General features: G+C 44.4%; 3 protein-coding genes and 3 non-coding genes across 8 annotated transcripts in view; 3 read left to right on the forward strand and 3 right to left on the reverse strand.

Annotated features, from left to right (window-relative positions):
• Nucleotides 1-2103: 2103 nt before the first annotated feature.
• Nucleotides 2104-2241, reverse strand: LOC114813990. The gene has a single exon (XR_003761734.1). It is a non-coding gene; the product is annotated as a small nucleolar RNA SNORA7 (small nucleolar RNA).
• Nucleotides 2242-7845: 5604 nt separating this feature from the next.
• On the forward strand, nucleotides 7846-43556 carry GSDME (gasdermin E). Its single transcript, XM_029070343.2, has 10 exons — nucleotides 7846-8039; nucleotides 14622-14863; nucleotides 16329-16521; nucleotides 27455-27626; nucleotides 29105-29225; nucleotides 33113-33301; nucleotides 36194-36321; nucleotides 38636-38843; nucleotides 41099-41172; nucleotides 42873-43556. Exons 2-10 carry the CDS (start codon nucleotides 14653-14655, stop codon nucleotides 43116-43118), a joined length of 1542 nt encoding a protein of 513 aa, XP_028926176.1. The 5' UTR covers nucleotides 7846-8039; nucleotides 14622-14652; the 3' UTR covers nucleotides 43119-43556.
• Nucleotides 43557-49692: 6136 nt separating this feature from the next.
• On the reverse strand, nucleotides 49693-121667 carry PALS2 (protein associated with LIN7 2, MAGUK family member). 3 transcript variants are annotated; one of them, XM_029070339.2, is made up of 13 exons: nucleotides 121498-121667; nucleotides 79181-79287; nucleotides 70974-71126; nucleotides 70023-70175; nucleotides 66922-67149; nucleotides 64958-64999; nucleotides 62370-62501; nucleotides 60416-60515; nucleotides 59961-60029; nucleotides 58194-58355; nucleotides 55689-55891; nucleotides 54993-55121; nucleotides 49693-51001 (listed from the first exon to the last, which is right to left on the reverse strand). In XM_029070339.2, exons 2-13 carry the CDS (start codon nucleotides 79277-79279, stop codon nucleotides 50825-50827), a joined length of 1647 nt encoding a protein of 548 aa, XP_028926172.1. In that variant the 5' UTR covers nucleotides 79280-79287; nucleotides 121498-121667; the 3' UTR covers nucleotides 49693-50824. The 3 variants fall into 3 exon arrangements, with proteins under 3 accessions (XP_028926172.1, XP_028926169.1, XP_028926173.1); XM_029070336.2 differs by having other exon boundaries at nucleotides 79163-79287; XM_029070340.2 differs by lacking the exon at nucleotides 64958-64999 and having other exon boundaries at nucleotides 79163-79287; nucleotides 121498-121666.
• A 75761-nt stretch (nucleotides 121668-197428) lies between these two features.
• Nucleotides 197429-197566, forward strand: LOC114813916. Its single transcript, XR_003761661.1, has one exon. It is a non-coding gene; the product is annotated as a small nucleolar RNA SNORA7 (small nucleolar RNA).
• Nucleotides 197567-215803: 18237 nt separating this feature from the next.
• Nucleotides 215804-215941, forward strand: LOC114814019. Its single transcript, XR_003761762.1, has one exon. It is a non-coding gene; the product is annotated as a small nucleolar RNA SNORA7 (small nucleolar RNA).
• Nucleotides 215942-282816: 66875 nt separating this feature from the next.
• The window catches only part of NPY (neuropeptide Y), a 20211-nt gene continuing 14669 nt past the window's right edge, over nucleotides 282817-288358 (reverse strand). The window contains exon 4 of the mRNA XM_029071013.2: nucleotides 282817-283107. Coding sequence (XP_028926846.1) covers nucleotides 283083-283107 — 25 coding nt within the window. The 3' untranslated portion in view covers nucleotides 282817-283082. The remainder of the gene's footprint in view (nucleotides 283108-288358) is intronic.

Below are 288358 nucleotides of genomic sequence, written 5' to 3' on the forward strand. Positions count from 1 at the left end.
TGATTATGATCTTTCTGATTTATTTTCATTTTTGTAACTTGACAGGTGGGGTAATGAACCGGCCAAGATTATATGCCATCCTGGAAGGTATTTTAGCTATCCATGGGGAGGGTGTTACTTCAAAAGGCAGGGTTTATTTGGCTCCTTGGCAGTTTTATACAGCCGCGCTTGCAGTGCTCCTGAGAATTGTTTTCCCAGTTAACCAATAGTACTCTTGGAGAACCAGACCTTCCGCCTAATTTATTTCACTTTTACATTGTCTCTTTCGCACCAATATGACCAACATGACTGTTTCGCTCTGCGGGTTTTTACCATTAAGATCTTTTCATGCGTAGCAGTGATCTTTCCAGTAAATACAACGGATTGATTGATTGATCTCTCAGGGGGCTAATTTTTACAACCCTCTTAGTTTCAATGAAGGTATTTTATTGAGCAGTTACCGTGTGCAGAGCACTGTATCAAGTGCTTAAGAGAGCACACCACCACAGAATTGATAGACTTATCATCCCTGCCATCAAGGAGCTTAGAGGGGTTGTGTTCCAAGACTATATCCTGAAACTGTGAGCTCGCTGTGGGCAGAGAATATGTCTGTACTCTCCCAAGAGCTTTGTACAGTGATTTGCACACAGTAAGTGCTCAATAAATATGAATGAATGAATGTTCTATCCCTGACAGCATCATGAGTGAAGTTGCTACTCTCTACCACTAACCTACAACCAGAAAAGCAAGTTTTGTCAATCGAGCGATCGTATTTATTGAGCATCTACTGAGTGCAGGCAGAAGGGAGCAGTGGTAAACCACTGCCGTATTTTGACAAAGAAAATTCTGTGGATCCACTACCAGAACGATTACAGATGGAGGTGGGGCGTTCTGGGAGAGATGTGTCCTTGGCATCGCTATGGGTCGGAGACGACTCGACGGCATCAGACAAGACCAGACTGTGTGCAGAGCACTGTACTAGGCTCTTGGGAAAGTGCAATATAAAAGTTGGCAGACATGTTCCCGGCCAACAACGAGCTTAGAGTCGAGATGGAGAGACTGACATTATTATAAATAGATAAATTAGGGATGTGTATATAAGTGCTGTGGGGCTGAGAGAGGGTGAATAAAGGGTGCAAATTGTTTCCTCTGCTATTGCCTTCCTTGGCTCCATTCTTAACGACAGGAAGCCAAATATATTAGGTGAGCCAGGGCAAAGGATCTTTTTCTCTTACAAAGGCCAGGTGTATTAAAAAAATTTTTTAAAAAAAACCCTCTCCCCTCAAGAAGAAAATGTGAATGTCTATAAACCCATGACCAGCTTTGAAAAGAGTATCACTGTCTTTCATGTGCTGTGGACCGACACTGAAAATGCTCAGTAAGTACCGTATTAAATATTAATTAGGGCTTTTACATTTGTTATGGCCCTTTCCACTGTCTCTCTCCCCAGGCAAAGTCTGAGAGATGGGACATTATTGCATTTTTTATTAAAATTTCACTGGTTGAATTTAACCAGTTATTTTAAACCAATTATTTTTTTAAAAAATCAGACTCTTGCTTTGGAGCATAGTCAGTGTAAATTAGGTTTCTATTTTATTCTTTTGGCCAAATCAGCATAAGGTAAACAAATATCTTTCCCCCACAAAACCCCAACATTTAAGAATCCCTGTTGGCAGCCCGGATGACCAGAGAAGGTCGAAAGTTAACACCTGCCCCTCCCAAACCCACTCAAAGAAAAAAAAAATTCACTTTCAGACCTGTGCCGTTGCCCACCTTTAAGCATGTAGATTCTTCCCAAGTACTTAGTACAGTGCTTAGTACAGTGGTCTGCACATAGTTCTTGTCTTATGCTGTCGAGTCGTTTCCAACCCACAGCGACTCCACGGCCACATCTCTCCCAGAACGCCCCACTTCCATCTGCAATTGTTCCGGTAGTGTAGAAGCGCTTTGAACGGTGCTCGGCAGATAGTAAGCGCTTGACAAATACCATCAGCATTATTATTATCCATAGAGTTTTCTGGGTTAAAAAAAGTGGCTGACCATTGCCTTCTTCCAAGCAGTCTACTCGAGTCTCCGCCCTCAACCGTCTCCCATGCCACCGCTGCCAAGCACGGGTGAGTTTCGACTTGTAGGAGATTACCTTCCACTCGCTAGCCACTGCCCAAGCTAGGAATGGAATGGATATGCCTCTGCTTGACTCTCCCTCCCATAACCGAGACTGGTAGAGGACTGGAAACTCTCCAGGTGCCATCCTGCGAAGGGCTGCACATAGCGCTCAACGGATACCACCGATCTGTTGATTCCTTTGCTCCAGAGCTGCTTCCTAGAGCCCAGCATCAACTGAATTTAGCTGGGCTCAGTTTGTGCTTGGAAAGCTCATGGGACTGGCAAGGGACTGGCACAAGAATTCTGGCACCCTGCCCCAGCCCCAGGATCTCCAGGATCCTGACCCCCAGGCTTGCAGCTCTGACCGGGGGGCAGCAGGAGGGGAGAATGTTTGCAATGGGTTTGTGCTGCTACCCAGTGACTGAACTGAGTCCTTTCTGGGCTAGCGTAATAATAATAACGGTATTTAAGCACTTGCTACGTGTAAAGCACTGTTCTAAGCACTGGTGTAGATAAGAGTAATCGGATTGTCCCCCATGGGGCTCACAGTCTTAACCCCTGTTTTTACAGATGAGGTAACTGAGGCACAGAGGAGTGAGGTGGCTTGCCCAAGGTCACACAGCAGACAAGTGGCGGAGGCGGAATTAAAACCCATGTCCTCTGACTCCCGGGCCCATGCTCTTTCCACTAAGCCACGCCACTGGCCCTCACACACATCCACTGATTTTTATTGAACAGGGCCCTTGTCCAGTAGGGTAGAGGGTAGAGGCTCAAACTTATTTTGTAGAAGGAGGCAGTGGTCAACCACTTCCATATTTTTACGAAGAAAGCTCTATGGATACCCTACCGGAAAGATTGCAGATGGAGGCGGTGCGCTCCCGGAGAGATGTGTCCACGGAGTCGCTGTGGGTCGGAGACGACTCGACAGCATAAGATGACAAGACAACCGAGGCACAGAGAAGTGAAGCAACTTGCCCAAGGTCACGCAACAGACGAGTGGCAGAGCTGGGATTAGAACCCAGGTCCTTCTGGCTTCCAGGCCTGTGTTCTATCCACTAAGCCACCCTGACACCCCAAGTGATGATGGTGATGTTGGTATTTGTTAAGCGCTTACTACGTGCAGAGCACTGTTCTAAGTGCTGGGGTAGGTACAGGGTAATCAGGTTGTCCCACGTGAGGCTCACGGTTAATCCCCATTTGACAGATGAGGTAACTGAGGCCCAGAGAAGTGAAGTGACTCGCCCACAGTCACACAGCTGACAAGTGGCAGAGACGGAATTTGACCCCGTGACCTGTGACTCCCAAGCCTGGGCTCTATCCACTAAGACACGCTACTTCTCAAGTGAGCTGGAGTGGTCAAAAATGTACCCACTGGAAGACTCAGGATAGAGTGTGGGAGAGCTATTTCTGGCTGGAAATGCTGAAACTCTGGTGGGAGCGACACGTATGCGGTGAGTTGCTGGGGAGATGAGGGGGTGGGATGGGAACCCATCCTCAAGGATTGGCTGGGTACCCTGATCCACATGAACTCTGTGTCCGCGACACTAAACCCACCCCCCGAGCAAAGCTCTTGCAATCATGATCCTGGATCAGTGTCTCCTGATGGAATTCCGCATTTGTTATCCCGAAGCTGAACCTCCTGAGGGAAGCCAGGTAAAATTTTGGAATCTATTCCTATGAAGTCAGGGGCACTGGGAGTGGAAATGGTGCTGAAAATGTCTGAAAGAGTTAACACCCCCCCCCCCAGAAAGTGTCTAACTTATCATCACAGAATTAATCAATAGTATTTGTTGAGTGCTTACTGTGTAGAGAATGCCGTACTAAGCGCCTTTTTATGGTATTTAAGTGGGAAGCAATATGGTGTCACTAGTGGATAGAGCACGGGCCTGGGAGTCAGAAGGTCATGGGTTCTAATCCTGACTCTGCCATTTGTCTGCTTGGGCATGCCACTTCTCTGTGCCTCACTTACCGCATCTGTAAAATGGGGATTTAAGATTGCGAACCCCTTGTGGAACAACCTGATTAGCTTGTATCTAGCCCGGCACTTAGAACAGTGCTCGGCACATAGGAAATACTTAGCAAATACCACAGTTATTATTATTATAAAGTGCTTATTCTGTGTCAAACAACATTATAAACACTGGGGTAGATACAAGTGAATTAGGTTGGACACAGTCCCTAACCTAAATAGAGCTCACAGTCTAATAATAATAGTAATTATGGTATTTAAGTGCTTATTATGTGCCTGGCACTTTACTAAGCGCTGGGGTAGATACAAGCAAATCGGGTTGGACACAGTCTCTTAAACCATGTGGGGCTCACGGTCTCAATCCCTGTTTTACAGATGAGGTAGCTGAGGCCCAGAGAAGTGAACAGTGTTTGACATCATAATAGTAGTAATGGTATTTGTTAAGTGCTTACTATGGATCAAGCACTGTTCTAAGCATTGGGGTAGATACAGGGTAATCAGGCTGTCATTCAATCATATGTACTGAGCGCTTCCTGTGTGCAGAGCACTGTACTAAGCGCTTGGAATGTCCAATTCGGCAACAGATAGAAACAATCCCTGCCCAACAATGGGCTCACAGTGTAAAAGGGGGAGATAGACAGCAAAACAAAATGAGTAGTCAAGCATCATTACCCTCAAGACAAATAGAATCATATATATATATGTGGAGCTCACACTTTTAATCCCCATTTTACAGATGAGGTAACTGAGGCACAGAGAAGTGAAGTTTGCCCAAGGTCACACAGCAGACAAGTGACGGGGTAGGGATTAGAACCCATGTCCTCTGACTCCCAAGCCCTTGCTCTTGCCACTAAGCCATGCTGCTTCTCCACATAATAAGCGCTTAACAAATACTATAATAAAAAAAAAAGTGAAGTGACTTGGCAAAGCTCATCCAGCAGACAAGAGGCAGAGTAGGGATTAGAACCCAGGTCCTTGTGACTCGCAGGCCCCGGGCTCTAATAATAATGTTGGTATTTAAGTGCTTACTATGTGCCAAGCACGGATCTAAACGCTGGGGTAATAATAATAATAATGTTGGTATTTGTTAAGCACTTACTATGTGCAGAGCACTGTTCTAAGCGCTGGGGTAGACACAGGGGAATCAGGTTGTCCCACATGGGGCTCTCAGTCTTCATCCCCATTTTACAGAGGAGGTAACTGAGGCCCAGAGAAGTTAAGTGACTTGCCCACAGTCACACAGCTGACAAGTGGCAGAGCCGGGATTTGAACTCATGACCTCTGACTCCAAAGCCCGTGCTCTTTCCACTGAGCCACGCTGCTTCTCTAGATTCAAGGTACATTCAAGGTCAACAGGTTGTTCCACATAGGGCTCCCAGTCTTCATCCCCATTTTACAGAAGAAGTAACTGAGGCCCAGAGAAGTGACGTGGCTTGCCCAAGGTCACACAGCTGACAAGCAGCGGAACTGGGGTGGGAACCCGTGACCTCTGACTCCCAAAACCGGGCTCTTGCCACGCTGCTGCCCTAACCACTAAGCCACACTGCCTGTCCAGGCAGGCCAAGAGCAGCTCACGGTTTAGGTGAAATTTTTTTTCCCACCCCAAAATGCCAAACGGTGAGTGTACTTGAAAGGAGAATGGAATTAAAAAAGCAGTGAGGATTCGAACCCAAGGTGGTGACACAAGCAAGGAAAAGTCACACAGAGACAGTGCTGGATAGATGAGAAAAGGGAGGAATGTGACCGAGTGCCCGTTCACCTCCGGAGAGGTAGAGTGACACAGCGGGTCCCCTCTCCAGTTTGGCCGTGTCTTTATTTACAACATATAGGAGAACTAGCCAGTCACCAAAAAACTCGGGACAAGTGTGTTTTCTTCAGTGACAAAAGAGGTGCTTCAGGCAGGCCTTATCTGTTTTGGGTCAGAAGCAATGTCTGGTCCCAGAATTTGTGGATAACAATAATAATAATAATAATAACAATACTGGTATTTGTTAAATGCTTACTATGTGCCAAGCACTGTTCTAAGCGCTGGGGTAGATACAAGGTCATCAGGTTGTCCCACGTAGGGCTCACAGTCTTCATCCCCATTTTACAGATGAGGTGACTGAGACACAGAGAAGTTAAGTGACTTGCCCAAAATCACACAGCTGACAAGTGGCGGAGTCAGGATTAGAACCCGGGACCTCTGACTCCTAAGCCCGGGCTCTTTCCCCCAAGCCATGCTGCTTCTCAAAAATGGTGGTATTTGTTAAGCGCTTACTATGTGCAAAGCACAGTTCTAAGCGCTGGGGGCGGGGGAATACAAAGTGATCAGGTTGTCTCATGTGGGACTCACAGTTTCAATCCCCATTTTCCAGATGAGGTCACTGAGGTCCAGAGAAGTTAAGTGATTTGCCCAGAGTCACACAGCTGACAAGTGGGGGTGGGATTAGAACCCATGAACTCTGACTCCCAAGCCCGGGCTCTTACATTCATTCACTCATTCATTCAGTAGTATTTATTGAGCACTTACTATGTGCAGAGCACTGGACTGCGTGCGTGGAATGTAACCCCCTCTTCCCGATTAGACTGTGAGCCCGTCACTGGGGAGGGATGGTCTCTCTCTGTTGCCCAATTGTCCCTTCCAAGCTCTCAGTCCGGTGCTCGGCACACAGTAACGCTCAATTCATTCATTCAGTAGTATTTATTGAGTGCTTACTGTGTGCAGAGCACTGGCCTAAGCGCTTGGGACCTACAATGGGGCACAGATAGACACCATCCCTGCCCAATGACGGGCTCACAGACTAATGGGGGATATTAGTTGAGCACTTATGTGCCAAGCACTGTTCTAAGCGCTGGAGTAGACACAAGGTCATCAGGTTGCCCCACGTGGGGCTCACGGGCTTCATCCCCATCTTACAGATGAGGTCACTGAGGCCCAGAAAAGTGAAGTGACTTGCCCAGTCACAAAGCTGACAAGCGGTGGAGTGCGAATTAGAACCCATGACCTCTGACTCCCAAACCCGGGCTCTTCATTCATTCATTCAGTAGTATTTATTGAGCAATTACTATGTGCAGAGCACTGGACTGCGCACTTGGAATGTAACCCCCGTCCCCGATTAGACTGTGAGCCCGTCACTGGGGAGGGATGGTCTCTATATGTTGCCCAATTGTCCCTTCCAAGTGCTCAGTCCAGTGCTCGGCACAGAGTAAACGCTCACTTCATTCAGTTGTATTTATTGAGCGCTTACTCTGTGCCGAGCACTGGCTTAAGCGCTTGGGATGTACATTTGGGCAACAGATAGAGACCATCCCCGCCCAATGATGGGCTCACAGACCAATGGGGGATAATATTAGTTAAGCACTCATGTGCCAAGCACTGTTCTGAGCGCTGGGGTAGACACGAGGTCATCAGGTTGCCCCACGTGGGGCTCCCGGGCTTCATCCCCATCGTACAGATGAGGTCACCGAGGCCCAGAGAAGTGAATAAATACGATTGAACGAATGGACAATTGGGCAACAGAGAGAGACCATCCGTGCCCGCTGCCGGGCTCTCTTGCCCCCGAGCCAGGCCGCTGGAAATGTGGCCTCCAGCCCCCCTCAAATGGGGGTTCCCATTTGCAAGCCTCCCGATGCTGCTCCGGAACAGGGAGGCACGCAGGGTTTTGGGGGGGGGGGGAGTGTGAGGAAGTGGGTGTCCCGGGTGGGGCTCCCCAGGCCCCGCCTCTTCCCCTTCTATCTGCCTCCCCCCGCTTCTCCTCAGCCCGGGGGGGCCCGGCCAGGCCCGCCATGGCCGCCCCCCCGGCCCCACGGTGCCAGCCGGGAGGCCGCAGCCCTGCCGCTCCGGGGACCAGAGGGCCCCACCCTCTTGGCAGCTGGCGGCCCTGATAAAGCGCGGCCCCCTGGTTCGGTCCTGCCCCTGGCCGCCTGCCCCCTGGCCTCCTGCCCCCTGGCCTCCTGCCCCCCGTCCTCCTGCCCCGGCCCTGGCCGCCGCCGAGGCCCAGCGGTGAGTGAGGGGAGGGACGGAGGGTCCTGGCGCGGGAAACGGGCCGCGGGGCATCTTCGCGGGGCTGCCATTGTCTCCTCGGCCCGGGCCTACCGCTCCTTATCCCGCCTCGGCCCGCCTCCTTCCTCCCCAGGACGCCCTCCCGATCTCTGCCCCTCACTTCCTGCATCCCCCTTAGCCTGCCTCCATCTCAGCCCCCCTCATTTGCTGTCCCCACTGCCTGCATCCCCCTCAGCCTGTCTCTGCTCCCAACTGCCTCTGCCCCGCCCAGCCTGCTGCCCCACTGTCTGTGCCCCCCTCAGCCCTCCGATTTCTGCCCCCCTCTGCCCGCTGCCCCCACTATCTGTGCCCCCCCGAGCCCACCTCTGCCCCCACAGCCTCTGCCCCCCTCAGCCCACCGCGGCCTCCCGATCTTGGCCCCCCACTTCCTGCATCCCCCTTAGCCTGCCTCTGCCCCCCTCAGCCTCTGCCCCCCTCTGCCCTCCCCAGTCCCCCGATCTCAGCCCCCTCAGCTGCCTGCGTCCCCCTCAGCCTGCCTCTGCCCCCACTGCCTCTGTCCTCCTCAGCCCGCCTCGGCCTCCCCCTCGATCTCTGCCCCCTCGGCCTGCTTCTGCCCCCGCAGCCTGTTTCCCCCCCAGCCCGCCTCTGCCCCCCGATCTCTGCCCCCTCAACCTGCTTTTGCCCCCTCCCGGCTCTCCCCTCTTCACCCCCGCCCGGCCCCAGCTCTGTGTCTGTCCCCTACAGCATGGCTGGTCGCCCTGCTGCCCCCGGCCCGGCCCTGGATGTGTCCACCTCAGCCCAGCTGGCCCCCCTCTGGCCCTGCTCTGTGTGCCCCCGCCCCCCCCAGCCTGGCTCCGGCCCCCTCCCTCCCCCACCACAAGCCAGGCCCCGTGTGGCCCCCCAGTTTGGTTTTTTGTGCCCCCCACCTCAGCCAGGTTCTGTGCCCTCCCCATCTTGTCTCTGGGTCCCCCTCCCCCTGTCTCCCGATTCTGTGTCCCACCACCCCCCAGCTCGGTTCTGCCTTCCCCACCACAACCTGATCCTGCACCCCCAACCCCAGCTCAATTCTGTGTGCCCGCCACCCCCAAGCCAGGCTCTGTTTCTTTTCACCCCCACCCCAGCTGGCCTTATTTCTCGTAGTACTCTGCGCCTTTAATTTGTTGACTTTCTGGACCTTGAAAATGTTTTTCCATAGTTTATCTTGTTGGTAGCTTTTTCTTCCTAATGGAAAAGTCTGGAGACAGCTCCGCTCTTCTTGGCTTGTGTAGCATTGTCCATTTTATTGGTTGTTTCTCGCAGGGAGTACTGAGGCAAGTCAGCACCACTCTGCCCATTTTACAAAGAAGACTCAAGTTGTGCCTGGGAGCGCCAGTGGGGTCAGAAGAATCAGTCAAATAGTATCTGTTCAGTGCTTACTACGGGCAGAACACTGTACTAAGCGCTAGGGAGAGTACAATACAGTAGAATTAGCAAATACATTCCCTGCCCGTAACAAGCTTACAATCTAGAAATAAACCCCTAGACCCTCTGCTCTATCACACTTCCATTTGGGAGCTGCTTGACTTTTACTTGAGGTAATCAGTCGTATTTATTGAGGGCTTACAGTGTGCAGAGCGCTGTACTAAGCACTTGGGAGAGTACATGATATCAGAGTTGGTAGACACATTCCCTGCCCCACAGCGAGTTTACAGTATAGAGATAGGCCCCCTTCCCATACTTTTGAAGCCCTAAGGTACAGATGGAGATGAATGGGGTTTTTTGTATTTTTTTTAATAGTATGTGTTAGGCACTGTACTAAGCACTGGGGTGAATACAAGCTAATCAGGTTGGACACAGTCCCTGTCCCACATGAGACTCACAGTCTTAATCCCCATTTTACAGATGAGTTAACTGAGGCACAGAGAAGTTAAGTAACTTGCCCAAGGTCACCCAGCAGACATGGTAGAGCTGGGATTACAACCCAGGTCCTTTGACTCTCAGGCCTGCCTCTTTCCACTAGGTCCTGCTGCTTCTCTAATAATTTTCATGTCCAATCAAGTTTATTCTGCTGTTCCTCCCTCCCCTCCTCACTCTCAGTTCTTCTGCTGCTCTCCATTACTTTCCTCAGTCTAGTCTGTTTTTGTAATTGTTAATCATTTTATTTATATTCTACACCAGTGTTCCCTTTTATTCAGGAAAGAGAAGAGCAATTGGGCAATACCGCAAATTTGTCTTCCCAATTACAGTACTATAAAATGGTTTCAGTCTCTGTACCCTCTCTGTTTCCCACCCTCTCATGATAGATTAAAAGTATTTATGCAGAGATGGAACTGTAGTTATTCCAAAAAAACCCGTAATTTTTTCCATCCTGAAGATAAAGAATAAGATGCTGATGTGACACGGAGCAGTGAAAGGCACCATAGTGCAGAGATGTGCTTAGTTTTCCCAGATCCTGTGACAGGGCAGTATTCCTTAACTCTCTCCTCGGGGTGCCAACTTTTCATTTTGAGTGCCTTAAGGGGGGAAGTCGGGGATGAGGCTCTGGAAGGAGAGGGGAAAGGAGGGGGCGAGCGGCTTGGTGGCAGGCGCTTCTCCTGCTGCGGAAACAACCCGGCTCCGCTGTCACAGACTCTGTCTCGAAAGCGATGTGGCTCTGAAGGTGGACTGCTGCCCCAGAGGCTCTTGACATCTGACCCCGTCCTGTCCCTAGTGGAACTCCAGGCAGCCCTGGCAGATCTGAGAGGATAAGGCCCACAAGCAGGGAAGGGGCATTCCGAATCTCTCGCGCCGAGGACGCGGTGAGGACCAGAAAAGTAGCTAGGACTGTAGCGTCGTCCTTCTCCTTCCATCTTCTGCAGCTGCCATCTTGGGGACCCTCTCTCGGTTGAAGAGCTTATCCTTTTGGCTCACCGCAGCTGCCCGCTTTCCTGAAGACATGTGGCTGCCCCTTGGTCGCCCTCTTTTCCCCATCGGCTTGTTGGCTTTCCTAGTCGAAGCTTCCCACGGATACTGTAGCCACTGACAGCCCTTCCTAAAACCTGGTGAGGAGATGCACGTGACAGTGCACGTGGGACGTGAGGGGAGCTGAAAACTGGACTAACAGCCACCCTACGTCCAGGGCCTTAGCCTTGAGAAGAGAACAAAACGGCAGCAGCCCACGTGCACAGCACTGGTCATTTCATCATCAGGAAAGGAAGGGATGGGGTAAGAAGAAAAGGAGAATATTCCCCCATCTGTCTTGAGCACTGTCAGCAAGAGCAGGAGAAGCTGTACTTTTCCACCCACACCCCATCAATTTATATATAACATACCATAGAATGAAAAGCCCTTGTCTTCCCAGTGCTTAAAATTATTGCTTGGCACGAAGCACTGTAAGAGATGCATTAACTCATTTCCACCTAGGGTACAGTTCGGGGTACCGAACAATGAATTTGAAGTGCCAACCGCATTTGGAAGATGGCAGCGTTGACTCGTTCTCCCTCCGGTGTATCTGGAAAGGTCATAGAATGACTGATTGTTCTAACGATAGTGCACACACACACGCACACAGTCTGCTGTTGCGCTGATGTGTTTGCAGCACCTGGAACCGTTTGCTTCATAGTCTCATGAGCCTCTCGCGGCTTCTGTTCTCAAAGAAGACCCATTCAGATCTAGTGGCTAGAGCACAGGCCCAGGAGTCAGAGGGACCTGTGTTCTAATCTTTGCTCTGCCGCCTGTCTGCCGCGTGACCTGGGGGATGTCATTTAATGTCTCTGTGCCTCAGTTACCTCATCTGGAAAATGAGGATTAAGACTGTTAGCTCCAAGTGGGACAGGGACCGTGTTCAACCCGAGCGTCTTATATCCACTCCAACACAGAGTATGGTGCCTGGCACGTAGTAAGGGCTTAACAAATATCATTACAAAAAAATTAAAACTGCCCCAGGGTGGGCTTTCTGCTACAGCTGTCTCCCAACATTCAACTGTAATGCTGCTCTGAAGCTCGTCACTGTATCCTTCAGGTTGTGTCTTCTGCCCTCTCTATTAACAGTTCCCACATATTAATTCCCCTCACAGGAGTCATCATTGCTGTTATTCATTTGGCATGCACATTCCATCCAGAGCAGATGTTGAACATGATGTTGAGGTGAATGTAGCTTCACTGCTGATTGTCTGACCTTATTCTAGGACCTCACTGTTAAAGATCTGGTCTTGCCTTTTGGGGTTTGGCTCAAAAGTGATGCTGTGGAGCTGGATGTGAAATCTGTGGACAGCCCAGCTCTCTAAATCCTAGAGAAGGATAGATAGCTTTTCAACCTGCATCTGCATTTACTCCATTTACTGCATCAGCATCCTTTCTGATCTCCCAACCTCTTGTCTCTCCCCACTTCAATCTGTACTTCACTCTGCTGCCCAGATTATCTTCCTGCAGAAACGCTCTGGGCATGTCACCTCCTTCCTCAAAAATCTCCAGTGGTTGCCTATCAACCTTAGTATGAAGCAAAAACTCCTCACTGTTGGCTTCAAAGCTCTCTATCACCTTGCCCCCTCCCACCTCACCTCTCTTCTCTCGTTCTCCAGCCCAACCTGCACATTCTGCTCCTCTGCTGCTAACCTCCTCATGGCGTCTCATTATCGCCTGTCCCACCATCGACCCCTGGCCCACGTCCTACCTCGGGCTTGGAATGCCCTCCCTCCTTACATCCGCCAAACTTGCTCTCTTCCCCTATTCAAAGCCCTACTGAGAGCTCACCTCCTCTAAGAGGCCTTCCCAGACTGAGCCCCCCTTTTCCTCTGCTCCTCCTCCCCTCCCTATCGCCCATATTCCCTTCCTCTGCTCTGCCCCCTTCCCTGCCCCACAGCACTTGTGTATGTTCATGCATATTTATTATTGTATTTATTTTATTAAAGATATGCATATATCTATAATTCTATTTATCTATTTTGATGGTATTGATGCCTGTCTACTTGTTTTGTTGTGCTGTCTGTCTCCCCCTTCTAGACTGTGAACCCGTTGTTGGGCAGGGATTGTCTCTATCTGTTGCCGAATTGTACTTTCCAAGTGCTTAGTACAGTGCTCTGCACGTAGTAAGTGCTCAATAAATACGATTGAATGAATGAATAGTAAGCACTCAATAAATACCATTGATTGACTGATTCATTAAACTGTAAATGAGGAAAGTTTAAAAGAAAAGGAAAAATGTTATCATGCAGGGAGTGGTAAGCATATAGAATTAGCGCAAGAAGTTGTAGAGGCGGGTAAAATATTGCCGGGTTCAAGAGCAGCTTGGATAAACTCCTAGACGAGAGGGAATAATAATACCTATGGTATTTGTTAAACGCTTACTATGTGCCAAGCCCTGTTCTAAGTGCTGGGGTCATCAGGTTGTCCCATGTGGGGCTCATGGTCTTAATCCCCAATTTACAGATGAGGTAAGTGAAGCACAGAGAAGTTAGGTGGCTTGCCCAAGGTCACGCAGCAGACAAGTGGCAGATTAGGGATTAGAACCCATGTCCTCTGACTCCGAAGCCCGGGTTCTTTCCACTAAGTCACGCCGCTTCGTCCACGGTAGATTAATAGAGTTAGGAAGGCAACCTTCCCATCTTTGTACTTGGATATTCAGGAAGGCAGCCATCTCAACTGTCCCACCAAGAGATCTTTGCCACTGTCAGACAGAATTTGAGATTGGCTTGAACCAATAGGGCACTGCTTATGTTCTCATTGTCAGCCTTACTCTTAATTTGTAATTGAGTTAATATGATCTTTAGGATTGGCCGATACTGCAAGCAACTGAAATCTCTAGTATTGCTGAATAAAGAATTCAGGTAGTGCTGAGAGATTTGATCAAGGACTTAGGAAGAGAACAGCCGTTGCTAGCCATAACATGCCATGAAGGTCTTCCTCCCTTGTTCAGCCTGGGCAAGTATGGTCAATGGAATCTAAGCCCACAAAAATAAAAGTACCTAAAAGTAAACGTGCTCCCGTTATCAACACCCACTCTTGAGAGACTGCAGTCCATTTTTTTCATGTTGGGTAAGGCAATTCATAAAAACTTAATTTTGAACTTCCTTTCTTTCATCATGCTAAAATTCCCCCGGGCAGGGATAATATCCTTTCATCGGTGTGTGACGGCACAATAAATGGTAAGGAAATAATAGTATTGCAAGAATCACACTTTCTCCTGGGATCAGAAAAGAATGAAAACAGGAAAAACTGAAGTTTTGACTTGAGCATGTTTATTGGCCCAGAATGTGGTTTTGTCACCGGTCCATAGGAAAGCTTGTTTATGTGGTTTTAAAGGATTCTTTGCAGCTCCTGTGATCCAAAAGTCACCACTTTTTCCATTTGTGTGTATTATTAGGCTGACCAGATGTTTCAGTTTGCTCAGTACAGCCTTGATGAGTGTTAGTATTGAAAGCTTCTTTGGCTTGAACTTCTGATCCACAGAAGTCTAGGCTCAGACTCAGTCCCGTGCCAAAAAGAATTGGTGGAGGAATTAGAGTTGCCGTACCCCGAGATTCAGAAGGTGGGAGGGGGAGCTTCCTTGGTGTGAACGGAGGTCTGGGGGTGAAGCATCTCTTGACGATGGAAACTAGAAAATTCATATCTCCGATTTGCTTTCAGAAAAAGAGCAAAGACACTGTGGCCTCCCAGGATGTTTGCAAAAGCCACAAGGAACTTTCTGAGGGAGATTGACTCTGGTGGTGATCTGATTTCGGTGTCAAGCTTGAATGACTCTGACAAGTTGCAGCTGCTGAGCTTGGTGTCAAAAAAGAAGAAACAGTGGTGTTGGCAGAAACCCAGGTACCAGTTTTTGGCCATCACCCTGAATGACGTCCTAGAAGGGAAGCATTCTCTGAAGCCAGGTAAAAATTGCCAGCCGTTTCTTCGTTCCTTGCTGGTTGTGCTTGAAAAGTAAACTCCTCTGAGAACAACTGTTTGAAAGTAATTCCTTTCCTAGAGGTGTGCTCAAGCCATCCATTTTCTTCTAAGATGAGAGTTTGTTTTTAAATTGGATAGCACGATGTTTTAAATTGTATCTTTCTTCTAGATCTTGCCCTTCTTCAACCTGGCCATTCTTGGGTTACTTCTACCTCTCTTTCCTTCATCTTCCTATCTGTTCATTTTTTCCAGTTCCTTTCCTCATTTTTCCTTTCCTGCATCATTAATCTGATTGCTTAGAATCCATATTTAATCTCCCTTGGGATCTTTCCCCCTCTAGAATGGGTTTGTTGGGTTTCCAGATTATTTTAGCTGTTTTTCTTCTCTTAGGCGTTGCTTGATAGTTTCCCAGTATCATTTCTAATTATACCTTCTGATGAATTTTTAAAAAGTATAATGATAGAGCTGGTCAGTTAGTTATATTTATTGCAAGCTTACTGGGTGCAGAGCACTGAACTAAGCATGTGGGAGAGTACATTATAACAATAAGAGTTGGTAGGTACATTCCCTGCCCACAACAAGCTTACACAGACCAACCCTGTTATTTGGTGTGTGGGAGATGGAGGGAGAAGAATTATATAGAGAGGCAAAGGAAGCTCAGAACTAAGGTATCAGCCTTGATCATGGTGGTATTTATTAAACACGTGTAGTGTCCCAATTTCTGTACTGAGCACTAAGACAGATCCAAGACAGTCAGATTGAGACAGTCTCTGTCCCAGATGAGGGTCATGTACTTAGAAAGGGAGAGCAGGTATTTTATCTCCATTTTGCTAATGACAAACTGAGGCACAGAGAAGTTATGATTTGCCCAAAATCATGCAGCAGGCAAGTGGCGAAGCTGGGACTAGAACTAGGGCTTCCTTAACGCCCGGTGCTGTGCTCTTTTCATGATGTTTGACTGTTCTCAGTGCGAGATGAGGGACTGAAATTTAGGATTATGCCTAGGTGAGCCCCAAGGCTACTGGATTAGCCCCAAGGCAAGCCCAGTTGTGCTCAAGAGGACCTGGGCATCCTCTTGAGTTTCCATAGCTTTCTGCCCTTCCTCCCCATTCTCCATAGTGGTGGGACATGGTTGATTGATTGATTGACAATGCCTCCTCTATGGTGATTCCACGGACAAGGGTGGACACTCAAATTATGCCTCTCTCTGGACACGAGGTCAGGCCCACTTTGGTTTGACCCAGGCTTTTTTCTGGTCCGGTTCAACCCGTGCCAAGGGCTAGTTGTGGGGAGGAGCAGGCCGTACTGGGTCTTCTCTCCCTCTGCTCTGGGGTATGCCTGTGTTCAGGCCTGAATAAGGCATTGCTTTGACTAATTTTCTAGCCTGTAATTATAGCATGCATGGATCCAGGGCTGGGATAGAGGCATCCCTGTGACTGATTTTTCCAGTGGTGCTGGACTCGGACTTTGTGAAGTACGAGGGCACCTTTGAAGACCAGGTGAGCGGCAATGTTGAAACCTCCCTCGGGAAAGTGACCCTCCGGGCTGGAGGTAAAGGCCATGTGGAGAGCAAGTTTTCGTTTGGAGCCCTGAAGAAACAAGAGGTGGATTTGCAGCAGCTGATCAAGCATGCCGTGGGAAGGTAAGAAACCCCTCCCCCCGACCCCGGGCATTCCACCGGCCTCTGAGCACCAAATGCCCCTGGTGCAGGCCTTGGAAGACTTTTCACTGAACCTTATGATTGCTGCTATTTAAACTTTCTGAGGAACGCAGAGAAGCAATGTGAAACGAGCACAGGCCTGGGAGTCAGAGGACCTGGGTTCTAATCTCAGCTCTGCCGTTTACATGCTACGTGACCTCGGTCAGGTTACTTAACTTTGTGCTCAGTAAAATGGGGATTGACAATGAGCCCTATGTGGGACAGGTACTGTGTCCAACCTAAGTATCTTGTATTCATTCATTCTTTCAATAGTATTTATTGAGCGCTTACTATGTGCAGAGCACTGTACTAAGCACTTAGCACTGTACTAATACAGTAGTACAGTACCTGGCACGTAAGTGGGTGCTTAACAAATGCCGTTGGGAAAAAAAAAACCTAAAATACATCCTGGATTCCTCTGGACTATTATCTACTAACTGCTACAATTTAGGAATTATTTTAAGACATCTTCAGATGTCTTGTTTTTTGTTTTTGTTTTTTTCTAATCAGCTAATCCAGATGACCTGTTTTGAAAGTGTCTTGTTTTATCATGCTGAGGACTTGATGAAAACAAAAGCCTTTCAAGCATTTGGAAGAATTAATTCCTAAAGTAACAAACCCAAAATTTAGCCAGTGGGACTCCAGGCATATGGGTTTTTCTGACAGAGAAATGAAGAGTTTGAGGGGTTTCCCAGGAGAGGCCTGCATTTAGTTTGTGAAACTAGAGGGAAATGTTGATGGTCTCCTGCCCTCTTGTTTTCAGTAAGTGTTTTACCTATCATATACCTCATACTGCTTTTATCGCTGTTAAAAGCTTTAATGGCCAAACAGGATTGACATGGAATGTGGATTTTAGTTGAATTCCAAAAGGAACCTTTAGCAGAATCAATGCACTCACTGAGTGCAGTGTGGTCAGATACCAATAAAGAGCATGTTTGGAAACACACAAAGAGGCCCAGAGAAAATATGTCACAGATCTGCAAAAGAATTGGCTTTAGAGAAAATGGAAGAATGATCTGACGGCATAGTGGGTAGAGTAAAGGCCTGGGAGTCAGAAGGTCATGGGTTCTAGTCCCAGCTCCACCACTTGTCTTCTTTGTGACCTTGAGCAAGTCACTTCACTCTGTGCCTCAGTTACCTCATCTGTAAAATGGGGATTGAGACTGTGAGCCCCATATGGGATAGGGGCTGTGTCCAATCCGATTTGCTTGTGTCCACCCTGGGGCTTAGCACAGTGCCTGGCACATAGTAAGCGCGTAACAAATGCCATTACTATTATTATTATTATCTGGGGAGGAGCATCCTTGGAAGATGATGCAGCTAAAGAGTTGTCTGTAAAATCACAGAACATCAGTATTACCCAGCCTGTCACTTCCTCTTGCTCACCTGCTCGGCCAGTATGGGCTTATCTGCAAATGAGGGAATGATCTGCCATCTTCACGGTGGGGGTTATTGAAAACCAACATCTGGAACATTTTATATGGACAGTAAATTATTTCTCACATTGTCTGCTCATCCCTTGGCTCCTAGACTCCCAGGACAGGGGACATGAACAGAAAGAGTAGTAAGGTGATCGTTAGTTACCTGGTTGGCCTTGATACTGGTAATTAAGTACTGTATGTTCCCAGGGTTTCTTTTTCCAGGCATTTTTATTTTGGGAAATGTAGCTAAGGAGTCATTTCTAATGAAGTCATTTCAATCCTCAAAATTAAGAATATGAGCAGTACTTCCCAGTGACATGCCTAGCCCGCCTCCAAAATAGGCCCTCTGAGCCCTGGCGTGGAGAATTTTAAATAGGTGAATGCTATATATTAGAAAGATGTGGGTGGTTAAAAATCCTTTGGCAGTTCTAAGCAAGGATTGCTTTTTGGCACTGTAATCACTCTACCTGTAATATTCCTGTCTTTCATCAGCTTAGTTGTTCCAGCTAAGAAATGTACTATCTAAGGAAGACTATCGTTCCAAGAAATGCTTTCTCTCACTGCCATTGCAGGCAAAGGAGAAGAGATAACCTGGAATGTAATATAAGTAGAGGTGAGGTGTTCTTTCCCTACGAGGCACCCACAGTTAAGGTGTCCAACACTTTGCCTTCTGGCGGCTCTTAATTTCTTTCAGCCAATAAGTATCCATCAGGCAGCCATTTTTGAGCTATTAATCGATCGTATTTATTGAGCACTTATGTGCAGAACACTGTATTAAGCACTTGGGAGAATACAGTACAACGGAATCCCTAGACACATTCCCTGCCCACAGTGAGTTTACAGTCTAGTGTTTGGAGAAGCAGAGTAGCCACGTGGTCTCTCCAAGTCCCAAGTCTCTCCAAGTCTACGTTCAAAGTGTCGTATATTGCGGGGATACTTAGAGGTGAAGAACATTCCAATAATTTTAATTGCTTTTGAACCACAGAGCCTGAGGAGTGCTTAGTGTCCATTTGGAGGGTCTGATTAGTGCTGTAGCTCGAGGGAGGATCGAACCCTTAGGATCTCTCTGAGGATGAGATAGAAGGATTGAAGCTTCTCCTGGGAAAGTGGAAGAAGGGTGGGAGTAGACAGGGCCCCTAGGTCTCAAAAATCAGGAGGAGGACCTGAAATCCTCCTCTGTTCTGGGATGGGTAGGAATGTGTCATTACCTCTTCTTGGTTTGCTCATAGAGGAGAGGTTAAGGTTTCTTTCTTTTTAAAGTATTTAAGCACTTACTATGCACCAGACATTGTACTAAGAACTGGGGTTGATACAAGCTAATCAGATCGGACACATTTCATGCATGTCCCACATGGGGCTCACTGTCTTAATCCCCCTTTTACAGATGAGGTAACTGAGGCCCAGAGAAGTGAAATGATTTGCCCAAGGTCACACAGCCGACAAGTGGGATTAGATTAGTATGTGTTAGGTGGCATATACCTACCTGTTCAAGTTGGCATCCAGGTGGGCAACCACTCCAGCACACTAGTCATCCAGGCATCCTGTTACCGCTGCTGGAGCAGAACATTGGCCTGGGTGGACCATTAGACTGACATTGTAATGGCATCGCTGACGTTCTTGAGCTTTTAAACAGGAACCAGACTGCATGACTTGATTTAAAAATGCCAGAAAGAAAAACCCAAGGAGCTCACAAACCGTGTACGTGGGGGAATAAAGGGAGACTAAGTCCAAATTCTCCACTTAAACTGTGTGGAGCCCAGACCGATGGGCTCTGTATTTTATTCGTGGAATTTAGATTGAAATGAAAACTATCAAAGTCTGAGTTTAGGTTGCATATTTGGGGGTGTCTCGGTTCATTGTAGAGAGTGGGTTTTCTAATATGCCGGTTTTTTCTAACCTATTTTTTAGGGGCTTTTTTTTACTGGTATTTGTTACCATAAGTATTTAAGTGCTTACTGTGTGCTAGGCACTGTACTAAGTGCTGGGTAGTGCTGTTCTACATGGGGCTCACAGTCTTAATCCCCATTTTACAGATGAGGGAAGTGAAAGAGAAGTGAAGTGACTTGCCCTCAGCAGACAGGTGGCAGAACCGGGATTAGAACCCAGGTCCTTCTGACTCCACTACGCCATGCTATTTCTCCTGGGGTTTCCAGGTTCATCTGAGCCTTCCTTCATGAAAGTGCTGCTTTACTTCAGGCGATGGTTTGGGAAGCTCAGCATGATGTGTCCCAAAGGCAGTTTACTATCTGATCTCAGGCAGCGGGATAGCTACCGTGGTCCCTTTGGGTGTCTTGGCAGTGGGCATTTTAGAGTTCTGAAACAGCAGATCCAATCTGTTTTCCCCAAACCCCGGTTGCCTTGGCCTGCAGGGCACCCAGGAGGCACTTCAGAGGAAAATGTCTTCGGGCAGCCACTGAGGGGTAGAGCCCATGGGATGGGAAGCAAAATGCTGCCCTTCTTCTTGAGGACTACCTCACACCTGAAAGCTTGCCCGGGGTCGATGATCCTTTATCTATGAATTGTACCTTCATCTCGCTTTTGAGCATTACTGTTTTCCAAAGTGTTGGTGAAGTGGAAGGAATGTAATCTGAAACCACATATTTCAGCCTAAAGGAGGGAAATGCTTCATCAGTGGATAATGCCGGAGAGTCACGACTTCCTAGAGAATCCCCAACGTCCGCCACACTGAAGCTTCCCTAACAGATACCTTTGAGGCAGGGTCTCAACATCCATCAGAGGCTGTTGACTGAGCTAAGGCCAACCACCTTGCTGCCTTCCCTCAGGGTCTTCCTTTCCTCTCCGCCTCCCGAGCTCCCCCATCACAGAGAGTCTTCTCCCTGGGGAGTTGGGGGAGTATTCTCTCTCGGCTGAGCGCTCCCTGCAGTTGGCCGGCTGCCCTGGGTTAGGGCTCGGGGGCTAAGTGAGGATGTCAAGTTGGGTCGAGTCACGATTGAGGAAGGATAATGGCCACAAGTCCCTGAGTCAGAGAGGACACAGATCAGAGTCGAGACAAGATGATGGATGCTGGTCAAGTGTTTACACTGACCTCGCCTGGATGAAAAGTGGGCACTTCTGGCTTGGCCCTTGGCAGTAAGATGACCCGCCATTTATGAACCAAGCCTACAAGAGAAGCTCTCTTAGACACTCACCCTCATTCATTCAGTCGTATTTATTGCACGCTTATTGTGTGCAAAGCACTGTACTAAGCATTTGGGAGAGTACAGTATAACAACAGTCACATTCCTGCCCACAACGAGCTCACAGTCTAGAGACTCATGGATGGAGTCTGGCTAACGGCGGTCACAAAGGACGGCGCTTCTCTGCTAAGCTTGGAGATGTTATCCATTAGCCTCCCTGCCCTTGATGTGATGCTCCTTTTCTAAAGGGTTGAACCTTTGTCCTTTCTCTCCGGCCTCATCCTTAAACCTGGCGGTGAAGATCATTCAGTTAAGGTGGCTGATCATTTACCTCTTCAGATAAAACATAGCCAGGTTATCTTTTCCTTCAGATTATGCTCTGCACTTCATTGCATTCCAGGACGATCACAGTTGCAAAGTCCCCATTCTGGATCCTGTTGTCATAGGAGAGCAGAGACAGGGCTAACCATTGTGCTATCAGGCGAGCGGTGACTCTGCGCTGTTCTGAGAGTGGAAGTATTGGAGAAGAGGAGTGTGACCCCAACTCTCATCCTCATCTGACCCCCAAAATTCCTGTCTCTTTAAGAGGATCACTGCTGCCTTCCCAAGTGTCTTATGGAAATTCATGGGGCAAGGAGACTTTCCCCATTAGCCTTGTCTTCTGGCTATCGCTCTCTAGACTGTGAGCTCACTGTGCGCAGGAATCTGTCTGTTGTTGTATTATACTCTCCCAAGTGCTTAGTACAGTGCTTTGCAAACACTAAGCACTCAATAAATAGGATTGAATGAATGAATATCCAGAGAAGCAGCCTGGCCTAGTGGATAGCGCACGGGGCTGGAAGTCAGAAAGACCTGGGTACTAATCCCAGCTCCTCTTCTTGTCTACTGTGTGACCTTGGGCAAGTCACTTCACTTCTCTGGGCCTCAGTTACCTCATGCAGCGTGGCTCAGCGGAAAGAGCACGGGCTTTGGAGTCAGAGGTCATGGGTTCGAAACCCAGCTCTGCCACTTGGCAGCTGTGTGACGGTGGGCAAGTCACTTCACTTCTCTGTGCCCCAGTGACTTCATCTGTAAAATGGGGATGAAGACTGTGAGCCCCACGTGGGACAACCTGATTCCCCTGTGTCTACCCCAGCGCTTAGAACAGTGCTCGGCACATAGTAAGCGCTTGACAAATACCAACATTATTACAGTGGGGATTAAGACTGTGAGGCACATATGGGGCATGGACTGTGTTCAACCTGAATAACTTGTATCTGCCCCAGTGCTTAGTACAGTGCCTGACACACAGTAAGTGCTTAACAAATACCATTTAAAAAAAAAAATTCAATCTGGATTGGATTTGGGTGATGGTGGCCCAGTGCAGAGTTTTCCCATCTCACAGATTCTGTATCTTCTTACGGATAGCTCGACTGAGTTGTTAGTGTAAACTGTGAATAGAAATCAAGTTAGATTTCCAGAGCAGTAGCAACCTCACATGTGTTCCCATCCCATCCTCTCCACCCCGACAAAGAGCTGCACAAAGAAATGAGCATCTAGTCTAGCATAGGTCTGGGAGTCAGGAGACCCGGGTTCCAGTCCTGACTCTACCACTGGCCTGCTATGTGACCTTGGGCAAGTCACGTAACCTCTCTTGGCCTAAGTTTTGTCATCTTATACTTGCCTCGTCCTACATCGAAGCTACAAGGTGCGAAGATGTAATGAGGTCACTTGCACCGTAGTGCTGTGGAAAAAAACATGTGCCAAGTATTTTCAAAGATAAAATAATAATAGTGGTATTTGTTAAGTGCTTGCTACGTGACAGACACTGTACTAAGTACTGACACCGTACTAAGCACTGGTTCCATGGATTTATCCAGCCCAAAGTTTCCAACAGGTGGAATCACTACCCTGGTTTATCCCTGTCCCAATGTCCACAGCAGGAGGGAGCTGGTCTTCTGACCTTCCTCAGCCCTGGATAATGACTCCGGAAGCTCTCTATGCCACCTCCCCCACCCTAACCCCTCCCACCCTGGGTTTACAGCCTTCTAAATTCTTGTGGCCTCATTAGATTTTTCTTTTCTGGCTGAGTTGACGCCCAGCTCGCGTATTTTAAAAGACATTTTCTTTGTAATCTCAGATCATAGAATTACAACCTTTGGAGATGCAGGAAAGAGAAAGCTGACATTAACCTTACTTAAAGAGTTGACACGTTCTCCATTATGAGTGATCTCAGTGGATTTGTCCCCTCAAGTTGTTTATTGTGCAGTGGTTTTCTTCACTATCAGATGCCGGTATGGAGAGCCAAGAGAAACATGCCATCCATCAATCTATCAAGGATATTTACTGAGCACTTACTATGTGCAGAGCACTGTACTAATAGCTTGGGAGAGTACAACAGAATTAGCCAACACATTCCCTGCCCATAACAAGCTTACAGTCTAGATGGGGAGACAGACATTAATAAGAATGAATTTATAATATATAATTTAAAGATATGTACATAAGTGCTGTGGGGTTGGGGCTGGGGCGAATATCAAATATCCAAAGGTCACAATCCGGGTGCATAGATGATGCAAAAGGGAGAGCGGGCTTATTCAGGGAATGCTTCTTGGAGAAGTTTTGACCTTAAGAATACATTGAAGGTGAAGAAAGCAGTGATCTGGCGTATACAGAGTGGGAGGGGGTTCCAGGCTAGGAGGAGGAGATAGGAAAGGGTTTGGCGGTGAGATAGGGAGATCGGGGCACAGTGAATAAGCAGTTTCTAGAGGAGCGGAGTGGTCCGGGTGGTCAGTGAAGTGTGAGATAGGTTGGGGCGAGCTGATTGAGTGCTGTAAAGCCAAAGGTGAGGAGTTTCTGTTTGAAGCGGAGGAAGATTTATTCATTCATTCATTCAGTCGTATTTTTTGAGTGCTTACTGTGTGCAGACCACTGTACTAAGCGCCTGGATGAGTACAGTATAACAATAAACAGACACATAGGCAGCCACAGGAGGTTCTTGGGGAGTGGGGAGACAGGGACTGAATGTTTTTGTTGATAAATGATTCGTGCAGCAGAGTGAAGTATGGATTGAAATGGGGAGAGACAGGAGGCCGAGAGGTCAGCGAGGAGGCAGAGACAGTAGTCAAGGCAGGGTAGGATAAGGGTTTGGATCAGCATGGTAGCAGTTTGGATGGAGAGGAAAGGACGGGTTTTAGTAAGGTTGTGAAGGTATAACCGACAGGATTTGGTGACTTTAAATATGTGGGTGGAATGAGAGAGATGAGTTGAGGATAAAGCCCTGCTTACGGGCATGTGAGACAGGGAGAATGTGGAGTTATCTATAGGGATGGGAAAGGCAAGGGGAGGACAGGATTTGGGTGAAGAGATAAGGATAGTAGTTTTGGATATGTTTAATTTGCGATGTCGGCAGGACATCCAAGTAAGTATGTCTACTTCGACAAGAATCGGATCATAAAAATCTCAGGAAAGCGCTATAAGACAAAGGTGCTTTTTTGCTGAGGGCTGCATTCCTTTACTTGATTTTATTGGGTTTTTTTGGTGAGTGTGTGAGATCACAGGAGAATGGGGGATTCTTGAACAGCAGAGTTATGGAAGGTTTATTCTGAGTTTTCATGAAAACATTTTAGGAATTTTTTTTAATAATGGTCAAGACAGCCTGAAGGGTTTCTTTGTTTTTTTCCCTTCTTTTAAAGCAGATAAAGCCAAGATGACTCCCCAATTGTAGGTTAACTCCTGAAGCTAGGCCTTGTTTATGTGACTCTTAGGGCTTGCCTTCTTATACTGGAATTTAATTTTAGCTTTTGGCTGTGTAATGGAAAGGAGTGCAGCAAAATAACTTTCATCAAAGGCAGCGAAATTTAACCAACCAACTGGAAGATTGAATTGTGCGTTAATGACACCAGCGGGGCCCTTGGTACCAAGTTGATAACGCTTACATTTTTCAGCTGAGGAGACATTCCCTCTCTGGCTTCCTAATCTCCACCCATTGGATTCAAATGCTTGTTTGTGAGGCCGTGACAGGAAAGAGAAAACGATCCATACTGGGGAAGGTCTGGGACTTGGTCCTTATGATTTGGGACCGGATCGTGACGATCCCTTCTCCAGGCTTTCAGACAGAGCCACCCCGCCTTCCCCCAGAGTCGTGTTAGGCACCAGAGGTCAGTGTCATCCTTCCCTTCTTGCAGCCATGACCGGGAGAGGGGTGGACTTGGGAAGGAGAACCTTGACTAGGCCTTGATTAGGCCAGATCCAGTTCTCTCGGTTCAGTCGCAGAAGGCGTTGGCCACACCTCCTCTCTTCAGCTAACGTGCATCTGTAACGAAACCTCTTGCCCTCATCAAGTCCATAGTTAGGGGTGCCTGATATTTTGCTGAAATTCATCCATTTTGGTTTTATTTTTTCATATGCCCACCACTGCTAGGTGCCCTGACCTTCAGTTCCCTCTGCCATCCTTCCCACTTTTCAGCCTGGGGCTTTTGCCCAGCCTTCTGGATCAATGGAAATGCCACTCTGTCGCCCAGATCATTTTTCTCCAAAAATGTCCAGTTCATGTTTCCCCATTCCTCAAGAACCTCCAGTGGCTGTCTATACACCCCCTTATCAAACAGAAGCTCCTTAACATAGACTTTAATGCACTCAATCACCTTGCCCCCTCCTACCTCACCTCACCGTTCTATTTCAGCCCAGCCCTCTCTCACTTTTGTTCCTCTAATACCAACCTATTCACTATACCTCCATCTCTTTTAACTGTCCACTGATCTCTTGCCCTCATCCTGTCTTTGGCCTGGAACGTCCTCTCTCTTCATATGATAGGGGTGTTTGTTAAGCACTTACTATAGGCCAGGCACTGTTCTAAGCATTGGGCTAGGTACAAGATGATTGTGTTGGATACAGTCCCTTTCCCAGTTAGGCCTCCCAGACTTCATTCCCATTTTACAGATCAGGAAACCGAAGCCCAGAGAAGTTAAGTGAATTGCCCAAGGTCACACAGCAGACAAGTGATGAGCTGGGATTACTCTCCCCATTTTCAAAGCCTTATTAAAGGCGCATCTCCTCCAGTAGGCCTTCCCTGACCGAGCTTCCATGTCCTCTTCTCCCACTCCATTCTGCATCGCCTTGCACTTGGATTTGTTTCCTTTATTCACCCCTCCCTCAGTCCCACAGCACTTCTGTACATATCCTTACTTTGTACTAATACCTGTCTCCACCGGCCCCACCGAGACTGTAAGCTCACTGTGGACAGGGAACATGTCTACAAACTCTGTTATATTGTTATATTATACCCTCCCAGCTCTTGTACAGTGCTCTGGACACCGAAAGCGCTCAATAAATACGATCGGTTGATTGACCGATTGTCCTGCCCCGTGTCTGTCCCTCCTAACACTGTCTCTGTCTGAGAGTCTGTCACCTTCCGTATCCCCTCCGCCTATGACCGACTCGGCCACTCTCCCTCCCTCTGTCGCGATGAATCCCTGCTAGGAGGATTGATTCTCAGCAGCTTCCCTGAGACCCAAATCTTACCAGAGGGGAGCACTCCAATCCCTCTGGTTTGGTCCTCTCCCTGGTGAGAGGGGCAGGATTTCTTCCACATTTACTCAGCCATAGGTCTGCTCTTCTGTTCTCTCTGTTGAAATTCAGGCTGAGAAGGGAGTTCCAGTTTTTTCCCGTGCTTCTAGATGAATTCTGAAGGCATCTCAAAGTTGAAAATCCTTCTCTGAAAAGCACTTCAGGGAAAGAGGCTTCACTAAATGCCACGGGCACTTGCTTCAGATGCCAGTAAACTTCACTGTCAGAAGTTTTCTCTCTTCAAACCCAAATCCCTCCTCTGGAATATAAGCCCATTTCCCCTTGTTTTGTCCTCAGGGCAGATGACGAGCAGACGATCTTCCTCCTCCATGAAACGTCTCCCTTCGATCTTCTCCTCTCTGGGCTCATTGATGATGGGGGAGTTCAGTTCCTCCACCAGAAACCCGGGGCTGGATGGTGGAGGCAGATGGGTGGTGGGGCCCAGAACCAGCTGGTTTTCCTTTGAAAACTGCAATTCTGCTGTGGAAACAACCCAACTTTGGAAGACTCCCCTCCCCTTTCCAGTTCTTTGAGCTTATGCCTGTGTGGTGGAATGATAGAAAAGCGTTAAAGGTCTTGAGCTCTTAGGTGGCCTCAGGGAGGATGGTTTTTAGCATTACCAGATTGATTGTTTCATATCTTCTCATTAAGCAGTGGATTGCTTGGGCCAGCAGGATCCTCTCCCAGATGGGCTTCTGTTGGGAAAAGATTCACGTGGCAGGCAGTCTCGGGGAGAGCTTAGGCCCATCGACACGCATTTTCCTCTTTCAGAACAATCAATTTGAAGAACTCTCTGCTACAACAAGTGCTGGAAGGGAAAAATGAGGTCCTGTGTATCTTGACCAAGAAGATCGTGATGATGCAGAGTTGTCTGATGTCTGAGCACATCCAGATCGAGGAGAAGTGCGGCGGAGCAATGGGGTTCAAGACCAAAATCGTGAGGGTAAGCGCCTCGGCCCCTACAGAGGCCAGGGCGGAGTTGACGTCTTCCCCACTCCGGGGATGGGATCGGGGACCGGATGCTGGCCGTTCCCTGGGCAGGATTCAGCCAGAAACCCGGAGGGCCTTCCTCCGGCACTCCATGGAGGGTACATGAGGCACAGAGAAGTGAAGTGATTTGCCCAACACCACACAGATAGTTTTCCAGATGAGCCCCAGGTCTCGGCTAGAACAACGGGAGACCTGCGGCCTGCTGCTTCCCGGTCGGCCCCGACAGCCAGCACGGTCTGGTCGAGTCCCTTCCGGACAACGGACCTCTGCTACCCTGCAAGTGTGGGGTGGAAGGGCTTGCCACGGCTCACCTGTCCAGGAGAGGGGGGTGGAGAAGTGAGGGTCTCGTCCGTCCTCTTGAGACAGCGTGGTTGGTCTTGCATCCCCTTTAGGCCATGTAGCTGTGCAGTGTGCTCTCAAATGGACTCTCTGGAAGTAATCTGGATTTTTCTTCAGGGCTTTTCAAGGGCTTCCACAAACTCTGGTGAAGGAAATTGGTGTTTCTATGGAATCCCAGACATGGTATAGTGGATATAGCTCAGGCCCAGGAGTCAGAAAGTCATGGGTTCTAATCCATTCATTCATTCATTCATTCAATAGTATTTATTGAGCGCTTACTATGTGCAGAGCACTGTACTAAGCGCTTGGAATGAATGTCGGCAACAGATAGAGACAGTCCCTGCCGTTTGACGGGCTTACAGTCTAATCGGGGGAGACGTACAGACGAGAACAATGGCAATAAATAGAGTCGAGGGGAAGAACATCTCGTAAAAACAATGGCAACTAAATAGAATCCCAGCTCCGCCACTTGTCTGCTCTGACACCTTGGGCAAGTCATGTCACTTCTCTGTGCCTCAGTTACCTCATCTGTTAGAGAAGCAGCGTGGCTCAATGGAAAGAGTCCAGGCTTGGGAGTCAGAGGTCATGGGTTTGAATCCCGGCTCTGCCACTTGGCAGCTGTGTGACTGTGGGCAAGTCACTTAACTTCTCTGTGCCTCAGTTCCCTCATCTGTAAAATGGGGATTAACTGTGAGCCTCACGTGGGACAACACGTGGGACAACCTGATGACCCTGTATCTACCCCAGCGCTTAGAACAGTGCTCTGCACATAGTAAGCACTTAACAAATACCAACATTATTATTATTATTATTATCTGTAAAATGGGGATTGAGAATGTGAGCCTCACGGGGGACAGAGGCTGCTTCCAACCTATGTTCGTATCCACTCCAGCGCTTAGTACAGTGCCTGACACATAGTCAACACTTAACAAATATCATAATTATTATTATCATTATCATTATCCTTGCTCAGTTTCTCCATCTTCAGAAGTTTCATGTGTGGTGCCAGTAGGTCAGCCTGTTGGGTGGAAATAAGCCTGATAAATCTTGAAGCCAAGATTGGCTGATTTTCCCCATGCATGTGCCCTTCAGGTTTCAGTGAATGAAGATGGAAACTTGATGAGAGATTCCAGTGTGGTCCTGGAGATCCCTGCCCTCACAGCTATTGCCTTCAGTGTCATCGAACTGTATGTGAAGCAGGATGGCCAGTTTGGTAAGTCCCCTGCCTGAGGGATTGGCTTTGAAGATGTTGCCTGGTTCTAGGTTGCAGCCGGCTCAATCTGGAGCCCAACCAAGTGAGGGAGACCATTCCAATAATAATGATAATTGTGGTATTTGTTAAATACTTCCTATGTACTAAGCACTGGGATAACTACAGTATATGCAGAGCAAACACAGTCCCTTTCCCACATGGGCCTCACAGTCTTAGGAGGGAACGGGTATTAAATCTCCTTTTTGCAGAGGAGGAAACAGACACAGAGAAGTGAAGTGACTTGCCTAAGGTCATACTTCAGGCAAGAGGCAGAGCCAGGATTAGAACCCAGCTCTCCTGTGTCCCCGGCCAGTGGTCTTTCCATTAGGTCGTGCTGCTTTTATCCACTGAACTCCCACTTGGAGCCATGGGTGGGAAAAGAACTCAGGTTAGCCAATGGTTTGATGTGCTGCCGGGGCCCTTGCAACAGTAAAAACCTTGCCTCCTGAGATTGGGGCTCGGGAAGCTAATGGCGGGTGAGGGTCCTCACGTCCTTCATGATGCGCTATCCCCCCACCCCGATCCAGGCATGCTTGCCATTTCCTCGGCTCTGTGGTTGATCCCCACCTCTCGGACCTGGATGTTTTCTGAGTTGGTTCTGATGGAACTTTTCCTGTCATTATGCTTTTATCATACAGGAGGTTCTTTCTTTTTACGCTTGGTTTGCCTTCTCCATACCGTTAGATTGGGAGATCTTAAACACAACTGTTCTTCTCCCCCTTTAAATTATAATTCTTATTGTGGGCAGAGAATGTGTCTACCAACTCCGTTGTCCTCTCCCAAGCTCTTAGTTACAGTGCTCTGCACACAGTAAGCACTCAATAAATAGCATTCATTGATTGATTCCCTTCAGAATTCCCACGCCCCCAGTCAAAGCTGTATAAGGAGACAGTTTCTCTGAGAACCGATTATGACTTGCTGTTTCAGGAGCCTGAAAGAGTTTGGGAAGCTTTTCAGAGTTTCTAATTTACTCAGAGGGAGCATTTAAATTCATCTGGGAGAATATGGCACCCTGATCGTAGTCAAACCACGAGGAATTCTTGTTCAAATGAGTTCTGTTAGAGCAGTCAATAGTATCTGAGTGCTTACTGTGCACAGAGCAATGTGTATTAAGTGCTTGGGAGAGTACAAAAGGATTTGTCAAATCCGATCCGGGACCTCAAGGATCTTACTACAATCTAGCTGGGGAGATGGACAATAAAATAAAATTACAGACAAGAAGAATAGACCAGATATGTACATAAATGCTACAGTGAAGTTTGAATATCCAATTGCTGAGATGGCAATAATAATCATAATGGTACTTGTTAAGCTCTTAGTATGTGTCGAGCACTAGGGTAGATACAAATTAATCAGGTTGGACACAGTCCGTGTCCCACCTGGGGCTCACACGCTTAATCCCCATTTTGCAGATGAGATAAATGAGGCTCAGAGAAGTTGTGACTTGCCCAACGTCTCCCAGCAGACACGTTATGGAACCAGGGTTAGAATCCAAGTCCTTCTGACTTCCAGGCTCATGCTTTATACACTGAGCCACGCTTGCCTCATGCCTAGTGGAAAGTGCACAGGCCTGGGAGTCAAAGGATCTGGATTCTAATCCTGGCTCAGCAGCTTGTCTGCTGCGTGACCGTGGACAAATCACGTAACTACTCCGTGTCTCAGTTGCCTCATCAGTAAAGTGGGGATTCGATACTGTTTGCCCTCCCACTGAAACAGTGAGCCCCATGTGGGACAGGAACTATGTCCAACTATGTGGGGGTTGTAAGATGGGAAGAGTAGAAATTGATCAGGGAAGGTCTCCTGGGAGAGATGTGATTTCAGAAGGGTTTTGGAGATGAAGAAAGCTGTGATCTGGGGAAATTAAGGAGCACAGTGCCAGGCAGGGAGGAAGGTCTAAGAAAAGGTTGATGGCAAAGAGGAGAGAATGAGGCATAGTGAGTAGGTTGGCTTGAGAAGAACAGAATGTGAGCTGGGACGAGGTGGGAGAAGAGAGTAGATGAGTAGGAGAGAGAGCTGTTTAGTGGCTTACAGCAGATGGTCAGAAGTTTCTGCTTGATGTGAGGAAAAAATGGAATTCTTTCTGTGCCGAGCCACCCTCACTACAAAGTCAGTCTAGCTTCTGCAGTCCCCGGAGAGAACAGAAGAGCAGATGACCTCCCCCTGCCCCTCCCCGACCCCCAGCCCTTTACTAAGCACTCTGCATCTTAGACAAGTAGGAAGTGGAGCCCGGTGGTTGTGTCTTACAGTCTGTGGGTTAGGTAGAATTTTGATGCAGAATTTTGATGAATTTTGATGGAGAAGCGGCATTGCTTAGTGGAAAGAGCATGGGCTTGGGAGTCAGAGGTCATGGGTTCTAATCCCGGCTCCGCCACTTTTCAGCTGTGTGACTTTGCGCTAGTCACGTAACTTCTCTCGGCCTCAGTTACCTCATCTTTAAAATGGGGATTAAGACAGTGAGCCCCACCTGGGACAATCTGATTACCTTGTATCTGCCCCAGTGCTTAGAACATTGTTTGGCACATAGTAAGCACTTAACAAATACCATAATAATAATAATTATCATTATGCAGTAATCCAGGGATTTTTCAAGGATGGATCTGCCCCTTTAGGACTGGTTACTCTGGCCATTCCTCATTTAAGGTGGGGGCGTGCCTTTGGCAATCAGTACTGGGCATGTCCCCCCGCAGGGGGTCCTGGTATTCAGCCTGCCTGGGGTGATTGTGGTGGTCACCGTGAATGAGCCTACGACGAGGGTCTGGACCGTGTGTATCTCAAAGCCTTCCTGCCACACCGCAGTCTTTTCCTCCATAACCCTCCACGAGAGGACTGTTCCCAGGTGCCGGAGGCTGAAACCTTATTGTCTGAACGTATGTTGCGTGCACACACACAAACACACGCAGACACACAACGTTGTACGCACGCACACAATCTCACCCGCAGTCTCACGCACGCAAAGTCCCTCAAACGTACTCCCTCACACTCCTGCGCTCTCCCATGCTCTCACGTACCCACACTCGCACGTACACACTCTGTCTCTCTCTGCCTACATCCTTGAGTGCTGACCTTGATCCTGACTGCAGTCTGAATCCTCATCTCAATCCTGAGCCATAGCACCGACTGACTTACGACAATGTAGGAATGAGTCACGGATCTATTACATGTAGCCCACTCGGTTCCGCCAAAGAGCGTGTTTTCAGTACACGACTTGGTTAGAAAGTTGAGAATTAGGGGATGTTGGTCTGACAGGGCGAGTCTGTTTGGGTGCAGCGTGCTGCAGGGATGTTTGTGTTTGTGGGCTGGTGGCGTGGTTCTTGGCAGGTCAGGCTCATAGTGGACGGGGAATGTGTCTGCTTATTGTTGTATTGTACTCTCCCTAGTGCTTAGCACAGTGCTCTGCACACAGCGAGCGCTCAATAAATGCCATCGAACGAATGAATCGAATGCAGTATCATAAGGTACGTTTTCCTTCACCTGAATATCGGCAAGAACGCAACCCCCGCGTTATCGGAGAACTGGATGTATTAGATACGTGCTATTGTATTGTGAGGTTGATTGTTAGCTCCATCAGGAAGCTATTAGATACAGAAGTCTCAGCTCTCTGCATGAGCATCAGATCTGTATATGAGCATGTGGGGGTGCAGGTGAGGGTTTCTGACATCTTAAACTGTTCTTTCGTGCTCTTCAATGAAAATAAGCCACGCAGGCTCGTGTCTAGCGGAAAACTCTTCCTCTGACTTCTCCTCTTCTTCCACTGAGGCGGAAGAAATCGAGGTGAGATATGTCGAAGGTTGCCCGAAGCAGCTCGTGTCTGATTGCCTCTGTTCCTCTGCTTCTCTTTCCCAATGCAGAGTTCTGCCTGCTCCAAGAGAAACAGGGGGGCTTCGAGAGGAAGAGGGCAGGCAGCTTATTGCATCCGAACCTCCTGACCTCTGGAGAGCCGACCTTCCCCTATGCGCCCGATGCCGTGGACAGCTCAGGGTGCTCGGATGCCGGGAAGCTCACGCCCACGGAGGGCCCACTGAGTGCCTTCAAACAAGGTATTCCCCTTTGACTCATAGCTGATAAAGCTGGGGATTCATTCAGTCAGTCCGTCGTGTTTATTGAGCGCTTACTGTGTGCGGAGGACTGTACTGAACACTTACATAGTCGTACAGTACGACAATAAACAGACAATAAACAGACATTCCCTGCCCACAATGAACTGACAGTCTAGAGGTGGGGAGACAGACATTAATATAAATAAGTTAATTAATTACAGGTATGTACATAAGTAGTGTGGGGCTGGGAGGGCGGGGAGAACAGAGGGAGCAAGGGAGGTTGAAGCAGAGTGAGAGAAGAGGAAAGGGGAACTTAGTCCGGGAAGGCCTCTTGGAGGTGATGTGCCTTCAAAAAGGATTTGAAGGCGGGGAGGGAGGGATTCGCGTGGCTCACTGGAAAGAGCACGGGCTTTGGAGTCAGAGGTCATGGGTTCGAACCCCGGCCCTACCACTTGTCAGCTGTGTGACTTTGGGCAAGTCACTTAACTTCTCGGTGCCTCAGTTACCTCATCTGTAAAATGGGGATTAAGACTGTGAACCCCACGTGGGACAACCTGATTCCCCTGTGTCTACCCCAGCGCTTAGAACAGTGCTCGGCACATAGTAAGCGCTTAACAAATACCAACATTATTATTATTATTATAATTGTGTGTCGGAGTTGAGGAGGGAGGGCGTTCCAGGCCAGAGGCGGGATGTGGGTGAGGGGTTGGAGGTGAGATAGATGAGATCGAGGCACAGTGAGAAGGTTAGCATTAGAGGAGCAAAGTGTGTAGTCTGGTTGGAGTAGGAGAGTAGCGAGGTGGGGTAGGAGGGGGCTGGCAAGCCATGGGACAGGGAAGCTTTCCTGCAACTGGAGTGGAAATGACCAAGAATCATTACTTTAAGATGGCTCAGAAGGAGATTCCTGGGAAACTTTTGAGCGAGTTGGCCGGGACCCATTTCAGCCCATCCCTGGGTGTTGTTGGGGCTCCCCTGGGTAGGCAGGAGCGAATGGGGCATAGCAGGATCTTTGCTTTTATCCTGAAGTCCTTCAGTAGGTGACCTAGGCAAATTCAGTTTTTGCGGTGACCGGGGGGATAGATTAGATTCTTTTAAAAAAAAAAAATTTTTTTTTGGTATTTGTTAAGCGCTTACTATGTGCCAGGCACTATAAGCTCAATGTGGGCAGGGAATGTGTCTGTTTCTTGTTATTTTGTATTCTCCCAAGTGCTTAATACAGTGATCTGCACACAGTATATGCTCAATAATTAGGATTGACTGACTGTACTAAGCAATGGGGTAGATACAAGCTAATCAGGTTGGACACAGTTCCTGTCCCACATGGGGCTCAGAGTCTTAATCTCCATTTTACAGATGAGGAAACTGAGGCACAGAGAAGTGAAGTGACCTGCCCCAAAGTCACAATGCAGACAAGTTGCAGAGCCAGGATTAAAATCCAGGTCCTTCTCACTCCCAGGCCCAACCCCTCTCTCTGAAAATGAAACAGAGCAACTCCTCTTGGCCGCTAGTGCTGAGAGAGCTGAGATCGAGGGAATCCACCCTCACAGAGCTGTTCTTGGAGTGATTTGAGGGATATTGCTGTCATGAAGTCCTGTTATTGGCTGGCATAAAAATGGCTTGCCTGAATAGAGAAGGAAAACTGATGCAAATGCTGGGGTGGAAAACAAAGATCCAAGCTAAGATGCACATGCAAAATCCAGCGAGCAGAGGGAGCTGGGTGCCACAGCCAGGATGTCTAATGAGCTGGAAGCGATGAGGGGCCACAGACTTCGCCAGTTGGGCCTCAGTGACCGGGGCACCGGCCGGCTGAGACCGAAGAGGAGGAATAGTTAAAAGGCAAATGGTCAGTTTTGTGATTAAGAGAAAGGGGGACTTGGAAAAAGATTGTGCCTTAAATATAAATGGGACATACAGTCAGCAATAAAACAGGAATCTAAATAGCCTGCATTATTAAAATCAGACTGCCTGCAGTCTCACAGGTGAACGGACCTGTGTCTTTATGCTGGGTTTTTCAGAGATTTCTGCAGACACGAGGGTTAGGCTGGCAGCCTGTGTTTATCACAGTGAATGACAGTGACTCTTGGAAAAGCAGTTGATCTGGCTAATGAACACCCAACTGGCAACCATAAGAAATAGGAAAATCTGAAAGCCAGGCATGTTCTAGGAAACAGAATTTCTGTCCCGAGGTGGTGGGGGGGGGAGGGGGGGCTCTTTCCCTCCCACCTCTCCAGCCTGTTATGGGGAAATCAGTGTCTCAGGTTGACTTTTACAAGCCTAGCATCCCCTTTGAGGAAGAAACACCATACTAAGCGCTTGGGAGAGTACAGTATAACAATAAACAGGCACATTTCCTGCCCACAGTGAGCTTACAGTCTAGAGGGGGAAGCAGCCAATTAATATAAATAAATACTTTACAGATATTCATTCTTTCATTAAGTTGTATTTATTGAACACCTACTGTGTGCAAAGCACTGTACTAAGCGGTTGGGACAGTACAATACAACAGACACAGTCCCTGCCCATAATGAGCTCACAGTCTGGGGGATATGTACATAAGATATAAGATATGTAGATATGTACATAATTGCTGTGGGGTTGCGGGTGTGGAGGTGATGAATAAAGGGAGCAAGCCAGAGTGACGCAGAAGGGAGTGGGAGAAGAGGAAAGGGGGGCTTAGTCAGGGAAGGCGTCTTGGAGGAGATTTGCCTTTAATAAGACTTTGAAGTCGGGGAGAGTAATTGTCAGATTTGAGGAGGGAAGGGGTTCCGGGCCAGAGGCAGGAAACGGGCCAGGGATAGGCGGCCACGGGGTCATGGGTCAAGCCCCTGGAGCAAGCGCCGGTGCTACTCTCCGCGAGGCCGTTCTGAGGGGCTGCCTGTTTTCCACTGGCAGAGGCAGCTGTGTTGGAGAGGAGGTTCCATGCCTTTGAGGACCTCCCGGAGCAGCACCGGAAGGCTCTGGGTCACATCCTCCACGAAGCACTGAAAGACGAAGAATTACTCGCTGCCCTCGAAAAAGCGGTAGGAGAAAGAACTTTCCTCTTCACGGATGTTTCACTCCCAGCCACGATCGTCCTTTCTGGGCTGCCAAGACTCTGAAGGCCTCTGGGGAGCCATCCCGCTCCCACGTTTCCTTGCCGAGAGGCCTTTTCCCAAACAGTTCTGCTCGTTCTTTCATTGTCGTCATCTTCTTCCTTAGCTTTCCGAGCTCCCCACGGAAGCTTGGTCAGCGGGGGACCCGTGGGCGGGCAGGAGGGGGAAGATGAGGTCTCCCAAGAGAGAGTGGAGAGAGCCAGCCCAGACAGCCACAGCCACTTGAGGTCCAGAGGAACAGGGGGCGTTTGTGTGCCGGCTCAGTGATCTAACCAGGTTTTCCCACTCAGGCGGATTCCCGGATCCATTCTGTGGTGCTCTCTGCCCTAGGTCCCCCCTCCCGCCCAGCCTCCCCAACCCAAGCAGCATCTTTTTGGGTGAAGGGAAGCATTTCTATTCCCCAAGCGCCCACTTGAAAGCCTTAGTAAACTGGTGCTAAGTGCTCAGATTGTGCTCAACTTGATGAGAACTTTTTCTAGTCCTCTGCTCTCCCCGAAACCAGATTGTGTCAAGGAGCCCGGTTTCCCAGGTACCGAGGGGGGGGAAGTTGGATTGGTCCCACCGTGCCCAGAGTGAACAGTGCCGAGTAGCACTGCTGTATCTTCAGGGGAGTTGAAAACCTCCTGGGCCGCTAGCCAGGGAAGACGCACGTATTTCCCCAAACCCCGTGGAATTCACTTTCTCAAAATGCCTTTGTCAGGCTGCACTCCCAGCTGGAGTGTCCGGTGCCTAGGTGGCCAGAGGCTCCGTCAAGCACTAAAGACATTCGAGGTGGTAGGCAGGGTGGGGTGGGCGTTAGCCAACATTCCTGCTTTCACTGGGCCCCATCTGTCCGCAGGGGAGGAGTGGGGAGGAGAAGAGGGGGTGTATTGAGCCGGCACGATCCTTCATTCATTCATTCGGTCGTATTTATTGAGCGCTTACTGAGTGCAGAGCACTGTACTAAGCACTTGGAAAGTACAATTCGGCAACAGATGGAGATAATCCCTACTCAACAGCGGACTCACAGTCTAGAAGACAGGCTCACAGTCGGGAAGATCCTTCCAGACCCACAGGGCCTCCGGTGCCAGGGCGGGAGCAGGGCTTCCACGTGGACTGCAGGGGTGTGCTTGTGTGTCTGTGTCTGTGTGGCATCCACCACTGTAGTCACCATGCCTGCCAGCTGATCCTCTAGGCAGACCCTCAAGGGGCCGGAGAGCCCCAGACCAGGCTAAGGTCCGGCCCTGATCCCTGCAGGGCTCTAGCTGTGAGGGTTGGTTTCAGAGGGCAAAAATAAAGTGAGTTTGGCTCAAGTGAACCGCCTTCACCTTGTGAGATGCTGGCGGAGTCGATCTCTGGGCTGACATCAGACAGGCTGGGTTTCCTGACCTCAACTGGAGAGTTCCCGAAGCCCCCTCTCCCTGCCTCACGGACTTCTCCTTCTCTCCCCTTCTTTCCCCACCTCTTCCTTCCCCTCCTTGGGAAGGGACGGGCGATGGCCTCTGTTGCCCTCAGCCCCGTAGGCTCCGCTCCTCTGCCGCCCACCTCCTCACCGACCCCCGTTCTCACCTATTCTGCCGTCGACCCCGAGCCACATCCTCCCGCTGTCCTGGAATGCCCTCCCTCCTCACCTCCGCCAAACTAATTCTCTTCCCATCTTCAAAGCCCTACTGAGAGCTCACCTCCTCCAAGAGGCCTTCCTAAACTGAGCTTCCCCTTCTCCCTCTGCTCCCTCTGCTGCCTCCCTACCCCGCCTTCACCTCTCCTCAGCTAAACCCCCTTTTCCCTCCCTTTCCCTTTGCTCCTCCTGTTCCCCTCCCCTCAGCACTGTGCTCATCTGCTCATTTGTATATATTTTTATTACCCGATTTATTTTGTTAATGAGATGTACATCCCCTGGATTCTATTTATTGCTATGGTTTTTGTCTGTCTCCCCCGATTAAACTGTCAGCCTGTCAATGGGCAGGGATTGTTTCTATCTGTGGCCGATTTGTACATTCCAAGCGCTTAGTACAGTGCTCTGAACATAGTAAGCGCTCAATAAATACTATTGAATGAATGAAGCTGAAATCTGAAGTCTCTGAGAGAACTGGCAGGGAGGCAGGTGGGCAGGGCTACAATGACCGACCCCTCTGGGGTGGCATTTTTGGTGGGAAAAATAAGGGCTCTTGCTGAGTCATTGGGCTTCGTCTCCAGATGTGCAGTGCTCAGGGGATAGAGCCATCTGACTGACTGTCTGCCTGTCTCTGTGTGGCCCGTGCAGCTGGAAGACATTTGCACAGGAGGCTCCCTCCAGCTGGGAGAGGACCAAGACCTGCAATCCTTGCAGCAGCAGGAGCATCTGGTTACTTTCCTGCAGCTAGTGGGCTGCGCCGTGCAGCCGGGGGCTCAGCCACAACTTCCCCAGGAACCGACGCCCAGGAAAAAGGAACTCCTCACGACGGCCTACTTCTTCATCAGCGCCCTGGCAGGTACGGACCGTCTGCAGGCTCCCGCTGATGGAGAAACTGGAAGGGGCCGTGGGAGAAGGGAGGGTTTCTTGGTGTGTTTTTTTAGGAGACGGGGAGACATGAGCATGTTTGAAAGCAGTGGGGAAGAATCCATTGGAAAGCGAACAGTCGAAGATGGCGGTCAGGGAAGGAAGATGAAGGGAGGGGACAAGTGTTTTGATAAGATGTGAAGGCATGGGATTAGAGGCGCAGGTGGAGGGGGGAAGATTTTGAGAGGAGCGATCCCTTGACATACTGATGGGAAAATTGGGAGAGTCAAAATGGGCATAGGAAGAGGGTGGGACTGGAGAGGAGCAGGGGAGATTTTAGGGAGCTCACGCCTGATGGTTTCAATCATAACAAAAATGTATGTGGCAGAGCAGTAGGGGATAGAGATGGGGCTGGGGGAACAGGAAGTTTGAGGGAGTTAAACACCTTGGAACGGCTGGCATGGCAATGGGGATGGAAGTCGATAAGGTTGGAGAAGTATTGCTCTTAGGCGGAGGAGAGGGCAGAATTAAAGCAAGCGAGGATGAATTCCGATGGATAAGGTCAGCCTGGAGTCCGGATTTCCTCCAGCACTGTTCCACAGCTCGAAGACGAGAGCGGAGGAGACATACCGTGGAGGTGATCCGGGGCCGTGGGTCAGTGGTGTGGTGGGGAGACAGGGAGTCGAGGGAGTTGGGTTCTGTGGAGAGGGCAGTGTTGAAGGTGTCAATTTGTGTGTCAAGAGAAAGTAGTTCAGGGATGGAGACCAAATGGGATATGATCAGTCATATTTATTGAGCACTGCTTGGCTCAGTGGAAAGAGCCTGGGCTTCGGAGTCAGAGGTCATGGGTTCGACTCCCAGCTCTGCCACTTGTCAGCTGTGTGACTGTGGGCGAGTCACTTAACTTGTCTGTGCCTCAGTTACCTCATCTGCAAAATGGGGATTAACTGTGAGTGAGCCTCACGTGGGACAACCTGATTACCCTGTATCTATCCCAGCGCTTAGAACAGTGCTCTGCACAAAGTAAGCGCTTAACAAATACCAATATTATTACTATGTGCAGAGCACTGTATTAAGTGCTTGGGAGAGTACAATAATAATAATTATGATACCTGTTAAGCACTTAACTATGTGCCAAGCACTGTTCTAAGCACTGAGTAGATACAAGTTAATCAGGTGGGACACAGCCCCTGTCCCACATGAAACTCACATTCTGAATCCTCATTTTGCAGATGAGGTAACTGAGGGCCAGAGAAGTGAAGTGACTTGGCCAAGGTCGCACAGCAGAGATGTGGCGGAGCTGGGATTAGACATGTTCCTTGCCCTGAAGGGTTTCTCGTTTATTAGCGTGAACATTGAAAGGGATCAAAAGATTGGAGGTCTCTGTGAGGAACAGGACCGATTGGGGGGGGGGGGGGGTGTTCCAGAGAGAGAGGAGGCGGTGGTTGGATAGAGGGATTTCAGAGCTGATGAGGATAGAGATTGCAATGGTGAGAGATGATGGGATTGAGCAAGTGTCCAAGTTGGAGTGGAACAGGAGGTCGTTGGAGATGAGGATTGAGAAGTGGACAGTGGAAGGGTCACTGGGGAACAGGCCGGGCACGATGGTGCCTTCTCCAATCAGATGTTTCCCTTGTGAGGTTTCCTGCCTGAACAGAAACCCTCCCCTCGCCGCGACGACCATTCCTCCTCTACTCTCCCCATTTCCCCGACCCACACAGCCCTGTAACGAGCCCACGGGACCCGGGCTCCGAGCCCGGGAGCCCCCACACCACCCGGCTCTGTGTTTTGCGGGGGGGTTTCTTTGGCTGGGTCTGTTCTCGGCTGCTTGCGGGCCGTTAGGGTCCCGCGGCCAGGTGCTGGCTCACAGGAGAGGGGGCTGAGGGCTCTGGGCTGGCCAAGCCCACTCCTCTCACCGGGAAGCGACTTCCCGTTCTGGCGTCCTCCCGGTGCCGCAGGCCCAGACCTCTTGTCTGAAGGTCACTCTAGTGGGAGAGAGACCCTTCAGGGCAGGACGTCTCTGGGAGTTTCCCTGCAGCCCCACACTCGGCCCCTTTCTCCAGACGGCGCTGGCCACCCCTTAGGGGCTGCTCCCAGAGGCCCGGAGGAGAAAGAGTGGCCGTCGGTGAGTGGGTGGGGTCCCTTGTGAACCTCTCGAGAAACCCTGTCTCCATGACTCGGAGCAGCAGGACCACGGGGGAGGGTGTGCGGTTTAGAAGTGACCCCGGCGTCCCCTCTTCTCCGCAGAAATGCCCGATTCATCACCGGCGCTGCTGGAGACCTGCCGTGAGCTGCAGTTGGTGCCCGCGCTCTGCCGCCTGGTAAGCAGAGGGCCGCCCAGGGCCCCCAACAGGGTGGGCGGCAGCTTCTTGGGGTCGGCCCGGGGCGGGAGGGGCACTACAGCGTGGCTCAGTGTAAAGAGCCTGGGCTTCGAAGTCAGAGGTCATGAGTTCGACTCCCGGCTCTGCCACTTGTCAGCTGTGTGACTTTGGGTTAACTTCTCTGTGCCTCAGTTACCTCATCTGTAAAATGGGGATTAACTGTGAGCCTCACGTGGGACGGCCTGATTATCCTGTATCTACCCCAGCGCTTAGAACAGTGCTCGGCACATAGTAAGCGCTTAACAAATACCAACATTATTATCTGCCCAGAGATCACCAGGGAATTCAGAGGAGCCAAAATCAATCCACTGCCATCTTTCCAAGCACGTCATTCGCCCGACTGCCCTCGGGAAATGTCATCAAATGAGACCCAAGTGGAGTTGATGGCCCTCAGCCCCAGGAGGAAAATACCACGTTTTTCTTGATTAAGAACAAATTGTCTCATTAATGAAAGCCCGTCAGTGTGGGCCGTGGCCCCGGGAGGAGTGGGGGGGCCTTGGCTCTGGGAAGGCAGGGGCTTTTGGGCTTGGCGGAGCGGAGCTCATCTGCGAACAGCTGCGCCGGTAAGGGGCGGTCGGGCCTGCTGCCCCCCGCCACCAGACCTCACCTCCAGAGCCCAAAGAGCAGTCGGGCAAAGGTGCCAGGGAAGGGCTCAGTGGCTTGGGCGGTCCTCGGGCTGGGGGCACAGAGCCCCCTCGGCCCTTCCTTCACACTGTGGCGGTAAGAAGAACAAAGGCTGCCGGGTTCTGGAGAAACAGCATACTTGGCAAAAAAGGAATGCGGTAGGCACATCCCTACCAAGAATTACCCGGTGTAGGGTTCCCAGAGAGGTGCCTCGCTTTTACACAGTGGAGCGCCCTAAAGTGGTACTCAGACATTCTGGCAAGCTCGTGGTTGAGTGCTCTGCACACAGTAAGCGTTCAGTAAATACGATTGGACGAATGAATCGAATGAGCATCAGTGTCGGTTGCCCGCCCCACTGTCGGGAATGTGGGCCTGGGCGTCGGATGTGGTCGAGTGAAGGGAATCTCCATTCGTGTGACTCGGGCAGGGCCCCCACGGGATTTTCCTAGCAGGTTGGCTGGAGCCTTGCCTAAGAGTGAGGTTTGGAAGAGACCCCCCCTCCTCAGGCTCGGAGCACCCCGCTCACTTCACACACCACAGCTAGCTTGCTCCAGGCCAGACTGGTCTTTTCAAGGGTGCCTGATGCGTCCTGAGGCTTTTCAGAAATTTGGAGGGCTCTGCTTGACGGTCACGTCGTGTGTCAGCAGTGAAGAGCGGACTGAGTGAAGTCCCTCGGTTCTTGGGCCGTGGGCCGTCTGGGTCCGGCGGCGGCGTCAGAGAGTATTTGCTCATTCCCGAATCGGACACCTGTTATTAGTGTTTGATAAAGGAGGTCATCTAACACGTGTTCAGGAACAGTCAATAGAATGAGCCCCAGGTGGAATCAGCACATCTTTCATCTTCCGTTAGGCCGCCCAGCTGGATTTATCGGCTCCGTTTACCGTAAAAATCTGACAAGTTAGTTTAGGGAGGTTTTTCGAGATGCGTAGTTTTATCATCTCAAACTGTCGAAAATGAACGTCGTCAGCCTGCAGCACGAGGATGAGAGGTTTAATGTAGTCTGTGTTTCTTTTCAGCCCAGGATCACAGCTGCTGATGGCTCTTCTGCCCTCCAAGACCCCACCCTCGCCCCTCTTGCTGACTTAGAAAGATTTGGGATTGTACAGAGGTTGTTTGCCTTATCAAACATTAACCTGGAAAGAACGAAGTCATCGGTCAAAGCCACCATCGTGAAAGAACCGAAATTTCGCCCTCTGATTCTTTATATAGTGCTGAGTGGACTTTGTGCTCTGGACCGTCATCGCCAGAATCAGCCTCAGTAAACGAGAGGTTTGCTTTATGGATTTGTTGGAGAGTTTGACGTCTCCTGAACCGCTTGCGTTAATTACGGAGTTCTTTAGGGTGTGAGAAATTAACATTTGGGCTACATGGAGCAACACGGTCGCTCTAAGATTCTTATCCAAAGTGCGGGGGATTTTCTTTCCAGAATATGTCCAGCCTTTTTTTTATTATTGTTACCTTTCTCCTTCCTCCCATCACCATAAAGAAAATGGCACTCTCATGCCAAAAGTGCACTTCAAGTCATTATAAATGGGGTGTGAGGACAGTTACTTATCGGAGCTAATGCACTCCCCTGGATGTGACCGGCTCATAGGAGAGTAATTGAAGAATGAACTGTTAATGGGATTTGAAAGTAGTATACGACTGGCTTAATTTGTTTGTGAGCCCGTATTAAATATGGGGATGGACTTCAAACTGAACTTAACTTGTCTTTTAAGACTCACTCAGGAACTCCGTGTGCATTCCAACAGTCTGAGGATGTTCAAAGGAAGCTTTGAAGTGATTGCTCTGCCCTTTTTATTGGGAGACTCGGGATGTCATACTCTCTCTCTCCTGCTTTGTCTCTTGTGTTGACCAGAATAACGTGGCCTCTAGGAGAGTAACTCCAACCATCTCAATTAATTCAGTGTAAACCCCTTCGTTGTCTCGCCTTGAGCCTAAAATGGAGGATCGTATATTCCTTAGCGTTGCTCCCCTTCCTTTTCTCCCTTCCAGTGGGTAGAAGAGTAATTTGAGCTGAAACCAACCAAACTGATCTGCTCAGCACCCGCGGCAGCAGAGCCATTCAACTTTACTCACCCCTTCTATAGCTAACATCAAGCCTCTTTACCCTTTCACAACTCAGCCCCCTTCTTATATTTGCCCTCCATCCTGCTTCGGCTCCCCTCCGTGCAAGGGCAAACCCATCTCAGACACTTTCCGCGCCAATCAAACCTCAGTTGTCGCATCTGTAAAATGGGGATTAGGACCGTGGACCCAATGTGGGACATGGATTGTGTCCAACTGATTACCTGGAAGCAGCGTGGCTCAGTGGAAAGAGCCTGGGCTTTGGAGTCAGAGGTCATGGGTTTGACTCCCGGCTCTGCCACTTGGCAGCTGTGTGACTGTGGGCAAGTCACTTCACTTCTCTGGGCCTCAGTTCCCTCATCTGGAAAATGGGGATTAACTGTGAGCCTCACGGGGGACAACCTGATGACCCTGTATCTACCTCAGCGCTTAGAACAGTGCTTGGCACATAGTAAGCGCTTAACAAATACCAACATTATTAACATTATTACCTCCCTGCTTAGTACAATGCCTAGCACAAAGTAAGTGCTTAACAAATATCATTTATAAAAACCCCTGGATTTCATGTTTGAAAGCCTTTTTTTTTCCAGATTTGCTGCCTGTTCCCTTTTAAAGACGGAGGCTGACATTTTAGCCTCCGGCTTTCATTTCTGACATTTCACATAGATTGATCCAGGCTATGAAATTTGTTTTATATGTAAGAAAAGGAAGACCTGGTTGAATGCATTCGGTTCTTGGTCACACAAGTGACTGAAACAGGCTCGGCTGAAAAGGTCTGTAGCGGCGTCGAGTGGGTGATGGAAGAAATAGTACTAGGCCGAGTGCCTTTCACCAATAAATGTTAGCCACTTTTTTTCCCCATGTTAAATCTTTATTTCTTTTATGTACAAAAATATTTCGTCGGGATTTAGTAGGTACCCCCAGGTATTTTTCATTCCAACACTTGGTATTCTGGACTATACATGAAATGTGTGAAAGATTAGGCAAATGGGAAATATTACGATTAATTTTTCCATGTTATTCTCCAAACTGCAATGCAGCCCAATTTATTTGGACAGACAAAATTAATGCCTCCTTTACACAGAAATTATTACAATGTCTTACTTAGGAAGTACCAATAATTAGGTTATTTAAACTATTCCCTTTCCCTTCAAATTTTTCTCTTGGAAATTTGAAAGCTTTCTACTCTTAAATTGTTCGATATTGTCAAAGATTACAGAGAGCATGCATTGTTATGCCCAAAAAGCATCAAAAAAAGCTTCTTGCGGTCAGTTCCAACAACTTAATGTCTATTTCAGCCCACGCCTTGACACTCCTTTCTTAGCTTAATCACCAGTGTGCTGCAGAGCTCATTCATCTGAAAGTCAAATCCAATTAAAGAATGAAAAGCTGGGATTTGGGGAGGAAGATTTACATGCAGCAAAGTTAAGAAGTGCATCCTGTATTCCAAGTGTCAATATGGTACAGTTGGCTATAGGCCTAAACCTGTCCCGATTACGGTCTCTGCGGCTTCTGCTCCGCCATCTGCACGAAAAAGGCAGCCGGTGGGTGACTGGAAGTTTCTTGTTTTCCTCTTCCGTACGGAGCACTGGGGGCAACTGAGAATATGGACACTCACCCTTACCTGGAGGCTCTAAGGTGCGCTTGGAAGGGAAAAAATTATAGTTCTTAAAGATGTTTTTCTGCTTTAGATGGTGTTTATTAAGCACTTACTACGTCCATCACACTGAACTAACTTTTAAATTGCTGCAGCTCTAGAGCTGAAGTGAAAGCGTTTGGGAGAAAGCAGTGTAGGTGGGGAGGGAATTATAGCTCTCTCCAGTTAGCATTTTAAGTGCATGCGTTCTCTCTGGCTCCATCTGTCTTAGCTTTGTCTTATTCCTCTCTGTGTTGCAGTGATTTGGGGGCAGGGGACCGGTCAATCTTGCTTTCCCCTAGCTCCTACTGCGAAGATGAGCACGGGCTTGGGAGTCGGAGGTCGTGGGTTCTAATCCCGGCTCCGCCACTTATCAGCTGGTGACTTTGGGCAACTTACTTGACTTCTCTGGGCCTGTTACCTCATCTGTAAAATACGGATGAAGATGGTGAGCCTCACGTGGAACCTGATTAATTTGCATCTACGTCAGTGCTTGGCACATAGTAAGCACTTAAATACCATTATTATTATGTATATATCCCTGTTCACAGGAAACTAATTATATTCCAAGGTTGAAGTAGTCAGACTTGGAGTGATGACGCTCCAGCGGATCCCAGCCTAGGGTTTTCCTTTAGATGCGGCATAGCTTGTGGATACAGATGGGCACGGGAGTTGGAAGGAGCTGGGTTCTAATCCCTACTCCATCACTTGTCTGCTGTGACCTTGGGCAAGCCCCAACTTCTCTGGACCTCAATTACATCATCTGTAAAAATGAGGGGTTAAGACTGTGAGCCCCTTGTGGGGCATGGACCGTGTCCAACTTGAATATCTTGGATCTATTCCAGTGCTTAGCACAGTGCCTGGCAGAGAGTAAGTGCTTAAGTACCATAAAAAAAGCAAGCCTCTTTGAAACAAGTTTGCTCCTGAAGTAGTTTTCTTCTAACCCCAAATCTGCAGTAATACCGTCAATTCCCCATGTGTCTTTTGCTTCTGATGTCATTCTCCAGGTCTGGTACAGCAGTGTTTTGCACACATTAGGCATTCACTACCTTCTCTTGATTTGAACTGCACAAATAGGTAGAGAAAAGGAATAGAGAGCCAATGGACTTTCAATTCTGCATAGGATTGGGAATCAAGAATTCCTAAAAATTATGCTAGTTCTTTCTCTGATAAATTACTGAATCTGAGACTCCACCTGTAAAGTGAGACAACTTCACACCAATCCTCTAGTTACAATGAGCTAATCGTCAAATGATTACATTACAGGTTGGAAGAAATTGCTCCCCAGTGCTCTCTTCACAAAACTGATCTTGGCTTTTTTTGCCTTTCTGTGGAAAAAAAAATTGTTCTGGGAATGTTTGACATGTCATACTATAGGATGAGACACAAAAATGAATATTAAAATTTGGAAACATTATAAAAAGCTGACGAACTTTAAAATTCATGAAAAGTCTGTTTTAGTGTTTGCTGTTCCATGCAGCCACTTTGTCCAAGAAGGTTGAGGGTAATAATAGCAGAACACTATAAACTATAAAGTCCCTTTCACCAAAGAATCACAAGGAACTCTAAGGATTATGGAATGAATAGCCACAAATCCATTAAAAAAAAAGGCAGAATAGAAAGTCTCTGTGCTTATCAACAGGATCAAAGAATATCACAGAACTTTGTGGGAATTAGACTGGTCATTTGACTGCATGTGAACACATTCCATTTTATGAAAAACATATTTAGACATGGGGTGGGTACATAGTACTTACAATCGTATTTATTAAGTGTTTACTGTGTGAGGGGGTTTTCAAAAGATGGACAATATCCAGATACCTCTACTACACCTTTGGTGATAAAGATGACTCCCGAAAATTGAAAATGGCTACTCTGAGATGTTGAAATCAAATAGAGAATAAGGGAAAGTGGATAATTATTTTTTACCCATCCAACATACCTGGCTTCCCCCTCAGCAATGCAATGTCTCTGGGGATCTGATTTGCTTAGGCTAGTACTTTTCTTATAAAAATTCAATGATGTATTTTTTTAATTAAAAGTGATATAGCGACATTGGTATCACTACTGACTTTTGGTGTATAACTAGCTTTTTTACTGGTTTTTCATCATTTTGGTATGCAAAACTCAGCAATATTATTATGGGTGCCTAAAATAAAGCAGCTCTTAGACTCATCTGTGGCCCATGTGAATGCCACTCTCGTTATGGTCAAAACTTATTTTCTCCAGTTTGAAAAACAATTCTATTTTTAAGAACGGTGATGAAACCTTTCAAACACTTCTTATGCATTCGTCCAAGAGTACTTAAAATAATGAACTTACTAGTCAATGAAGGTGTTGATAAAAACAGATGCATTCCTTATTTCTTTTCCAGAGTATAGACAGTAAATTCAATCAACAAAAGTATTGTTTTTCTTTCCAATTTCAGCAGCAGCATCCAGCAAAATCATCACCCAAACTCCAGCCCTATTATCAGGTGTTTAGACTTGTGATTGCCACAAATAATTCTTCCTCCTGTAAGTTTTGCAACGCCATTGCAAATTGCTCCATCTTCTTGCTAAGCTTACTGACAGCTCTCACTTCTATCTCTTCAGCTACGAGGAGAAGCCCAGTAATTCTCTTCGTCGTTCCTGTTCACCTCTGTGAAGTCTGTTTCAAGTTCATGCTCATGATTTTTGTTCAGTAGGAAGATGCAGAATGCTGAGATATCATACTGTTCCCCTGTGCCATCTACTTTTAAATGGACTTAAAGACTTGGGTGGGGGGGAGAGGGTCCGTTATTCTGATCGGGTGAAAGGTCCAACTTCAAACTGACCTTCACACCAGGATGCAATTCAGGGTTTTGCACCCCAGTTTACAGCACTGGGGCATCTGGAATAAATGAAAATGAACCATCGCTCCTATGTGTTAAGGAGAAACTAACAGTCTACTCGGTAGACACAGTATTCAGTCATGTGTAACGAAACAAAAAATCCATAGACTATTTTCTAGCTCATCGTATGGGCGAGTGGCCTATACTTTCAATAATTATGTACACAATTCACTTCTACCAAGAACATGGAAATATTTTTGTGGGTACAAACCTTCTGATGCAGCCCAACAAGGCTTAAGCGGCCTCAAAGCTCATGAAAACGGTAAGTTCCTAGAGAGAGGGGAAGGACGGAAGTATAGCTGGATGCCACGTAGAAATGACCGAGTCCGCCCTACTATCCTAAAGAAGCACGGTAATGTAAAAGGTGACAAAGCAACTGTTGTGCAGCTCCTTCTATCCACGTTGCTGAGTGAAGGTTAGAAATATTGCTACGAGTCCACTCTGTCAAGTTTCTGATGGTGTTTAAAGACTAAGGCTCTCAGTTGTATTTCTGAATTATATTTTCAAAATAGTGGAATTTTAAAAATACATCATGATTTGGTTTTCATTTTCATAAACAATAACTTTCATTTTAGGGAACAAAGTTAGTACTTAAAACTCTCCAAGCCCAGTTCTATTATAGGCACGTGCCTCTTGAAAGCCCAAAGGAGCACAGACCATACATCTCTATTCAATTTCTCTCCCGAAAAAGTACCACTGGACACCCATTGTATTGGCATTTTGTAGGTTATGCTTTGGTGGGGACAAACAATTTGGTAGCCTGGTGCCTATAAATCACCATACAAATATTACCAAGACGCTTAAACTTCTATCCAAGTAGCTGATATCGATGCTTTTACGTGACAAGTTAGTGAAATATAAAACACATCTCTGGCTTCCTTCCCTAATGATCCGCATTATCCTGATAGTCAATTTTTCTGGAACTTGAGAGTTGGGTTCCTTCACCTCCAAGGGCTCACGACTCGCCTGACATTTAACGCAACTGCAAAACCACTTCTTTTGATCCCATATTATTCTGCAGCCAGAGAGGTGTGTGTGGTGGGAAGAATAATTCTCCACTAGTGCTCGAGTCAATACACGTAATGAAAACATGCATTATAGAAGAATTGACAGTATGCTGTCAGCAGAATTTACACTAGCAAAAAGCCCCCAAGGGGCCATGGACCAATTTGAATCCAGGAATACGTACCATGTCAATGAGCCTACAATTCTTTTTTTCTCCAGTCATTGAACATAAAAAAAAATTGTTATATAACAGAAATGTATAAATAGCATCTATTTATATATAGCAGTTGACAACTTTTAAATTTCACAAGCCATTATGGACCTCAACACAACAAACAGCACAACTATCCCAATATTTTACATTTCTTACCACACTTTGATCACTCACAAATATTCCCAAATGGAAAAGATGAGCCATCTTTAATTTTCACAGGAACTGAAGACACAGATGCAAATACATAGGGTGAGCATATCTTAGTAAAAAGCTTTATAAAGAAATGTTTCTTTAAGATCAATTTTTTACACATGAAAATGAATAACCCTGCTCTTACTCTCATTTCTCTGAGAGACCTAGCGTTCTAGGACATTCTCCCTCCCCCGTGGCAACCCCAGCAGCAAAAGAACCTCACTGCAAGAAACAAAAAAGATTGGTTCCCAATAAAACCACCTCATTAGAGGGCAAGGTATTGCTTAGCACTTGTCTGTAGCTTTCCTCAAAAAATATATAAATTTTGGGGGGTGGGAGGCCCACAGTGTATAACTGCGTAAATTAGAATCAACAGCCATACAAAAATCATGGAGATTGCCCTCCCCAAATTCATCAAACAATAAATCGATGATGGAATATAAAGGTGGCATGCTGGCCTTGACATCAGATATTAAAATTCTGCCCCCATAAGAAATTAAATTAAGGTGACGAGTCAGGAATTAGTGTTGCTTCTGATAAAAATTACTGATAATTCAATAGTTGAACACTGAACCGAATGACAGTTGTACAAAATTTTTCAAGTATCCATTATCACAGTGAAAATGTAAGACGCCAATGTAACTTCTCAAGTGAAGGATTTAAGAATTTCTTTGATGAAAAGAGACAAAGGTACTAAATCAAAACATATAAAATGCTTCAACGCATTTCCTTATGTGACATGAATAGAAAGGTTATCTGTAAAAAGTTAGAAAAATTAAAATAAATTACATATTTAAGTACACTTTCCCTTCAACATTTTATATAAAAATTCAGACGTGTACTATTATTGGACTCTACAGAGTGAAAATGCCTGGGTGCAGCAGGTATCTTCCATCTCTGCTCAATTCTTCTCAATAGAAAGTTTTTTTTTGTTTTTATCCTCGCAGCTATGTTACAAGTTTTGTGGATTATGGACCATCTTTCAGTAAACCCAACTGATTGGGACCCATTGTGGTTCCAGTCTCAGTTTCTCTATGGCAGTCTGCAGCTTCTCAAAGGCCTTGTCTAGATTGTCATTGATGATGATCAAATCAAAATAGTGGTTGTATGCTCTTTGGATCCTTGCGCTTTCATCCACTGTTTTCTTCAAATCAGTGTCCTGTCCAAAAGTTTAGAAAGAAAGTGTGCCTTAAGATGCATCGCACAACCTACCTGACGAATAGAATTCAGTGTTCATTAAAACCAGCCCTTACCCTAAGGCGAGACATTAAATAAAAATGGGTTTGTTTCACTAAACTCTTATTTTCCATTAGTTCTTCAGGTTTTAGATTCATGGCCCTGAAACTCTGCAAAAGAGTAGAACTTAAGATCACAGAGACCAGATGCATGTTTTTCTAGAACTCCGCTAAGAGGGCAAGGCTCCTCCATATGCGGAAAAGAAAACCACTCTGACTCACTTTATTTTGAGGGAAAACTGAGCCGAGTGGGTGTGCCACAAAACTGGGATTTTGTGGGCATTTTTCTTAAAAAAAAAAAAAAAAAAATGAATCAACCAAACTTATTATTGCTGCTGGGACGCAAGACTCCTACTGGCTAAATGCATCTAAGGAAGTGATGCTTCGTAAGAGCTGCAGTTTCTACAGTTGATGATTTAGTGGGGCAGAAGCCAGCTGGCCCCAGACTAGTATGGATCTGCACACAAGATTTGATTTTTAACCTACCTCTGTTGCGAGAACCAATTTGACCCAGGAGACAAATACCCACAATCTACACTGTAGCCCATACATATGGGGACGCTTCCTACATTTTTGATGTGGATTGCTCCTCATCCAATTGTTTTGGTTGCCATTTCATCCACCAGTGAGCGAATATGAAGTCTCTACACGTGGATTCCAGATTACACAGGTGTGCGTGTACACAGCCGCACACACCCAGATCAAAAGGAAGACAAGCACCACCCTTTGGATGGGAACAAGGTGCTATTGCCTGGAGATTTTATTCATTTGGTGAGTAGGTGAAAATGACCAAATAAAGGCAAACCCTTGCAGGGCTGTAGCATCTGCTAAGTGAGTGCTGGGGTTTTCGATCCTGCCCACTGCTAACAGAACCTTTGGAAAGTTTCTGTTCTAAGAGTCACTCCAGTCTTGACTACCATATGCAAAACTTGTCAGCTCGCATCTCCCCAGCTGTGCTCTGTTATATCGTATCATCTGAGGTCATGCTGCACTGTCTGCTCGTTAAATTCCCTGGAGAAGTTTGACACGAAACGTGGAGACTTTAGTCTAAATAAGTGAATCCACTGTGAAGATTCCAAGTGAAAACTGAAACTTCAACACGTAGCTGAAAGGGCACATACCAAACACAGAACTTTTTGAATGGCATTTGTTGAGTGCTTACTACGTAAACCAGGCACTGGACTAAGCACTGGGGTAGATAAAAGCTAATCAGGTTGACACAGTCCATGTCCCACATGGGGTTCACAGTCCTAATCCCCATTTTTACAGCTGGGAGAACTGACGAACAGAGAAGTTTAGTAACTTCTCAGCAGGCAAGTGGTAGAGGCAGGATTAGAACCCAGGTCTTTAATAATAATAATAATAATGTTGGTATTTGTTAAGCGCTTACTATGTGCAGAGCACTGTTCTAAGCGCTGGGGGAGATACAGGGTAATGAGGTTGTCCCACGTGAGGCTCACAGTTAATCCCCATTTTACAGATGAGGTAACTGAGGCCCAGAGAAGTGAAGTGACTTGCCCACAGTCACACAGCTGACAAGTGGCAGAGCCGGGAGTCAAACCCATGACCTCTGACTCTGAAGCCCAGCCTCTTTCCACTGAGCCACGCTGCTTCTCTATGTCTTTCCGACTCCCACGCCTGTTGTTCTCTATCCAGTAGGCCAAGCTGTTTCTCGGCGGGCACTTCTACACCTAATACCCGCTGTGAAGATGTACACAGTACACTAGGTGTTTTAGATGCCAAAGTATAGAGGGTAGAAACTGCACATCTTTGTAATGTGCCTCACTGAGATGTTGTCTTTGTTAGAAAGGGGCGGCAGGAGCCTTCTGTTCTGCTACTGGTCTTCTGTTTGTCATCTGGGGAAAATCACACCCTAATTTTTACAGATTACAAGACTGAGGCACAGAGAGGTAAAGACAGATTATAAATCCCAATGTAGAACAGGAACAGTGTTTGATCTGATAACCTGGTATCTGTCCTACTACTTAGCTACTGTAAATGCTTAATAAATGTAACTAACTGCTCTGGTCAACGTTTTGGCCTGGTGGGTGGGGAGTGTATCATTTGTTTGTTTGTTTGGAACTCCCCAAGTGCCCAGTACTATAGGCACTGAAACCAGGGGATGCTCCACCAACCAGTGGTTATTTCTTGATTGCTTATTGTATGCAGAGCATTGTGTTAAGCAACTGGAAAGCAACATGGCCTAGTGGATAAAGCCCAGACCTGGGAGCTAGAGGGTTTAGGGTCTTATCCTAACTCCGCACCTTGCCTGCTGGGTGACCTTGGGCAAGTTACCTAACATCTTTGTGGCTTAATTTTCTCAACTGCAAAACGGTGGTGGTTCAATACCTGTTCTCTCTTCCTACCTGACTGTGAGCACCATGTGGGACAAGGACTCTGTCTGGTCTGATTAACTTGTATCTACCCCAGTGTTTATATCAGGACTTGATACATAGTATGTGTTTAACGAATGTCATTTGAAAAAAAAACCAGAATTGGTAGGCACATTCCCGCTCATAAGGAGTTTACAGTCTAGAGTAGAAGATAAACATTAATATAAATAAATTACAAGAGCTATACATAAATACTGTGGGGCTGAGGGTGGGATGACTATCACGTGCTTAAAGTGGACAGGTCCAAATGCATAGGCGATTCAGAAGGGAGAGGGAATAGGGGAAATGAGGGCTTTAGTAGGGGAAGGCCTCTTGGAGGAGAAGTGATTTTAATATGGCTTTGAAGGTGGGAAGAGTCGTAGTCTGTCATATATGTGCGTGGGGGGGAAGGGGGAGCTCCAGGCCAGAGGGAGGAGGTGGGCGAAAGGGTTAGCATGGCGATAGATGAGACTGAGGTGCCCTGAGTAAGCTGATGTTGGAGAAGCAAAGTAGGCGGGATGGTCTGTAGTAGGAAATCAAAAAAGTAACGAAGAGGGGGAAGAGCTCATTGAGTGCTTTAAAGCCAAGGGTCAGGACTTTCCATTTGATACGGTGGTGATTGGACAACCACTGGAAAGTTTGAAGGAGTGGGAAGCCAAGGACGGAAGCAGTTTTTTTTAGACAATGATCCGGGCAGCAGAATGAAGTATGCACTAGAGTAGGGAGAGCCAAGAGGCTGGTGCAGTAGTCAAGGTGTTTGGATCAGCATAGTAGCAGTTTGGCTGGAGAGAAACGGGGGGATTTTAGTGATGGCGTGAAGGAAGAACTGACAAGATTTGGTGACAGACTGAAAACATGGGCTGAATGAAACAAACGAGTCGAGGATACGTTACGGGCCTGTTAGAGAGGGAGCATGGCGGTGTTGTCTACAGCGATGGGAAAGACGGCGGGGAAAAGGTTTCAGTGGGAAGATGAGGAGTTCTGCTTTGGACAGATTCAGTTTGAGGTGTTGGTGGAACATCCAGATAGAGATGCCCTGAAGGCAGGAGGAAATGTGAGGCTGAAGAGAAGGAGAGGTCAGGGCTGAAGAGGGAGATTTGGGAATCATCCATGTAGAAAGGGTAGTTGAATACTTTCACTACTACTAAAACGACTTTAATGAAAATATTTTCAAGGACAGGAAGGTACAGGCTCAGAAAGATCATGAAATAGGCAGCACAACGGAAACCAGTGCTAGGGGCTGCAAAAATCAAACGCGACAGAGGAAGGGATGACCTGCATGTGTAATGTAGAAAGGATTTTATATGGATAAAACTCAACGCCACACTCAAAAATACAAAGGATGTGCATATTTACACACCCTGGGATGTTTCAAGGTGTTTGCTTTTCATGATCAACCTACAGCATGCAGCTTTAAAGTATTATCAATCGTATATTTGATAGCTATTAATACTTGGACTTTAGGAAGATGCCATCCAAAAGTAAACTACTTCTTAAACCCATGTTGAAAATTAGGCCTAGAACTTCAGAAAGCATTGCTCACCGTTAGAAGCTTGGTTGTTATTCCAGCATCAACCACTGCCTTGTGCATGGCACGCAATGTCTCTAATTCTGGAGCAGCAATAAATACCACGTACGGCATAAACTCTGATGTTCTCAATACTTTGAGAGCCTGGAATCAGAAAGGACTATACTGAGTCAAATACAGAAACTTAAATCAGCAAAAAATGAAACAAACTGGACAAGTGCCTGAAAACGTACCACCACCTGAATATTTTCTTTCATAAGAATTAAAAACCCCCAGGGTCTTTCCCATGTCTAGCCTGAAAAATATCCTTCTTGAGTTTTCCTGTCTAGACTACTGACTGTCCCCCTCATCCTTGGAAATTCTCTGCCCTCTTCACAACAACCCACTGGTCTCTGGATCGGAGACAGGATGAAAATCCCTACAATGTATTAGTGTCACTATTTACAGCTGGAAATCCTAAAACTAGGCAATGGAAAGATTAACCATTCCTTTAATCTCAATATATGCATCCCTCCCAGGCCTCCATCAATTGAAAAGAAAGCAATTTAGCAGTTAACCAAAGCACTGAAATAAATCTTTCTATTGTAAAGTGGTACCTGCCAGGCAAGGGAACAAACCACTTAAAAAATTACCCAGGGCATCCCACAGCTTCAGTAATTTTGAAATTAACTTTTAAACTCTGAAAGAAAAATGTTTACGGATAGCATTTACCTGTGGATTTACATCAAGAATGCAGGTTCTTCCCGTCTGAACCACTTCAAGAATGGAGTCTATCTTGGTGCCATACAGGTTTCCTTCATACTCCCCATGTTCTAGGTACCTGCCGGCTTTTACATCTGTCTCCATTTCAGCCCGGGACACAAATTTGTATGCCTGGCCATCTTTTTCATCTTCCCTTGGTTTCCGTGAAGTAACTAAATGGAATGGTTTTCATAAAAAACAAATAAATGTAAAGATTCTAAAACTGGATTGGAAAACAAAATCTCCCAGGCAAACCCTATCATTTTTCCACTAAAATGTACTTTAGATTCTAATATTGCTGATGCCCTTTCAAATATTGCCAGAAGCCTAGCATTTTGGTCTATGTACCAGTTTGGAGAATACATTCTTGTCACCTTAAGAAAGTCTGAGCGATTACCAAACGCATTTGTTCTAGAACAGGAGGAAAGCAAGACAGAGTGTGAGAGAGTGAGAACTCCCCACAGTTGACATTTTAAAAATGTTCAGATGTTGAAATGAAGACATTCAATCTCAGAAATTTTTAAGGGTTAACAATTTCAAAGTAGTCAAACCCCAACAATGAGACCAAATCTTCAGGAAGATTAAAAAAAAAATTACAGCATCTCCTTTAATGACCCTATAATTACATCGAGCCGGACCCCTACATGTAACTTTCTGGCCTTGTTCCCAGACCGCATAGCAGAGACGGTCTTGCGCTTTGCCCCTCATGGCTCTATAGAGCACTACGAATGTTAAGTCTTATTTCTTTCAGGTGCTGAGCTGGTCTTTCATTTTTGAAAGTGTGCTTCCCACAGCTTCTGTAATTATTACCCAAGAATATGGGCTAACGCTCGATGTGATTCCTAGACCTCAAATATGTGCTCTGATCTGTCTTTCTGAAATTAATTTTAGAAATGCAGCTTTTTTGGTCGGAATTTCATTCTTGCCCACACATACATTCCAGTGCCCACAATCACTGTAACACACATCATTCCTCCGTTTAATATAATGCACGTATGGGAACGCTTGCTGAGGACTGCCTACTTTGTGGTGACACCTTCTGATCAAGGAATCGGCTGCAGCGTTCGATCCTGCGAATCCTGAAAAATATCTGGCTAACGAGGATGACGAGGGTTGCAGTAGCCCGTGGCTCTGTGGCCCCGTGACTCAGGATCGGCACTTGCTGTGTTCGCTTTTTATTTTTAATGGTATTTGTTAAACGCATACTATCTGGCAAACACTGTTCTAAGCTCTGGGGTAGATTCAAGTTAATTAGGTTGGACACCATCCCTGTCCCACCTGGGGCTCACAGTCTAAAGTAGGAGGGAAAACAGGTATCTCCACTTTACAGTTGAGGAAACTGAGGCACAGAGAAGGGACTGGCCCAAGGTCACGCAACAAGCAACGGGTAGATCCGGATTAGAATCCAGATCCTCCCGACTCCCAGGCCTGTGCTCTTTCCACTGGGCCCAAGCTGATTCTCACTTCAGCCGTACAGACCTTTACGTGCCCTTGTCAACGTGCCGCACCTTTGCCTGACTATGTTGCGTGTTCCAGCGGGAGCACGACGGGCAGGGACAAGGAGGAGCAAGTAATACTGCAAAAGCCACTATTGCTATAATAAATTCCATCATGCGGGTTCTTAGAATCAAAGCTCATCCATCATTCTCGACAGGAGACCATCGTCATAACTGACATTCAGAAACCTACGCCTTTGGCTGCATTTGGCTAAAAATGCTGGGCCTTTATATTAATGGATTTAGCAGAGTACAATGGAGCAGCCTTTAAGTTTCCTACCAGGCAACTTTAAGTTACCTACCAGGCAATGAGTTGAAAAGCACACAAAAGGAATGGCGCTGAGGTCAGACCAATGGTCCACTTGGCCACATATGCAAACTGCGTGGCCTAATGGAGCGAGTCCGGGCTTGGGAGTCAAGAGGACCTGGGTTCTAATTCCGGCTCCACCACTTGCCCGCCATATGACCTTGGGTAAGTCACTTCACTTCTCTGGGCCTCAGTTACCTCATCTGTAACATGGGGACTGAGATTGTGAGCCCCATGTGGGACAGGGACCGTGTCTAACCTGATTAGCTTGTATCTACCTCAGCGCTTAAAACAGTTCTTGACACACAGTAAGGGCTTAGCAAATAACATCATCATCATCAAAAGACAGTTTGCAGGAAGAGTGTGATAGTTATTCTCCCGATATCTACTCCCAGGGCAAAAGTTACACCTTCTGGCACTCCTAACTTTTCCTTAAAATAAATCACCGTGGACATTTGTCCATAACTATCAAAACCCTTCCATCTTCTAAATTCTCTAACTTTTCACTCACACTACCCTAGGTCAGATCAGTTGGGCACTGGGGACACAGGAGCAGAGAAGCTGTAGATGTATAAACATGGGTTGAGTCAGTACAATTCCTTTTTTGTTGTTTTTAAAATTCTCCACTTTCATTCTTGAACACCCACAGCAGCAGAAGCACTAATAACTTACATGGCACCGTAGTTCCAAACCTAGTGGGATTCAATACTATGAATCTGTTTTTCAAGCTTCTTCGACCCACACCCTGGGCCCCTATCAAAACTAATGTTTTTCGCTGAAAGGGAGGCATTTTGGCCACCTCCTCATATATCTGGATTTCATGGCGGTCAAATTCTAGAAAATGAAAATGGAAAAATGTCAAAATCCGTTCATTTTTATCCATTTATAGTACACTACAGAAATAACTGTTGGAGTTTGTTGCTTTCTTGTCCAGTGTTTATTAAACAGATATAAAGTTCAGTGACATTCCTTCTTACTGCTTAAATTTTTAAAACAATAATGTGAACAGCCTGGAAAGAGGATTCTTTACAGGAAACTGAAATAAGTCCCAAAAACTTTTCATGTGTGTATCTTCCTTTAATTATTTTTCTCCAAAGATTTTCCTTGACTCCTTAACACAACAAGAATAACAATTGTATTTGTTAAGTGTTTATTATGTGCCAAGCACTGAACTAAATGGCTGAGGTAGAAACAACATAGGGCAACTGGACACAATCTCTGTCCTATATGAGTATTGCCGTCTAAGGGGAAGGGAAAGCGGGTACTTAATCATCATTTTACAGACGAGGAAACTGAGGCACAGGGAAGTGAAGTGACTTGCCCAAGTACTGGAGCTGGGATTAGAACCCAGCTTGCTCCTGACTCCCAGGCGCCTGCTCTGTCTTCTAGGCCATATTGCTTTTCTAGACATAGTTAATTTCAAATTATTACTCTGTTGCTTATTGCTACATGTGAACAATAAATTCAAAGAGAAATCTGCAAGCAAATTCATTCAGTCGTATTTATGGAACACTTACTGTTTGCAAAGCACTGTACCAAGTACTTGGGAATGACTACTTCAGGATCTTTCATTCAACTAATAGTACCAGGCTAATATTGGATTGTGGATGAGCTACCATTCATTAGATTTGAAACTCTTCCAGGGTAGGAGGGACCCTGTCTTTTGCTTCTCTGAACACGCTACTGAACACCTAATTCACTGATCTGCATGCTATAGAAGTTCAATGGAGAAGCAGTGTGGCTTAGTGGAAAGAGCACGGACTTGGGAGTCAGAGGTTGTGGGTTCTAATCCCGGCTCTGGCACTTATCAGCTGTGTGACTTTGGGCAAGTCACTTAACTTCTCTGTGCCTCAGTAACCTCATCTGTAAAATGGGGATTAAGACTGTGAGCCCCACGTGGGACAACCTGATTATCTTGTATTAAGAAGCGGCGTGGCTCAGTGGAAAGAGCACGAGCTAGGGAGTCAGAGATCATGAGTTCAAATCCTGGCTCCACCACTTGTTAGCTGTGTGACTTTGGGCAAGTCACTTAACTTCTCTGTGCCTCAGTAACCTCATCCGTAAAATGGGGATTAAGACTGTGAGCCCCACGTGGGACAACCTGATTATCTTGTATTAAGAAGCGGCGTGGCTCAGTGGAAAGAGCACGAGCTAGGGAGTCAGAGATCATGAGTTCAAATCCTGGCTCCGCCACTTGTTAGCTGTGTGACTTTGGGCAAGTCACTTAACTTCTCTGTGCCTCAGTTACCTCATCTGTAAAATGGGGATTAAGACTGTGAGCCCGACGTGGGACAACCTGATCACCTTGTATCCTTCCCAGCGCTTAAAACAGTGCTTTGTACATAGTAAGCGCTTAACATATGCCAACATTATTATCGTTATTATTAAATACTGATGAAATTTTCACTTAGACTGTTAACATATTAAAATCTAAAATACCTGCATTTCGGGTTGTGAGGTACATCATCTTTTTCTTTTTTTTGCTGCTTATAGTCCCACAAAAGGGCCCTGAAGAAGAGCAGGAACATATTTAAACAGTTAGGCCATTATCATTTTAAGTATTCTTAAAGGTGACTTACTGGATTCTTCTCTAATATCTTAAACGCACACACCTCACAGTAAAGACTGTCTTAGGTAAAAAAAAAAAAAAAAATTCAGATAATCAGATTTAAGTAAATTTTGACAGATAGTAATTAAACAGCAATAACACGATTTTCCAATTGACCAGCAGGTGGCAGAAAGGGATCTTGTAACCGCAAATGGAAAAACAAGCCGAAAATGGGGACTGGGTAGAAGAACTCCGGGTTTTTGGGTTTTCTTGTGTGTGTTGGTGGAAAAAGCAAAGCTTGATGATCCCAAAGTATTACTTGCACCGTACTGACAGAACACTTCACCTGAATTGTCCCAGTCTCTTCTAACAAATGCCTTTCTCTTCTCTTCCAGGAACTGGCTTGGAATGAGACCAGCGCTTCCTCCCTCTTTCACATGGCTAGCCTGCAATCAAATTAAAATACTTTTAAAACTCAGAGACAGAGGCTTGAGGCTCTCTGCCAATAATCAGGACAAACAGCAGTCTGTCAAAAATACAAGTGCTTTTGAAAGGGGATTTTCACGTCACCACCAGTTAAGGCATCCAATCACCGCTTTGGGGCATTTAATGGCAACAGCTGTTAATGAAAAGCTCTCTCAACTTTCACTGTCGGGCCTCGATAAAACATCTCGACATTTTCAATGAGGAATTTGGTCAATCACAGAAAGATAAGAAAAAAGTTTCATGCCGTCCCTCAAACTTAAACCGCCACGGCTTTCCTCTGAAACCCGATTCCTTACCGGGCCTCCTCCGACGCGGCACCGTGCTACAACCTGACCAAGATCGTTGTCTACAACCTTTCATTAACTTCTCTTTTCCGTCCATCTTAAAGCCCGCTGGGTGGCATTTTGGACCTTGGCTTCCTCAGACCTACCTTGAGGGCTCACCCCGTTGCTTCCCCCATATTTTCCACCTGCGGGGTCCTTTCTGGGAAAGAGGGGAGGCATGAGGGAGGGACAGCTGCTGCCAAAGCCCTAGAATGGCATCGGAGCCCCGAGACGGGAGCCACAGAGCTCTGTTTCCACAGCACGCCTGACCCATCAGACAGTAGACATTCACAGGAGGTTTCTAAATGGGTTGTAAGGTATTGGTTGAGCACGTACTATGGGCCGAGCACTAGCGGGGAGGCACGAGATAATCGGATCCTGTCCCTGTCTTACATGGGGCTCTCAGTTTAACGGAGAGGGACAATAGGTCCTATTTTACAGATGAGGAAACCGAGTCATAGAGACGTTGACCAGGTCACCCAGCGAGCCATAGCAGAGCTGGGACTAGAGCTCAGGACTCCTGGCTCCCATTCATGTGCTCTTTCTACCAGCCCCTTGAAATCATCTCCCTCTCCACTTCCCCCAAAGTAGGCTGGGGGTACTTCAGAGCCTGGAGAAGAAGCAGCATTTTAAAGGGCTGGTGTCCAAACCCTTCAGAGATCTTTAGGAGAACTGCCACATCACTACTGGTTGGACAGGAAACCCCAAGGAAGCCCTGAGGCTAGGTTAGAGTTCCTTCCACTCTATCTGAGAAGTGCAGAGTGAGAGCAAGAACAGGTTGGGTATAAAGGAAGCAATGTGGGTGCGTTGGGGTGCCAAGGCAGTTGTCCTGCTGGTTCTCTTCTCCCTGGCCCTGCCTGGCAGAAATTTAGGTAAAACTGACTCTTGGAAAGATGCCAAACACAAAGAAGACATGACACATTACACGCTGAGGGAGTCAAAGGGCAAGGGAAGCAGTGTGACGTAGTGGTCAGAACACAGGGCTGGGAATCAGAAGGACCTGGGTTCTAAACCCGGCTCCTCTGCTTGTCTGCTATGTGACCTGGGGCAACTCACTTTACTTCTTCGTGCCTCAGTTATTTCATGTGTAAAATGGAGATTAAAACTGTGGCCCCTCTGTGGGATAGGGACTATGTCCAATCCAATTAAGCTTTTATCAACCCCAGCGCTTAGTAAAGCCTAGCTGTACTTGCTCAACAAATACCATGAGAAAATAAATATTACCATGACAGCTCTTAGTGCAAGGAATGGACGGGCCCTGAGTCATGAGAGCCTCACAGCCAGCTCAGGATACCTGCCAGATCTTTGGTTTGCTGTGAGAGCAGCTGCTTCTAGAACCTTGTTCCTAATCATCTGCCCCGCACATCACTGGCAGGATGGAAGGAAGTAGAATGAATAAACGTTCTCTCCGAAACACCTTATGGGACTTGATACAAAATGAAAAACACCGGCGTTAATGAATTCTAATGCAATTTCGAGAATTACACATACCTGCCACCAATTGGAGTCTTCCCGGTTTACAATCTGAAGAATTTCTCCTTTAGAAAATGTCAATCCTGCCTCTTTGCAGGGTATCAGGTTATCATTGTACGGATTATAATCGAAATGACACTTCACAAATACCTAAAAGACACAGCAAAGTGGAAAACGCTCCAGTTGTACCAATCAGTGCCATCGTACTCTGAAAATTTTAATCCAATTATTTAGTAGGTATTAACAGGGCGGTTAGTAATTTAGCAGGATATGCACACATAAAGCTTCGCTAATGGTTACCAGTTTGCCATCAGCAAATACAATGCAGTTGTTTGGAGAAGATTTAAAGAGCACTTTGGCTGATGGAGTAGCACAGAGCCTGAAAGGAGGCTACAACCCCAAAGCTCTGTCAAAGGAATAGCTTCTGAAACCAAGTAAGCCATAAGAAGTGTCTTGGCGACCCCTATCTCTACCATCCTTCCCCATTTTCTCCCTATTTCTTGCGTGATTCCCAACCGATGCCCCCAATTTCCGTTTTCTATGCCGATCACTTCTGCACACCAATACATAAACTTGACGGTGATTTTAAACATAGAGCCTCCGGAGATGGAGAGAGTTGACCTTATGATTTACAAGGCCTGTGGCTCTCTCCTTCCCCTCCCCTGCCAGACATTACTTCAAATTAAATCTCCAGACCGTAAGCTCATTGTGGGCTCTGTTTATTATTATATTTTGCTCTCCCAAGTTCTTAGTACAGTGCTCTGCACACAGTAAGTACTCAATAAATATAACTGACTGGTTGGTTAAAATAATAATAATAATTGCGGTAATTGTTAAGCGTTTACTGTGTGCCAGGGACTGTACTGAGCACTAGGTTGATACAAGCAAATCAGTTGGAACACCCCTGTCCCACATGGGCTCCCAGTCTCAATCCCCATTTCACAGATGAGATGACAGGCACTGAGAAGGGAAGTGACTTGCCCAAAGTCACACAACAGACAAGTGGCAGAGCCGGGATTAGAACCCATGCCCTTCTGATTCCCAGGCCTGCGCTCTATCCATTATGTCATGCTGCTGAATCTTCTACTAATATACAAGAGAAACATGAGGACATTGAAGGTTTTGAGAGATGAATGGTTCCCATCTTCAGAAAAATAATTTTTTGGTAATTAGTACAGCGCCTGGCACATAGTAGCGCTTAAATGCCATTACAAAAAATAATTGTAATTTTCCTACCCACAGATTTTTACTGGTTTAAATCAAAGGGTTATGTCCTATTAAGACATTGTCAGTTTGCCTGTGTAAGGACGGCAGCAAAAGCACCATTGATTCAGGTCATTTGTGAAAAAGTCCTTTGCAATTATGAAACCTAAAGGGAGTACTAAATTTCCTGGTTGAATGATTCAACCATTGATTATTTTCACACTGAAAATCCAAAAATGTAATACCAAACCACATTTAAGAGAAACAGTAATGAAATTCATCAGGACATTAGAAGCTAGTTTAAATGATATTACTGGGTTCAAAGAAAATAAGACTCAATGAGTATTGGTCTGAGACATAATTTGCTCTTTAAAATCATTTCTATTTTGCAAATGGCCTCTACCAATTGTGACAGTAACTACTCAAACCAACATTTTTACCTGATTAGAATTTTTATATCCACAATTTCATTTCAATTTATTTTTTTCCCTGAATTGATTTTGATGGCCAAGAGTCCAGGTCAAGGTACTAATGACATTTACTGTTATCTAGTAAAACTGCACTGAGTAAGTACCCCACAGGATAATTCATACCACAGAGTAGATTGTTTTGGTTGGGTTTTTCTACAGAGAGTAAACTGATCACATGATTGCTCAGTCCTCCACTTCACTTGACCTGTGCTAACCCAACAACTGGTTGAGTGGCATCTGGATAATTCTTGGCTAAAAGAAACACATTTTAGTCTCATCTAAGATGAAAAGCCATAGCCTCGTTTAGACAGAAAGCTCCCATATGCCTGAAAGATCCAGATAATTGGGGCGAAATTAAGTTTGAAAAAGTTTTAATAATGTATGTGTAAACTACCTACAAATTCAACCGGCTTCTTTCTTGAAGGCCTGCCAAAACCCCTTTTGCTTACTTCATCCCAGTTCTATTGGCATTATTTAGTTTTGATTAATTTTAACAAGACAAGACATAATCGATATCAGTGTTAGTATCAGTTATAAATGGTAATTATTGCTCCCTATTTCTAACCCTGAAAAAATATGAGCTGAAAATTCCCAAAAGACATGAATATTTTCAGATGACAATTAATTTGGTAACTCATAAAAATCCCTCTAAAGATTATGCTAAAAAATAAATCAAAAACAATGCTAAATTTGCCAGCACAAAATGGATTATGCTATTAAATGTAAAATATTAATGTGGTAAATTGAAAAGCCACTAAAAATAACAGTAAGCTCAAATATATTTTCCCAGTATAAAAATCTTCAAAGTGTTTACACTTTTAAAAATTAATGAGTCGGTTAAATGTCGCAATGCGGTACTCTTTTAATCTATTACACTTGGGGGTAGGAACACAGAAACAAAGTACCAGGGGGGGACCTGGATGAACATCATACCTGATATACTTGTGCTGGAGGCCTCTCCATACTGATGCAACTCTAAAAATATATATTTTCCAATTATATAAAGAGACCAGGATTACCAATTAGAACAAAGCACAACTCCTGGCCCATGCTATTGCTCACTCCACCAGTCAATTGCCTGTCCAACTGCAAGCGGGGGTCACGGGGCCTAAAAATAGCCCACAGTGGTAGCAAGGGGCCAGAGGAGTGTGGGAAGGGGCAGAAGAGAAGACGGGGGCAAGTGGGCTGGGGCTGTAGAACTCCAGCTCTGCTCTACGAATCCTCCCTCCCGAGAAAGCAGCATTCGATGGATAAACACGGGCCCAGAATCAAAAGGCACCCACCACCCATACACATTAATTTGGGCATGTGGTGTCTTTCTTTACGGCAGAGTAGAAAAAGATCAAACAACTTAGAGAAGCAGCATGGCTTAGTGGAAAGAGCCCAGGCTTGGGAGTCAGAGGTCATAGGTTCTAATCCCGGCTCCACCGCTCGTGAGCCGTGTGACCATGGGCAAGTCACTTAACTTCTCTGGGCCTCAGTACCTCATCTGTAAAATGGGGACGTGGGACAACCTGATGACCTTGTATCTACCCCAGTGCTTAGAACAGTGCTTGGCACATAGTAAGTGCTTAACAAATACCAACATTATTATTATTATTATTATTAATAATAATAACTGGGACTTATTCTTAGGTAGGTTAAACATGCATCCCAAGGCTCTGACTTTTAAAAAGGAGTCTAGGGTAGTGAGATTGAGGGAACTTTTTGAGGGGTATTTGTACTGCTCTGCTTCCCTATTTAGGGCATTGCTAAGGTAAAAAAAAAAAGTTTGCTTGCAAGTTACAAAATCTAATTTAAGTATCTGGGTGACTTTCTAATGCACTTCTCAAAGTTGTTTAGGCATCTTTGTTATATGACGCAGTCACAGATGCAACTGTTCAAAAATGTAGAATTTTTTTTTTTTCCAGAGAAGTAATTAGGAGGCAGGCTATCAATCTGGTGTGCTTTTCTTTGAGAGCAATCTGGATACACTACAGATACACGGCCTGCAAAGAATTATTACTACTCTCCCTCCTTTTCCTTCATTAGATGCCTGGGACAAATATTTGGAAAGGTCTGAAGGTTATTATTGAGAAAGAAAACGCCCATCCTGTCCCTTTCCTTCAGGTTTCTCTCGAATAGACAGACTAGACAAATGGCCACCCTGAAGTCACTAGCCTGGGGCGCTGGGCTGAGTTTGAATTTCAGAGAGCTAGGAAAAGGAGAGGTTTCTAGGTTGCCCAACCCTTTAGGGCAGGAACTAACTGGAAAGTGAAGGGACCTTCCCGTTCCTCAGATGGCGTATTCTAGAGGCACACCCAGCCTGGGCGGGTCAGGGCAGGGGGGTCACCTTTAAGAAAGTGAATGTTTTTTACATCAAAATCTAAAATACTTTCCTGGCCCCAGGCTTGTCGGGCCTGGCCCAAATCCTGAGTTTTCTGGTTCTCAAAATAGCCTGCTGCCAATAGCTGGTAAAGCAGCTATGGGATTAGGCTTATCTCCAAGGAGCTTATGTAGGACTGGCAGCTCTGGGCACAGATGAATGGGATCCGCTGAATAGGTTTTCTTTCCGTTGGAAAAGAAAAGGCGTGTATCAGAAAAGAACCATGAAGTGATGACATAGTTTACGGTGAGGGTACGGGGCGGTTGGGAGTGTGGCAGGAACTGGGGAAAGAGGGAGAGGATCAACAAAAACGGGTAGAAGCTCATTAGAGCAATGTCTTTCTAGCTACCTTAAAGTACCTCCAAAATACCTCACAAAATTTTTGCTACTTGACCGTTCCAAAAAAATAAAAAACCAACCAACCCCAAAACCCACCCGGGGAAATTCCTTCAAAGTTTCGCTTTACAATTCATTTTATGTAAGTCTAGCCACCGGTGGTCTACCAGAAGATTTAATGAGTGAAATTACTCACCTGTTGAGGGGTAATGGTATCTCTATAGCTTGGGAGAATTTTCAGTGTGACACTGCCACTAATATTTTTCAGGAGTTCCTGTAATTCCTTTGGATTATTTCCAACTTCATGGCCATTGACTTCCTTAATGATATCTCCCACGTGCAGAAGACCTTGCCGATCTATCATTCCTCCATGAAGAATGCGGGCAATTACCAGATCGTTATTTTCCACCCTAAATGTAACACCCTAAAGGAAACATGGAACTACATCATTGGTGCATTATGTAACATTAACCGTGGCAGTCACGCCGTTTAAAGTTAATTGATGATAATGTTCAGATGTATCTTCATTAACAAGACAGAGCACTGGAATGGACTATGCCCATCCTTGTCTTATTCTACGAAGAGGCCCAAGACCTCCTAAGTAGAGCACGGGCCTGGGAGTCAGAAGGAGCAGGTTTCTACTCCCAGCTTCACCACGTATCTGCGGTGTGACCTTGGGCAACTCACTTAACTTCTCTGGGCCTCAGTTATCCCATCTGTAAAATGGGGATGAAGAGTGTGAGCCCCAGGGGGGACAGAGTCTGTGTCCAACCTGATTAACATATCTACCCCAGCACTTCGTACAATGCTTGGCACATAATAAGCTATTAAGTACCATTGTTATTATTATAATTATCATTGTTATCATTCTTATTATAGTTAGAGAATTAGTCCTTGAATTAGGCTACATGTTAAGCTTAACCCAAGCCCAAAAGGCACTGGAAATTTCAGGAATGATTTACGATGGCAAATTGTTTAAACCTTGCTAGCAGCAGATCTGGTAGTTTAAAGTAACTTCGGTCCCTTTCATTTGCTGTTCTCCATCCTACTTTTGGTCTACTCTCCTCTCTACTCTTTTGCAGAACGGGGAGTCCCCAGAACCAGTCCCCAACTTCTGGTAAAAGCCTGCAACTCTGCCACTGTCACCAAGGAAGGAGTTCAGCTCAGCAGGAGAGGATCATTCAAAGAGAAGGGCTTTCCAACCTGAACATATTTTAAGGCTCCATTTCAGACCCTTCCTTTCCCTCGGTAAATAGGATCTAGTCTGGGAGACACCGATAATAATAACGATGATCGTAATAATGGTCATCGTCGTATTTCATTCATTCAATAGTATTTATTGAGTGCTTACTATGTGCACAGCACTGTACTAAGCGCTTGGAATGTACAATTCGGCAACAGATAGAGACAATCCCTGCCCAATGACGGGCTTACAGTCTAATCAAGGGCTTAGAGTCTTGTAAGTGCTTACAACGTGCCAGTGTAGATAGAAGATAATCGGGTCCCACGTGGGGCTCACAATGCAAGTAAGAGAGAGAACAGGTACTGAGGCCCCATTTTGTAGATGAGGGCCCCAAGGAACAGAGAGGTTAAGTGACTTGTCCAAAGGTCCCCCGTCAGACAAGTGGCAGAATCAGGATTAGAACTCAGGTCCTCTGACTTCCCAGGACTGTGTTCTTTCCACTAGTCCATGCTGCTTCTCAGGTCATCAACTCATGAAGCCATTTGGGGTTTGGTTCTACAAGACCGATTCAAATCTGCACAGGACTGCACAGGACTTTTCTATAAAGAAGCAACATCTTAGAGTAGACAAAAATAAGAAGCAGCGGCAACCTACTCTAGCCCCTGCAGAAAATCCTTCCGAGCAGATTTATCCCCCCCTCAGCTCAGATTACAGCAAAGTCCTGACTGTTTCCCCACACCTTGGGGGCTATAACTAAGACACAAGGTGGGAGAGAGACTTTCCTGATTAATTTTGGTGTGTTCTATCTGGGAAAGAAGGTGGATGGCTAAGGAAGCTGAGCTTACTAGAAAAAACAACAACAAAAATACCAACTTGGGGAAAATTCTTAGCAGGTGCTGGCAGTAGTAAGCTTATACACGATGCGACAGAATCCCGGGCATAGGAACCACTGGGACGGGAGGACTTTGGGGAGACAAAGAGGCAAGGAGCCAGGGAGTTGGGGTATCTTTTAAATCATTTTTACTGAATTTCCATTTGCTACAAAGCAATGGACTTGGTTGTATGAGGAAAACACAAAATATATAACAAGATTTGGTTTCTCCCGCAAAATGTTTCCCGCTTAATGGGAGTAGGTGGGACAGGATTTACCCAAATAACATAGAAGCCAAAAATCATTTCAAAAAGATGTAAGTGCAATCAGTAGATACTTCTGTATGCAATTTATATTTGTAAATCTGTGCCGGGATACTACCATCAATTGAATAATAATTTGAATTGGGGAAGCAGCATGGTCTAGTGGAAAGAGCTTCCAACTCCACCACTTGCCTGCTGTGTGTCTTTGGGCAAGTCACTTAGCTTCTCTGTGCCTCATTCTCCCCAACTGTAAAATGATTAAATACCTGTCTCCCCGACCCCCACCTTTTAGAAGGTGAGCTTCACATGGGACAGGGACTGTGACTGATCTGTATCTTGCCCTTGGCACAGTGCTTGGAAAACAGTAAGTGCTTCACAATACAAGTATGATTATTATTAGTGTTACTAATAGTAACAGCACTTTGACATCAAATCTCATTTTAGTCTCACAGCAACGTTGGAAAAGCCGAGACAGGTACTATTATCCCTGTTTTACAAAGAGGAATCTTGAGAAACTCAGAAGTTACACAGACATATTGAATACGGGGAAACAGCTGAACCATCAATTCATTCCGCAGTTCCCAAGTCACATAACTTCAGGTGGAGCAGGGGTAAGAAACCAGGAGCTTCAGAGACCTATTGTGATGCTGATGGCAAACATCCAGTAATCTCTACTATACATATATTTATCCTGCTATGGACCGTGGCAAATGCAGAGCAGACCATCCATTTCTCGAATTTCTGCCACTCTCGGCACATTTCTATCGGCGTCTACTTCAGCTTAACTATAACTCCTACTTCCCATAGGAAGAGGAAACTTGGGAAAGGAGTCTGAGGTTTGGGAAAGAGTTTATTTTCACACCAACATAACAGAAAGAAAGGCGGGGAGGTCAAACCGTTCGATTCCCAATGCATCTCAAATATTTTCTTGTCAGTTCAGAGTTAAGATGAATACAACTAATTTTTATTAACCTACTCACCAATGGCTCTCCAGCTCTTTTGTGAATACCAAGAATGCGAATGGCATCTACTGGAACTATTTGGTTGTTCACTGAAGAATTATTCATTTCTGGGCTGGAAGGAGGAGAATCATAACATTTTGATGCCACAATGTCATGGGCCTCCAGGAGGGACTGTCAAGAGGGAAAAAAACATTGCCGCCATTAGGTTTCTTTGTAAAGAATCAAAGGATTCATATTTCACAACTGAAAGTTTATTAGTCTAGCACACTGCCGGACAATTTCATATTATTTGATGACAAGACCACCGTATCACCAAATGGACTGTCTATTTTTCTATAATGCATCTTTCCACTCCACCTTTCAGACCTAACTTTGCTGGAGAACTTAGGAATGTTCTTTCAATGTGTATCTGTCAAGACAGAACATGATGCAATGTCAGAGGGGCCATCCGGGCATATGCAACTGAGAGCCAAGACACACAAAGTATCACATTCATTTTCCTCAAAGCAAGGTTCTGCAAAAACATAACTCCCATATACTGTAGTAGAACAAATTCTCACCTAGAGTCTTAGTGGCATGATGCTTTTGAAAGTAACTGCATTATTAAGTGGTTTCCTTTTTAATGTGGCAATTTAACATGAGTCCTGGGAAGTTCTTAATAACGCAGTCTGAATGTACCTCAAGGTGTGTGGGTTAACTATTTTCCACAGTAATTCTTATTTTTATCTACTCTTAATTTTGTAAAAGCTCCCTTTGGGAATAAACCTCAACTCAAGGGGATTATTTTGAGCAGAGACAAAAATAAAGTCCTCAAGGGTGTTTCATTTACATCAGCTGGCATAAAAACTTTGACTAAAAAAGCCAATTCATTTGCAATACATTATTTGTGGTTTCAACAAACACAATTTTTTTTTAAAAAAAAAAACATGAAATGTAGTTACAGACACTAGTCTGGTGTAAAAAAGATACCTGAAAATGAGGCTCTTTGAGTATTCCGACCAATTCCGCGACACTTTCATCCACATTTACCAAAGGACTGATATCTTCTAGAATTTCATTCACTAGTTCCAGGTTGTTGTCACTGACTGCTTCCAATTTAGAATCTTCCAGTCTCTCATGAGCCTAAAACAGATGTAAATTCATAATACAGGCAATAGCAACACTATTTTATTCATTTAGATCCATGATTAATTTTCCTTCTTGGTTGAATCTTTCATAAAGAATTGTAAAAGCCATTATTATCTTTGATGTTTGATTCAGAGACTAAACTTAAGCTTGCTATAAAAAATTGATTCAGATTTTGCAAGAATAATAAAGGAAAATAATTCAGCTCCTTATATTCCTGGGCAGATATTTTTTTAAAAAAAAACACTCCGTAAACACAAAAAAGGGCAAAAATTTCATACCCCAAGCTACATAATTTATGGTTAAACTGTGGAATAGTTACCAATAGAGTGAAGCTCTTTTTAAAGAATATCTAGAATAATAATAATAATAATAGTTAGTGCCAAACACTGGATTAAGGACTGGGCTAAGCCAAATAAAAGCAGATGGGACACAGTCCCTGTCCAACAGGGACCCACGCTCACAGTCCAAATGAGGAGAAGAGGTATTTCATTTCCATTTTACAGTCGAGGAAAATTAGGCAGAAAATTAAATGACTTGTCCAAGGTCACACCGCAGGCAACTGGTGGAGCCAGGATTAAAAATAATGCGGTCCTGACTCCTGAGACCATCATTTATCTACTCCATACCTGTTTCCTCTGTAAAATGGGGATGAAATATACCTGTCCTCCCTCCCCCTGGCAGGGATTGTGTCTGATCTGATCATACTGTATCTACCCCAGCACCTAGTACAGTGCTCAGCAGATATGTGAGGTACCTATATAGTAGTAGTTATTATTAATAATTCATCCAGCAGGTGGAAAATAAATGGGATTCATTATTACAAGAGGGTCTATAAATATAAAATACCAATATTTAGAAGAAGGAGAAGGGAAGAGAGAGGGAGAGGGAAAGAGGGGGGGAGAGGGAAAGAGGGTGGGAGAGGGAGAGAGGGAGAGAGACGGGGAGAGAGGGAGAGAGGGGGAGAGAGACGGGGAGAGAGGGAGAGAGAGGGAGAGAGAGGGAGAGAGAGAGAGGGAGGGAGGGAGAGGGAGAAAGAAGTTGAGGCTGTTAAAGACTGTGGAAGCTTTTTATAGATTCCCGTGCAATAGATTATTAAAAGGAAATTGTTGTAGATATTAAATGGTATATCTGTTACCATGGGGGTGGATGCTAAGAAGGGGAATCATCACACCATTCCACTAAACGTTCACTGATTCTACTTTTGGTGCTAGACTACGTTCTTTGAGGGCAGAGTTATGTGTACCAATTCTATTGCACTCTCAAAAGTTAAAGGACAACACTCTGCACATAGTGGGTGCTCAATAAATATTGTTGATTTATTTTTGAATACAATACTGAGCTAGATGGATAGACTGATTCAGTATGGCAGTTCTTATGTCCTCATGAGGACGGCAGCAACCAATTTCTCCTTCCCTTATCCTGTCCACTTTCTCCCCTTTTTGCAGCTCACTTGGAAATGGGAGAGCAATACCATTCTCCTCCTCCCCAAAACAAGACTGCTTAGGAAAAACCTGGGCCCTATATTTCACTTGACATCATTTTAAGGAAAATATTACAAAGCAAATAAACACAGAAAACAAAAAATGATCCTCTGATCAATACCAGCTTGACCTATTGGAAAGAGCATGGGTCTGGGAGTCAGAGGACCTGGGTTCTAATCCCACTTTGCCACTTGTCTGCTGGGTGACCTTGGGCAAGACACTTTAACTTCTCTTTGCCTTAGTTCCCTCATCTGCCAAGTGGAGATTCAATACCTGTTCTCCCTCTTAAATTCTGGGCCAGGAGGGACCTGATTATCTTGCATCTATCCCAGCACTTAGTACAGTGCTTGGCATTATCAATAATAATAAATGAAAGCAGGCAATTGGGAGCCATTTTCTCCCTAACCATTTTTCTCTAGATGCAGTCCAAATAGTTCCAATCAATCAGTGGTATTTATTGATCACTTACTGTTTGGGAGAGTACAATAAAACAGAGTTGGTAGACACATTCTCTGCCCACAAGGAGCTTTCTGTCTAGAAGATACTAAGATAGTAAGGATATTAACCGAGAAAATAGCTGCTTCAGAACAATCAGCAAGTCGTAATAAAATAATTGTGACATGACTCCACCACATAACAGAATTACCAAGAAGCATATCAATCAATGGTATTGACTGAGTGAGCTTACAGTTTGCAGAACACTATACTAAGCGCTTGGGAGAGTACAATATACAAGAGTTGGTAGAAACATTCCCTGCCCACAGTGATCACATGTAATGAGAACAAAATACCTAGGATCCCATGCTGAATGAGATAACATCAACTAATATAGGAAAAATTAAGAATAACTTCATAATGCAACACAATTATGTAGTTCTTACTTTTCAATACACCCATAAATGTACTCACAAATTAAAAAGCAGTAACAAAGATGTTAAATAAAGAAAGTGTTAAATGCAGCTGCCCCCATGACACAACACAACAACCATATTATAGCAGAAATGACTGCACCCTAAAAAGATTTCATCCGTGCACAAAAGATGTGAAGGATCACTTTCCAACTTTTACATGTCATCTCTTGTTGATTCAGTCCAGAATAATTACAGCAGGGGGGAAAAAAACAGCTTAACATCTTGGGAAGAATCTGACAGTTTTTTTTTTTTTTGCTGGTATGTAATTTGGAGATCTTTTTATGTGATTTAGGAATGTCCCGTAAAAGCTCTGTGCATTTGGGAGACAAATTACTGTAGTTTTGAAAATCTCCAAATTTTCCTTTCATCTTCCCATCAATATTACTGTCTTTGTTCTTTCCCTTGCAGACAGAATGTGCTTCTGCTCAATGTATATGCTAAACTGTTGGGTCAGTGCCTGGGCATATTCAGCATTTCACTATACACAGCTTCTCCCCAAAACACTTAACTTCCTCATTCATTTCTATTAGCGAATAAAGCTCATCATAAACTTATGCTCATTTCAAACGCATAACTACAACTGATAAAACTAATGCAGTAATAGCCAATATCTTAAATCACCATTTTAAATTAACTATGGTTATATTTTAATGCTCTTAACCTAGAATTTCTCAATTGTGTGACCCAGGTGCATGTGATTTGTCCATTCACCAAATTGTCATCCTGCCTCTGTTTTATCTTTCAGTGGATCAGCTTTATTATCTCTCGGCTTTCTCAACTTTTCCTCACTTCTGGGGCTGCACACCTTTCTGATCTCTTCCAAAATCATTTTTCAGATCGTCTTTCTGAGCAACTTCCCTCTTTTTTTCCTTTCAGCTTTCACATGTACCTTTTTTCACCATCATTCTGCATCCTCCCAGATCCCAAAATCTCACTTGGTGATATTTTCACTCTTTCCTTATTTTGCTGATGAGATTACTTGGATAAAGAAGACAATTAATCATTGTCTATTCCCCTGCTGGAACTATATTCAATCTTTAGTGTGCACAATTCCCCCAAAACACTGATTTGCTAAATTGGCACTTCTTGACTTCTCAGTTCTTTAATTCAGTATTCCTGGGCAGTAACCAATTTTCCTTTTGATTGGGACATCTGGTGATCAGAGCAAGTGCATATGATACTTTGACATATAGCTAAATTTCTGGAAAAGATATTTTCAACTCCATCAAGACATATTTAATCTACTACTGGGCTATATCAACTGAATTTTTCCACGTTCATTTGTGCCATTGTCCTTTTTGGTTTCTTGTACTCTAGAAATATAGATGGTTAGTCTCAGCAAAAGCAGGCAATCAGGTTCATTGTTCAATCTGCTCGAGACTGTAAACACCTCTAGATTGTAAACTCCTTGTGGGCAGGGACTATGTCCGTCCCTCAACGGTATTTGAGTTCTCACTGTGTGTAAAGCACTGTACTAGTTGGTAGACGTGAATCCTGCCCACACAGAGCTAACAGTCTAGAGGGGGAGACAAAAATTAAATAGATTACAGATAGGGGCTAAGTACTGAGGGGCTGGGGTGAGTATCAAAGTGCCAGGTGTATATTTGAGCAGAGGTGCGGCTAGAAAAAAGAAATCAGGGCCACCTGGAGGGATGTGATTCTAGGAGGTTTTGAAAAGATGGACTATCAGATATGAAGGGGGAGGGAGTTCCAGGCCTGAGGGAAAAAGTAGGCAAAGGGTCAGTGGCAGGATAGATTAGATCAAAGTACACAGAGTAGGTTGGTGTTAAAGGAGAGGAGTGTGTGGGCTGAAGTAGAGCTCAGCAAGGATAGGAGGGAGAGAGCTGATTGAGTGCCTTAAAGCTGATGTAAGGCAGCAGAGGTGGTTGGGCAACCACTGGAGGTTTTTAAGGAGTGCAAAATGTATTAAAATAAACAAGATCTCTAATGCTCTCCTTGTGGACAGGGATCGTATCTTGTGATTCTCCAGTATACTCCAAGTGCTTCGTATTGTGCACTGCATTCGTAATAAATACTATTACTTCTAGAAAAATGAAGTTCGTCCTCTAGGCTGTGAGCTCGTCCTCGTGGGCAGGGAACATATCTACCAACTGTCATTCTGTACTCTCCCAAGCACTTAGTATGGTGTTCTGCACACAATAAGTGCTTAAAAAATATCACTGATTAATTAACGTCACATCTCTCTACCAATTTGACTGCATCCTTCTTTAGAATAAACCCAACATCCCTAGCTCTGATTCTTTTGCCCTTTGTTCTGCAAAGAAATACTTCCTTGCAACTGTTCTGCTCGGCAAACAAGTTTTTGGTTCACATTTTGAATTTACTGAAGATGCTGCCTTTAACTTTCTTTGAAATATGCATCTGCAAGAGCATCTAATGAACAAGTCCACATATTTGTGGCTTGCTCTATATATAATCTATCGATCTCTCTGGCTTTTATCTGTAGCATCCTTTGTTGTCTTCTGTCCATTTTTTTCTGGTTCAGACCACCTCTATGTGGTGTTTTGGGCAAAGTTCTTGCCGCAAGTAATCAAGTAGCCAGTCCATGAATCCTACAGTTATGGGACCTCTTCCTTTTAGTGAGATCTGTGACTGATAGTGATATATAATCATACCCTTTACTACTCTGGACTTTTGCCCGATGCCTTCAGATCTTGCTTGGACACAAGCACGTACACATTCAACTTCCATACCGGCCCTGCTGTCCCACCATGGGGCAGCGGTCAAATGTAGCCCCAGATCAGCCAAGGGATTGCTGGGATCTTGGTGGAGAGGCAAAATGGAGAACAGGCCTGGGCAAAAGGCAAAACGGAAAACAGGCCACACAGTCTTCGAGGCCTTGAAATGACCGTCTGGGGGTTCAGAACAGACGGCTGGACTAGAGGAATGAAGGACAGCAAGTCCAAGATGAATTCACTGCCCAGACTTTGGAGAGAGAGAGAGAGAGAAAGAGTGAGCAGGCCCAACCTGGCCCTGTGGACACCAAAGCAATAGTTGGGAGGGGAGACGCTGCACTATTCATCTACGTATCATCTCCTCTAGGTCTGGCTAACCTTCTCAAAGGGATTGGACCCAGCCGCCGCCTCCACACCTCTAATACCCTCCTATGCTTTTTACTTCACTCTACTGAGACTACTCTCCCCAGAGTCACCAATGACAAATCCAACGGACTTTACTGTGTCCCGACCCTCCTCGATATCTCCACTGCCTTCGACACTGTCATACTCCCTTCGCCTGAACACCCTCCTCTCCTAACCTCTTTGGTCAACCCTTCTCGGGCTCTTTCCCTGGCTCATCCTCTACCTACTACTCCATAACTGTGGGTCTCCCTCAAAACTCTGTTCTGGGTCCCTTTCTCATTTCAATTTACACTCACTCCCTTGGGGAACTCATCCGTGCACACAGTTTAAACTACCACCTCTCTGCAGGTGACTCCCGAATCTACTTCCCTGTCCCCACTGCTCTCCTTTGCAATCTCACATTTCTTCCTGATTCCGGGACATCTCTACCAGGATGTTCCGCCACCACCACCTCAAGCTTAACATGTCCAAAACTGAACTCATCTTCCCTCCACCTAACTTCCCCACCGCAACTGACAACACCAATTCCCTACTTTTCTCAATCCCATAACCTTGACATTATCCTTGACACTTCCCTCTCTTTCAGTCTACATATTCAGGCTGGAGACAAATCCTGTCAGTTTTTCCTTCTCAACATTTCCATGATTCATCCCATCCTTCCCAGCTAAAGGTCATTCAGCACACATCTCCCTAATTCTCAAAAACCTTAAGTGGTTATCCACTCCCCTCCACATCAAGCAGAAACCCCTGACCTCTGATTTAAGACACCCAATCAGCTCTCTTCTTCCTAATTATCCCCCTTCTCTCCTACTACATCCCAGCTTTCACCACTTCTTCCTCTCAAGCCAACCTATATACCATTCCTCATTTTTCTCTCTCCTGTCTCTGCCTTCTGGCTCACACCCTCCCTCTTGCCTGAAACACTCTCTCCCCTTTGTATCTTTCAGACCATTGCTGTCCCCCATATTCAAAGTCTTTCGGGAATCTCATCCAGGATGCCTTGCCTATTTGACTCTAATCTCCTCACCTACCTTTCCAGCACTTCCACACCATCTAAGAATGAACTCACAACCTCCCATAGCACTTATGAATATATTTTTATACTTCACCACTTCTTTCTATCTAGGATTTATTTTTAGACTGTGTTTCTCCTGCTAAGCTTCTTGAGAACAGGGATGTGTTTACTAATCTACTGTACTCTCACAAATTCATTCATTCACAATTCTATTTATTGAGAGCTTACTACGTACAAAGTACTAAACACTTAGGAGAGTACAACAGTAAACACATTGCCTGCCCAGAACGAGCTCACGGTCTAGAGGGGACACAAATTTAATATAAATAAAGCATTCAATCGATACTACTGACTGAGGCAGGATGCAACGGAGGCTAAGGAAGGTTTCCACATTTTGAGAAGCAACGTGGCCTCGTGGAAAGAGCACGGGCCTGGAAGTCAGTGGATCTGGGTTCTAAGCCCAGCCAACTGCCTGCTATTGACGTTGGACAACACTCACCTAACCTCTGTGTGCCTCACTTCCCTTAACTGAAAAATGGGGATTAAAATACCTGTTCTCCCTCCTACTTATATTTTAAGCCCCAGCTGGTACAGGGACTGTATCCAACCTGATTATCTTGTATCTACCTCCAGCACTTCATACAGTGCTTGGGATCTAGTGTTTAAGAAACCCCACAATTATTATGATTCTAGAAATTCCATTTTCTTAAAGTTTGGAAGAAGAGTATTCATTACATAATTATTCTTTGAATAATTCCTAGGTTAAAGCAATAGTCACAGAATTAGGCCTTACCAAATACTCACTGAAGAGAAGCTTATTTTCTAAAATGGAATAATTGAGACAAATAGTTCCCTAAACAGTGTAAGAATACATCATTTGTTGAATGTCAATCAGTGGCATGTATAAAACTGCTCATGTGCCCAGCACTATAATAAGTATTAGAAAAGTAAGAGAGACATATAAAGAAAGCAAGGAGGGAGGAGAAATGTTTCAAGGATTCAGTCAAAAAAACCCCCCTCAGACAAAGCTGCCTCCTAGTTGAAAACTGGTTCACAGGCCAAAGACAGGCCAACGCGGCAAACTGCAATCAAGAAAGGAACAATCGGCTCTTTTTGAGCAGAAGACACAAGGAGGCTGAAACTAAAACAGTTTCCAGACACTGCAGACATCGAACATGACAGTCCAACAAAGAGCAGACTTTGAGTGTGCACAATGTGGCCAGAACTGCGTGGGTGCCACATTGGCCTTCTCAGACACATATGCACTCAAAGGTAAATGTCACCATCAGTACATTTTCTTCAAGTACGAAGCACGATCTTTCTGGAATACAAGACTTATAAGAAACAGAAACCCAGGTTTTAGAAGAACGATGTTTTTTAAAGTTAAATTTTGTAATGTGGATCCCACTTTTGCCAATTCAACTAATCTAAAACAGCACTATTCAGACAAATCCATCACCAAAAAACATTTTCCAAAGATTGCAGGTCCCCCCACCTACCCTCCATAAACAAACCAAAATACCTTAGCAAGTGATCTTACAATGGGATTCTCCATAATTCCCTTGAGGAAAATAAGATCTATTTCTTCTGCTCCCGTGGACGAGGGCAGCTCAGGAAGGTTGTCCAACACTTGCTGCATTGCTGCTGCTAAGCGGGAGGGAAACAAAAAGGTGAAAAAACAATACCAAACTAAAAAAAAAACAATTTGGGAAGGAAGAGATCATTTGGATTTTGTTAGGCCACTGCATGAATGAATGAAAAACCATGGTTTTATAAGCAAGTCTCAAAATTTCAATAGCCAAATTGCCATCTGCTCCTATGGAATTCTCAACTTGGTCACGGATTTAAAAGCACAAATAAGAAAACTGGAAAGATAAGGACAAGCATAAGTTCAACATGAGGGGAAAGAGAGGCACAGTGGCAAGGCAGACAGAGAAGAGAGGTGCAGAAAGACTCAAGCTTGCTATCTTTGAAAACAAATATTTTAAGATAAATACCCAGCATTTTGGCCTGACACAGGAGAACACCATAAAAATTATATCAGGTGTAAAGGAAACGTGTATCAATCATTGCAAAAATCTTACAGTTTTTTAAAACTAATTTGAGCACACAAAATGTACTTAAAATCATGATTACTTTAAATTATTCCTCTTCTGCAATACTGTTCTAACGAGCAGGACGAAAAACAACCACATTAGTTCCTTTGATTATAACATTATGGGTGAAAATACCAAAAAACACACTTGCTTCCTAACATATAAATACATTGCAAAGTTGCTTCAAAAGTTTTCATAACAGAATTTGTTACATAAGAAGTATTTTAACACCTATTTTCTGGGCCATAGCCTTTGCAGAAAATTTCATTGTATAAAATAACTTTCCGGGTAATTAAAATGACAGAAAATGTTTACACAGTTGAGCACGGAACTAGAGATTATAGTGTGGTTTAGTATTTATCTGTGGGTTTACGATTTTTAATACAAGACGCCTTCTGCAACATTTTATAGACTGTTCGTCCCAATTTACTTCTACAAAGTGAATTCTTCTTGAAAGCATGAGGAGAGATGTGAAAGCTACATTGTGTGCCATATGTTGAAATCAATGAATTAGTGAGAAGCAGCATGGCCTCGTGGAAAGTGCACCTGCCTGGGAGTCAGACGACCTGGGTTCTAATCCTGGCTCCGCCACTTGTCTGCTGTATGACCTTGGGCAAGTCACTTCTCTTCTCTGGGCCTCAGTTACCTCATCTGTAAAATGGGGATTAAGAGTGTAAGCCCTATGTGGACTGGGTCCGACCCGGTTATCTTGTATCTACCGCAGAGCTCAGTGCAGCGCGTGGCACAGAGGAAGCACTTAACACCGTATTTTTTTTTGGTCTGATTTCTCTTGGACCACAGCCCAGTGAACGCTCGGCCCTCCTGCGTGCACCCGGCATGCTCCGTGTGCATCCGGCCGAGTACAGAGACCACTGCTGTGCCTCTTCGGACACTCTCCACCCGCAGCCAAGTGAAACATCTGGTACCGGCAGGCTCACTGGCAGGCGTTACCTTCAGCCCCCTTCCTCAGTGGGCCAGGACCTCTCTCCCTGCCCGATCTCCCCCACAAGCTTTGGGGACCAGCCATACCGCCTTCCTGAGGACCAGCCCCGGCTCCCTTCCGCACCATCGAGGAGACCCCTTAGACTGTGAGCCCCATGTGGGGCGGCAGGGACTGTGTCCAACCTGATCTTGTATCTACCCCGGCACTTGGCTCATAGTAAGCACTTAAATTCCATTATTATTACTATTAGCCCATCCCCTCCTGCTTCCCACCAGCCTGGAGGGAAAGAGAAAAACATCAGCAGCAGGAAGCCTCCTACAACCTCCAGCCAGTTGCTGTGGCTTCAGAAGCACTGTGGGCTCTGAATCACCCGAAGTCTGAACTTCTGCTCTACGGCTTCGTCGCTCCCGATGTGTGTCTCCGGTCCTCCTCTCCGACTCCACCTCTAATTCCCACTTGAATACTCTCCCTGTACTTAAGGCACTGCTCTGCACATAAGTCCTTACTACATATAACTACTACTATGAGTTCATAGTTGAAAGTAGTTCTCCGTCTAACATGATCAATGCTGAATACTGAATCTGGCAAAATGAGAATTCAATCCTACTGTTTGCGGTCAAACATACTACGTGCCTAGAGAGCTCATTAGCTTGGGAGCAATATCTTGCTCTCCTGTCGGCCCTGCTGCCCTACCGAGAGAGGTGGGCAGGTGAGTCTCTGGGGGGAGAGGAAAGCCTCCAGGTATCACCTACATTTTCAGGAATGACCATTGTCCCCATGCTACATATGAAAGAAACTGTGACACCATGAACAATGGTGTCACAGAAGTTATTATCATTAATCGTATTTAGTGACCGCTTACTGTGTGCAAAGCACTGTACTAAGTGCTTGTGAGAGTACAATATAACGTCAGACACATTCTCTACCCACAACGAACTCACAATCTAGAAGTTGTGTCGGGACTGTATTTTCAAGTTATGATGTGGGCACTAGAGACATCACCACAAAATGGTGCGTTCTCCGCACTTACCCCCCTCAAACACTCCCGTCTCGCTTTTAAATCCCCCTCAATTATTATCATTCTCTTGCCCAACCCCTCATTTTCCCTCATTTGCTTACGGGCTTTTTCTCTGGCCCTTTCTCACTTTTCCCCAACCCTTGATGGGGTGAACATAAACATAAACCCCGGAAGCCTCTGCTGTGCTCCTTTGACAGAAGCTCAAGCGGCACTGGGTCGGAGGGGGAAAACACTGGCTTTGTCTGCAACCCCTAGAAGGAGAATCACAAACTGATTGAGGAAGGGCCTACAGCCATGAAATCCTGCGACTAAACCCACTCAGCTGAGGAAGGAAAGATGTTGAACTGGCCACGCAACTTATACATCTTTTTTTTAAAATACTGTGGAAAATTTGAAGCTGAAGCCCCAAGTAGGTAACTTGCACTGGGGGGCAACTGGCTGTTAGAAATAAACTTTGTTCTGATGTTAGGAGTTATTCCTCAACAAAGTTCTTTGGGATAGACCAAAATGGCTGTCAGGCATGCGTGCGTGAGTCGGAAACAAGAGCCCAACCCCAAGCCACGGGGCTCGGGACTGGTCCAGGGTCAAGTCCGACAGGGAATACCAGCAGACTGGAATGGGAGTGAGCCAGACCTCTCTTCTGCGGTCACTGCTGTACGATGGGAGCTGCCCGGAAGCCCAGTGGACAACTGCCCACGATCCCAATCCCAACTGACGCATGGAAGAATCCCCTGCAAGTGAGGCCCGAGACACTTTCCATTCAGCTCTACCGCATTTCTGATTCCAAGAAATCATTTCCCACTCATTCTACAGCCTCCCCATCGTGGGCCAGAAAGGGAGGAGGGGGGAGAGGGCAGGGTAGAGGGGAGGTCTGCTGAGGCACCGGAGACCATTCGAACCTATCCACATTTGGCTTTGTTCATGGCTCAACTTGATTCCAAAGGTTCAGCCCAATTTGGCTCTTCAGGATGGGGAGGAGAGAATGATGATAATAATGTTATCTATTAGACGCTTACTATGTGCCAGGCACTGTACTAAACCCTGGAGTGAATACAAGCAAATCAAGTTGGACACAGTCCCTGGCCCACATAGGGCTCACAGTCTTAATCTCCATTTTATAGATGAGGTAACTGAGGCATAGAGAAGAAGAGACTTGCCCAAGGTCACAGGAATGATGGAGCCGGGATCAGAACCCATGACCTTCTGACTCCCAGGCCCGTGTTCCATCTACTAGGCCATACTGATTCTCTGAGGATAAGCTGAGGGCTGGGATAGGGGTGCGAGCAAGAAAGCAGGGCAGTTCTCTTTCCCTCCTGGCTGGTGATATGAGCTGTTGTACAGCACTTTCTTTTTATTCATTCAATCGCACTTACTGAGCATTTACTGTGTGCAGAGCACTATACTAAGCGCTTGGAATGTACCATTTGGAATGCAAATTTATTTTGACACAGTACCTGTTTTATCTATACTGCTAAATGAAGATGAGATAAGGTAGCAGGTTAAAGAGAGGGAAAACTTGGCTAAATCCTTCAATGGGAAGGAATTACCTAATACCAAGGGACTGACGTTGAGCTTTTTTTTTTAAATCTCACTGGTGAAATTCCTCTCTTTTTTTAGGGTTGGACTAAATCAATGGTATTTATCAAGCGCGGACTGGATGCAGGCTGTACTGGGCGCTTGGGAAAGCACAGTACAATCGAGTTGGCAGACATCCCTGCCCACAACGAACTGAGAAGCAGCGCAGCTTAGTGCACAAAGCACAGACTTGGGAGTCAGTGCTTTTGTCACCATTTTGTCTGCTGCGTGACTCTGGGTAAGTCACAAAGTCTGTGAATGAGTTACCGCATCTGGAAAGTGGGTATTAAGACCATGAGCCACAGGTGGGACATGGACCGTGTCCAACCCTATTTAGTTTGTCTCTAACCCGGCACTTAGTACAATACTTAGCACCTATTCATTCAGTCGACAGCCCGGGCTTGGGAGTCAAGTCATGGGTTCCAATCTCAGCTCTGCGACTTCTCAGCTGTGTGACTTTGGGCAAGGCACTTAACTTCTCTGTGCCTCAGTTCCCTCATCTGTAAAATGGGGATTAAGACTGTGAGCCCCACATGAGACAACCTGATTACCTTTTATCCCACTCCCCCCAGCGCTTAGAACAGACATAGTAAGTGCTTAACAAATACCTTCGTTATTATTTTATTGCAAGCCTACAGTGTGCAGAGCACTGTACTAAGTGTTTGGGAGAGTGCAATATAACAATAAATGGGCGTATTCCTGCCCACAACGAGCTCACAGTCCAGGAAGTGCTTAACAAATGCCATTTAAAAAAAGAGCTGGAATTTCTCTAATGAGAAAACTGAAGCACGAAGAGTGTTACATAACCTGCAAGGTAAAGATTATACCTTTCAATTTTGCAATCCTCGGTTTAACATGACTAAGTTTAACACTTAGTCATGTCAGCTAATACCTAAAGCTAAAATTTGGGGATAATCAGGAGGAAGACAAAAGGAAGCTCGACAGTCGGTGCTCATTCGTATGACTGAGTTTTACATAAGGCGATGCTATAAGACCGATTGCTCAGAACATTAACATCCGTTTCTTTCCCCTTCCCATCTTCTCACCCATTCGACCTATCTTTGTGCACAACATAGGATCAACCCGGAAATTAAAGAAGACAAGAAAAGCTCCAACTTTCTTGAATATAACCTATATCAAGAAGCACAAGCATGCCTCTTTGAAAGGGTACAGGCTTCGAACAGTTTGAGGAAGGCAAAATGTTCATAGACCTCAGAATGCTTTCACATATGTCTAATTACAGAAGCTTCATGATGTAAATAAGAACAAGGAGGTAGATACTCAACTGATTTGCTATTCTGATTTTTCCCACTGCTGCTTCCCTCAAAAAAAATTCTTCCTTAATTCTTCTTCTCTACAAGGATCAGTTCCACAGAAACTGAATTATAACTCTGATTCTTTCATTGGAAGGAAAGCAATTCAAGGTTAATTTGACAAATTAAAAGCCATTGTTTTAGTTGTGTTGTTTTTACTTCAATTAATTTTAATTGGTTGGTTCCTCTTCATTTGACAATCCTTTTTATTTATGTATATTATATTTACTTTATATATAATTTATGTATATTATATGTATTTATGTACAATTTATGTAAATTGTATTTAAGCACCTACCGCGGGCCAAGATCTATAAAGCGTGTATTAGTGGAAAGAGCACAGGCTTGGGAGTCAGAGGTCATGGGTTCTAATCCCAGCTCCACCACTTGTCAGCTGTGTGACTTTGGGCAAGTCACTTAGCTTCTCTGTGCCTCAGTTCCCTCATCTGTAAAATGGGGATTAAGACTGTGAGCCCCACGTGGGACAACCTGTTGACTTGAATCTAACCCAGCACTTAGAACAGTGCTTGAAACCTAGTGAGCGTTTAACAAATACCATAATTATTATTATTATACAAACCTCTGGCGTAGATTCGGTCAGACACAGTCCCTGCCCCATATGTGGTGCAAAGGAAGGAGAACAGGTATCGAATCCTCATTTTGCAGATGAGAAAACTGAGGCACAGAAGTGACTTACCCAAGGTTACCCAGGAGGCAAACCACAGTACTAGAATTAGAACCCAGGTCCTCTGGCTTCCAGGCCTGTGCCCTTTCTACCTACCCATGATCTGTGTGCCTTTTCTTCCTAATGGTAATTGTTAAGTGTTTATTACGTAGAGAAGCAGCATGGCTCAGCGGAAAGGGCCTGGGCTTGAGAGTCAGAGGTCATAGGTTCGAATCCCGGCTCTGCCACTTGACAGCTGTGTGACTGTGGGCAAGTCACTTAACTTCTCTGTGCCTCAGTTACCTCATCTGTAAAATGGGGATTAACTGTGAGCCTCAAGTGGGACAACCTGATGACCCTGTATCTACCCCAGCGCTTAGAACAGTGCTCTGCACATAGTAAGCGCTTAACAAATACCAACATTATTATTATTATTATTATTACATGCCAGGCACTGTACAAAATGCTGGGGTAGATACAAGCTAATCAGGATGGACGCAATCCCCGACCCACATGTGGCTCAGTCTTAATCCCCACTTACAGATGAGGTAACTGAGGCCCAGATAAATTCAGTTGCCCAAGGTCACACAGCAGGTAACTGAGCTGGGATTAGAGTCCGGGCCCTATTACTCCCAGGCCTGTGCTCTTTGAGTTTTTGATGGAAATTTCTTTTTCATCAATCTCTACAATCTTTCAATGGAAAGACAAAATCCTCAATTCCCAGCCCCAGGCAGAGCCTACGAGAACCTAGTCCCACCAGCAAATCAGCATTTCAGGATGCTCTTGTGCTGCTCTTTTATGTTCAGGATGGAACTGTGCTAATTTTAGACAGCTTGAAGAGAGAAAATGGGGACGGGAATGTTAGCTTCTATTAAGGAGGGGAATAATTTTTTTCTTCATCAACAGTACTTTTTAAGCATCTTCTGAGTGCCAAGATTGCTAAGTAAAGTACCAATCTACTGCTTTCTAGATTTCTTTTCCACTAGGTCTCCTACGGTCTTGGTAATTGGAAATTACTTTCATTTATTCTATAGAAGAAAGTGTAGCCCAGGAATCAACTCGGAAAAGTTGCATCACAACTCCTTTTGAAGGGGAATCATTTCTGGGGCACTGCCTCACTCCATCAATCAATAGGATTGAGTGAATGCTGACTGTGTGCATAGCACTGTAGTGTTAGGGGAGTATAATACGATTTGTAAGCAAGTCCCTAGCTCTCAAAAAGTTTACAAACTGTGTGTGTACTTTGGGGTGGCACGTGGGTTGCAGTGAGAGGACAGACTTTAAAATAACTTACAGACGAGCAGCATGGCCTAATGGATAAAGCACGGGCTTGAGAGTCAAAAGGACCTGGGTTCTAATCCTGCCTCTGCCACCTGTCTGCTATGTGATCTTGGGCACTTCTCTGTGCCTCAGTGAGCTCATCTGTCAAATGGGGAGTAAGACTGTGAGCTCACTTTGGGACACGGACTGCCCCCAACCTGATTTGCCTTTGTCCACCCCATCACTTAGTACAGAGCCTGGCACATGGTAAGTGCGTAATAAATACCACAATTATCATTATGTAGGAGAATATAAACATAAAGTGCTACAGTGGGGAAAGGGTAGTTGTAAGCATCTAAGAGCTCCTTTTTTTTTCATCATTTTTCTACAGCCTTCCATACAGAATTTGAATCAATGGAATTTAATAATAATAATAATGTTGGCATTTGTTAAGCGCTTACTATGTGCAGAGCACTGTTCTAAGCGCTGGGGTAGATACAGGGTAATCAGGTTGTCCCACATGAGGCTCACAGTCTTCATCCCCATTTTACAGATGAGGGAACTGAGGCACAGAGAAGTAGTGACTTGCCCACAGTCACACAGCTGACAGGTGGCAGATCCGTGATTCGAACCCATGACCTCTGGCTCCCAAGCCCGGGCTCTTTCCACTGAGCCATGCTGCTTCTCTATTTATTGAGTGCTTGTTTGATTCAAGCACTGTACTAAGCGCTTGAGAGAGTATAACAGAGTTGGTAGGCACGTTCTCTGCCGACAGACAGCTAGGAAGCTGAAACAGACCTAAAATACCTAGTGTTAGGGTCCCTTTCTTCCGTTCCCGCTACCAAATTGATACCGCCCGAAAAGCCGAAGTCGTGGGTAATAACTGTGGTATTTGTTAGGTGCTTACTATGTCCCAGGCACTGTACTAAACGCTTGGGGTAGATACACAGTCTCAATCCCCATTTTACAGATGAGGACGCTGAGCCACAGAGAAGTGAAGAGACTTGCCCAGGGACACACAGCAGATGAGCAGTGCGATCAGAATTAAAACACAGGTCCTTCTGATTCCCCGGTCGTTTACAAATTGTCTGCGCCATCACTTTTCTTCTCATTAAAAAACGAAAGTACTCAGAGGGGTCATACTTAGACAAAATTGAACTGACGACGTTGCTCCCATTTGATTATTCCCTCCTTCCCCCAAATCTTTTCAGACGGTGCTAATGAAAACACCGACTGGCACCTCCTCCTCTTTAAGGCACGGAGACTCACCCGTCCTATGCTTCCCCCAAAAGCCAATTGGTCTCCTCATTTAAGAAAGCAATAAGCCTACTCCTTCATTCCTCTATTCCATTTCTAAAATACTAACTAATTAGGGCCTCTATAGCAACAACAAAATTTATAGGTTTTCCTTTGCCCAAAATACCTTTCACATTGTGGAGTAAGAAGAGGCATGTAACACTCACTGAGAAGTTAACATGGGTATGCTGAAAAGGAAGACCAAAGGCAAAAGCTACTTCACACCTGATGTGAAAGGAAGCTTCCACAGTGACTCAACCACATTATAGTATGAAGAGCTATAACATGAAAGCTATTTAATCAGTTTTTTTATAGATGAGATAACGAGTGGCTCGTCAATCCCGTTCATGACATTTCTGGTGATGCTAAACACACTGAGTCATTCATTCATTTTGCATGTGACTCATCCAACAGGCTCTTTCTTTCCTTTAACGGACGGCGGAAGCTGGAAACTTTAAATTTGGTTAAGCTCGCTGGCTATTCTAGACAGATTTAAAGAAACTACCCTGCTCCAGATGACCGCTGAAAAAGTGGAGCGTGATCTACGACAGGCCACCTGACACATTTCTTGTTGAGAAGCAGCATGGCCTAGTGGAAAGAGCTCGGGCCTGGGAGTCAGAGGACCTCGGTTCTAATTTGGCTCTGCCAAATGCTTGCTGTGTGACCTTGAGCAACTCACAACTTCTCTGTGCATCAGTTCTCCTGTTCTCCCTCCTACTTAGACTGTGACCCCATGTGGAACAGGGACTGTCCCACCTAATTCACTTGTAGCTGCTCAGTGCTTAGAACAGTGTTTGACACACAGTAAGTGCTTAGCAAATACCATTTAAAAAATATATGTTGGGCTTTATTTTACTGAAAGTAAAGATGTGCCTATTGCCCAGCGACATAGTTACAGGGTAGAATATGGTCAATAAATTCTGTTAAACGGCATGCTAAAAAGGGAGCTTGGTACAAGATCAAGACAAAAAGTCCACGGTAATATCCAACCTCGCTCCATCTGAATTGTGAAGGAGTTCCATCACAGCCACTCACAATTCACACTCCACATCGAATGTCAAGACGGAATAATCAACAAAGATTCCAGACAGCAATCCTGCTCCGGGCATTAAGACGATGCTCATCACATGCGTGGTGAGCAGGACATACAGGGAGTTGTTATGCAGTGAAAACTCTGCACACAGTAAGCGCTCAATAAATACTACTGAATGAATGAATTGGATGCATCCAACAGGGGAGAAGAGAACAAACAAAACTATCTCAAGCTAGGGCCATACACTCGCTGTGCAAAGGGAACCTCTACTAGCTCTGTTACATTGTGCGCTTAGTACGGTGCCCTGCATAGAGTAAGCATTCAATAAACACCATTGATAGATTGTTTAAGCTAGGCAGTAGCTGTTGAGAGACAATAGCTGCAGTCAGATCAACCTAGTGGGTGATAATCAGGAGAGAAACTGCTCTGGGGTCATATATAAGATTGAAAATGACAACGGGCACTCCATGGAGCAAACAAATCAATGTGGCAAAGTTCTGGAGGAGTAGCAGGGCTTACTGAACGCCCACTGCATGCAAAAGCATGGTACTCTTAAGTACTCAGGAAAGCACAAGGGATAACCTGTTCTCTGACCACATGGAGCTGAGACTAATGGGAAATTATTGACAAGGGAAATAGTTACAAATCAAGTAATCTGAAAGAATAGACTGAATAAGTGACTATGCTTGGGTATGAAGGTGTTTCTGAAAAAGGCACATGACTTCTCAACTGTCCCACACGTTTTAAGGGAGTATGTTACCTACTTTGAACCTCAAAGTTAGAGGGATGGTACTGTGCTGGAAGGCTTGCTCTGAAGAGCCTGGAAAAAGTCATGAAATGTGCTGATGTAACAACTGCCGCAAAAATACAGATGGTCAAATTCTATGGTGTTTCCGGTATCGTCGTAAGGATCCGAAAGCAGTAAAGTGAAAAAACAGGACAGAAAGAACATCGATTCTTTTGAAATGGGGTGTTGGAGAAGGCTTTTGCGAATACCATGGACGGCACAAAAAAAATCGATTTTACAGCAAATTAAGCCAAAGTGGTCTTTGGGAGGCCAAATGAATCGACTTAGATTAGCATATTTTGGACACATAATCAGAAGGACTAATTCTCTGGAGAAGATACTAATGCTAGGAAAAAATCCAGGAAAAATGAGGAAGAGGCAGACCAGCAGTTAGAGGGATAGAGACCATAACAACGATAACGTTGATAACGCTGATAAAGAACCGTTAGAAAGGTTGTGGATTATGATAGAGGACAGGGCATCCCGGAGAAAGTATACTTGATGGCAAATAATAATAATAACAATAATAAACTGTGCTAGAGTAGGGGACATATTCTGAGCTAGGAGCATGTTGGTTCTGGAAAGGGCAAGAAGGGTCTCCAGTTGGCCTGGGGGCCCGACAAAACCCACTAGGGTCTTAACAGAGGAGCAATGTGCTGTGTGGGTGTATGGATGCATTCTAATTTCCACATACATATGCACACATCTGTTTACATGCAAAGCAAAAGGTAAGTTGTCTTGAATAGCCTGTTTTGATTAAATCAGAGACTTGCTTGCAACTCACTCCATCCTGTCCTTGAATTTGCAATGCAAAAAAAAAAAAAAGCTTCAGCACCACTTCCTGACCACCTGGATTTTCCCTACTGGATATGGGGTCGTTTTGCTGCTGAAAACTACACTGCTCGATCTTCTGCCTAAGGGACCGGGATCCAACCCTCCTGTTGAAATATCGCTTGTGGGACAGCCGGGGCTGATCACAGCCATGCAGCTCAAACTAGATCAATCCGTGTTAGATGTATCTGAGAGCTGCGGATCCTCCCGGAATCTTTTAACCAGGAAGGCGAGCCGGCATTCTGGGGGAGCGCCACCCCCATCCACAGGCCCATGAAAGCACCACAGTCCTAAGGCCTGGAGCAGCGGCCCACTTCCGTGGAGAAATAATAAAAGTATGTCGGGATTAGAACCCTGGGATCCTGACCCAGTCCTGGGGTTTTTCCGCTAGGACACACAACTACTTGGTGCGTACAGCGCACTGAATTATGCACTTGGGAAAGCACAACAGAGAGAACAATCACAATCCCGGCCCTCAAGGAACTCTCAATTAAAGGAGGGGACAGGGGAGGGAAACGACAGAACGACGACAATCGCAGCATTATTTACAGATATTTACAGATGTCTTGGTTGAATGGCTGCCTTCTCTCTCTTTAGTGCCTGTTCTAGTTAAATCCTGTTTTCCTGACCTGTTTTGCAGCCGGCCGACCAGATGGGCTTCAGTTGCCTGCATTGCTATTTCTCTCCTCCGCAGTCTGTTTTCCCACTCTCCCAGCACCTCGACTCCAGCCTCACCACAGCTTCAGACCCCCCCGGGACCTACTCACCAGAATTCACACAAATTCCCGGCCCGCTCCCTCAGATCTGGAGAGCAGACATACACGTTACCCTTCTGAATGTGGAGATGGCTGATAAGGTGGTTCAGTGGGTACAGCACAGGCTCGGGAGTCAGAAGGCCATGGGTTTTAATCCCAGCTCTGCCACATGTCTTCTGTGGGACCTTGGGTAAGGCATTTCACTGAGCCTCAGTTACCTCTTCTGTAAAGTGGGGGTTAAGACTGTGAGCCCTTTGTGGGACTGGAACTGTGTGCAACCTGACTTCCTTGTATCTACCCCAGCGTTTAGAACAGTGCTTGGCACATAGTAAGCACTTAAGTACCATAATTATTATTATTATTTAAAACATGAATATTTACCGAGAACCTAGATTCGGGACTCGGCTCTACTCTTTCTGACGCTTTAAAATGACGATGGATAACAACGATGACGAAGGTGACGATGACAGAGTTCCCAATCCTAAGTGTCAGACTAGGCTAGGTCCAGTTGCAATGACACTGGGCCTCAGTTACCTCATCTGTAAAGTGGGGGTTAAGACTGTGAGCCCTTTGTGAGACTGGAACTGTGTGTAACCTGACTTCCTTGTATCTACCCCAGCATTTAGAACAGTGCTTGGCACATAGTAAGCCCTTAACAAGTACCATAATTATTATTATTTAAAACATGAATATTTACCGAGAACCCAGAGTCGGGACCCGGCTCTACTCTTTCCGACGCTTTAAAATGACGATGGATAATGACAACAACGAAGGTGATGATGACAGAGTTCCCAATCCTAAGTCTTAGGCTAGGCTAGGTCCAGGCGCAGTGACTTGGGGACTGCGAAGCTGTGCCAAAAGAATGACTCTAATCCTCATGCACATGCTTGTCCCCAGCCAGTCATGTTTCCACAGGTCCACGGAGTTGCAACAAGCAAGCAGACAAGCACAAGTGCAGCACACTGCAAGAACTAGCAAAACTCTTAGGTACAAAATCCATTTATGACCAATGCGATGCCCAAATACCATGGACCAGGAGGTGGTAGCTACTTTGCAGCTGGGTAATTAAAGACATTTTAGAACTTTCTATTCTCTCTGTTAAGTGACAATCTCTCACAACTCAATATAAAGAGCATCTCATTCTGATGAACATTTGAATTTATTTTTTTTTGCTGATTTTGGATGGGGAAGGATTATCCTAAGCGAGCAGCCTCAGCTCAGACTTCATGCCAGAGAAGCCTCTTCCAACAGACACAGTTTAAAGAAGACTGTCACAGCAAATCATCTCTCAGTATTCTATATGTTACACTAGAGAACACAAATAAATGAACTGCCTTTAAATCGAGCCTAAGCCTAAATAATAGTTTGGGGTTTTTCAGGATAATTGGAGACAGGAAAACTTCTCCAAACACCCCAAGACTGACATTTATCAGTGGTTCTTCTTATTAAGGCATCATTTTCTTACCTTGACACTTTTACTCTTCTAAAGTTGAACTAATTACCAGCCTGATATATACTGCACATAGTCACTAAAATACCATTTCTTGTAAATGAAACTGTATCTGACTTTCTGGTAAAGTCATATTAAAGGACTGTCTAATGTTTCATGTTCAATCTTGCTACAGTAAAATCCCCTCTCCTACTTTTGTGGAACCTGAGGGAAATGTTAAAAAAGGGAAAATGGAAATGAAAGAAAAGGAACAAATCAACCAGAATACAGTCAATCATACATCGGTCCTAACTGCCATGTGAATAAACCCTCCGTAGTTAGAAGCTCCTCTTTGAACCCAAAATCTTAATGCTTTTCTTAATGCTGGCAATGCCTCTCTTGGAATGCCTTTAAAATCCATGAGTACAAGAAGGGTCCCGATGAGAACCGCTTCGTTTGCATGCCTTCAACCCCTCACCAACTGCCCTCCTGCCCCACCTATTTTTCCACAGCTGCGGGAACAACCAGAATCAAATTCAGAGGTGGGCACATCTTGGAGGCTTACCTTAGGAGGCTTTCCTACTATTAAAAAGGTATTTGAAGCCTCAGAAATCCCCTCCACCACCCTGAGCAGGAAGCAGGCCAAAGATAACCAGTTGGTGTCTCAAAGCCCCCAACACCACCCAGCAATGGGACACGCCGTTACCACCTACAGGGAGCTCAGACTGGAACAGAGAAAATCGATCAATCGGTGGGTTATTTATTGAGCTCTTTATCTGTGCATAGCATTGTGCTACTTCCTTAGGAAACTGAAATACAGAAGTTGGTAGACATGGTCCCTGCCCACAAAGAGCAGACAGCTACAGGAGGAGACAGGCATTAAAATAGAGTAGGAATAGGAAAATAGAGAATAGTAATAATAGAGAATGTATGGAGAGGAGGCTTAAATACAAATAAAATCTTTTTCTCACACACACCCATGCACACAAGAATGGAGAGTGCAACATATGATTGGAGAGAGAATACTGGGGGAAACAGGGAGGAAAGAAAACTATAAAGGAGGGAGAGCGAGGGAGAGCGCAAGAAAGGAGAGAGCACTCTTGCACCAGATACACACACACAGTCTCAGTCTCTCTCTCTCTCATTTTTGACAGCCTACAAATTTGGGTCTCGTTGTCATAGTACCTGGCCTCTAATTCCAGCTCTGCCACAAGTCAGCTTGTGTGACCTTGGGCAAATCACTTCTATGGGACTCAATTACTTCATTTATAAAATGGGGATTAAGACTGAAAGCCCCAAGTGGGACGGGGACTGTGTCCAACCTGATTATCTTGGATCTACCCCAGCACTTTGTACAGGGCCTGGAACAGAGTAAGCGCTTAACAATTACCATAATTATTATTAACAAATATTTTTTAAAAACTTAAAAAAGCTTAAAAAAGCCTTGTTCCATTGCAAAACAACACAGCTATTTCATACTTGAACATTACAAGATTTAGAACTTTCCGGCTTTTAATTTCTGTGAGATGGCTCCGATGACTTGTATTTTTAAGCTATGGCCGATCTTTAAAGCTTGTTATAGCTTGTTATAGCGTACTTATCTCTCCCTTCAACTCAACACCAAGTGCACATGGGGACAGTGGCTATCAGCAGAGAAGTCATATAGATAAGACTCAATGATCACCAACTCCTGCCAGTCATCTGATTGTGGGTGTCACTGTAATAAAACAATTCCTCGACACTACCTGAATGTTTAGTAGTCAATATAATGCTCCTACACTTATACCAAATCTTCAAACAATATGGGCAAGGGCAATTATGTGAAAAATCTCAGAATGAGTTAAGTTTGCATATGCTGCTTTTTATTCATCTTGTCCCATTCTGATTAAATACAATTTTTAAAGTTTTCAATGTACGGGAGGAAAAAAATGCTCCAAGTATAATCACTTTACACTCCAATATATTTCATAATGGTACACTCTAATAACTACTCCAAAGGGTTACTTGAAAAATTCACGACTATAATATAAATGGAAGTGCGTTCCTATTTCAAAATAAAATGGTCTCACTCTTACCTCAAATGCCTTCATTGAAAAAGTACCAGATTTGATATTTCTCAGAATGCTTAATGAAAAATGTCAAGGATGTACTTGAATTATACCCATCTGCTGAAAATACACCCTGCCAGTTTGGGCATTTCTTTTTAGTTTCTCTTCCAATGGCCCCATTTCATTAGTCTGCTCACCCTCCCTCCAACCTCTCCCACCTCCCAGCTGCTCACCCTTAATTACCAGCTCCTATACAGGGCAGGAAACGTGTCTACCAGCTCCGTTATATTGTACTCTCCCAAGCGCTTAGTACAGTGCTCTGCACCCAGTAAGCACTCAATAAATACCATTGATTGTTCTCCCCCTCTCCCCCCGACCTTCCTATGGCATTTGTTAAGCACTTACTATGTGCCAGGCACTGTAAATACAAGCTTATCACGTTGGACACAGTCCATGTCTCACATGGGGCCCCCAGTCCTAATCCCCATTTTATAGATGAAGTAACTGACGCACAGAGAAGTGACTTGTCCAAGATCACACAGCAGACAAGTGGTAGAGTTGGGACTAGAACCCAGGCCCTTCATCGGGCCCATGGTATATCTACTAGGCCACCCTGCTTTGTATGAGAAGAGGCCAGTGAGCAATGTCTTAAAGTAACCTTCCTGGCCATTAATCAATCGATAGCATTTACCCAGTCTAACACCTCCAGCACTATAGTAAACCTACAAATAATGTATAACTAATAAAATAGTACATTTGTGAGTTGTGAGGTTTTTTTAAATCATTGGTAGCTGTTTTTTCATATTGTGTATTTGGCATTGTGTCTGTGTGTCTTCTTTATTGGGTAAGATCTTCAAGGACAGGAAAGGTATCTTTTAAGCCTTGTAGCACCTCCTTTAGTGCTCTGCCCAACAGGACACTAAATAAATTCTACTGGGAAGGGGGCTCAATGTAACATATTCTGTTGCTTCTAGAAACCAGGGAATGGGTAAATTCCCACCTAAACAGACTTTTTATCTACCCCACACCTGATCTCCTACACATGGGCCATGATTAGCAGATGTTTCAACCATCTGCAGGAACCAGAGGACAGGCTCATTAGTAGTCCTCTATACTTTCTTTTAAAAAAAAATGGTGCTTGTTAAGCGCTTACTATGTGCACCCGGCACTGTACTAAACACTGGGGTAGATATAAGTTAATCAGGTTGGACAGTCCCCATCCCACATAGTGTTCATAGTCTTAATCCCCGATCTGCAGATGAGGTAACTGAGGCACAGAGAAGTGAAGTGACTTGCCTACGATCATCCAGCAGGCAAGTGGCAGAGTCAGAATTAGAACCCAGATCCTTCTGGTTCCTAGGCCTGTGCTCTCTCCACTAGGCCACGCTGCCTCTCTGCTTGTTGTAGGCAGGGAACACATCTGCTGCTTTGTACTCTCCCATGAATTTAGAACTGTGGTCTGCACACAGTAAGCACTCAATAACAAACATCATTGATTGATTAGATCATAAAGTAAGTAATCTAAAAAATCATAAGTAATCCTAGATAGATTAGATCACACAGTAAGCACGCAATAATAAACATCATTGATTGGACTGTAAGCCCGTCAAAGGGCAGGGACTGTCTCTATCTGTTACCAATTTGTACATTCCAAGCGCTTAGTACAGTGCTCTGCACATAGTAAGTGCTCAATAAATACTATTGAATAGTATGATTAGATCATAAATCAACACCTTCAACTGGGCAGAGGACAATCAGATAGGGTTGCTCAGGCATTCATTCATTCAATAGTATTTATTGAGCACTTACTCTATGCAGAGCACTATACTAAGCACTTGGGAAGTACAATTGAGTAACAAATAGAGACAATCCCCGCTCAAAATGGCTCACGCTCTAGAATGGGGGGAGACAGACATCAAAACAAGTAAACAGGCACCAGTAACATTATAAATAGAAATTATAGATATATACACATTCATAAAAATAGAATTATAATTACAAATAAGTACACAAATACACAAGTGCTGTGGGGCACAAAAGGTGGGTAGAGCAAAGGGAGCGGGTCGGGGCAGTGGGGAGAGGAGGGGGAGCAGAGGAAAAGGGAGGCTTTGTCACTTAGACACTCCCAAACACACTTTAGGAGATTGGCATGCCTATCGTGAACACGTTACAGCATCGCCAACTAACTCCTACAGCATCCCGGGGTTTGGGGGCAGGCCTTGAATCTTTAATCACGAGCCCTCTGGCTGGGACATGTCAGCAAGAACCAGCTCTGCTGAGGGACTGATCAGCCCTAACGATGAGTGGCTGGATCTATTTTAAACCCCAAGTGACAACAGCTGAGAGCTCTGAGGGAGCCAAGAGTCAGAGGGGCCCTTCCTCAGTTCCTGGGCCAAGTCGGAAGCTACTCTACCGGTGGTCTGGGCTGGGCTGGATCAGCAAGTGCCACTCAGCCAGCTGATTCCCTAAACCCTCATTTTCATGCAGCAAAGATGATACGGCTTATCTAGAAGCCAGAATCCATTCAACACTCTTAGAGCATGGGAGGAAAGAGACAGAGTAAAGGAATGTCACGATTCAAGGTTGAACTGGTTCTACCTTTACAAGCTCAACTACCAGCGCACATGTTCCAAACCTCCCCCACTTGGTGGTGGGGAACGGGAACCGGCTTCTCATTCCGAATCTGGAGGCCGGACTTTGGAAGAACACGGGAGAAAAAGAGGGGAAGAAGGAAGGGGGAAAGGAAGGGGGAAGAAAAAGGAAAAGAACTCGACACTGTAAGCTCATTTGTGGGGCAGGGAGCTTCTCTACCGACTCTGTTACACTGTACTCTCCCAAGCACTCAGTACAGTGCTCTGCACAAGAGTAAGCACTCAATAAATCAATATTGATTGAAGGAGCTCTTTGCAGTGCTGTCCTCCTCCACTTCTGTTTTTCTGGTCCTCACTGGGCCAGTACCGGGGTCTAAATACAAGCAGTTCTGCTCATCTTAATAATAATAATGAATTGTGGCATTTGTTAAGCGCTTACTATTTGCCAAAGCACTGTATAAGTGCTGGAGTGGATACGAGCAATCAGGTTGGATAGAGTCCCTGGACACTTGGGGCTCACATCTCAAATCCCTATTTTACAGATGAGGTAATTGGCACAAGAAGTTAAGTGACTTGACCAAGGGTCACGTAGGAGACAAGTGCAGAGCGGAATTAGAATCCGTGACTTCTGATTCCCGGGCCCGTGCTACCGTCCACATCGGTCACGCATCTCTGTGAGGAGCCATCCCTACTTGCCTCACCTTTTTCTTTTCTACCCGTGAAAGGAATCAAGGAGTCAAGGCACTACAACAACGGTGGTTCGTCTGCTTTATTTTGAGATGGAGAATTTGGGGAGATTGGCGTAACAAGAAGTTGGAGCACTCACAGTGTGGGGCCTCGGTGGAAAAGGGGGAGGAAGAAGAGAACGAGGGGAGACGGGGGCAAATATAGGAAGGTAAAAGGTACTCCTTGGACTCTGCCACCAAAGCTGCTTTCTGGGTCTTTGCCAGACACCAGGATTGGGCGTGGGCGGGTGAGTCGGAAGAAAAGGAAGAGGAAGATGAACGTGTCGGGGCCACCAGCCATTTCTTCCTCCCTGCTCCAAATTTCTCGGGAAGATGGTCACCTCCACCAGTAGGGATCTGACAGGAGCTACCACTGAGGAGAAGTAATGCATGTCACTCCCCTTCTTAAACAACTTCCAGTGGTTGCCTATCAACCTCCGCTCCAAACAAAAACTCCTCACTCTAGGCTTCGAGGCTCTCCATCACCTTGCCCCTTCCTACCTCTCCTCCCTTCTCTCTTTCTTACCACCCACCCCGCACGCTCCGCTCCTCCGCCGCCCACCTCCTCACGTCCCTCGGTCTCGCCCATCCCGCCGTCGACCCCCGGGTCACGTCCTCCCGCGTCCCGGAACGCCCTCCCTCCTCACCTCGCGCCAAACTGATTCTCTTTCCCTCTTCAAAACCCTACTTAAAACTCAACCTCCTCCGAGAGGCGTTCCCAGACTGAGCTCCTCTTCTCCCTCTACTCCCTCTGCCCATCCCCCCTTTACCTCTCCGCAGCTTAACCTCTTTTCCCCTTTCCCTGCTCCTCCACCTCTCCCTTCCCATCCCCACAGCACTGTACTCGTGCCGCTCAACTGTATATATTTTCGTTACCCTATTTATTTTATTAATGAATTGTACATCGCCTTGGATTCTATTTAGTTGCCATTGTTTTTTCGAGATGTTCTTCCCCTTGACTCTATTATTGCCATCGTTCTCGTCTGTCCGTCTCCCCCGATTAGACCGTAAGCCCGTCAAATGGCAGGGACCGTCTCTATCTGTTTGCCGACTGTTCATCCCAAGCGTTTAGTACAGGCTCTGCACATAGTAATGCGCTCAATAAATATTATTGAATGAATGAAATGAATGAATGAAGTAATGTGACCTGAGAGTCAGAGAACCTGAGTTCTCATCCCAGCTTTGCCACTTGCCTTCTGGGTGACCTTGGACAAGTCACTTAACTTCTATGTGCCTCAGTTTCCTCACCTGTAAAATGGGGATTTCTTGCCTCATCACCCTCTTAGACTCTGAGCCCTGTGTGGTATTGGACTCTGAATACCTTGCATCTGCCCTGGAACTTACAACGGTACGTAAGTTTAAGTATGCAGTAAGCGTTTTAAACACAATACCAATACTACATGACCCACTGAGTATCACAAGCGCCTTTCGGCTGTGGTTGCCGGGAAAGAGCCTGGTCCCCTGACCCAGGGGCCTAGACCCCCAGTTGCTACGTATTGCAGATCCACACAAACATTGGTACACAAACTAAAGGCCTACACAGTCAAGTGCCACATCCACCTCTTTTTTTTTTCTTTTTGGTATTTAAGCACTTTACTATGTGACAGGCACGGTACTAAGTACTGGGTAGCTAAAAAGCTAATCAAGTTGGACACCGTCCATATCAATGTGGGGCTCAGTCTTAATCTCCATTTTACAGATGAGGTAACAGACACAGAGAATTTAAATGGCTTAACGGTCCCAGAGCAGACGAGTGTCAGAGCCGGGACTAGAACCCAGGTCCTTCTGACTCCCAGGTGCGTGACTCTATCCATTAGGCCACCTGCCTCGTTGAGAGGGGCTCACCACAGGGGGTCGAATTTCCACCGGGTTGACGACGCCTCCCTGTAGGAATCTGGGATAGGGATGAGAAAAATGACTGTTTTTAACCCCAATCCGGAGGATAAAGTGTACAGCTGGATCCCCAACCACCTGGGATTGGGGGATGAGACTGGCAGATGGCCCATCTTCAGTTGCCCCAGCCCAGGGGGGAGAGGAAACTGCCCATAAGCAGGCCAAAGTGAGAACTAGACCACAGTATTAATAACAGCATCCCCTACTGCCAGGCCAGAAGCTTCGCCCTCCTTCCTCCTATCTGACAATTACTCTGCCCACTTCAAAGCCTTAAGAAAGGCACATCTTCTCCACGAGGCTTTCCTTGAGGCTTTCCAAGAAGCAGCGTGGCGCAAGTGGAAAGAGCACGGGCTTTGGAGTCAGGCTCATGAGTTCGAATCCCAGCTCTGCACTTGTCAGCTGTGTGACTGTGGGCAAGTCACTTAACTTCTCTGTGCCTCATTTCCCTCATCTGAAAATGGGGATTAAGACTGTGAGCCCCACGTGGGACAACCTGATTCCCTGTGTCTACCCAGCGCTTAGAACAGTGGCTCTGCACATAGTAAGCGCTTAACAAATACCAACATTATTATTATATTATTGATGAAGCCCTCCTTTTCACTTCTCCCTCTCCCTTCATTCATTCAATCGTATTTATGAGCACTTGCTGTGTTCAGAGCACTATACTAGACACTTGGAAAGTACAATTCAGCAACAAAGAGAGACAAATCCCTGCCCACAACGGGCTCACAGAATAGAAGGAGGGGCAAGGGGGACGGATATCAAAACAAGTAAACAGGCACCAATAGCATCAATATAAGTAGAATTAGAAATACAGATATATAAACACACATCAGAACAAGTAACACTGGCATTAATATAAATAGAATTCTAGATATGTACATATACACACAATTGCTATGGGGCGGGGAGGGGGGTAGAGCAAAGGGAACTAGTTGGGGCAAGGTGGTGGGGGGAAGGGGAGCTGAAGAAAAGGGGGCTTAGTCTGGGAAGGCCTCCTGGAGGAGTGAGCCTTCAGCAGGGCTTGACTGTTTGACTGCATCACCCTGACTTGCTCCCTTTATTCATCCCCTCCCAGCCCCACAGCACTTACGTACAATCTGTAATTTATTTACAATAATGTGTTCCCCCCCTTCTAGAATGTAAGCTCATTGTGGGCAGGAAATGTGTCTACTGTTGTATTATACTCTCCCAAGCGCTTAAGACACCGCTCTGCACACAGTAAGCACTCAGTAAAAAAAAAAATATATATATATATATGTATATAAAACATATATATACTTTGGAGATGGTAAACTCGTTGTGGGCGGGGAATGTGTCTGTTGATTGTGTACTGTACTCTCTCTAAAGCACTAGTACAGTGCTCTGAACACAGTAAGCACTCAATAAATACTATCGATAAAAAGGTTTTTTGTTCTGAATTTATTAGGGAGTTTATTATCTGGTCAGTTCAATTTAGCACCGATTGCTTTAAACTCATTCTCTCTCAGTACGCTGTCAACTATCACAACGAATCACTCACGCTCCTTGAAAATGTCTCTTTTTATTGTACTCATCACCGTCTGCATTTAAAAGACTGCCATGTGGCAACCAAGGGCCTGCCAAAGGGATGATTTAGCTAGCACCCTGGTTCTCAGCTGTAGGGTTTTCACTGTGACTGGAGTCCAAAGGAGTTGCTGTCGGAAGCCAGCGAGGCGTAATTAGACTCAAAGAAAGGAACAAAAGATTTGAGCAGTCTGTGAGAACCACCGAATTTTATAGGGACAGGGAAAAACAAGAGACAGTGTATGGAGAAGAGGAGAAAAAGCAGAATAAAAAAGGGCAAATGCAGCATCAACTGATGCCTAATCAAATAACCAAGTGTGATTTTCCAATATCCAGTAACAGTGAATAATAGAATTCTTTATTAATGGTATTTATGAAGTGCTTATTGTGCTAAACCAAAGTCCCTCTCTCACATGGGTCTCAATCAAAAAGTAGAAGAGAAGGTATTTTATCCCAGTTTTACAAATGAGGAAACTGAAGCACTGAGAGATTAAGTGATTTACCCAAGTTTACACAGCAGCTCAATGACAGAGCTGAGATTAGAACCAAACTCTCCTGACTAGCAGATGTCCCAAAAGACTTCACAAATTGCTTAGAGAAAGTCATATGGAAGTGTTTTTAGAACATAAGAACGCTACGTAATGCTAACAAATATTATTAGAGGACTAAAACTGTTATCTTTACAAAACTGTTGGAGCTGTCAAAACAGGCTAAAAGTACAAATAACAGAAAGCATACCAAGGAGTTAAGGGGAGGGGGGTGGGAACGAGAGGAGAGGGGGTGAAAAAAAACCTCCCTGCCCTGAGATGCATTTTGAGGGATTAACACTCTCTGAGGTATGCCCCAGGCCATGGTTAAGACAGTCTTGCAGTTAGCAATACTTGATAGACTTTGTTTCACCTTATTCCCCCTTCTATGTTGTATGATTTTGCATATCTGAGATTTTAGTTAATTTAAATAATTGGTGAGGGGATTAAAAAAAAAAAGAATCCAAGCAGGGGACAATTTTAAAGAGGCACTGACCATATCTCTTGGAGAGATATGCCTTCTATAAGGCTCTGAAGGTGGGAGAATAACTGTCTGTCGGATTGGAGGAGGCGAGGACGGTTCCAGGCCAGAGGCAGAACTTGACTAAGGATCATCTGCCAGACAGGAGAGATCGAGGCACAGGGACAAGGTCAGCACTTAAAGGAGCAAAATGTAGGGTTGGGTTGTAGAGGGAGCGAAGCGAGTAGAAGGGGGCAAGGTGCAGGACTGCTTTACAGGCAAGGGTGAGGAGTTTTTGTTTGATGCGGGGGTGGATGGCAACCCTGAGTTTTTGAGAAGCATGACTTGCCCAAGGTTATTCAGCCGGAGAGAGGCGGAACTGGGGATTAGAACCCAGTCCTGACGCTACAGGCCCTTGCTCTCTCCCTTTAGGCCATGCTATAAACAGTAATGCTCAATAGATACCACTGATCGACTGCCCTCACTCAAACATCATGGGACAGAAAACAACCTAAAGCTTTTCTCAATCAGTGTTATTCCAGTAAGTGCTTACTGTACGCAGAGCACTGTATTTACTACTGAGAGAGTACAATATAATACGGTTTGATAAATGCCCATAAGGAGCGTACAGTCTAGAGGGGAGACAGATATTAATATAAATAAATTACAGATATACTTCTTTGTATATCTGTAATTTATTTATATTAATGTCTGTCTCCCCCTCTAGACTGTACGCTCCTTATGGGCATTTATACTTCTTTGTATATCTGTAATTTATTTATATTAATGTCTGTCTCCCCCTCTAGACTGTACGGCTAGAAGGTAGAGTGAAGTGCTGTACGGCTGAAGGTAGGGTGAATATGAAGCGCTTAAAGGCTACAAATCTAATAGATGATCTAAATAGATGATGCAGAAGGGAGAGGGAATAGGGGAAAAGGGGACATAATCAGAGGAGGCTTCTTGGGGATGTGACCTTAATAGGCTTTGAAGGTGGAGAGAGTGGTGGTCTGTGGTAAACAGAGGGGGAAGGAATTCCGGGTCAGACGGAAGACATGGGAAAAGGGTTTGACAACGAGATGGACAAAGTCCAACGGTGACCAAGTTGGTGTTATAGAGGAGTGAAGCATGCAGCCTCGGATGTAACAGGAAATCAGTGAGGTACGGTAGGAGGGGAAAGCTGCCTTTAAAGCCACCAGTTGTATTTAATTCCTGTTTGATGTGGATGGGAAACCAATGGAGCACGGGCCTGGACGGTGGCTAGGGCATGGGCCTGGAAGTCAGAAGGACCTGGGTTCTAATCCTGTCTCTGCCACTTATCTGCTGTGCGACCCTGGGCAAATCATTTCACTTCTCTGTACCTCAGTTACCTCATCTGTAAAATGGAGATTAAGACGTGAGCCCGCGTGAGATAGGGACTCTGTCCAACCTGATTAACTTGTATCTACTCCAGCTCTTTTAATACAGTGCCTGTAAGTGCTTATATACCATTTTTTAAAATGGAGGTTCTTGAGGAGTGGGGAGATAATGTACTTCCCAAGCACCTAGGACCATGCACTGCACACAGTAAGCGCTCAATAAATAGAACTGGATGAACTGAACAGTTTTTAGGAAAAATAATCTGGGCTGCAAAGTAAAGTACGAACTGGAATAAGGAGAGACAAGAGACAGGGGAGTTTAGCAAGGAAGCTGATGTATTAGGGAAAGCAGGATGTAAATTCTTGAATCAGCCAGTATCAGGTTTGGATGGAGGGGAAAGGGAGGATTTTAGCGGTGTGGTGAACGTTGAATCAACAAAATTTGGAGACTGATGGGATGAATATGTGGGTTGAGTGAGCACAACGAATCAAGATAACGTTGTGAAACAGGGGAGGATAGTGGTGCTCTACAGTGTGGCGAATCAGGGGCAGGGCAAGGTTGGGTGGGAAGATGAGTTATGTTTGGGACATGCTTGAGATGTGATGGGACATTCTGGTAGAAGCCTTGAAGCAGGAGGAAGAAAACAGCATGACCTAATGGACGCGAGTCAGAAGTCTAGATTATAATCCCAGTTTTGCCACCTGTCGCTGGGGTAGCCTTGGGGAAAGTAACTTCTCTATGACTCAGTTACTCATCTGTAAAATGGGATAAAGAGTGAGTGCCCCATGTAGGACATGGACTGACCGACCTGATTAGCTTGCACATACCCCAGTGTTTAGTACAATGCCAGGCTCACAGAAGTAACCACTTAATTCATACCACTTTAAAAAGCGGGACTGCAAAGAGAGAGGGCATCTGATAACAGGCTGTTTCAAAGCCAGCAAGTTTAATGGTTTTAAAATAAAATTCCTCACATTCAGGAGTGTTTGGCTTCATTGTAAATAAGGCTTCCTATTTCTACACCCAGAAGAGAGCCATAAAAATGCTAGACAGCACCAGTAAAACAATCCTTTCCCTATTTGATTACGTGTGAAATGAAAATGCACTTCAACAATAGTGGATAGAGAAATTAAGAGATAGGCATTTGAATGGGAAATTATTTTTGAAACTATAACTAAACCAAAGAGTCAGGTTTTTAGCCAACTATTAGCTATATAAAATTTTGATTAAAGACCCAAATATAGCTTTTAGGAAATGGGAGCTTGACTTGAAACCTTGCACTGATCTTTCCTAGAGCGGGGGAAGAGAAAGCAGGGGGTATTCACCATCTAGGCTTTTCTAAATGGCATTTGTTAAGCACTTAGTATGTGTCAGGAACTATGCTAAACTCTGGGGTAGATACAAGATAATCAGTCGGACATTAGGTCCATGTCCCATGTGGGTTCACACTCTATCCCCATTCTGGAGGGAAGGTAGCTGAGTCACAGACGAAGTGGTGGAACCTACCCAAGGTCATACAACAGCAAGTAGTGGAGCCTGAATCAGAATCCACATCTTCTCAACTTAGGTCCATGCTGGTATCCACTAAGCCAAGCTGTGTCTGTATTTGATTTTTTTTGTCTCATTGCTTTCCAATCACTTCCTCTGGTTTGACTTTGTGGATAAACCCGCCTCACAAGTAGAGATCCACCAAGAAACTCCTCCAACTAAAAAACTGAAACATCATCAAGTCTTTGAGATAGGTCATCAAAAAGCTACTATATGCTGGTGACATTCGGGAGATTACAGTTAGTGAAGATATGCAAATGATTATGAATGATTCAGAATCGGTGAGGGTGATTCAACGTTACCAAGCCTGCATCGGAAAACACCTACTCCCAACCTAGATTTCACAACAGTATTAAACCTAGACTATCCCCAGCATACTATTAATTAACCAAAGGTAATTATGAGCACTTATGTGCAAAACACTGTTCTAAGTGCTTGGGAGAGTACAATGTTTGGGAGAATTAACAGACACATTCCTGCCCATAACAAGCTTACCATCTAGAGAGAGACAATTAATTTCTGGTATATAATTTAAGATATCTTTTTAAGTGCTGTGGAGTTGGGGCATATAGCGAATGTCCAAAAGTCACATTTTTAAGTGCACAGATGATGCAGAAGAGAGTGAGCCGGGGAAAAGGGGGCTTCATCAGGGAAGGCCTCCTGAAGGAGATGTGACCTTAATGCTTTGAAGGTGGACAGAAGGTGGACATTCAGTCCTTCTATAGCACATGCTTCCACTGCATATTTTGAATAGAACATTTGCAGGTGCTTAGGGAATATCCCTCGGACCACATGCATCTATTTGGATAGAACATGATGCAAGGTCGGAAGATATGGTTATGCACTCATGCACGGTGCCGTGCGGGCCAAGGCAGGCTTACTTCAGTATGAGTTTGCCATAAGGTAGTCTCCCTTAAGGTGACCTCCGTGCTATTAATTCATTCAATCATTTACTGAGCACTTACTGTGTGCAGAGCAGAATACTAAGTGCTTGGAAAGTACAATACAGCAATAAAGAGAGACAATCCCTTCCTACAATGGGCTTACAGTCTAGAGGGGGAGAGACGACGTCAAACAAGTAAATAGGCATCAATATAAATAGAATTACAGGGTATATATAAGTGCTGGGGGGGGAGCAAAGGGAGCGAGTGGAGGTGATGTGGAAGGGAGGGGGCGCTGAGGAAAAGGGGGCTTAGTCTGGGAAGGCCTCTTGGAGGAGGTGCGCCCTCAGTAGGGCTTTGAAGGGAGGATGACTGATTGGTTGGCAGGTTTGAGGAGGGAGGGCGTTCCAGGCCAGTGGTAGGACGCGGGCCAGTGGTCGGTGATGAGACAGGCACAGTGAGAAGGTTAGTCCTGGGGAGTGGACTGTGTGGACTTGTGAGATGGGAAGGATGGTTTGTGCTATCCAAAGTGACAGGAAAGTTCAGAGAGGACAGGGTTTGGGAGGGAAAATAAGAAGCTCTGTTATGAGGGCTGCATGTCTTCAATGTAGTATATTTGTGGAAGCCCAATGGTCAAGATCTTGTATCTGTCCCTTTCTTTTCTGACCCTCCCCTCCAAGCTGTTTCAGCCCTAGGCCAGCTTGACCACTCCGGTGTTGCTTCCATTATTTAATTGGCCCAAATAACCTGGTACTTGATTGACTCAAGCCAAGCTGGTTATTTGATTGACTCCAATAACTTGGTCATTGATTGCAACCAAACCCAATGTGGTTACACTACTGACTCAATTGGAGTGGCCAAAGCTCGATTTGTACCAAGCAACATCACAGCAGATCCTAGATAATACGAAACTACTCCCTTGCATCGATCAAGTCCTCCGGCCCTGCTTATCAGTAGTATCAGGTCACCTAGAACAAAGCAGATTCCGGGGCTACGCCAGTGGGACTTTACTGCTTTCTATCCTGAAGGATGTTTCTTGTATTGTATTCTTCTGATCATTATGAATGTGATATCAATTATCTATAAAAACACCATTTTCCTTGAAGCTGAGCTAGTCTTAACTAGCAACGGAAAGGCTTCCGTCCATCACCACTCCCTAATAGTGTTAGAAGAAGCACTAATAGTAATAAACTTGTCTCTGACATCCCCTTTTTTAAACACAATGCAGAATCCGTGAAGTTCTTCTTCCGCAGTATCCTTTGAGATTGACAGACGGAATTAGTAACACTCACATCGAGCTTCATTCCAAATTGACGATCTACAAAGTCTAAATGGCCATAAGGGCCGAACCTATCCCAACAAGCATTAACATCAGAGTCACAGTCGACATTAAATGACAGGTTTTTGAGGAGGGGAGAGAGTTGGGCACAATCATGGGTTAGAAAGATGATCTGGACTGGGGAGTGGACAGACTAAAGGGAGAGGCTGAATGAGAGAGACCAGTGAGAAACAGCGTGGCTCAGTGGAAAGAGCATGGGCTTTGGAGTCAGAGATCATGAGTTCAAATCCTAGCTCTGCCACTTGTCAGCTGTGTGACTGTGGGCAAGTCACTTCACTTCTCTGTGCCTCAGTTACCTCATCTGTAAAATGGGGATTAAGACTGTGAGCCCCACGTGGGACAACCTGATTCCCTTGTGTCTACCCCAGCGCTTAGAACAGTGCTCTGCACATAGTAAGCGCTTAACAAATACCAACATTAGTATTAACCTCAACCCTGACATTTGCCAAAATTCCTTTGGCCATGTGATATCACTATATGCATTTCATTCTTTTTTCCTCACTGACCTCCTTGCTTCCTGTAGCTCCCCACGCCAGTCCATAATCCCCCTCCGCTGCACAGATCCACATCTCCCTTCTCCTCAAAAACCTCCAGTGTTCATCCATCCACGTTCATCTCCATCTGTAATTTATTTTAACGCCTGTCTCCCTGACTAGGTCTCTAAACTGCTTGTGGCCAAGCATCTCTCTGTATCACGCTTTCCCGAGTGCTTAAGTACAGTGCTCTGCACATAAGTGCTCGATTAATACCACTGATTGAATAGCTGATTCAACTAAACTTGCCCACAATTATAAAACTTCATATATTCTTGTATATATAAAACTTCTTGTATTCTCTGTTTGAATACAAGAGACAACTATGAATTGTAACAATGAAAATAAGTTCATGTCCTTAAATTAACAGGGGCATATTTTACAGAACTTATTAAATGTACACATTCCACATTCAGTCAGATAATTTTCTATCAAGTTATAAATTAGACATATCTTTCCTACTCATCACAATCCTAATCGGACTCATGCCGTTTGCCCCCCCCAAAATTACTGCATTATCATCGATGTATTTATCAACGACTTTTTTAAAAAAAATGGTAATTGTTAAGCACTTACTACATGCCAAGCACAGTACTAAGCAATACAGTTGATAGAAGATAATCCGGTTGCATACAGTCCATGTCCCACTTGGAGCTCACAGACTTAACCCCCATTTTATAGGTGAGGTAACTGAGGCACTGAAAAATAAAATGACTCAAAAAGAGACGGAGCCGGCATTACACCCCAGGTCACCTGACTGGCAGGCCCACGCCCTTGCCACTGTTTGCAGAGAGCATGTTCTAAGCGTTTGGTAGAGCACAATACAGAGTTGGTATGCACAAAAGTAATCCCACTTAATTCTGGGGGATTCAGCTCTTTCAGTGGCAACAGAAAATACTAGAGCAATTTTGAAAATGTGAGTTTTTGCAATCTCATACCAAAAATAAAATGCTCAAATTTTGAATAACAAAATGTCAAAGTGACAAGTCTGCAACTTTTTAAGTTGCCAATATCCTAAATTATACTAAATTGCTGAGGTTTACAGCTGCCAAATTTGCCCTTAAATTTTACAGGGTTGTACATAGGAAGTTAAATGATGGGTCACGACCTGAATCAGGTAATTGAGATGAAAGGCACATTGGATGTGGAGGAATGCTTCAAAACTGACCACCTGCAAAAAAAAAGTATGGACGTTGACATCAACCAACAATTGGCTACTTGTTTGAAGACCCTGAATAGAATTGGAAAACCTTATAAATTAAAATTTTTAAATTTTCACCAGGATTACAAGGGAAAATCTAATGACAACTATAAGAGCATGACCCAGCTGCATGAAAACCTCACCACTGTTTACATTAAGTTCAAGTTAGACCATTTTTAGACTATTCTCAAACTGAAAGCCTATATTTATATTAATAGTAACATAATAATGATATTCATTAGACATTATGTATATGCCAAGCACCGTACTAAGCACTGGGGTAATTACAAGATCTCACATGGGGCTCACAGTCCAAGTAGGAGGGAGAAGAGATATTGAATCCCCATTATACAGATGAGAGAATCGAGGCACAGAGAAGTTTAGCGACTTACCCATGGTTACACAGCAAATAAATGGCAGACCTGGCAAAAGAACCCAGGTCCTCTTACTCCCAGGCCCCTGCTTTTTCCACTAGATCATGCTGCTTCTCTATATTTACCTCTAGAAGAGCAGAATATTGGTGAAATTGAAAAAAACAGTTTTTTATGGTATGTGTCAAGCACTGTTCTAAGTGCTGGGGCAAAATACAAGTTAATCAGGCCAGGTACAGTCCCTGTCCCACATCGGATTCACATGGGATCCTAAAGAGGAGGGAGAACAGACATTGAATCCCCATTTTTGCAGTTGAGGAAACTGAGGTACAGAGAAGTTAAGGATTAGTCCAAGGTCATACAGAAGCCAAGTGGTGAACCAGGATTAGAACCCGGGTTCCCTGGCTCCCGGGCCCATGCTTTATTAACCAGGCCAGGTTGCTTTTCTTACTTGCCTATATACATACCTCTGACTTCCCAGAGTTATACTCCAAAAGGCAAGAAAAAAATATTTTATTCGTATTCAAAAGGCCCTATATTCCTTTTCTTTCATTCCCTCTTTCCTTGACTATGCTAATGATCTATCCAAGCTACTTTAGTTGCAATCCAGCCGTGGGGCCAGGAATTAGTCCAGTTGGTTTCAAGTCTCTTCTAACTTTGCTAGACTTCTGCATGACCTGGCCCATTTTAGGACAAACATCGATAGATTCATTCATCTCACCCAGACCACTCCAGTTCTAACCCTAGTAGAGCCTCAGTTCATAACTTCCAAGACTGACCTGGGTTCACGCCAGCTCTGAAGTGAGTCTGGACTAGGGTGGCCTGGATTTCATTAGAAGAAACATTGCAACACATGTTCAGTTGTCCCTGGGGAGTTGGCCTGTTTAAATAAGGAATGCACTTTTAAAAAAATCAAGAATCAACACAGAAAATGTCTTTCAGCTCTTAGTTGCCTAACTTATGGCCTCGTGGATAGGGCACAGGCCTGGAAGTCAGAAGGTCATGGGTTCTAACCCTAGTTCTGCCTCTTGTCTGCTGTGTGACTTTAGGCAAGTCACTTCATTTCTCCGTGCCTCAGTTCCCTCTTCTGTAAAATGGGGATTAAGACTGTGAGCCCTATCTGGGACAGGGACTGTATCCAATCCGATTACCTTGTATCTACCCCAGCTCTTGGAACAGTGCCCGGCACATAGAAAGCACTCAAATACCAAAATCATCATTTTTAATATTATTATTACTGAAAGTAGTTGCATTTTAAGAACGGCTAGAGGAAGAGTATTAAGTCAGGAGACTGAGTTTCTCAATACAACTCCATCATAGTACGTGACACTGGACAAGTCACTACACTTCTTTAAAGGGCTGCTGATGACTACACTAACTTAATTACTGTGTAATTTATAGTTCTTGGGGCTTCAAATGGTCTTTTCAGATAATTACACAGACAGGGTCATCTGGGTTTCCTAGCGCATCAAATTCATTCATTCATTCAATCGGATTTGAGTGCTTACTGTGTGCAGAGCAGCGTGGCTCAGGGGTAAGAGCACGGGCTTAGGAGTCAGAGGTCATGGGTTCTAATCCCGGCTCCGCCACCCGTCACCCTTCTCGGTGCTGTAATATGTAAAATGGGGATTAAGACTGTGAGCCTCACGCGGGACAACCTGATTACCCTGTACCTATCCCAGTGCTTAGAACAGTGTTCAGCACATAGTAAGCGCTTAACAAATACCAACATTATTATTATTATTATTATTATTACTAAGCACTTGGAAGAGTACAATACAACAATAACAGGCACATTCCCTGCCCACAACCGACTTGCAGTCTACAGGGAGTTATTGAGTGCTTACTGTGTTGCAGAGCACTGCCGACAAGGAATTTGTAATCTACAGGAGGAGACAGCCATTAAAATAAATTATAGGTAAATTATAAGACTTGGATCTTCTTTTCCAGAAACCCATCATTTACAGCTCACATGGTAATGGTGTCAGAAAGGTGCATCATCCCCTGAAAAGATATCCCCTTGCTAAGACAGGTCCACCTTAAAACATCCAACCCCAGAAGGCTCATGCTTCTCACAGGCTTCCCAAGGGCAATGGACAAACTCAGCAAATCTTTCCTTTTCTCCTCAGGTCACTAAGTTTCTTTACCCCTCTCCACTAGGCTCTAATTTGCCTAGCCAAATTCTTCAGAGTGGCTTCCTTCTAATCCTCTTCCTTCTGCTCCAACTAACACCAATATCACCGAGTTGGCATCACATCTTTGTTGCTTCCTTTTATATTAATGATGGTCCCCCCCTTCTAGACTGTAAGCTCGAGTGGGTGCGGAATGTGTCTGTTTATTGTTCTATTGTACTCTCCCAAGTTTTTAGTACAGTGCTCTGCACACCGTAAATGCAGACTGATATTCCCCTATTGCCCGGTGCACAATAAATGCTCAACAGAGTTGGCTTTATCATCAAATTACCTGGTGTTCAGCTCTTAATAATTATGGTACTTGTTAAGCGCTTACTATGTGCCAAGCACCAGTCTAAGCACTGGAGTAGATACAAGTTAGGTTGGACACAGTCCCTGTCCCACATAGGGCTCACACTCTTAATCCCCATTTTACAGATGAGGGAACTGAGGCCCAGAGAAGTGAAGTGACTTGCCCAAGGTCACACAGCAGACACGTGGAAGAGCCGGGATTAGAACCCATGAACTTCTGACTTCCAGGCCCGGGGCCCTAGCTGCTACACCTTGCTGCTTCTCTAAGCGCTAAGTGCCAAGCAATGTACTAAGCGCTGGGGTGGATACAAGGTAATCAGGTTGTCCCACATAGGGCGCACATTCTTCATCCCCATTTTACAGATGAGGCAACTGAGGCACAGAGAAGTGAAGTGACTTGCCCTAGGTCACACAGCAGACAAGTGGCGGAGCCGGGATTAGAACCCACATCTTCTGACTCCCAAGCCCGTGTTCTTGCCACTAGGCCATGCTGCTTCTTAAGCTCCTGCCTTAAGCACTGAGACCCAACCAATCAGAAGTATTTATTGAGTGCGTGCCATGACCAAAGCACTGAATTAATTACTTCGAAGAGTACAATAGAAGTAGTAGATATGATCGCTGCCCACAGGATGTTACAATGGACCAGGAGACAGCCACTAAAATCAACAGGAAGTAATCAAGTGTAAAGATAAATGGATAAAATGCTCTGGGAGGTGAGTACCAAAGGCCTAGGTACTACGGAGGAGCCCAAGTGGTAATAAGGGGAGAGTAAAGTGGAGAGATTAGAAATTAACTGGGGAGAGCAGTGATCTATTTGGTATGTGGGTGGGTGTGTGTTTGAGGGTGGGGGGGTCGGGCGCCTGTTCCAGGCAAGCAGGAAGATTTTGAACAAGAAGTCAGTGGCAGAGAGACAAGAACAAGGCTCAATGAAAGGAACAGCTTTAGAGGAACAGCTTGGGTTATAATTATGGTATTTGTTAAGCGCTTACTATGTGCAGAGCACTGTTCTAAGCGCTGGGGTAGATGCATGGTAATCAGATTGTCCCACGTGGGGATCACAGTTTTTCATCCCCATTTTTACAGATGAGGTAACTGAGGCACAGTGAAGTTAAGTGACTTGCCCAAGGTCACACAGCAGACAAGTGGCAGAGCCAGGATTAGAACCCACGACCTCTGACTCCCAAGCCCGGGCTCTTTCCACTATGTGGGAGAAGAGACTGGATAAGTAATAATAATAATGATAATGTGGTATTTGTTAAGAGCTTACTATGTGAAAAGCACTGTTCTAAGTGCTGGGGGGATACAAGGTGATCGGGCTGTCCCACGTGGGGCTCACAGTTTTAATCCCCATTTTACAGATGAGGTAACTGAGGCACTGAGAAGTGAAAGCGACTTGTCCACAGTCACACAGCTGACAAGTGGCAGAGCCGGGATTCGAACCCATGAACTGTGACTCCCTATAAGTGACCCAATACAAAGTCCAGAGACACATCTTTTCTCAAGAGTATTTTGCATCTACCCCAATGCCTAGTACATATTAAGTGCTTAAATACCATAGTATTATTATTATTATTATAAGAGAAAGACACCAGTACAGAGCCTTGAGAGACACCCAGTTGGTGTGTAGGAGGTAGAGGAAGCGCTTGAGAAAGATTATTATTAGCAATAATCATGGAATTTGTTAAGCTAACAATAATAATACATTTGGCAAGCACTTACTATGTATATGCACTGTACTAAGCGCTGCAGTAGACAGAAGACAATTAGGCTGGACAGAGTGACTGTTCCACATGGAGCTCACAGTCTAGGGAATGATCATCTCTGTTATAGTGAACTCTGCCAAGCACTTGGTACAGTGCTCTGCACACAGTAAGCGCTTAATAAATGACTGATGGATTTATTGAATCCCCATTTTACTATGCACCAAGCACAACGCTGACCTGGAGAAGATAGATTAAGATTAGGCACAGTCCTGGTTCCACACAGGGCTCATTAATCTAATGGTGAGGAAAAGCAGATATTCCCCATTTTAGAGATGAGGAAAATGAGGTACAGAAGTAAAGTGACTTGCCCAGGGACGCACAGCAGGCAAGAGGTAGAGCTGGGAAGAGAACCCAGGTTTCCTGGCTCCTAGGCTCGTGCCCTCTCCCCTAGGCCACACTGCTTTTCACTGGAGAGTGAAATGAGATGTTCGTCCCCTTGATTCTATTTATTGCTATTGTTCTTGTCTGTCCGTCTCCCCCGATTAGACTGTAAGCCCGTCAAAGGGCAGGGACTGTCCCTATCTGTTACCGATTTGTACATTCCAAGCGATTAGTACAGTGCTCTGCACATAGTAAGCGCTCAATAAATACTACTGAATGAATGAATGAACGAATGGAAGATTGAGAGGGATCGATCAGAAAGGTAAAAAGAAGACTAATGTCACAAAAACCAAAGTTGGTCTCTCCAGGAGAAGGGTACGGTCCAGAATTTAAGGCGGCCAAAAGGTCGAGAAGAATTTAGGATGAAGAAATCTGTTGGATTCGTCTAGAAGGAAATCAATGTGACCTTGGCAAGCATGGTCTCAGGATGGAAACTGGATTATAGCTTACTCAATAATTAATGAATGGTATTTATTGAACACTCACTGCGTGCGGGGCACTGGATTAAGCACTTGAGGAAAGCGTATGATACAAGAGAAATGACAGACACGTTCCCTGCCCACAAAGAACTGACAGTGTCCCTCACACAACGTTCAGCCGCACTAGCACTTCACTCCCTCCCCTCTTCTTTCTCATTTCTTCTCCTTTCTGATTGTTGCGAGTCAATATGGGGGACGGAGTCTTTGACTTGAGACATCAGAAGCTAGGTGCTTGAAGAGAAGCCTTGCACAGGCCCAGCTGATATGCTACACACCTAGTAGCTTCACCTTTTATGGTCACTTCAGGCAGGGGGACGGGCGGGAGAGATGGGGGACAGGAGGCTTGAGAGAATTGGGGAGAGGATGACCACAGCACTAGAATTCAGGCAGCAGGCCTCCTTCTGGATCTGGACAGCGCAGGCACAGGGCTTCACACGGGTAACAAAACTGCAGGGCGCAAAGCATAATGTGAAGTGCTCCCTACTTCCACTCTCATCGTACTTCGTCGGCAGCTTGTCTTCTGCCCTTCATCTCATACCCGGACCTTCCTTAACTTTCTTTCTTCATCCAAAAACCATTAACTATTTTCATCTACTTTTCTGCGCTAATGTCCTCACATCACTTTGTTCTATTTCCAGTAAGGCACATGGAAAATGCATCCGCATCAGACCGAGTCCCTACCTGTCTGCCCCTAGAGTAGATGTGCATCTACCTCTAATCCCTTCCTATTTGAAAAATGATTCCTTCATCCTTTTATCCCTCCTTGTCTTTTTGTTCCTACTAATCACTCCTTGCAAATCCCTCAGTTCTCCTCCTGCTTCCACAGTTCCATTTTCTCCTCTCCCACCCCTTTTCTCGGAAAAGAACTCATGATTATAATACATACCGAGCTTCAAACTTTTAAATTTAGTAAAAAGCATAGGAAAAAACTGAATGACCAGATTTATGAATGTGAACCAAATGGCTATACTTCAAAAAGCTTTAACTAAAATAAACTTCAGCAAATACTTGTCCATGACAACCAACCCTCTTGCCACCCCACCCCCCACCAACTCTGCTTGTTTACCCAAACCTGTGATTACCTCAACTAGTTTTAATCCCTATTAGCTCAGATAATCGGCTATTTTACAGAGTAGCCCGGAAGACGGAAGATAAATGAAATTCAGTACTTACTCTTTCTTACATTTTTCACTTAAAAGCCTCGGTGTCTCACGGTCCAATAAATATGATGCATTTATTGACACAAACTGTTCTTAAGGCTTTTTTTTAATATAGTGAAAAATAACCAGGCACCTTGATCCAAATGCACCACTGTCTTGATCTCTCATCAGCACAGGGCCAGTATTTTGGCAAACTGCCCAGGAGTGATTAGCAGTTACTGGATTTGAACATTAAAGCGCTCTGGTCAATCCATGTGCTAATGTCTCTCTCTAGCGGTCGGAGCCATTCAGCAGGCATAGTGGAATATTTTTTGGGAGTACAACTTTAGAAAATCAAAAATATATAAATTATACGCTCACTCTACACCAGGCAAAACCAACGTGCAAGACAGAAGAGACTGAAATTTCCATATTCCGCAAACCCTTGAAGGAATCTCTTGCGCCTACTTCTCTTGATCCTTAGAGAGGCTGACAAATCAAAGAGTGGACCTTGAGGAAGCAGCCACTTAGCAGAATACAATTCAAAGAATTTTGTTTCATGAGCGACAAAATCAAAATTCAATTGGCTTCAAAGGAAACTACAGGCAGTTTTTCCTTCTGGAATGAGTCCTATTTTTGCAAGGAAATTTAAAATGGAAATCAACACAAATTTACTTGCATTATCCCTTTGGGGAGAAAACTTTGCTGACAACGGCAAGCTTGCATTTTCAATATTTGGACTAGATAATATTAAGCCTCAACGTTACACCAAAATAAGTATTCCTTTTTCTTACTAATAAGCACAATGGAGCTTGCATTTTCTTACATTTAAGTGACTATTTTAGTCCTATCTTAGAGGCTAATTCAGTTATGATTTGCAGAACTTAATATTTGGAATTTTTCTGAAAATACAGTTCTGAATTTCAAATCTGAGATTTAAAATAAAAGATCAGAGCTAACCTCTAAGAATGCAGGACTAAGCTAGCGAAATATTAAAGGAACATTACAAATGTAAATAGCAATTTTCCTTTAAAGAGTTCAGTTTAAAAAAAAAAGCATCCGCTAGGCATTAAAGTTTATATCTCAATTTTCTTTTCTAATCCAGCTACAAAACACTCATGCAAAAAAATCACACAATTTTTTTTTCCTTTTAATGGTTTGATCATACTGAAAATCCAAATGCTAGTTTGGAGGACAAAATGGTAATATGTCATCAAGATTATTAATAAAAACTTGTTTTTTTCAAATGCAAAAGCCTTCTCGTTCAGAATCTAAATTAATTCCATCAAACGACAGCCCTACTTGAACAACATTTAGAAAAAGCATCTGACGTTCACCGGATTCCGGAGCTCTTCCGAAAGCTTTGTAACTCATTCATTCAATCGTATTTATTGAGCGCTTACTGTGCACAAAACATTATCCTGAGCGCTTATGTAATACGTACATTTGCATGGCAAGAGAATAATTTCAAGGTACAGCTGTCTATATCTGCTGATTATAGGGATCTTAAACAGTGACTACCTCTATCGTAAACGGCAAGCATCTGGGGAAAGCTGGAAGATTCTGCAAATACAGAGTCTAAGTCCAAATCACGGGTAACCGAGTACATCACCAAAAAGTTCTTTGTTACTTTTCTGGAGAGTGGAGGCAGCTTTTTGGGACAGATCTTACACACCATCAATTAGTGAAGGTTATAGATCTAGTTTGCGACGTGATGGCAGGGGAAATACCGAAAACGAACTCCAGATCTTACATCGGGTCTGTTGTACCTAGGTACTGCAGCAGTCTCGATGCGGTACCCTAGGTGATCTCACCCAAGAAGTGCAACATGCCATCGTTTTCAATGAACGTCCAAAACGCCCTGCTTGTGTGCCATACACATATTACACACACACACTTAAAACAGACTAACAAAAAATGGGACTGGCTAAACGTCCACCACCTAGAGCACTGAAGTTTCATTTGTCCATTCCAAACGCTTAGTACAGTGCTCTGCACATAGTAAGCACTCAATAGATACTAAATACCATTGAATGAATTTTTCCCTGGGTCATTTACAAATGAGACAGGACAGTAAGCAGACCCGGCCATACCTACAGATTCTCCCAAGCCTCCTTCGGCCCACTGCCTATTTAGAGGTGACCAGCCCAACTTCCCGCAGCTCCTCCAAGCCGAGGGAACTTGAAAACGATTAACGCCGGGCTGCGAGCCGCAGAGCCGGTGGGATTCACATCCGACATTCCCAACCGGCTGCCTGTGCAAAACGCCGCCACCCCCCCCCCCACCACCCAACAGTCCAGCGCTCTGCACAGTGCTCCGCACGCAGTAGTAATACGGCTGAATGGACAAACCCCTTCCCAGTTGCAACCCCCAATGGGGGGGTGGGGAAATCAATCCATGAACAACCCCCTTCCCAGTGGCAACTCCCCAATGGGAGGGTGGAAAAAATCAATCCATCAGGATCATCTACATCCCAGGCCACACACTGAGCTCCTCTGGTGCTCACCTGCTCACTGTGCCTCCACCTCGCCTGTCTCCCCAACGACCCCTGGCCCACGTCCCGTCTCTGGCCTGGAACCCCCTCCCTCTTCAAATCCCCCAATGACTGTCCCCCGCTTCAAAGCCTTCCTGAAGGCACACCTCCTCCAAGAGGCCTTCCCAGCCTAAGCCCCACTTTTCCCCATCTTCCCCCTCCCTTCCGCGTCACCCTGACTGGCTCCCTTTGCTCTCCAACCCCTCCCCGCCGCACAGCGCTTATGTACAGATCTGGCATTTTATTCATTTATTCTGATGTCTCTCCCCACCGTCCAACTGTGAGCTCGTTGAGGGCAAGGATTGTCTCTATTACTGTATTGGACTCTCCCAAGCATTTAGACTACAGTGCTCTGCAAGCAGAAAGCGCTCAATAAATACGATTGAATACTGAGATCTCACTGGGTGCAGAACCCTGTACTGAACGCTCGGGAGAGGGCCACTACACTACAGTTGGTCCAGGGTGACCCCTGGCCACAAGGAGCTGCGACCCGCCTCCCTCCAGCCAGGAAACCCCTTCCCCTCCCGGCCTCACGGGCCTGGGCGTCAGGTCATGGGTTCTAATCCCGCCTCCACTACTTGTTCGGTTTTGCTGTCTCCCCTTTTAGACTGTGAACCCGTTGTTGGGCAGGGATTGTCTCTATCTGTTGCCGAATTGTACATTCCAAGCGCTTAGTCCAGTGCTCTGCACCCAGTCAGCGCTCAATAAATACGACTGAATGAATGACTGCTGTGTGACCTTGGGCAACTCACTTCCCTTCTCTGGGCCTCAGTTCCCTCATCTGTAAAATGGGGATTGACACCGTGAGCCCCACTTGAGACAAGGGCCACGTCCAACTCGATTTGTTTGGATCCAAGAGAAGCAGCGTGGCTTAGTGGAAAGAGCGCAGGCTTGGGACTCAGAGGTCGTGGGTTCTAATCCCAGCTCCTCCACTTGTCAGCTCTGTGACCTTGGGCAAGTCACTTCCCTGGGCCTCCGTTACCTCATCTGTAAAATGGGGATGAAGACTGTGAGCCCTACATGGCACGACCTGATTACCGTGTATCTACCCCGGCGCTTAGAACAGTGCTTGGCACATAGTAAGTGCTTAGAACAGGGCTTGGCACACAGTAAGCGCTTAGTACAGTGCTTGGCACATAGTAAGCGCTTAGGACAGTGCTTGGCACACAGTAAGCGCTTAGGACAGTGCTTGGCACATAGTAAGCGCTTAGGACAGTGCTTGGCACATAATAAGTGCTTAGAACAGTGCTTGGCACATAGTAAAGCGCTTAACAAATACCAACATTATTATGTACCCCCACCCCCAGCAATTAGTACAGTGCCTGGCACATAGTAAGCTCATTATGGGCAGGGACTGTCTCTCCCTACTGCCGTACTGTACTTTCCAAACGCTTAGTCCAGCACCCTGTCAGCGCTCAGTAAATGCGACTGAATGAATGAACGAGTAGTAAGCGCTCAGTAAAGACGACTGAATGACAAGTAAGCGCTCAACAAATACCATCGCTGTTATTTCCTCGCCCGGTGGGGGGGGGGGGGGGAGGAAGGGCGACCAGGGGCCCCGCGGGGCGACCGAGGGCGGAGGTGTCAATCAGGGAGCCCCCGCCCTCTTCATTCATGCTTTACTACCGCAGTCAGCCAGAAAGCCAGCCAGAAAGCCAGCCAGCCACGAGGCCACCACGACCAAGAGGGCGGGAGGGCGAGCAGAAGGGCGGGCGAGCATCCCCCAGGCCCGGCCCGGCCGGCGCGGGGGCGGGGAGGAAAGGGGAGGCTCCCCCATCCACCCCGATTAGACGAGACACGTTGCGACCCGCAGTCGGGGTGCCCCTCCCGCCCTGCCCCCGGCCCGGGGAAAAACCGGCCCAGGAGGAGGGGAGAGAGGGAGGGAGGGGAAAGCCGCAGGCCGGGTGGGCGACACGGCAGGCGGCCCCCTCCCCACAATTAAATCCCGCCGCCTCTCCCCAATGCGGATGAAACGGCCGGGGAGGGAGGGGAGGAGGGCAGGACCGGACAGGGCGGGGGAAAGGTGGCGAGGCATAATCATGTTGGTATTTGTTAGGCGCTTGCTATGTGCGGAGCGCTGTTCTAAGCGCTGGGGGAGAGACAGGTCATCAGGGGAGATACGGGGCATAGGGGTGAGGTCGGGGTGGGACGAAAACCTCTCCCCATTAAACGCCACATTCCCAGTTTTCCGGGAGCTGCTGCTGCTGCTCCCGGGCCGGGCGGGACCTGGGGAGGGGGGGTGCGTGGTGTGTGGGGATGCGTGGCATGGGATGTGGGGGTGCCGTGGGTGATGGGGGGGGGGGAGAGGGGAGATGTGAGGGGGCGCGATGTGGGGTGGGGGGTGCGTGGTGTGTGATGTGGGGGGGTGCGGTGTGTGTGGAGGGGGGGTGCGGTGTGTGATGGGGGGTGCGATGTGTGTGATGGGGGGGCATGGTGGGGGGGGGGTGCGTGGTGTGCGATGTGGGGGGGTGCGATGTGTGTGATGGGGGGTGCGTGCTGTGTGTATGGGGGGTGCGTGCTGTGTGTATGGGAGGGTGCGTGCTGTGTGGGGAGGGTGCGTGGTGTGTGATGTGGGGGTGCGTGGTGTGTGATGTGGGGGGGGGTGCGTGGTGTGTGATGTGGGGGGGTGCGTGGTGTGTGATGTGGGGGTGCGTGGTGTGTGATGTGGGGGTGCGTGGTGTGTGATGGGGGGGTGCGTGGTGTGCGAGGTGTGTGATCTGTGGGGGTACGTGGGGTGCGAGGTGTGTGATGTGTGGGGGTGCGTGGTCTGCGTGGTGTGTGTGTGGGAGGGGGTGATGTGTGTGTGGGGAGCGCGGTGTGTGTGATGTGGGGGTGCGAGGCAGCAGGACAACGGGGCCGGAGGCGGCGGCGAGTCCGGCCCCCGGCGGCAGGACCCCCCGCGCTCCCCCTCAGGCCGGGGACCGTTCCCCGCCGACCTCCGGGGGCGGAGGAGCAGGAGCAGGAGGAGGAGGAGGACAAGAAGAAGAAGAAGAAGGAGACGAGGGAGGGAGAAGGAAGAGGGTGTGGGCGAGGAGGACGGGGACCACGCGCGGCAACTCACCGCCTCTGGCCGCCGCTCCGGGCTTCGCCCCGCCTCAGCCGCCGCCGCCCCCGCCGCCCAGCAGCCCCATCTACAAACTCGAGTCCGGGACGTGGGAATTGGAAAGGCGTCTCTTCTCCTTCTCCTCCTTCTCTCCTCCTCCTCCTCCTTCTCTCCTCCTCCTCACACACCCCCTCGTCTCCTCCCGCCTCAGCCGCCGAGCGCGCGCGCGCGCCCGGCCACGGCCTCCCGGGCTCGCGCTGGCGCGCGCGCGCGCGCTCCACCCTTCTGCGCCTGCGCCGGCCGGGATCCGCGCGCTTCCCCGCGCGGCCCCCTCCCCACCCCGCGCGCCTGCTCGGCGGCGAGGACGAGCCCCTCGCGCCCCCGCGCAGGCGCGCTCCGCCGCCGGCCCCGCCCCCTTGGCCGTTGGCGGCTGCCGCGTGTCTGCCCTCCTGCCCCGCTAATCGGGCCTTTATATGTACATACATACGCATATTATAATAATAATAATAATGGCATTTGTTAAACGCTGACTATGTGCCAAGCCCTGTTGTAAGCGCTGGGAGGGGATACACGGTCGTGCGGTTGTCCCACGTGGGGCTCACCGTCTGCATCCCCATTTCATTCATTCATTCATTCATTCAATAGTATTTATTTGACAGATGAGGTCCCGGAGGCCCAGAGAAGTGAAGTGACTTGCCCAAATAATCATAATGGCATTTGTTAAGCGCTGACTATGTGCCAAGCCCTGTTCTAAGCGCTGGGAGGAGATACACGGTCGTGCGGTTGTCCCACGTGGGATTCACAGTCTGCATCCCCATTTCATTCATTCATTCAATAGTATTTATTTGACAGATGAGGTCCCGGAGGCCCAGAGAAGTAAAGTGACTTGCCCAAATAATAATAATAATAATGGCATTTGTTAAGCACTTACTATGTGCCAAGCACTGTTCTGAGCACTCGGGGGGAAGGATATTAGGATCATGAGGTTGTCCCACGTGGGGCTCAGTCTGCATCCCCATTTCATTTATTCATTCATTCATTCATTCATTCATCCATCCATTCATTCACTCATTCAATAGTATTTATTTGACAGATGAGGTCCCGGAGGCCCAGAGAAGTGAAGTGACTTGCCCAAATAATCATAATGGCATTTGTTAAGCACTGACTATGTGCCAAGCGCTTTTCTGAACTCTGGGGGGGATACACAGTCATGAGGTCCCACGTGGGGCTCACAGTCTGCATCCCCATTTCATTCATTCATTCATCCATCCATTCATTTACTCATTCAATAGTGTTTATTTGACAGATGAGGTCCCGGAGGCCCAGAGAAGTGAAGTGACTTGCCCAAATAATAATAATGGCAATTGTTAAGCGCTTACTATGTGCCAAGCACTGTTCTGAACTCTGGGGGGGATACACAGTCACGAGGTTGTCCCACATGGGGCTCACAGTCTGCATCCCCATTTCATTCATTCATTCAGTAGTATTTATTTGACAGATGAGGTCCCGGAGGCCCAGAGAAGTGAAGTGATTTCCCCAAATATAATAATAATAATGGCATTTGTTAAGCACTTACTATATGTCAAGCACTGTTCAGAGCGCTGGCGGGGGAGGGGAATACACGAGGGTTGTCTTGAAGCAGCATGGCTCAGTGGAAAGATCATGGGCTTCGGAGTCAGAGGTCATGAGTTCGAACCCCAGCTCTGCCACTTGTCAGCTGTGTGACTATGGGCAGGCAAGTCACTTAACTTCTCGGTGCCTCAGTTACCTCATCTGTAAAATGGGAATTCAGACTGTGAGCCCCACGTGGGACAACCTGATTCCCCTGTGTCTACCCCAGCGCTTAGAACAGTGCTCGGCACATAGTAAGCGCTTAACAAATACCAACATTATTATTAAGTCACTTAACTTCTCTGTGCCTCAGTTACCTCATCTGTAAAATGGGGATTAACTGTGTCTCATGTGGGACAACCTGATTACCCTGTATCTACCCCAGTGCTTAGAACAGTGCTCTGCACATAGTAAGTGCTTAATACCAACATTATTATTTGTAGAGAAGCAGCATGGCTCAGTGGAAAGAGCCCGGACTTGGGAGTCAGAGGTCATGGGTTCAAATCCCGGCTCTGCCACTTGTCAGCTGTGTGACTATGGGCAAGTCACTTAACTTCTCTGTGCCTCAGTTACCTCATCTGTAAAATGGGGATTAACTGTGAGCCTCACATGGGACAACCTGATTACCCTGTATCTACCCCAGCGCTTAGAACAGTGCTTGGCACATAATAAGCGTTTAACAAATACCAACATTATTATGGGGCTCACAGTCTGCATCCCCATTTGAGAGATGAGGTCCCAGAGGCTCAGGGAAGTGAAGTGACTTGCCCAAATAATAATAATAATAATAATAATAGTGGCATTTGTTAAGCACTTACTATATGTCAAGCACTGTTCTAAGTACTGGGGGGGATACACGGTCGTGAGGTTCTCCCACATGGGGCTCACAGTCTTCATCCCCATTTGACAGATGTTTTCCCAGAGGCCCAGAGAAGTGAAGTGACTTGCCTAAATAATAATAATGATGGTATTCGTTAAGCGGTTATTATGTGCCAAGCACTTTTTTCTAAGCACTGGCGGCGATACAAGGTGATCAGGTTGTCCCAGTGGGGCTCACGGTTTTAATCCCCATTTTACAGATGAGGTAACTGAGGCCCAGAGAAGTGAAATGACTTGCCCTAGGTCACACAGCGGACAAGGAGTGGAGCCAGGATTAGAACCCTGCCCTTTCACAGAGAAGCAGCTTAGCAGAAAGAGCCCCGGCTTGGGAGTCGGAGGTCGTGGGTTCTAATCCCAGATCCGCCACCTGTCAGCTGTGTGACCATGGGCAGGTGACTTCACTTCTCTGGGCCTCAGTGACCTCAGTCAGGAAAATGGGGATGAAGACTGTGAGCCCCAAGTGGGACAACCTGATGACCTTGTTTCCTCCTCAGCACTTAGAACAGTGCTTGGCACAAAGTAAGCGCTTAACAAATACCACCATTATTATTATTCATTCATTCATTCATTCATTCAATCATATTATTTTGAGTGCTTACTGTGTGCAGAGCACTGTACTAAGCACTTGGAATATACAATTCAGCAACAGATATACATATATACATACACACACACATACCCCTTTCAGCAGGATGAAGATGATAATAATTGGAGTATTCGTGAAGCGCTTACTATGTGTCAGGCACTGTCCCGGCGTAGTGGATGGAGCACAGGCCCGGGAGTCGGAAGGTCATGGGTTCTAATCCCGGCTCCACCACTTGTCAGCTGTGTGACCTTGGGTAAGTCACTTCACTTCTCTGTGCCTCAGTTACTTCATCTGTAAAATGGGGATGAAGACTGTGAGCCCTACGTGGGACAACCTGATTACCTTGTATCTCCCCCAGCTCTTAGAACAGTGCTTGGCACATATAAGTGCTTAACAAATACCAACATTATTATTGTTATTATTACTAAGCTCTGGGGTGGATAGAGAAGCAGCATGACCTAATGGAAAGAGCACAGGCCTGGGAGTCAGAGGTCATGGGTTCTAATTCTGGCTCTGCCACATGTCTGCTGGGTGACCTTGGGCAAATCACTTCACTTCTCTGGCGCTCAGTTACCTCATCTGTAAAATAGGGATCAAGACTGTGAGCCCCATGAGGGACATGGGGCTCCAAGCACTTAGTACAGTGCTCTGCACACAGTACGTGCTCCGTAAATATGAATGAATGAATGAATGAATGAATGAATGAATGACATGGACTGTGTCCAACCTGATTACCTAGTGGAAAGAGCACAGACCTGGGAGTCAGAGGTCATGGGTTCTAATTCTGGCTCTGCCACATGTCTTCTGGGTGAACTTGGGCAAATCACTTCACTTCTCTGGGCCTCAATTACCTCAACTGTAAAATAGTAAGATTGTGAGCCCCATGAAGGACATGGGACTCCAAGCGCTTAGTACAGTGCTCTGCACACAGTAAGCGCTCAATAAATATGATTGAATGAATGACATGGAGTGTCCAACCTGATTACCTTGTATCTATCCCAGCGCTTGGAACAGTGCTTGGCACATAGTAAGCGCTTCCTAAATATCACAGTTATTATTATTATTGCAAGCAAATTGGACTGAACCCAGTCCCTGTCCCACATAGGGCTTAGAAGCAATGTGGTTTAGTGGGAAAAGTAGGGGTTTGGGAGTCAGAGGATGTGGGTTCTAATCTCAGCTCTGTGACCGTGGGCAAGCCACTTCTCTATGCCTCAGTTACCTCATCTGTAAAATGGGGATTGAGACTGTGAGCCCCACGTGGGACAACATGATGAACCTATATCTACCCCAGAGCTTAGAGAGTACATGGCACATAGTAAGTGCTTAACAAATACCATCATCATTATTATTAGTGGTATAGATGAGGTCACTGAGGCACAGAGAAGGAAGTGGCTTGCCCAAGGCCACGTAGCAGACAAGTGGTGGAGTCGGAATTAGAACCCATATCCTTCTGATTCCCACACAGCAGACAAGTGGCAGGGTCAGGATTAGAACCCTTGTGCTTCTGACACCCAGGGCTGTGCTCTATCCACTAAGCCATGCTGCTTCTCTAAGCCATGCATTTTGTAATCCTATGAAATGATAGAGCACCTACCAGCCTAAGCTAAATTAAACTCAAATAGTGAATGTGCTCCAAGGGACCATGTTTAACTCCTACTTGTGTTTTCTCTCCCAGCGCTTAGAGGAGGGCTTTGCACACAGTAAGCGCTTAATAAATACAATTCCTACTTCTAGAACAACCCTGCAAGACACAAAGCCAGTTTCACGGCTAGTACCAAACAAGACAAGATCCATTTAAACTAATTTTTTTTTATGGTATTCACTAAGTACTTACTATGGTCCAGGAGCTGTACTAAGTGCTGGGTAGATACAAGATAATCAGGCTGGACACAGTCCCTGCCCCACATAGGGCTCACAGTCTTATTTCCCATTTTGCAGATGAGGTAAATGAGGCACAGAGATGTGAAATGACTTGCCTTAGGTCACCCAGCAGACAAGGGGTGGAGCCAGGATTAGAACCCAGCCTTTTCATTCATTCAATCACATTTATTGAGTGCTTACTGTGTGCACAGCACTGTACTAAGCGCTTGGAATGTACCATTCAGCAACAGATAGAGACAATCCCTGCCTAAAGACGGGCTCACAGTCTGAAAGGGGGGACAGACAACAAAACAAAACATGTAGTCAGGCATCAATACCGTCAAGATAAATAGAATCATAGCTATATACATATACATATACATATGTATATACATATGTATATACATATATATACATCATTGATAAAATAGAGAAATAATACTGTTTGTATTATACTGTTTAATACGCACAAGTGCTGTGGGGAGGGGAAAGGGGTAGAGCAGAGGGAGGGAGTAGGGGGAATGGGGAGGCGAGGAGGGGCAGAGGGAAAGGGAGGGCTCAGTCTGGGAAGGTCTCCTGGAGGAGGTGAGCTCTCCGTAGGGCTTTGAAGAGGGGAAGAGAGCTCGTTCCACTAGGCCAAACTGCTCCTCATAAGGCACCCACCTTGGCTGGGAACCAATTGGAACTTTTTGGAGGCACAGTTTCTACCCACTCGGAGCTTGTGTACAACGGGAACAAAACACAAGCATCCAACACAATGACAGTGGGCAAACTATATCCAAGAAAATCCACTTGGCAGCAATTAACTAGGGACCCTGGGTCTCGGTTTCCCCACTCAACATGCAATTATTAAGTACTACTCACAAAAGCAAGAATGAAAATGGGAAACAGCTTTTTTCATTGTGATGGTGCTTCATGCCATTCGGAGCCAGTTTTTGATTAATATTCCCAGGGAGTGCAGGAAATAATAAAGAAAAACTCAAACAGAAAGGCTGGCAGGACTCATTGCCACCCTTCCACCCCCAAAATGAACTGGAGGGGTGGGTGTGGTGGTGGGTGGGTGGCTTCTGAAGGGCAGGGGGATGGAGAGCGAGCTGCTCTAGCCAGGGCAGAGGTTGGGCAAAGAACCCAGGGCCTTGGGGTGGAGTAAAATGGGAGAGGGGGGCAGTAGCTACTGGCTACCAAAGACAGCAAGGGCTGGGGAATCCCCTACAATCCCCCTCTCTCCCCCCACATCTCAAACACCCATTCTGGGACTTTCTGTGGGTGCCAGAGCAGATTTCTACCTGGTTCCAGCTTACTTTTAGTTTTGCTCGCCAGTCGCCAAGCCATCAGCTACCGGTAAATACCTTTTCTTCCCTAAACCTCACCAACGCTTCCGATTCCAACCATCCATCCCCTTTCCCTGAGCTTCAACATGCAAATGAGCAACGCGTGTCCCAGTAAGTAGAAGGTAAGTCTCTGACACAGAGCACGGATTCTCTTTTTCAGTTGAAATGACCTGTGTAATAATATAAAGTCCTCTTGTTAGGAAATGAAGTCCAAAAACCACACACACGGCTTTGATTCTATTTGGAATGCGCAAAAACCAGGAAAATGGAATTTCAGTGAGATAACAGAACTGTCTGCTAAACACATGAGTACTGATTACCCCCCCCCCCCTTTCAGTGTATGTACGTACATATTTTTACCCTCTGTTGCTGTTCATTCATTCATTCAATTGTATTTATTGAGCTGAGCACTTACTGGGTGCAGAGCACTGTACTGAGTGCTTGGGAGAGTACAATGCAACAATAAACAGTCATATTCCCTGCCCACAAAGACTTCACAGTCTAGAGCGGAGGAGACAGACATCAATACAAATAAATAAAATTACAGCTATGTACGGAAAGAAGTGCTGTGGGGTTGGGAGGTGGGGGGAAGCAGAGGGAGCAGCAGGACCCAGAAGGGAGTGGGAGATGGGGAAAAGTGAGGCTTAGTCTGGGAAAGCCTCTTGGAGGAGATGTGCCTTCAATGAACTCCCCTTTTCTCTCTGCTCCCTCTCTACCCCCACCTTCACCTCTCCTCAGCTAAGCCCTCTTTTCCCCCCTTTCCCTCTGCTCCTCCCCCCTCCCTTCCCCTCCCCTCACCACTGTACTCGTCCGCTCAACTGTATATATTTTCATTACCCTATTTATTTTGTTAATGAGATGTACATCACCTTGATTCTATTTATTTGCTATTGTTTTAATGAGATGTTCATCCCCTTCATTCTATTTATTGCCATTGCTCTTGTCTGTCTGTCTCCCCCGATTAGACTGTAAGCCCATCAAAGGGCAGGGACTGTCTCTATCTGTTACCGAATTGCACATTTCAAGCGCTTAGCACAGTGCTCTGCACATAGTAAGCACTCAATAAATATGAATGAATGAATGAATGAATGAATGAATGAATAAGGCTTTGAAGAGAGAGAGGGTAATTGTCCGATTTGAGAAAGGAAGGTGTTCCGGGACAGAGGCAGGACATAGACCAGGAGTTGGGGGCACAGTGAGAAGGTGGGCACTAGAGGAGCGAAGTATTTGGGCTGGGTTGTCAAAGGAGAGAAGCAAATTCTCCATCCAGACTATCTTCAACCCTGATCCTAACACTTGATTAGCTCTACAGTGTTCTGTACAGCATAAGTGCTCTACAAATACAATTGATCGGTTGGTCGATGGATTTTGCCACCTTGGTTTTTACCCAGAGCAGGTAGAGCAAGCTATCAGTTACTTCTTTGAAGCAGCGTGGCTCAGTGGAAAGAGCCCGGGCTTGGGAGTCAGAGGTCATGGGTTCTAATCCTGGCTCCGCCGCTTGTCAGCTGTGTGACTTTGGGCAAGTCACTTCACTTCTCAGTGCCTCAGTGACCTCATCTGGAAAATGGGGATGAAGACTGTGAGCCCCATATGGGACAACCTAATTACCTTGTATCTACTTAGCACTTAACAAATACCAAAATTATCATTATTATTATTATTCCCTGGGACCCACTTGTGACCCAGTTTTAGCTCATCTATTCACCTGGATCATTAAATTGCCAATCAGTCTGCTCACTGACAGCCCAGGTGGCAACCTTCTACCTCTTACTCTAGGTGTGCTTAGGTATTTCGGTAGTCCCTTGAGCCATCCATCTTCATGGAAAACAATAATATAAATGATATTATACAAGTTCAAAGAGCACAATGCACGTGCGCGCACACATACACACACACACGCACCTCGGCCCCCAAGAGCAAAGTATTAATTACACTTTTAAATCTCATTTGCTTTCAATTCCAAAACAGGAAAACTGCCCTTCTGGGGAACTAGGGGCCCAGTGGAGTTGAACCTAAGGTGGGAAGTGGGCAGGCACTAAAGTCAGATCTGGACAGGCCAAAACGTAGTTTCTGAAAGGAAAATTCTTGTTGGGCTCAAATTTACAGGGAGCAAATCTAACCTTCGGTGCCAAAGCGACTCTTGTGGGAAGAGCATGGTGCAATCCACATCCATCCATCTGATTGATCGATATCATTTTGAGCCAAACTCTTCTTTCTTCCCCCGCCTGAGATAACCTTACTCTCCAAAGCCAGGCAGGCTGCCTCCTCCCCCTCCCATCCTTTAACTGTTGGAGTTCCTCAAGGGTCAGTTCTTGGCCCTCTTCTGTTCTCCAGTTACACTCACTCCCTCGGTGAACTCATCCGCTCTCACGGCTTTGACTACCATCTCTACGCAGATGACACGCAGATCTACATCTCCGTCCCTGTCCTCTCCCCCTCCCTTCAGGCTCGCATCTCCTCCCGCCTCCGGGACGTCTCCACCTGGATGTCGGCCCGCCACCTAAAACTCAACATGAGCAAGACTGAGCTCCTCATCTTCCCTCCCAAACCCGGTCCGCTCCCAGACTTCTCTATCACCGTGGATGGCACGACCATCCTTCCCGTCCCGCAGGCCCGCAATCTCGGTGTCATCCTTGACTCGTCCCTCTCGTTCACCCCACACATCCTATCCGTTACCAAGACCTGCCGGTTTCACCTCTACAATATCGCCAAGATCCGCCCTTTCCTCTCCACCCAGACGGCTACCTTACTGTTACGGGCTCTCGTTATATCCCGGCTAGACTACTGTGTCAGCCTTCTCTCTGACCTCCCTTCCTCCTCTCTCGCCCCGCTCCGGTCTATTCTTCACTCCGCTGCCCGGCTCATCTTCCTGCAGAAACGATCTGGGCATGTCACTCCCCTTCTTAAACAACTCCAGTGGTTGCCTATCGACCTCCGCTCCAAACAAAAACTCCTCACTCTAGGCTTCAAGGCTCTCCGTCACCTTGCCCCTCCCTACCTCTCCTCCCTTCTCTCTTTCTACCGCCCACCCCGCACGCTCCGCTCCTCTGCCGCCCACCTCCTCACCGTCCCTCGGTCTCGCCTATCGCGCCGTCGACCCCTGGGTCACGTCCTCCCGTGGTCCCGGAACGCCCTCCCTCCTCACCTCCGCCAAACTGATTCTCTTTCCCTCTTCAAAACATTACTTAAAAATCACCTCCTCCAAGAGGCGTTCCCAGACTGAGCTCCTCTTCCCCCTCTACTCCCTCTGCCATCCCCCCTTTACCTCTCCGCAGCTAAAGCCTCATTTTCCCCTTTTCCCTCCGCTCCTCCACCTCTCCCTTCCCATCCCCACAGCACTGTACCCGTCCGCTCAACTGTATATATTTTCGTTACCCTATTTATTTTGTTAATGAATTGTACATCGCCTTGATTCTATTTAGTTGCCATCGGTTTTTACGAGATGTTCTTCCCCTTGACGCTGTTTAGTGCCATTGTTCTCGTCTGTCCGTCTCCCCCGATTAGACTGTAAGCCCATCAAACGGCAGGGACTGTCTCTATCTGTTGCCGACTTGTTCATCCCAAGCGCTTAGTACAGTGCTCTGCACATAGTAAGCGCTCAATAAATACTATTGAATGAATGACACTAGCGCAGAGCTGGCAACACTGTCAGGGAGCAGCAGTCAGCCAGATCCCCAGGCCAAAGAGCAATCGTGAGGGAAGGTGCCATCCTTTGACCTGAAATCTAGTCTACCCAGCCTGAAACCAACAACTTTAACCTACTTCCAAAAGGGCAAAGAGTATATTGGCTTGAATGATTCAGTCAGTCAGTCAATCGTATTCACTGAGTGCTTACTAAGCACTTAGCACTAGAGGAGCGAAGCATGCGGGCTGGGTTGTAGAAGGAGGGAAGCAAATTCTCCATCCAAACCATCCTCTGCCCTGATCCTAACACTTGATCAGCTCTACAGTGTTCTGTACAGCGTAACTGCTCAACAAATACAATTGATCGGTAGGTCGATGGATCTGGCCACTTGGTTTTTTACCCAAAGCAAGTAGAGCAAGCTATCAGTTCCTTCTCTGGGACCAAGTGTACTAAGTGCTTGGAAGAGTACAATGTAACAGTATGACACATTCCCTACCCAAGTGGACTGCAAATGAAGATGGAAATGGTTGTACAAATTCTAAGCATATGGGTTCTGGAATTGGGGAAGAATAAGGGCTGGTTTTGCCTCCTGCAAGCTTGGCTAATGATAGCAATAATAATTATAATACTTATTTGGGGTCAAGCACTGGGGTAGATATAAGATATTATATATATATATATATATCTTATAGATAAAAGATCAGGGTGGACACAATCCATGTCACATTGATGTTCGGTCTTGGTAGGAGGGAGTTGGATTTAATCCCCATTTCACAGATGGGGCACAAAGAAATAAAGTGGATTGCCCAAGGTCACACAGCAGACAAGTGACCAAACTGGGATTAGAACCTAGGTCCTCTGACTCCCAGGCCCGTGCTCTTTCCACTAGACCACACTGTTTCCCTAAATATAATAATAATAATGATATTTGTTGAGAATTTACTATGGACCAAGCATGGGTATAGATATGAGATAATCAGGTCAGATTCAGTCCTTGTCCCACTTGGAGCTCATGGACTCAGGGGGCAGGAGGCCAGATATTGAATCCTCTTTTTACAGATGAATCAATCAATCATATTTATTGAACACTTACTGTGTGCAGAGCACTGTACTAAACACCTGGGAAATGAAGACACTTGAGGCACAGATAATTTAAGTGACTTGCCCAAGGTTACACAGCAAGCAAGAGGCAGAGTCTGGATTAGAATCCAGGTCCTCTTGCTTCCAGGCCTGTGTTCTTTTCACTACGTTTCATCCATTTTTCTGGACTTGTCGAGATGGAGAGAGGTTAGCATCCATAAGGGTCATAAATATACCCACTTCTATGGTTGTGTATTTCCCATTTTAGGGAGAAATAACAAGCCAGGGAGAAATGCATTTAATCCCCAAGTCTGCTCTTTGGTGAAGCCTGCCGTTACTACGTGACTTTTGCCAACACGGCTTCTCATCCTTAGGAACAAATGTTTTTGCTCAAAAACATACCTTCTCAATGCTTCCCTTCAGGCTTGTCTGCATTATTGGTTCCCCGTCAATACCACCTAATTCATACTTCCATTTTAATCTATCCCTCAGCTATTTTGCCTCTTTTAAATTCTTCAAGGCATTACAGGCTCCACAATATATGTCTCAGACCATCACCGTTCTAATAATATTATTTATTGAGCACCCACTGGCTGCAATGCACTGTACTGAATGGATGAGAAAGTATAACAGAAACACAAGTCACGTTCCCCGCCTACAGGTAGCTACATTCTAACGGGGGGAGATGGACATTAAATATTTATAAATAGAGTAATCACAATTGATAATTGATTGTATAGTTGAATATACATCTATACACAAGAGTTAAGGAAGGATGTAAATAACAAGTAATAATAATAATTATGGTATTTGTTATGGGCTCACTATGTGTCAAGCGCTGTTCTAATTGCTGGGGGAGATACCGGTTTATCAGATTGGACACAGTCCCTGTCCCACATGCAGCTCACAGTCTAAGTAAGAGGGAGAACAAGTATTAAATCACCACTTTACAAATGAGGAAACTGAGGCACAGAGCAGTTAAGTGATTCACCCAAGGTCACCCCGGAAGCAATAGGCGGAGCAGGGATTAGAACCCAGGTTCTCTAACTCTCAGGCTCGTGCTTTCAGCCCATTCGGCTTCCCGTAAACCCTGCTGCTTTTCAAGGGCTAGAGATATCGCTGTTGGGTTGAGGCGACAAGGAAGGTCTGTGGGAGGGGGTTAGGTTTTAAGAGGACTTTGAGGATGGGGAGAGCTGGGGTCTGCCAGTTTTGGTGGGGAGAAAGAGTTCTGGGGAAAGAGTATGAGGAAGGTGTCAGAAGAAGGAGAGCCTGCAATTTTTCCAAATCTGAAAATCTTCTTTCCTGAGACACATCAGCGACCACATCAAAGGTATGAGAAGCATCTTGGCTTAGTGGAAAGAGCACAGGCCTGGGAGTCCTGCTCCACCACTTAATTTCAGTGTGACCATGGGCAATTCACTTAACTTCTCTGGGCCTCAGTTACCTCATCTGTGAAATGGGGATTAAGACTGTGAGACCCATGAGGGATGGGGACTAGCAGAGAGCTGGACTGGTTTGTCTCACTGGTCCTCTTTTCAGGAAGTTTTCTTCTAGCCTTCTGAGGATATCTTGGGATTCTCTCTTTCACCATCTGCTACAAATTTCCCCTGTTTCTGGAGCAATCCTTTAGGCAGGTGATTCACTTTGTCCTCGTTTGGCCATCCCATTGACCATATCGCCAAATCTGTTCCCTTCCCCCGTCCTCCAACTCCGACCCAGAGGCCCCAATGATGAGGTGGGAGTTCCACAAAGTTGGGCCTCCCTGTAACAGTGGAAGGCTAAATGACTTACCCAAGTTCACACAGCAGACCAGTGGCTGATTGGGCATTAAAACCCAGGCCTGGCTCTTTCCACTACGCCTGTCAAGTTAAGCTGTTTTGAAAATTTCAAGGAATCAAAATCCTGGGGAAATAAAGTACATATTAGGCCTTTTTTCTCCTTAAAATCTGAGTTTCTGTTTCTGTCTAGCCTGTAAGCCCATCTCTAGACTGTAAGAGCATTGTGGACAGGGAATGTGTCTGTTGTATTGTACTCTCCCAAGCACTTAGTACAGTGCTTTGCACACAGTAAATGCTCAATAAATATGACTGAATGGATAATTTTCTGATGTTCTATCTGGAGCTCAGCACAGAACCCTTGGTCTTCCTGCTAACCACTGGGCAGTCCATTACAAATCACCTGAAATTAGGCCTCAGGTTGCAATAGTTTAGGGAGTTTCTGGGGCCAATCCAGCTATTGTGGATCAGAACCAGGACAATCCAGGGGATTCGCTACAGGCCCTAGACACCTAAGAGAGTCTAATCCAGCCTGGTCAGGCTTGCCTGCCTGCCTGCCTTCCTCCCTTTCTCCCTCCCTCCCTTCCTTTCTTCCCTTCTTTCTCACCTCCTTCACCTCCTTCCCTCCCTCCCTCCCTTCCTTCCCTTCTTTCTCCCTTCCTTCTTCCCCTCCTCCCCATCCTTCCCTCTCTCCCTTTCCTCCCTTCCTCCCTTCATCCCATCCTCTCCCCAACCCCGAATGGTGTTATTGTGTTCTGTCAGGTTTGGAAAGACCCAAAGGAGTCCAGGAAGGGGTTTCACACCCCAAGGCTACTAGAGAAGTCGAAGTCTCCCATTAGATTGCCGATTTGTACATTCCAAGCGCTTAGTACAGTGCTCTGCACATAGTAAGCACTCAATAAATACTATTGAATGAATGAATGAAAGATTGTAAATTCCCTGAGGGCAGGGATCATGTCTTCTACAGAAGCAGCGTGGCCTAGTGGGAAGAGCAGGGGCCTGGGAGTCAAAGGACCTAGATTCTAAATCCACCTTTGCCACTTACCTTTTTTTAATGGTATTTGTTAAGCGTGTACTATCTACCAGATATTATAGAAAGCGCTGGGGTGAGTACAAACTAATCAGATTGACAGTCTATGTCCCAACTGGGGCTCATAGTCTTAATCCCCATTTTACTGATGAGGTAACAGGCTCAGAGAAGTAAAGTGACTTGCCCAAGATCACACAGCAGACAGTGGGGGAATGGGGATTAGAACCTAGGTCCTCTGAGTCCCAGGCCCATATTATTTCCACTAAGCCATGCTGCTTCTCCAACAGCTATAGAACCAAAAGCAGCAAATTACCCTGAGCAGCTTACACTGGTGTTCATATTGTACGAGGAAAATGCACGTCACCTTCTGCATTGATTTCTCTGTGAAGAGCAAAGCTGGTCTACAACAGAGGAGAATTCAACCAACTGTTTATTTTTTAAGCAGCACGATCTAGGGGAAATAGTCTGAGCCCGGGAATGAGAGGACCTGGGTTCTAATCCTATATCCGTCACTTGCTGGCTGTGTGTCCATGGGCGAGTCACTTAACTACTTTGTGCCTCAGTTTCCTCAGCCATAAAAAGGGAATGAAATACCTTTTCCACCTCCTATTTAGACTGTGAGCCCTGTATGGGACTAAGGCTGTGTCCGACATGATTAACTTGTATCTGCCCCACCCCTTAGAACAGTGCTGGACACAGGGCAATTGCTTAATAAATATAATTTGTGCCAGTTATAAAGCCTCACAATAAAGCAAATTAGTCAGCAGGATTTGAGTGTCTACCTTGCGCTGAACACTGTACTAAAAAATGTTGCTCTAACACTTCCCTCTACACAACAGAACAAGCTGCTCTTGTTATTCCCCCAAATATTTATTCCTGACCCCAGAGAGGCCCCGACCACATGATTCCTCCCAAAGCCAGGAATATTTATTTGTACATTTTCCAACCTTCCCTAGGAATTAAACCAGTGGTTTAGAATGATGTGAATGAAAATTAGATCAGGTTTGGAGAACTGAGGTGAGAAGGAGTTCTGATTCTCTTAGCTCTAAACCAACAGTGAAATCCTCCATGGTTTAATGCAAACTCAGCGTTAATAAGATGTGTGGTTACAGCCTCAACCCCATCTCAACCACGTTCCGAATGACAGTAGATCAGGCACAATCTTCCTGTTCAATCACCTGATCGATTAAATGCCCACCAGCTTTAATTGTTGATAACGATGGTGCAGATGCATACTGCAGGGGACAGACACCAGCCTAAATTTATTCTAGGGCTTCCTTGACTTCACTCTGGGACTTGTGGTTAGGTTCACCCCCACACCCACCTTCCTACACTCCCCGGCACTATAAGGAAAATTGAAAATCTGGGACAGTTGCTACAGTTGGGAGCCAGAAGTTGAGGAGCTTTAGCCCCACACTTCTATCAATCGTATTTATTGAGTGCTTCCCATGTGCAGAGCACCATACTAAGCATTTGGGAGAAAAGAATAGAACAATATAACAGATACATTCCCTGCCCACAACAGGCTTACAATCTAGCTTACATCCTGCTCCAGACCCCTTTAATGGAGACTAGAAGAAATCAATCAATGACATTTAATGGGTGCTTACTGTGGGCAGAGCACCATACTAAGTGCTCGGGAGAATAAAATACAAAATAGTGCCAGCAGACATGAACCCTGTCCACAAGGAGTTTGAGTCTACCAGGGGGAACATTTGTGCTTTCCCAGTACAAATAAACTACAGTGAGTTATTTCACAATGTGTGTTTTTCATAGCACATTTCAGATAGAATCCTGTTGAGGAATTAGGGAACATGTTTGTCTGACAACTCGTGCTTGTCTGGGTAGACCACGACACGACATCAGTCAAAATGGTAGTGTGTGTGTGTACCACAGTGTGAGTTTTCTTTAAGGTAGAATTCAAGAAGCAAGCCCGAGTTAGGAGAGAACTCCTCATACTCCTTACCATGATCAGCGTGACCCATAATGTATGAAGCAGTTATCGTCCGTCTAGAACAATGCCTTTAATCAGATAGCATGCCTTTCTGGATTTTATAGGAGCATATTGCATTTCTATGGGAACAACTGCAAAAAATATAATTAAAAGCATCATTAAGACAATATTAAGTAATAAATATGATGGTTAAGATCCTAGAGGGACGGGATTGAGACTATTAAACTGGCTTTGTATGGTACCTCGTCAGCATAGATAAATGCTTTCCACAGATAAATACAGAAATAAATACTGATAATAACGTAGACGGCATTGCAATACATAGTCTGTTACTATGTGAAACATTTTCAGTCATGGACTTCATGTCAGCAAACATGACTGATTAGATCTATATAATTTACCTATGATTATGAGCTTGATGCTTTTGATTCTCCTTACATCTTAATGAAATCTTTTGATAATAAAAAGTTTAAAGAAATGGAAGCGATTTTAAAGATTTATTTTTGCCATTGTCTCCCTTAATAGGAATTATAAATATAAACAAGAAAAGGCCTTTGGGATTTAACTGACTATGAATGATTACCTATAGACTGAACTGTAATCAGGGATAAGGGAATGCGTTCTCTATGCATAATCAACCTCTCCAACTAAACATGATGTCATTTTGCAACCAGTTATGAAATCCAGAGGTAGGAGTTCTGTTTATTTCCTAATTAAAAGCTCTTTTCCAGTTTTGAGACCTAAGGACCCAAAAGAAGATTCATAATGGCTCATAGCTGACAGACTTACAAAGCAGTATTTTCATAAAAACAAACTTACTATGGGGTCAGAAAAAAGTGGGTTCAATTCAATTTTAAAAAAAATCATAGGAGCCTTAAACCGAGAGACTCTTTTAAGAGAAACCAAAAGTGGAAGGTTAGGGAGAAAAACTATCCAAATACAAAATAAGACGTCATTAATTGTTACTGAGTCTCTATGGTGTGCAATGGGAATTTGGGAAAAATGCAAATAATGAATCCGAAATTACCTATGCCTTCAACAACTTTGTAAGCTAAGGGGAAAGACAAATGTAGAGGAAAAATAGCAAGCTTTAAGTCCCATCTCCCAGTTTCAGGCCAAGTTGCTGATTCACAATTCAATTCTTTATATGTCCTTTCCCCTTCCAATCCCAACTCTCATAGGAGTAAGTCAGGTAAGAGGACCATATTTCTGGTCAGCTTAATATGAAGAAGGACGGGGCCTCCCTGGGGGTGAGAATATTGTGCTCTTCCAAGAGCTTAGTACAGGGATCTGCAAGCAGTAAGCATTCAATAACTGGCGTAGTGGATAGAGAAGCAGCGTGGCTTAGTGGAAAGATCATGGGCTTGGGAGTCAGAGGACGTGGGCTCTAAATCCGGCTCCGCCGTTCATCTGCTGGGTGACCTTGGGTAAGCCACTGTGCCTCAGTTACCTCATCTGTAAAATGGGGATTGAAACTGCAAGCCCCATGTGGGACAGAGACTGTGTCTGACCCGATCTGCTTGTATCCACCCCAGCGCTTAGTACAGTGCCCGGCACAGTGTAAGTGCTCAACCAATACCACAATTATCATTAGTATTATTATTATTACCGTTGATTGATTTGGAAGTGAGAGAGAGAGGACAGAGAGGAGGAAGAAAGAGAGAGAGAGTGAAAGGGAGAAAAAAGGAGTAGAAAGAGGAGAGGAAATGGAAGAGGAACAGTGGGGGCCATACCGGACCAGCACAGCATCCTGGGCAGTCCACGAATCCCTTTCGCTTTCTCCAGGATGTGGCATTAGCAGAAGGCAATAACCCTGGATGAATTGGCCCATTCTGGACCGGAACACCGGGACTGCTACTACCATCACAATCAGCCCAAAATCAACCGGCTCAACCAAAATTGCCATCCTCTTCTGGCATCACCCACAAAGCAAGTGTCAATGACCCCTGCAGCTGCCTTGGCTGAGCGGCCTGATCCTAGGGACGGGTAGAAATACAACCGGGCTGGAAACTCTCCTTATGCACAGCCCCATGATGGACCAGTAGGGCAGCCTCTGAATGAAGTGGGGCAGGCTTCACCCCTTCTCACTGCTGCTGCCATGTTACCGCCCCCATGACTGGGATCGTGGGCCTGAATGGTCTTGCCACCCTGAATGAAGGTGGGAATTTATGGGAAATCCATTCTCATCTGATTTTTTTTTTCTGTGGCATTTGTTAAGCACTTACTGTGTGCCAGACACTGTACTAAGTGCTGGAGCATTTAATAATAATAATAATAATAATGTTGGTATTTGTTAAGCAGTTACTATGTGCAGAGCACTGTTCTAAGCACTGGGGTAGACACAGGGGAATCAGGTTGTCCCACGTGGGGCTCACAGTCTTAATCCCCATTTTACAGATGAGGGAACTGAGGCACCGAGAAGTTAAGTGACTTGCCCACAGTCACACAGCTGACAAGTGACAGAGCCGGAATTCGAACCCAAGACCTCTGACTCCAAAGCCCATGCTCTTTCCACTGAGCCACGCTGCTTCTCTATTTGGAGTCAGAGGTCATGGGCTCAAATCCCTGCTCGGCCATTTGTCAGCTGTGTGACTTTGGGCAAGTCACTTCACTTCTCGGTGCCTCAGTTCCCTGATCTATAAAGTGAGGATGAAGACTGTGAGCCCCACGTGGGACAACCTAATTCCCTTGTATCTACCCCAGCGCTTAGAACAGTGCTTGGCACATAGTAAGCCCTTAACAAATACCAACATTATTATTATTTACAAGGTTGAACACAGTCCATGTCTCGCATGGGGCTCACATTCTTCATACCCATTTTACAGATGAGAAGCAGCATGGCCTAATGGAAAGAGCGTGGGCCTGGGAGTCAGAAGGACCTGAGTTCTAATCCCAGCTCCACCACTTGTCTGCTGTGTGACGTGGGGCTAGTCACTTCATTTCTCTGTGCCTCAGTTACATCATTATGACTGTGAGCCCTGGGTGGAACAGGGACTGTTGTCCAACCTGATTATGTTATCTACCCCAGCGCTTAGAACAGTGCCTGGCGTATAGTAAGCACTTTACAAATACCATTTTTTTAAAAAAAGTAACTGAGGCACAGAGAAGTGAAGTGACTTGCCCAAGGTCACACAGCAGACAGGTGGAAGAGCTGGGATTAGAACCAGGTCCTTCTGACTGCCAGGCCTGTGCTCCATCACTAGGCAACCCTGCTTCTAAAATATTAGTAACTTTTCAGAGAATTTTGTTACCTTAACCCTTAGGCTTAACCTTGAAGAACACAGTACTCTGCACATGGTAAGCTCCACATGGTAAGCTCTCAATAAATACCATCAGTTGACCATTCAGCAGGATCCTCTGCAAAATCCAAATAGCTAGATCAATATATTCTAAAATCAATGGGCTGATGGATTAAAACATATGTAATCCTGGATGTGGGGCAGTGGGATTTTGCAGAAATTTTGTATTCTGCTTCTGTGTATCTGGGATATAGGATGGAATTTGATCAATTGAATAGGGAAATAAGGGGATTGTGTTGGGTCATAAGAAAGCCAACAGGACTCTTTTGAGGTTAGTTTAAAGTCTGAGGGTTTGGCAAGTTAAAGGAAACTGGCAGTCTCTGAGCAGAACTCTGAAACAACTACACTTAAAGTTCTTTCCTAGTGCTAAGGAAATTCTACTTCATTCAATCCTTCAGCTGTATTCACTAAGTGCTTACAGGGTGCAGAGCACTGTACTAAATGCTTGGGAGAGTACAATATAACAATAAAGAGACACATTCCCTGCCCACAGCTAGCTTACCCGTACCTGCCTCACAGGGTTGCTGGATGGAATAACAATACTACAATAACTGGAAGGTATGTAGACTCTGAAATGAAAGTTCTGGAACCTTAGGAAGTGGAAAGAGCCCGGGCTTGGGAGTCAGAGGTCATGAGTTCGACTCCCGGCTCTGCCACTTGTCAGCTGTGTGACTGTGGGCAAGTCACTTCACTTCTCTGTGCTTCAGTTACCTCATCTGTAAAATGGGGATTAACTGTGAGCCTCACGTGGGACAACCTGAGTACCCTGTATCTCCCCCAGCGCTTAGAACAGTGCTCTGCACATAGTAAGCGCTTAACAAATACCAACATTATTCTTATTAATCCCGACTCCACCGCTTGCCAGCTGTGTGACTTTGGGCAAGTCACTTAACTTCCCTGTACCTCAGTTACCTCATCTTTAAAATGGGGATTAAGACTGTGAGTCCCATGTGGGACAACCTGATGGCCTTGTATCCCCCCGCCCAGCACATAGAACAGTGCTTGGTGCATAGTAAGCGCTTAACAAGTGCCATTATTATTATTATTATTGATGTAGAACTTTAGTTGCTGAACAGTTGCTAACTGGTGCGGAAAAGAGGAGGTTTGGACTGAACAATACAGACCTACATTTTTCCACTGGTTATGAACACAAGGAAGACACTTGGAAGGTGAAAATGACAAACACTCAGAACAATGAGAAATACATACTGCTTCCTGGGGAAAAAAGATCAACCTGTGGAATTTGCTGCTACAATTCACTGAGTCAAATACTGTGGCCAGATTTGGTAAGAATGGGTTGAGTTATTTTGCGGCCGCTAGGAACATTTGCAGCTTTGTAAACTACAATAATAAAGTAATCAAATCTCATGCATCAGAGCCTAAGATGATAGCCTTAGGGGGTCAGGAAAGAACCTCTCTAGAATGTGAGCACTACGATACTGGCTAAATGTGCTGTGGGTGGGGTGAGGAGTTGCAAGGGTTTTCTGCAATAGCTAGTTGGTGAATTTTGCTGGAGGCAGTATAATATACTAAATAAACTAACAGTGCAGTCTGACAAAAATCTCATATTCTTGGTCTCCTTGCCCTCTACCATTTTTAATGCCCTACATTTAGGTTTATCATTTGCTGAGGCTCTTTTAAATCACTTCCCCTGCTCAGCACTACAGAACAGCATTGCTAAATGTCAAGCAGAAAAATCTCCTCAAATGCTGCTGTCGCCGATTCCCAAAACAGCAAGTAGTCTTTGGCCTCCAAAATAGCTCCGTCTAAAGGAGACTTGTGAGGACTCATTGCTCCCTCCTTCTCTTCCAAATTTTCCAACTTCCAGTAGGCGTCAATAGGCGAAGCGGCATAGCGTTGCGGATAGAGCACAGGCCTCGGAGTCAGGTCACGGGTTCTAATTCTGACCGCCACGTTTCTGCTGTGTGACCTCGGGCGTGTCACTTCAGTTCTGTGGGCCTCGGTTACCTCATCTGTCAAATGGGGAACTAATGGGTCTGTGAACTAAAATAAATTGCAGGCATGGGGGAGGAAACAGAGTGTAAAGACATGTATACGTACACCGTATGTAAGTACAGTGGAGAGTGGATCTATGTGTGTTAGCGTCTACCTGACTAGGTGACAAGGAAGTGCTAATGGAGGATACTTTATTGCACCTGCACCCTTTATTCACCCTTCCCTCAGTCCCACAGCACTTTTTTTATGGTATTTCATTCGACTGTATTGATGGAGCGCTTACTGTGGGCTTACTAAGTGCTTGGAAAGTACAATACCACAACAAAGAGAGACAATAATAATGACAGTATTTGTTAAGCACTTACTATGTGCCAAACACTGTTCTAAGTGTTGGGGTAGATACAAGATAATCGGGTTGGCCCACGTGGGGCTCACAGTCTTAATCCCCATTTTACAGATGAGGTAACTGAGGCACAGGGAAATTAAGTGATTTGCCCAAAGTCACACAGCTGACAAGTGATGGAGCTGGGATTCGAACCCATGACTTCTGATGCCCAAACCTGTGCTCTTTCCACTCAGCCATGCTGCTGTAAGTCCTCTGTGGTCTGGGGGGTAGTAGACATCAATACGAGTAAAACAGGCATCAATATAAATAGAATTCATTCATTCAATTGCATTTATTGAGCGCTTACTATGTGCAGAGCACTATACTAAGTGCTTGGAAAGTAAAATTCAGCAACAAAGAGAGACTATCCATGCCCATAGTGGGCTCACAGTCTAGAAGGGGGGAGACAGATACTAAAGCAAGTAAACAGGCATCAAAAGCATCAATATAAATAAATGGAATTAAAGATATATATACATCATTAATAAAATAGAATTATATGTACATATATCCACACAAGTGCTGTGGGGCAGGGGGGTGGGGGGTAGAGCAAGGGAGGGAATGGGGGCGATGGGGAGGAGAAGGGAGCAGAGGAAAAGGGGGGCTTTGTCTGGGAAGGCCTCCTGGAGGAGGTGACGTTTCACCAGGGCTTTGGTGGGGGGAAGCTTGATAGTTTGGCGGATTTGAGGAAGGAGGGCATTCCAGACCAGAGGTAGGATGTGGGCCAGGGGTCAACCACGGGACAGGGGAGAACGAGGCCCAGTGAGAAGGTTAGCAGCAGAGGAGTGGAGTGTGTAGGCTGGGCTGTAGAAGGAGAGAAGGGAGGTGAGGTAGGAGGGGGGCAAGGTGATGGAGAGCTTTGAAGCCAAGAGTGAGGAGTTTTTGCTTGATACAGAGTTTGATAGGCAACCACTGGAGATTTTTGAGAAGGGGGGTGACATGCCCAGAGCATTTCTGTAGAAAGATAAATCCTGCAGCAGAGTGAAGTGTAGACTGAAGTGGGATGACACAGAAGGTTGGGAGGTCAGGAAGGACGCTGATGCAGTCATCAAGTCAGGATATGATGAGTGATGGTACACATATATACATAGGTGCTGTGGGGTGATGAGAGGGGGGAAGAGCAAGGAGAGTGAGCCATGTTGCCATGGAAGGGAGTGGGAGCTGAGGAAAAGTGGGGATCCGTTTGGGAGGGCCTCCTGGAGGAGGTACGCCTTCAGTAGGGTTTTAAAGGGTGGAAGAGTGATTGGCGGATTTGAGGAGGGAGGGCATTCCAGGTGCTTACAATGTGCCAGGAACTGGACTAAGCAGTAGGGTAGGTACAAGCTAATCAGGTTGGACACTGTCTATGTACCAGATAGAGCTCTCTGTCAACCCCCATGTTACAGATGAGGGAACTGGAACCCAGAGAAGTGAAGTAACTTGCCCAGGGTGACACAGCAGACAAGTGGTGGAGCTGAGAGTAGAACCCAGATCGTTTAACACCTAGGCCCATGCTCTCCCCACTATGCCACCTTGCCCCTTCCTTCTGGGCTGGGATTGTACCTACCAATTCTATTATACTGTGCATTCCCAGACAAATAATAATCGCACCCACTAAGCGATCAATAAATCCTATGGATTGACTGGGGGAAAACCTCCTGGAGATGTGACTTTAGAAGGGCCTTGAAGATGAGAGGATCATTGGTCTGCTAGAAATGAAGGGAGAGGGAGTTCCAGACAGAAGGGAGGGTGTGAGCAAGAAGTCAAAGATGAGACAGAAAAGGCAATAAATAGTGAGTAAGTAGGTTGGCAGGAGAGGAATGAAGCCTGCCAGCTGGAGTGCAGTGGGAGAAGAGCAATGAAAAGTAGAGGGAGGAGCTGATAGAATGCCTTAAAGCAAATGTTTAGGAGTTTCTGCTTCATGTGGAGAGGAATGGACAACCAATGAAGGTTTTTGAAGAGTGGAAAGTCACACGCTGCATAAAGTTTTATGAAAATAATCCAAGGAGGTGAGAGAAATATGGACTCGAGAGGGGAAGAGACTAGAGAGGAGAAGAGACTGGAGGCGGGATGGTGCCTGGAGAAGCTGATGTAGAAGTGCATTAGAAGTATGACGAGTGCTGAAACACAAGTATATTTCGGGAAGATGCATTACGGATATAATAATAATTATGGCATTTCTTAAGCGCTTACTATGTGCAAAGCACTGTTCTAAGCGCTGGGGAGGATACAAGGTGATCAGGTCGTCCCACGTGGGGCTCACAGTCTTAATCCCCATTTTACAGATGAGGGAATTGAGGCATAGAGAAGTTAAGTGACTTGCCCACAGTCACACAGCTGACAAGTGGCAAAGTCGGAATTTGAACACATGACCTTTGACTCCCAAGCCCGGGCTCTTTTCACTGAGCCACGCTGCTTCTCTGATTAGAGCAGACAGCTCTGAGATGTTCTGGAACACACTGGGGTTAGAACTCAAGGAGGTAATTGTGATCATGGGTGGCTCCCTCTCGACTGGGAGCTCATTGTGGGCAGGAATGTGTCTGTTGTTGTATTGTACTGTCCCAAGTGATCAGTACAGTGCTTTGCACATAGTAAGCACTCAGTAAATTCAATTGCATGAATGAATGGAAGTGGCTAACAAACCTCAAGGAGTCAGATTCCAAATCCATGCTCCCAAGAGGTGGATTCACATAAAATGAGGTGGGTGGTTGCTGACCGTTTCTACCAATGCTCTCCCAGTCTTTTTTAAAAAATTTTAATAGCATTTGTTATACACTATGTGCCAGGGATTTTTCTAAATGCTGGGATGCAAAGTATTCAGGTTGGACACAGTCTATGTCCCCAATGGGACTCACAGCCTTAATCCCCATTTTTCAGACGAGGTAACTGAGGCACAGAGAAGAGATTTGCCCAAGGTCATACCACAGACAAATGACGGAACGGGGATTAGAACCCAGCTCCTCCTGACTCCCAGGCCCGTGTTCTAGCCACTAGGCCAAGCTGGGAGCAGCGATTTACCTTAAATCACTCTTTGGTGTGGACCCACCTGCAACCAATAGCTGAGCTGAGCATGTACAATGTTGGTATTTGTTAAGTGCTTACTATGTGCAGAGCACTGTTCTAAGCGCTGGGGTAGATACAGAGTCATCAGATTGTCCCACGTGAGGCTCACAATATTAATGCCCATTTTACAGATGAGGTAACTGAGGCACAGAGAGGTTAAGTGACTTGCCCACAGTCACATAGCTGACAAGGCCCAGTTCATTTTTTTTTTTTTTTTGGCTCCTGGAAGCCTGCTCTGCCACCTGCCTTTGAAATGTAATTCTATTCTGCAGTTTTTATTATGAGTGAATATGAGAAGGGCATTATTTATTTTGGTCATTATACTGAATGATTCCTAAAAATCACATACAGGCAAGGGAAATGGGAATTGGTGAATGTGCACATTTTCATCCCAGTTTTTCCTCCCAGGATATTGTGATATGGACAGATGGGTTAGCAGTGATGGGCACATTCACTTCCTAAAATAAAATGCTTCAATCTGACTGGCATCTGCTTCCGAACTTCTGTCCGCTCGATTTGGGCCTGCCTAAAGAGAAATGTCTCAGGATCGCATGGGTATTCTCCTGAAAGTTATGTTGAGAATCGTTTGCAGCCCACCCATCCTGAATTGAAGGCCTCCTAAATTGCTTTCAGGTGGCAACATCTTGTGGGTTCTATCAATCCATCAATTAATGGTATTTATTAAGTGCTTACTTTGTGAAGACCACTGTACTGAGTGCTTTGGCTCAGTGGAAATTCATTCATTCATTCAATAGTATTTATTGAGTGCTTACTATGTGCAGAGCACTGTACTAAGCTCTTGGAATGTACAAATCAGAAACAGATAGAGACAGTCCCGGCCCTTTGACGGGCTTACAGTCTAATAGAGGGAGACAGGTAGACAAGAACAATGTCAATAGAGTCAAGAAAGAGCCCGGCCTTGGGAGTCAGAGGTCATAGGTTCGAATCCCAACTCTGCCCCTTGTCAGCTGTGTGACTGTGGGCAAGTCCTGGAATGTCCTCCCTCCTCACCTCCGACAATCTAATTCTCTTCCCCTCTTCAAATCCCTACTTAAAGCTCACCTCCTCCAAGAGGCCTTCCCAGACTGAGCTCCCCCCTTTTTCCCTCTGCTCCCTCTACCTACCCTTCACCTCTCCGCAACTAAATCCTCTTCTACCCTGCTTTCCCTCTCCTGTCCCACCCCCTCAGCACTGTACTCCTCTGCTCAACTGTATATATCTTTATCACCCTATTTATTTTGTTTATTTTGTTTAATGAGATGTACATCACCCTGATTCCATTTAGTTGCCGTTGTTTTTATGAGATGTTCTTCCCCTTGACTCTATTTATTGCCACTGTTCTTGTCTGCCTCTCTCCCCCGATTAGACTGTAAGCCCGTCAAACGGCAGGGACTGTCTCTGTTGCCGACTTGTTCATTCCAAGCGCTTAGTGCAGTGCTCTGCACATAGTAAGCGCTCAATAAATACTATTGAATGAATGAACTTCACTTCTCTGTGCCTCAGTTCCCTCATGTGTAAAATGGGGATGAAGACTGTGAGCCTCACATGGAACAACCTCATTCCTCTGTATCTACCCCAGCGCTTAGAACAGTGCTCTGCACGTAGTAGGCGCTTAACAAATACCAACGTTATTACAACAGAATAGGAAGTCACATTCCCCGCCCATAATGAGTTTACAGTCTACCCCTCTGATTCATTCATTCATTCATTCATTCATTCATTCATCATTCGTATTTATTGAGCTATTACTGTGTGCAGAGCACTGTTCTAAGTGCTCGGAAAGTACAATACAGCAATAAAGAGAGACAATCCCTGCCCACAACAGGCTTACAGCCTACGGCGGGGAGAGATGGCACAGCAAAACTTATAAGTTTCCAGAGAACACGAGCCTATGGTTACAGATCAGATATTCCCACCGTGCCTCTGTAAATCCTAGGTCTGCAATGTATCTCCAATAATAATAATAATGTTGGTATTTGTTAAGCGCTTACTATGTGCCGAGCACTGTTCTAAACGCTGGGGTAGACACAGGGGAATCAGGTTGTCCCACGTGGGGCTCACAGTCTTAATCCTCATTTTACAGATGAGGTAACTGAGGCACAGAGAAGCAAAGTGACTTGCCCAAAGTCACCCAGCTGACAAGTGGCCGAGCCGGGGTTCGAACCCATGACCTCTGACTCCAAAGCTCTTTCCACTGAGCCATGCTGCTTCTCTAATAATAATGTTGGTATTTGTTAAGCATTTACTACGTGCAGAGCACTGTTCTAAGCGCTGGGGTAGAAACAGGGTAATCAGGTTGTCCTACGGGAGGCTCACAGTCTTAATCCCTGTTTTACAGATGAGGTAACTGAGGCACAGAGAAGTTAAGTGACTTGCCCACAGTCACACAGCTGACAAGCGGCGGTGCTGGAATTCGAACCCATGACCTCTGACTCCCAAGCCCGGGCCCTTTCCGCTGAGCCACGCTGCTTCCTATCCGCACTGGGTTTGGGCCCCTAAGAAGAAACACGGTTTTTTGGCTTTGTTTTATTTTTTGTGGTATTTGTTAAGCATTTATTATGTGCCAAGCACTTACTAAGCATTGGGGTATATACAAGCTAATCAAGCTGGACACAGTCCATGTCCCACATGGAGCTTACAGTTTTACAGGTGAGGTAATGGAGGCACAGAGAAGTAAAGTGACTTGCTCAAGTTCACCCAGCTGACAAGTGTTATATTTGGGATTAGAACCTAAATCCTTCTGACTTCCAGCTCAGACTCTATCCTCTAGGCTCTGCTGTTTCTGCTACACAGTTGTGTACATGTATGCAGTGTCAGACATATACTACAGTACACTTTTTTCTCAATACAGAGTTCTGTGGGACTCTACATTTCATGTTATAATAATGTTGGTATTTGTTAAGCGCTTACTATGTGCCAAGCACTGTTCTAAGCGCTGGGGTAGACACAGGGGAATCTGGTTGTCCCACGTGGGGCTCACAGTCTTAATCCCCATTTTACAGATGAGGTAACTGAGGCACAGAGAAGTGAAGTGACTTGCCCAAGTCACCCAGCTGACAAGTGGCCGAGCCGGGATTCGAACCCATGATCTCTGACTCCAAAGCCCGTGCTCTTAATAGGGTGCATTTGCTAGAAGCCTGAAGATACTTCTAAAGAAGAAAACATTTTCCTCAAAAAATTTGACCAACTAATCTCTTCTACTAATGGAAACAAACACCTTTTAAATATTTTCGGTTCTTCTGTCTAATTTCTGTGGGTTTCCTTTTTTCCCCTTAAAGTTAACAGGTTAACGGAATACGGTATCCTTTAAATTTAATTTATTAGCTGAGGTATAACTCCCCATGCCTTCAAATAACTCTTGATATCCATCTTCAGCGCTTCCACTATCCTCCTCTGGTAATATACTCTTTTAAATAACACAAGCACTAACCACATTTTGTAATCTCAAAATTGCTACACTATTTCCCCAAGCAAAAATACTTTGAGCAATTTCCATCTTATCTTTACATTGAGTTGGTGCATTAATATTCCAGTTAGGTTCTAGTATCTCTGATGTATCACCTGAATATTACATCTGAACAGTCACACAATTTTGAACTTCGTGTGATATAGAATGTTCTTGGGTATCCATGTTTAATAAAAATTCCATTTAGTATTAGGGGTATAGTCCAATCTATTTCGTTTCCAGTTGTTCTTATATTTTTCTAAAGAAGTTCAGTCCACATCTCCTCACTCCTAAGAACCTCCAGTGGTTGCCAACCACCTCCTCATCAGACAGAAACTCTTTACTGTCAGCTTTAAAGCACTCAATCAGCTTGCCCCCTCCTACCTCCCCTCTCCAATTTCCCATCACAGCGGAATCCGCTAGAGGCATTTTACTCACTGTTCTGCAATCTTGTCTCACAGCCGACTCTTTGCCCAAGTTCTCTCTTTGGCCTGGAATGCCCTTCCCCTCCATATTCGATAGATCACTATCTCTCCATTGTCAAAGCCTGATTAAAATCACTTCTCCTCCAAGAAGCCCTCCCCAATTAAGCCCTCCTTCCCCCTACTCCCTCTCCCTTCTGCATCACCAACCTACTTAGATCTGTACCCTCAAAGCACTTGATATTCACCCCACCCTCAGCACTTTCATGAATACCCATAATTAATTTATTTCTATTAATGTCTGTCTCCCCCTCTAGACTGCAAGCTCCTTGCGGACAGGGATCATGTTTACCCATGTTGTATGGTACAACAGCACTTAGTACAGTGCTTTGCGCCAAGTAAGCACTCAATCAATGCCATTGCTTGATTGATTGATCGGCCCTTATAATTTGACAACTGCCACGTCTTTTCAATTGCAAATTGTTCAGGCTCCTTGTCATCTTCGATCACTATATTTTTGATTCGTTTTTTTCCTTAGTTTTGATAATAATAATAATAATAATGGTATTTGTTAAGCGCTTACTATGTGCAGAGCACTGTTCTAAGTGCTGGGGTAGATACAGGGTAATCAGCTTGTCCCATGTGAGGCTCACAGTCTTAATCCCCGTTTTACAGATGAGGAAACTGAGGCACAGAGAAGTGAAGTGACTTGCCCACAATCACACAGCTGACAAGTGGCAAAGCCGGTATTCAAACCCATGATCTTTAACTCCCAAGCCCGGGGTCTTTCCACTGAGCCATGCTGCTTCTCTTATGTTATCACTATTTGATCTGTAATAGTAGTAGTGTTTATTAAGTGCTTATTGTGTGCAGGACACTCTACTAAATGCCAAGAGAAAATATACAGGTAAGAATTGGACTTGGGCCCTGTCACTCAGGGAGCTCATAAGCTAAAAGATCTGCTAACAGATCCAAAATTCCTCAGGACTGTTAGGTTAGAAAATGACTTTTTTTACATTGCATCCTATATGAAACATCTTTATTCATTCATTTATTCAGTTGTATTTATTGAGCACTTATTGTATAAACAGCATTGTACTGTTGGGAGAGTACAATAGAATAGATACATTCTAGCCCCCAACAAGCTCACAGTCTAGGGGGGAGACAGACATTAATATAAATTTATATTAATTTATAAATTACAGGCAGACACAGATATATACATATGTGCTGTGGGGTTGAGGAGAGGAGGGCTCAGTCAGGGAAGGCTTCTTGGAGGAGTTGAGCCTTCAATAAGGTTTTGAAGTGGGGGGAGAGCAATTATCTGTCTGGTATGAGGAGGGAGGGCATTCCAGGCCAGAGGTAGGATGTGAGCAAGAGGTCCGCGGAGAAATAGTGAGAAGGTTAGCATTAGAGGAATGAGGTGTGTGGACTGGGTTGTAGAAGGAAAGTAGTGAGGTGAGGTACTGGGGGAGAGGTGATTAAGTGCTTTATAGCCAATGATGAGGAGTTTTTGCTCGATGCGGCATGGATGGGCAACCACTGGAGTTTCTTGAGGATTGGGGAAACAAAGTTTGAACGTTTCTTTCATCTGTCATTACCTTTGGTAACCAGCGGCAAAGATTACTCAGCTCTAGTTACCAGGTTATAGTTATTCTAGTTATTCTTTTCAGGGGGTGGTATATTAAAGCTATTAAATGAGAACACTCCATCCTCTGCTATATTTTGGAATATTGCACTCTTTTGAGAATTCTCTTTCACATTTAGTTCGCTTGCTCACAGGAACAAGCTGAACTACTGCACAAAATATTTCCATTCATAAGGAACATTTACAGTCAATTTTAAGTTAATTAGCTTTAGCTGTTCCCTCTCTAAATAGGGATCTTTTTTCACTGACCCAATTGCATTATGTTTTTCATTTTACTTCTCAAACCACGTTGTGTATCTTCACTGAGAATTAATCCAGTCACTGTGTTTTATTAAACAAAGAATTATATATAAGTGAGAATCTCTCATGTATTTTTTAATGGTATTTGTTAAGGGCTTACTATGTCAGGCACTTTATTAAGCACCCATTTCCCACGTGGGGCTCATATTCTTAACCTCCGTTTTACGGACGAGGTAACTGAGACATAGAAAAGTTAAGTGACTTGCCCAAGGTTTCACAGACCAGTGGCAGAGCTGGGATTAGAACCCAGGTCTTTCTGACCCCCAGGCCTATGCTTTATCCACTAGGCCATGCTGCCTGCCCAACTTTTCACAGCATAAAAGTAGCAGAGGCAGTATCAGAACTCAGGTCTTTCTGACTCCCGGGCCTGTGCTTTATCGACTAGGTCATGATGCTTGTGCTTTCCTCCTGCTGTTCAGGCTTCCACAGCACTTTCTGTGCCTCTAGAACTTTCCTTTTCTTAAAAATACACTAAAACAACTGCCCTTGTTGTTCAATTCTTGAATGAATAATTTAGAGTTAACTACATTACAGGTTTCAGTAAGTGAGCCTTAATAATAATAATAATAATAATAATAATGTTGGTATCTGGTAAGCGCTTACTATGTGCAGAGCACTGTTCTAAGCACTGGGGGAGATACAGCGTAATCAGGTTGTCCCACGTGAGGCTCACAGTTAATCCCCATTTTACAGATGAGGTAACTGAGGCACAGAGAAGTTAAGTGACTTGCCCACAGTCACACAGCTGACAAGTGGCAGAGCCGGGAGTCGAACTCATGACCTCTGACTCCGAAGCCCAGGCTCTTTCCACTGAGCCATGAATAATAATAATGTTGGTATTTATTAAGCATTTACCATGTACAGAGCACTGTTCTAAGCGCTGGGGTAGACACAGGGGAATCAGGTTGTCCCACGTGGGGCTCACAGTCTTAATCTCCATTTTACAGATGAGGTAACTGAGGCACAGAGAAGTGAAGTGACTTGCCCTCAGTCACACAGCTGACAAGTGGCAGAGGCGGAATTCAAACCCATGACCCCTGACTCCAAAGCCCATGATCTTTCCACTGAGCCACGCTGCTTCTCCTATAATGTTGGTATTTGTCAAGCGCTTACTCGGTGCCGAGCACTGTTCTAAGCGCTGGGGGAGATACAGGGCCATCTGGTTGGCCCACGTGAGGCTCGCAGTCTTCATCCCCATTTTATTCATTCATTCAATAGTATTTATTGAGCGCTTACTATGTGCAGAGCACTGTACTAAGCGCTTGGAATGAACAACTCGGCAACAGATAGAGACAGTCCCTGCCCTTTGACAGGCTTACAGTCTAATCGGGGGAGACGGACAGACAAGAACAATGGCAATAAATAGAGTAGCAGAAGAACATCTCGTAAAAACAATGGCAACTAAATAGAATCAAGGCGATGTACATTTCATTAGCAAAATAAATAGGATAATGAAAATATATACAGTTGAGTGGACGAGTACAGTGCTGAGGGGATGGGAAGGGAGAGGGGGAGGAGCAGAGGGAAATGGGGGGAAAAGAGCGTTTAGCTGTGGAGAGGTGAGGGGGGGTGGGGTAGAGGGAGTAGAGGGAGAAGAGGAGCTCATTCTGGGAAGGCCTCTTGGAGGAGGTGAGTTTTAAGTAGGGTTTTGAAGAGGGGAAGAGAATCAGTTTGGCGGAGGTGAGGAGGGAGGGCGTTCCAGGACCGCGGGAGTACGTGGCCCGGGGGTCGACGGCGGGATAGGCGAGACCGAGGGACGGCGAGGAGGTGGGCAGCGGAGGAGTGGAGCATGCGGGGTGGGCGGTAGAAAGAGAGAAGGGAGGAGAGGTAGGAAGGGGCAAGGTGATGGAGAGCCTTGAAGCCTAGAGTGAGGAGTTTTTGTTTGGAATGGAGGTTGATAGGCAACCACCGGAGGTGTTTAAGAAGGGGAGTGACATGCCCAGATTTTACAGATGAGGGAACTGAGGCCCAGAGAAATGAAGTGACTGGCCCACAGTCACATAGCTGCCAAGTGGCAGATTCAGGATTCGAACTCATGACCGCTGACTCCCAAGCCCGGGCTCTTTCCACTGAGCCACGCTGCTTCTCTTTATACTGTCCTGGTAGAAAGTTGGACTTTTTCAGGGCATTTGTTAAGCTCTTACTCTGTGCCAGGCACTGTTCTAAGCACGGAGGTAGATTTAATTCAATTCAATTCCATCGTATTTATTGAGAGCTTACTGTGTGCAGAGCACTGTACTAAGCACTTAGGAAAGTACAATTCAGCAACAAAGACAGTCCCTGCCCAACAGGCTCACAGTCTAGAAGAGGGGAGACAGACATCAAAACAGGTAAACAGGCAGCATTTATAGTGTGGGGAGGCGGGTAGAGCAAAGGGAGAGAGTAGGGGTGATGGGGAGGAAAGGAGGAGCAGAGGAAAAGGGGGGCTTAGTCTGGGAAAGCCTCTTGGAGGAAGTGACCTTTCACTAGGGCTTGATGGGGAGAAGTGTGCTTGTTTGTTGGATTTGAGGGAAGAGGGCCTTCCAGGCCAGAGGTAGGACGTGAGCCGGGGGCAACAGCCGGACAGGTGAGAACGAGGCACAGAGAGAAGTTTAACACCAGAGGAGTGGAGTGTGCGGTCTGGGGCTGGGATGTAGAAGGAGAGAAGGGAGGTGAGGTAGGAAGGGGCAAGGTGATGGAGAGCTTTGAAGCCAAAAGTGAGGAGTTTTTGCTGGATACAGAGGTTGATAGGCAACCACTGGAGATTTTTGAGGAGGGGGGTGACATGTCCAGAATGATTCTATAGAAAAATAATCCGGGTAGTAGAGTGAGGTGTAGACTGAAATGGGGAGAGACAGGAGGTTGGGAGGTCGGAAAGGATGCTGTTGCAGTTATCCAGTCGGGATAGGATGAGTGATTGTACTGACATGGCAGTGGTTTGGATGGAGAGGAAAGAGCAGATCTTGGTGGTGATGTGAAGGTGAGACCGGCAGGTCTTGGTGACAGATTGGAAGTGTGGGGTGAATGAGAGAGCTGAGTCAAGGATAATAATGATGGTATTCGTTAAGCGCTTACTATGTGCCAAGCACTGTTCTAAGCGCTGGGGTAGATACACGGTTATCAGACTGTCCCACTTGGGGCTTACAGTCTTAATCCCCCTATTACAGGTGAGATGACACCAAGGTTGCGGGCTTGTGAGATGGGTAGGATGGTAGTGCAGTCCACAGTGATGGGAAAGTCAGGGAGAGGACGGGGTTTGGGAAGGAAGATAAAGAGCTCAGTCTTGGACGGTGGCGGGAGGACATCCAGGTGGAGACGTCCTGAAGGCAGGAGGAGATGCGAGCCTGGAGGGAGGGAGAGAGAACAGGGGAGATGTAGATTTGAGTATCATCCCCGTAGAGATGATAGTTGAAGCAGTGGGAGCGAATGAGTTCACCAAGGGAGTGAGTATAGATGGATAGATTCAACTTAATCAAGTAGGACACAGCCCATGCTCTCCTCCAAGAGGCCTTCCCGGCCTAGTCCCCCCCTTTCCTCTTCTTCCACTCCCTTCTGCATCGCCCTGACCTGCTCCTTTTTGTTTTACCCCCTCTCAACCCTGCAGCACTTATGTACATATCTGTAATTTATTTATTTGTACTGATGTCTGTCTCTACTCTCTAGACTGTAAGCTTGTTGTGAGCAGGGAATGTGTCTGTTTATTGTTGTATTGTACTTTCCCAAGTGCTTAGTACAGTACTCTGAACACAATGAGTGCTCAATAAATACAACTGAATGAATGAACCACAGGGAGTTGTTACTCTTAATCCCCATTTTACAGATGCGGGAATTGAGACCCAGACAAGTAAAGTATCTTACCCAAGGTCACACAGCAGACAAGTGAAGTGGCAGAGTGAGGATTAGAACCCTAGACTTTAGTATCTGTTACTTTTTTTTTCTTTTGTGATTGCTAGAATCTAAAGTAAAAGAACACAGATGATGAAGGTAGGACTGAGAAATGGGAACAGAGAGGACACGGGGAAGCCTATGACATATCTACATTCAATTGGAAAAGGTGTCAAATCACCTATGCATTTGGGTTTGTCCGCGTTAAGTGCTCTGATATTTAGCCCTCCCCCAGGCCCAGAGTACTTAAGTAAGTCTCCACCAGTAATTTATTTTACTAGTTTGTCTCTCCCTCTAGTCTATAAACTTCTTTTGGGCAGGGATCCTCTATACCTACTCTTTCTGCATTATATTCTCCCCAGCTTAGTACAGTGCTCTGCCCACAGTAAATGGTCAATAAATACCACTGTTGGACTGAAATTAATTGCATGAAGTTCCTTATGATAAATAGTATTTATCGTGTGCAGGGGATTGTACTTGTGTTTGGGAGTGAGGATATACAGAAGAAATCTAAAACATCTTGAAGAATTCACAGTCTGTTGGGAGAAGCAGAGCAGACCGAGTTGAAGAATATACAATAGCTAAATGCAAGCAATAGAAGATCCAGATAATCGATGAAACAGATGCAGTAGAGGAAATAGGTGGAGGAGCAGTATGGCCTAGTGACGGGACTGAAAGAGGAATTGTGTTCTAATTCTGGATCTACCATTTGCTTGCGGTGTGACCTTGGGCAAGTCATTTAATTTCTCTGCGCCTCAGTTCTCCTTTTCTCCCTCCTCTTTAGACTTTGACCCCATGGTGGACAAGGACTGTGCCCAACCTGAGTCACTGGTATCCAATCCAGTGTTTAGAACAGTGTTTGGCACATAGTAAGCCCTTAACAAATGCCATTAAAAAAACACACACACAAGGATTTACAAATCCCGGGGAAGACAGGCCAAAGAAGGTATGGTGAGGGAGGTGAACATTAATATACTGTCTTGAAAATGGAGCAAAGATTTTCAGACAGTGACTTCCTTTCCAAAGCAGAGGCCTCGTTTTTAGAAAAATGACCTCTTGTCACCTTAATGAGATTAAAGTCATCTCATAATCTATGATTCTGTTCATTTTTAAAATCTAATCACTGGCATGCTTGAAGTGATACAAGAAAAAGAGAATGATAATCTTTTTTTTCCAGCTAGTAAGTCCCGCCTGCTGATGGTCAACTAAGTTGCAGGGGTGTGATAGCTTGCGAAGATAATAAAGCCTAGAAGGCTAAGTGACTGCAGGGATTTATTGCAACTCCATCCACCTCATTCCACCCCTGGCTCTTTGACGCTAGCTCCCAAGATGCAATGACCTGGAATGAGATCTGAAATCTCCGAATGACGGGGATGTATTGCGACTGCCTTCACTTGCCCAAACAGGATCCCCTTTGAAACTGATTGAAAATGAAGGCGAAATCTGTGAAACTTGGCATACATTTTGAGCTGTTGTCCATGCTTTTCCACTATTTAAATATTGACATGTTCAGAGCATACAAAAGGATCATACACTCAAAAAAAAGCAATTTTAAAATCCATGGAGGCCCTTCCCAGTTCCTTCCTCTTCTAAAGCACAGAAGTGCATAGTTGAATAATGATTGCCTCGAGAAGGATTTTTAAATTCAGATTTTAAAATTTTAAGTCAGAAGCCTCCAGATCTATTCAGTAAAATATTAAACTATTGCTCCTAACATACCATCCGGAGAAGAATGAGGTCATTTAGCCGTTCTCATTTTAGATGCAGATTTCTTCACTTGCACACAAAACTTAAGTTTCCTATGATGAAGAACTTACACTGATGCTGGATCATAAAAAGGTAGAAATAGAAAACTCTTGATAAATTTTCTTCTTTTACAAATTACCTTTGCACCTACACTTTATAGATTTGTCTGCATCCAAACCCCTCAGTTGTCTCTGTCTCTATCCCTAAGTCTTCACCAACCACCAACTCTCTTCCCACTTTCCTTTTCTCTAAATAATATCCCTCAGCTCCTCGTTTTAAGATTCTTCAATGTCTGAAACTTCTTTCTCCACTTCCAAATATCTTCAATCCCTGCTTGTACCATTCCCCTCTCAGGCTGATAAACCTGTTGGCTAAATCTGGCAGGTCTATTTTGTTGTCTTCTTTGAGTCTCTATCAAGCATCTGAAAATCTTGTATTCTCTCTATGGAACCCTCTTCCCCTTCCCTCACAGAATGGTTAACCTCTCTACAAGTGAAAGTAGAAGAACGATGAATCCCAGTTCTCTTACCCCATTCAAACTTTCCAGCGTTTGGTGACAGAGAGCAATAACATTCTTTCTTTAGCAGTGTTTTCCTCATTCCTAACAACTGAAATCAGAAAGTCAGCAAAAAAATAAGAACAAAGAAACCTTTCTGGTTTTCAAGATAGATGTCATAAAATCAACCAGAGTACAGAGAAACCTACTCAAGAGCTCGAGAAGTGAAGGGTGGGTAGAAGATAGCTGAGTTTGTGGGTGTTGTGGTATTAGATTCACTGTTGGCCTGTTGTTTTGACTTGAATGGGTTGATGAATTTAGCACGATTCCAAGTAGGAGAGAGTTTGTATCACAAAAAAACACAAAAGCAAAAGTCAGAGGGGTCACCCCAATCCTGCTTTAGGACAGAAATTTAATTGAAGAAATTCTTCCACCGGGGCACACACTCATCTCCATTCATATCTCCCCTGTAGCGTCCTACCTCTACAATGAGCTCTTTAGAGAGGGTTGAGAATACTTTCAGGTACTGGTATTGGAGAAGCAGCATGGCCTAGTGGGAGGAGCACAGGCCTGGGAGTAATAAGGACCTGGGTTCTAATCCCAACTCTGCCACTTGTCTACTTTGCGACCTTGTGTAAGTCATTTAACTTCCCTAGATTCAGTTACTGCATCAGTAAAATGGGGAATAAGACTGTGAGCCCCAGATGGGACATGGACGGTGTCCAACCTGATTAGGTTTTATCTACCCCAGAACTTAGTACATTGCCTGGCACATAGTAAGAGCTTAACAAATACCATTAAAAAAAGGTAAAAACAGGCACTTTCTTCCCACTCCCACTCCCACCTTACTCCAGTTTCAATATTCAGGTGAGGCTACATGACAACAACAAAGTTTTAAATAAAGAAAAATCATAGAAAAAAGGTGACCCTAACCAATCAATCAATGGTATTTAATGAGTTATTTATCGAGTGCCTACTGAATGCCTAGTACTGTACTAAATGCTTGGGAGAGTACAATATGATAGAGTTAGGAGGTATGATCCTGCCCAGAAGGAGCTTACAGTAAAGGGGAGACAAATATTGCCTTGATTCTATTTATTGCTATTGTTTTTGTCTGTCTCCTCCGATTAGACTGTAAGCCCGTCAAAGGGCAGGGACTGTCTCTATCTGTTACCGATTTGTACATTCCAAGCGCTTAGTACAGTGCTCTGCACACAGTAAGCGCTCAATATATACTATTGAATGAATGAGTGAAATACTGAAATAAATTACAGATATGGGAATTGACCTCCTCTCAAGGTCACACCCAGGGAGCTTCCAGTACTCCATCGGTCTCAACTATGGGAGGGAGAGTCGAGCAAAGGCATATTCATTCCGTTTCTAGCTTGGGCAGTGGCTAGCAAGTGGAAGGCAGTCTGCTACAAGTCAAAACACACCTGGGCTGGGCAGCAGTGGCATGGGAGAGAGTCGATGGTGGTGACTCTAGTTTACTGTGCAGAAGAAGGCAATGGTAAACCACTTTCGTATTTTTATGAAGAAAACTCTATGGGTACACTACGAGAACAATTCCAGATGAAGGTGCGGTGTTCAGGGAGAGATGCATCCATGGCGTCGCTATGTGTCGGAGATGACTCGACAGCATAAGAGAGGACAAGATGGGAAATGGCAGAGAGAGCATAAGGGTATGTATATTAAGTGGTTGCCCATGTACCTCTGTATCAAACAGAAACTTCTTATCATTGGCTTTACTGAAGTGCTCAAATAGGTCATACCCCGGGCTCCAGTCAGGAGACGCACGGGAGGACAGGGCAGAGACCCCTGACCGACGGACTGGCAAAGAGCCCCAGTGCAGATAGAGTCCTCCAGCAGGGCCTCCCCCCACCTCCCGGGTGTGAATCTCTCAACTACCAGTCACCAGCTCCCAGCCCTGATTGAGACCTCATTTCAGCCTCCTCCCGCTGTGCCATCTAATCTTTAATCGGAACCAGCTCCCCTAGCCTTAACCCATGGGGTTTCCTCTTAGCACAACCAGTTTCCCAGCCTAATATGGACCAAATGCCTCCTTGACGTCTTTCCCCATCATCTCTCAGCTTTCCCCAGTCCTCCCCTACCACCCTCTCCCACCGACCCAGCCAACCTCTTTTCTCTCTTCTCCCCCTCTATACTGTAAACTCATTACAGGCAGGGAACGCGTCTGTTAATTCTGTTGTACTGGACTCTCCCAAGAGCTTAGCACAAAGTAAGCCCTCAATAAGTACAATTGATTGACCTATTACCTCGCTGATTTCCTACTACAACCTAGCCCACACACTTAGCTCTTCTAAAGGCAACCTACTCACTGTACCTCTATCTCATCTGTCTTGTCATCAACCCTTTGCCCATATCCTCCCTCTGGACTGAAATTCTCTCCTGGTTCAAATCCGATGGAACACCACTCTCCGAACCCTCAAAAACGTGTTGAAATCACACCTTCTCAAAGGGGCCTTCCCCTCACCTCCCTTACCTCCTCTCCCTTCTGTGTCATCTAGGCACCTGAATTTATATTCATATGTGTAATTTTAATTAAAATAAACTGCAACTGATAGGCTATCGAAGGAGGTAAGGTGTGAGCATCTGTATCTCTTTTCTGCTCCTCTCACAATAGTAATAATGGCATTTGTTAAGCACTTACTATGTGTCAAGCACTGTTCTAAATGCTGGGGTAGGTATAAGCTAATCAGATTGGGCACAGTCCCTTTCCCGCATGAGGTTCACAGTCTTAATGCCCATTTTACAGGTGAGATAAAAGAGGCACGGAAAAGCATTGATAGCACACAGTAAGTACTCAATAAATACGACTGATTGATTCATTAAGTGCTATAACAACCACACCGTCTCTTCTCCATGATGTCTGCGACTCAAGATTTCTTACTGGGAATTACCATCAGATCTGGCAATAATGTCGGGAAAATCTCATCATTAGTATCACCTTCCTGCCTGAATAAAATCTAGGGAGTTGAAAGATAATTTTGAAAGGTAAAAAGTCAAAGCCTGTCCTTTAATGGAGTGACCATTTACTCATTCTGCTATCAAAAGCATTCTCTGAGATTGCAACTCCATTTTAATCCCACTGGTCCTCAATATGTTTCTGATTTGAGTTTTTCTTGAAAACACAGATTTCAAGTTAGAAACTATAGATGTTCCCCAGGTTGCTCATTTTCTATGCTGAAGTAAGGTTTGAAATTTCTAATGTTTAAACCTTTAGAGGTTAGGAAATATCTTTTCCTATTTGGAACAGTTATTAGAGTCGCTTATCAAGCATTGATGGCACTGCCCAAAATATAGAAGAAACAAAGCACCAGCAAGAGACTGGGGGAAGAATAAAGCAAGAAGTTGGGTCATCAAAGGCTGAGCAGTGTGAAAGAAACAAGTTAGGAACAAGATAAAAAAGATAAAATGCAGACGGGATGGTGAGAAGTCCAGAAATGTGAGTAGGATGTGAGAAGTATTTATTACCTCCCTAGTACACGCCACAGCGGAGTCATGTAGTGCAGGACCAATTCGTTTTCTGGTTTAGACACAGAGCTGAAGTCTCATTGTGTGAAAAGAGCATAATTCTCATGCAGCCTCCTTTCCGCAAAGCCTGAAATGGAAGGGGGTCAGGAGAAGCAGCATGGCCTAGCGGAAAGGAGCACAGACCCGGGAGTCAGAGGACCTGGGTTCTAATCCCAGTTCTGCCAAGTGCTTGCTCTGTGACTTTGGGCAAGTCACTTTACTTCTCTATACCTCAATCCTGTTCTTCCTCCCATTTAGACTCTGAACCCCATTCGGAACAGGAACTGTGTCCAGCTTCCTATCCTCTCCCACTCCCTCTGCATCGCCCTGACTTGCTCCCTTCATTCATCCCCACAACACTTACCTACATATCTTTAATTTATTTATTTATATTAATATCTGTCTCCCCCTCTAGAATGTAAACTCATTGTGAGCAGGGAATGTGTCTGTTTATTGTCATACTGTACTCTCCCAAGCACTCAGTACAGTGCTCTATACACAGTATACGCAAAATCAATGTAATTGGATGAATGAATAAATGAACCTAATTAACTTGTATCTACCCCAGTGCTTAGACCAGTCAGTCAGTCAGTCAGTCAGTTGTATTTATTGAGTGCGGCGGTGTGCAGGTTAATGTACTAAATGTTTGGGAGAGCACAATATAACAGTAAACAGACACAATCCCTGCCCACAACAAACTTCCAGTCAAAACACAGAGTAAGCACTTAACAAACACCAGTGAATAAACAAACAAAAAAACCCTGAGCAGTCATTTCTCTAGACTGTAAGCTCGTTGTGGGCAGGGTATATGTCTGTTTCTTGTTGTATCGTACTCTCCCAAGCACTTAGTACAGCACTCTGCACAAGGTAAGCGCTCGATTGAAAGAATGAATTTCTCTGAACTCTGGCTGAGCCGGGGACTGGAGATATGGGAGTCTGGTTAGAGGGGCCTTCTCTGCAGGTTGAGCTTTTGAGTTATTTCTGCTCTTGGTGCCAGTGGGCTCTCCTCTGGAACTTCCACACCCTGGGAAGATGCTCTAGATCCAGTTCCCTGGCTGGATGGTAGCCTTCAAACAAGCAGCACCTCCAACCTCCAGCAGCAGGCTGGACTGGGGGACTTTTCCACCATTGCCCGCCGTTGCTGCTAATGCAACCGATAGGCTAGAGAAGGAGGTAATGTGTGAGCGCGTGTCTCTCTTTTCTGCTCCTCTCACAATAATAATAATAATAATGGCATTCGTTAAGCACTTCCTATGTGTTAAGCACTATTCTAAGCACTGGGGTAGGTATAAGCTAATCAGGTCAGACAGAGTCCCTGTCCCACATGGGACTCACAATCTTAATTCCCCATTTTACTGATGAGGTAAATGAGGCATAGAGAAGTGAAGTGACTTGCCCGATGTCACACAGCAGACAAGTGGAGGAGACAGGACTCCCAGACCTGCATTCTAACCACTAGGCCATGCTGCCCCTCATTAAGTGTTTACTATATACTAAGCACTAGGGTAGATACAAGATAATCAGGTTGGACACAGTCCCTGACCCACATGAATCTCACTATCTAAATGAGAGGGATTAATACTAATACTACTAATAATAGCATTTAATCACTTACTATTTGCCAAGCACTGTACTAAGTGCTGCGGTAGATCAAGACAATAAATAATAATAATAATGTTGGTATATGTTAAGCACTTACTATGTGCCGAGCACTGTTCTAAGCACTGGGATAGATACAAGGTCATCAGGTTGTCCCATGTGGGGCTCGCAATTTTCATCCCCATTTTACAGATGTGGTCACTGAGATCCAGAGAAGTTAAGTGAATTTGCCCAAGGTCACACGGCTGACAAGTGACGGAGCCAGGATTCGAACCCACAATCTCTGACTCCCAAGCCCAGGCTCTTTCCACTGAGCCACGCTGCTTCTCAATCAGGTCCCATATGGGGATCTCAGTTTAAGTAAGAAGGAGAACAGGTATTGAATCTCCATTTTACTGATGAGGAAATAGAGGCACATAGAAGTTAAGTGACTGGCCTGAGGTCACACAGCAAAGTGGCAGAGCTAGGATTAGACTGTAAATTCATTTATGGGCAGGGAACGTATCTACTATTTCTGCAGTACTGTACTCTCCCAAGTGCTTAGTAGAGTGCTATGCTTACCAAATATCACTGATAGATTAAGTGATTGAGTGCTAGAACCAAGGTCCTCAGACTCCAGGCCCACGCTCTTTCCACTAAGCCACTCTGCTTCCCTTTTGCCTTTCTAAATTTCTCTTCCGCAGCTTTCTTCCCCTAAATCTTGAAAAGTTGACCTTACCAGCTCAGCAAGAAAATGATAAACAGAACAGTGTTAATTGCATTTCTTTTTGTTCTATTTAATAATAACATATTAATGGTTAATTATTTTATCAAATAACTTAGTCATGATTTTCGCCCTTTTAAAAATGTAGCCCACGTTTGACTGGGTAACCACGAAAGCAGCCGATCTACAGCACTGAGTCCGACAAGCCGATTTCAAGCTTCGATGGTAAAAGAGGCTTCATCAATTCAAGAGAGTTCAATATTAACCTTTGGGACTGTCTCCATCTGTAATGTGGAGGACACTGCTTGTGTAATTCAACCTCACCTCTCACTCGAACAAATTTAAAGTTCACATAAGGACTTGACATTCATTAGCACTAAATCCAGAATCTACTAGATATGTCAGAGAAGACAAGTGTCTGCTGTAACATATCTTTACAGCAAGCATTATTTCAAAAAAAAAACAACCCTTTACAGACCACTACTCCCTAGACAGGTGCATGAGAAAGCAAGATACAAAGGAGGAAAAAGTCGGTGAGAAAGTAATTCAGATGTAAGGCATTTTAAGGCACTTCATGACTGGACTTGAGAGGCTCAAATGCTCTAATAGGCTAAACTGACAAAGGAGAAAAGTCATGTTTATCCGTACTGTGCTTAGTGATGAAATCAGAACTAAATAGATTGAAGATATGGTTTTCATTTTCAATAACTATAAAAAAGAGTGGACCATCAAGAACCCAGCAGAACTTTCACCTGATCACACGATCTGGCTTTATCTCCAGTCATGGGAACATGGTTCCAACATTTTATACCTCAGTTTTTTCATCTATGAAAGGGGTATAATACTTATTCTGATTGGAAATGGCTTTGAAAACATCCCCTGTTCTCCTTAGGAAAGAGAATGGAATAGTTATTGTAATAATAATAATAATAATTAGAGAAGCAGCAAGGCCTAGTGGAAAGATCATGGGCCTGGGAGTCAGAGGACCTGGGTTCTAATTCTGGCTTGGCCACTTGACTGCTGGGTGACCTTGGGCAGGTCACTTAGCTTCTCTGTGCCTCAGTTACCGCATCTGTAGAATTGGGATTAAGACTGCGAGCCCTTTGTGGGATAGGAACACAGGCCTAGAACACAGTAAGCATTTAAAAAATACCATTAAAAAATTACTGTACTTGTGGGCCAGATTTCTTTCTTAATGGACCCGTCAAGGAAAAGTACCACTGCACCGAAGAGGGAGAAAATCAGGGTTATTCTTCTTCTCATATAAACCTAGTCTTGTAATAGAATGCTTTTCGCTTCTGATGTTCCTAGCCATGTCACATAAAACCTGGATTTCTTTTTTCTCAGGTTCCCATCTTCAGTTCTAGATGCCAAGAGCCAAACGATCCCCATCTCACCATTGTGTAGTGTGATTTTACAAGGCATTTTGCAAAGCTAGCCCAGCTTCTAGACTTTCGTGTCTTTTAAGAAATTTAAATTGCATTTGGGGCTTGGAGGTTCTAATTTAATTTCTGAGATGTGATTCTTCTAATGAAAAGTCAAAGTTAAAAGCTGGATGAATGGTCATGGGAGGAAGTTATGGAAAGACACAGCTGTTGGGCAAAGGCTTCCATCGGGAGAGGAAATCACTAATGTAGCAGAACCCCCTTTGCCTTGCAGGAGAATTTTATGTGGAGTTGGGTCCCTTTTGATTTTCATTTGTCATTGCAAATAACAAATCCAGGGCATTAAATGTTTTCCTATTTAAGACTTGCATTAAAAGTGACAAAGCCATAAACAGTTGTCTCGAATGCTGTTTTACTCAAAGTTCTGCTGAATAATGATGATAATAAGTTATATGTAGTTTCACAGCACCCTCTTCTCCCTTTGATACATAGTTTCTATTCTGGGATTCTTTCATCTTCTCTTGGAAAGCAAACAACTCCTAGGTGGTTCGCCTCCCATCTCAGCATCCTGATTTACCTGAGTAATTATGGCTGGGAATACCTGCCCTAACAGGGCTCCATGAGCTAACAGATTAGAATAAAACAGTTCTGCCAGTTAGCACAGAAGCCTTGGGCCTAAATGAAATTAAGCGGGGCTGAGGAAAAAGTGGATCCCTGGCAGGAAAGAATTTGAACAAAACTGAGTATTATATATGACCCAGAACTATTAAAACCGGTATTTTCTGACATCCAAAACAGATCTCCTTGTCTTCCCACCCAAATCTTGTCTGACCCACAACTTTCCCCCTAATCTAGACAACACCATTAACCTCCCGGTCTCAGTAACCCATAATCTTAGCATTATCTTCAATTTATCTCTCATTCAACCTCAGTCTATCATCAAACCCTGACAGTTCTACCTTCATAATATCTTGCTCTCCAACCAAACTGTAAACACTGTTGTTCAAGCACTTATCATATCCCACTTAGATTACTCATCGACCTCCTCACTGATAGCCCTGCCTCCTCTCGCTCCCCACTCCAGTCCATATTTCCCTCTATTATACGGATCTTTTTCCTAGAAAAACATTGTCCATGTCTCCCCTTTCCTCAAAACCTCCAATGGTTCCCCATCTTATCTCCGCATCAAAAAGAAACTCCTTGTCATCACTGTAGGACACTCAATCAGTTTTCCCCCTTCTACCTTGCCTCTCATCTACTACAGCTCAGCTTGCAAACCTTGCTTCTCTAGCACCAACCTACTCACGTACCTCAGTCTCCTCTGCCTCTCCACCAACTTCTTGCCAGTGTTCTTCATCTAGTCTGGATCTCCCTTCCTTCTTTATATCAGATAGACCACCATTGTCCTCCTCTTCAAAGCCCTACTAAAATTATATCTCATCCAAGAAGTCTTCCTCTGACAAACCCCTCTTTTACCCACCCAATTCACCCTCCCTTCTGCATCACCTATGTACTTGGGTCTTTCCTCCTTACTTACCCCAACCCCTGTTCCTATTCGTAATTTATTTTATTAATTATTAATTTATTTTAATACATCCCCCTCTAATCTGTAGCTTCTTGAGGGCATGGATTAATGCCTACCAACTCTACTGTATTGTACTCTCCCAAGCTAGTGCTTAGTAGAGTGTTCTGCCCACAATGAGCAGTGTGGCCTAGTGGATAGAGCACTGACCTATGTGTCAAAACAACCTGGATTCTAGTCCCAGCTCTGTCCCTTGTCTTCTGTGTGACCTTGGGCAATCACTTCACTTCTCTATGCCTCAGATACCTCATCTGTAAAATGGGGATTAATGCTATGAGCTCCATGTGGGACATGGACTATGTCTAACCTGATTAGCTTGTATCTACACCATCGCTTAGTACAGTGTGTGGCACACATTAAGCGCTTAACAAATACTATCAAAAAAATACAATTGACTGCTTGGTTGACTGACATCAGCTATATAATAAAGTGCATTTGGGATTGGAGAAAATGTGCAGCTTGTAAAAATGGTGGCAAACTATATGCAAATCTGGAATAAAATTGGGAAAAAAATGGCTTGAGCTTCCTTTTAAAATGACCTGAAGATTTTATGATCCAAAAGATAATATCCTACTAATAATAAGGGGAATATTTTTCTCTTCCCCCAAAATGCTTAACAGTATCTTATAACTAAACATTCAAAGCCTAGATTTTTTTTGGTCTTTATTTTTAAAATAACACCTTGATACTTTTTGATACCACGCTGCAGTACTGATTGGGCAATAACACTGAGGCAAACTTCCAGTATTCTACTGTCAAAACCCTAGTGACATGTTTTCTAATTCACACTCTGCTCTCCCTGAGATCGAAGGGCTTGTAAATCTCTTCTGCTTCACTTTCAAATTTACATTTCAAATTTTCAGTAACAGATGTCATTGGCAACTCGGTGGCATTTTTTGTTCTTTAATTTTAGCCCTGTAGTCAACTCTGATTATGGCTTCTAAAACGTTTACTGATTAAAATTTAAATATGAAATGAGGGGAAAATTCCTTCATATCAAGAAAAATAATCCCTTCTTTCCTTTCCTTAGTCTTCTCTCACACAATGTGAAGGAAAGTCATAAAATTTTTAAATTTTGAGCACATTTCTAGGCAAAGGCCCAGATTTATGAAAGCAGGAAGGTGAACAGAAATCACATTCCCGGGCTATTAGGGTACTTGTTCAGAGGGGACATTCACAGTATTTGCAAATGACTCATTCACTAAGGATCAAGGCAAGGTGCCGCCACCCCACACCCGCACAGTGAAATCCCTGTCTGGCTGCCTGGACCCTTCTAGCAGCTGTGGGGGAGACAAAGGGTCTGATTCCCAAATTTTGAACTTTGCGGTGTGACCTTGGGCAAGTCACTTAACTCCTCTAGGACTCTGTTACCTTATCTGTAAAATGAGCATTTAGACTGTGAGCCCTACTTGGGACAGGGATTGTGTCCAACCCGATTAGCTTCCATCCAACTCTATGGATCCACTACCAGAACGATTGCAGATGGAGGTGTGGTGTTCTGGGAGAGATGTGTCCACAGAGAAGCAGCGTGACTCAATGGAAAGAGCACGGGCTTTGGAGTCAGAGGTCATAGGTTCGAATCCTGGCTCGGCCACTTGTCAGCTGGGTGACTTTGGGCAAGTCACTTAACTTCTTGGTGCCTCAGTTACCTCATCTGTAAAATGGGGATTAAGACTGTAATCTCAGCATCCTGATTTACCTGAGTAATTATGGCTGGGAATACCTGCCCTAACAGGGCTCCATGAGCTAACAGATTAGAATAAAACAAACATTTAACAAACAAAATAAAACATTTTATTAGAATAAAATGAATGCCCCACGTGAGACAACCTGATTCCCCTGTGTCTACCCCAGCACTTAGAACAGTGCTCGGCACATAGTAAGCGTTTAACAAATACCAACATTATTGTTATTATTATTATTATTATGGTGTCACTGTGGGTTGGAGATGACTCGACAGCATAAGATGAGATAAGACCCCAGAATCTAGTACTATGCCTGTCATATAATAGGCACTTAACAAATACCATTTAAGATAAATGGTATTTGTCTTTGTTTCCCCCGATTAGACTGTGAGCCCGTCACTGGGCAGATACTGTCTCTATCTGCTGCCGAATTGTACATTCCAAGCGCTTAGTACAGTGCTCTGCACATAGTAAGCGCTCAATAAATACTATTGAATGAATGAATGAAGAAAACAAACAAAACTTTGATGTGGATACATCGCTAATCTCTGCATGGAGTTGTGGGTGGGATACCAGAGGCCAAGCAGGAACCCCATTGCCAAATCATGAAATCTCTGCTCTCTCTAACCTCTTGTTTGAGTTGGTGTGTTTTTTTGGGGTTTTTTTTAGTTTGGGCTAAGGGAGTGGAACAGTGATAGAGGACTCCCCTTTCACATCTCATGGTTATGGACATGGAGCAGGGCCTGAGGTCTCGCAAGCCCCTCCCACAGACTAGACCCCCCTACATAACTAGTAGGGACAAGTAATGACACAGTCTGGCCAAGTAATGGTCACAAACTTCTTTGTGCCCATTTTCCCAATCTGTAAAACCCTGTCTTCCCCTGACTTTTCCCACTACAGACAGCACCACCATCCACCCTGATTCCCAAGCCCTTAACTTTGACATCATCTCTCTCGTTCAATCCACATATTCCATCTGTCACCATATCCTGTAGGTTCTACCTTCCCAATATTTCTAAAATCTGCCCTTTCCTCCCCATCCAAACTACTACCTGATCCAAGCACTTATCCTCTTCCACCTTGATTATTGCATCAGCCTCCTTGCTGACCTCCCTGCCCCTGTCTCTCCCTGCTCCCGTCTTTACTTCACTCTGCTGCCCGGAGGACTTTTCTACAAAAATATTCAGTCTGTGTCTCCCCAGTTCTCGAGAACCTCCAGTGGTTGCCTATCAACCTTCTCTGTAGAAACAGGGAAGTGATGCAAGTGGGTTTTAATTCTTTTCAACAACAGTAATAATAATGGTGGTATTTGTTAAGTGCTCACTATTGGCCAGGCACTGTACTGAGTGCTGGGGTGAGTATAAGCAAATCAGGTTAGACACAGTCCCTGCCCCGCATGGGGCTCACAGTCTTAATCCCCATTTCACAGATGAGGTAACTGAGGCACAGAGAAGTGAAGTGACTTGCCCATAGCAGACAAGTGGAGTCAGAGATAGAACCCATGATCTTCTGACTCCCAGGCCTGTGCTCTACCCACTAAACCTTAACGCAGTACTTCTCTCACTCTACCTCACTAGTGACCACTAGCACATTATTTCTAGTAACAAGATCAATGAATCAATTGGTGATATTTGTTGAACATTTACTGTGGGCAGAACACTATATTAGGCACTTGGGAAAGTAAAATATAACAGAATTGGTAGATGTAATCCCTGACCACGGAGGGAGATTGTCGCTAAAATAGACTTAGTAGCCTACAGACTTAATCACACCCAGCTGCCTTCTAGACTAGATGGAACCAACATGGTCAAGGTCCTGCATTTGTCCACCTTTCTTTCTCTGAGCATTCCCTCTGCCTAGGCCCACTTGACCACTTTGGGTTTGCCTGATGGGTTGATTGACTCCAGGTTTGGTTACTTGATTTGATCAAGTTAAGGCCAGTAGTTCGATTGACCCAAACTACCTGGTTACTTGATTTACTCAAAGCCAAGGCCAGTCATTTGATTGACTCAAATAACTTGACTATATGATTGACTCAAAAAAACTTGGTTTCATGATTGACTCAAATTGAATATCCATGCTCCAACTCAGTCAAGCACACTACAACACGGTAAAACCATGCCCTTGAACCAATCAAGCCCCTGGCCCTACTTATGTTCTGATGATTCTGAATGCTGTACAAAGAATCTCTGTATTGCTTGAAGTGGAGCTGGCCTTGACTAGAAGGGGGAATCTCTGCTGCTCAATCTCTCCCTACTAGTACCAGCTGAAGTACAACTAGTCAATAAAAGCTTGTCTCTGGCATACCTTTTTCTGAACACAACGCAGAGTCTGTAAAGTTCTGGGGAAGATATCTAACCACTCTATTGTACTGTACTCTTCCCAATGTTTAGAACAGGACTCTATACACAATAAGTGCTCAATACCACTGATTGACCGATTGTCGTAAAACACTGTATGAAACTTGGGTCGTGTTTGGATTCACCCCACCTCGACAGCACTTATGTACATAGCTTTAAATTATATATTATTTATATTATTGTTTGGCTCCCCCTTAATACTGTAAGATCATTATGGACAGGGAAAATGTCCACTGATTCTGTTGGATTGTACTCTTCCAAGTGCTTAGAGCTCACCTCCTCCAGAAGACCTTCCCAGACTGAGCACCCCCTTTCCTCTGCTCCTCCTCCTCTCCCCATCGCCCCTACTCCCTCCCTCTGCTCTACCCCCCTGCCCCACAGCACTTGTGTATATATGTACATATTTATTATTCTGTTTATTTTATTAATGATGTGTATATATAATTCTATTTATATTGATGCTATTGATGCCTGTCTACTTTTTTTGTTTTGTTGTCTGTCTCCCCCCTTGTAGACTGTGAGCCTGTTGTTGGGTAGGGATTGTCTCTATTTTTTGCCGAATGGTACTTTCCAAGCGCTTAGTACAGTGCTCTGCATATACTAAGTGCTCAAATACGATTGAATGACAGAATGCTCTGCACATAGTGAGAGCTCAATAAATATCAGTGATTGATTGATTGAAAGGTGTACAAAAGGCTACACCACCTGGTCCATTACACAAAAATAGCCAATGTCAACAGATACTTAACAAAATCCATATTCATCATTTACTCATAAAAGCTTGTCTTTCTGATACGGGTTGCGGTCTGTAAATGTAGTAATGATTTGTTTGGCTTTCTCGGCCAACACCAATTTACTTGCACCATTAAAATAGGATGGGAAGAATGAGTCAGTCTTCTCCCCATCTGGACTGTAAACTTGTTGTGGGCAAGGAATGTATCTGTTATATTGTTCTATTATACTCTCTTAAGCTCTTAGGAAGTGTTCTGCACACAGTAAGCACTCAGTAAATGCGATTTACTGACTATAAGCTCACCATGGGAAGGGAACATCGCTATTAACGCTATTAAATTGTGCTTAGTAGAGTTCTCTGCACACAGTAAGCACTCAATAAATCTGATTAATGGATGGATTGAATGATTTGGGTTCTCCTCATGGAACTAAAAGAGTTCAGAGATCTAGTATGTCTCGCAAACACATCTCCTTTTTCTCCTCTCTTTGCTTCTGCAGAGAGAGTAGGAAGGGGAGTAGGCAAAGAGCTACTATTCACAGTGAAAATACTTACAGCAAGGAAGAGGTGGATTTGTGAGGTGCCCCCCGATTAACACTAGCCTGGCTGAGAAATGAGAACAATGTGCCTTGGAGTCCGGATGGTGGAAAACATCAAAGAAATCAGAACTGCTTTCCCTTTCCTTTCCTCACTGATGCCAACTTTCCCAGAATCTTCTCAGAAGCAGAGATAAGTTCTTAACAAAGAAAGGCACATCATTTCCACTTAAAGTGGTAAGAGACAAAAGATTTCTCCGAACTGGACTATAGATATCCATCAGTGGTATCATTCCACACCAGGGAGCTCGGAAACATACATTTTTTTTTGTTTAATATTTAAGTGCTTAATAAGTGCCAGGCACTGCTCTGGGCTAGACACAAGATAATCAAGTTGGACACACTCCGTGTCCCACATGGGGCTCACAGTATTAATCATCATTTTATAGGTGAGGTAACTAAGATACAGAGAACTTAAGTGACTTGCCCAAAGTCACACAGTAGGCTAGTGGCGGAGCTGAGGTTAGAACTCAGGTCCTTCAAACTCCCAGACCTGTATTCTATCCACTAGACCATGCTGTTTTCCATTTAGCATTCAAAACCACACTCAAGGAAAGGGTCTGCAATAATGACTGGAGAGGATTTTGACTATCAGCAGAATTCCAAAACACTTCTATTTCTTCTATCATAAGGTCCACCTTGATGGGAAATTAGACCTACTTTATTCACAATTTCAAACCTTCCTGTGATTAAGCAACTACTCCATAAAAGAGGATGCAATCTGCTGGGTAGAACGGTGATCTCAGAGGTGAGAGTCCTGGATATTTCAAATCCCTGCTCCCTCCCTGCTTGCCTTTGTGGATCTTTTCAAGTCACCGTGCCTCCTTTATGAAGCTTCTCCATTTGCAAAATGGAAATCACCTCAATCTTTGCCACAAGGACTTGGAGAGGATCCACAAAATTGTGCTTCAGATTTAGTTTTCCTTCTCCTTGCCCTCCAAACCATCATTCTTTGCCTTCGTGAAGTTGCTCTATTAGAACAAGGAGCTCTATGCTTGATGCAGTTTTAGGAATGATTAGATGAGAATTGGCCTAGAGGATACAGCATGGTCCTGGGAGCCTGAAGACTGGGTTCTAATCCTGCCTCTGCCACTTGCCTGCCTTGTGACCTTGTGCAAATCACTTAACTTCTCTGGGCCTCAGTTTCCTCAAATGCAAAATGGGAATTCAAGTGGCAGAGCCGGGATTAGAACTCAGGTCCTTCTGACTCCAGGCCCATGCTCTATGCACTAGATCATGCTGTTCTTCCTCTTAATTAGACCATGAGGCTTATGTGGGCCTGGACTGACTGATTTATATCTACCCCAGTACTTGATGCTTAGTAAGCACTTAACAAACACCATTTTAAAAACTGGCTAAATGTCAGCCTACATACTTATTGAGTGCTTCCTGTGTGCAAAGCACTGTACTAAACACTTGAGAGAGTACAGTGCAACCATATAACAGATATATTTCCTGCCCACAGTGAGCTGAAGGAAAAACATGTTGAATCTCCAAATGGATGTTGTTAGTAGACCAGTCAGGGCTGTTGATTGGGAGGGCACTTTAATTCACCATCCAGGGCCTGCTAAACTGGAAGGGCAAGAGAAGCTCCGGGGCTTAGGGGAAAGAGCAATAGCCTGGGAGTAAAACGATCTGGGTTCTAATTCCAGGTCCATTACTTGTCTGCTGTGTGACCTTGGGCAAACCACTTGACTTCTTTATGCTTAGTTACTCCATCTGCAAAAAGGAGATTAAGACTGGGAGCCTGAAGTAGGACAGGGACCGTGTCTGACCTGATTAGCTTGTATCTACCCCAACGTTTAGTACAGAGACAGAAAATGATAAGCACTTAACGATTATCATTAAAAAAAAAGTTGAGTGTTGGGGCCACAGGGCTGTCCAGTAAGTCACCAGGAGAGGCAATTTGCTTCTACTGTGAGCCCTGCCACTGCACAGAGTTGATGAGAAAGTCTGGGAAGAGATTAATGGCAGAACTTTGAGTCTCTGATCATTCTCTCCCAGTTGAGATGTTTTTGCATCCGGTAATGACCAAGTCACAGTCTCCTCTCTCATCTTAAAAGAAGCAGCATGGCCTAGTGGAGAGAGCATAGGCCTGGGAATCAGAGGACCGGGGCTCTAATTCTGGCTCCATCACTGGTCTGCTGTGTGACCTTGGACTAGTCATTTAAACTTCTCCTGGGCCTCAGTTTCCTCATCTGTAAAATGGAGATACATGTACTCCTTCCTGCTTAGACAGTCCCATGTGGGCCAGGGACTGTGTCCAACCTAATTACATTGTTCCTTCCCCAACACTTAGAAGAGTGTTTGACACTTAGTAAATACTTGAGAAGCAGTGTGGCTCAGTGGAAAGAGTCCGGGCTTGGGAGTCAGAGTTCATGAATTCGAATCCCGGCTCTGCCACTTATCAGCTGTGTGACTGTGGGCAAGTCACTTAACTTCTCTGTGCCTCAGTTGTCTCATCTGTAAAATGGGGATTAACTGTGAGCCTCACGTGGGACAACCTGATTACTCTGTATCTCCCCCAGCACTTAGAACAGTGCTCTGCACATAGTAAGTGCTTAACAAATACCAACATTATTATTACTTAAAAATACCATTTTAAAAAAAACCAAAATATCTGCTCTGATTTAACAAACTAGCACCTCATTTTTCTAAACATTCTACCAAGGGTGTTTGGCCATAGGAGATCAAAGATGAGCTGAGGCAGTTTCAGTATTAAAGTTAAGAATAGCAAGCTATCAATAAATCAGTTGTATTTATTGAGCATTTACTGTGTGCAGAGCACTGTACTGGACATCGGGGAGAGTACACTATAACAGAGTTGTAATTCTGAATTTCATTTAAACAAGAGTTTATTTGTATTCATTTTTGTTCCTCTGCTTATTTTTACCCTTTTGTGTTTTAATACTATGGGCAGGGCTTTTGTTGGGGAAAGTCTGCTGATGATGTGATAAGTATCCAAAGGTTATATCTTCCGAATGGAGGTCAGCAATCAATCAATAGTATTTACAGAGCATTTAGTGTGTGAAAAAAAAATGTACTAAGCACTTTAAGGAGTACAATAGAGTTAATATACATGATCCCTGTGCTCAAGGAGTTTACCATCTAGTGGAGGAGACAGATAATTAAATTACTGATAGGAGAAAGTCATAGAGTATATAAGATTTTCACTTAAGGGTCTAAGGGGATTGTGAGTATTTAAGTGCTTAAGTGATCTAGAGTTGCAATTGGGAAAATAAAGGTGGAGAGATTAGAAATTAATCCAGGAAAGCTTTCTGGGGGAGAGGAAATTTTACTTAACTATCCAAAACAGAACTCCTTATCTTCCCACTCAAACCCTGACCTCACCATGACTTTCTTGTCACTGTAGACAGCACCACCATCCTCCCTGTCCCCAGCTTGCAACGCTCCACTACCTGTCTGCCATGTGACCTGGGGCAAATCACTTAACTTTTCTGTGCTTTATTTATAATAAGGGGGTTGTAAAAACTGTGAGCCCTAAGTGAAACATGGACTGTGTTCAACCCAATTACCTTGCATCTATTCCAGCACTTAGTGAGGTGCCTGGCACATAATAAGCTCTTAGCATATACCATTAAAACCCCCCAAAACAAACAAAAAAAACCTTGAGGTTATCCTCAACTCACCTCTCACATTTGACCCACATTTATTCATTCATTCATTCAATAGTATTTATCGAGCGCTTACTATGTGCAGAGCACTGTACTAAGCCCTTGGAATGTACAATTCGGAAACAGATAAAGACAATCCCTGCCCAACGACGGGCTCACAGTCTAATCAGGGAAGACAGACGGCAGAGCAAAACAGAACGAAACAAAAACAAGACAACAGTATCACGATAAATAGAAGCAAGAGGATGTACACCTCATTAACAAAATAAATACGGTAATATATTCAGTGTGGTCAAATTCAAATCCTGTCAATTCAACCTTCACGAGATTATTATACTACAGAAAAGCAGCATGGCTTAGTGGAAAGACCCTGGAATTGGGAGTCAGAGGTCATGGGTTCTAATCCAGGATCAGCCACTTATCAGCTGTATGACTTTGGGCAAGTCGCTTAACTTCTCTGTGCCTGAGTTACCTCATCTGTAAAACAGGGATTAAGGCTGTGAGCCCCACGTGGGACAACCTGATTACCATGTGTCTACTCCAGCGCTTAGAACAGTGCTTGGCACATAGTAAGTGCTTAACAAGTGCCATTATTATCATTATTATTATTACTAAAATCCATCCTTTCCTTTCCATCCAAACTGCTACCATGTTAATCCAAGCACTTCATTCAATCAATTGTATTTATTAAGTGCTTATTGTGTGCAGAACACCATGCTAAGTGCTTGGGAAAGTACAATACAGCAATAAAGAGAGACAATCCCTGTCCACAAAGAGCTCACAGTCTGGGGGGAGAGGGAGACAGACATAAATATAAATAAATAAAATGACAGTACTGTGGGACAGGAGGAGGGAGAAAGAGCACAGGGAGCAAGTTGGGGCGAGCAGAAGGGAGTGGGAGATGAGGAAAAGTGGGGCTTAGTCTGGGAAGGCCTCTTGGAGGAGATGGGCTTTCAGTAAAGCTTTGAAGGCGGGGGACAGTAATGGGCAAATTTAAGGAGGGAGGGTGTTCCAGGTTATAGGCAGGATGTGAGCCAGGGGTCAGTTTATCCTATCCCACAGTTATTACTGCCTCAGCCTCCTTCCTGAACTCCCTGTCTCCTGTCTCACCCCATTCCAGTACATACTGGATCATTTTTCTATAATAACATTCAGTCCATATTTACCCATTCCTCAACAACCTCCAGTGGTTGCCCATCCACCACCTCAACAAACACAAACCCCTTAGCCTCAGCTTTGAAGCACTCAATCGCCTTGCCTCCCTGATTTCCTACTACAATCCAGGTCAAACATGTCACTCCTCTAATGCCAACCTACTCACTGTACTTCAATTTCTGGCCTACACCCTTTCATTCATTCAATAGCATTTATTGAGCACTTACTATGTGCCGAGCACTATACTAAGCGCTTGGAATGTACAATTCGGCAACAGATAGAGACAATCCCTGCCCATTGAAGGCCTTATAGTCTAATGGGGGAGACAGACAAAAACAATAGCAATAAATAAAATCAAGGGGATGTACACCTCATTAACAAAGTAAATAGGGTAATAAAGATACATACAAATGAGCAAATGAGCATAGTGCTGAGGGGAAGGGAGAGAGGGAGGAGCAGAGGGAATGGTGGGAAAGGGGGCTTAGCAGAGGGGAGGTGAAATGGGGGGCAGAGAGGCAGCAGAGGGAGCAGAGGGAAAAGGGGAAGCTCATTCTGGGAAAGCCTCTTGGAGAAGGTGAGCCCTCAAGACATCCAAAGTGGATGTCAAATTCTCGGCGAGCAGAAATCACACCCTCCGTCTGACCTAGGGAGACCATCTTCCTTCAATTTAATTTTTAACACTTTTAAATCTCACATCTTTGTAAAATATTAAAAATGCCTCTGGTGGCAAAAGTACCTTGAAATTCCCATGGCTGTTAAGCAAAGTCTTTTGAACTAATGGATAAAGTGCTTGCCTTCAAATTGCAAAGGAAGTGTCTTTGATTCCTGTTCTAGTTTTATTTTTACTAATAAGCTCTTCATTTTGTTCCCCCAGTGACAAACACTTAACTATATTTTACTTACCTTTGTTGAAAAACACTTATAGTATTTTACAAAAAATATTCAAACAGTTTTGAAGCATAAATTGAATCTATTACCAAGAGGTGGGTGAATCCTTTCCTTGTTCTGCCTGTAAGAATGTCCAGGTAGTACCTGGTGGTTGTATTAATAATAATAATTGTGGTATTTATTAAATGCTTACTATGCACCAGGCACTGTACTAAGTGGTGGGGTGAATACAGGGAAATAGAGTTGGTCACAGTCTCAATGCCCATTTGACAGATAAGGTAACTGAGGCCCAGAGAAGTGAAGTGACTTGGCCAAGGTCATAAAGCAGACAAGTGGTGGAGGGGAGAGTAGAACTTGTGACCTTTTGACTCCCACACCCTTATTCTATCCACTATACCATGCTGCTTCTCAAAAGTTTGCAATGTATTTTAATGTCTAGCTTTCCCTCCAGGCAGTAAACTCCTTGTGGGCAGGAAACATGTCTACCAACTCTGTTGAACTGTATTCTCCCAAGTCCTTAGTATAGTGGTCTGCACAAAGTAAGTGATCAATAAATACTGCTGATTGATTGGAAATATATCAAGGGCCAGAGACCAGGTCTCTTAGTTTTGTTGGATGCTCCCAAACAAGTGTCTAATATTTTCTGCCCACAGTGAACACTCAATAAATAATGATTCAGAAGGGCTTATCCCTGGAAAAGTCACACTTCTGGAAGCTCCACCCAATGTTCTGGCATCATGGGAATTACCCAGCCTGCTTTGAGGAAGTTACTAACACTGCAGTTAATTAGGGGTTGATTGGCTCTAATATTTCATTATGTTGAAAATTCTCCTGGGAGAATTTCTCAATATCTGCTTCTGGGCAAATAAAAGCTTCATCATGGTTGGAACTAATTTACAAATTCGTTCAGTTGTTAATTTCCAAGAGTTAACTTAGGGATTGAGTCTGTTTAGGATTCCAGAAAGTAGACAAGTTATTTTTTCCATCACTGTAATTTAGATTTACTTCTTGACGGTTTTCTTTAGCCAACATAAATGATGCTTAATCTAAACCATTTCATGTGTAAATAAATGCCAATTTAGAAAAATATTACAGAAGAGAAAAATCAACCACATGAAATGTGGCAGCTATAAAAGATGGTGTGTTGAAAAATGGCTAGCGACAAATGGTCCAATTAAATGCTTGATTCTCATTTCCCCCAGTTTTTAACTCCTATGTGTAAGTGTATCCATTTTAGGAAATTGGCCCAGTTAGATTTGCTTGGGTTGTCACTGAAGTGCCCGAAATGTTATCAGTATCTGACAAGATCACAACTGGGTAATTAGAGGGCATTGCCAAATTATTTTAGGGAAGAGCAAATTAAAAAAAAAATAAGCGGCAATGCTGAACTTTATACAGACAGGTGAGTTTGAAATTGAGCCAATCTACTGTTCCCAGACTCTGGTGGTTCCTGCACAAGCCATCTAAGAGTAATGAAACAAAATACTTTACAAGGATCTGCTTGGAGTGGATAAAGCCCAGTGGCTTAGAAATGAAACTCAGTGTGTGTTTTTTGGTAACGAATTAAACATGAATGATTTGTTTTCCTGCAGCAAGGTGATTCGCTTGAAATATATTATTAAAATGGATTATCCAGATGGGACCTGTACTGCCTAAGCAAACAAAGAAACATTTACCTACATGAGAAACAATTCGACCCAAGATTTTCCCAACTCTCATGTAATGACGGGCGGTTCAGCTCATTTTTAAAAATGATATATGGTACTTAAGACTTGAATACAAAGAGCTCAAGATATTGTGCTAAAATGCCATCATAGAATTTGTGCCTCAATTCAAGGTCTACTTTTGAGTTACCAAGTTTTTATAAAAGTTCAGTAGAGAGATGTCAACTACATCTTTCACACAAATCAATTAAATCTGATTGGTTCACATATAACAGACCCTTTGTAGGGGCTGAACAATTTTATTCTCAAGCTTTAGTCATAGGTCTTTGAAATGCCTTCAGAATATTACCTCCAGTGGAACAAACATTATACAATTGAAACATATTTAAATGGAGAGGCATTGGGAGACTTGAAAAAGTCACTTGGAAAAGAGTAAAATATAGGTGGGTTAGCTCTTAATTTCTCTTTTGAGCTTATTGCCTGGGCTGATTTTCCATCAATTTCAAATATTGACCTTGGCTTTATCTTAGTCAAAGTGAACTTTTTGGCCAATAAACTTTGATATCCAGCTCAACAGAACTTTATATCTGTTTACTCACCATCATCATTATTGAGAAAAAAGGGCCCTTCAGTTATCTGTTATGCTGCCTGATCCTCACCAGGACAATATTGTTTATGCTCTCATAGCACTAAAGGTGACTGACACGAGTGGGCCACTTTGGGACATACTAATTCAGGAAGCAAAAGGCAGTTGACAATGAGAGCAGCAAGACGCTTCACCATTGACATTTTTAAAGTGTTAAATGTTAGTTTACTCAACAGAAAAGAAAAATCAGGTGAGGCTATCTTTGGCCTTGGCTCTAAGCCACTTCACTTCAAGCTGTGTCCTCCTAAGAAAAAGCAGAGTCAGACAATTGGGAGGGAAAGCTCTTAGAAAAATCAAACAACTGCCAAGGAAAAAGGCACTCGGAGAAACTTACAGCACTTCCATTAAAGTGCGGCATTTACCCCGCCTAATTGTCCTAGGAGGCAGAGAGACAGTAAATAGGGCTGCTCCCAGATTAGCAGGAAGGAAACTGAGTCACAGAGGGGTGAGCTGCCCAATAGCACAGTTGCTATGTCCACATCAAAGAGGGAGGCAAAAAAAAAAAAAAGGAAGAATCTGAGAGACCACCACCTCCTTCTCGATATTTTGAGCCCTTTCTCATTTTCAACCTAAAGAAAGGGGGAATGATAACCAATGTTATTGTCATATTTCAGCAGGTAGTGGCAGGTGGGCCGTGTGTAGATTCAAGGGAGCAGGTTCATGGTGTGGGCCTCCTTCTGTGCCTCCTTTGACTGGTGCAGAATTAAAAACTTGGGCTCAGGTTGTACTGGCAGCTCTTGCCTCTTCCTCTCTTCATGCTTGTCAGCCTTCTGGGAACTGCCCTGAGGCTACCCGGCTGGCAGCAGGTCTGAGACACAAAGGATGAAGAGCTGGAGAAGATCCCCATTGCCCTCTGCCTAGCAGAAGTGACGTGTGGATGTCAGGGTGTCTGGAGTAGGCTCAAAGGCCTTCCTTTCCCTAGCTCACAGAGAGTTGCTTGAGGAGACTGATGAAGGGGTTCAGGTTTGCCCTATTTAACACGATGGGCAAAAATGGAAAAGTCCTCCTAAATAGGCAGCTGGGAATAATTCTATTTCATATTTCCTGAGGTGAGTTCTCTAAGTGAGTTAGGCTAGAACCAGCTCCCTGGGATCACGATCCAGTGTGTTTGCTGCTTTTTGCTAGTTTTCTTCAGGTTTTGTGACTATTTTTGTCTAGTAAATAATACTTATGGTATTTAAGTGCTTACAATGTGCCAAGCACTGTTCTAAGTGCTGATAAGCGTTGGTTCTAGTAAATGAAACTACAATGCCATAGAGAGATTTGACAAGTAACTTAACCCAAAAGCAAACCGATGAATCTGGATTATTGAATCTTAAACCAGCACTCAACACATACAAATTATCCATCTGAGGTCTAATATATATATATGGGTCTGAATTATACAAACGTTTTAAGCCTACTTTACCTCAATAACTTAGGGCCAAGTATTGTTTAGATTTGTGTTAGATAATTTGGCACTGAAACAAGGTTTTTGCCTTCGAATTTGGAACTGTGAGGCTTACATCACAATGGCTGATGTTAAAATCTTGCTCCCTAAGGGTTTTTCCTTTAAGACAAGGTTATAGCCTTCCCTGACTAAGCTCACTGTGGGCAGGGAGTGTTTCTGTTGTATTGTTCTCTCTTAGGTGCTTAGTACAGTGATCTGCACACAGTAAGAGCTCAATAAATATGTTTCACTGACTCCTTTCCTCTTCTCCCACTCTCTCCTGTGCCACTTTGACTTGCTCCCTTTATTCATTCTCCCTCCCAGCCACAGAGCACTTATGTACATATCTGTAATTTTATTTATATTAATGTCTGTCTTCTTCTTTAGACTGTAAGCTTGTTGTGTGCAGGGATTATGTCGGCTATACTGTTCTCTCCCAAGTGCTTAGTACAGTGCTCTGCACATAGGAAGCTCTCAATAAGTATGATTGACTGACATGCAACTATTTGGTTTGGAGACTTACAATGCATGTATCTTTTCCCTTACAACTATTCTTTTGAAGGTCAAAACAAAAAATTGGACATTTTCAAGCAAAAGGAAAATAAAAAGGAGATCTCTGTACAAAGATTCCTTCCCTCAAAATGGTGATGCATGCTTCATTTTCATCACTTTGGGTCAAGTGCCTGACAAATTAAGAAAAAAAGAGAGTTATGTCGGTGGCTCCTTATTACCGAGCCAAATTGGTTTTTCTTTTCTATTGGCAGGTGAGGAAATCTCAAGAGATTCTCCAATTCACCCCATCTGAGCAGAATCCCGAATAGGGAAACACCAATTGGAGTTTTCAAGGTCTCAAATATTCCGAGAGAGGAACAATTCAGTATTTGTCTGGGGAACCTTGAATAGCGGGTTGAAATATTTCCCACTCCTCCAACAAGGTTCAAGTTGGAGGAGAGATTACTGCACTTCAGCTCAATGGATCCACTGAGGACACACAGTCCATACCCTTCAGTTCTCTGTGCTTGGGAATACACCATGCTGAATTCCCATAACAGGCTGCAGTCTGCTGCACTGTGCTACACAAACAAGCTAGAGATTTCTTCAGCCTTGCCAGCTGTAAAATTTATTAGTAGAGGGAGGTAAACCAGCTGGGGAGACACCTTCACTACCACGAGATAATTATTTGATTCTGATTTAGCTTCTCTCAAACCAATTGGTTTTTGCAGTCTGGAGTATTTTACCCAGAAGGTGATATTTGCGCTGCCTAGATTTTGAGTTTACTGAATCACTTGGTGCATCCACTAAGTAATCGATATGCCCGGAGCCACGTTGTATAAACACAAAGCAGAGACAAATGCTCCAACATTTCCTTTCTGAAGGTGATGACGGAGTCCAGCTTCAACTAATCACTCATCCCGCCCACATCTGTATTCCATCTCCATCTCTTACCATTTCAGTAAGAATCATGTTTAGCAGACTGGATCACAAAATATCACCTGTGTTGACTCAGTGGTGCTTTTTTTCCCAAAGCTTGTAATTGGAGTCTATTTTTTATAGGCCTTTCTCTTTTTTTTTAAATTCAAACACATTGGGTTTGGCTGTAGCTTCCTCTCTCTCTATATATATATACTGAGGTAGTTATCTTTGAAGTACCTGATTGCCATTCCTTGACAGAGCTGTCACCAGAGGGTCCATTTTGAGCTCATTCTTTGAAAGCCATCGAAGTGTTTTTTTCAGACTGTCTTTGCTCAATCCCACCTCTTGAGATTTTTTTTTTAAAAAAAATTCTATTTGAAGCTTATGCTATTTTACCCGAACTCTACAACCTCAGCAGGCTACAAACAAATGTTCTTAATCAAGCCAGGCCAATTTACTCCTGTTATATCATTTATCTCTGTTTCCAAGTCTCATACAGCCCCCCCGCCCCCGGCAAGCTTTGCAATACCAGGTTTTCTTCTCCCTTTCCCCTGTGTGTCCTATTTTATGAAAGTACTGTTTTGACTGTCTCTTGTTAAAGGTTAACATCTTTAATAATCAGCAGCACTTCTAACATTAAGTGAAGAATTCTGAATGCAGTTCTCCAATCCACAGTTCAAGAGGTTTTCCATCACATTCCTTTAGCAGACAAACAGCCTGGGGAAGGGAGAGAGGGGGATGTCCTCCTAACCTCCCAGTGACCCCATTATGGGCGTGATTCTCAACCAGTAAATCAGGCTTCTAAAATGAACCTCTCTGCTTTCTTGTAGCCCGTTTAGATTTTACAATATCAGGGCAGTTATTAAGATTCCACTCTTGTCCTCCCATCACAATATCCATTGAATTTCTTCACCCGCTAGGAACCACGAGACAGTGCTGGTGAAAAACGGTTCAAAACATTTTTCGCCAAAGGAAAATGCACCCCTGCTGTATATGAAAGTCTGCATGTGCGCTAAGAGGCAGGCCCATTGGAGACTAGCGTGTGTTAACGGTTTTGTTTTATTGACAATTTTTTCAACATTTTCCGAGGTCCTGGCCTCTGCAGAGTCACTAAAGGACTGTTGCAGGAAGTGCCAGTGACACAAAAATACTGCTGCAACCTAAAAAGCAGTAGGTTCATTTGTACACACAACTGCATCCTCTGTACGTCTTTATCAATGCAACTTAGTCTTTTTTGCTTTAACTCAGCCAGAATTCCTTGCTGTACCGATGAAGCAAAAGTAGGCTTAAGTAACCAATATCCTGTTTTCATACCAATGCTCTTTGTCTGGAAGAACAAGAGAAGAGAAATAAAGTAGGAACTGCAGCAGGAAGCGGATTTGTTTCCAAATACTGTAATAAGACGTGCTCCGTGGGCAGCCGATAGCTTTGGAATGCAGACATCCCAGTCCAAACATAGCGTATGTGCAATGTCCATTGGAAGATACGGGTTCTGGCTTTGTTTGTGTAAGATCCAAGAACATATTAGAAACCAGAGAACCTTATTCTGAAATTTGTTCTGCTCCCCCCTGGAAAAATAAGCATCAGGGGTTTTGCAGGGGGAAGGGGAGGACACACATAATTTCCAGGTATATTAATACCCATCTCCCTCTCTAGATTAAGCTCGTTATGGGCAGGGAATGTGTCTGTTTATTGTTGTACCCTCCCAAGCGCTTAGCTCAGTGCTCTGCACATAGTAAGTGTTCAGTAAATATGACTGAGTGAATTCCTCTTAAAAGGGCCTCCCAGATGTTCACTGTGGTTTTTAATCAGTGCTGGAGATTTTTTTCTCCCCCAAATGGCCAAATGATCGTCTTTCTTCCCCTCCACCCTTTCTATCTAATGAGAATAACGAAGAGCAAGGAACCTGTATAAGCAGGGAGCCAGAAGGACCTCTTTCTTTGGGTTTATTGCCTAGGGCACTATCTGAGTGAGCATCTTGAAGGATTCTCCCACTCATGCCCTGTTAAGCTCTAGCCAGAAAGGAGTTATCCAGTGAAGCTACATAAATCTCTCGGTGAAAGCTCAGTTGAAACAGGGGAGGATGCTGAGAGACCTTTTCTCGGCCTCTCTTTTTCTTGGGTGGTATTTGTTAAGCACTTAGTATGTGCCAGGCACTGTATTAAGTGATACAAGTTAATCAGGTCGGACCCAGTCCATGTCCCACATGGGGTTCACAGTCTTAATCCCTATTTTTCAGATGAGGTAAATGACATACGGAGAAGCAAAGTGACTTGCCCACATCACATAGCAGACAAGTGGTGGAGTTGGAATTAGAACCCAGGTCCTTCTGAGTTCCAGGCCACTAGGCCACTAGGCCACGCTGCTTTTGCCATACGGCCCCCCAGGACTGGAAAAGCAAGTACCGACTGAACAGGGCTCAACCAAAAATGCCTGATGGACAGGTTAAGAGAATAAAGTCCTCAGCCAGGGACCGGGTCATCTAATGGACAGTAGAGACAGTATCTGAATGTCCAAAATCCTGCGTTTGCTTCTGCTGCTTGTGGACTGAGCTGGGCAAGCCACTTAACTTTTCTGGACCTCCTTTGTAAAATGAGGATAATCCAATTCTTTGCAGATGATGCCTATAAAATTCTGTGAATGCTTTAAAATGCAGGGTTATTGCTGCAATTTTTCCTGAAGTTGAAATGAAATGAAGATAAAAGAGGAGATGGGAAGCATGCAAGGGGTAGAACCTTCTAGCCTAGCCTAGTAGAAAGAGCATGAGGCTGGGAGTCAGAGGAGTTGGGTTCTAATCCTGACTTTGCCAATTGTCCTCTGTGTGACCTTGGGCAAGTCACTTAATTTCTCTGTGCCTCAGTTACCTCATCTATAAAAAGGGGATTAAGACTGTGAGCCCCATGCAGGGCATGGACTGTGTTCAACCTGGTTATTTTGTATCTACTCTAGCTCTTATACAGTGGTTGGTACATAGTAAGAGCTTCACAAATTCCATTAAAAAACAAAACATTGACAATCTGTGCGAGAAAGGGGAACTGAGAGGGTGTAAAAGAGTAGGGGATAAAAGGGGTCTGCCGATGGTGAGGTTTGTGTGCATTTGTGGCTGAAAAGGCCTGCTGAAGAAGCAGCATTCATTCAATCGTACTGAGCACTTACTTTGTGCAAAGCATTGTACTAAGCACTTGGAAAGTACAATTTGGCAACAAATAGAGACAATCCCTACCCAACGGGCTCACGGTCTAGAAGCGGGGAGACATGGGGTCTAGTGGATAGAGCATGGGTCCGGGAATCAGAAGATCATGGGTTCTAATTCCGGCTCTGCTACTTGTCTGCTGTGTGACCTAGGGCAAGTCACCTAACTTCTCTGTGCTTCAGTTCCCTCATCTGTAAAATGGGAATTAAGAGTGTGATATGGGTCAGGGACTGGGTCCAACCCAATTATCTTGTATCTACCACAATGCATAGAACAGTGCCTGGCACATAGTAAGCACTTAACAAATACCATAATAATAATTATTATTATCTACAGTCCCAGCCACAGACTGCACAAAAAAAGGGCTTTCCTTTGTGGTGTTTTGTCTCATCCTTGCAGCACCTGGGAGTGTTTTCTTTTTCGCCTCCTTGTCTCTTGTTCCTCATTAAGTGTTTGCTTGAAAGAGCCATTCCTTTCTTGATAACGGTACATCATTCCGATTTATCCTCGGCACTCAGTTCCCAGTTTTTATGTGGAATGCGGCATTATCTGAAGCTTTGTTTTATTGTGTCCTTAAAATTTTTCCTCTTCTCTCCTTGCTTTCGGTTTCCTAATTGCAGCTTTCCATACAGCACTTACTTGTGCTGTGCTGTCCCAGGCAGCATAGCTGCATTATGTTAATATTAGTTTCTGGTAGGAGACTATTTTCCAGAACTTCACCTTTGGTAATCTTGCTTGGCCATTTGATATTGAGTAAGGCCTGAAAATGGTATTAATGGAACTGCCCTTCTTTCCCCCAAAAACTCTGTCCTCCCCACCACTGTAATCAATACTAGCATTCCTCTTGTTTCACAAGCCCCATAACCTTGCCAGTATCCAAAACTTATCTCTCTTATTCAACCTGCAAAGGCATCAAATCCTGTTGGTACTTTCTTCATATCACTAAAATCTGCCCTCTCCTATCCATCCAAACTTGTTAACACACCGTCCTCGCCTCTAGTCTGTAAACTCAATGGGAGCAGGGAAAATGTTGACCAAATCTGTTATATTGTTCTGTCCCAAGTGCTTAATACAATGCTCTACCCACAGTTTACCACTCAATAATAATAACTGTCATATTTGTTAACCACTCACTGTGTGTCAAGCACCTACTATAATAATAATAATAATGATGATGGCATTTGTTAACCATTTACTATGTGTCAAGCATGGTTCTAAGCACTGGGAGGTACAAGGTAATCAGGTTGTCCCACATGGGGCTCACAGTCTTAATCCCCATTTTTCAGATGAAGTAATTGAGGCACAGAGAAGTTAAGTCACTTGCCCAAAGTCACACAGCTGACAAGTGGTGGAGCCAGGATTAGAAACCACGACCTCTGACTGCCAAGCCCATGCTCTTTCCACTAAGCCACGCTGCTCCTAGGGCTCACAGTTTAAGTAAATACGATTGATCAGAAACTCTTGTCATTTTCAAACCCCCTCAGAAGCTCTCGGGTCTTATTCTCATCATCAACATCAATGATATTTTATTGAGAGCATACTTTGTGCAGAGCTCTCTACTAAGCACTTGGGAGAGTACAATCCAACAGAATTTGGTAGGGCTGGGATTCCAGCCTAAGACTCTGAGCAAGGAATGTGTCTACCAACTCTATTATACTGTACCCACCCAAGAGCTTAGTATGGCGCTCTGCACACAGTAAGCACTCAACAAATGCGATTGACTGAAAATGTGGGGTGGGTACAAACAATAGCTTTGCCCCTCAGATGGAAATCTGAGGAGGCCCCAAATTTTACTATTAGACCCATAGAGTTGGCATTCACAGGGTCTGAGGGCTGCCTCAGAGTTTGGGATGGGGTGGTTCTGGAAGTTTGTCAGTGTACGAAGCTGTATGTGGTATGTAGACTGTGAGCCCATCACTGGGCAGGGATCGTCTCTGTTGCCGAATTGTACATTCCAAGTGCTTAGTACAGTGCTCTGCACATAGTAAGCGCTCAATAAATACTATTGAATGAATGAATGAATATTGCCAGCCATTTCCCATTCTCCTCTGGTCTCACCCTGTGCCCTTGTGACAAATAGGCTGCCCTCCTCTGCTGTTGACACAGCAGTAGGGGGTATGGAGAGGGAGGAGAAGGCTGTGAATGGCTGAACTGAACACCCCTCCTTTTGTCACTCTTTCATCTCCCTGGCTTAGCTAAAAGCATTTGCTCCCACTTGTCCAACCCCGCTGAGGAGGAAGTGCACTTCTACACCCTTTATGAAAGGGAAATTTGATGCACTGAGCCCCTACCGTATCACTGTTGTGAGGGAATGTGCCCCAGGAGAGGGGATTGTTAACAGGAAGTTGATTATAAATATTAGCTATTGTTGCTATTAATAGCATTCCATGAGGCAAATGCAGGAAATTTGCTGCAGCCCAATAAGGTGGTCACTGATACCCCTTGCAGATATAGGATAAAGAGAGCCCCGTGACATCAGCCATAGTATACTGGGCATGCAACATGATGTGATGATGTCACAGGTGCTATTCTAAGGAAGTGCACTAATTTATTTTCAGCAGATGTTGACCTCTGACCAACCCTGGATTCAATCCAGTTTATGCGTGCCTCTCCCAGGCCCATATGAACTCAATCACCAGATCCAGGTCACAGAACTCGCTGAAGCCACTAGAAGGGAGCATCAGGGCTGGAAAGGTTAAAAAGCAGACATAATGTCCAGTATCACAACAGTACTGGGCAGGAACAGATCAGCTGAAAACTGCACTGAACATTGTAAAACTGGACAACTGGTCCCCCTACAATCCAGACAAAGAGGAACCACTTTTAGGGAAGAAAAATAATCCCATTTTTGTGCTCATTCAATTATTTTCTCAGAGTCTAATATCAATTACTTTCCTCATTATGTCACCCCTCCCCTCTTTTCCGGTCTTCCTGGGGGTATTTAGAAAGCTCTAGTCTCCAAACACAAATCACTTTGCGGGGCCTCAAATGGTGACCCAGAAAAGAAATAATCTATTGCCCATTTTCTGTGCTGTCTAATCTCTATGATTGTACTTGTTCATTAAGTTTTTAAACACTTGCTCTGAGCAGAGAGAGCAATAATCATATTTCTGGAAGGAGCTTCAACACCCTTTTTATTGCTAATCCTTAATCAGTTTCCTTTTTCTCCATACACCAAATTTTTTTTTTACTGTACACCCATCCTAGAGGAGGTTAATACCTATTTTATATGATATTTTATTTTCTAATAAAAGATACTCTTTTTTGACTATTTGAGCTTTTGGAATTTTATTCTCCAGAGTCTCCTGGGCTGGAGGGGGTGAGCATTATAATAATAATAATAATTATAATAATTGTGGCATTTAAGTGTTCACTGTGTACCAAGCACTGTACTAAGCTGTGAAGTAGACACATGATAATCAGGTAGGACACAATCCCTGACCCACATGGGCTTACCATTTAGAGTCTAGAGCAGACTGACAGGTTGGTGGAACTCATTCCCTCTCATGGCTCCAAGTACCATCTTTGGGCGACTGACTCCCATATCTACCTCTCCAGCCCCAATCTCTCTCCTTCTCTGCAGTTTTGCCTTTCTTCCTGCTTTCAGGACATCTCTACTTGGATATTCTACCAACACTTCCAACTTAATGTGTCCAAAATCAATCGATCAATCCATTTCATTTACTGAGTGCAGAGCACTGCACCAAGCACTTGAGATAGTCCAATATAACAGAGTCAGTAAACATGTTCCCTGCCCACCACGAGCTTATGGTCTAGAGGGAGATACAGTCATGAATATCAATAAATAAATTACAGATATGTACAAAAGTGCTATGGGACTGAGGGGTGGGGGGATAAAGAGGGCAAATCAAAGTGCACGAGTGACAAGAGAAGAGGAAATGAGGCCTTAGATGGGGATGGCCTCTTGGAGGAGAAGTGCCTTCACTAAGGCTTTGAATGTGGGGAAAGTGATCGTCCGTCAGATATAAAGAGGAAGTGTGTTCAGGAAAGAGAACAGTGTGTTCAGGGGAGAGGATGGTGGAAAGATAGATCAGTTTGAGGTAAAGTGAGTAGGTTGGCACTAGAGGAATGAAGTCTGCAGGCTGGGCTGTAATAGGAAAATCAGGGAGGTAAGGTAGGAGGGGGGGCAGGGATTATAACTACCAACCCTATCGTATTGTACTCTCCCAATCATTTAGTTCAGTACCCAGTAAATACCACGATTGATGGATTGATCCACTGGAGAACTACCACTGGAGAACTCAGTTTAGTTTAACTTCCCTGTGCCTCATTTATAAAATGACGATTAAAACCGTGAGCCCCTCGTGGGGCATGAACTGTGTCCAACCTGAGTAAACTCTATCTATCCCAGTGCTTAGTACAGTATCTGGCACATACTAAGTGCTTAACAAATGCCATTAAAAAAAAGAAGCCAAAAAATAAACCAAACCAAACAAAAAAGCAATAAGAAATCCAGGGCCAGTGGCTCAAGGAGGGACCAGGTGGAAGACAAATGAATGAGCAGGTCTTTACGAGAGTTGCGGGGTTTTTTTAGGGTATTTGTTAAGCACTTACTTACTACTTACTTCTTCTCCGGGGTGGTGACATCACTAGAGGGCAGGGTTAAGAGTAGATAAGAGGAATATAGTCCCCTGACTTCAGGAAACACAAAAAGTGCAATTCACCTTATGAAATCTCCCCAAATAGCTAAAGATCCTGGGGGAGAGGATGCTTAAACTGATATTCATTCAGGTGTATTTATTGAGCGCTTACTGTGTGCAGAGCACTGTATTAAGTGCTTAGTGTGTGAGCCACTTCCCACACTACCTCTTCAGACATGATGATGATGGCATTTGTTAAGCACTAACTATGTGCGGAGCACTGTTCTAAGCGATGGGGGAGATAAAGGTTATCAGGTTGTCCCACGTGAGGCTCACAGTCTTAATCTCCATTTTACAGATGAGGTAACTGAGGAACAGATAAGTTAAGTGACTTGCCCAAAGTCACATAGCTGACAAGTCACGGGGCTGGGATTAGAACCCATGACCTCAGACTCCCAAGCCCATGCTCTTTCCACTGAGCACCCTCACCCTGTTTTTAGAATGCCACCCAGCTGAGGACAACTGAACAAGCTGGAAAAAGCTTGCTAGTACTGAGAGAGAAGCAGTGTGGCCGAATGGAAAGAACATGGGCCTGGGAGTCAGAAGGACCTGGATTCTAATCTCCTGGTAGACTTTAAAGTCACTGTGGGCAGGGAATATGTCTGTTTATTGTTACATTGTACTCTTCCAAGAGCTTAGCAAAGTGTTCTGAACACAGTAAGCGCTCAATATGAGTGATTGAATGAATTGAATTGGAGAAGCAGTGTGGCTCAGTGGAAAGAGCCCTGGCTTTGGAGTCAGAGATCATGGGTTTGAATCTCGGCTCTGCCACTTGTCAGCTGTGTGACTGTGGGCAAGTCACTTAATTTCTCTGTGCCTCAGTTACCTCATCTGTCAAATGGGGATTAAGACTATAAGCCCCACGTGGGACAACCTGATTCCCCTGTGTCTACCCCAGCGTTTAGAACAGTGCTCTAGCACATAGTAAGCGCTTAACAAATACCAACATTATTATTGAATGAATAAACCCAACTCCGTCACCTGTCTGCTGCATGACCTTGGGCAAGTCACAACTCCTTTGTGCCTCAGTAACCTCATCTGTAAAATGGGGAATGAGACTGTGAGCCCCAGTAGGATAGGGACTGTTTCCAAGCTGATTAACACCAGAATCCATCAGTTTGATCAATCAGTGGCATATCCTCAGTGTTTTCTGTATGTAGAGGATTGTACTGAGCGCCTGGGAAGGTACAATACAGTAGAGTTAGTAGTTGTGATTCCTGTCCACAGAAGGTTTAGAATATATGGCTGTGGGGAAGAAGGGGATGTATTCCTATCATAAGAAGAGAACACATAGTCACCATGATTTAAAAAAAACAACTCAACTTTCTCATAAGGACTCAGGAGCCAAAATAAACACACAGATGTAGAATGGGAAATAGAGGTTAGGAATGGTTAGAATAGAAAAAGATCCAGAAGGTCATAATGAACAAAAGGTGAATGAGTCACAGCTGCATTTTTAAAGCAAACATGAAGATGGAATGCATTAACAGGAGGAAGGCAGGCATGAGCCAGGAAATAATTGTTTTGTCTGTCTACATCATTTGTTTGACCCTTATTGTGCCTGGATAGGCTTTTTGCCTTCTAACAGAGATGTGGCAAATCTTTAGATTTTCAACAAAGAGCCCCAGGAATGAGGTTCGAAGAAGACGGTTCAAAGGGTTGCTTTAGGAGACGGTGGTCATGACACAGTGGTAGTAGAGGCAAGATCATAGGACCTAAATTCTAGTAAGTCTAAAACTGAAATCCTCATCTTCTCTCCCAAATCCATTCCTCCACCAAATTTGCCCATCGGGGTGACAATTCTGCTATCTTCCCCGTCTCTGAAAACCACAACCGTGGCACGATCAGACTCAACTCTTACATTCAGTCTATGGTTAAATCCTGTGGGCTTTTCCTCCACGACATTTCTGGCCTTCACCTCTTCCTCTCCAACCAGACAGCAACCGCCCTGACCCAGGCACTTGTCATAAACTGACTGGACTATTGATCCACCATCCTCTCCCCTCTCTAGTGAATCATTTTTTCTAAAAAACATGGTTCTGCACACATTTATCCACTGCCTAGACACTTTCGGTAGTTGCCCATTCTTCTCCATATCAAGTAAAACTCCTGACCATTGGAACTAAAGCTTTCAATCAGGCCTCTTTCCAACCTCTCCCCCCACCACTGCTTTAAGGCACTCTCCTCACCCCACTTAACACTAGAGATAGTAGATTCAATCCCTGTCTTCGAGAATCTTACAGTCTAGCCAGGAAGACAGTCTAAAATAAAATACACTTAGGGAGAAGCTACTGAGTTTAAATATAATGTACCTCAGTGCTATGGGCAGCCAGAGGGAGAGTGAATGTAAGCTTACTGTGGACAGGGAATCTATCTACCAACTCTGTTATATTGTACTTTTCCAAGTACTTAGTATGGTGCTCTGCACACAGTAAGTGCTCAATAAATATGATTGATTACCTAAGTGCTTAAGAGGGTGAGGAAAGGGCATACAGGTGATACAGTAGAGTGGAAACATGATGGGGAGCTAAGAGACTGCTTAATCAAGATTTTCTGGAGGAGGCTTTGAAGATCAGGGAAGAGTAGTGGTCTTCTGGACAGGAGAGTGGGAGGGGATTCTAGGTAGGAGGGAGGATCTGAGCCAAAAGTTGGCAGAGAGAGAGCGAGCTGAGAATGGGTTAGATGAGTAAGATAGCAATTTGTTTTTTATGGTTTTTGTCAGGGCTTACTTTGTGCCAGGCACCACTGGCTTCCCACCCAAATCCAGTCCTCTCCCTGACTGTCCCGTCACTGTACACGGCACCACCATCCTTCCTGTCTCACAAGCTATCTTTGTCTCCTCTCTCTTATTCAACCCACATATTCAATCCATCGCCAAATCCTGTCAGTCCCACCGTCACGACATAGCTAAAACCTGACCTTTCCTCTCCCTCCAAACTGCTACTTCATTAATACAATCTCTCATCCTATCCCGCCTAGATTATTGCATCAGCCTCCTGCTGACCCCCAACCTCCTGCCTCTCCCCATTCCTGTCCATACTTCATTCCACTGCCTGGATCGTCTTTCTACAGAAATGTTCAGGACACGTCACCCCCACTCCTCAAAAATCTCCAGTGGTTGCCTATCCACCTCCAAATCAAACAAAAACTCCTCTCCATTGGCTTTAAAACACTCCATCACCTTGCCTTCGCCTACCACCCAGCCCACATACTCTGCCCTTCTGGTGCTAACCTTCTCATTGTGACTTGCTCTCACCTGTCTTGCGACCAACCACTGGCCCACGTCCTTTCTCTGGCCTGGAATGCCCTCCTTCCTCAAATCCTCCAGATAATTACTCTCTCCCACTTCAAAGCCTTACTGAGGGCACATTTCCTCCAAGAGGCCTTCCTAGACGAAGTCCCACTTTTCCTCATCTCCCACTCCCTTCTGCATCATCCTGACTTGTTCCCTTTGCTCCCTCTGTCTCCTCAGCCCTACAGCAATTATGTGTGTATATATATACATATATGTACATATATGTATATATATACACACACACATATGTATCTGTAACTTTACTTATACCGAAGTCTGTTTATTTGTATTGATGTCTGTCTCCCCCTGGCTAGACTGTGAGCTCGTTATGGACAGAGATTGTCACTGTTTATTATTGTACTGTACTTTCCCAAATGCTTAGTACAGTTCATAATGCTCTAGAATCCACTCTCTAACCATGTTAATCCAAGCATTTATCCTATCCCACCTTAATTACTGCATCAGACTCCTTGGTGACCACCCTGCCTCCTGCCTCTCCCCACTCCAATCCTTACTTCGTTCTGCTGCCCAAATGATAGCATGGCTCAGTGGAAAGAGCCCAGGCTTGGGAGTCAGAGGTCATGAGTTTGAATCCAGGCTCAGCCACCTGACAGCTGTGTGACTGGGGTTAAGTCACTTAGCTTCTCTGTGTCTCAGTTACCTCATCTGTAAAATGGGGATTAAGACTGTAAGCCTCATGTGGGACAACGCGATTACCCTGCATCTACCCCAGCGCTTAGAACAGTGCTCTGCATATAGTAAGTGCTTAACAAATACCAACATTATTATTATTATTACAGTGATTAGACTGTAAACCCGTCATTGGGCAGGGATTGTCTCTGTTGCCGAATTGTACATTCCAAGCACTTAGTACAGTGCTCTGCACATAGTAAGCGCTCAATAAATACTATTGAATGAATGAATGCTCTGCAAAAGTAAGTGCTTAATAAAAATAAGGTTGAATGAATGAATGAATAATAGATAGATCACAGGCTTTGAAGTCAGAAGGCCCTGAGTTCTAATCCCAGCTCTGTTACACGTCTGCTCTGTGACCTTGGGCAAACCACTTAATTTATCTGGGCCTCAATTACCTCATCTATAAAATTGGGATTAAGAGTGTGAAATCCTTGTGTGACAAGGATTGGGTCCAAACTGATTAACTTGTATCTACCCCAGTGCTTAGAATAATGGTTGGCACATAATAAGCGCTTAACAAGTACCATTAATATTATTATTTACTAAGCACTGGGGTGGATACAAGCTAATCAGGTTGGACATCGTCCATGTCCCCCTATTTTCAGTCCCGATTTTACAGGTGAAGTAACTGAGGCACAGAAAAGTTAAGTGACTTGTCCAGGGTCACGCAGCAGACAACTGGCAGAGTTGGGATTAGAACATCGGTCCTCTGACACCCAGACCCGTGCTGTTTCTGCTAGGTCACATTGTTTCTCAACTGAGAAGAGTGAAGCACGCAGGCTGAGTGGTAGCAGGAAAGGATGGAGTAAGTAGTGAGGAGAAGAAAGCTGGAATTAGGTCCCAGTCTGATTTCTGCCACAGACTCACTGAGTTCCCTGTAGCATATAACTTAACTCTGTTTCTCCATTTGTAAAACTACCTCCTTCCCACAGGGAGATTGTAAGAATTAGTTAATTAATGTGCTCTAAAGTACTTTTGCCGTGTGGCAAAAGGTGGTAGGTACATTGAAAGTCCACAGTGTCACAATATTAGAAACTACCAATTAAAGAAATGAGAATGTTTTCATTTCTTGACTATTTATAGTACAACAACTCTTGGCATTTGCATACCATTAAACCTTTTTCAACCCTTCGTCTACCTTCACAGCACTTCTCTGAGACCAGGCGATATTTAATTGCTTAATTTCGCAGACCAGCTGACTGAAACCCAGGAGGCTACACGAGTGTCTGGAATCATCCTGCCCAGTAGTAAAAGCGTGGAGTCATGCACCGTTAATGACTGAATATCATACCAATCACTTAGGAAGTTTAAAATGTATTAAATGCATTTCCTGAGCAGCTCTGAAGTTTTAAAACAACATACAGGAAACCTGATTTACCTAGGTTTCTTTGCCTTAAACCCTTGAAAAGTACAATTGAAAAATAAGTTGTAACTAGAAAGATTGTGAATTCAACAGTCGCAAGTATCCTGTAAAAATAATCTGATTTGGCCCTTCCAAAACACCATCCTAATTTAATTAATTTATTTATATTAATAATAATAATAATGTTGGCATTTGTTAAGCGCTTACTATGTGCAGAGCACTGTTCTAAGCGCTGGGGTAGATACAGGGTGATCAGATTGTCCCACCTGGGGCTCACAGTTTTAATCCCCATTTTACAGATGAGGGAACTGAGGCTTAGAGAAGTTAAGTGACTTGCCCACAGTCACATAGCTGACAAGTGGCAGAGCAGGGTTTCAAACCCCTGACCTCTGACTTCCAAGCCTGGGCTCTTTCCACTGAGCCACGCTGCTTCTCCATATTAATGCATGTCTTCCACTTTAGACTATAAACTCATTTTGGGCAGGGACTATGGCTACCGACTCTATTACGTTATACTTTTCCAAGGGCTTAATACGGTGCTCTGCATACAGTGAGCGCTCAATAAATAAGAGGGATTGATTGATTGTTACCAGGTGACTAGGAGATACTTCACTACAAATTAGTGAATTTTCTCTCATCATTTGCTCCTAAGGCTCTTTTCCGGGGTTGCTTTTTATCGATTTGAGTAACATAAATTAGCCCCATTTACTCTTTAGTATTCTCTAGAGATGTGAAACGTATCATGAAACGTATCATTCTTGATGCCAGTGAAAGAAAGCATTTAGTAGCTCCTTGACTTTTAGGTAGTAGAATCTAAAGAGAAAGCTGCTCTTCAGACAACTGTTCTTTTATGTTTATAGAACAGAGAAATATTTTAAGTTTTCAAACTGCATTTTTTATCTGAAAATTTTACAATCCATGTCAAAGATATTGTTTTCAATGCTCATGCTCAAGGTCTAGAAGCAGTGTGGCCTAATGGAAAGAGTATAGACTTGGGAGACAGAAGGACCTGGGCTCTAATACCAGTTCTGCCACTTTGCTCTGTGACCTTTGGCTAATCACTGAACATCTCTGTGCCTCAGTTACCTCATTATAAAATGGGGATTAAGACCTTGAGTCCTATGTGGGACAGAGACTATGTCCAATCCGATTATCTTAGTAACTGACACATAGTAAGTGCTGGAGAACTACCCTAAAAAAACCAATAATTTGTTTTTCCAGGTGTTGTAACCTTAATTATATTTCAATTGAGATGTTGAGGAAATGTTATTTAATTTCCAATTGGATACAAGTTGAGAAATACAAGAAGAACCCTTTTCAGTACCTTTGATAATTGGTATCCTAGGGCTGGGCTCAGGGTAATAATGCCTCTGGCTGTTTACAGCTGGGGTAAGGACTCACTTCCCCTCTCAAGATGGCACCTGGAGAGTTTCCAGTACTCTACCAGTCTCGGCTATGGGAGGGAGAGTCAAGCAGAGGCATATCCATTCCAATCCTAGCTTGGTCAGTGGCTAGTGAGTGAAAGGCAATCTGTTATAAGCCAAAACTCCCCTGTGTTGGGCAGCAGCGGTATGGGAGAGAGGAAAGGGTGGAGGCTGAAGAGTTATCTGTACGGAAGAAAGTAGTGGTCAACGGCTTTTGTATTTTTACCAAAAAAAAACCCTCTATGGATCCAATACCGGAACAATTAATAATAATAATGTTGGTATTTGTTAAGCGCTTACTATGTGCCGAGCACTGTTCTAAGCGCTGGGGTAAACACAGGGGAATCAGGTTGTCCCACGTGGGGCTCACAGTCTTAATCCCCATTTTACAGATGAGGGAACTGAGGCACAGAGAAGTTAAGTGACTTGCCCACAGTCACACAGCTGACAAGTGGCAGAGCTGGGATTCAAACTCATGAGCCCTGACTCCAAAGCCCGTGCTCTTTCCACTGCGCCACGCTGCTTCTCATAATGATGGTATTTGTTAAGCGTTTACTATGTGCAGAGCACTGTTCTAAGCGCTGGGGTAGACACAGGGGAATCAGGTTGTCCCACGTGGGGCTCACAGTCTTAATCCCCATTTGACAGATGAGGGAACTGAAGCACAGAGAAGTGAAGTGACTTGCCCCCAGTCACAGAGCTGACAAGTGGCAGAGCTGGGATTCGAACTCATGACCTCCAACAATTGCGGATGGAGGTGGGACCTTCTGGGAGAGATGTGTCTGTGGAGTCATTACGGGTTGGAGACGACTTGACGGCATAAGACAAGACAAGGGACTTGGGTTCTTCGGTAATGAAGAATGAGTTCTTCAGTAGACATCCTGCGATTGTCCCCAGAGGCACCATCCTGTGATGCAGTGCGAGTGATTGGTGTGTGTGTGGGGCAAATCCCCCCACCTGCCCTCCCACTGCACAACTCCAGCTCACTGCTCCCACCTCCACCACCTCCCACCATGTGCAGTATCTGCTTGCCGCTCCTGATGCCTTCCCCACCTCTCCCTGGTGATTCTAGACTGTGAGCTCCTTGGGGACGGGGAATATGTGCTTACTAATTCTGTTATTTTTTCTTTTTACAGTATTTATTAAGCCAGTCAATCAATCGTATTACTGAGCACTTACTATCATAGCAAGCACTTAACAAATGCCATTATTATTGTTATTATTATTATTATTATTATTAATGATAATAATACTTGTTAGGCTCTTAAAATGTACCAAGCACAGTTCTAAGTGCTTGGGTAGATACAGTGCAATCAGACTGTCAAACCTGGAGCTCAGTCTTCGTCCCCATTTTACAGATGAGGTAACTGAGGTCCAGAGAAGTAAACTGGCTTGTCCAAGGTCACACCAAAGACAAGGGGCAGAGCTGGGATTAGAACCCATGTCCTCTGACTCCCAAGTCTGTGTTCTTTCCACTAAGCCACGCTACTATGTGCAAAGCACTGAATTAGGCACTTAGGAGAGTATGATATAGCAATACAGCAGATATTTTCCCTGTCCAGAATGAGCTTACTATGTGCCAGGCACTGTACTACGCGCTCAGGTAGATACAAGCAGCAGCAGCAGCGTGGCTTAGTGGAAAGAGCCCAGACCTGAGAGTTAGAGGTCATGGGTTCTAATACTAGCTCTGCCACTTGCCTGCTGTGTGACCTTGGGCAAGCCACTTAACTTCTCTGGGCCTCAGTTACCTCATCTGTAAAATGGGGATTAAGACTGTGAGCCCCACGTGGGACAACCTGCTTGCCTTGTATCTACCTTAGCGCTTAGAACAGTGTTTGGCACATAGTAAGCACTTAACAAATACCATAATAATTATTATTATTATACAAGACTCTAGACTGTAAGCTCCCTCTAGACTGAAAGCTTATCATGGGAAGTTGTGACTGCTAACTCTGTTGTTTTGTACTCTCCCAAGTGCTTAATACAGTGCTCTACACACAGTAAACAATACCATTGATTGATTAATTCCTCTCAACAATCCAGCTTCTTCCATTCCACTCACCCTGCCCTCTTTCAACTCCCTCCCCACTCCCTGTGGCTATTAAAATCATTTCCCCCTCACTCCTGTGCATCCCCTCAACCACCCTCACCCCTGTAACTACCATCATAAAGGTGACTGCTCTTATTTAAAACTAATCAATTAATTGTTTATATCTATTTTATTTTTTATGGCAGTTGTTAAGCCCTTCCTATGTGCCAGGCACTATTCTAAGCACCGATGTAGATACAAGCTAATCAGGTTGAACATAGTCCATGTCCCATGTGGGACTCATAGTCTTAATCCCCATTTTAGAGACGAGGGAAATAACACAGAAAAGTGAAATGACTTGTCTAAGGTCACACAGCAGACAAGGGGCAAAGCTGGGGTTAAAACCCAGATCTTTCCGAGTCTCAGGCCCGTGCTCTACCCACTTAGCCACGATGCTTCTTTTTATTGAGCTCTTACTGTGTTCAGACCACTGTACTAAGTGCTTGGGAGATTACTAATGTGTTGTAAAGCTGAAACAGGAGAATAAATTTAGAAATTCTGTTAGTGCCATTTATTGCGAGTCAAAACATCTTTAAATTGACAACTGCCTGGAATACAGCTCTGTCCTCAAATGCCAATCCTGAATTTTTTGTTAGTGTTTGTTATAACAATACCTTTTGTCTTTCCTTTTCTGACCATTGTAACTTCAAGATCACACTAAATTAAGCCATTCATTTCCAAAGATATTTTCAAAGCTTGATCAAGAACTGCACAGTTACCATAGTTGCATGGCTAATCTGTCAAAAGAAAATTAATCATAGTAATAGTGAGAAATTGAATGATATTTAACCAAAATATGAGACATTCGTGGAATTTTTATACCTATTGCCTTTTAATTATACCAAATAAAACAGGAACGGAATAGAAACATTTTTTATTTTAAAAAAGGTCAAATAAATAACACCCCACATAATTCTAGTATTTTTAATTATGAAGCAGTTACCAACTGCCAAACCCTGGATTAGATATAAGATTATCAGATCAGAGAGTTGAGGGGCAGAGGTATATTTGATGTAATTTTCTCTAGACCATAAGCTTGCTGTGGGCCGGGAACATGTCTTCCAACTCTGTTATACTGTACTCGCTCAAGTGCTTAGTATTCATTCATTCATTCAATAGTATTTATTGAGCGCTTACTATGTGCAGAGCACTGTACTAAGCGCTTGGGATGAATAAGTCGGCAACAGATAGAGACAGTCCCTGCCGTTTGACGGGCTTACAGTCTAATCGGGGGAGATGGACAGACAAGAACAATGGCAATAAAAGAACAATGGCAATTTTTCAATGCCTCACTTACCTCATCAACAAAATGGAGATTAAATCCTTCTACCTCCATCTTAGAGTATGAACCCTATGTGGGATAGGGACTGTGTCCAACCTGATAAACCTATATCTACCACAGCACTAAGAGTGTTTGACATATAGTAATTGCTTATAAAATACCATTAAACAATGAAGGATGGAAAAAAGGAAACACCCAAGAAGTAGTCCATTCCATTATCTATTGTGCTTTAAGCAAAGCTATTCTCTTCACCTTAAAAATCCCTGGCTTTCCCATGTCTTCCTCCCCACTCATTTGACCACCTATCAAAGCCATCTCAACTCTAACTGCCAAACCAGGCTGATTGACTTGAGGTCATCATTCTACTTGACGTACTCACCTAAACACACATTCACAAGCACCCCCCACCCCCTTAAATGTTCTTTCTGCACTCAAATGTCCTCTTAATTCATATATAATATTACTTGAGACAATACAGAGAGATTTTACTTCACTTGTGCTTAATACAGCCTTTAAAACGAGAGCAACATATTTACCAATATATCTATTTTTGCTGGCCCTTCTCCAGGAGTTACACAGATATTAAAATCTATATTCCTCATCAGGATAACCACCTTCTCATCCCATAGGGAAGCAGTGTGGCCTAATAGAAAGAGCACAAGCCTGGGGGTCAGATTACCTTTGTTCCCTAATTCCAGCTCCACATTTGTCTGCTGTGGGACACCAGGCAACTCACTTCCCCCACCTACCTTCTTTGGTCTTGTCTGCCTTTGGATTTCCTGGAAGAAAAACTGTGCTGTAAAATGTGGTCTTCTAGCAGTAGGATTGTGCCAACTAATTGGACACCCTAGTAGGATAGTATCACATTCAATGGTTTTAATATAATTGAAGACATAAATAAATGTTTGGCTACACTTTCATCAAGGTGCAATCTTACTAATAGTTCTGCCTCTGAGTCCAAATGGAAAATTTGAGGTGCTTCATTTAATGGGCAACACTCTCCAATTTCAGATCAATTGCTGGAATTCTGTTATTTTTGTTAAAGAAAAGGAAATTTCCAGCAGATCTAATTTAAAGCATTCAAGCAATGGTAAATTCTTGTGCAATGCAGTTATTAGTTTTTAAGTAATTACAAATTCTCCAAAGGTAGCCAAAAAGCTAAGGCAGTTCACCAGAGAAAATATGTTTGTTTTAGCAAAATTTCGAGACCCGCTAGATTGTGAGCTCCTTGTAGGCAGGGAACATTTCTACCAACGCCTAGAACAGTGCTCTGCTCGCAGCAAGAACTCATTAAATACATTGATTGAAATACCACTGATTGATGAATCCTTATAAATCTCCCATTTCCCCTGACCCCTTTTCAGAAAGATGCTTTTATGGGGAAGTAAAATGGAACACACACAGAATATATGAATGACAAGCTGTATTTGCTATTTCAGCTGAACTGATGTTTCCATGTCACTGGTGTTGGGTCATAGAGACTGCAAGAATTTCAAGATAAAGCAGAGCTAATGACTTGAATCTGAAATGCTCCTAGTTTGAATAGCTACTCTTAAATTTATTGTTTAATTTCAGTCTTGTCTCGTCTTATGCTGTCGAGTCGTCTCCGACCCATAGCGACTCCATGGACAAATTTCTCTCAGAATGCCCCGCCTCCATCTGCATTCTTTCTGGAAATGTATCCATAGAGTTTTCTTGTTAAAAATACAGAAATGGTTGACCACTGCCTTCTTCTGCTCAGTAAATCTGAGAAGCAGCGTGGCTCAGTGGAAAGAGCCTGGGCTTGGGAGTCAGAGGTCATGGGTTCTAATCCCAGCTCCACTGCTTGTCAGCTGTGTGACCTTGGGCAAGTCACTTCGCTTCTCGGTGCCTCAGTTTCCTCATCTGTAAATTGGGGATGAAGACTGTGAGCCTCAAGTAGGACAAACTGATTACCCTCTATCTACCCCAGCACTTAGAACAGTGCTTGGCACATAGTAAGCGCTTAACAAATGCCATCATTAGTATTATTAAATCTGAGTTTTTGCCCTTGACTCTCCCATGCCATTGCTGCCCAGCAGAGGTTGTGTTTTGACTTGTAGCAGATTGCCTTCCACTCGTTAAACATTGCCCAACCTAGGAATGGAATGGTATGCCTCTGTTTGACTCTCCCTCCCATAGCTGAGACCGGTAGAGGACTGGAATCACTCTAGGTACAATCCTGAGCTGGGAATTTGAGTAGCTACTGTTAATGTGCGCAAAGTGTTTTTGTCCTGCTGGTGTCCTTCTGAGGTAGGCATGTTTTATCTTTGTCTTTCTATGGATGAAAAAGCTTTAAACTGGGGAGCCCAAGTGACTTGCTCAACCCCAACCGATTGAGGCAGTTAGAACACAGAAAAATGATCTTTTTTCCATCTACTATAATAACGCTCTGCCGAAGTTATGGAAACATCAACACCTAAATAGAGATTTGGGGGTGATTTGTTTTGTTTTTTAAATAATGGTATTTGTTAGGTGTATACTTTGTGCCAGGCACTGTACTGTATCAGATTAGATACAGTCCACAACCCAAATGGGGCTCGCAGTCTTAATCCTCACTTTCCAGAGGAGGTAACTGAGGCACAGAGAAGCATCGTGACTTACCTAAGGTCACATAGCAGACAAGCAGCAGAGCTGGGACTAAAACCTAGGACCTCTGCCTTCCAGGCCCATATTCTCACCACTAGGCCTCACTACGGCTTCATAGCACCAGTGATTTACTTCACTCCTACATTTACGGAAGCCCCATGAGGTGCTCTGAGGAATTCAGGATTTGGATCAGGTACATGGAGCTGTGCCTAGAGCTTTTTTATTGTCTCTGACTTGGCACTGATTATGTGTTTTCAGGGGCGTTGTTAGCCCAGCAAGGAAGTAGTAAGCATGAAAGGGAGAAAGAGATGACGGGCGTTGTTAGCCCAGCAAGGGAGTAGTAAGCATGAAAGGGAGAAAGAGATGACTCTGCAAACAGCATCTTGTTTCTCTTCCTCTCAGGCACCCCTTCTGGCACTGAATGGGCCTTTCCCTCCCCACCCCTGAGTTTTTGAGCTGGGAAGTGGAATATTCAAGGCAGAAAAGGGGTGTAGAAAGCATTCCGGATATGTATTCTCCCCCTTCCTTAGTTCTGTTCTCTCCTCTCTGCCTCAAAATTGGGCCTCCTGGAGTTTTTCTGCAGTGGAGAAGGAGTGACTTGTCAGGTCCCTAAGAACTCATACCCTGATGTTTAAGGGCAGATCTGGAGATAAAATCCCCCTCAGAATTTCCAGTTCACAGTACTTCTACTTCCTAGCTCCATTCAGGGTCAGATTTGCAACTTCAGCTATAAACCTTCCGGTGCTTTCCTTATCTGTAAAATGGGGATAATGGTATTTCCCTTCTCTCCATTAATCTGTAAAGTGATACTTGGGTACACACACACATCTTTAATCCTTTAAAAAACTGATAGGTGTTATCTGGAAAGATATTAAATCCTTGCTAAAATGAAGGTGATTCCTTTTCTTTCAAAATCTGTTCCTGATTCTTCTCCCGAAGTGACAAGAAGCTGGGTTTTTAGCAGCAGGTCAAGACTGAGGAGATGACCTCAGAAAACCTGCCTCTATTTAACAATGAGCAGGGGTTTTCTTGACTGGAAAAATTGCAAATGTAGGAAAATAAGATTAGAATCCACTGCCAAGATTGTTAAAGGTGGATCAGTTACACCACATATGTGTCTATTTGTTGAGGAATGGTGCATATTTGGATAGGAATGGTGTATATTTTCGAAGGAATGAAGTTCAGAGTTAACCTTCAGTTCAAAGGTATCCCGTTGATGTGATATTGGTCCTAGGGTCAGCAGTTTCAGCATTGATATTCAGCCTCGGAAATCACTCCTGGGCAAAAAGGGTTGACACAGGTAGATTAGTTTGTAGGTCCTCCTCTGATTAAGGAAAACCTTGAGATGTATCTTGCTGCCTGGTTTAATTATTTAGAGACAGTTGTTTGAAGCAGCCTGGTCTGAGCAAGGGCTGTCCATCACTCTGGAAGCAAAATATGTGTAAACAAGGTGACCAGGGAGCCATGACCCATACTTTGCATTTAGTACAGGGAAATTTCCTGTGTTTCTTAAAGTTGTTTCCCTCACGATGACAGGCCTTGCCCTGGATCTCAAAAGCCTGAGGCACCAAGGACCCAAATTCCTTAAGCATGGTAGCCTGGTTCCTAATTGCAAGTTTCCTGAATATAATCACATTGCAGCAAGTCTGGTTGAGCAGGCCATGACCTCAACTCACTGCCTCTTAACCAATACAAATATAAACTTTCTGACTGTACTTGGTCATGGCAGTCTGATTAAACTGGGTTTGAATATTAATACATAATAATAATGCTATTTATTAAGGACTGTGCTAACTACTGGGGGGAGATACAAGACCAGCAGCTCAGCCCCCATTTTTTTTAATGGTATTTGTTAAGTGCTTACTATATACCGGCACTATACTGGACTGTACTCTGCACTGTACTCTGGGGCAGATACAAGGTAATCAGGTTGGACATAGTCCCTGGCCCACACAAGGCTCACAGTTAGAAAGCAGCAGCATGAAGGATTGACCAAAGGCTCTGAGAGGAGATGGATTCAGTATCCTCGACATGAGGTGACACAGGCTTGAACCTGGGTCTGGGTATTTTGGATCGCATGGAAGGGCTTAATCTGGAAAATGATGCAGAGAAAGAACCAGTAGGGATTAGCAACCAAGAATGTGAGAGCTAAAAAATAGCAAGGAGTCAAGACTGACTACAAGGTCATGGGCTTTGGAGAAGGGAGAATATTGTTGCTGACAGAGTTGGGTAAATTAGAAGGAGGAGCGGGTGCAGGAGAGAAGATAAGGTGCTTAATTTTAGACACGCTGAGTTTGAGGTACTTGTGGGACATCCATAAGGAGCTGTCCTACAGACAAGAGGAAATGTGAGATGGTTTAGCTGGAGAGAGGCAGGTGAGGAAGATTTGGGAGTCATTTTGAGACTGTGCTTCACAGTGCCCTTAAAGGGTTTGTTCTCTCCTACCAGTGGCCCCATTTCAGTTTACCATGTGGCAACCGATTTGCCTTTCCTACTATCATCCCTTCTTCTCACTTATCCTGTGCATTGAAACGGTTTTGCCCCGAATATAGTTTCATGCTGATGAGCTGACTGCATCCAGTACCTTAGTGTTAACGATTTTGTCTTGCCATTTGGTGTTGAGTTTCATGAGTAGATGACCCAGATGAAAATGGTTAAGATTTTGCCTAGCTCTGGACACTGTTGATTTCTCCCTCCAGTTCTAAGTTTGTTATTCTAAGGGAACATGTCTACCAACTCTGTTATAATGTACACTCCCAAGTGCTTAGTACAGTCCTCTGCACCCAGTAAGCACTCAATAAATGACTCATTGACTGATTGATTCTCTGGAGAAAAGTGTTCAGAGACAGAAAGCCCAAAATGCTGCCTGTCAACAAAATAGTACTTTGAGTAGTATATTGAACCCCATGAGTACCCAATAAATACTATTATCTAAAGTTTCAAACATGTTGGTCTTAGCAGCAGGGCACTGAGCTCGGGCCTGAGAATCAGAAGGTCATGTGTTCTAGTCCGGACTCCATCACTGTGTGACCTTGGGCGAGTCACTTTGTTTCTCTGTGCCTCACTTACCTCATCTGTAAAATGAGGATTAAGATCATGAACCTGATTTGGGACAGGGAATGTGTCCAACCTGATTTGCTTGTATTTCCCCTCCAGCACTTAGTACAGTGTTTGGCACATTATAAGCACTTAACAAATGCCAGTCATTATTATTACTTCTTATTGGTTTGTCCTGTACTGATTCTGACTCATCATTATTTTCCCCAGAAAAATTCCTTCAGAAATGGTTTCGTGAGTAGAACTGGCCAAGACAGTCACATACAAGATTTGAGATGGAATTAACACCTTTGAGGGAATCTGGCTTCTTTTCTGTATTCAAGAAAATCTCTCTGGCAGTAGTTATAAATTCTATATGGGCTTTTTGCATTTTCTCTCATTCTTCTGGACAAAGGAGAAATTTCAAAATGGTCACCAAGCCCCAGTTGAATAGGAGTAGTAAGAGAAACTAATCAATCAAGCTTTTATATCTACTCTACAGCACTTACCACAGTACTTAGATAAAAACAGAAATGAGGAGAAGAAATTCCACCCTCTCTGTCTGCATTATAGATTTTGCAGCTCTAAAGGGGCTCAGTCTACTACTTCCATCCCCCTACACAGAACAAATTAAAAAACCCACCTCAGGCAACAGTGCAGATTAGTACTTTTTAGAAAAATGCATAGGCCAATAGGAAATTTCATTCTCTGAGGAACATTTCAAATAGGTGAAAATTAGTCTAAAGATGAAACTAATGTAATTACGATGAGCAAATTAGTCCCCAGAAATTTAACACATACCGTCTAAAAATTATATGGTTGAGACCCCAAAAAAGGCAACCACCAATCTACAAGTGAAATTGTACATTTTGTGCTAGCTTCATTATTGCCAATAAACAATATTCCTAATAACATAAGAGACATCAAAACTGTGCGAAGCAAGGACACTACAAATGCACTCATTAATAACTATTAAAGCTATAATTCATTATATTTTATAATAATGATAATTATGGGATTTATTAAGCATTTAGTATACACTAAATAGTATATAATAATAATAATAATGTTGTTAAGCACTTACTTTGTGCCAGACACTGTACTAAGCTCTGTACAGTAGGAACAAGAAACAAGGTTAAGAGATAGGACACGACCCTTACCCCACAGAGGTCCAAAACCTATAAGGACCATAGTAATAACTGTGATATTTGTTAAGTACTTACTATGCGCCACAGACTGAACTAAGTGCTGGGATGGATAAAGGCAAATAGGGTTGGACACAGTCCCTGTCCCAAATGGGGCTCAGAGTTTTAATCCCCATTTTACAGATGAGGTAATTGAGGCACAGAGAAGTGAAGTGACTTGCCTAAGGCCACAAAACAGACAAGTGACAGAGCTGGGCTTAGAAAACCAAGATCTTCTGACTCCCAGTCCTCTGCTGCATCCATTACACCATGCTGCTTCTCATTCTTATCTTATCCCAATTTTACAGATGAAGAAACAGAGGCTCAGATAGGTTAAATGACTTACCTAGGGTCACAGAATAGGGTAGTGACAGAACAGGAACTTGAACTAGGGTGACCTTATACCCAGTCCGGTGTGTCCTTCCCACTGGGCTACTCTGCCTCCTGTGTGGTAACCATCTATGGACCGGCTCCCTTTGACAGCCAAATATGTATCTGTGTATGAATATAAAAATGGGTTAGGAGTATGCAATTGCTATTAAGCCCAGTCAGGAAGATATTTTCAAAAAACCGCTAATAGAAATCCAGGAAGCCTGGTATTTAGGAGGCTAATAATGAATTTCAATAGGACGGGAAGATTAAGAAGGTAGGGATTATGGGTGAGAAGGTAGGAGAGACAGTAATTTACCACACCAATTTTGGGCTCACCGTAATACGTTCAGCTGTGAAACAAGAAAATTTTATCCAGAAGACACCAGAGAGCCCAAAAAACAGATGATGAAACCAAGGCATAAATATCCTCTTACTTTCGAGAAGAGAAGACTGCAAGAAGAATTTAAATACCTTTTGTGTTTATAAGGTCTGGATTGTTTCTGGTCTTTCTCTTCACTCCAGACTCTTTAGTTAGACTTGGTTTTAAAACACCCTGATTTTTTTTTTTTACACTACTGCCAATTGCCATTTTAGGGGCTAAAAATATGTTAAGCCAATTTATAAGCCTAATAACCACAAAACAGAGATCTGACTTCCTGATCAGAGGCCCTTAAAATGCCTAATTCTATTCTAGTAAATAATTCAAAAATGTGCTGTTCAGTAGAGTGAATAAACAGCACTCAAAGCTCTTGTGAGCAGAGAGTATTTCAGAGCTATAGAAGTACAGTGAATTCAACAGCTTGTATTGAGTGCTTTCTCCGACCCCCCACTTCGCTCCCTTCAGATGAGTCCTCTTTAATTTTCATCAGTTCCCATAGTTAAATTTCTTCAAGTTTCTTCTCTTCATCCCTGAAAATAAGACTTTAAAGTGTACCACTGAGCTCACTTGCTGATATGTGTTACAGTCTAACATGGCCAGCTAATTTTTGCAACATGATTCAACGCAACAGCATCTTAGACACTTAAACATCTAAAATTCACCACCGTGCAATACAATTCTTCGCGGTTTCACTGTGCAAGAGGGAAGCAGTTCAAAACACAGAGCTTAGGCTGCATTATTAATTATATATTTGTGAAAGGAAAGAAGGAAGCCCTTCTTCACGTGTAATGTGCCATCTGAAGCTTGTTAAGAAAAACCACTGGGATGAAATAACTGAGTTACTTGTGACCCCCCTAAACTGTAAGCTCTTTGTGGGCAGGGCATGTGGCTGCTATATTATACTCTCCCATGCGCTTAGTACCATGCTCTGCACACAGTAAGTGCTCAATAAATTCAATTGACTGACTTCTTAAGGGGCAGGACTAGCTTCAGGCACTGGACTGCCTTGAGGCAGGAAAATTTCACTGCCTCCCACTTCATTCATTCAATCATATTTATTGAGCACATACTGTGTGCTGAACACTGTACTAAGCACTTGGAAAGAACAATTCTGCAACAGATAGAGACAATCCTTACCCACCAGTGGGCTCACAGTCTAGAAGGGGGAGACAGACAACGAAACAAAACAAGTAGACAGGCATCAATAGCATCAAAATTAATAGAATTATAGATTTACACATATCATTAATACATAGAATAATAAATACGTACATATATACATAAGTGCTGTGGGAAGGGGGTAGAGTAGAGGGAGGGAGTATGGGCAATGGGGAGGGGAGGAGAAGCAGAGGAAAAGGTGGGCTCAGTCTGGGAAGGTCTCTTGGAGGAGGTGAGCTCTCAGTAGGGCTTTTGAAGGGGGGAAGTGCACTAGTTTGGCGGATGTGAGGAGGGAGGGCATTCCAGGCCCGAGGTAGGCTGTGGGCCAGGGCTCAACGGCAGGATAGTCTAGAATGAGACCCAGTGAGGAGGTTAGCACCAGAGGAGCAGAGTGGGTGGACTGGATTGGAGAATGAGAGAAGGGAGATGAGGTAGGAGGGAGCAAGGTGACAGCGCTTTGAAGCCAATAGTGAGGAGTTTATGCTTCATACTAAGGTTGATAGACAATCACTGGAGATTTTTGAGGAGAGGGGTGACATGCCCAGAGCGTTTCTGTAGAAAGATAAACTGGACAGCAGAGTGAAGTATAGACTGAAATGGGGAGAGATAGGAGGTTGGGAGATCAGAGAGGAGGCTGATGCAGTCATCCGGTTGGAATATGATGAGTGATTGTCCTAACAAGGTAGAGGTTTGGATGGAGAGAAAAGGGCAGATCTTGGCGATGTTGTGAAGGTGAGACCGGCAGGTTTTGGTGTCGGATTGGATGTGTGGGATGAATGAGAGAGCGAAGTCAAGGATGACACAAAGGTTGCGGGCCTGTGAGACAGGGAGGATGGTAGTGCCGTCGAAGGATGTCAACACTCTTCAAAATGCCACTGAGTGATGTGAGCATGTAAGTGTTCTGCACCCATTATAATCAACCAGTGGCCTTTTTAATGATTTTTTAAGGTATTTGTTAAGGGCCTACTGTGTCCAGCAGTGTTCTAAGCACTGGAGTAAGTACGAATTAATTAGATTGGACACAGTTCCTGTCTCACAGGGGGCTTACAGTCTAAGTAGGAGGCATCAGAGGCTCTTTCCTGCAGGAGTGGATTTGAAGAGAGAGACATAGCTTTTTGAAAATAGAAAGACTTTTTCCAAACATAAAAAGACTTTTCCAAACACAGATGGACTTTGAATGCTTACTGTGTGCATGCAGACCACTCTACTGAGTGATTGGGAGAATACAATACACCAGAGTTGGTAGACACATTGCCTGCCCACAACAAGTTAAAGTTTAAAGGGGGAGATGGACTCCAGAGTAGAACCTCCCTCTAGACTGTAAGCTCACTGTGGGCAGGGAATATTTCGGTTATATTCTTCTATTGTACTCTCCTAAGGCTTAGTACAGTGCTCCGCACACAGTAAGCGCTCAATAAATACGATTGACTGACTACTGTGTAAATAGAATGAATGATGTTATTTGGAAGTCTGTTGGAGCCCCCTAACATATATAGTGTTTCTCCAAGATGGATTCATGACTCGCCCCTCCCTGCTTCAGAATTATCATTCAATCGTATTTATTGAGTGCTTACTGTGTGCAGAGCACTGTACTAAGCTCTTGGAATGTACAATTCAGCAACAGATAGAGACAATCGCTGCCCAACAACGGACTCACAGTCTAAAAGGGGGAGACAGACAGCCATTGTGTTCTCCATCTCAGGTCCCCATTCACACAGGTGCCACTTCTGACCTATAGAAGCTTTACCCCTTTGCCACGGTTGCCTAATGGTGGACGCTTAAACCAAATGCTTCATTCATTTGCTGCCTGAAGTCAACCCCGTTGAGGATCACTGTGTTGGAGAAAACTCTGAGATTCATATTTTTTCAGTCCATCATATTTATTGAGTACCTACTCTATGCAGAGCATTGTACTAGCACTAGGGAGGGTACAAAATAATATGAGACACACTCCCTGCCCACAACAAGCTTATAGTCTATAGTTACTTGTATATGTATATACATGTATAAAATAATAATTATGGTATTTGTTAAGCTTTTACTTTGTGCCAAGCTCTACTCTAGGCACTGGGGTTGAAATAAGCTAATCAGGTTGGACACAGTCCATGTCCCACCTTGGCCAACCTGATAACCTTGTATCTCCCCCAGTGCTTAGAACAGTGCTTCTAAACATTTAACAAATACCTTTATTATTGTTATTATCATTATTAATCCCCATTTTACAGATGAGGTAACTGAGGCACAAAAAAGTGAAGTGACTTGCCCAAGGTCACACAGCAGTCAAGTGGCAGAGTCAGGATTAGAACCCATGACCTTCTGATCCCCAGCCCTGTGCTCTATCCACTATCCCATGCTACTTGTTTATGCACACGGGCAACACACACACACACACACACACACACACACATTTATATTGAAGTGTTATATTTCATTACCATCCTCCCAGGAAACCTAATTAGTAATTGGCTCTGTAGCGGAAAGGTATTTACAAAAATAAATAAAAAAGAAACTTGACTTCCTGAATGCCCTTTAGATTAAAAAAAAAACTGTGAATGTGATGAGCAGCTGGGTTTTATTTTTAAACCCAACTTATCGCTGAAGAAATTTGTTCTTTGAAACAAAACAAAATAAAAGAAGAATTTTAGAGGAATTCTGACCTATAAGAAAGCAATTTAAATCCCATCCTAAAGAAGGTGATAAGGGCTTTCTTAAGCCAGTCTCACTCCTGAAGTTTAAACAGTGGGAAAGATTTCACCACCAAAGCCAAGGGAGGTGGAAAAGACCCCACCATTCAAGTATTATCAAGAGTTAAAATAGGCTATCGCCTATTCAACAAAATAATTAGGCTCCATCTGTTGTGTTTCTAAAATGTTACAGACTGTTCATTCTATCTCTCTTTGTGAGTTCCTAAATCCCTCTGCATATCCGAGGAGATCTGGTCTGATGGAATGACCAAGGAAAACTGACTAAGATCAAATAGGCCAGAAAAAATGTTGGTAAATCATAGTGGACCACAAGCTGAATTTGAGCTATACTCAGCACGGGTTAAAATCTCATTAATAATAATAATGATTATAACGTTGGTATTTGTTAAGCGCTTACTATGTGGTGAGCACTGTTCTAAGTGCTGGGGGAGATACAGGGTAATCAGATTGTCCCACGTGGGGCTCACTTTTTTTTTCTCCCCATTTTTACAGATGAGGTAACTGAGGCACAGACAAGTTAAGTGACTTGCCCAAGGTCACACAGCAGACAAGTGGTGGAGCTGGGATTAGAACCCACGACCTCTGACTCCCAAGCCCAGGCTCTTTCCACTGAGCCACGCTGTTTCTCTTTAGAGCAGTAATCTCTACATTTTATAAAGAGCTTAATACATTCATTCAATAGTATTTATTGAGCGCTTACTATGTGCAGAGCACTGTACTAAGCGCTTGGAATGAACAAGTCGGCAACAGATAGAGACGGTCCCTGCCGTTTGACGGGCTTACGGTCTAATCGGGGGAGACGGACAGACGAGAACAATGGCAATAAATAGAGTCGAGGGGAAGAACATCTCGTAAAAACCGATGGCACTAAATAGAATTGAGGCGATGTACAATTCATTAACAAAATAAACAGGGTAATGGAAATATATACAGTTGAGCAGATGAGTACAGTGCTGAGGGGATGGGAAGGGAGAGGAGGAGGAGCAGAGGGAAAGGGGGAAAAGAGGGTTTAGCTGCGGAGAGGTGAAGGGGGGGTGGTAGAGGGAGTAGAGGGAGAAGAGGAGCTCAGTCTGGGAAGGCCTCTTGGAGGAGGTGAGTTTTAAGTAGGGTTTTGAAGAGGGAAAGAGAATCAGTTTGGCGGAGGTGAGGAGGGAGGGCGTTCCGGGACCGCGGGAGGACGTGGCCGGGGGTCAACGGCGGGACAGGCGAGACCGAGGGACGGTGAGGAGGTGGGCGGCGGAGGAGCGGAGCGTGCGGGGTGGGCGGTAGAAAGAGAGAAGGGAGGAGAGGTAGGAAGGGGCAAGGTGATGGAGAGCCTTGAAGCCTAGAGTGAGGAGTTTTTGTTTGGAGCGGAGGTCGATAGGCAACCACTGGAGTTGTTTAAGAAGGGGAGTGACGTGCCCAGATCGTTTCTGCGGGAAGATGAGCCGAGCAGCGGAGTGAAGAATAGACCGGAGCGGGGCGAGAGAGGAGGAAGGGAGGTCAGAGAGAAGGCTGACACAGTAGTCTAGCCGGGATATAACGAGAGCCTGTAGCAGTAAGGTAGCCGTTTGGGTGGAGAGGAAAGGGCGGATCTTACTCTGCACCCAGTAAGCGTTCGATAAATACCACTGATCGATAAAGAAAGTGAAGAAACTGATGGGATCCAGAGAAGAACAATAAAAATGATTTAAGGATTAAAAATATGTCAATAGGAAAGTTAAAGGAATTGAGACTGTTATATCTGAAAGAAGGAAAAGTCAGGGGAGATTCAACAACTGCAGGCACTGTAGTAAGCGCTGAGGTGACACAGCTAATTAGGTTGGAACCAGTCTATGTCCCACATGGGGCTCACAGGCTTAATTCCTTAGAAAAGTGTCTTCACTTCTCTGTGCTCCTCCAGGTTTCTCATCTGTAAGACCACTCACCTCTGCTTCACACTGAGGTGTTATGAGGATGAGATAGAGAAGCAGCATGGACTAGTGGCAAGAGCAAAGGCTCGACAGTCAGAGGATGTGGGTTTTAATCTCAGCTCTGCTGCTTGTCTGCTGTGTGACCCTGGGGAAGTCACTTCACTTCACTGGGCCTCAATTACCTCATCTGTAAAATGGGGATTAAGACTGTGATCCCCATATGGGACAGGGACCGTATCTAACCTGATTACCTCGAATCTACCTGGGTGCTTAGAACAGTGTGTAGCATATAGCATGCACTTAACCAATACCATAATTATTATTATTATGAGATAATTGATGTGATAGCTCTCTGGAAACATAAAAACTGAGATTTGCTATACAAACTCAAGGAAGATGAAGCAGGGACCAACAACCTCATCCCTTCCCTGGTGCCACCGAAGAAGAGTGAGGGAGAAATGGGGCAAGTCTTTGGGCCCAGGGTAGGTTTGGTAAAGGATGTAATAATATTAATAATAACTGTGATATTTGTTAAATGATTATTATATGCCAGGCAGTATTCTAAGTGCTGGTATAGATACAAGCTAATCGGGTTGGTCACAGGGTTCACAGTCTTAACCACCAATTTACAGGTGAGGAAACAGAAAGAGAGACATTAAGTGACTTGCCCAAGGCCACAGAGCAGAGGGATGTGACAGGGAGGTGTAGTGCAGAGTCAGAATATGGGGCCACTTTGACTGTGACCTTCTAGCTGTAGGATTGTTTCCAGCTCAGAGGTGTCAGCTCAAAGTGAGCAGATGTAGAGAAGCAGCATGGCACAATGGAAAGAGCCCAGGCTTGGGAGTCGGAGGTCATTGGTTCTAATTCCGGCTCCACCGCTTGCCAGCTGTGTGACTTTGGGCAAGTCACTTCACTTTTCTGTGCCTCAGTTACCTCATCTGTAAAATGGGGATTAAAACTGAGCCCCACCTGATCACCTTGTATCCCCCCAGTGCATAGAACAGTGCTTTGCACATAGTAAGCACTTAACAAATACCACCATTATTATTATTATTATGTGGAAATAGGGCAGGGGGTACAATAAGGCAGAGGGGTACGGCTAAAGGTGGAGAGAGTGTTCTCTGGGTCTCTTTCTGCAGTTCTCCTCTGTGCTCTGGGCAGCTGGCCCCCATGTCCTCATCAGCATTTCCCAGGCTTGGGCTGGGTGCACCTTGTTGTTCTGTCTCTGCTGAAAGGAAACTGTTAAAGCAGTCTGGTCTAGTGGAAAGAGTACGAGCTTGGGAGTCAGGAGACCTTGGTTCTAAACCTGTCTCCATCATTGGCTTGCCATGTGATTTGGGCAAATCACCACATCTCTGTGTCTCAGTTTCCTCACCTGTAAAATGGGATTAAGATGCCTGTTCTCTCTTCAATATGGGAGAGCCATTGTGTCTGACAGACGATCGCTCTCCCCACCTTCAAGCCTTAGTGAAAGCACATCTCCTCCAAAGAGCCTTCCCTGACTAAATCCACATTCCCTCTTCTCCCACTCCCTTGAGCATCGTCCTTGCATTTGAATTTGCATCCTTTATTCGGCCCACCCTCAGCCTCACAGCACTTCTGTACATAACAATAGTTCACTTATTTATATAAATATGTCTCCCTCTCTAGCCCCTCTCAGGGTCGCACCTGGAGAGTTTCCAGTACTCTACCAGTCATGACTAGAGGAGAGAGAGTCAAACAGAGGCATATCCATTCCATTTTTAGCCTGGGCAGTGGCTAGTGAGTGGAAGGCAGTCTGCTACAAGTCAAAACTCACCTGTGCTGGGCAGCAGCAGCATGGGAGAGAGTTGAGGGTGGAGACTCAAGTTTACTGCACGAAAGAGGCAATGGTAAAAACCATTTTCCTATTTTTACCAAGAACACTACCAGAACGATTAAAGATGCAGGTGGGATGTTCTGGGGAGATGTGTCCATGAAGTCACGATGGGTCAGAAACGACTCGACAGCATAAGACAACAACAACCCCGTCTAGACTGTAAGTTCTTTGTGGGCAGGGAACGTGTTTACCAAATTTGTTACACTGTACTCTTCCAAGAGCTTATTACAGTGTTCTGCATGCAGTAAAATACTCAATAGACACCATGAAATGATTGATTATATTTATCCCAGTGCTTGGAACAAAGTTCTTAAATGCTATAACAATAATTATTATTACTGATAAAGGAGGCAAACCAGTCAGAGAATTTACAGCTTCAAAGAGAATCAAGTGTGTGTTCCCAACCAGCAGTGGCAACTGGCCAACTAACCCGGCTCCACCACTTGTCAGCTGTGTGACCGTGGGCAAATCACTTCACTTCTCTGTGCCTCAGTTCCCTCATCTGTAAAATGGGGCTGAAGACTGTGAGCCTCACGTGGGACAACCTGATTACCCTGTATCTACCCCAGTGCTTAGAACAGTGCTCTGCACATAGTACTTAACAAATACCAACATTATTATTATTATTATGGTAAGCATCTGACAACCGCCCAAACCCCAAAGAGTGGTGCATGGCATTATGGATATGCAGAGTTGTAGCATTCATGCTCAGGATGCTCCCGTCACCCTCCCACCCCATTGAGGACACTCTCAAAGTCCTCCTGCTCCCCTGCTCGAGTACACCAGCCTCTATTTAGAGTTAGTAATTACTGTTACAGATCAAAGCACAAAGGCTCCCTGCACTTTACGGTGCCTTCAGTGAATCCCAATTCATGAGAATTAGCAGGGAGAGGAAAGAAAAAGGCTTGAAATATATATATATATATATATATGTAAAATTTGAATGTAAACTCCATTATTGAGGCAGCAATTTCAGTCTTGAAAGGAGGGATATACATCTCTAGAATATAAACTCAAAAAAAAGTGGTGAAAGGCAATGAAAATAATATTGAGAAATCTTTTTTCAAAGGATTCACTCAAAAAGACCTTTAAGATTTTCCCCTAAATGTGCAATTATACAGTTGTCAAAAAGCAAGAGAGTCTGTTAAAAAAAATACAAGCAAGTCTATTGTCCCCAGTCTTTCTGTTTATTTTTTTTCCCCCCAAGCTCTCTCCTATTTACGTGGCCTTTTTCAGCTGTGGTTTAGAATGGTCATGACCTTGAGCAATACTGATGTAAAGAAGCCAGAAGTGATTACAGCTGGGTCTATACTAGGGTGAGGCACCGAGGTTATTCCAAGTCACTTAACACTGAATTAATTCCCTTTCCTTCCTTTCAGCAAGTCAGGCTAGTTGAACACGCGTGGCTTTACCTGGGCATAATTCTTCCATGTTTGGAAATAATTCACTTCGACTACAGAGACAACAGGAAGGGTCAAGTAACTTCAGGAGTTCACAAGAGAATATGCCTGGGATTCATGCTCAGTGAAAGGAAAAACCAGTGGGCGGGGCTTGAACCCCTGAGGCTAAGAGCTGTTCAAAGAAACAGATGGCAGTGTCCTCTGAGCTGGTTGAAGAAGCAGTTTCTAAAGGGTTCTAAGTGTCCAGTTTTCAGGATGACAACTGGAAGTGAGGAAATTGGGGGAAGAAAGTAATGGCCTTGTCAATCTCCATAAAGTTATCCTGTGAGCCACTTTGGTTAACCAGGGAACACTTGATTTTGAAGCCTGTTTCTTTCACAGGACAACTGTGGTATAAGGCACATTTAGGAAATGGGCACTAGATATAAAATTGTTCTCTTGACCTAAACTGAGGGCCAACAATCAATCAATAATATGTATTGACTGCTTACTGTGTGCAGAGCTCTGTACTAAGTGCTGGAGTAGATCCCACAAGGGGCTCACACTGTAAGTAGGAGGGAGAACAGATATTGAATCCCCATTTTACACGAGGGAACTGAGACCCAGAGAAGTGAAGTGACTTGTCCAAAGTCACACAGCAGTCAGAGGCAGGATTAGCAGTCAGGCCCTCTGACTCCCAGGCTCACGCTCTTTCCACCAGGCTATACTGCTTCTCTGAAAACTTTTGCCTGTTTTCACTAGGAGAAAATCAAGCTATGAATAAAAACACCATCAGTACAAACTCTTACTGGTCGATGATTCCCTGGAAAAAGAAGCTACCCTCAAATTGCTTTAGCAAACAGCTGACTTTAGAACTGGCCCTTCCTACTACTCCCATAGACCAAAGATCAGTCAAAGATTAATCGTTCAATTTTTTGAGTGCTTATCGTAAAACCTGCCCTCAATGAGCTAAAAATCTGGTAGAGGAGACTGACACTAAAATAAATTAGAGATAAGGGGAGCCACAGGTTAGAAGGATATGTACACTCGTGCTGTGGGGCTGGTGGAGTGTCGAAGTACTTAAAGGGTTCAAGCCTCAAGTGCATAGGGGATCAGAATGGAGGGAGAATAGGTTAGTTGAAGAAAGCTATCTGGAGGAGCTATGATTCAAGAGAAACGAGGACTAGCCTCTCTCTGAGCAGAGTTATATCACTAGTCCCCTGGCTAGTTGAGACAACCTTTTTTGGTGAAGAAGTATATCTGAGCTTTCAAAAATATCCACCTTATTAAAGCTATCCAGACATTTGGAAGAATTAACACTGGGCTACCTCCTTGGATCAGAGTGGGCGTGAGGCAGGCTTCAAGGAACTAAGAGATTGGGGGCAGGGGCAGGAATGTTCTGTTCTCTCACTTATCTTCCATCCATCCATTCAGTCGTATTTATTGAGCACTTGTGTGCAGAGCACTATACTAAGCGCTTTGGAGAGTACAATGTAACAACAAACAGACACGTTCCCTGCTCACAACAAACAGTTTAGAGAGGGGGAGACAGACATCACTACAAATAAATGAATTACAGACATGTATATAAGTGCCGTGGGGAGGAGAGGGGGGAAGAACAAAGGGAACAATTCAGGGTGATGCAGAAGCGAGTGGGAGGAGAGGAGAGGAAGGGTTTAGTGTGGGAAGGCCTCTTGGACGAGATGTGCCTTCAATAAGGCTTTGAAGATGGGGAGAGTAATGGTCAGATTTGATGAGGGAGGGCTTTCCAGGCCAGAAGTAGGACATGGGCTAAGGGTCGGGGGCAAGATGGGCCAGATTGAGGCACAGTGAGAGGAGGTTAGCATTAGAGGAGCAAAGTGTGCGGGCTGGGTTGTAGGAGGAGAGAAGCAAGGTGGGATAGGATGGGGCAACGTGGTGGACTGCTTTCAAGCCAATGGAGAGGAGTTTTCATTTGATGTAGAGGTAGATGGGCAACCACTGGAGTCTTTTGAGGAGTGGGGTGACATGACCTGAAGGTTTTTGTAGAAAAATGATCCGGGCAACAGAGTGAAGTATGGACTGGAGTAGGGAGAGACAGAAGGCTGGGAGGTCAGCAAGGAGGTGGATGCCGTAATCCAGGCAGGATCAGATGAGTGATTGTATTAACATGATAGCAGTTTGGATGGAGAGGAAACAACAGATTTTAGCTATGTTGTGAAAGTGACACCATCAGGATTTAGTGATGGATTGAATATGATTACCCTTTATCTACTCCAGTGCTTAGAACAGCACTTGGCACATAGTAAGCACTTTACAAATACCATAATTATTTATTATTATTATGGTCGTTATTATTATTATTAAGGATAACACCAAACTAGCAGTTCTTCCAGGGCCAATTATTTGCCATGTTCAACATAACTTGAGAATTTTTTTATATGATGTTTTGTCATTTGAAGTCAGTCTGCTGCTCACTTTGGCACAGCTCTGCTTGCCTGAATATACAAGGAGATCCCCAAGCTACAGCTCAGAGGTGGGCTGAGGCAAGGTGAGAGACAGCGGAAATACTTTAATGGTGCTGTAAAGATTAGGGTCAGAAAATGCAAAGTCACAACTGAATGTTGGAAGACAATGGTGAATGGTGCTTCCTGAGCAGAAGTTTCAAGAAGGTTGAGAGACGGAGGAAAATCGGGGCCAAAGGTCCGCAAACAGAAGTCAATCAGTCAATCAATCGGCAAGCACATTAGAAGAGGGTAGGTCTTTATATAGTGGTGGCTAGGATTGCCAGACCCACAGCCCCCTTTAAGCCACACCTGAATCTGGGGGTAAGTTTCAGAACAGTGGCTTCATCTTTGAACATGAAGGACAAATCAGTATACTGCTGCCAAGGAACTGTAGTGAAGTCAGAGAAACTGGGAGGGAAATTGGGCCTGGCATTTGGCTATGAGCTAATATTTATTGTACTTGTTAAGTGCTTATTATGTGCCAAGCACTGTTCTAAACACTGGAGTAGATACAAGTTACTCAGGCTGGACACAGTCCCTCATGGGGCTCACAGTCGCAATCCTCATTTTACAGATGAGGTAACTGAGGCCCAGAGAAGTTGTGACTTGCTCCAGGTCACCCAGCCGACTTGTGGTAGAGACGACATTAGAACCCAGGTCCTTCTGACTCCCAGGCCCGTACTCTATCCACTGAGCCATGCTGCTTCAGCAATAACCTTGGGGGCAGGCAGCACCTGGCATTTCAGTGCAGTAGCAAATTTCATTATGTCTGAACCAGAACTGGAACTCAGTTCTCCTAATATCCCATCTGGGTTTGTCACATCTTGACTCCCCCTCCACCCCCCTTTTTTTTAAAAACCAAAACAATGCAATACACAGGCCACCCCAAATCAGTATCCAGCACCAAAAGCACAAAAAACCTCTACCCTCTGCCCTTCACAACTTCTTCTCCATCCAAACTGTTACCACACTGGTTCCCACCTGGGTAATCTCCCCCAGTGCTTACTACATGTTCTTGTCTGTCTGTCTCCCCCAATTAGACTGTAAGCCCGTCAAAGAGCAGGGACTGTATCTGTTGCCGACTTGTTCATTCCAAGCGCTTAGTACAGTGCTCTGCACATAGTAAGCGCTCAATAAATACTATTGAATGAATTGAATGAATGAATACATGCTCTGCACCCAATAAGCACTTAATATATACCAGAATTACTACTCTGCTGCCTGGGTCATTTTTCTGAAAAATCAATCTGAGCACATATCCACACTCGAGTACCTCTAATGGTTGCCCATCCATCTCTGCATCAGGCAGAAACTCTTCACCATCACATCGGAGGCACTCAGTCAGCTCTCTACCCCCAAATTAATTCTCATCCTCTCCCAGTACAACTCAGACTACACACTTTGCTCCTTTAATACCAAACCACTTACTGTGTCCACTCTCATCTCTCCCACAGTTTTTCCTTGCTCCCTCCCTACACACCCAACAGACCAATACTCTCCCCATCTTCAAAGCCTTACTAAAATCTCCCCTCCAGAAAACCTCCCTTGACTAAATTCTCAATTCCCCGCCTTACATTCCTTCCTTCACTTATGCACTTAATCCCACCCACTAAGCACTTGGGTACTTATCCCACCCCAACCCCATGATCGATCAATCAATCAATATCATCTATTGAGTGCTTACTAGGTGCCGAGAACTGTACTAAGGGCTTGGGAGAATACAACAGAGCACTTAAGTACATAGCTTTAGGATCTACTAGTTGCTTCCCTCAGGTGCAATTTATTTGAAGGCCTGTCTCCCCTGCTACGACTGTAAATTCCTTGAGAGGCGGGGCTGTGACTATTTTATTGTACTCTCCCAAGCGCTTAGCATACATAAGTGCTTTGTGTATAGTAAACACTCAATAAATTCCATTCACTGATCGACTGATTATCCAGGCACAGCCAATGAGATGGGAACTTGCAGGTCCAGGCAGGTGAGAAGCTTCTAATTTCACTTTACAACTTCCTGGAGGCAGGGAACTGGTTCAGAACCTCCAGGCAGAACCCAACAAAAGATTCAGAAGTACGTCTAGGCCATCCAGGCCCAGAACCCAGCAAAATCCTCTGGTGCCTGGGAAGAAAGACCAAAGTTGATGCTAACCTGTACTGTTCAGCTCTGGAAATGAAAAAAAAAAAACACTAACCCCCTCTTTTTTGACCACAGGAAAAAAGGACCTATTCAGAATAATAAAGATTAAAAATAAAATATAAAGACATTAGCTCTCTCAGGTATCTATTTGCTGCACAGAATTATGACATTTATTAAGCCTCGTGCCACATGTTTTGCCCCAAAGCTCAAAGCAAGCTGGTATGCGTTGTTATGGTAATCATCTAATTTGATTATTTGTTTTTAGTTTGAGAAAACAAAGCATTAATGTAGTTCTTTATTTTGTTTCTGAAGTAATACGGTTTGAGGTCTCCTGACTCTCAAAAGCAAGCAAAGTATAATGTTCCAGGGCCCTGAGCAGGATGTCCAAGCTTGCTCTGGAGCAGACATTAACCCCCAGACCTGTTCTAAACTGAGCCTCTTCAGTCCCCTTCTGTTCAAGGGTGGTACAGTGCCAGTTTGAACTCTCAGAGCTGGTCCATTTGTGTTGGTAAATGCTGTTCTTTCCAGTCCAAGAGAATAAGCACCTGGCCTGAATATCTCAACTCTTCATCTCACCCTTCTTCCCCATTCCTTGGAACCAATAAAACTGGGCAAAAAGTATTTGGACAAGCTACCTGCTGGTAATAAACAGTGTCTTTCCAAAGCTGCCATTGCTTATTGTCACAGGACATTAGGATCACTAAGTGGGATTAATAAAAACGAGGTGGATTTCAGGTTATTCTCTGCACGGCAAAATGCATGAATATTAAGATTCAGGCTAGAGACCTTCACGGTATTTGTCTTAATGACTTACCTACCACAGACACCACACGGTGCCCAAACAGATTCTTAACTAGATGGATTTTATACTAGAAACCTCTCCTTCTGTGAATTGTCTGAAGCATCTGGATTGGAAATAGGAAACGATTTCTTCAAATATTCTGCTGTTTTGGGGATATGACCCACCTTCTGGGTGGGGGGAGGAGGTCTATTCTGTAGTCCTTTTGCCTCTGGACTTACCCACCAGAGAGTGTCAGGGGGATAATTGTGAGTACAGTCTTTAAAGCATACTCTACAGTTTACAAGTTGGTAACTGCATAGCAAGCATTTGTTTAGATGGCTCTTCATGTCACATCAATTCATATTTAGAGGCTAACCAATGGGAAGGCATTTTGTCCTCCTTCTGTCCTCCCCCTTTAATTACCCCGGCACAGAAGATAAATGACAGCCCTTGAAGAATGCAAATAAAAGGGCCAGTGGAAGTCACAGAGGTTATTTTTTCTGCTGCAGCCGCAGCCCAGCAAAGAGAGCCATGAGCAAGCTCAGTCGGCTGCACGCAAGATGACAACATGACAACATCGGTACTGAGCTAATTAGACAGAGAGGAATTAAAAGAGTTTTCAGGATCAACAACTGTCCTTGTACCTTTTTCTCTTAAATGGGTTTTCCGCTTTCCTGGAGCTGCTGCAGGTGCGTATTCAGGAGGAGAGAACCGACAAGATCTGACTGTTAGGGAGCTTTAATTACGAGGTTGGCACAGAGGCTGCTTCTCCCTAGCGAATGTTGAAATGCTAACACCAAGTGGAATCCAGGCTCGGTAGCGGGTTTTAAAAGTTTCCACCTTAGGCTTAGTGTGGGAGCAAAGCTTGCCTCTCTTCCCTAAAAATGAGCACTTGGGGAGATCATTAAATAGATGTAGGGATGAGATAAGAGGTAGGGTTGAGAGTCAGGGTTTATGTGGGGCAAGGGAGGTCGGAAATGGAAATTGCAGAAGTGGAGAAAAAAGGGGAAAAGCAACTAGGAATCCAGCAAAATAAGGTAAATCACTGAAAAGCCCACAAGAGGCTTGAACATTTACATTCTCAAGGCTTCCTTCTCCCCTTTCTGGATCATCTCCTTTTTCATACTGAGGTCAGGTCAGTTGGCTTTCAGCCTTAATTTCAACTCAATGTTGTGTCTAGGGGATAAAATAACTGCCCTCTGGTCAGATGTTACAAAGGTCCACGACTGATAGCATTGACTCTCACATAACACTGCAGATCCTACCTGAATTCATCCCTAAGAGACAGCCAAGGGACAGAAAAAAAATATTTAGTGGGTTCTTACCAACTTCATAGGTGCCTCATACTCATGTTTGAGGGCAATTCTCATCACTTGTGTACATATCAATCAATCAATTGTATTTATTGAGCGCTTACTGTTTGCAGAACTCTAAACAAAGCACTTGGGAGAGTACAACAGAAACATTCAGTGCTCGCAATGAGCATATTCAACATTTCTGTCTACCCCACTAAAAAAATTCCTTGTGGACAGGAACATCTTGTGCTCCTGGTGTGCAGAACACTGTACTAGGCGCTTGGGAGAGTGCAATATATCAGAGTTGGTAGAGCACCCCTTGCATCCAGAGAGTTTACAGCCTAGAGGGAGAGACAGACATTAATGTAAATAAATTACAGTGCTGTGGAGCTGAGGAAGGGGGTGAATAAAAGGAGCAAATCAGGGCAACACAGAAGAGGAAATGAGGGCTTAGTCAGGGAAGGCATCTTGGGAAGCAGTGTGGCTCAGTGGAAAAGAGCCTGGGCTTCGGAGTCAGAGGTCATGAGTTCGACTCCCAGCTCTGCCACTCGTCAGCTGTGTGACTGTGGGCAAGTCACTTAACTTCTCTGTGCCTCAGTTCCCTCATCTGTAAAATGGGGATTAACTGTGAGCCTCACGTGGGACAACGTGATTACCCTGTATCTCCCCCAGCGCTTAGAACAGTGCTCGGCACATAGTAAGCGCTTAACAAATACCAACATTATGGAGGAGATGTGCCTTCAATAAGTCTTTGAAGGCATGGAAAGTAATATCTATCAGATATGATAAGGGAGGGTGTTCCAGAGGAACAATATGGGTGAGAGGTCAGCATTTAGTTCAGTGCTCTCACTCAGTAGATACTCAAAAATATCATGATGACTACTATTTAGGATATTTTCAGAATTCAAACTTCAGGTAACTGAAAGGAAGGTTATGCCTGGGAGAAACCGAATACCTCCATCTTGGGAAATAGAGACTAGAGACTTTCCCGGAATGCCATGACATGACTACTGATTCTGAAATGATGGAGAAAAAGGCTGAAGACAGGAACACAAATAGTATAATTCTTGGAAGAGAGTAGGTAGTGAGGAGTCAAAGTGCAGAATTAAGGAGCTAAGGCAATGCTTTAGAAAGGATTGTAGAATGCATTGCAAATATATAGAAATTTCAATTAGGTAATTTTAGCGATAAGGTAATGAAGATGTTCTTGGTGAATTTTTTAAGAGGGAACTGTCCAATGGTGAGCAAGCCATAATTGTGCAGAGACCCATACTATATTTCCACTGCTAAAAGCACTGTAATCTAGCCTAGTGTTTTAACTAAAAAGAATGTTCCCAAGACTTACAATCAGCAAAGAGTCCTTGTGGTCAGGGATTAAATTGCATTGGAATTTGGCCAAGCACATTTCCATTTGCTCTTAAATCACACAGCAAAGATCCTTCCAAAACCTGGATCCCAAAGTCTCCAGGAACAGATCCTGCTGATGCACTAGCCAGAGCTGATGGGATATCATAGATGTCCCTTGTATCAGGGTGCCGGGATGGAGTTAAGTGAGAAAGGGTAGCTGTGTACTTCCTGAAACAGCTGAGCCCTTATATTTTAACCAGACGAGAAACAGAATAGAGGTAGCCCCACAAATGCTCTAACCTAGAGGACCTATCAAACAGGCATGTAGCAACAGATTTCCCCTATTCATTCACAAAACAAACTTCAGAAATGGACGCTCCATCCAGTCCTGCTCCAGGGGTGACCTGCTGAGACTCACAGTGACAGAAATGGTTTGGACAGAGCTGGAGCTGAATCTCTGTAATCTTCGTTCTCTCTCTAATCCTCTCCTCCTTTCAATCACTTTACTGTCTTGCCGGCTCTACTTCCAGACTGTCTGCATCCATTCTGTGCCATATTTGCCCCTGTAGAAAAGGTGAATAATAATAATAACTGTGGTATTTTTTTTTTACCTGTGGTACTTGTTTTACTTGTTTTGTTCTGTTTTGTTGTCTGTCTCCCCCATTTAGGCTGTGAGCCTGTTGTTGGATAGGGATTGTCTCTTTGGCTGAATTGTATATTCCAAGTGCTTAGTACAGTGCAGAGCACTGCACATAGTAAGCGCTCAATCACTTCGATTGAATGAATATTTTTAAGCACTTACTATGTGCCAGCCACTGTTTAAACTCTGGGGTAAATACAAGGTAATGAGGTTGAACACAATCCCCATCACACATGTGGCTCACAGTCTTAATCCCTAATTTATGAAGTAACTGAAGCCCAGAGAAGTGAAGTGACTTGCCCAAAGTGACACAGTAGACAACTGGCCTCTGACTCTGAGGTTCTAGCTCTTTCCACTAGGCCACCCACGAACCTTTCTGAATCTTTGCTAGATCTGCTAGCAAAGAAGCAGATTCTCTGCAAATTCTCTGCAGATTCTCTGCAAATCTGCTAGCAGAGAAGCAGCGTGGCTCAGTGGAAAGAGCACAGGCTTGGGAGTCAGAAGTCATGAGTTCGAATCCCAGCTCCACCACTTGTCAGCCGTGTGACTTTGGGCAAGTCACTTGACTTTTCTGTGCCTCAGTTACGTCATCTGGAAAACGGTGATTAAGACTGTGAGCCCCATGTGGGACAACCTGATTACCTTGTATCCCCCCAGCGCTTAGAACAGTGCTTGGCACATAGTAAACGCTTAAGAAATACTATCATTATTACTATTATCTGCTACTGGGCTGTGTCCTGGCCACTGAAGATTGTAGACCAGCAGTCAGTTTAAGATCAGTAGAAGTTGGGGGAGCAAGAGGAAATGAGTTTTAAAGTGGAGTATGGAGGTGAGGCCAGAGCAGTGGGAAGGGCAAAAGCAGAGAGAAGGGATATTGACACTAACTAGAAAGAGAGGAATTTCAGCATGGGAACTGCTCTGGATTAGAGCACACCAGATGGTCTGCTCTGAGGCTGCAAAACCCTAAGGGAAGTGGTTGATGCCAGATATCACTGATAAAATGCCAGATATCACTGATAATATGAGCACTCTTCTGAACTCTCTCTTACTGCCACTGTTGCGGAGAGACTCCTAGATGGATGGACCACTGGTGGTGGCCTAATTGAAAGAGCACAGGCCTGGAAGACTGAGGAACAGTGGGTTCTAATTCTGGTTCTTCCACTTGCTTGCTATGTGACCTTAGCCAAATCACTTAATTTCTCTGTGACTCCATTTCCTCATCTTTAAAATGGGGATTCAATATCTCATCTCCCCACTATTTAGACTGTGAGCCTCATGTAGGACAGGAACTGTATCCAACCTGATTATCTCATGTCTATTATTATCTTTAATACAGTGCCTGGAACATGGTAAGCATTTAACAAATACCACAATTATTATTATTGCTATTGGTCTAACCTAATAATGGTGCTCATTATGTTCTTCCATTGATTTATACACCAGAATATTCCAGCACCTTTCTACACACAGTAGAAACTAAATTTAAACTGTCAGTTTTTCGAGCGGAGATTGCATTTAGCTTTATATGGTATGCGACAGTGTTGATTCTTCATAAATATGCCACCATCATGATATATTCATTTATAATGATCGTAGCTCTGAAGGGACTTCAGAAGTTCATTTCACCCTCTCTCCTTCTTCAGTTAGAACTTTATCAAACGCATATGAACGAGAAGAGTTGATATCAGTCTTTTGGGAAAGAGATTCCACAACATCATCAGTAAAAACATTCCAATATTTAGTAGTCCTTGCTATAAAGTTATGCTAAATTCCTCATTCTTAGATTTAAGCTAATTTTTCTCACATTTTGCTTTCAGTAGAGATGGAGGGGGCTGGACACATCTTCCATAGGTGGAATAATCCTCTACAAACTGCAAGACTGTAAATAGATAATGATGGCCCTACTCTTCGTAAAATCATTCACCCCCTTTATTTTATAACCTTTATGGGAGAGATGACAATGGATATACTTCTTAAAGAGAAGCAGGAGCCCATGCTTGTCTAGAGAATAACATTTTGGAGACCACCCCCTAAACTCGAGATCTGAGAGAAAAGTACTGGTAACCAAAGCTAAATGGTTAGTAAAGCAGACAGAATAACTAGTTGGTTTATCCATGTCGCACCCTTTAAAGAACACTGATGGTCATGGTTCTGGCCAAAAGCATTCCAAAGAAAATCAGAAAGGAGGGGAAATGGTAGGACCCTTTTAATTACACATACTTGGGGCAGTAGGAATTCATATGTTACTGAATGAAGCAGGGGGTGGCCAGATTTCTAAACTTAGAAGAAGGGAACAGATGGTTGTCTTCTGTTTCAGCACTGGGGGAAATACCTATGACTATGATAATGCCACAAAGGCAGGATTTGTGGTTGTCCTTGTCCTGGGGCAGTTTTTACACAGGGAGTTATTTGGAAAACAGGACAAAGAGACAGATCCTCCCTCTCACCCCTTAGTTTGGCCAATACAGATTTTGCCCATCAGGGCTCAAAAATAATTTACTGGGGCACCAAAAAAAGATAAAAAGGGGAGACAAGCCTTGCAAAAGAGGAAGATTTGATCCTACGATATAGCAGAGGTCCATTTGGATAATTCAAGGATACCATGTTCTCCAGTCACAAAATTAGAGCCCATTGGTCTTTAATGGCCGTGGCAGAGAACTCTGCCTCAAATCAGAGTGTCAACTCTGTTCTTGCCAGGGAGCAAGGGAACTGGGTTTCACAAGGTCCCTGTGTTTCATCTTCCTCTCAAGAATGGAATCAGTTTAGGCAAAAGATGACATAATAATAATAATGGTATGTGTTAAGTGCTTACTATGTGCCAAGACTGTTCTAAGCACTGAGCACTGTTCACCGACAGCCACCTCCACCACGGCCAGAAGAGTGTCAGCCTAGAATTGCGTTGAATCTGGGCTCTGATTGACGAGTCTTTGCTTTGAAGGCTGAGAAATAATATTTCAACCCAGCTTGTCTCCTCGGAGTCTCTTTAAAGTACTATTTTTAGTGCATAATCAACATAATCCCTTTTGCAAGCACAGAATGATACATAATGAATCAATTTGATTTGCAAATGTTCGAATGCCATTAATCTAGAAACTTTTTGTGCAAGGTCAAGCAGCTTTGGGCTTTCTTCATTAACATCTCAAGACTGATAGGTTTGTGATTTTCTCATGGGTCACTCTATAAGGGATTATGCCTACTGTAAATGTTAAAACGGGAATCTCTCAATACTGCTGGCACTTGTCACCTACCTTAGCATTCTGAAGGTTTCATTTGGTTATTACTCAGAGAAGCAATGACAATCACAACATATACGACAGTTTCAAAGCGTAGCCCGGTCACATTGCTGGTCAACACACAATGGCTTCTGGTGGGACCAAGAACAGATTTGTAATCGGGAAACATCTCTCGGTGCCCTGGAAGCTACAGGAGATAAGCACTGGGGCTCAGAGCCGAAGCCACCAGACTGATAATCTCAATCGATATATTTTTCATGAGGAGAGAAGTTGAGCGGTGTTGCACTCCATTTCCACCAGCCCTCAGCTAGGGGTGGTTTCAGATCAGTTCGACTGTGAGAAAATCTCATTTTAAATATTGTCTTTACTTTTTTCTTAACAAATTGAATCTCTGCCACTCCAAAACCTCACTTAGTTCATCTAATTAGAGTAGTTTTTCCAAAAGAAACTTGTTTGAGGAAAAGGAGGATTGATTGAGGAGATTGGCTGGGAATTGACTATTTTTGTGGTTCTTTAGCAAGTGTTTTATTCCTTCCACATTAACTAAAATTATTTCCCTTTTTAGAAATGATACTCAACACCATTTTGTGTGCAGGCCAAAACAAAGCTGACATCTACTAAAATACTAAGCCAGCCACTTACTAGCACTTCAGTCTTCGGTACTTGACCTAAATTTCAACTTGGAAAAACATCACAAATTCACAAACTAATATTTTTTTTTAAAGATTAAAAATGCTCCTTCATCCAGAGCTTCTGATGTTTTCAAAAATAGCATGGAACAAAGCAAGCTGGAGTTACTTGAAATTACTGAGCGGACAATCTTCTGCCAATGGTGTGTGAATGTGTTCTATCTAGTATTTCCCTGGTGCTTTAGAGGAGGTGCAGCTTCTTTTATTTTTATTTGTTAGAGGTCCCACTTATAGCCTAAATTTTTACCTTGAAGAGGTCAATGCTCAATTGACTTCTTTTAATTTCATGGTAAAATTAGTCATGAAATGAAAATACAAAAAGGATATGGAAGAGCATAAGCCAATTATCATATTTTACAAGAGTGGATGATTTTTATTTTTCCAGTAGCTTTCTTAATGGCATATTAGTATGAGAGCCAAGTCCTTATGCATTTGCATAGTTTTTAAAAAACGCAACTGTTTTCACATATTTGCAAATTTTGATTTCAGAAAAAAAAAAGCCCACCACAAAATATGTTGTGCTGGGTATATGTGGTTTCAATTACCTGCCATCATCTATTTGACAAATGAAGGATTTATTTACCCCAATATGAATTAAATAATCTCTATAGCATTTTTAAATGGCCACAGTAATTTAAAAAAATAAATCTTTCTTTACAGCGTGCACTTTGCAAAACCTGGACTGTTGAAAGACTATGTTACTTAATAAAATTAGAAATTGAATAAGGCAGGAAAGAATAGCTGTGATTTCATAATTCAAATGCAAATATAGCTTGTATTTTTTAATTCTACTATACAAGCCTGAATGTCTATAAATTACTTAACATTTTGAAAGTGATTCATCCTTTTCAGTATTCCAATAGCAGCATTTTAATCTTCTACAAGTCCAGACTATAAAAATCAAGAGTAAAATGGAACTCTCCTATGGTGACTAGTTTTTTCTGGCTCTTGCCCGGCTTGCTTGGACTCTTACCTTGAATTGAGTAGGCTTCTGCTTTTACTTTCTAGAATATATTATGCACTCCCTCTAGTGTCAGAATTGTGTGATCTTAAACCAGCTTGGTCAAAGTGCTACTATGAATGTTAAGGTGAGGTTCAATTTCCTAATTATCCCATAATTTCAAGATTTTAATCTGAATTAATAAAATGAAGGTCCTTCCAGCATGAGACTAAACTGAGTCAGGACAGGAATAAGGGCTTTTACCCTGTACTAGGAAACCACCGATCTGTATCCAGCGCTTAGAACAGTGCTCGGCACATAGTAAGCGCTTAACAAAGACCAACATTATTATTATCCCTTAAGCAGTTGATATTCGGTTCATTCATTCATTCAATCATATTTATTGAGTGCCTACTGGGTGCAAAGCACTGAGATAAGCACTTGGGAGAGTACAATACAACAACAATAATAATAATGTTGGTATTTGTTAAGCGCTTACTATGTGCCGAGCACTGTTCTAAGCGCTGGGGTAGACATAGGGGAATCAGGTTGTCCCACGTGGGGCTCACAGTCTTAATCCCCATTACAGATGAGGGAACTGAGGCACAGAGAAGTTAAGTGACTTGCCCACAGTCACACAGCTGACAAGTGGCAGAGCTGGGATTCGAACTCATGAGCCCTGACTCCAAAGCCCGTGCTCTTTCCACTGAGCCACGCTGCTTCTCCTATAAACAGGGACAGTCCCTGCTCAAAGTGAGTTTACAATCCCCACCCGTAGCTGGATCTACGTAGCCTCACAGCACTTATTTTAGATGAGGTAACAAAACACAGAAAAGTTAAATGACTTGCCCAAGGTCACACAGCAGATACATGGCAGAGCCAGAATTAGAACCCAGAGCCTCTGACTCCCAGGCCCAGGTTCTTTCTACTAGTCTTCTCTTATATACTGACCTGTCACTCCGCTCTTCAAAAACCTCCAGTGGTTGCCCATCCACCTCCACATCAAACAAAAGCTCCTCACCACTGGCTTTCAAGCAGTCCACTACCTTGCCCCCTTCTACCTCACCTCGCTTCTCTTCGCTCCTCTAGTGCTAATCTTCTCACTGTGCCTCGATCTTGCCTATCTAACCACTGACCCCTAGTCCGCATCCTGCCTCCGGCCTGGAACACCCTCCCTCCTCAAATCCAACTGATAATTCCTCTCCCCCGTTTCAAAGCCTTATTGAAGGCACATCTCCTTTAAGAGGCCTTCCCAGACCAAGCCCCATCTTTCCTTATCTTCCACTCCCTTCTGATTCCCCTGACTTGGTCCCTTTTCTCCCCTCCCAGTCACTTAAGTACATATCCGTAATTTTATTTATATGTATTCTTGTCTGTCTCCCCCCATCTAGACTGTAAGCTTGCTGTGGGCAGGGAATGTGTCTTATTGTACTCTCCCAGGTGCTTAGTACAATGCTGTGCACGAAGTAAGCACTCAATAAATATGACTGAATGAATGATTGAATGAATTAATACACTAAAACTTTAGAGAAACCAAAACTTCAGCAAGGACATCTTAAACAGTGTCTCCAAATTAATGGCTTGGGATGACTCAGTGGACGATAAATCATTGCCTATCCCAAATTTTATAAGATGATGACAAGGTCATTACAGTTTCTATAGCCTTTCGAAGTGTCTATGGGGCTGCAAGAACAGCATCAGACAGGTTGAATTGATCAGTGGTGTCTATTGAGTGCTCACTGTGTGCAGAACACTGTACTAAGTGCTTGAGAGAATATAAATTAATCTAGACTGGCTTGCTCTGTACTAAACATTGGAGTAAATACAGTGAGATCAGATAAAGTTCCAGTACCACAGGGAGCTCATAGTCCACAAGGGAGTTTTTTTAATCCCCATTTTAGGGATTAGCAAACAGAAACACAAAGAAGAAATAATTATAGTTGTGGTACTTGTTAAGCACTTCCGGGGTGCCAGGCACTGTGCTAAACTCTGGGGTAGAACGACACAATCAAGTTAGACACTCTCCCAGATCCACTCAAAGCTCACAGTCTAAGAGGAAGGAAGAATAGGTATTTAATCCATAATTCACAGATGAGGAATTTGAGGCTCTGAGAAATTAAGTGACTTGTCTAAGGCCATGCACAGCAAGGCAAGTGATGGAATGAGGATTAGAACTCAGGTCTCTTAACCCCCAGGCCTGTGCTCTTTCTATCAGGTCCAGTTGCTTCCTGGTGAACTCCCCAAAGTCACTCAGCAAGCAAGTGGTGGAGCTACAACTAGAACCCAGGTCTCGTGACTCCCAGCTCCGTGCTGTTTCCACTCTTGAACTCTCCCAAGTGCTTAGTGCAGTGGTCTGCACACAGTAAGCGCTCAATAAATTCCACTGATCAACTGATGGGCCTCATGAGGGCAAAAAGATACTTGCAATATTCATTTCAGGTATTCCTTTTTAACTGCGGGTCAGTTAATTTCATTTTTCATTGGCCAAACCTTTTTTTCCCTAAATAGGAAACTAGGGTATAGAGGCATAGTATAACACTGCCTTCCTCTCCCAGGCAGATAGAACTATTGATTTGCATACCGACAAAATGTATTTCTAACATAAGTTTTGTCAAGATGTTGTGACATTAGCTCCGGATATGCTCACAAATTCTCCTGACTGTGCAAAGTGAATGTTTTGACACTATATACTGAGTGCTTCCTGAAGGACAAACAGTATAAGCAGCAATTCCAGTGTTAAAAGGTTTATAGATTATATAATCCCCATTTTCAAAAAGAAGGTCTGGCCGTTATGCAGTTGTTTTTGTTTGCTTTAAATCTTCTGACTAGATCCAAAAATGTCTTTTAGTTACACTTTTATGTGAGCCTTTTGTGAAAGCCAAGAAACAAATAGCCTCTTTGTTCCCATTTATCAGTTGTACTACTGGATGTCATTTCTCCTCCTTTTAAATCAAACCCCCAAAGAGAATGCTACCCACTGAAATGAGTGAGCACAAGGTTTCTTGCTTCAGTTCACACACTCACGATATTAAAAATGACTTAGTCTGTTTTTCCATTTGTCTAAATTTGCTGAGGAGTAATGGAATTGGTTCACCCAATTTTCCACTGAAATTTACCAGTGTGTGACTAAATGTAGCTACACCCCCGCTAAGTTTTTCTATACAGATTCAAAATGGGATCGATTTTGCTGTGTTCCCATGGGATGTATTTGGCCAAATGATCAGAGGTCATCTTTTGTTCTCAGCACATAGAAGGCTCCCAAGAAAGCTATATATTTAAGTGGTGCTTATTTTTTCTCCCTCTTGCATAGGTGATATTGTTTTGGGGAAAGGGATTTCTGGTTGAATTTAATTCTCTCTATTTGTTTCTTTTCTCAGATGCCCTCTCTCTGCTTTCATCTACAAATAAGGCAAAGGTACAGAGTTTCTTAGAGTGGGTCCCCAATGAATATTAGTTGAGAGGAGGACAGGTGACTAAAATTCAAAAACTACAACTATTTATCCTATGAAAGTAGAAAAATCAATTACTTGACCCAGCTTGTTGTGACAACAGGGTACTCATTCATTCATTCATTCAATAATATTTATTGAGCCCTTACTATGTGCAGAGCACTGTACTAAGCGCTTGGAATGTACAAATCGGTTACAGATAGAGACAGTCCCTGACCTTTGACGGGCTTATAGTCTAATCGGGGGAGACAGACAAGAATAGCAATAAAATTCATTCTCATTCATTCTCATTCAATCATATTTATTGACTGTTTACTGTGTGCAGAGCACTGTAGTAAACACTTGGGAGAGTACAATGCAACAGTAGACACATTCCCTGCCCACAATGAGCTTATAGTCTAGAGGATATCTCTATTACTGCTCAGTCAAATTTGATGCCTCTGGAAACAACTTAGCCTGGAGGAAAGAGCACAATCTTGGGAGTCAGAGGATCTGGGTTCTAATCCCAGCTCTGCCACCTGCCTTCTGTGAGGGACCTTGCCTCAGTTTCCTCAACTGTAAAATGGGGATTCAATACCTGTTTTCTCTTCCTCTTGGACTGTGAGCCCCATATGGGAGGAATAGGGACTGTGTCTGAACTGATTATCTTGTATCTTCCCCATTAACTTATGTGAAGAGGAGATGTATCTGAGTTTAAATTTAAGGCCTAAGGAAGCTAATATATGGGACCAGGAATATCAGACATGAGCTGTATAGTTTAGGAATCTTGTTGACCTGCCCAGGAGAAATCTTCAGTTTCATTTGATTGTAAACTCCTCAAACATCAAACTGGCCATCTATTTTTATTGCATGCTCCCAAGTGCCTTCTACAGTGCTCGGGCTAATAGCCCTGTAGGAGGGCAGATTCGCCCTCTGCAGGAGAAGGGGGATATCAAAAATACTAGATCTATGAGTTCACTGGGGAGGCTGTGACACTTTTTAACCAAAGATTGTAGCCAGGTGGAGAGAGGAACATCAGGGCTGCCCCCTGAGTAGATACAAGTTACTCAGAGCTGGAGTAGATACAAGTAACTCAGGTTGATTCATAGTCCATATCCTTACATGGGACTCACAGTCTTAATCCTCATTTTACAGATGAGGTAACTGAGACAAAGAGAAGTGAAATGACTTGCCCAAGGTCACCAAGTAGACAGGTGACAGAGCCGGGATTAGAACCCAGGTCCCTCTGACTTCCAACCATAGGGTTTTGTCCACTAGGCCATACTGCTGCTTCTCCTATTTAACCTTACTCCCCTCCCACTACAGCCCAGCCCACATGCTTCACTCCTCTAACATCACTGGGCCTTAATCTTGTCTCCCTTGCTGTCAACCTCTTGCTCACACCATCCCTCTTGCCTAGTACTCCTCCTTCACATCTGGCAGACTACCTTTCTTTCCATCTTCGAAGCCTTTCTAATCACATTGCCTCCAGAACACCTTCCCTGACTAATCTCTCATCTCTCCACTTTACTTTCTCCCCAACTGCATCACCTGTGAACTTGAGTCCTCACCCCCATAACTACTTAGGTACTCACCCAAATCCTTATAGTAGTTTTGTAAATATCTATACTTGGTTGCTTCCCTGACTAGACTGTAAATTTCTTGAAGGCAGGGGTCATATCTACTAACTCTATTGTGCTCTCCTGGACTCTCAGTACAATGTTCTGAGAAATGTATATGGAAAACTGGCAAGATGGAATGTGAGGGCTGACATCAAGGATGCAGACTTCTATAAGCTTGTTGTGGTCTGGGAATGTGTCTGTTTATTGTTGTATTGTACTCTCCCAAGAACTTAAAACAGTGCTCTGCATTCATTCATTCAATCGTATTCATTGAGCACTTATTGGTGCGGAGTGACACGAGTGCTCAATAAACACGTTTGAATGAATGAATGGAGAGCAATCTGAACCCCAGGGGAGGACCCTAACCTGAAATGCGTTCTCAGAACCAAAGTGACCCAAATTTGCACAAGTCTGGACTTGAACCCAGGTAGTTCTCACGGAACTGGATTCTCTTGAGACCTGCAAGACTGTGAAGGGTGGCTGGAATGATTCCACTCCCCGCCTCTTCAACACCGCCCACCAAACCCAGGCTTGGTGTGCATTGGAACAGATTGGAGCCTTCTGGGCCCTCTTCTTCTTTGCTTGATAATTCATTTTCATTCAGAAGGAGTTTGCTAAAAATAGTTGCTTTTTCTCCAAGTGGCCATTTTCTCAGATATGTAGATATGAAAATCATGAACTAAGTGCCAGAATTTCATCCACTCTCATTCAGTTGGATTTTATAAAGCCTGCACAGTAAAAACAGCTGGGGCAATCACATCGCAAAAATATTCAATGACTTGGTAAATTATTTTCTTTCCTTTATGCTCTGCACCCCAAGAGACAGTGCAAACAACCATCAGTGGTATTTATTGAACACTTACTACATGCAGAGCACTGTAATAAAATGCTTGGGAGAGTGCAAGTATTCTGGTTCCCCTCTTTCTCTCTCTGGCCATTCCTCTTCAGTCTCCTTTGCAGACTCCTCTGCCTCCTACCCTCTAAATGTGGGAGTCCCTTAAGGTTCAGTTCTGGGTCCCTTTTTGTTTTCCATCTACACCCACTCCCTTGGAGATCTAATTCACTCTCATGACTTCAACTCTCACCTCTATGTGGATAATACCCAAATCTACATCTCTAGCCCTGATCTCTGTCCCTCTCTGCAGCCACACATTTCCCTCTTGCCTTCGAGACATCTCTACTTGGGTGTCCTCCCATCACCTCAAGCTTAACATGTCCAAGACAGAACTCCTCTCTTCCCACCCAAACCCTGTCCTCCCCATGACTTCCCCATCACTGCAGATGGCACCACCATCCTCCCTGTCTCACAAGCCTGTACTCTTGGTGTTATCCTTGGCCTCTCTCTCTCATTCAACCCACGTATTCAATCTACCACTAAATCCTGTTGGTGCCACTTCACAACATCGTTAAACTCTGCTTTTGCCTCTCCATCCAAACTGCTACCATGTTAATATAATCACTCATCCTATCCTGTCTGTACAACTGCATCAACCTCCTTGCTGACTTCCCGGCTTCCTGTCTCTTCCCACTCCAGTCCATTCTTCACTCTGCTACCCGGATCATTTTTCTACAGAAACGTTCAGGACATGTCACCCTCCTCCTCAAAGGACTCCAGTGGCTGTCCATCTACCTCTGCATCAAATGAAAACTCATCAATGGCTTGAAAACAGTCTACCTCTTTGCCCCATCCTACCTCACCTCGCTTCTCTCCTTCTACAACACAGCCCACACACTTCGCTCCTCTAATGCTTTGCTCCTCTAATGCACCTTCTCTCACTGTGCCTCAATCTGGCCTAACTTGCCGCCGACCCCTAGCTCATGTCCTGCTTCTGGCCTGGAAAGCCCTCCCTCCTCAAGTCTGACAGACAATTACTCTCCCCTCCTTCAGAGCCTTATTGAAGGCGCATCTCCTCCAAGAGGCTTTCCCACTCAAAGCCCCTCCTTTCCTCTTCTCCCACTCCCTTCTGGTGGCCCTGATTTGCTCCCTTTGTTCTACCCCCCTCCTAGCCCCATAGCACTTGTGTACATATCTGTAACTTATTTATTTGTAGTGATGTCTGTCTCCACTCTTCAAGACTATAAACTCATTGTGGACAGGGAATGTGGTTACTGTTCTATTGTACCCTCCCAAGTGCTTACTACAGTGCTCTGCACACAGTAAGTGCTCAATGAATACAACTGAATGAATGAATGCAGATAAACAAAAGTAGCTGAGAAGCAGCTTGGCCTAGCGGATAGAGCACTGGCCTGGGAGTCAGAGGACCTGGTTCTAATCTCATCTTGACCACTTATCAGCTGTATGACCTTGGCAAGTCACTTCACTTCTCTGTGCTTCAGTTACCTCATCTGTTAAATGGGAGTTAAAACTGTAAGCCCCACGTAGGGCAGAGACTCTGCCCAACCTGATTGTCTTGTATGTACCCCAGAGCTTAGCAGAGCACCTGGCACAAAGTAAGCATTTAACAAATACCATAATCATTAATATTATTAGAGTCCATCTTGGTATGCAGCACTCAGAGATAGGGAGGGCCATTTTACAGACCCTGATGCAAAAAGAAACAAGCTGTCCAAAGGCCAGCTCATTTTAGGATTTGCTAACCTCAGGCAAGAGGATAAAACCTTGATTATCATCAACATTACTGAGTGTCTTCTTTGGACAGAGGCACTCTACTTTGGAGGGAGGCACTGTTCTAGGCACTGAGGGCAATTTAAAAAAAGATAATAAGACCTGGCCCCTGCCCTTGGGAAGTTCAAAATTGAATGGGAAGATTATATAATCAAAAGTCTGATCATATAATAACTAAAGTATACACAACAGTTACAAGGCACTAGCCGTGAGTTGAATAGAGTGGCTGGTAGCTTTATTAAGTGCCTGCTGGGTGCAAAATCCCTCTCAGGGTCGCACCTGGAGAGTTTCCGGTATTCTACCATTCTTGATTATAAGAGGGAGAGTCAAGCAGAGGCCTAGCCATTCCTAGCTTGGGCAGTGGTTAGCGAGTGGAAGGCAATCTGCTAAAAGTCAAAACTCACCTGTGCTGGGCAGCAGCGGCACGGGAGAGAATCGAGGACTAAGACTTGCATAGGTGAACCGCTTCACTATATTTTACCAAAAAAACTCTATGGATCCACTTCCAGAACGATTGCAGATGAAGGTGGGAGAGTCCCTTCCCCTCCCCTCAGCACTGTGCTCATCCGCTCAATTGTATATATTTTCATTACCCTATTTATTTTGTTAATGAGATGTACATCACCTTGATTCTGTTTATTGCTATTGTTTTAATGAGATGTTCATCCCCTTGATTCTATTTATTGCTTTTGTTTTTGTCTGTCTCCCCCGATTAGACTATAAGCCCGTCTATGGGCGAGGACTGTCTCTATCTCTTGCCGATTGGTACATTCCAAGCGCTTAGTACAATGCTCTGCACATAATAAGCACTCAATAAATAAATAAATACTATTAAACGTGTCCATGGTTTCGCTAAGGGCCGGAAACGACGGCATAAGACAAGACTGGGTGCAAAACACTGTATTAAACACTGGGAAAAAAATAACCCGAGAGAATTAGATCGAGGCTTTGGTCCTCTTTGGGCTCACAATCTAGGAAATAAGTAGGGGAGAGGTTTGGTAGCAGACTCATAGGGAAAAGTGAAAATAACAAGAACACAAAAGTAGTCTTAAGAACAAAGCTGCTGTGAGGGTGAGGAGGTGAATCTGGGAAGGCTTCAGGCAAGAGGAAGTTTTTAGCAAGTGGGGGGGGGGCAGCATTCCAAGTAAAGAGACTTCAGATGTGGTGAGCAACAGGTGAGGGAACTGGGCGCTCTTTCATGAGGGAAATAAAAATGGGTGTCCTTTTAAAATAAGCTCTTGGCCAGGTATTCCACGAGAGGGCGCTTCAGTTATACATATGTGCATATTCAGACCAGATTAGCTTGCCTATGTTGTACGCGTACTGTCAAATACAACAATATTTGTCCTTAAAGCGAAGTGTGTTGCACAATTCGTTTCTTAAAGAAGCAGCGTGGCTCAGTGCAAAAAGGCCGGGCTTGGGAGTCAGAGATCATGAGTTCGAATCCCAGCTCTGCCACTTGTCAGCTGTGTGACTGGGGCCAAGTCACTTCACTTCCCGGTGCCTCGGTTACCTCATCTGTAAAATGAGGATGAAGACTGTGAGCCTCACGTAGGACAACCTGATTACCCTGTATCTATCCCAGTGCTTAGAGCTAGTGCTCTGCACATAGTAAGCGCTTAACAAATACCAACATTATTATTATTATTAAAGTATTCATTTTTCTAGCAAATCTAACCACTCTAAAAAGCACTGGTTAATGAACTGGTATGAATTGGTTCATTTTCATATCTCCATAGAAAATTGTTGAGCAAGAATATCAAAGTGAAGCAGCGTGGCTCAGTGGAAAGAGCACAGGCTTGGGAGTCAGAGGTCATGGGTTCGAATCACCGCTCTGCCACTTGTTAGCTGTGAGACCATGGGCAAGTCACTTAACTTCTCAGTGCCTCAGTTACCTCATGTGTAAAATGGGGATGAAGACTGTGAGACTCACATGGGACAACATGATTACCCTGTATCTATTCTTAGAACAGTGCTCTGCACATAGTAAGTGCTTAACAAATACCAACATTATTATTATTAAATTGTTTTGACTCTACACAAATATATATAGACAGTTTGAGTGTACAGTATTTGTACAGTCTGCAGGATAGGTGAGTTCATTCACTTTATTGAGCGCTACTGTGGGCAGAGCACTAAAAGGAAGTCAAGCAAGTCAACAAGTGGTTTGGGGGAAAATCTCCACCTCTCTACTAAGTCAGGAAAGAATTACTGGAGTAGAGATTTCAGGAGTTGTGTGAATGATGGAAGAGAGAGTGTTTGGCTAGTGTGGGTAGCTATAAGAATGTTGCACAACCAAGAGGAAGGACTGAAAGAAGACTCAGAAGCAGAACTGAGTTCATTTGTCTTGAAATACTGACGTGGTCTGTGGGATTGGTAGAGCAACTATGAGGAGCAGCTTGGCCATGAGGAGCAGAATGCCTAGTGGAAAGAGCATGGACGTAGAACTAAAAGGATCTGGATTCTAACCCCGGTTCTGCCACTTGCCTGCTGTGTTATCCTGGGCAAGTCACTTAACTTTTCTGTGCTTTGTTTCCTCATCAGTAAAATGGGGATTAAATGCCTGTTCTTCCTCCTACTTAGACTTTGAGACGCCTGTGGGACTGGGACTGTAAACAACCTTGATTACCTTGCATCCACTTCAAGTGCTTAGAACACAGCTTGACACATAGTACCCAACTGATCATCAAAAATTTGGACTGTGAAGCCCCATGTAGATCAAGGGCTATTTCTCACTTGATTATTTGACCCCAGTGCTTATAACAGTGCTTAGTAAGTACTTAACAAATACCATAATAATTAACCATGCATGAGGGAACCAGATTAAATTCAGAGGGGTGGGAGGGAGATTTAAAAGCCTCCGATGGGAACTAGAACACAGAGAAATCCTTTAACCTCAAAATTATTGTTTGAATTTTTCCATAATTGAAAACGCCCAAAAGATGTTCTTTAAGTGGTCAACAAAAATGTTGTAAGAAGAGTTTGAGAAAGAGTTTCATTAAAAAGAGAATGAGTAAGCAATCTGGGAAGGCCTTTTTGAAAATGCTATAGTGTCAATTGCCTTTTCCTGAATTTTAGAGATCTGTAATATTTCTCAGAGAAAGACTGGATGTCAGTGGTCACTTGTGTTGCAATTTTTTTTTATATTAAAAACTTGCCCCAGGGACTGAATTTTGGGAATTATATTGTGATCTGTGATATTTGAAGAGGTCACTGTGGACAATTATTTCCACTTAGTATGAATGTAGCTATTAGGAGCCAAACATGACTGGCCAAGCCTGTCACACTTATTACCCAAATAACCGATATCTAGTTAAGGCTGCTACTGAAGCAAATCAAAAAAGACAGGCTCATACGCCATCCCATCTTTGTCTGTAATGATGCCCCAAAGGCCCAGACTAGCATATACTTGTTGGAATTTATTTTATTTTAACAGATAACTCAGGATGGATCATTGAAATATAGCAGTGTAGGTTCTGGGTGTGTTTCATTTAACCTTCTCATGGAGTAGCTGCCTTATTTAAATGACATCCAGATGAGGTTTGAAGACCAAACCAGTTAATAAACCCATGTAAAAGTCACACAGAAACATTTAGGCACAACAGCAGCATACTTAAAGCAGCATGCCTGAGCAGCTGTGTGGCCTATCGGAAAGAGCTCAGACCTGGGAGTCAGAGGTTCTATTCCTCCCTCTGCCACCTGTCTGCTGGGTAGCCTTGGGCAAGTCACTTCTCTTTTCACTGCCTCAGTTACTTCACCTGTAAAATAGGGTATAAGACTGTGTACCCTATGTGGAACAGGGACTGTCGCCAACCTGATTACCTTTATCCTATCCCAGTCCTTAGCACAGTCCCTGGGACAAGGTAAGTGCTTAATAAATACCATAAAAAAACCCTCAAAACAAACTCAGCAACAACAGGCATAACAGTAATAATGTTTTTAACTTTGTACTCTCTTCCCTTGGAGGAGATGCAGGGCTTCATCCAGTATTACCTCATTCTCTCTGCATGAAAGGTAGTCTCTAGGCAAAGTCTGGAGGTGACTACTTACCAGGCAGGGAAAACCCATCAGTGAGATTAGCCTAGAACCCAGCTGGCAATAAAAGTGCTTAGAGGTAGTTGTGGGGGGAAAGGATTTACCTAATTGTGCTATTCATCCATTTCCTAGAGGAAAAAAATCCAGGGCTTGCATTATACTGCACCGACACCTTGCAATCTCCAGAGCTGAGGAGCTATTTTTCAAGATGCCAGTTTTATTCCGATCCAGTGAAATCTTCAACACTTTTACAGGTGGGCTTGAGGTGGGAGGAGGAGGAGAAAAGGGAAGCATTTAGTATATGCCATTACAGTAATGGGGAAGGAGCAAATAAAAGAAAGATCATCTCCAAGAATTCAAGAATAAAAACAGAGAACAACATATCCTTGACCTTTTGTGGGCTACAAAACAGTGTTTTCACTCAGGAGCCAAGTGGTTAGCCATAATTATCTATGTGAGTGTTATTATACCAACAGTCAGACAGCACTTAGCAAAAGTATTAAAGCACATTAGATCTCTGCTGGGGTTTAATGACAACAGGCATCATCCCGATTCATGAAGTAATTATTTATACTGTCACCTTTTACAGACTAGTGACTTTTCCTTTAGTAGTTTCTAGTGACTGATATGTCCAATAAACTTGAATTTTTCCCCACAATAAATTGTTGGTATTTGAGTGCTATGAAACTAAAAGCTGTGAAATTAAACCTGCAATACAGGCAGTCTAAATGGGGCCCAAGAGATGAGATCAGGTTAAGGTCACTAATTTATTATTAGTGCATCATAAGGATGCAACTTATGGGAAGCACTGCCGATTTTTGTAGTAGATTTCTGTACAGATAATGATAATAACAGTAACTGTGGTATATGTTAAGCATTTACTGTGTGTACTAAGCTCTGGGGTAGAGACAAGAAAATCAGGTCCCACACAGGACTCACAGTTAAAATAGGAAGGAGAATAGTTATTGAATCTCCATTTTGCATGTGAGGGAACTAAGGCACAGAGAAGTTGTGACTTGCCCAAGATCACACAGCAGGTAAATGGAGGAGCTGGGAATGGAGGAGCCAGGTCCCAACTTCCAGGTAATGGGAACAAGGCTGGGAATGAAGAGTTTGTTTAGAGGGGTTCCTTCCGGATAGTTTCTGCCATTACTAGGTCATGCTGTAGGATGACTTTGTGTCAGTACATCATGCTTAATTTCTTCCAGGAAACAGAAGCGTGGAATCTGGAAACTGGGTTGCAGTTTGAGTCCATCTGGGAAGGTTCCCCTCCCATCTGGCTGTTTGCCCACAAGCTTTCTTCTCAGCATTCAAGAGCCTTATCTTCCTTTCAATCAGTCAAAGATATTTATTGAGGGCTTCGTCTATGCGGACCACTGTATTAAGCATTTGGGAGATAGTACAACAGAGTTGGCAGACACACCCCACCTACAAGGAGCTAACAGTCTGGAGATCAAGACAGACACTAAAATAAGTTACAGATATGTACATAAATCTTGTGGGGATGAGAGTGGGGTGAATATCAAGTGCTTAAAGCATTCAGATCCCAGTGCGTAGAAGCACAACTTGGCTTTACTCCAGTTGAGAAGCCCTTGTAGGGGAGTTACTTCTGCTTAACTCTCTCACCTCACCCAATGCTCCAACCCCTGAAATCTTGCATTTCATCAGGAATGGAGACTGCATTGTTTTCTAGATATCAAATTTTGCTAGATTGTAAACCCACTGTGGGCAGGAATCATGTCTACTAACTCTATTGTACTTTTCCACGGTAGGTGAAATGTAAAAATGTCCAGTTTCTAGTACTTCTTCAGAGGAGCAGTGTGGTTTAGTAGAAAGAGCACGGGTCTCAGAGTCAGAGAACCAGGGTTCTAGTTCTGGCTCTTGCACATACCTGCTGGGTGACCTCCAGTGGAAGCTTTGAATTCGTTCATTCATTCATTCAATCATATTCATTGAGTGCTTACTGTATGCAGAACACTGTACTGAGCACTTGGATTGTACAATTTGGCAACAGATAGAGATAATCCCTGCCCAACAACAGGCTCACAGTCTAAAAGGGACTCACAGACAGCAAAACAAACGGTGTCCATCTTCAACCCTGAGCAAGCCACTTAACTTTTCTCAGCCTCAGTTCTTTTTTGTGAAAAATGCCTCCCTGGAATTGTAGAAGGATAAATTTATTAATGTTGGTAAAGTGTTTTAAAGTTGAAAAACTCTCTAGAAATGTTAAGTATTATTATTAATAATAGTAATAATGACTGATTGTTCATTTCCGTGGCATTTCTACTATTCAGGCGCTACAAAACTGAAAATTGGTCGTGTTAAATTGGATGCTTCATTTGGCCCTGTCAGGAAAATCAATGAGATACACATGAATATTCTCTTTTGCACATAACCATTTTCGAAGTTGGAACATAGATATTTATTGCAAGCGGTTATGGGGAAAATGGATGCATATTTAACAAACAAGAGTATCTAGGTTTTACTAAATGTCCTTTGCCAAGCAAATTCTGAAGCTATATTTTGCCTTTACTTCACTACAGAAAATCCATTCCTTTAAATGAGTGCATCAGAAAGACCAAGCTGCAAGAAGCAAGTCAACTCTCAGAGAGAGTAGCAAATTTCTAAAGGGAGGTCCGAACATTTATCTCCCAATCTGCTCTTCACAGTAATGTGGAAACATGATTCCAGAAACCAACACTGCTGGAAAAACAACCTTGCCCACTGACATGTAATCAAAATATAGGTTTTCCCCAAATATGAAATTACTTGGTATGTCTCATGGACAATGACAGAGAGGTACCTGTTTGGTGATGACAGGAAACAATCTATTCTTGATGCACATTTCTCAGCCTTTACATAGTGTAGAGATTATAAGTATGCTGAGCCTCCTTTTTCCACAGCCCTGTTTGCCCATTTTATGACACAGTACAGAAACCTCAACTCAAAACACATGGGTTGTAGACAGAAAACCAAATTTTACTGCTGAAATATACCCATAAGCACAGAAGCATAGACTCTGAGGGCTGGAGAGGACTGCAAGATGCCATAAAATGTAACCCCTTGCCCCCAAACCGGCACATACTCCATCCCACAATCAATTCATTTTTAAACCTCCAGAGGCAATTTCACAGCCTCTATCGGAAACCTATTTCAATGTTTAACAATTCTCATTGCTAGGAAAGTCTTCCTTAATCTCCTTAATCTCTTTCATTACAGTTTACTGCTTAATCATTTTATTTGGGCCTATCTTCTAGTTTATTTTCTGGGGATTAGGCGTGACAGGATGTCATCTTGAAATAGATGGTATTCTATTTGTACAAGAATTAAAATGGATACTTAGTGAATAACTTCACACTTAAATGAAGTAAAAAGGGTCATAATGGAAATTGATTCCACAGTTCATATTTCTGGGTGCCTGCTTTTAGCATAATGCAGTTTGTAAAAAGCCGCTTTAAAGAATAAACTTCTGTTTATTAGATGTCATAATGGAAGTACTGGCAAAGATTAATTCTCACCCATTTTGATTAGAAGGCCCTCTAATTCATGATCTCCTAAACAAGGACATCTTAATCATTGCCAATTCTCTGGGCATGTGAACTGAAGGAAAACTTTCCCACTAGGTCCTTTACAGGTATTCTTTTCACTCTTATAGCTACTAGGAATTTATTTGGTAAGACATTTCAGTGTTAGGCAGAAAGGTACTGATTCTCCTTACTAATTGATCCTTTTAGTCAATTAATTGAAACCTAGATTTTACATCAGTGACAGATATGTACTGTATTTTCCAAGTTCTTAATACAGTGCTCTGCACACAGTAAGCGCTCAGTAAATATGACTGAGTGAATATCATCCCTATAGCTATCATAAATTTGTCTTTTAGTAATTAAAGACCAGTCTATCCAATGACTAAGTACCCGATCTAAGACTGGATTTAAAAAGGACTCTGTTTGTCCACATATAAGCATGGTCTCCTATTTGAGAACAGATGAAGAAGAGACGCAGTGTGGCCTAATGGATAGAGCATGAACCTGGGAGTCAGAAGGACCTGGGTTCTAATCCTGGCTCCGCCACTTGTCTTCTGTGTGACGTTGGGCAAGTCACTTAACTTCTCTGTGCCTCAGATACCTCATCTGTAAATTCTGGATTAAGACTATGACCCCCATGTGGGACATGGACTGCGACTAACCTAATTATTTTGTATCCACCCCAGCGCTTACTACAGTGCCTGGCACACACAGTAAGTGCTTAACAAATACCATTAAAAAAAAGCTAAACAAATCCCAGAGGGGAAAAAAAAAGACAAGGGATTGGCATAAAATTAGACTGACTCCAAACTACCCTCTCAGGATCATGCACGGAGAGTTTCCAGTCTTGGCTACGAGAGGGAGTCAAACAGACTCGTATCCATTCCATTTCTAGATCGGATAGTGGCTAGGGAGTGGAAGGCAATCTGCTACAAGTCAAAACTCACCTGTGCTGGGCAGCAGTGGTTTGGGATGTAGTCAAGGGCAGAGACTCAAGTTTACTGTGTTGAAGAAGTCAATGGTAAACTATTTTGGTATTTTTACCAGGAAAACTCTATGGATACACTACCAGAATGATTACAGATGGAAGGTGGGGTCTTCTGGGAGAGATGTGCCCACGGAGTCACTATGGGGCCGAAATGACTCGACTGCATAAGACCAGCTCTAGACTGTAAGCTCTCCTAGACTGCAAACTCACTGAGGGCAGGGACTATGTCTATCAACTCTGTTATATTGCACTAGTGCTCAGGCAGGAACCCAGGAACTCAGGGGGAGAGGACAACAACAACAACAAAGAATGAGAATTACCATGTCTTTCTAAACTGGGCAAAAAATGGGCATCTCTGCTAGGATGTTCTAAATGGAAGTGGCCCACTCCAATGCATAAACATGAAAGTAACAGTACTAATAGTACTAAATGTTGCTGTGTGTACACTGTACTGAATGCTGCAAAAGAATATACAGGTAGAGAGACAGAGAAAGAGTGAAATATACACAGTAAATGTGTGTACTTACATAGAGGTAGGTAGGTAGATATATGTCCTTTAGGTTAATCATCATGATTTAAATTATTTTTTGAGCACCTACAGTTGCAGAATGCCATTCTAGATTCTTGGGAAAAGTACAGAGCAAAACTGATTAAAAAGAGTCCCTGTTTACAATAAACTGAACCTAGAGGGAGAGGATAACATAGACACAATGAACAATTAGAAATTATATTTCAACAATTAAGCTGGCTGGCAAGATCCCACAGAGCAGCCTAGTAAACACCCTTTCTTGTTTCCACTCCATAATCCAGAAAATGGAAAACAAATAAGGGTGGTAATTATTAGGCTCCTCCTACATGACAAAGCACTTTGCTAAACTCTGGGGTAGATAATAGATAAGATAAACTCTGGAGTAGATAAGATAATCACTGTCAGGCATAGTCCTTCTCTCACATGAGGCTCATAATCTAAGAGGAGGGGTAGTTTATCTCCATTTAAGGATGAGAAGCAACATGGCCTAGAGGAAAAGGAGCACAGGCTTGGAAGTCAGGGGAGACCTGGGTTCTTATCCTGGCTCTGCCACTTACCGGCTGGGTGATCAAGGGTAAGTAATTTAACTTCTCTGTGCCTCAATTTCCTCATTTGTAAAATGGGGATACCTATGCTTCCTCCTCCTTAGATTGTGAGCTCCATGTGGGAAAAAGATTGTATCCCGTCTGATTGTATCCCCAGTGCTTAATACAGTATCCCCAGTGCTTAATACAGTGCTTGGCACATTGTAAGCACTTAATAAATGTTATCATTATTATTGATGAGAAAACTGAGGCTTGGCCCAAGGTCAGTGGCAAAGGTAAGATTGAAACCTAGGCCTTTCTACCGGGTTTCTACTGGATCACACTATCTCCCAGTTCAGCTAATGGAAAAGTTGGATCAATCAATTAATCGTATTTATCGAGCGCTTACTGTGTGCAGAGCACTATACTAAGCACTTGGGAGAGTACACTATAACAGAGTTGGTAGACATGCTCCCTGACCACAACGAGCTTACAGTTTAAATAAAAAAAAAAGTTGGTATTTGTTAAGCGCTTACTATGTGCAGAGCACTGTTCTAAGCACTGGGGTAGACAAAGGGGAATCAGGTTGTCCCACGTGGGGCTCACAGTCTTAATCCCCATTTTACAGATGAGGTCACTGAGGCCCAGAGAAGTTAAGTGACTTGCCCACAGTCACACAGCTGACAAGTGGCAGAGCTGGAATTCGAACCCATGACCTCTGACTCCAAAGTCCGGGCTCTTTCCACTGAGCCACGCTGCTTCTCCTTTAGAGGAGGAGACAGACATTGATGTAAAGAAATTACCGATATGTACGAAAGAACTGTGGGGCTGAGGGAGGGGAGAATAATAGGTTCAAATCCGAGTGTGAGTGATGCAGAGGGAGTGGGAGAAATGGAAATGAGGGTTTAGTCAGGGAAGGCCTCTTGGGGGAGATGTGCCTTCAATAAGGGCAGGGAATGTGTCTGTTTATTGTTATATTGTACTCTCCCAAGCACTTAGTGCAGTGCTCTGCACACATTTAATTTCTCTGTGCCTCAGTTACCTCATCTGTAAAATGGGGATTAAGACTGCAAGTCCCATGTGGAACATGGACTGTGTCCAACGTGAAGAGCTTGTATCTACAGTGCCTGTCACATAGTAAGTCCTTAACAAATACCATAAAACACGGCAAACAAAAACTATATTGGTTCTGTGAACATCTACAAAGAATCTTTCCACGCATGTTCTCAAGACACCTTACTTCGATTACAAGGTCCATAAAAAAGTTTCGGGAATTCTTTGGTGTCATCAGTGGCGACCTACTTTCTGTCCTTTTTACCCAGAGGCAATGGTAAAGACCTGGGAAAGGCGGCTTAAACACTAACCTCCAGATGTCACCTCCTTTAGGGTCTTAGGGTGCTGGAGGGTTTCTAACTAGGTATATTGCTAATAATTACAATAGTATTTGTTAAGTGAGGACCCAGGTCCTCTGACTCCCAGTTCTGTTCTCTTTCCACTAAGTCACACTGCTCTTGCCAAGCCAGAACCAGCATACAGGCCAGATTAAATTACTCAGTGAGTTTGATTTCAGCATTTGTATTCATTTATATCTCCCTTTCTAGGCTATAAGCTCCTTGTGGGCACAGAACGTGCCTTTCAACGCTGTTATATAATACTTTTCCAAGCACTTAATACAGTGCTCTGCACACAGTAAGCACTCAATAAATGCAATTCACTGATGGGTCCTCCCTTGCCTAGACAGAACACATGTTTCCAGCACATACTGTTTCCCCAGAGATGTAAGTCTCCTTTTCTTAGGAGATGAAGGGAACTTTGGAAAGACAACCTCATTGTCAATTAACTCAATCTCATTTCCTTAATCAAATTACTGTATGCAAAGAGATGGTGCTTAAGATAAATGAGTTTTTTGGCATTAATCATCATCTAATGATTGCATAGACTGTGATAAACAGGCTTTATTTGCTATATTTACCTTGAAAGCAATGTATACAATGGCAGCCTCCTTGAAGAAATTAATGGTGCAACTTGGCAGTATATATTAATGGATAAACCAATTCTGACAGCCTAAATGAACAAGGACCCTTGTGGCCTGTAAATATTAACTTCGTATTCCAGGCACAGTGCTCTGGAGCCTGCTAATACATTGACTTCAGAGACTGATGTAAATGGTTGTTTTGTTTTGTTTAAAGTCCAGAAAAAAAATATGGTCTTGATGAGGGTGACTATACAGCATAGTGATGAATTCAATTCAATTCATTTTTTAAAAATGTTACATCTCCATCTCTTCCAAATAAAATTAAAGAGGCATTAAAATGAATAAAACCAAGAGTACAGTTTTGGAAATATGATTTTACCCTAAGAAAGGACCTTTCTTCTGAAGATCATTTCCCAAACACTCATTAATCACATCCCCCAAGAAACAGATCTTCCAGTACACATTGTTTAGGTGGAGGTATGTAGCCTTGAATACAATCTGCTACACTTAGCCTTTCTGAGCACTATACACCTGCCTAAATTCTCTAGATTGAGATCTTGACTGAGGCTAAAAAGACAGATCATAAGCTCCTGTGGACAGGAAACACGAGTCTTGTTTCTGTTGTTTGCTCCCAAATATCTGGTAAAGGACATTGCCATACATAAATCAATCATTTAGCATTTATTGAGGGTTTACTGTGTGCAGATCACTGTACTAAGCACTTGGGAAACTATCACATAATCAAGTTTGTAGATGCGATTCCTGACTATAAGGAGTTTACAGTATTACCCTCAGAAGGTGCTCAATAAATACCCCTGACGAACATGTTTTATTCCCTGTGCCTGTCTTGGGGTAAAAGAGTTCTATTCTTTCTTCTCTTCCTGGGTGCAGATATGAGGGTACAAATCCTGAGCCTGAGGGCCTTGGGAAGCAGCTAGGCATAGGGGATAGAGCACGGGCCTGGGAGTCAGGTCATGGGTTTTAAACCCGGCTCTGCCTCTTGCTTGATGTGTGACCTTGGACAAGTCACTTCACTTCTCTATGCCTCAGTGACCTCATCTGTAAAATGGGGATTGAGACTGTGAGCCCCACGTGGGACAGGAATTGTGTCCAACTGGAGTTGCCTGTGTCACCCCAGTGCTTAGTTCACTTTCTGGCACATAGTAAGCATTTTATAAATGCCATTATTATTAGAGGGTGGAATATAAATGTCCCCTGGAGAGTAGAATTCTCCCAGCCCAGATCACTGAGGCCTGGGGAGAATGCCATTTCCCTTTCCACGGTTCATCCATCCCTCCTCTCTTCCCATGGAGATGCAGCTCCCAGAAGAGCCATTGTATAGGGGGCTCCCTCTCCGATAAGCTGAGCGACTGGGACCGCGAGAATTATTTGCACCCCACAAGCAGCATTCAGCCTCCTCCATTCCCCATAATGGTCAAATTCCAGACAAAATCTTTGATTTGGGGCCAAGGTTTGAGATCGCTCCCAAGCGGTCCCTCGAGGTCCTACCGGGTCCCCAGCAGTGAAGTCTTGGCACTACCCAGAGATTCAGGTGGCCAAAGTTTCCTGCTGAGCCAAGGGCTGAACTGGACCTCCTGGCCCATTGGTCGGCAGCCCAAATCCTCCCTCAGAAGGTCCCAAGGCCAACCTAGTTCGCTGGTATGTGACATGAGGCATTTACCTGGCCAACCTGAGCTCCTAGGAGCCCCTGCCAGTGGAAACATATGTTGTCTTGTTTTTGTCCATCTGTCTCCCCCGATGAGACTGTAAGCCCATCAACGGGCAGGGATTGTCTCTTTCTGTTGCCGAATTGTACATTCCAAGCGCTTAGTACAGTGCTCTGCACAGAGTAAGCGCTCAACAAATACTATTGAATGAATGAACACATGCCCAAGGAAGTCATCACCAATAATGTTGGATTGAGTCTATTGAATATACTGCCTCCTGAAAGCAGAAGATCCGAGGCCTTGAGGATTTTCTAAAACTAATGTGAAGAAAAGGAGCCACAGGAAATAGAGAATGGAATTAGGAGCCAATGAATCTGGTTCCCCCTCTCAGGGTCGCAGCTGGAGAATTTTCAGTCCTCTACCAGTCTTGACATTGGGAAGGAGAGTCAAGCAGAGGCATTTCCATTCCATTCCTAGCTTGGGCAGTGGCTAGCCAGTGGAAAGCAATCTGCTACAAGTCAAACCTCACCTGTGCTGGCTAGGAGCTGTGAGGGAGAGAGCCGGGGGAGGAGTCTCAAGTTTACAGCGTGGAAGGAGACAGTGGTTAAACACTTCCATATTTTTACCAAGGAAACTCTATGGATACATTACCAGAATGATTGAAGATGGAGGCGGGGAATTCTGGGAGAGATAATAATGTTGGTATTTGTTAAGTGCTTACAATGTGCCGAGCACTGTTCTAAGCGCTGGGGGAGATAGAGGGTAATCGGGTCATCCCACATGAGGCTCACAGTTAATCCCCATTTTCCAGATGAGGTAACTGAGGCACAGAGAAGTTAAGTGACTCGCCCACAGTCACACAGCTGACAAGTGGCAGAGCCGGGAGTCAAACCCATGACCTCTGACGCCCAGGCTCTTTCCACTAAGCCACGCTGCTTCCCATGGAGAGATGCGTCCATGGAGTCGCTATGGGTCGGAGATGACACGACAGCCTAAGTCAAAGACCTAGTTCACATCCCTGTTCTGCCATTGGTCTATTTGTGTGACCTTGGACAAGTCACTTACCTCTTTGTGCATCAGTTTTCTCAACTGTAAAGTGGGGGTGAGATCTGATTTCCTGACCTTGACCTCTAAGGTTATGAGCCCTGTGTGAGGAAGGGACTGTGTCCAATCTGCTGTGGTTGGAGTGGTATTTATTGAGTGTCTATGAGCACAATTATTATCTTCTATCTACCTCAGCACTTAAACACAGCCCTGAGCACACAGTAAGTGCTTAATACATTCGATCACATTTATTAAGCAGCGTGGCTCAGTGGAAAGAGCCTGGGCTTCAGAGTCAGAAGTCATGGGTTCGACTCCCAGCTCTGCCACTTGTCAGCTGTGTGACTGTGGGCAAGTCACTTAACTTCTCTGTGCCTCAGTTACCTCATCTGGAAAATGGGGATTAACTGTGAGCCTCACGTGGGATTACCTAATTACCCTGTATCTCCCCCAGTGCTTAGAACAGTGCTCTGCACATAGTAAGCGCTTAAATACCAACATTATTTATTGAGTGCCTACAGTGTGCAGAGCACTGTACTAAGTGCTTGGGAGAGTACTGTATAGCAATAAATAGACACATTCCCAACAATAAGTTTACAGTCTAGAAAGGGAGACAGACATTAATATAAATAAATTACAGATATGTACATAACAATAATAATGTTGCTATTTGTTAAATGCTTACTATGTGCCAAGTACTGTTCTAAGCACGGGAGTAGATACAAGGTAATCAGGTTGGCCCACAGGGGCTCATAGTCTTAATTCTCATTTTCCAGATGAGGTAACTGAGGCACAGAGAAGTTAAGTGACTTGCCCAAGGTCACACAGCTGACAAGTAGCAGAGCCAGGATTAGAACCCATAGTCTCTGACTCCCAAGCCTGTGCTCTTTCCACTGAGCCATGCTGCTAAATGCTGTGGGGCTGGGAGGAGCGATGAATAAAGGGAGCGAGTCAGGGCAATGCAGAAGGGAGTGGGAGACGAGGAAAGGAAGGATTAGTGAGGGAAGGCCTCTTGGAGGAGATGTGCTTTCGGTAAGGCTTTGAGGGAGGGGAAGAGTAATCGTCCGGCAGATATGAGGAGGGAGGGGTCCAGGCCAGAGGCACGATGTGGGTGAGAGGTCCGCAGCAAGATAGACGAGATCGGGCTACAGTAAGAAGGTTTGCATTACAGGAGTGAAATGTGCAAGCTGAGTTGTAGTAGGAAAGTAGCGAGGTAGGTTAGGGTCCGTTGGACAAATAGCCTGATATAAGCCCAGGATGACAAAATTATAATTCTCTGAGAAATAAAAAAATATCAGATGGACTCTAGCTACTCTATGTTATTTTTTAATGGTATTTAAGCACTTACTATGGGACAAGCTCTATTCTAAGCACTGAGATAAATGCAAGTTATTTCAGACACAGTCCCTCTCCCAGATGGAGTTTACAGTATGAGGGCAAACAGGATTGAATTGCCATTTTACAATTGGAGACTCTGAGGCACAGAGAAGTTAAATGAGGTGCCGAAGGTGACACAGCAGGCAGGTGGTGGAGTCAGGAGTAGAACCCAGATCCTCTGACTTCCAGGCCTCTGCTCTTTCCACTAAGCCATGCTCTGTGCAAAGCATTATACAGAGAGCCTGGCAGAGTACAATCCAGTAGAGCTGGAAGATACATTCACTGCTCTTCGGGACCTTACCATCAGGAGGGAGAAACAGTTGTTAAAATAAATTACAGATATGTACATAAGTGTTTTGGGACAATATAATATAAAGTAACATAATTATAGTATTTGTTATGTACATACTCTGTGTCCAGCATTGTTCTAAGCACTAAGGTAGATACAAGTTCAGATTAGACACAATTCCTGTCCCACGTGGGGCTCACAGTCTAAGAAGGAGGAAGAATAGGTAAACTATAATTCAACTTCAAAATCTGGGAATATAGAATCTGGGTAAGTCACAGAAATTTGGCCAAAAACAAATTGGTCTCATGAAGATCAGATGGTAAGGGTGAAGTGAATTCAGCATTGCTGTTGATCATATTTATTGAGCACCTATGTACGGAACACTGTATTAAGCATTAAGTGTAATGGAAGAAGACAATAACATGATCCTGGTCCGTAAGGATTTTAGAGTCTAGCTGGAATCTTTCAGCTGGTAATCATGCTGGCTGTGGCTTCTCACTGCCTCATTCAATCAGTGATATTTTTTGAGCACTCACTGTGTGCAGAACACTGTACTAGGCACTTAGGAGAGTACAGTAGAGTTGGTAGACACATTTCCTGCCCCACAGTGAGCTTACACTCAGTATGTCCTATGCTATGGCTTGTTAATTTGGCTCCATTAGGAAGTCACCCCCCCCCACCCCACCATGGTGGGAGCCCTTATGCGAGTCTCTTTATATACTCTCTTCTTCATCCAGCAAACGAGAACATCACAAGTAGGAGAATTTTCCTTTTGGCATATTTCCCTTAGCATGATTGTGGGTAGCACAAACATTTCCTCAAACATCTCTCTTCATTTTTATTTCTTGAGATGCATATTTTCCTTTTAACCACCATCTCCAGACTTCTCTAACGTGATGGAAGTCACTCAAAGAAAAGACAGATTGATCAGTGATAGAGCTTATTATAAAATCCTCAAGCCACAAAAGACTGCTTTAAGTCTAGTGTACTGTCCACAAAACTGAGTTTATAATAATAATAATGATGATGGTATTTGTTAAGCACTTACTCTGTGCAAAGTACTGTTCTAAGCACTGAGGGGGATACAAGGTGATCAGGTTGTCCCAAGTGGGCCTCACAGTCTTAATCCCCATTTTACAGATGAGGTAACTGAGACACAGAGACTTGCCCAAAGTCACATAGCTGACAAGTGGCAGAGTCAGGATTAGAACCCACAACCTCTGACTCCCAAGCCCGTGCTCTTTCCACTAAGCCAGGTGGCTTCTCATGTTTATGTCAGCAAATGATAGAGAAATAAATCAAAATGCTCCCCTTCCGGGTAGGATGATAAAAGTATATTCAACTCATATAATCACAGAACGTCACGGGTCTGGTGGTAGCCACATGATTCCCTCAGTTATGAGGCAGATAAACAAGTATGAATCATCTTTTGGATATCTAGTTCTTGGACCTGACTTTCCTATTCAAGCACTTTTAAAAAATTTTGAAGTCAGACTTTGCAAGTGTGTGAGACAATTTGTTTTAATGGTTGGGGAATATTAAATTTAATTGATAGGTATCGAATTCTACAAGCCAAAGACTCAATATTCATCCACTAAGGTTAGAGAGAAAGGCTGATGTATTTCTAGTGATGGAACAGACCTGACATTCGCTTTGAAATGTATCGGAGTGACTCGCAAGTGAGGAAATCAATTCCAGATCTGCTGCTACCAGATCCAGGATGTCTCCCACTGGCATACTTCCATGGCACATAGCTCCAGGAGCCCGATGAGCTGAGTTTAAGAAACAAACTTCTCTTCTGGGGAAGAAACAATTGCATGGTGCCACTATGGAGGCCAGTTCTTAGATTCAACTCCAGGTGAGTGTTTTAGTGTTCTGGGCAGGGAGAGGGGAGGATGTTTCTGACCCATACTGAAGAAGAAATGAGCATTTTCTGGAGAAGCAGCAAGGTCTAGGGGAAAGAGTACAGGATTGGAAGTCAGGAGACATGGATTCTAATCCTGCCTCTGCCACTTGCCAGCTGTGGGAACTTGGGCAAGTCACTTAACGTCTCTGAACCTCAGTTTCCTCATATGTAAAATGGCAATTCAATACCTGTTCTTCTTCCCCCTTAGACTGTGATCTCTACATGAAATAGTACTTGTGCCCAGCTTATATTGTATTTACCTCAAGACTTAATATAGTGCTTGGCACATAGTAAGCACTTAAATACAACAAACTATTACCATTCTCCAGACTTGTTCTGGACTGCATTTCATTTCCATTACTAGATTTCAATTGTTTTGCAACTTGGCCTGCTGCTGATTCACAACTTTTCTCAAAGTGTCAGAAGAGATTTCGCACAGAGACTTGTCACATGGTAAAGGACAAATCCAGTTATAAATTGTATCTTTTATTTTTCATGCCCTTAAAACAGATTTGTCCTTTATGTGAGTGATGATTAAGAGAAGATTAGGATATTAAAAAAAAATACCACATCAGTTCTTAAACGTGCATTACTTCTCTTTTCTAGAGCATCTTGGCCTCCTGCATGATCCTACAATGATCACAATGCTGAATTTGGGGCACTCCGACTGTTTCCGTAGCAACCAACTATAGCCACCCATACAAGATTATATGACTTCACCAGGGATTTACACAAGAGAGATTCTGGGCGATGAGGGAGACAAGTTTTTATTCAAATACTTTCAATGATAATATTGAAAATTGCTCTATGAAGTACACATTTTGTATAACTGCTCCTTTTTCCTCTGTTGACACGTTTTTCATATTTTGGTAAGTCATGTAAGGATTTTCTATTGATTTCAGTTAAACATTTTCTGGCTCCTTTGTTCTTTACTATTTATCCTGGTAATCAGAATTACGTCATTTAATCAGCTTGATGTTCTTCATTTTTCATTAATTTCTTTCATTATTTAAGATGGAAATATTGCATAATTACTGGTACTTCTGATTGGAATTAGGCAGGCTATGGTCTCACAGCTTTCTGAAATATCGACGAGTAAGACTAGATTAAATCCAAGAATATCAGGGATAGAAGTTCTAACATGGTTAAGTGGCTCTTCACATCCATGTTCTCCATTTTCTAGGTAGAGATCAATAACCCAGGACTCAATAAATGCCCACTTATGATTGGTCTCTTTATATTGATATGATGCCAACTCATTTATTTTGTACTCTCCCAAGCATTTAGTACAGTCCTCTGCACACAGTAAGCGCTCAATCAATACCATTGATTGACTGATATCCATGAAAATAGCCCAAACCATCTAATCATTTCCATGATAACTACGGTTAGCTATCAGTTTCTGAACTCAATAACTTTCGGTTAGAAGAAAAAAAGTCTTACAAACCTTTGCACAGTCAGTCCACTCTCACTACTTTCTTATTACTTCTATCACGTCACCATTTAGACTTTTTCTCTTTATATACATTGTAGACAAAGAGGGTAAAAATGGAGACAAAAAGGGTAGAGAAGCAAATTCATAATCATAAATTTAACAACTCCCAGGCTTGGAATTCATCCAGCTTGGATGAATGCTACTGCCCCACAGAGACCTCCGCTCTCTCGATCCCATCCGTCTTTCCAATAGCATCTCGCCTCACCTTGCCACCCTGTCCTCTCTTCCCACTCTCAACGAGCGGGTCTCCGCTCTCAACTCCACCCTCTCTACTCATCTCGACTCTCTCGCCCCCCTTTCCCTCCGCCGCTCTCGCTCCACTAACCCACAGCCCTGGATCACCTCCTCCGTCCGCCTCCTACGTTCCTATGCTCGAGCTGCTGAGCGCTGCTGGCGAAAGTCCAAGCACCAAGCCGACCTCACACACTTCAAATTTATCCTTTCCTGCCTTAACTCTGCCCTCTCCTCCGCCAGGCAAAGCTTCTTCTCCTCCCTCATCGACACCCATGCCCGTCACCCCCGCCGATTGTTCCGGACCTTTAACTCTCTCCTTAGGCCCCCTGTTCCTCCCCCTCCCCCATCTCTCACCCCTAATGATCTGGCCACCTATTTCCTCACGAAAATCAACACGATCAGGTCTGAGCTCCCCAAAGTCACCCCTCCGCCTCTCCCCTCCCCCCCAACAACCCCCTCCCCTACTTTCCCATCCTTCCCTGCAGTATCCTCAGAGGAGATCTCCTCCCTCCTCGCAAGTGCCACCCCCTCCACCTGCGCCTCGGACCCCATTCCCTCTCACCTTCTTAAAACCATCGCCCCTGCCCTCCTCCCTTCCTTAACTTCTATTTTTAACCACTCAATCTCCAAGGGCTCCTTCCCCTCTGCCTTCAAACACGCCCACGTCTCCCCCATCCTAAAAAAACCCGCTCTTGACCCCACTTCCCCCTCCAGTTATCGTCCTATCTCCCTACTACCCTTCCTTTCCAAAATCTTAGAACGAGTCGTCTACAATCGATGCCTAGAATTCCTTAACTCCCATTCTCTCCTAGACCCCCTCCAATCTGGCTTCCCTCCCCTCCACTCTACCGAGACTGCTCTCTCTAAGGTCACCCATGACCTCCTTCTTGCCAAATCCAATGGCTCCTACTCCATTCTGATCCTCCTTGACCTCTCTACTGCCTTTGACACTGTCGACCATCCCCTCCTCCTCCATACCTTATCTCACCTTGGCTTCACGGACTCTGTCCTCTCCTGGTTCTCCTCTTACCTCTCTGGCCGATCATTCTCGGTCTCCTACGCTGGAGCCTCCTCCCCCTCCCATCCTTTAACTGTTGGAGTTCCTCAAGGGTCAGTTCTTGGCCCTCTTCTGTTCTCCATTTACACTCACTCCCTCGGTGAACTCATCCGCTCTCACGGCTTTGACTACCATCTCTATGCAGATGACACGCAGATCTACATCTCCGCCCCTGTCCTCTCCCCCTCCCTTCAGGCTCGCATCTCCTCCTGCCTCCGGGACGTCTCCACCTGGATGTCGGCCCGCCACCTAAAACTCAACATGAGCAAGACTGAGCTCCTCATCTTCCCTCCCAAGCCCGGTCCGCTCCCAGACTTCTCCGTCACCGTGGATGGCACGACCATCCTTCCCGTCCCGCAGGCCCGCAATCTCGGTGTCATCCTTGACTCGTCCCTCTCGTTCACCCCACACATCCTATCCGTTACCGAGACCTGCCGGTTTCACCTCTACAATATCGCCAAGATCCGCCCTTTCCTCTCCACCCAGACGGCTACCTTACTATTACGGGCTCTCGTTACATCCCGGCTAGACTACTGTGTCAGCCTTCTCTCTGACCTCCCTTCCTCCTCTCTCGCCCCGCTCCGGTCTATTCTTCACTCCGCTGCCCGGCTCATCTTCCCGCAGAAACGATCTGGGCATGTCACTCCCCTTCTTAAACAACTCCAGTGGTTGCCTATCGACCTCCGCTCCAAACAAAAACTCCTCACTCTAGGCTTCAAGGCTCTCCATCACCTTGCCCCTTCCTACCTCTCCTCCCTTCTCTCTTTCTACCGCCCACCCCGCACGCTCCGCTCCTCTGCCGCCCACCTCCTCGCCGTCCCTCGGTCTCGCCTATCCCGCCGTCGACCCCTGGGTCACGTCCTCCCGCAGTCCTGGAACGCCCTCCCTCCTCACCTCCGCCAAACTGATTCTCTTTCCCTCTTCAAAACCTTACTTAAAAATCACCTCCTCCAAGAGGCGTTCCCAGACTGAGCTCCTCTTCCCCCTCTACTCCCTCTGCCATCCCCCCTTTACCTCTCCGCAGCTAAAGCCTCATTTTCCCCTTTTCCCTCTGCTCCTCCACCTCTCCCTTCCCATCCCCATGGCACTGTACTCATCCGCTCAACTGTATATATTTTCGTTACCCTATTTATTTTGTTAATGAATTGTACATCGCATCGCCTTGATTCTATTTAGTTGCCATTGTTTTTACGAGATGTTCTTCCCCTTGACGCTGTTTAGTGCCATTGTTCTCGTCTGTCCGTCTCCCCCGATTAGACTGTAAGCCCGTCAAATGGCAGGGACTGTCTCTATCTGTTGCCGACTTGTTCATCCCAAGTGCTTAGTACAGTGCTCTGCACATAGTAAGCGCTCAATAAATACTATTGAATGAATGAATGAATGCTACAAAGGTCCACAAGGTGATAAAATACTAGGAATTATTACAGAATTTTAATTATTGGTGAACCCAAATTTTGAGTGATGTGGCATTATTTCAGTCAGAAATGTCAAAGTGTCTACAAATTATTGAAGTGCTGTACTATACTGCCTTTGTTTAACTCTGGTCCGACTAATTATAAATTCTTTTGAAAAATGAATCACAAACAGGTGACAGTGTAAGACAGTAATGACACGGTAAGCAACTGTGCTTCATAGAACTACTGTCAGAGCAGAGTGCTATGCTATTCTCCCTTTCTTTTTAAACATTTTTAAATAAATGGTTTTCCTGAAAGGAAATATTCTTTATAGACCCATAGTTCACTTCCCTCTTTTGAGTAGTCTGGAGTTAATTCTAGAACTTTCCTAAGCAAAGCTCAGAAACTCAAGAAACTATCTTGACATCTTAATAGCTTAATATCTTGATAATTTATGAAGGATGATTTTTAAAGCTGGCTGTCTTTGTTGAGAAACTTGCTTTTGCTGAATTTCCTGTCATTTTTAGACAGCATCTAATTTATAACTGACCTCATCAGTCATTTATAGATTACCTAGTTACATAGTAAATTAAATATTTGGCCAAAATAGGTGGAAGGAAGGAATTGTGTGGCTATGGTACTTCTGGGACTTTTATAGATTAGGTTAGTGAATGAAAATGATCAATTCAGAGAAAAGTCCATAAAATGCCATCAAATATACTAAGAGGGAACTGAAATATGCTACTATTAAGGAACTCAATAAATGTACAGAGCAGTTGCATTCCCTCTATTGGAAAGGCTTGAGAGTCAGAGGACCTGGGTTCTAATTTCAACTCTTCCACTGGTCTGCTGTACGACCTTGGTCAAGTCAAAGAACTCTTTTCCTTAGTTACCTCATCTTTAAAATAGGGATTAAGACTGTGAGCCCTATATGGGGCATGGGCTATGTCCAGCCTGATTATTGTGTATCTATTCCAGTGCTTAGTTCAGTGCCCGGCACATAGTAAGCAAGTGCCATTAAAAAAAATCAGGAAGTGTCGTGGCCCAGTTGGAAGAGCACAGGCCTGGGATTCAGAGACCCAAATTCTAATCCCGGATCTACCACTTGTCTGCTGTGGGACCTTAGGCAAGTCACTTAATTTCTTTGTTCCTCTGTTTCCTTATTTATAAAATGGAGATAAAATATCAATTCTCCCTCCCCCTTTGATTGTGAGTCCCCTGTGGAAAGGAACTATTTCCAACCGGATTATCTTGACTCTACCCCATCCCTTAGAGTAGTACTTGACACATAAGTGCTCAATATATACAATTATTATTGAAGTCATTGAGAAAGTCATCAAGGGGTCACTTTAAGTCAATGATTGTGGTCTTGGAGCACACAGGTAAGAAAACATGCAATAACTGTGAACAGGGGCTGTGTCCAACCTGATTAGCTTGTGTCTAACCCAGCGCTCAGTATATAATAAATGCTTAGCAAATACCCTCAAAAAAGGATGTCAGCCCTGCTCTATGCCCAGACATCTCTCCAGTCTCCTCATGGTGTGGCAGTGTCCTTATAATAATAATTATGGTTACTTAAGTGCTTATTATGCGTCAAGCACTGTTCTAAGCACTGGGATGGATACAAGCAAATCGGGCTGGACAGAGTCCATGTCTCACATTGGGCTCACACTCTTAATCCCCATTTTTTACAGATGAGGTAACTGAGGCTCAGAGAAGTGAGATGGCTTGCCCAAGGTCACACAGCAGACAAGGGATGGAGCTGGGATTAGAACCTATGACCTTCTGATTCCCAGGCCCATGCTCTATCCACTACGCCATGCTGCTTGCTCTTGTTCTGCTGCCTCACACTTGCCAAGGGCTCAGAAAGCACTGCATCTTTTGGGGGCTCCCCAAGCCAGGGTGGAACAATCTGAGGGCAGCATGGAATCTGGGACCAGACTCTTCCCAACCTGGAACACATGTGGCATCACAAAGTTTTCACCCAGAGCTCCAGCCACCTTTCCCTTCTTCCTGTCCCTCCACCGGAGAAGCACTCTTCATTCCACTAATGAGAACTTTCTCACTGTATCTTGATCACGTCTATCTCGCTGCTGACCCCTCGCCCATGACCTACTCTGGTCTGGAACCTCTTCCCTCCTCATATCCGACAGATAATTGCTCTTCCCCACTTCAAAGCCTCATAAAAAGCATATCTCCTCCAATAAACCTTCCCTGTCTAAGCCCTCCTTGCTTCTTCTTCTTCCACTCTCTGCAGCATCACCCTTTCTCCCTTCATTCATCCTCCCTCCCAGCCCCATAACACATATATATATCTGAAATATGTATTGATGGCTGTCTTCCCCTCTAGATTGTGAGTTCACTGTGGGCAGGGAATGTGCCTGATTGTTATTGTGTTCTCCCAAGTGCTTAGAACACTGCTTTGGATACAGTAAGCAGTCAATAATTCCAGTTAAATGAATGAAGCAGTGTGGCTCATTGGAGCATGAGCCTGGGAGTCAGAAGGATCTGGGTTCTAACCCCAGCTCTGCCACATGTCTGCTGTGTGACCTTGGGCTAGACATATAACTTCCCTGTGCCTCAGTTACCTCATCTGTAAAATGGGGATAAGAGTGTGAATCCCATATGGGATAGGGACTTGTCCAATCTGATTAACTTGTATTTACCCCAGTGCTTAGAATAGTGCTTGTCACATAGTAACTGCTTAGCAATCAATAGAGAAGCGGCATTGGCGTAGTGGATAGAGCGTGGGCCTGGGATTCAAAAGGTCATGAGTTCTAAATCCTGTTCCACCACATGTCTGCTAAGTGATCTTGGGCAAGTCGCTTTACTATTCTGGGACTCAGTTACCTCATCTGTAAAATGGAGATTGAGATTGTGAGCCCCATGTGGGACAGGGACTGTGTCCAACCTGATTTGCATGTATCCACCCCGGTGCTTAGTACAGTGTTTGGCATGTAGTAAGCGCTTAAATACTATTATTATTATTACTACTCGTCTACGGCCAGTGCAAGCCAGGACATTACAGGCATGGAAAAATGAGTTCTATAAAGGCAAAGATCAAGGAGTTGGGAAGCTTTAGCCTGGAGAAAAGAAGCCAGTTATCTCTGAAGGCCTTTGCTGGGAGGAATTTGACCAGTTGATCTCCATGATTCCAAAACAGCATGGCCTAGGGGATATAGTATAGGCCTGGGAGTCAGGAGGACTTGAGTTCTAAACCTAGCTCTGCCACTTGCCTTTGTGACCTCGGACAAGTCACTTAATTTCTCTGTGCCTCAGTTACCTCATCTGTAAAATAGGAATTAAGACTGTGAGTCCCACGTGGGACACAGACCGTGTCCGACCTGATTAGTTTGTTTCTAACCCCGAGCTTAGTACAGTGCCTGGCACGTAAAAAGCACTTTAATTCCATAAAGCAAATTGAGGCCATGGGGATTTCAGATGAGCAGAAGGAAATCTTTCCTGATCCTCAGGCGCCTAAAGCACTGGAATGTACTTCTAAGTGTGCTTGTCGGCTTCCCATCCCTGGAGCACTGTGGGAAAAACAAGCTCATATATCACCTGCCTCAAGGGAGTGGGCAGGATCCTAGTAAAAACAACAACAATTATGGTCCTGGTTGAGCACTTACTATTTGCCAAGCGCTCTTCTAAGCACTGGGATAGATACAAGTTGATCAGGTTGGACACATGGGACTCCCAATCTTAAACTCCATTTTTACAGATGAGGTAACTAAGGCCCAGAGAAGTTAAGTGACTTGGCCAAGGTCACACGGCAGACATATGGAGGAGCCAGGTTTAGAACACAGGTCCTTCTGACTCTCTGGCCCGTGCTCTATCTGCTAAGCCGCGCTGCTTTGAGGTTCCTTCCGGCAATATGATTCCGTGACGGGTCACGTGCCTATTCCTGGCATTTTTCCATCTGCATTTCTTTCTAGCGGATTAAGGGCATTGCCGCTACATCACCTGCCTACTTTGCACAACACATAATAGTCTCTTTCGTGACTTGTAATGGCACTTCTGCGGCTGAAGTGTGATTATACCTCCTACTGAAGCAGTCACTGAGCTGCTTTGGCTGAATGTCTCCAAAACACCAAACGACGTTGAATGCAATACTTTCAAAAGCTTAAACTGGATTGGGGGGCTGGAGGGAGGGACAGGAGGAGGAGGGAGGGAAGGAGAAGGGGAGCCGCTCTTCAAGTAAACAGAACGTTTAACGATCCCCTGAACAAACCATTCATAGCTTTCATCTTCGGTCAGGCAGAGAGTAACTGATACAACCAGTCAGGTGGTTTAATGAGGCCAAATGACACTAAAAACCCAAAGCCTGGTATTTCTTTTCAGGTTTTTGCTGAATAAAATTAAAACAAACGGCCTCATCAAGCTCTTTTTGAGTGAGACAGAAAAGGTGAGAAAAAACAAACTGGAAGGAAGCAGCAATTCACTGATTACTGGAGTCGGGAAATAAGACGGGTGGCTGATGCTACTTGTTATATCTGTAGAAAATATTCTGGGTTGGGCAAAGACATTAATGCGATTTGCGAAAGAAAGAAAAACATGGCCCACCTGAATGACTTCTATAGTTTTGTTTCTTACCTGCAGGGTTCTTAAAAAAAAAAGTTGGTTTTAAGAGGCACAGATGGACACATCATCCCATCTGAAATCAGGGTGGCCTCCAGATGGAAGAGCGCTTTAGCGGCTCTCTCATTCATTCAATTGTATTTATTGAGCACTTACTGTGTGCAGAGTGCTGTACTAAGTGCTCGGGAGAGTGTACTATAACAATAAACAGACACATTCCCTGCTCTCAGATGGTCACCCCTAAACCCGGGAACCAGAACGCTCTGTATGGTGTTTGGCATACAGTAAATGCTCAGTAAATACTGTTGATAAGGATGACAGTGATGGATCAGACCCTGACTAGGTTGGACACCAGAAGCAGAATGCCTTGCTCCAGCACGTGATTACCCAATGAGTCAAGCAAATATCAATCAGGAGGCTTTTACTGAGCACCTACTCTTTGCAGAGCACTGTAGTATGTGCTTGGGAAAGTACAATACACAACAGAGTTGGTAGACATAGTCCCTGCCCACAAGGAGTGAGCAGTCAATGGAGAGGGGGAGAAAAGCATTAAAATACAGATGGGAGAAATAATAGAGTATAAGAATAAGCACATCAGGGAAACGTCCAATGTCTAGAAGATAGAATGGTGGCCGAAATTCCACAGATTCAGCATGTTATGGGTAGAATAAATACTCCAGAAGGATATCTTTTTAAAACTGCCTTGAAAGTTTCCAAGGAAACTTCCTAAATTTGAGTAGATTTATTTCACCCCAGCTCAGTTTGATAACACAAAATGAGGAGTACCAAATTCGTTTTTTTCATTCTCTGCTATTTATTTTTGAAAAGCTCAGTTTTTAAATGAGTGTTTGCATTGTAAAGTTATTTCCCTGATAGTAAACCACCAGCACTTATGTACATATCTGTAATTTATTTATATTAATGTCTGGCTCTCCACATCTAGACTGTAAGGTCATTGTGGGCAGAGAATATGTCGGTTTATTGCTGAACTGTCATCTCCCAAGTACTTAGTACAGGGCTCTGCACACAGTAAATGTTAAAAACAGCATTCTGAGCATAGCAGCTCTTGATCTAAATAACTCTGTTTTTGTCTCAGGAAGTCCCCCTTTTCAGGTGGGATGTATATCACATCCGCAAATTCCGGGGGACAGGAGATTGCTTCTTAGCCAAAACAGATAAGGCCTGCTTGGACAGGAGATTGCTTCTTACCCAAAACAGATAAGGCCTGCTTGAAGAGTCCCTTTTGTCATTGAACACTTGTCCGAGTTCTTTTGTGATTGGCTATTTCTCCTATACGTTGCAAATAAAGGGACAGCCAAAAGGAGAGGGGGACCGTTGTGTCACTCGTACCTCTCCAGAGGTGAACGGGCACTCGGTCACCTTCCTCCCTTTTCTGATCTATCCAACACTGTCTCTGAGTGTTACTTTCCTTGCTTGCGTCACCACCTTGGGTTTGAATCCTCACTGCCTTTTAGTTCCATTCCCTTTTCGAGTACAGTAAACGCTCAATAAATATGATTGAATGAATGTGAAAGCCAGATAATTTTTTTAAACTGTATTTAAAGCACTTACTATGTGCTGGGCACTGTACTGAGCCTGGGGGTAGGTACAAGCTAATCAGGTTGGGCACAGTCCATGTCCCACATGAGACTCACACAGGACTCAATCTCCATTTTACAGATGACGTAATGGAGACACAGAGAAGTTAAGTGAATTGCCCAAAGTCACACAGCAAAGAAGGGCGGAGTTGGAGTTAAAACCCAGGTCCTTCTCTATCCACTAGGCCATGCTGCTTCTTTGTTCCATCTCTCTTTCAAAATCCTTTTTGGCTTGCAAGGTCAGAAATGTCACTTTTCAGGAAGAAATGTCGATTTGATTAAAATCTAGTATTACAAAAAATGGTGCCACAACTTGTGGTCCCTAAAGCACATAAACAGGACCCAGGTGGTAACCTCAGCCTTACATATGTAAATGCAACTGTTTCCTGTGGGCAAATCTAATTCAGACTCATATCTTGCTAGGTCAATTTTGGTAAATGATTGCCTCCAATGGAAAAGAAAGTGCCTTGAGGTAAAGAATGATTTGACATTATGAGATAAATAAGTGCTACTAAAACATTCTGTTTCTAAATGGTAGTGTACAATAACATTATGTAAATGAAGAATGGTATTTCCTTCAAAGTCTCATATTGTAGAATAAGACAAATGAAATGGAGCAATGATGTCACATTCAGAAACAGACCAAGTGTTCTTTTGTCTTCTTTGTCATCCTCAAACATGACAAAGTGTCCAAATGAATTAAAAGTTTTTGCAAAGGGCTTGGTTATTCTTTATTTTGAGTAGCTACTCATTTAAGAATTCCCACTCAAAAAAGCTGTCTAGGATGTATATGTGGCTCTCATTTAATTTTCTGGATATTTACACCCTCCTCAGAGAGAGCATTTCAAAGGTACCAGAGGAATAAAAGTGATTTACCTCATAACCAAGCCATCAAAGGCAAGACTTTTTTCCAAGTTTTCAATTCTGATAAAAAACCGAAAGCAGTGCCTTAATTATTGGCTGATGTTGAAACAAACAGTTGCTGAAAATTAAAGTGGAAGGAAAGTCATCAGACTGGTTCCAGATGGTGTCATGGTGTTGGGGCTGAAAGTTCTGGTAGAACCTGAATAGGTTCAGGCCGTCTTTTAGACTATAAGCTCATTGTGGGTATGGAACAGGTCTACCAACTCTGTTGTACTGTACTCTAATTACTTAGTACAGTGTTCTGTGCACAATAAGCACTCAATAAATACCACTGAAGAAGGTGATCCTTTGCTTACCAGTGATATTAGTAATAGCTCTAATAGTGTTCATTAAGTACAGACTGCATGCAAAGCACTTTTTTAAATGGTATTTGTTAAGCACTTAGTATGTACCAAGCACTGTACTAAATGCTGGGAAAGATACAAGCTAATCAGGGAGGTCACAGTCCAAGTCCCACATAATAATGGCATTTGTTAAGCACTTATTATGTACCAGGCACTGTTCTAAATGCTGAGGCACTGTTCTAGGTGCTGCTTGCAGTGTTAATCCTCATTTTACAGATGAGGTAACTGAGCAAAGAGTTCTCTCGGCAGGCAAGTGGCGGAGCCAGGATTGTAAATCCTTCTGACTTCCAGGCCTGCGCTCTATCCACTAGGCCATGCCGGCTGTCAAAGAACTGTACTCAAAGTTGGATAAAAAAATACAGAGTTAAGAATCAGGCACAGACCCGACCCACTATGGGGATCACACCTCTAAGCTTTTTATGGGCAGGAAAAGTGTCACTTTAAGTGGAGATTCAATTAATGCAACTACTATTACAATCCAAGATTAAGGGAGTTACCAGGAGGATAGGCGACTGATACATAAGAAGCAAATAATTCTATTCCTATGGCTTGCCTTTTCATAGCAACCCAAAGAAGTAGTCATCCTTCACTACTCACAAAAATTTTCTAATTCCAAATTTCATTTTGCTCCTCTGAAGGTTCTCCTGGTACAATTTTTAGTGGGTTCAATGGACAGCTATTTGCCTATCCTGATCTGGGAAGGGTTGCTCAATCTACAACACTTGTGAAAGGATTATCTCGTTCTGGTTGCCGTTGCCGTTTTTTCTGACATCAGATTCATGCTCTTGGGCTATGAATTTGGACTCTTCAATTTATGTTTGAGTGAATTTGATAGTGACATGATTTAAAGAGAAAAAACGATTATGTCAAAAGTTGGCAGCATTTCCAGTAGAATGCTTTCTTTTCCTGCGAACCAATTCAAAGAACATTAAACCCTCAGGAATGCTCTTCACTGAAATTGTGGAGTTTATCACATTTGCTCTTGCCTTAATAGAATATATGCAAGTAAAACTTTTTTCTTTGTGTTGATTTCGTGGGGTTTGCAGAAAAAGATTTAAAAGAATCCACTTTGGAATTTGATAAGCTTGCACATCCATTTAAAACCAACTTATGCTAACTAGCCAGGTCTAACCCATTACAGATATAGTACTCTATTCCAAAGCACACACTCTAATGCCACGTCATTATACAGGATGACAATTATCCTGGACTTTGAAGTGCATCTGCCTAGGTCTGTATAGCTGGGTCAGACACATAAGTCTTTGCATGTTTGGAACAGTAAAATGTACTTCTGGCCTTGGCAGATAAGCCAGTCAATTTAGACAGTTCTAAATGGGATTCACTTTTTAAAATGGAGATTTCATTTAAACTTCAGGAGTGAAAATCTGAAGCTTGTATGTCTAAAGTCACAGTAATTTCCAGTTCTATCAGTCATTTCCTAGTTTGGAATTTGAAATGTCAGCCAATTTAAATCTGAGCTTTCATAGAATGGAAAGGCTTTGCATTAGTTTTATAATGGTCTGGGTTCTCCCTTTCTTCATCACATTTCCCCTCTGATCATGGGAACTCACCTGGGCCTTAATCACTCCCTGAGGTTGAGGAGATGGAACTCTACCCAATCTGAAAAGGTGTGAAGCCTGCATTCTTAAAATCCCTTTTCTGGGCATTTAACAACTAGAAATTCCAGGAGAAATACATTCTTATGGTTTGGCGAGGAGACTATCAGAGTAAGAGGAACTTAGGGAACCTCAGTGAACCACAATCCAAAATGAGTTTTCCTCTAGTTAATCATTCTCTTATACTCTTTTCACATCTTCACCATGTCAGAGGTAGAAGTTCTCCAGTGTTAAATATACCAGAATGCCCTTAAACCTAGTCCAGTAAATTCTCCATCAGTGTTTTTCACGGCCTGACTTCTCCTGATGCAATTTAGAGCTCAAGGATCTTGTTCGGTTCTCAGCAAAGAGCAACTTAACATTTTGCACTTAACTTGCTCCAGCCTGTAATCCAAAATCTTTTAATCTTGGTTCTCCTATCCAGTTTACTAATTCTTTTGTCATTGCCAGTCCTCTGCTCTAGATTAGAGAAGCAGCGTGGCTCAGTGGAAAGAGCACGGGCTTGGGAGTCAGAGGTCATGAGTTCAAATCCCAGCTCTGCCACTTGTCAGCTGTGTGACTGTGGGCAAGTCACTTAACTTCTCTGTGCCTCAGTTACCTCATCTGTAAAATGGGGATTAACTGTGAGCCTCATGTGGGACAACCTGATTACCCTGTATCTACCCCAGTGCTTAGAACAGTGCTCTGCACATAGTAAGCGCTTAACAAATACCAACATTATTATTATTCTCACCTGTGGGACAGGTGAAGAATTGCCCACTAGACTATAAGCTCGCTGTGGGCAGGGAATTGTCTATTAACTTTGCTATATTGTACTCTCCCAAGCACTTAGTACAGTGTACTGAACACATTAAGCACTCAATAAACCTCATAGATTGATTGTGAAGACTCCGTTGGAAAGCCAATGCTAGGAAGATTCTGACTAGGCAAGACGTAGTGTGAGTATGATCGTATGCTATTGTTTATACATCCTAACTCAATTAACAGGATATGGATTCGGGGGGAGGAGTGGATCAAAAAAATTCTTATAATTTAAGGAATAATTATTGGGTTGTATTTAAGTTCAGGGTAAAATTAGGTTCAAGGCTAGAATCTTGCCAGTTCTTCGTACTCAACTCTCAGATCTGCCCCTTCCTCTCCACACAAAATGCTACCTCTCTGGTCAAGCTCTGTTCATATCACTGCTAGACAACAACAGCAGCCTCCTTGAGGGTTTCCTTGCCTCCAGTCTCTTCCTGCTCTGATCTATACTACACACTGCTGTATGTATCACATTTTTGAAGTATCACTGTCCACATTTCTCCTCAAAATTATCTGAAGGCTTCCTGGATACACATCAAACAAAAACTCCTCACAGTTTATCTCAAGCTTCTCCACTAACTCACCCCACTTTACTTATCTGCTCTCTTCACTCACTCACTTCACCCTCCCAAATCAGCCCTGCTCACTCTTGCCTCTGCTCTTCTTACTCACACTGTTCTCCTGGCCTGGAACTCTCTTTCTTGCCAAATCTAAGAGACCAGAGTTCTACCCACAAATCTCCTAAAAATCCCACCTCCTCCAAAAAGACTTCCCCATTTCCAACAGTCTACATCATATTCATCCAAGTGTATTTATTGAGCCCTACTGTGTGCAGATCACTATATTAAGCTCTTGGAAAAGTGCAATACTACAGTAAACCCACATATTCTCTGACCACAACAAGCTTACAGTCTAGAGGGATGTATAAACCCATCATCTGACTCTAGCACATATGAACTTAATAAATGATAAATATACCGGTACTGAGCACTCTTGCATATATGGTTATCCAATTGTATATTCACTGACTGACTACTCATGTAAACATTTTATGTTTGTTCCCCCTTGTGAGTAGGGAATGACATTTCTTAATTCTGTATTTTCCAAGAGCCTAGTACACAACAATGCAGTAAACAGGCGCTCAATAAATACTACTATTATTCCTAGTGTTGTTCTTTGCATCTCCTTGGGATTGAAGGAAAAGAGCTTAAAGTGGGAAGGATCCACTTGGACATGAGGAAGAACGCATCAGTTCTCAGGATGACAATACAGGAATGGGTGTCCAAGGTAGATAGTGGAGTCCCTTTCTTGAGTGGAGTCCCTTTCTTGAGTGATGGTTAAAAAAAATCACCAACCCTCGGTACTGGATGGTTTAGTCATTCACTGGCCTGGAGATAGTGGAAATCCCTAGTCCATTCTAACTCTATTCCATTTAAGCCAGTGGAGGGCAACTGCTTGGACTCTCACAGGGACATTGAGGGCAGACTACATAAAAGCCTAAAGTGATACTGGAAGAAAAAAGTCCAGGCACTCAAGCAAACAAGACTTTTCGATATCATCATTTTCCTTCTAATAAAAATAGATGCAAGTGAAAGAGCCATCATGATTTAATGACATTAAAGGTCAGTTCACCTTTCAAATGAAGCTAGCTTTAGTCATTCTATAGAAATCCTGAAAATCCAATCTGCAACAGCTATGAATCATAACTGGAGCTGTTTGGAATCCATATGTATCAGTGTTTTACTAAATTGGCTCCTGGATCATGCAGTGCCAACTATCTCTTCATTCCTAATTCTAATTCCCATCTCATTGACATGATTTGCTATTGCTCCACAATGGGCTGAAACCTAAGAACTTATTGAAAAAGGGCAGCCATAAAGCTCTGCAAGACCCCTAATTTTCTATCTTATAAGATACCCACCCACCAGCAACTTCAGAAAACAAACATCTATCTAAGATTGAATTCTAAGCAGAGATATGCCCTGCAAAGAGTAAATTATCCATGAAATTAAATATTTGCACATTAACAGCACCCAAGTATTTGTAACATTAATGTTCGAAGGAAAGTACGATTGGGACACATCTCTGCTCTCGATTACCATCTACAGGGGATGTCAACTGCCAAAAAATGTCTATTTGCTGAGGTTTTTCTAGTACCATGCCATCGGCTTAGCAGTTTCAAGAGTTTTCCGTAAGCCACACCTCATCAAGCGAATATTAAACTATTAGTGCTGCCATACTCAAAGTTACATAGATTATGAGGAACATCTGTTAAGTATTTCTATACAATCAGTAAGTCATCTTGGAACAGCAGACAACTCTTGCGGTTGATTGTGCACAGCCCAGAAGTATAACTGGAGGTGAATGAGGCTTACTTGGGCAGAATCCACTGGTGAGAGCCCAGCACCCCCTCCCACGGGGAAAGGGTTAAACAGGGTTCAAAATGCTCCTCATGGCAGCAACTCCTAAAGGGACCAGATTTTGAGGAGCTCCAAGTAGGCCAGGGAGAAAGAAGGCTTTTAGAATGTCTGAGTAATTATATGTTCAGAAAGTGGAATGGAGGTTCAGAAGAATGGCCTAGTGGATAGAACACAGGCTTGGGAATCAGAAGGACTTGGGTTCTAATTCCAGCTTCACTACATGTCTGTCATGTGACCTTGGGCAAGTCACAACTTCTCTGGAGTTCAGTTACCTTATTTGGAAAATGGAGATTAGTACTGTACACCTCATGTATGTCATGGTCTGGGTCCAATCTGATTAGCCTGTATCTAACCAGCACTCAATGCAAAACCCGGCATCTTGTAAGTGCTTAACAGATACCATCAAAAAAATAAAAATGGAGTCCTGAACTGGGTGACTTGTGGCCTGATGAACTCACATTGTCAAACCTCAATACGGAATTCAATGCCAGAAAGGATTACTTCATTTTCCAAAGGTCAAAGACTTATGTTATATTATATGCTGTCAAGTCATCTCCAGACCCAGAGCAATGCCAGGGACACATCTCTCCCAGTACACCCTACCTCCATCTGCAATCATTCTGGTAGTATATAAACACAATTTAATTTAAACCAGTTTCAAGTATATTGATGAGCCCAAACACCAGCCTAGCCATTTACAAGAAATCCTGGGCCAGCAGCAACTCACCCTTCCCTCTCAGACATTCTGTGGAAATCCCTTAGACCTGTTCAACAAGGAGCCCAGGGACTTCAGCATATTGCAGGGGCTATAGCCAAAAGGAGAGGGGTAGCAGAAGAAACAACTGTTTCTTCCACTGGGGGAAAATGACCTGGGTTCTAAATTCAGCTCTGCCACTTGTCTGCGGTCTAACCTCGGGCAATCACTTAACTTCTCTGTGCCTCAGTTATCTCATCGGGCCATTGGAGTTTAAGACTGTGAGCTTCATATGGGATATAGACCGTGTCCAACCTTATCACCTTGTAGCTACCCCAGCACTTAGAACAGTGCCTGGTACATAGTAAGTGCTTAACATATATCTTTAAAAAAAAAAAAGAGAGAGACACTATCAGAGAGACCAGAAAAAAGGCAAGTATCAGATGAGGTGAGGAATTGCTTTCGCTATCAAGATCTTGGCAAGAAACCCCTCTCCTACCTGGGCCTTTTCTTCCTTCTCCAGTCCCAGAGGCTTGAGTTCTGAGGAGATGGTAGTGGTGACAGCTGTGGGGCAGTTTGTCTCTTCTGCTCCAGGTGCTGCTGTTAGCTGCACACCCCTGCTCAGGTGAGTGTATGCTTTTGAAGAAGGAGAGGAAACTTCATGAAGCTTTAAGCCCACAGGGCCAGTATTTAAGTTGAAAACCGCTACACACATCAGTGCCTTTAATATCAATTAATCGATTGTATTTATTGAGCACTTATGGTGTGCAGAACACTGTGCTAAGAACACTTGAGGGAGTCCAGTATAACAGAGTTGATAGACATTAAATTTAAATATCCGTTAAGTGCTTACTATGTGCCAAGCACTGTTCTAAGCTCTGGGGTAGATTCAAGATAATCAGGATGGACACAGTCCCTGTCCCACCTAGAACTCACCTCTTCTTATTCGCCATTTGACCGATAAGGTAACTGAGGCCCAGAGAAGTGAAGTGACTTGCTCAAGGTCAAACAGCAGACAAGTGGCAGAGCAGGGATTAGAACCCAGGTCCTCTGGTTCCCAGGCCCGTGCTCTATCCACTAGGCCATGCTGTCTTCTCTTAGACATGTTCCCTCCCCACAACGAGCTCACTGCCTAGAGGCATGATCCTGTGTTAGTAATTTCCTATGTGTACCACTGAGCTCCCAACTTGTTTTTGATCTTTGAATTAATGGCTGTCTCACCTCTGAGCCTTCTTGCTCCCAGAGTTGACAAGCAAAAGGAGATTCTAGCAGCGTGGCTCAGTGGAAAGAGCTTGGGCTTCGGAGTCAGAGGTCATGGGTTCGACTCCCAGCTCTGCCACTTGTCAGCTGTGTGACAGTGGGCAAGTCACTTAACTTCTCTGTGCCTCAGTTACTTCATCTGGAAAATGGGGTTTAACTGTGAGCCTCACATGGGACAACCTGATGACCCTGTATCTCCCACAGTGTTTAGAACAGCACTCTGCACATAGTAAGCACTTAAATACCAATATTATTCTTTTTCTCATGGCTTTGATATTTGAATGGACATTTTTCTGGATTCATGATCTGGCATCCCAATGACTTCTGCATGAGCCACTGACTGACAGCAAAGAATCGCACACGAAGTTCTTTTGAATGAACTGTTTCTCTGGCCCCTGCCCCATTTAGCACCCCAAACTTCTATGACAGGCGGGCCTAGGATTTGGTTAGGAGCCACCTTGATTTTAGGAGCTCCTTCCTAGGAAGTAATACAGTTAGGGATTTTATTCTCATTTTAAAGATGAAGAAATTAAGGCTCGGAGAAGGGGATGGAGTAACTTGTACCAAAGGCCCTCAGTGGGGTCACTTCCAGTGCCATGCTCCATCCACTGGACTCCTCCAGCTCTGAGTCCATAGTGCTGTATGTGCAGTGATGGATCCACAGCATCCCATTTCAACCTGATTCAGTTTTGGAGTCAGGGACAGCATGGCCTAGTGGAAAGAGCACGGGCCTGGCAGTCAAAAGGTCCTGGGCTCTAATCCCGGCTCCGCCACATGTGCTGTGCGACCTTCAGCAAGTCACTTCACTTCTCTGTGCCTCAGTTTCCTCATCTCTAAAACGGGAATTAAGACTGAGTCCTATATGGGGCAGGGACTGTGTCCAACTTGCTTAACTTGTATTTATCCCAGCGTTTAGTACAGTGCATGGCACATAATAAGTACTTTAATACCACTTTTTTTTTTATTATTCTTAGTACTAGGGACAGGTCTTGAATGAGAAACAGTGATGGATCGACACTAAAAAAATCAGAATCATAGAATTTGTACCAAGATCAGTTTTAAACCTAGCATGAATAGAAACATGCCTTGTAGAACCAGCTATAGATCCAATGATCCATTAGTTGTTTTAATTTGGTCAAATAGTTCAGTTTTGAAGGACAGAATGAATAAGTTAAACACACTTTCCACAAACATCAGTTATTCTCATAAAAATGCAAATACATATGGCAGTTCCCTATGGTTAGAAAGTACTTGACATGACAAAGACCGTGGATACTGAATTGCAATAAAACAGAAACCAACATCCTCCACTGACTGCAATGGTTTTTTAGAATTATAACATTAAAACTCACAATTTACCCCAAACTCATCAGAGAGAAAATATCAAAGCAGAAAAGTATAAATGAGGATTTTATTCTTGAATCTGACATCTAACCTGTTTCATGCCTCTAGACTGTAAAATCATTGTGAGCAGGAAATGCATCTACCAACTACTATAATGTTATCAACTGTTTGCCTGTCTACTTGTTTTGTCTTGTAGTCTGTCTCCCCCTTCTAGACTGTGAGCCCGTTGTTGGGTAGGGATTGTCTCTATCTGCTGCAGAAATGTACTTTCCAAGTACTTAGTACAGTGGTCTGCACACAGTAAAAGTTCAATAAATATGATTGAATGATGTACTCTCCCAAGGACTGTACAGTGCTCCCAAACAAAAAATGTTCAATAAATGCAAGTGATTGATATTTGTATCCCTGCAGCCCAAAATAATGACAAAAATAAAATCTGAAACATATTCGAGTTCCTCTTTTCCAACCTTGATTGCTGGGGATTAACAATTTACCGAATCCAGGGGACAAAATGAATTTGAAAGTGCTAGCTTGGAAGAAGAAGGGTCAAAGACAGACCAAAGTCTTATAAGGTTTAAATCAAAAATGTTTTTTCCTCACACCATAAATACCAAAGATTCAGGATTTACCCCATATGAAAATCAAAACACCAGTGAATGTGCAGTATCAACTAGCTGCTCCCCCCAACTCCAATATTGCAGCCTGGAAGTTCACAGTCAGATCGAAAATGCCCATATACCTACCATACATGTGGCAAAAAGATTTTAGTTACAACATTTGGGGTTGAACAGAGAGATCCTTCTGAAGTGACATTACCCTTGAGTCCAGAATAAATCAAAATGAATTCTGCACTCACAGGGAACAATATAATCTAACGGAAACTTTGCTCAGTCACCAGGGAAATGTCTACTAAGAGGAGCAGTGTGGCTCTGTGGAAAGAGCCCGGGCTTGGGAGTCAGAGGTCATGGATTCTAATCCCAGCTCTGCCACTTGACAGCTGTGTGACTTTGGGCAAGTCACTTCACTTCTCTTTGCCTCAGTTACCTCATCTGTAAAATGGGGATGAAGACTGTGAGCCCCACGTGGAACAAACTGATTACCTTATATCCCCCCAGTGCTTAGAACAGTGTTTTGCACATAGTAAGCGTTTAACAAATACCATTATTACTTAGAGGGAAAATTATTTCTGGGGCACCAAATGACACCTCATTCTCAAGAAAGAATAAGAGTAATTTCTCCCAATATTGGTCTTACCCATTTCCTGTTTTCCCCTTGGATCCAGCCTAAGAACCTCCATTTTGTTGGCTTTTAAAAAAATAGTATTTGTTAGCGCTTTCTATGTGCCAGGCACTGTACTAAGCACTGGGGTAGATACAGGATAATCAGGTTGGACACAGTCCCCATCCCACCCAGGACTCACAATTTCAATCTCCATTTTTACAGATGAGGTAATTTAAGCCCAGAGAAATTAAGTGACTTTCCCAAGGTTACCCAACAGACCGGTGGCAGAGTTGGGATTAGAACTCATGTCTTTCTTACTCCCAGACCTGTGCTCTGTTTATATATAGAACAAAGTTGCTTTTCCAGCTGCAAAATATAAAGGATGAGGCACATCCCTATTACAAGGGGGATAAATGGGAAGTGAATATTAGACCAAAAAACATCCAAAAAAGCCCTAATTATGTTGGTGATCAATTGAACCATATCAATTGACTTATTAACACTTAAAGGAGGAAGAAATTCCTCTGGATAGCAGAAAAGGCAATGATTTAGGTGAGGGGTATGATAATCATTTTCATTAGTACAAAAAATGTATTTTATTGAAACTACTCATCCAAAAGGCTAATTTACTTCATAACAGTTGAAAAGACAAAACTTGATTATGGAGATATTCTAATTATTTAAATGTTCTGTACCTCTAGCTAATAGTCCCATATCCTCCAGCACTGATTACATGGAATCAAATCATCTCATTCTCACAGCTGTTTTGAAGCACATGAGCAACAATGAATTTTATAAGCGTACCTACATAACTGAAGCCATGATGAGGTGGGATGAAGTGAAGGGTCCAATCTTCTCCTTGGGACTTTCCTTCACAACAGGGTCTCTTCTGCAAACAGCTTCCTAATGGAACTCCTTGCTAGAATCATCCTCCCAGAAACCCAAGGAATCCCAGATGTTACAGCCTAACTCCAGGCCCCGCCATCAACTCCTCCATCCTTCTGTGCCTTCAGCCCTTTCTTTGTTTCTGCTGCTTAAGGCTGCATTTTTGCCATCTTTATTTGTGTCTTCCCTCCCTAGGCTGCAACTACTTAAGGGCTGGGAAGAAGAATCTTTCTAACATACTTCCAGCAAAGACTGACCCGCATTTCAACCTCTTGATCCCACCACCCACCTGAAGGCCTCCCTCTCACCAAGGTGGCATGAAAGCAAAACCTCTGGCAAACCCCACCTCCAAGGCAGGAGCTACAAACAGGCTAGTAAAGTCTCAGCAGGGGACTGCTTCCCCGCCCCCCCTACCCGGAGCTCCAGGGGGATAATGACCCCAGCTGCAGCTTCCCTTGTCCAGCTGCTTCTGCTTAGCTCGCGAATGGCTTTGGCCCTCTGTTAGTCACGACCACTGATTGGGGGCGAGGAGGCATGGCTTGGGCCTTCTCCAGGGGCTTTCACATCACTGAGCACAGGGTTGAGCTCCCCACAGACTATAGACAATGACTGTCAGTCTGTGAATCATATTTATTAAACATTTACTCTGTGCAGAGCACAGTACTAAACACTTGGGAGGAGACAGACATGAAAATAAATAAATACCTTGCCTGCAGTCAAGTTCCCCCCACCTGGGTCTTCTTCTTACTGGAAGACCTGCTCCCTGCCTACCTGTGGTGGGTGAGGAAAGAGTATGGGAAAGGAGACCGGGAGATGCTGAAATAAGAAGGGATAAAGTTTTCTTCCCATCTTCATCAGGGAAGCGAATTCCCCCTCTGAGTGTACCAAATAACCACTCAATCATCTATATCCAGCTCTTAATCTGTTCCAAGGATTGTAGTAAGCACTTGGGAGAGGGCAACAGAGTTGGTAAACATGACTCCTGCCTTCAAGGAGTTTACAATCTGGGGGAGGGGTGCTAAAATAAATTACAAGGAGGGAAAGCATCCAGTATAAAGATACAAGCACTGTGGGGAGTGGTGATTACCTTAGTGCCTGAAACTGGTCTATATTGTTCATGGCTAGAACAGCAGCCTGGAATAAATCGATTCTGTTCACAATCATAGGGGATCAGAAAATTGGGTGTGCTTTCCACAATTATATAGAAAGACTTTGTCGACTGGGAAGGTGACTGTCAACTTTGAATTTCCTGTAAAGAATAAATTCTCTGAGGGAAACCTCCTAGGCAGAATATTAGATTTTAGTGGAGATTACTATCAGGTAGAAGGTGAAAACATTTCCAGTTTGAAATTGAAGAAGGGTGCTGGAGTGGTTAGGCTTCCCTTGCTTTTGGTATATAGTTGGGGCCTTTCCAATCACCTCACCCCTCTGAAAATAAGCAGCATAATTAAACTCAAACAAATGTGTGCTCTGAGTGCCTTTGATGCCTGTAGAAGTAGGCATTCCCTTTCTGAATGACCCTTTTAAAATTCAGTCAGTATTGCTGCAAATAGAAACGACTCCATGGCCAGAAGCAGATGGCTTGCTTGTTGGCATTGAAAATGATGTTCTAATAGGAAAAGAAGCCAAATGAAATTTTGGGACTTCTCCCTATAGAGTGTTACAATCCATGGGGGCCTGGAAGTTAGGAGGCTATTCATCCTCGTAGTTCTAGTGATAGTAAATTGGGATCAATTTTTTTTTGTTTTTGTATTTGTTAAGCGCTTACTATGTGCAGAGCACTGTTCTAAGTGCTGGGGTAGATACAGGGTAATCAGGTTGTCCCACGTGAGGCTCACAGTTAATCTCCATTTTACAGATGAGGTAACTGAGGCACAGAGAAGTGAAGTGACTTGCCCAAAGTCACACAGCTGACAAGTGGCAGAGCTGGGAGTCGAACCCATGACCCCCGACTCCGAAGCCCAGGCTCTTTCCACTGAGCCACGCTGCTTCCCCAGTCAGTCAATCAATCAATCAATGTGGGGCTGAGCACTTCTAAATCTGGAGTGTAAATTCCTTCTCCTCTCTCACTCTCTCCACCACTGCTCAGCAAGAAACTAAAAGTAGTGGGGGTGGAAATTGGAGAGCTTTGAAGGTCCTGGGGTGGATATCCTTTTCAATTTGGTTGACCAACATGAAAGGAGCCTTATATTCCTTTATTTTGGAAATGAATTTCTGAAATCATGGTATTAAAATTAAGCTCATGGATATTTATCCTTAAAGAATAGAAAAGTCTCCATTGCTTTTAATATAAGCACGGGCTAGTAGAAATAGGACAGGACTAAGAGTCAGAAGGCCTGTGTTCTAATCCCAGCTCTGCTACTTACCTGCAGTTGCTCCCTTTCGATAAGTCACGTAACTTTTCTGCACCGCAGCTTCTTCATCAGAAAAGTGGGGATGAAATACCGATTTCCCCTTCTTTTAGACTGTAAGCCTCATGTGGGACAAGGAATGTGATCAATCAGATTATCATGTATCTACCACAGTGCTTAGCACATAGTAAGTGTTTAACAACTACCATCATTATTATTATTATTGTTACTTGTGGATATGTGAGGTGTAATATAAGCCCTCAAAAAATACAGATGAATGAATGAATGAATTGTAATGTAATTGTAATGTAATGTAAATTTAATTGTAATTCTTTGTAATGTTAACAATTCTGTAGTATAGATAAATCTGAATGTGCTTATTTTTTTTTTTTGGTAGGAGTTACTACCAGATGGTGACACTAGAAAAACACTGCTGTGACTGGGAAATATGATCCAACAAGCATTAAAGAGAGAATTTGCATTAGAGATAAACAAGTACTTTTTCAGTGAACAGAAACTGATCTGAATTTCTAAGACTCAGTGTTTCTGTGTTTTACCAAGTATTGATCCATTGGTCTGTTGGTCCAAGTATGCTCCTTGAGGATAGGGACATAGCTTCTAATAATAATAATAATAATGATAATAATCGGCACGGCATAGCGGAAAGAGCATGGGCCTTGGAATCAGAGGTCCTTAGTTCTAATCCTAGTTTTGCTACTTAACTGCTGTCATCTTGTAAAATCATTTAACTTCTCTGTGCTTCAGTTTCCTCATGTGTAAAATGGGGATTCAATCCATTCTCTTTCTTACACTGTGAGCCCCATTTGAGACAGGGACTGTGTCCTACCTGATTAACTTGTATCTAACCTAGATTTTAAAACAGTGTTTGATGCATGTTTGTTTTTTCTATGGCATTTGTTAAGTACTTCCTATGTGTCAGACGTTGTACTAAGCACTGGGTGGATACACGCTAATCACGTTGGACACAGTTCATGTCCCACGAGGGGCTCACATTCTTAATGCCCATCTTACAGAAGAGGTAACTGAAGCCCAGCAAAGTGAAGTGACTTGCCCAAGGTCACACAGCTGATAGTGACAGAGCTGGGATTAGAATCCTGGTCCTTCTGACTCCCAAGTCCTTGTTCTAACTACTAGTTCATGCTGCTTCTCCACTAAGTGCTTAACAAATACCATAGTTGCCATAATGATGACAGGTGATTTGTTAACTGCCTGCTTTGTGCCAAGCACTGTCCTAAGCGCTGGGATGGATACAAAATAATCAAATAATCAGCCTGGTGCCTCTGCTGTATTTCTGTTGTACTTTTCCAATAACTTAGAACAGTGCATCACACAAAGCTGATGCTTAATGAATGCCATTACTTCTTGCTTGTTTGTGCGTGGGCTAACACATGTATGTGTGGGTATATACTCTTGTGTATGAGTGTCCCTGTTTGTGTCATCATGTGTCTGGATGGTTGTGTCAACATTCCTCTGTACATATCTAGGTAATCACTCAAGGGTGTGTGTGTCTACCGGTGTGCTAGTATTTCCCTGTGTCTTTTTCTGTTTGAGTCAATGTCATTCATTCAGTCATATTTATTGAGCACTTACGGTGTGCAAAGCTCTGTGCTAAGTGCTCGATTAAGTATGTGTGAAACTCTATGTGTGTGTGGTGGGTGTAAGTGATGGCAGTGAGTTTCCACATCCCCCAGGCTGGAAGAGGAGGGTTTTCTCCACAAGCAGAGTTCATTTTCTTCAGAGCAGAGGAGGACAGAGGAGGATGGGGAGGGTGGTTACTGCTTACTGGTTCAGCTTCCAGTAAGGGTCCCTGGGTTGGGAAGAGGGTTTGCCCTCTCCCTGTCAAGTCTGGCAGGTTTGCGAAGGGCTGGGCCTGGCGGAAGGGCACTCTGCAACTGTGCAGAGCTGAGGTGTGGGCTGCCAGGCTGACGGCTGAGCTGGAGGGCCGAGAGAAGATACGGGGGTCCGACGAGGTCAGACCCAAGCTGGGCCAAGGCTGGGCCAAGGAGGCGGGAGGATCCAGGGCTTGGTCTTGCCAAATGAAAACACCATTTTACCTTTCACGATCACATTGACACTGGGGAAATGACTGCTGTACATGTACTTTAGACTTTAGTGAGGTTATAATTCAATTTTAATAGCTTAAAACAACTCTTACTATTCCAATGATAGATTTTTTTCATCTAGTATGTTACATTTTTGAATGCACAATCATTTATTTAAATAAACATATATACAAATATAATGAAGGAAAATGCTACAGAATTCAGTATGATGGTTTCATGCACTGGTTGTACTGGGAGGACTGGTAAACTCTGCTTTTACAGCATGAAAAATGGGTTGAAAATAGGAAAAAAATACTGAGGATGTTTCATTTTTCCATCACCACATAGAAGGGTCTTCAAACCTGTAAAACATTGGAAATATACACCGGAAATATGTTAATGAAAAAAATCACAGCTTTCTGAGAGATCAGCAGAGTATCAGCTCCTCTATTAGAGTATAGCTCCCTGTGAGCAGGCAGGGAATTGGTATTATACTTCCCAAGCACTTAGTACAGGACAATGCACTCAGGAGGTATACAGTAAATAGCATTACTACTATTAAAATAGAAGCATTGAAGACTGTGTTCATATTTGTGCTCATTTGCCACTGGAAACACCTAATTAATTATTTCATTCATTCAACTGTCATTATTGAGGGCTTACCGTGTGCAAAGCACTGTACTAAGTGCTTAAGAGAGTACAATATAACAATAAAGAGACATATTCCCTGTCCACAATGAGCTTACAGTCTAAGAACCAAGCCAAGAAGGCATTTTCAGTGTGAAAAAACGTAGCTGTGACACCCTCACCATGTTAGGAGGGAGTTTGAGGCTAAATCTGAATGGTACAGAATGAAAGTTTGAGGGAGAAAAAAGCTTTGTGCTTATTAATATTTTAGAGATCAGAAACCATAGAGTTCACACAAGGAAGCAAGGGATACTCAATTCAGTCAATGCATCTTGCTGACCTTCTGAAAGACTCTTTTGTTTACGATCCTATTTAGTAAAGACACAGAAGCACTGTGGCCTAGTGGAAAGAACCTGGGCCTGGGTGTCAAAGGATCTGGGTTCTAATCCCAGCTTTGCCAGTTGCCTCCTGTGTGACCTTGGGCAAATCACTTAGCTTCTCTGTGCCTCAGTTTTTCATCTGTATAATGGGGATTCAATGTCTGCTCTCCCTCTGACTTAGATTGTGAGACCCATGTGGGACAGTGACTATGACCAACCTAATTAATCTATATCTATCTCAGTGTTTAGAACAGTGCTTGGTGCAGAGTAAGTGCTTAACAAATACAGTAATGGTAATAATGAGAAAAACCTCTATTCACATAGAATTCTAGTCTATTCCACAATTTCACCAATATAGGTGGCTGCTTATCAGGATATAAGTACAAATTTCTAGTTAAAATTTGAATGTCTATTTGATGGGCTGGTGACAAGTGGCTTTCAGTAAAACAACTAAATAAATGCTGTCACCAAACCCAAATCAACTGAAGGACAACTCACTTAATAAAATAATTAGATCTAAGGTTAAAGGCTAGGGTCAGAGGGTAGATGATTTTTGGTCAATGCTTTGGTGGTAACTAAATAGACAACGTGAGACTATCTGTGTTAAACAGTAGGTGTTTGGTCTTCAGTGATTCGCTATATGATCTATTATAGCTTTTGTTTCCTGGAAAGAAGTTAGCTCTTCATTATCTATACTCTAGCATCTGTGATGGCCAAGAGATAGGAGATATGAAATTTAAAATGGGATTCAGGCTTCCTTTGATCCTCTTTCAGTTTCCTCTAGAATCTAAGCTCACCATGGACAAGGAATATGTCTACCAACTCTATTTATTGATTGATTGATTTCAAATGGTATCTGTTAAGCACTTACTAGGTGACAGGCACAGTACTAAACCCTGGGGTAGATACAAGCTAATCAGGTTGGACGCAGTCTACGTCCCACAAGGAGCTCACAGTATTAATCTCTATTTTACAGATGAGGTAACTGCTTCTCGGTTGAATTATACTTTCCCAAGTACTTAGTACTGTGCTCTGCACACAGTAGGCACTCAGTAATAATGATGGTATTTGCTAAGCACTTACAATGAGCCAAGCGCTGAAATGCCACTGATGGATTGATTTCCACTGGAGCCAGGATTATGGTTGGTTCCAATGGAGCAATGTCAAGATGAACTGGCAGGGTGGTAGCCCCTCCTGATGGCAGGCCCAGGGGCAAAGGAAAGTCAGATGGCAGCAGTTGAGTTCCTGGCAGAATGCTTAGGACTGTGTGCCCATTATTACTGGTCAAGCCCACAGTAGTGTGCCACCCTCACAGAGGATGCCATCCTCCACACTCTGGGCTGCCCGTAAAGCCAGTCCACAGTGTTTCTCTGTGCAGGGTTGCCAGACACCCTGCCCGCCTCCAGCCGGCAGAGAGAGCCACTGCCCAAGCTGGGAATGGAATGGATATGCCTCTGCTTGACTCTCCCTCCCATAGTCAAGACTGGTAGAGGACTGGAAACTCTCCAGGTAGAGAAGCAGCGTGGCTCAGTGGAAAGAGCCTGGGCTTTGGAGTCAGAGGTCATGGGTTCGAATCCCAGCTCTGCCACTTGTCAGCTGTGTGACTGTGGGCAAGTCACTTCACTTCTCTGGGCCTCAGTTCCCTCATCTGTAAAATGGGGATGAAGACTGTGAGCCCCACGTGGGACAACCTGATTCCCCTGTGTCTACCCCAGCGCTTAGAACAGTGCTCTGCACATAGTAAGCACTTAACAAATACCAACATTATTATTTTTATTGACCCTGAGAGGTGATTATTATTATTACAGTGAGCCAGTGTGGGCAGGATCACGTCTTCTAGGTCTATTTTACTTTCCCAAAACCTAAGGGCAGTGCTGTGTATGCAGTCCATGCTCAATAAATATTATTATCAATAATTCAATTGAGAATGAAACCCTCATTCTTATAATAATAATAATGTTGGCATTTGTTAAACGCTTACTATTTGCAGAGCACTGTTCTAAGCGCTGGGGTAGATACAGGGTAATCAGGTTGTCCCACATGAGGCTCATAGTCTTAATCCCCATTTTAATGTTGATATTTGTTAAGCGCTTACTATGTGCCGAGCACTGTTCTAAGCGCTGGGGTAGACACAGGGGAATCAGGTTGTCCCACGTGGGGCTCACAGTCTTAATCCCCATTTTACAGATGAGGGAACTGAGGCACCGAGAAGTTAAGTGACTTGCCCAAAGTCACACAGCTGACAAGTGGCTGAGCCGGGATTTGAACGCATGACCTCTGACTCCAAAGCCCGCACTCTTTCCACTGAGCCACGCTGCGTCTCAGCCACGCTGCGGTAACTCAGGCACAGAGAGGTTAAGTGACTTGCCCAAAGTCACACAGCTGACAAGTTGCAGAGACAGCATTCGAACCCATGACTTCTGACTCCCAAGCCCGTGCTCTTTCCACTGAGCCATGGTTATCCCTCCTAAGTCTCTGCCAGTCAATCAATGGGAGATCTATTGCTGCCAAATGGATAATAATCTGAGGATGTTTGGCAGAGAGAACTGAAGAGGGTATCTGTTCTTTCGCCATAGCTTTACCGTGGAAGTCCAAGGCCTCCCAACTTGTACCTTTCGTTGTATCCACTTTTTCATGCTCTGCTTAACATATAACCAGCCGAAGTTTCTGTATGAACTCTAGATGGTTTATGATCCCCATTGCCAGGGGCCCATTTGGGACTAGTTTGGGGTGTTTCTCAAGGTTTCGTGTGTTCCACTCTGTCCCCTCCATACCAGGATTAGGCCCTGGTTCCTCTGACTCCCAGATTCATTCATTCAATGGTATTTATTGCGCACTTACTATGTGCAGAGCACTGTACCAGATCTGCATCCTTTCCACTAGGCCAGACTGCTTCTTACCGGTTACCATCACTATTTACCCCTCCAACAGAATATGCTTTCCAGTGACCAAATCATTACTTAATAATTCAAATGCCAAGGACTTGAATAAATTTAATATGAACGATTCCCTGAAACCCCCAGTTCTCATAGGGTGATTAACAGAATGTTTAGTACAGTGCTCTGCACACAGTTAGTACTCAGGAAATATGATTGATTGATTATTGATTTTTACCTTCAGATTGTTCATTCCCAGTTTCCTAATTTACTGAATACAATTCAGGTGTAAAACTGCCAAAATAAGGACATACAGGCCATGAGCTTTTACTGTGTGTATGCAGGGTTAGAAATGACTTGCCAGGTTAATAATGGCTCCTAGGTAGTCTGCTCTAAACACCTCAAGACCAGTGGCCTGAAATGCTCATTCACTACTGGGAGCAGCGTGGCCTAGTGAAAAGAGCGTGGGCTCGGAGGTCACAGGCCCTGGGTTCTAATCCTGACCCCACCACCTGTCTGCTGTGGGATCTTGGGCAAGTCACTTACCTTCTCTGTGCCTCAGTTCCCTCGTGTGCAAAATGGAGATTCAAAATCTGTACTCCTTCCTATTTAGACTGCGAGCCCCACATGGGACCGGATTATCTTGTAGCTACCCCCAGGGATTAGTACAGTGCTTGACACATAGTAAGCACTTAAAAATGCCACAATGATTATTAATATTATTAGGCTTTGCTCAGGTAAAAGAAAAAGTGCAGTGTGACATCCTGACCACTAGGTAGTATTATACAACAGTTGGTATTTGTTAAGCGCTTACTATGTGCCAAGCACTGTTCTAAGTGCTGGGGTGGAATCAAGATAATCAGGTTGTCCCAAGTAGGACTCACAGTCTTCATCCCCATTTTACAGATGAGGGGACTGAGGCACAGAGAAGTTAAGTGACTTGCCCAGGGTCACACAGCTGACAAGCGACGGAGCTGGGATACGAACCTATGATCTCTGATTCCCAAGCTCCAGCTCTTTCCACTGAGCCACGCTGCTTCTGTTAGCTGTTTCACCCCATTAACAGAGAGAGAATGAACTACTAGCTGCCCCATGTTCAGATGCTGGGCACTCTAGTAGCTCATAATAATAATAATAATGTTAGTATTTGTTAAGCGCTTCTTACTATGTGCCAAGCACTGTTCTAAGCACTGGGGTAGATACAAGGTAATCAGGTTGTCCCATGTGGGCTCACAGTCTTCATCCCCATTTTACAGATGAGGTAACTGGGTACAGAGAAGTTGTGACTTGCCCAAGGTCACACAGATGACAAGTGGCAGGGCCGGGATTGGAACCCACAACCACTGACTCCCAAGCCCGTACTCTTTCCACAAATCCCTCTGTTCACCCTCACACCCACCATGTCAGTTCAAGTTTGCCCCTTCTCCTTTCAGAATGGTGATGAGGCCTATGAGTCAGGCTTGGATCTAGGATCCTGGAAAGGAGCCAGTGAGGGTGGGGTACATAATGCATAAGAATTAAGTTGTACAACCTATTCGATTTAGGGGTAGAGAGGATGGGTACCCTTGATCCCCTACCTCAGTTGGTTTAATTAACAAAATCTAATCTGGATTCAAAGATTTCTAAAAGATTAAACCTAAAGTGACTTCCGGTCCTTTTGCTTATAACCCTCCATATCTGAAAGTTCCACTTGCAATCTTAAGAAACTAAGAAATCAAGTAGAACCATTT

Source organism: Ornithorhynchus anatinus, chromosome 8 (assembly GCF_004115215.2).
Source record: "Ornithorhynchus anatinus isolate Pmale09 chromosome 8, mOrnAna1.pri.v4, whole genome shotgun sequence".
Taxonomy (NCBI): Eukaryota; Metazoa; Chordata; class Mammalia; order Monotremata; family Ornithorhynchidae; genus Ornithorhynchus; species Ornithorhynchus anatinus.

Excerpts from the sequence above, each read along its gene's own strand:
- PALS2 (XM_029070336.2), bottom strand. The coding sequence starts at position 79,279 with ATGCAGCAAGTGTTGGACAACCTTCCTGAGCTGCCCTCGTCCACGGGA. Across the intron at positions 60,516-62,369 it reads AAGACTCCAATTGGTGGCAG|GCTAGCCATGTGAAAGAGGG; the intron begins GTATGTGTAATT and ends ATTTGATTGCAG. Across the intron at positions 58,356-59,960 it reads CCTCACAACCCGAAATGCAG|AATTTGACCGCCATGAAATC; the intron begins GTATTTTAGATT and ends TTCATTTTCTAG.
- GSDME (XM_029070343.2), top strand. The coding sequence starts at position 14,653 with ATGTTTGCAAAAGCCACAAGGAACTTTCTGAGGGAGATTGACTCTGGT. Across the intron at positions 14,864-16,328 it reads GAAGCATTCTCTGAAGCCAG|TGGTGCTGGACTCGGACTTT; the intron begins GTAAAAATTGCC and ends TGATTTTTCCAG. Across the intron at positions 41,173-42,872 it reads TGCCCGCGCTCTGCCGCCTG|CCCAGGATCACAGCTGCTGA; the intron begins GTAAGCAGAGGG and ends GTTTCTTTTCAG.